Here is a 288,358-nt window from a genome sequence, read left to right on the forward strand (position 1 = left end):
GCCTGGAAGCAGTTGCGGATTATTCAGCATAATATTAGGGCATCAGTTAAATCCCTGAGACAGGAGGTGCCAACACGTTGGAGCTCAACCTTATACATGTTGCAACTGTTATATTCCATATAGGTACCATAGTATAGGCCAAGTAACTTCATTACTCTTCACCTATATATATTCTTCCCTACATTTCACTTGTAACGCTTTACAGTGACTGAGCTTTTACCTAGATATGACACTGCATTCAGAACACAGGTTTTCCCTAGTTCGAGATTCATACATTATGCCTGAGGATTCTTGGAAGCACAGCAGGATGATCATCACCTGTATAATATCTATTTATAAACTTCATGCCCGACGTCATCCTTAGGCCGCCACAGTAATACAGCGAGGTAGGACCCTGGGGAGACCTATGGGTATATATACATCACATCTTGCTAAGATAGAGCAGGGGAGACCTAGACTTCCCGGCCGACAGACTGACCAGAGATGATGAGGTTCCTGTATACAGCCAGTGGTCTAACGTCCCTCGCGGGGTGTCCAACTCGAGAACACGACAGGGTCCCACAGTCTCCTACTTCAGGTAATGGGGTTGACTAAATCCTAGAGGGATTATTGGCTTAACACCTATACACATGCTAGGTACATTTAGGTACAACTAGTTAGGGAAGCATCGTAGGAATACACATCTTGTTTTATATACTCATATATATTCTTGATAATTGTAAGATGGTAGAGCTATATCATCCATTTACCTTCATAGTACTGCTAATCATTTATATCTTATACTGTCTAACGGTTGTTACAGCTCATTTATTCTACCCCAGAATAACAACTGTTCTTTAAATACTTATTGAAAAAGTCCAGCCTGTTTATTCTGTGCATCTCTCTGAGACAGACTAAGTATGCACGAGTGACTGCGCAAAAAGTAGTATATTGTTTCCATGGTCCTGAGGGATCAGGGTTTTCATGTTCGATGGTTGCCAAGAACTATTCTCTCCTTGGTAAGAGGAGATTCTAGTGGCACTGTGAGCTAGTTGGTACAAAAGGTGAACATACCCAGTGGGATGTTCAGAGTCAGTCTACCACCAATCCTACAGTGTATGATGTCCAAACGCGCAGATCCTGTATAATTATTATAGGAGCTACACGACACAACATCTGTTTGAGCAGTACAAACAGACCAATGACTATGTCATTCAAACAGCAGGGGATGCAATTGGGCAAGCTATGACCATGGATGCGAACAAACACGGCCTAGTCAGATGCCTGACACAGATGCTACTCCCTTTTGATGTTTTCACATGGAAGTTAGCAAGGAGGACAGTACGATGGGCCAAGCTAGCCTGGTGTTGCTTCTCCTACAGGACCAGTTAAGGAAGGTGTGCGAAAGGCTCACCCGCGCAGGTGTGAATGAAAATACAGAATCACGTGCCTTGGTTGAGACCCTAATCCTTTGCTTGACTTGTAATACAAGGCTGCTACATAGCCTCATTGCGTCCTATGAGTACATCTGTGCCATCATACTTGATCCACGTTACAAAACATAAGGCCCACTTTCATTCCTATTTCTGAAGGGGTAGTTTAAAAGTCAAAGAGGTGGAGTGTAGAGCAAGCTGGAGACTTGAAAAAAGAATGGCTTCAACTTTGAGTCCTCCCCCATAGTTCTGGGATGCCACCTTCAATTTCCAGAGAGGCCAGTCTTGTCTCACAGCAGCCAACAACACCATCATCCAGAACACCGGCAACAACAGCAACATAGGGACCAGACCCAACCTCTGCATTGTATTGGATTCAGTTGCAGGGCTTAAATCTGGTGCAGATGCAATGGCAAAACAGGATGAGCAAGTGGCAGTGTTGCAAAATATATATGTATATCCATGTAAATTCATGTGTATGCACTTCAAATAATATCATGCTTGGATATGTCACAGTAACATGAGTCCAAAGGGCTTCCTATCTTACCTTGCCTGGACAAGCTTCAACAGCTATTCTGAAACACCTTAGAAGTCACTTTGCTTGTCCTGACACAATAGTTTCCTTATCCCGGTGCGCAAATTTGCTTACACAGGGCCAAGCCAGCCTTTCTGGTCTGCCCATACCTAGCTGTCTATAATTGACATGGTGCAGATCTTGCACATCCCTGTTAGCCATATTTGGCTTGGTGCCTTATTCTAGTTCCGCTGACATGGCATTACTAAACATATATAGTGCCCAGAAACTAGCCACTGTGGGAAGAAGCAGTCTGAGAGCCCCTAAGGCAGGAGACCCGACTTCTTCCTTGCTAATTAGCAATGATGCATGCATTTGGTACCAATAAAATACATTTCGCTCTGTTTCTGAGCAAACCTGCTATATCTGGTGAGTTTCATTCATTTGTTCCTGGGAGGGTGTCCGTATTTCCCCATCAGGCCGCACTAATGACCATCCACAGGATGTTCCAGGAGTATCTGTATGATCTAATAGAGGTCTATGTGGATCAAAATCCAGTGCTCTATTGGTATGGGAAGGTGCGCCAATGGCTAGAGCTAAGCAGGCTGGCAATAAAGTATCTGACTTGTGCTGTTGCCAGTGTATTTGCTGAAGGTGTGTTCAGTGCAGCTGGTGCAGTTGTTTCAGTGAAAAGGACCAGTCTCTTGCCTCAAAACATGGAGAGATTGACTATGATCAAAATGAACCAACATTTTATACCACACAATTACACCGTTCCTGAAACAGCAGCACCTAGGGAGGAGGAGGGTGATTGGTACAAAATTGAATCAAATGTGTTAGCTGATCAACTTCTGGGTTACCCACCTGAGTTTGAGGACAAACTCTACTTCCCAGACTAAGTATGCCATTGCCCCTATAGAACTTTTTCATTATTCCTCATTGAACTTAGTTCTATCTTTGCCCCCCAAAAATAGCTAGTGGAACATTTTTATTTTTGTGTCAGATTTATGCTGCCCCACCTTTTTTTGTCACATATATTGCTGGATTGCAGTTGGGCCAATGTGCATTGAAGAAGCCTTCACAATTCCGTAATGACATTGGGGACAGTGCTGTCCCCCTCGCAAGCCTATAGAAAGTCGGACCCAGAATATATCATTTATTATCTACAAGACTGCCTGCCAATTCCAAATTCAAATGTGTTGCTTGCATTGGAAGAAGTAACAACAGCTATTGCAATGGTGAGTGACTGATTGTGTGAGTGAGGGAGTGTGTTGAACTGTAATGTGGGCACTTGCCTGAGATGATTGATTTACAATGTTTGGGGCCTAAGTGATGGGCGATCATTTTTTCCCTGGAGGTGATTGCCCTTCACAAACTTACTTATCTGAAATTAATTAACCTGTATGGTCCACTCCTATGATCTTTCTGTTTTTTCATCATCTATGATGGCTGCCCCAGACAATCGTTTGATTTACAAGACTACCAAATCCCAATCTATTGCTTGCATTAAGGGGAGACAGTGTACTTACCACTGTGCTTGGATTGGAACAGGGAATATGTCTCTTTACTCTGCACGCGTTTACAACGCATGCCATTACCCCGCATTTTTTACTCTGCAAAATCTTTTACAATGCAGGGCTTTACAATGCATTATCTATTACAACACAATTTACTATTCTAACTCCACCGGGGCATTGTAATGGTGAATGCGTTGTAATGGTTTGCGATGTAAAGCCCTGCTTTGTAAAAGTTTTTGCAGAGTAAAAAATGTGGGGTAATGGACTACGTTGTAATGCAGTCGTTGTAAAGGATGTTTACCAGAGCAGGTAACCATTGCACCAATAAGTGATTAGATTATTGAGTGACTGTAAGTATTGATTGATGTGGAGGAAGAATGTGTTGAATTGAAATACGGGGAATTTCTTGAGATTATTATTGATTTGTAATGTTTGGGGCCTGAGTGATGGGCAATCATTTTTTTCCCTGGAGGTGATTGGCCCTTCCACACTTAGCCAGATTTAATTGCAGGGTTGTCTCCTATTTCTGGTTCTTCAGAGACCAAAATAGTCACTTTAGTTAACAAATAAAACCTATGCAAAATACTGCAGTTCTGTTTCTCTACTTATTCTTTAACAGCTGTGCACTACATGTCTATGTTGCTTGGATTATGATGATGAGTGGTCTGGGACGGAGTTACTCGGAGTCAGGACTCAGGAGGAGGATGGAACTACTCAGGGCGGGAGCTACGGGACTACCTCACCAACAGCTATAAGCAAGACGTTGTAGACTTTATGTCAAAGGTAAACCAAGAGTCTGAGCCCTAGTACTCATCTATGTGGAGGTGCATTGGTGAAATGCTGCTGCTGTGAGTTTGTGTGTGTTTCTGTCTGTGTGTGTAAGATATTGCAGGAATGAGCAATGTGGTAGCGATCGAATGTTGAACAAGAAGTATTTTTGCAAGTGGATAGGATTTGGGGGGTCAGTTTTAGTGGACCTATTTGGCAACAGGCTGAATGCTCAGACGAATAGGTTTTTCAGTTGATGACCGGCTTCGTAAACAGCCGGGATAGCCGCTCTTCGGTAGATTTGGATAGGCCTGAGTCCTTATACGTTTGCACCTTTTTCAATGATTGCACAGGTGACTATGATGGTTCGCAGGTGGAAGGAGACCACGGTAGTGATAACTCCACTATGGAGGGCACAGGCGTGGTACCCAGTTCTGTTGGCAATGTCAGTGAATTTTCCCATACTGTTGCCTTGGTTTCCGGAACTCTTGAGCGGCCCAGCAGAAGAGATGCACAATCTGGTGATATCAGAGGAAATGAGGTTAGTGGCATGGATAATTTCAGGAGAGTCTGGAAGGTACCAGGCCTTTCACAAGAGGCTTTGGAACTTATTAAAGAATCCCAGGCTCCAGGAACGAGGAACATGTATAGATTGGCATGGCAGAAATGGATTTGCTGGTGTGTGGAGAGGGAGTTTGATCCTGTTTCTGTGTCCACAGTGGAGGTGATGAATTTTCTGTCTGAAAGGTTTGAAGATCGTTTATTCTACGGCACAGTACATGTGTATAGATAGGCGATTTCAGAAGGTCACGAGCTGGTAAACAGATTATCGATAGGACAGGTTGTGGTGGTGCGTAGACTTATGCATAGCATTAGAAGTGGGAAACCCCATCTGTCTAGGTATAATTCAGTTTGAGATGTTTCTAAGGTGTTTGAGTTCTTGCTATACTGGCAGAGACATTTATTATTGAAGCTGACGGTTACGTTTGTTGTCATTTAGGAGAGTGTCGGATGTGAAAGTTTTTGACATAACCAGCAGGAGTGCGTGTTTCTGCTTAAAAGAGAGAACAAAAATAAATTCTATTTTATCTATATTTTGAAGAAAAAGAGAAATTGTATGTAGTAGAAATGTGTGAAGGAGTATGAGAAGAACTGTAGACGTGAGACCATTTGGGGTGAATATTTCTTTTAAGCAGCCTTTTAAGGCAATGTCATCTCCTACACTTGCAAGATGGGTGAGAGAAGTGATGTGCAGAGCAGGTTTGGAGTATGTTTGGAGCGCACTCAGTGAGGGGAGCAGCTGCTTCTAAGGCATTCTTGATGGGGGAATATTTGCAAGACCTATTGCGTTGTGCGGATTGTTCGGATGATGTGACTTTTAGAAGATGTTATTTTAAACCAGTTGGGAGTATGGCAAGTTATTTGTTGGAAATGCTTCAAACTTGCATAATGTTGGAAGGCGTGGCCTAGCAATCCAGCATGGTAGACGCCCGTTAGGTGTGCTCTGCTCAGCCCATATCCAAAATCATTTAAATATCCTGTTTGGTTGGAGGAATACTTCGTCAAAGTTCCCCGTGGTGCCTGGGAACCCAGTGGCGGTGACCCGACCCGCAGACAAGCCGAAAGCGCGGCGTCTGCGGCTGCAGTTTCGCAGTGAGGCCGGGAGGCCTTCTGGGCTGACCTGTAGAGGCGTTCTTGCGGCGGCAGCAAAGGCCTCGGAGCGGAGGCGGGAGACGCCGTGTGCAGCGGTGCTGGATTGCCTGGAAGCCAGTGTGGACGGACTGTGGACACGACCGATTGCTGGTGGCTGGACCGGAGGGTGGATGGTAGTGGCGGCGGGGGCTGTGCGGTAGACAGACCTGCAATAGAAAATCCGGTGAGTGCCCTGATTCGCTTGCGCCCCTCCCCTCTCCAACCTCCAATACAGTACTTGGCGGCCGGTTCGGGCCGTGAGGGGTGGCATCCATCACGCGGGCTCCCTGTGGATCACACTCCCCCACGAGGACGGTTGGGGCCCGAGCGGTGTGCCGCGCGGCCGTGACAGAGGCGTTGAGATCAGGGAATCGGCGCATGAGGCCTTTGCTCCTGGGCAGCGGCCAGCTGGACCTCCCGAACCAGTGCAGGACTGCCGCTGACCGCGGACCCCGCAGGGGGCCACTCGGCGGTCGGCGCCTTAGTGGCCCCGGGGCCCCGGTCACCCCTCCCCACTCTCTCCTTTGGGGGGGGGGGCAGGGGCTCAGATTGGTGCCCCCCCCCCTTCCGTGTCAGGGCCGGAAGTGACGCGGAATACGCGTGACTTCCGGGCCCAGGTGTGAGGGGGAGGCTATTTAGCCTTCCCCCACCCTCACTGGCGACCTCACGTCCCAAAGGGGTTTGGGCTTTCTTCGCCATGAGATGATTCGGGGGAATGTAAAGGGGTACTTCGACTTAGATTGAGTACACCTCTCCCAAATAGGCATGGACCTGTTTTTGTTGGATTTAAGCGAAGCATTGGTGAACAGAGGGTGCAGGTAAGAGCTAAGTTGGTGGGGGGCCCTGGCTGCGACGGTTAGCCGCCTCCAGGGCTGTGGCGGAGTTACAGGGCGATCTGGAAGCAGGCCGGTACAAAGGGTACCTCTGCGCGGCACCACGTGGTGCCTGAGCCAAAACGAGGAGCCTCCAGAGAGGCCTGCGGGCGGTTGTGGGCCTGAACAACCGGGGGCTTGCTATGCGACGCTCCGCCCCGAGAGGGGGGGTGTGAGTAGAATTTACAACGGCACGTGATCGAAAAAGAATCACTTGGGGGGCAGCACTTGGGGGTCGTCCCCTTGCTCCCCGGCTCATCAGGCGGGCAGGTGAAGTAGATGGCCGCCTGCCCTTGGATCGCCCGTAAGATAACCCACCTATTACATATCCTGGAATTATGTAATAAACCTGCAGCATTTGTTACCCACTTACAACTGTTTCTTGTGTCTTCATTGGGTAACCTAATTTGGGGGAGGGGGGTAAGCGGGGTGCCCCTGGGGGTACTATGCCGCGGGTGGGCCACAGGAGCCCTGTGAAGCTTTCCCAGCGGTGGAGAGGCAGTGATGCCATGAAACTCATCCACATTACGGCCTGAGTCTCCGGATACGTTGCGCCAGAAAGTGAAAGTGCTGAGCCGAGATAGAGACGGAGCGGCAGCGTGTGTGTGGGCCCTCAGTGGATGTGTGCCTCGTGGGCGGTACGCAGCCCTGTGCAGCAGTAGGAGGCCCTGCTTGGCTACTTGCAGTGCTTTGGTGGCTGAAACTAGTAGAACCGTGATTAGGGGACTGGCCTGCGATTACTGGACTTTGCCAGGACACCCTTTGATGTGAGTAGCTGGGCACGGACATTACATTTACAGTGGTCGCCTGGAGGTGGCACGTGAAGGGGCAGAGGGACACCCATTGGGGGTGGATACAACTGTTCGCGGAAGCGGCCGGGTTAGCGCCCGGTGCGGCTTGGGGGCAGGAGGTTTCCACCCGTGTCCTGCACTACAAGAGGCCTGAAGCTGTAACGGGCATTATTAATTGGGACAGTGTGAGTGAAGATCAGCGGGTGTTATACTGAGCCACGGTGCTTTGACCTGAGGGCCTGGCTAGAGGGCTGTTGAACTGCCACCTCAGACGACAGGCGTCTGAACGCCATCATGACAAGGGAGAAGCCAGTGGAAGGATCTGCCAAGCAGAGCACGAAGGATCGCTTCACTGGATCAGAGGCCTCTGCTGCAGACCAAGGAGGGGCACAAGGGGGCATTCCAGACAATGCCGCGCTCATGGCAGCCATCACACAGTCTAGGGCTGCACTGGAGGCAAAGATTGGAGAGGTGGGCTCCGACGTTACACTCCTGAGGCAAGATCTTCGCAATGCAGTCAAGCACATTACTGAGGCTGAAACCAGAGTCTCGGGAGTGGAAGATTCAGTAGCCACACTGCAGAAGCAGGTCACGTTGCTGGAGTCGATCACCAGAGGCCTGGCCTCGCGGGTAGAGGAGTGCAGGGCCAGGAGAAACAACCTCTGCTTTGTTGGCTTCCCTGAAGGATGCAAAGGGGGGTACATGGAACAGCTTCTTACTAGGTGGCTGGTGTACGGGCTCCCTCCCGAGTCGCTGTCCAGTTGCTTTTTCATCGAGAGGGCGCATAGGGCCCTAATGCAGAAGCCAACTCCTGGTGCCAGACTGAGGCCTGTCATTGCCAAGATCCTGAACTACCATGACAGAGATGTAATCTTAAAACAGGCTAGACACAAGGAACCTCTGTTGTATGAAAACACTCACATTCTCATTTTCCCGGACTATACAAGACTAGTCCAGCAGAAAAGACAATCTTTCAAGGCAGCTAAGGCCCGCCTCCATGAGCCGCAACTCCCCTACGCATTGCTGTATCCAGCCAAGCTGCGGGTGGTGTATCAGTCCCGTACTCTCTTCTTTGAATCACCAGAGGATGTATTCAATTGGATGGACGAAACTGTGAAGATTTGTCGCTGCACGCCGCCCAGGCTGGGGTCTGATTCCTCGTCCAGTGAGGTCGTCCATAGGCCACCCAAGATCAAGGGTTCCAGGAGATCGAGACGCCCTTCCAAATCCTGTAGTGACTCTAATCGATCTACATCGGTGCCCTGGCAGGGGTCTTCGGCATTATAGCAGCGCCAGGGCGATCTTGAATGGGGACTGTTTGTGCCTCATGTCTAGACCGACGAAACGTGGGCAGGAGCTCTTACCTCTGTTCAAATTTCAATAGCTAAAGGGAACATCCGTTGACTATGGGCAGGTTATTGGGGATACATTGGAGAAGGAGGGCCCCGTTGAAGTCGGCAAGCCACCTCCGCCGCGACAGATACTTCAGCTGTTTTGAGGTATGGGGGGGTTTGGGGATGTTGGGGAATATTGGTTTTCTGTTTGCACTGTGTTTTTGCCACACGTGGTTTTCATTTGCATACTGGCTCAAGGCTGTCCCACACCTCGAGGTCCAGAGACCCTTTGATGGCAAGTCTTACAGACAGGGCGCAACTCCATGCGAGTGACCTATGAATAGTGAGTTGGAATGTCGGAGGGGCTCTGGATAAGATCAAGAGAGGGGCCATTCTCCAACAGGCCAAACAGTACCGAGCGTACGATCGGATGCTTCAGGAGACGCACTTAATGGGTACTAAAGCTCTGTGTCTCCTCCAATATGGTTATATTCAAGTGTTTCATTCTGGCGTTACCAGGGGGTCACGTGGAGTTGCGATTTTGCTGCATCGTAGGGTCCCATATAAACATATCTGGGGAGAGGAGTTGGCCTAACGCCTAGGGCTGTACCCTCGAATCTGGGGAACTGGGTTTGAGTCTAGGCAATGACAGCTGAACATCCTGTGATTCTGGGCAAATCACTTAATCTCCCCGTGCCTAGCAAAAATGAATGTGTCCTCATGTAATGCAACTAGTGCTATGTAAAGTGCTCTGATACCCGATTTGTGTAAAGTTCATGCTATATAAAACTGTAAAAAAGAAAAAAAAAATGTCAAGACATGGACAGATCCACAGGGGAGATAAATATTTATTGAGGGTACCATATACGAGGAGCAGATGGTGTTGGGTGGTGTCTATGCCCCCCCGCCAATGGGCTCTAGTTGGGCGTCTTACAACACTGTGGACGGATATGCCGCAGGGGCTGGCAATCATAGTGGGAGATTGGAATGACGTAATAGACTTGGCAGTGGACAGATGGAGGTCAGGGGGACAATCCACTGTTAACCATAGTACTAAATTGAACTCCATAGCGGCGGGACTGGACTGGATAGATGCTTGGCGGCGGCTGCATGAAACAGAACTAGGCTATACATACTTTTTGACCTCTCATGACTCGTACTCCGGTCTGGAGTTGCTCCAAGGGGCCTATCCGACCATTCTCCTGTGGTTCTGACGGTGCAGTTTGGTCCTGAGAAACTGCCCTTTTGTTGGCATCGTTCCCCATGGCATCTCCAAGACGAGAAGTATCGGGAGCACATGGGGCAGGTACTTGAACACTATCTGGATACGAATGTGTGGACGGTGGCTGAGGCCGCGACATTGTGGGAGGCCATGAAACCCACATTGCGTGGGATGGACATTTCCTTCTGCGCGGTGGCACATGGACCCCACGGGAAGCTCTTTTGTTTTCGGAAGCCCAGTTGCTGGAGCTAGAGCAGAGTAGTAGGGGGAGGGAGGGAAATTGACAGTTGGTGCTGTCGGGACAAACCTATGCAGATACCCTGATGGATGAGGCCCGCCGTGCGTGGCTAGCGTCCCGCAGCAGAATTTATCAATGGGGCGACAAGTCCAGTAAATTACTGCATAGACTATGTCAAGGGGCTCTGCAGCCCCAGGTTCTCCCAAGTATACCAGGCCCTGATGGACGGGTTCTGAGTGACCCCTCCCTCATAGCTGAGAGTTTTGCATAGTATTTTGCAGAACTCTACACTCCAAGAGAACTCCTGCAGGAGGGTGTGATCCATCATTTTATAGACGACCTACCGCCTCGTGCCCTTTCTGATGACGCGCAGGCAGACTTGGAACTTCGTTCACTGAGGAGCAGATCTGCGCTGTGTTGGGTGAATTGAACTCAGGAAAGGCTCTGGGTCCGAATGGGTACCCCTGCGAATTCTTTAAGAAATACTTCTCCAAGTTAGGATCGCACTATCTCCAAGTCATTGAAGAAGCTAGAGACCGGGGCTGTCTGTCGCGGGACTGGCGACATGCAGAAGTGGTTGTATTTAATAAGCCAGGCCAGCCTCCAGATCATCACGCCTCATATCGCCCCATTTCACTACTAAATGCCGAGGCCAAAATGCCGGCCAAATTGTTGGCCAATCGCCTCCAATCTCACATAACTGCCTTGATTCATCCAGATCAGGCAGCTTTATGCATCAGCGGGCCACGCGCCATAATATCCGGCAGGCGCATAATGCAATAGCAGCCATCCAGGGAAGGTGAGTTCTGGATGCCGTTTTGCTGGCAGACATGGATAGGGTGTTTGATTCCCTCAGTTGGGTATATTTATTCGCGCTTCTTGACCCTCTTAATATAGGCCCGTGATTCTTGGCGTACCTAAAACTGCTGTATACGGATCTCACGGCGTCGGTGCGGGTGGCCAGATCCACATCCTCTACATTCTCCATAGGCAGAGGCATGCGTCAGGGGTGTCCTCTGTTGCCATATCTCTTTGCTCTGGCAGTGGAGCTGTGGGCGGCGTGGGTGCGAATGAATGTGCAGTAAGTTGGATTTGAGTGGGATCATGGTCTCTCCGACCGCATTGCCCTGTATGCGGATGATGTCCTTTTTAGGTCTCGCCTAGCGTTGCAGCGCGAATGCGCTGCCATCGCTTTGCGAGGCATGCAGTATATACTGTAGTGTGGAAGCTCCGCCCACTCTCTGCCCATTGGTTTTTGACATAAATGCCGCCTTCCGATTGGTTTGAGGCTTGTTAGTCCCTCCTCATTCATCATTTGTATCCTTCCACGGCTATTGGCCCCTTTACTCCTGATACTATTTTCTTTTAGGTCTCGCCTAGCGTTGCAGCGCGAATGCGCTGCCATCGCTTTGCGATACATGCAGTATATACTGTAGTGTGGAAGCTTCCTGGAAGCTCCGTCCACTCTGCCCATTGGCTTTTGTCATAAATGCTGCCTTCCGATTGGTTTGAGGCTTGTTAGTCCCTCCTCATTCGTCATTTGTATCCTTCCACAGCTATTTGCCCCTTTTACTCCTAACACTATTTTCTTCCCTGTCTCACCACCCCATCGCCCCCTCCCTCAGTCTGTGACTTCTCACCCTCCCCCGCCCCCCCACTCCCGTTCGTGTTTTCTTGCCTGCCGGCACTTCCGTTTTCATCTTTATTATTGCCACCTTGAAATATGCGAGTTCAAGATGCGTGCTGTTTAACTTCCTCTCAATTCAGTGCTATAATCTTGTGTACTGAGGTGACGCGCTAAAGAAATGCACTTTTTTTAATTCTGAAGAGACATTATCACACATTTACATCATGTTTATTGTATGATTAACATGCCGATCATTTTCACGGCTCGCCCACTGGCTCGTCTCCGGCTGGCTCTACCTGTTAATTAATATATTGGCTCCCGCACCTCTAACAAAGAGAGATGAATGGATACATGACAGTGAGCCCGGTAGATGGTAGAGAAATAGACTGGTACAGACATAGTCAGTCTCCATTGCCTCACGTCAGAATCATCACTTTCAATAACCTGGAAATCTGCCAGCAACTCCCGCATGCCCCAACCTCATCCCCCTCACCTATTCTTAGCAGAAGAGGCAGATTCTGAGCTGTGCCCTGCTGGTGCAGAGGAGCTCGGCAGAGTAGAAGCGCTGGGATCCCTAGCCTCTCTGGGCGGGCATCTAAGCCTTCCGGGTACACTCAGGATAAATGAATACATTTTGTTCTGTGCTTTAGTCGCCCCTCTGTGAGCACTGTCTGGTAGATGAAGCTCTGTGTTAATAAACACATTCAGAGAGGTGGTTGTGTACAAACAAACAACAGCCACAATACCGTAAGTTTGTTAAATACCTGCTCATCGAGTACCTCATTGGCTGATCATTTCATGGCATTATCAAAATGACATTGGGACACATTTGCTCAACTGTAAAACACTCCCTTCTATGGGTCATTTAACAACTCGGGGCTTTGGGGTTAGGTAACCTATTTTGGATGCTGTGTAAAAGAGTAAATACAAAAATTAATGCAATGAAACTAAGCAACCAGTACTGTCTGAAACACTGTGAAAACTGACACGCATTCTGGCATTTTGTTTAGGTAATGTCGATTTTCTCATAGATGTGAGCAAAGTACTCTTAATGAAATCTGCACACTTTTAACTAATAGCAACGGGCGACCTTTGACTACTAGGCAATAAATACATTTTCATGTACCCCCGAAGCCCCCCTGCCCCCGCCCCCTTGGCAAACTTCATTGCCTCCCAGTGTTTGGAGGATAACCAAGACGCAGGAGAGTGAGTCAAATAGTCTAGAAAATGAAAGAGAAGCAGTGATTTGGATTCACATTCTCCGATCCCAGTCGCGTTGGTTAGTCTGTAAGCACTACTTTTATTAATGAGTTTCTCATTAGTAAAGCACCACGGTGTGTGGAGACACTTCACCCATGAGGTACGTGCCAAGTAATTGTAGACACAATCCACACTTTGCGTCTTTTTCAATACATTAATTACGAAGTGCATACATTCACTCCACAAATGAAGCATGTAGGTAAAAATCATTGCCATTTACAATGTCAATAGCTCTAACTCACAAATGCGAGAGCTGTTTGCATTGCAAATGCTTGTTTTCTTAACTGATATAAATAGGACGGGGTCTAGGCTTCTTTGTATCATGGAAATCTTTGGTGAATCGTCGGGACTATAAATGAACCACAGTAAATCCACGTTGTGGATGCTGGGGGGAACTGCAGAACTGGGGTCCTGGGCCACGGCAGTACGGACGTCGTCAGAGGGGGTGAAATATCTGGGAGTTTTCCTCTCTGCTCTGCAGAGAGTAGCGTGGAACAGAAATATAGTACCAATTTGGGAATAGATAAGGGACGAAATGAAAACTTTGTCGCACCTGCCCCTCTCTCTGTATGGCCGTTCGACAATTTTTAAAATGGTGTTGTTGCTGCGCCTGCTCTTTACAACGCCAGAACCATCCATACCCATTGCCCCCTTAGTGGTTTCGCCAGGTAAATGTGGCGCTGGGACACTTCCTGTGGGCTGGGGGGCTTCCAGTGTGGCACTGTGGACTTGCTTTCAGTCAACGTATTATGGGGGGCTAGCCACGTCAGATATCCAATCGTACTACATGGCCTCGCATCTCCTGGTGCTCAATGAATGGCGGTATGGTGACCGAGAAGACCCCGCATATGCAGTGGAGCGGAGGTGTATCGGGGAGTCCACCCTACATACCATTTTGTACTCTGCACTGTTGCGTAAGTCTTTACCATCGGCCACTCAGGTTTTGTTTCAGATGTGGAAACAGTCCCTCAGTAAGATGGGATGGTGGAACAAGCTCAATAGGGAGAACCCGCTGTGGCATAATGGCTGTTTGCCGCAGCTGGCGGCACTAGCTGGATTTCAAGGGTGGTCCAATATAGGGATTTCCACATTAGGGGCTGTAATGCGAGGTTCGGTGCTCAAATCTTTTCACCATCTTCAGCAAGAGTACCATATGCCAAGAACTCAGTTCTATAAATACCTCCAATTTCGGCATGTCATTAATCTGAGTATTTCGGGACTTGAGGCTCTCCCTGAATGTAGTCCGATTGAGGCTAAGGTCTTCATGGGAGATCTGCAAGATCATAGGTTATCAAAGATTTACCAATCTTTGGTGACCCATGGTTCCACTACGCTGGGTTGGGGATGTAGGCCAATTGGATGGAGATGACTGGATGGATGCACTGGCCTCACCTAGAGGAACAGCGATATTTAAATACCTCCACCCGGTTTATTACACTAGGCTCTGGCTGTGGAGGGCAGGTCTGGTAGCATCCTTGCTGTGCCTGCATTGTGGGCGAGAAGAGGAGTACCTAATTCATACCGTTTGACACTGCCTAACACTCACAAAATTCTGGAGAGGGGTGTTGGCTTGTATGACGGAGGTGTTGGGGTGGGAGCTCTCATCCTCATTGACAATTCTGCATATTATGGAGGGTATAGGAGGTAATATATACAAGAGGCATCTACTTCTGCTGGGGCTGACCTTGGCCAAAAGAGATATAGCAAGGTTGTGGAAGGCGACTGCTCCTCCCTCTCTCTTTCGGCTTGGAAAAATGGCCTGGATTTTAGCATGGGGTTAGAAATCCCGATATTTAAGGCTAGGGGATGCCTGCAAAGCACCCCAAAATCTGAAATCCGTGGGCAGATTATCGAGGCTTGGAATTGGACCCGATGCCCCCGGTGGGCGCATCGATATCTACTTTGATATGTGGGCCCCTAGGGTAAGGGACTGGATATGTGGTGAAGGACTTGATTAGTTGGGATGGGAGGTGTGGTGGCAGCCGAAACGCATCTGTGTGTTAATGGGGGGGTTCGAGGTGTTTGTTCTATTGTATTTCGAATTTTGACGATAATAATATATAAACTAACTGTCAAAGACAATGATTTGCAATGTCTGATGTGGCAGATGTTTCCTGGGTCAAGGAGTTCTGCACTGTCTATGACCTCTGACATAATAAAATGTGTTAAAAAAACAAAAAACTTGAATAATGTTAGCCTCTGGGTCTTGCCAAAAAATGTAGATTTTCCGCAGCCTGGTGGGCAAACAATTCTGGATGTTATTAAAGACTTGTAGGCTAATATTATCCCTTCCATGTACCTAACCCTGGTTAATTGTGTTTTTTTGTTTAACTCATACCTCGACGGCAAGCGTAACAGCTCTCATGGTCTGTGGTCGCAGGGACCTAAAAAATTGATCTTTGTGGAAGGGTACATTAACATATGTTTGGGAAAGGTGAACGTTTGAAATCAAGGACTGTGTAAAAGACTATTTTAAAGTTCTATGCAGTCAGTTGCAGTCGCTATAAAGAAGGCTGAGTGTTGGGGGGTTCTGTGGTTTTATTATGTGTGAATTTTAAGTTCTATGTTCTTTAAAGGAGCTGCTGGCGTAGGGGCAATAAAGGATGTTGTACAATATTATCCTCCGCGTCTTTAATAAAATCCAGATTTTCGGCCCACCAGCGTGTGGAAAATCTACGTTTTTATCTACAATGTGCAAGTTTGCCGTTCCTATTGAGATTCTGTTCTATGTGGATGAATGGGATTTGACCGTCCTTGCCCATCGCTGGCAGCGATAGTGTAAACTTCATTGCTCTCTCAGGGGATCTTCATTAATAATCATAAGCACTGAATAGTCCGGCCCATATGCGGGTACCCCGGAGTAGTTCTTTCAAAGTCACATCGACTTCGCTTTACTTTGAAAAGGCCAGGACACGTGACAGACATGTTACATTTTTGCAGCCTTAAAAACAGACTATATTGCCAATCTTTATTGAATTATCTTAAAATTTACAAGGAAAACAGGGTCATACCCTTAAAAATCACTTTAAAAAAATAAATGATAATTGATCTTTTAAATAACATCCTTCACAAACGCTTTTTACTTCTTTTTAAAGTAAGATAAGGAGTAATACATAGCAATATAGCCTGTATTGGCTGCAGCACTAAAACTATGTCAATAGGAAAGTGTACCTTTAAGAGCCTTCTGGCCTCCAGCGTCCCATCTTTCCCTGTACGTGGCAATTTACTGATTTCTTTTTGATGAAGCAGTAGTATAGTGGTGTAGAAAAGTGTCCCTTTTTTCATGGTTACCCCATAAGATTTTGCCAGATACCTGATGCCAACTTGACAGAGTGTGTCCTGGGTCCCTGCCAATCAGGCTCCCAGGGCCTGTGTTATTTCCCAAAACTGTACCTTTGTTTCCACAATTGGCACACCTGTGGGCCGCATGCAAGTCCCTTGTAAAAGGTGCCTCAAGGTACCTATGACCTTGTGACCAGAGAGCCCCTCTGAGGGTTGCAGCATATATTATGCCACCGTTAGAGACCCCTCACCTTAACCACACCCTGCCATTGCAGGCTGCGAGTTTTGGCGCAGACTAAAATAATGAGTTGTCATGGCACCCATCCCTGCGTGCCATGCCCACCAACACGGTCTGTGGCATGGGTAAGACACCCCTCTAGCAGGCCTTACAGCCTGAATGGCAGGGTGCACCATACCACAGGTGAGAGCATAGCTACACAAGCCCTTACAGTGTCTGTGCCATTCACAGGTATTGTAAGTGCAGTGGAGCCATTTCGAGTTCAGAGGCTAGGAGTTTGTCATTATGAACTCCACAGCCCCCTTATGGTTTTACTGAAAACTGGAAAGTTTTTGGTACCAAACTTAGCACATTAATCCCACACGGATGCCAGTGTTGGATTTAATGTAAATTGTACTCAGAGGGCGTCTTAGAGATGCCCCCTGAAAACCGACCAGCGCTGGTGGGGTTTCTGACTAGCTACCAGCGATCTGCTACCACCAGTCTGATTTCTGGACCCCTGAGTAGAAAGCCCTCCGCTCTCTGGGTCCTGAGACAAAGCACATCCTGGGCAGAGGCATCATACCTCATCTCCCAAGATGGGTAGGGTCCACGAAGGGGGAAGCTTCAAAGGCTTGCCGCCTTTGTTGGCTACCCCCAGCCTCTGCTGCCATCAGCAGCTGGCTCCCACCAGTTCTGACCACCACTTTGAGTTGGAGAATCGGCAGGAAAACCTAGAAAGGATGGGAGGTGTGCCCACATTTGCCAACTCCACCCCTCAAGTGGGAGAGGCGAAGTGAAGCACATAGCTCAGTCCCCCCCATCTTGAAGATGAGAGGACTCCCCCCCCCATCAGGACGAGGCATATGCCCGCCTCCCACTGGAGGGTGGCATAAGGAAGGGTGTAGACACCCCAAGGAAGGCACCTATTGGTCCCGACCTGCACACCCATGTAACACCCCTAAATCTCGTATTTAGGGGCACCCCTGAACCTTGCTCTGTGGATTCGACAACCTAATAAGAAGGACCGAAGAGCTGTGCAGCGGTGGAGAAGACAGTGACGACTGAGTTGGCCCCAGCTCTACCCACCTGTCTCCTCCTCCAGCAACCCTGTTTTAAGAAACCGGCATGGCACGCAGCTATCCACCTTCCCTGCCCAATCGTTGGTCGCCTTCGTCCAGCCTCTGTGTCCAAGCCTGCAGCCCCTTTCCGTACCTACCTGGTGTTGAACCCTGCCCTGTGTTGTCCTAAACCCCAAAGCCTGGGGAACTAAGTTAAGTACTTAGCTGCAAACTGTTTAACATTGCTTTCCTACATAGGATTGCATTGTAGGTCCAAACCTGATCACTGCAAAAACCTACCACTGTATTTGATTGACATTTACAGAAAGCATTCTTAACACTGTAAAGTATGCAATTGCATTTACCAAACATTACTGTGTTCTTGGAAAGTGTTGCCGGTTTTACAAATTGTATAACTTACCTGCACCAAGTGATTCTTAGTTCTAGTAATAAAATAACAAAGTAACAACTTTTTATACAAAAAATGAGTCTGGATTCAGTCTTGGAGTGTGACATTATTGCTTGCCTCTGTGTGTACAATACATGCTTAACACTACCCTCTGATAAGCCTAACTGCTCATCCCAGCTACCACTAACTTGAGAGTAAGGTATTATCTACTTTAACCTCTGCCATACCTATGGGGACTTCCTGGACTCTGTGCACTCTATACCTCTATTTGGTATAGTATATACAGAGCCAGCTGCCTACAAGTGCTCTACATATATGCTCTCTTCGGTCGGGAAGGAGGGATGATTGCTTATGATTTCAATAGAGATTCCCCTAAGAGAGAACTAGGATTACAGGTAAGAAATCATTCCTTCTCTCTCAGGGAATCTCTATTGATAATCCTAAGCACAGAATAGACTAGCAAGTTTATCCCATAAGATCTAGCAAAGGAAGAAATAATATAAGAGAAAAATAAAATGAGGTAAATTCCCACTTCGGCATCAGCCTGTAGTGAGGAAATGGGGTTAACTGCAGACATTGCTAAGTTAGCATAAGTAGTATGTGCCTGGCTGCCATTCTGCCGCTTTTCAGCACAACACTACATGGCTCTGTTCTCGTGAAATACTTTGCTGGCGCTGCTTCACATGAGAACTGTCTGCCTTTCACATATCCAGCGGGGCGCCGCGCTCTCTGTCTGCACAGCCTGTTCAAGGCCGAATAACAACGTATGCTGTTGATTCACTTTGGTCAGTCCCACGCACATAGACATAACATGAAGCGCAGCGGCCCAACCGAAACTCGGGTGCTTTTAATCTGGCATTACATGCATGAGAAGGCACTTGGAGAAAACCTTTCCTACATAGAAGAGCTGTGCTGATCCTGAGATGTAATTCACTGCATCTGATCTCGTAGGTATGGGGTCTTGCTGACAAAGCCCAGAGGTCTTCTATAATTATTCTAAACTAGCTTATGAGCACGGGGAGGGTGGTAAAAGGAGTTATAGTTCTGTTTTCACTGTCATTATAATATGATTTCCTCTTTTGTGCTTTATGGAATTGTAACAATGCTAATTATATTGTTTTTATGCTTTATTCTGCTCGTATTGGCTAGAACACCGCATCTTAGAGCACGTTAGCTAAAAATAAACATTTTAAACTATACAGTATCTCTGATTACTCACGTTGTGGACAAGTATGAGTGAGCGAGCGAAAGAGTGTTCTTCTTTCCCACTATTCCTGAGAGTTTACTAAGTCGCATGTTCTAGGTTGTCTAATCATTGGTAGCTTCGCTGTAGTACGGACAACGAATGAGACACTGATGCTAGTCGGATTGGGGTTTTGGGCACTGAGGTGGGTTTTTTGGTGCACAACAATACACCGAGGTCCGGGTTTCCTGCGCATAGTTCTGTGCATGAGCAGAATCCCTGCAACAAGCCTTAGTGTCCGAATCAAGACAATAGCGTCTCATAAAGGTGTGAGCTGATCTCTAGGTTGCAGCCTCGCAAATCTCAGCCATTTGAATGTTCAGAAGCAGAGCATCCGTAGCTGATTTACTGGCAAGGGTTTTGTTTGCATTTTGATAGAAAAAGAGGGCCTGATTCACAGAACTAACTTAAGACAAAATCCTAAACTTACTACCATTTTCGTATTCACAGAAGGCACTTACTCATTTTGGTATTCACAGAAGACACTTACTCATTTCGGTATTCACAGAAGACACTTACTCATTTCGGTATTCACAGAAGTTAGGAGTCCTAACTTTAGGACTCCTAAATGCCTTCTGTGAATACTGAAAGTCTAAAAATTAGGATTTTTCTTAGTTTAGGAGTCCTAAAGTTAGGACTCCTAACTTGACTACTACTAAACTGTGGAAAATCCTAATTTTAAGGCTTTCGGTATTCACAGAAGGCATTTAGGAGTCCTAAAGTTAGGAGTCCTAACTTTACCACTACTAAATTGAGAAAAATCCTAATTTTAAGACTTTCGGTATTCACAGAAGGCATTTAGGAGTCCTAAAGTTAGGAGTCCTAACTTGACTACTACTAAACTGAGAAAAATCCTATTTTTAAGACTTTCGGTATTCACAGAAGGCATTTAAGAGTCCTAAAGTTAGGACTCCTAACTTCTGTGAATACAGAAATGAATAAGTGCCTTCTGTGAATACCAAAATGAGTAAGTGCCTTCTGTGAATACCAAAATGGTAGTAAGTTTAGGATTTTGTCTTAAGTTAGTTCTGTGAATCGGGCCCAGAGTATGCAGGAGACAATCCATCTAGATCAGTATTTTTTGGACGTTGACCATCCTGGTGGTCCAAGGTGTACAAAGACAGATGAGCAGTACCAACATTGTCAATTAAAAATGAATGTATTTATTTTATTTATGTATTTATTTATAAAGGAATGTATCCAATAAAAGAGGCTTTCTAAGTAGCTTTAACCACAAAATCTAGGTCTATCCATGTGTTCCATATATGCTAGTCATAGATGATAATCCAAATGAACAGTACCGTAGATTCCAGTGGCAACCCAGGTGTTCTATCACCTTTGCCTTCTACTTTGCTTGTGTCTCTTTCAGTCATCCCATACCTCTGCTTATGGTACATATCTCTTCCTCTCCCTGCTACCACTTACAAAGAGTTTCTCCCTTTCATCTTTTCTCCATGTTTTCCCAGGTTACTCCCCCTCCGCGCCTCTCCAGGCATTTTCTTCCTCCCCATATCTCCCCCCCTGGCATCTCTCTGCCACTCTAACATCTTGCATGTTCTCGTTACCTTCTACCTTTATTGTCGACCCTGTGCCTGACTCCCTTGCCCATGTCCTAATCTGTCCTTATGCCTCCTTATACCCATCACTCCTTGTGTACACCTTCACATGGCTCTCGGATCACCTCCCTATGGTTTCACTGCTGCTCCATCTGGTTTTGCCCCCTTTATATATATCTGCTTGGAGAGTCTGCTCTGTTTTAGATCCCCTCACTGTCTCTTCTGCTTTATAACCTTGCTCTTATAGCTGACCCTATTTTCGGGCTGCTTATAAAACATGATATTCACAAGGTCAATAATGTTGACCCTTGTATCGATCTCGCACACGCAGAACCACTTAACATATGCACACATAGCAAGGAAAAATGGCTCTGGAGGATTATATATGAAAAGGCATGCCAAACCTATTGACTTTGCAAATGCTTGGCTTAGTGATATCCGGTGATGGCATAAGTTGACCATAGTGAGGAAATTGCATGTGTTTTTAGATGGCTATTTGGTGCTTCAATGCATTATGTATTGCTAAGTCGGTGTCATATTAGGTACATATTTAAATTGCTAATTTTTAAGTTCATTGACAAATCTTGTGCAAATTCTATTCTAATACTTTCTCTGTATTGTGGTAAATTCTGTAATATTTATGGGTAGGGCTAGGGCTGATCTTTTAAGTTCATTATGGGTACAGAATCCAATTGAGACCAGCACATGGTTCCTTCTACTGTATTTGTCTGAAGACCTGGTTTCCATATCTCGTAGAACTATATATTGAGCCATATTTTACAATTCCCCATGATTCCTAAGCGGTTATGTACAATGGTTTCTCTTTTGCATTTGTTATTTATAGTAACAGGCCATGTTTCTTCATACTAGGGACAAAGATCATCTTTTTCAACAGCCAGGACCTGCTCGAGCTAAACAGAAAATCAATCAGCAAGTGGGAAAGAAAACAAGCATTGGCATTGCCAATAGGTCTCGCCTTTGGGACCTTATAAGTGTTTAGCCATGCAACAGTTGCATAACTAAATACTTATAAGGTCCCAAAAGCGAGACCTATTGGCTATGCAAAGCGGCCGCGAAAGTGAAAGTGATCGCGATCAAACATCAAAGCGGCCGCAAAATCGAAAGTAATGGCGGTAAAGCGCGCGCGCCCGCGCACATGCACTGTGGCTCTAGGCTGGCCTGGTAGCACTTTTTGGAGCCCTCTCAATAAGTCTCGCCAGACCAGCGCATGCGCTGGGTCAGGCGAAACCTAAAAAAGGAATCTCCAAACCACCAGATGAGCAATTTTAGAGGTAAAAGAACATTTTGGAAATTGTGTACCACAACTGAAATAAACAAAATATGTTGGGTTAAAGATTCATTGATTGGGTTTATACACTTGCAGATTGTAATTCTTTTCAGAAAGGTAAAAATACCAAAATTACCTTTAAGCTTTATTTACACAAAACGACAAATTAAATATTCTTTAAAAAGTGCGAAATGGCAAATATGGGGGCATATCTACAAGGCGGCGATATAAAATTATCGCCGCTTTTGCAGCCGTTTTCGGCCGAAAAGCGGCGATAATTTTATCGCTATAAAAGCAAGGTCACGCTATTGCGTGAAACCTTGCCTTAGCGCCTGTATTCCTAACGCCCATCTTGGCATCTCTAATGAGCTGCAAAGTGGGCGTTCCTCCCCAGGATAACGGGAGAAATGTCGCTAAGCAACATTTCTCCTATTTTCAAGCCTCACGCAAAGCAGCATAGCGACAAGAAAAGTAGCGATAACCTCTGTTATCGCTACTTTCCTTACGCCTGCTTTAAAACGGACTTAGCCATGATATCCTATGGAAGGTGGATATCATGGCTAAGTATGTGAGGCCCTATCAGCAAGCTATCGCCAAACTTTGTGGGTTTATCGCTGGGTTTCCAGCGATAATCTCACGTTTGGCAGTTAGCGCTAGGATTTTTATCGCTTTTGAGATAAGTGTTGCTAATAGCACGCTATCTCAGCGATAAAAAATCCACGCTAGCCGGCGATAACTATCCTAGCGCTAAGTGCACTTAGCGATAATTATCGCCGGTTGTTGCTGATATGCCCCGCGGTTGTTTATGTCTGAGTGAGAGGCACTTCCAGAAACACAAATACATGGTCATTAATTGTTGGGAAAATTAGTACTTTATTTTATTTTCCTGTTTATGCAGTGGACTTTATACCTGCATGCATGCATGTGTGAGTTTGAAAATGTATCTCCTCTTGTTAATGCTGTATATGTATGTGCATGCTTGCTTATGTTCTTGTGAGCGTGTTTCTGTCCTTCTATTGTGCTTGTGCCTGTATGTGTGTGTTTGTGTAAGTGTGTGTGTATGCTTGTGTGGCTGCATCTATCTGTGTGTGCGGCTGCAGCTGGTTATTTTCAAATGTGTGCATTTCTATGCATGCGTTTGTGTATACGTGTTTCTTTCTATCCGTGCATGAGGCACAGGGTCAGACTGATTTGCATATGGCCATGTCTGAACTGGGGTGGCGTTGTGAGCTAAAGAATGATGATGGATTAAACCCAGATCAGTTGACTGGGGGTGAGTGTTTTATTTGCTCAAGCGCTTCTTCCATCATCCCCTTTGGTATCGCTTTGTTCACCCTAAATTGGCAGGGTATGCCCAGACGTGGGTCCCTTGCTCACTTTGCCACTGGATTCAAGATAGCCTGGCTGATGAGGGTTATGAACCCGCAACTGGTCCCAGGATGCTTGTTTCCGGTCCAGGGAAGACATGGCTTGGCATTTCGGGCTGGACTGTTCCCATGAGGCACAGGGCGAGACTGATTTGCATATGGCCGTGTCTGAACTGGGGTGGTGGAGTGAGCTAAAGAATGATGATGGATTAAACCCAGATCAGTTGACTGGGGGTGAGTGTTTAATTTGCTCAAGCGCTCCGTCCATCATCTCCTTTGGTATCGCTTTACTAAAAATAATATCTGTAACAATAACTACTGGATGGGAATAGATTAACCACATTAGTACCAGTTTAGCACTTAAATTCAACAATCAGCAACTCTACGGTGCCAAATTAAACTTTAGAGAGAACATGCCAGTGCCCATCACCACGTGTCATGCTTTTTTTTTTTGTTTGAGATACAATGTGTTGTAATCTAAGATTATGCAGAAGGTCGAGGATTATGTGTCATGTTTGTGAAATACATAGTCCAGTTTAAAATCTTGAGGCTTCAAGAGCATATCATTCCACAGTTACTTTTTTTTCCACAGCCAGCGTATTACTCTTGTCCCCCCCCCCCCCCCCCCCCCCCCCCACCATAACCTATTTCCCATGTTCTGGTTCTCCAGCGCCGCAAGGTCATATGAATAGAAATAGCACTATGCAAATATCATCACTCCACTATATACAGAAAACAAAATTAAAAACCATTGTCATTTCCAACACCAAGAGCTCTAATTTTCAAAATTTGCGAGACCTATTGCATTGCAAATGCTTGTTATTTTTTAGCTCTGGACTGGGGCTCTTCTTTGTGGGGCGACGCTCCTCCACTCAAATGGAGAAGCCGCCCCTCCGTCATACCCACAGTCGACCAACAACCCCAATTTCTTACAATGTTCAAAAACAATTAAAACAGTTAAAAAAGGACTGCCCCCTTTACTAATAGAGGTTTGTATGTTTCAGTCTATTTTTGGTGGTCTCTGTAAGAATGTCTATGGGTACATATGACTGGGTGGGTAACCTGGTGCTCTTTAAGGTCATCATCTACTATTTACTGTGCTTTGAAAGTTGGTATCATTAAATATGTAATGAAAAATGTGCTGTAAAATGCACCATTTTGGTCTGTCTTTTTCCTAATAGTGGTCGGGCTCGCTCACTGCGCTCGCTCGCGACACGCCGGACAAGGGCTGGTCAGGGGAAATTTGCCAGGGCTACTTTCAGTTCCCAGTCCGGCCCTGGCAGTGGTAACATCTTAACAATTGGCATAACATTGTACTTGCCTCTTAAAGGAGCTGCATGGCACAGTACATTCCAGTCAACCAGAATCATAAATGGGCATCCAACATGAACGAGCTGCTTTCAATGGAGCATCCCCATGAACTATGCATGGCATTGGGCATTCTGCTATGACCAGCTGTATGAACATGGCATTCGTCAGAAATCAGCTTTCTTAATATTGTTTTCCCCACCCCCATCAGGAAGCTGGATGTTTATGAGTATTCCCAATGTGTCTGCTTCATTTTTCATTCCACTCCATCATCGACATACATAAGTTGTCCAATGTGCTACCTTGCTATTGTCTCCAATATTTGCAGCCATCATGCCACCCTGTGGGTGAACAAATTATGCCACAGACGTGTGTGCATGTAATCTTCTTCCAGCCTTCTCACTCTGCAAGGGAGAGCGTATTATACTCCAGAATGTTTAAAGAGACATTAAAGGATTGGGAAGACACCAGGCTGGGTCCAAAGCTGACAGCATGTCTCTAATCGCCATGTGCCTCCATGTCAGATATGCACATGTCTTGTAGGACCTGTCTCAGATAGTTGTGCCCTATGTTCCAGATGACCTCCAGGGTAATTTTTCAGAGTTGTTGGGGGGGCAGTCAAGATGACCCCCGACACATTATCAAATTGGGGCTGGACACTGATGACTCTGTGGTTTGCGCCAACAGTTGCCACACGGAATCATGATTGACTTCACATGTACGGCTTTTCTTTGACCAAGCTTGCCACCCTTATGGGACTTCCCTCTTGATGGTGCCTGCCTCTTTGAGGATAAAGCTGACTCAGCCTGGTACAGGTTCAAGGTCATCAGAGTGACTGTTCTATCCCTGGGACTGCAACATCAGTCCCAAAGTGACTACTGGCACTTTTACCACTTTCAAGGCTTTCTGAGCAGGCTCCCCTTTTCACCAGCGAGAGTGGTGCAATGCCAGCAGTAGCAGCCCCAAACCTCCCCCATCGGGCAACCCAGGGCCAGTGGTAAAGCTAGAATACGTGGGTCCCAGCACTCTGGTATCTCCTCCTCCTCTTGGCTCTTGTATGCTCCTCTCAGAGTACCAGGAGCCTTTCTGTGGGCCTGGAAGGCCATTAAATCAGAACAGTCCTTCAATTCGTGCAGAGGGGTTATATACTACCACTCCTTCGTTCTTCTTTCCCAGTCCCACCCGACCTTGTTGCCTGCTCGTAGACCACCTCACCATCTTACAACAGAATGTAGCAACCCCGCTCTTGAATAGAGCTGTGGAGCAAGTACCAGAACTGGAAATTGGGCAGGTTTCTTGTGTCACTGGTCCTCGAATCCTCGGAGTTGTACGATGCTCAAATGGGTTCCACCCCTTGATATCCCCAGGGTCTGAGTGAAACTGACAGACTCGTTGGAGGGATCAAGTGAGGGAAGGAAAGGATGGGGACAGCGGGGAGGGAGACCTGAAACGAGAGCAAAGCACCATGAAATTTACTCTGTACTTACAGCACTAGGAATAGGTCTACCATGAAACACATACTACGCCTGGCGCTGTACCTGTAAAAGAAAGTAAGCGGTGTAGTCATTTACTCATGAATTTCAGTGTGAAGTGTAGCTCACTGCCACTTGTGCATTAGTCGGGTAGCCACTAGAGGTAGGAGGAGCGAAGCGACTCTTCGTACTTGCTGCGCCCTTATTCCTACTTATAAGTACCTGTCTGCATAAATGGTAAATAAAACAAAACTGCAAGAAAAGACATCACAGATACTGTAATTTTCCTGCTTTCTGATATGCAATGTCTAAGGGTGCTTCTGGAGCACCAATTACACGGAATACACACCCAGGTTATTCTCCACTTCTCAGTATGGTAATGCAGTAAATAAGCACCACCCGGGATTTCCAAGCAAAGATATGGTGCCAAGAATCACAATGTTTCACACATATATATTGCCACAACAATAGTAAGCGTTAGCCTCATGCACGCTAAATGGTGCCAATAATCACAATGTACACACATATATATTGCCACAACAATAGTCAGCGTTAGCCTTGCGCACGTTATCTCATTTACATCCCCAATGAGGTCAAGATCCCCCCCTTTCCCTTCCGCTTAGTTTGTTAGGGATAATACGGGGTTTAATTCCCAGCAGACGCTGAGTTTTCTTGAGCCAAAGACTTGGGGTCTGTCACTGCCAAGGAATATGAAATACGGCGTTCAGGCAATGTAATTCACAGAAAATACGCCGATGAACAAAGGCACGCCCCGCAAGAGCCGCTCTGCTCAATAAACAGGGTGCCAATGGAATTTCGTACAAAGTCACGGAGCATCAACGGGAGGCTGTTTCAAAGGAAATCGCAAGGAACAAGGGTCGGTGCTCAGGGTACCCCTACCAGCCTTCCGAAGGTCTGCCTGGAGTTCGCACACGGGACATCCGGGAATCAACGGCATCGTCCGATGCCCAGGAAGGAGTCTTTAACGGCTTCCGGCGGCGTGATGCCGTTGCTCACGCAGGAGACCAGCGGTGCTTGGGAAGTGTAGGTCTTCCCGGCGCCGGTATCCTGGCAACGCCTAGGAACCTGCAGTGTTCCTTCGGCCGCCGCGGTGAGCCGTGACATCTTGCACACAATAATTCCTTGTTCCGAAGATGCATAACGGTCAGTGCCCAATCCTAGACTTAAGGACCCTGAACCTTTTGCTTTAGAAGGGCATTTTCACAATGTTTTTTAACAACTATTTTTTATTGGCACTTTTAAATATAAATGTACAAAATGGGCAAAAAAACAAGGTGCAGACCATATTGATAGTCGAAAAGAGCCCAGGGCGTCACTCTCAGAAATTGGCAGGTTCTTCTGCAGTGCCTGGAGTTCCGCCTGTGTCTCTACTCCACCAGCCTGGCCTTGACTCCTCCACATGTAGTTAGGTCATATCTATGAGTCTCTGTCCACTTTGTTATGAATGAGGGCTTGTGAACTGGTAAGTCCCAGTCCATAATACATCCTCCACCTGCCCAAGGTCCTATCAAACTTCCCAGGCCAACCCCTAATGAATATGACTTTCGGCCCCCATACAGGTGTCCATCCCTGCAATCCACTGGGTCTTTGTTGATAGGATGGGCAATTGTTTCCCCCCACACCCCTCCCACCCAAATCTCTAAGCAATGTCTTTCTTCCCACAGTCATTCCCAGTTAACAGAACATCAACTTTTTCCTATGGAGGTCAACATCTGCAGGCACTCTCAATAGGACACATTTTATTTTGTCATTGAGCAGGTCACTAAGCTCCTCACAGAAGCCTATCCCAGTATCTCTGAATCACCAGACCTTCCAAAAGGGTGTGGTATAACAACCCTATGGCTTCCTGGCATCTCAGAAAGTTAAGTGTAGGGATTTCCCCTTTTTGTATGATGTTTGGCCCTGTCCAAGTGAGCCTATTCATCACCTTAAGTTGGATCAGACTAAAACTGCTACCTTGTGGGGGCGCATCAGCGCAAGCTCACAGCCCACATCCTGCAACGCTCCCACATCCTGTTCCCAGCGCGGTCTTAAATTTCCTAGACTGTCAGGGATGTCGTTTATTATGACTTTTGGAGTGATGATTCTACTCCTTTTCCCAGTGGGCCTCCCAGAATGTGACTCCAAGGTACTGCCTGGGTAATTGAAGGTGTGAAAGACAAGTGTGTAGGTGGTTAGAGGACTGTATGCGTAGTGGACAAGGGTTTGTAGCAGTGCATGGTGTAAGGCCTGGTTCACTGCATGAGTACTTGGGTACTGACTGATTGATTAGAGTACTGCATGGACAGTGCCTGGGTGAATTTATAAGTGGTTGGGTTTTGGAACAGTGAATAGATTAGTACATGGTGCTCGATGGGTCACTGGAGGAGTGCAAGGGGAGTGACAGGGTGATTGCTGGAACTGTATGTATACTGACTGGGGAATTGAAGGTGTGAAAGACAAGTGTGTATGTGGTTAGAGGACTGCATGCATAGTGGACAGGGGTTTGTAGCAGTGCATGTGTTAAGGCCTGGGTCATTTCATGAGTACTTGGGTACTGACTGAATGATTAGAGTACTGCAAGGAGAGTGCCTGGGTGAATTTATAAGTGGTTGGGTTTTGGCACAGTGAATGGATTAGTACATGGTGCTGAATGGGTCACTGGAGGAGTGCAAGGGGAGTGACGGGGTGATTGCTGGACTGCATGGGTACTACCAGGGGAATTGAAGGAGCGAATGAGAAGTGTGTAGGTGGTTAGAGGACTGCATGGGTAGTACACAGGGATTGTAGCAGTGCATGTGTTAGTGCCTGGATCATTGCATGACTACATAGGTAGTGACTGGATGATTAGAGTACTGCGAGGGGAGTGCATGGTGAATTTATAAGTGCTTGGGTTTAGGCGCAGTAATTGGATAAGGACATAGGACTGACTGGGTGTTTGGAGGACTGCATAGGTAGTACCAGGGAGATTACTGGACTGCATAGGTAGTCCTCAAGGGATTGCAGCAGTGCATGTGTTAGTGACTGGGTCATTGCATGAGTACATGGGCAGTGACTGGATGGTTAGAGTGCTGCAAGGACAGTGCATGGTGATTTTATAACTGCTTGGGTTTTGGTGGAGTGATTGGATAAGTACATAGTGCTGGCTGTGTGATTGGAGGAGTGCATGGGTAGTGACAGAGGGATTTCTGGAGTGCCTGGGTACTATCTGGGTAATTGGAGGAGTGAATCAGTAGTGTGTAGGTGGTTAGATATCTGCATGGGAAGGGCTCAGGGGATTGTAGCAGTGCATGTGTTAGTGCCTGGGCCATTGCATCAGTACCTGGGTAGTGACTGGATGATTACAGTACTGTAAGGAGAGTACGTGGTGAATTTATAAGTGCTTGGGTTTTGACGGACTGATTGGATAAGTACATTGTGCTGGCTGGGTGATTGGGGGAGTGCATAGGTAGTGACAGGCAGATTACTGGACTGGATTGTAGCACTACATCTGTTAGTGCTGGGTCATTGCATAAACACATGGTTAGGGAGAGCAGAGGCCACTGTATTGATGCTATTATACATATGTGTACCTATCCTTATAGATGCCTGAGTAACACGTCCAGGGAGTATTGCTGAAACACCCCCTTTGTTGAGGGTGCAGGGATGTCAACCTGTTGCTGAGTTGGGGATATATAGTAATTGACTACAACTTGAATAATGCAAATCCACCAACAATGAAATGGAGAACCACACTCTTGCAGTAATGCTGCTGCTGCAGCTGTTGCAAATCTCAACAGAGATCTGGATTTTACATGTTTCGAGAAGAGCCTGGGCTTAAAATTTTAAAGATGAAGGAATGTACGTTGAACTTGATACAGACAATTTTAGGGGCGAATGGAAGTGTGGGAAGTGGTCCTATTGAATATCTTTAGCCATTTTATCAGACAGTTCTAAAATCTAAAAAATCCTTCACATGGCACAATTGGTAGAGTGAATGCTGTGTGCGTGTTCTTTACAGTGGGTTTTTGAAAAAGGCTCTGGTGTTTCAGTGACAAATCCTGAGGAAAAGTCATTGATGCTCACTTTTAGGGGCCAGCTTTTCACGTGCTCTTGCTTGTCTTGACTGGTAATAAGTACAAGCTTTGTATTCAAATGGCTGAAAATATGATATGCCAATTACTATTGTGGTCTAGATTGTGGCAACAAAGTCGTTTTGGAGATTGATATATTTCTGTTTAAGAACTTCAAGAAGAGTTTTATATCATCCACAAACAAATGAATCCTGATCCTGGTCTCTGCCAAGAGGAGTCGAAGACCTTGTTAACTCACTAGTTAGGTATTTTTAACTAACACAAACACCACTCCCCCAACACTGCACAACACATAGTTTCACAGTGTGACCTGTAAGCACTTACAGGTCACACTGACGGAGGGATGCCGAGAACAGGTCCTACAGGCCCCTCCACCCAGACAGACCATGGGGCATATTAGTGCTACCATATAAATACTACGTGTTCATCAATAACCGTATGTATATAACCAAGTGCGCTCAATAGGCACACGTTATTAGTCTAATTTTTCACCTTAATTTAGGTTTCTGCACGGAGTGGTACACGTGGGGCTGGATCCCATGCTGTCCTGAAGAAGAGGATATCTCAAAACATGTTCACAAAATAATAGGCAATATAACCACATAAGTTATATTTTTCCTGATATTGACCCCATTTTATCTTACCAGCTAGGAGTAGGAATAACTTGTTAACTCACTAGTTAGGTATTTTTAATTAACACAAACACCACTCCCCCAACACTGCACAACACATAGTTTCACACAAAAAAGTGCTCCTACGTAAATCTCGCAAGTCGCAGCATGCCCCAAGCAGTAGATGCTTGGGATGGCCCCAATGATGAAGCACGTCACCTAGGGGCAACACTGGGTGAGTGAGGGGACTCCAGAAAAGCATTTTTCTTTTCTAAATTGTTGAGGCTCACCAATGTGGTGAACCCACTGTCTGTTGACTTAGGCTAGTTTCTCATGATCCATTATCTATGGATCAATTGAGTGTATTTTGTCAAACATCACCTTGAAACAGCTTATCACAGAGGAGGGTCTGGAATGCAGTTTACACAGTGCTTGAAAATTGATAATTTTCTGTTAGAGCCATTCATTATGGTAGTGGCATATTAGGCTGCCCTGTCATCTCTGATATCTTTCTTGCAGGACATTCAGAGACTCTCCAGAAATGTCAGGTCTTGGAGCTTCATTCTGTGAAGGTTCTTCAACTTTCTTCTAATAGTGCGCCTCTTGTCTGTGAGATTGTGATTTTTGAACTAAGTTGGTGAACTTACCTCCATAGCTTGAGTCGCACATTGGAGTCTCATATCTTCTATCGTGTGTGGATGAGATCAAGGAACGGGATACTGCCCTTTACTTCAGGGTCTGATAAAACGGTTAGATTTTCACATTTTCATGATCTGCCTCAATGAGAAATAATCCAGCATGTTATATGGATAGTTTATGCCACAATCAGTGGGCAGGCCTTAAGTGAAGCAAGTCAATGGCAACCGTCTGTCCAGTTCTGGTGCCATGTGGTGTGGCAGGGAAGATTGGTGGCGTAGAGTAAGTATAAGATTGTGTCCTTGATCTCAGGTCGTATCCTAATGAGCTGCTTGATGGCAGCAGTGGCTATCAGCTTTTGAAAGCCTCATTCGGGGTTATGATAGATACATTACGCGAGAGCCTACATTTCCAAGGAAGAGGCCGTTTGCAAAGCTGTAGAAGGCGGTCGTGGTGGGGTCAGGTGCTATGTCGCTCAAAAGATGTTGGCTTCTACTGCTGGCACGAGAAAATGGAAGGAGAGGAGTTTGAAACAGGTGTGGATTGGCTGTTCCTGAACTGTGCAAGTGCAGGAGGATTGGTGGATAGCCACAACCTTTGCTGAGCAGGTAAGGTCACAGTGGCAGATGGAATTGAGGCCAGGTCGCATGGGACAAGAGGGTCACAGGGAACATGAGAGAAAAGAAATCAAAGAGTGACACCTGATGGTAGGGGAAATCGATGATCCAATGCGCAGCAGATACAGATGCTTGTGGGGATAAGGAGAAAGAGGGGGGACAGCATCTTGTACACTCTGATGCATACCGAGCCAAACAAATGTGATTGCCAGAAAACAAGGGTCATGGGGCATTTCGGGGTCAGTGGTCAAACTGTGCACAGGTTTTGCTCGCCGGCATCGCAAGCGTCAAGTGAACTCTATTGCACTTCTTGGGTTACTCCTTCTCATTCAATATCGTCTTAAATTCTTCCACAATGCATTGCGTTGGCATCCAGGACATTCGCTAACTGGTGAGTGGCTTCGACGTGGACGGCTTCTTCTCAGCACTGTTGCTGTAACGAGGCAGTCTACTACGCTCAGCATCTTCTCAAAACCATAGCTAACAAATGTTTGGATCACTTTCTCCGTGAAGTTTTCTTCCTCTTGGGGCTTGTTGTTTCTTCCTGTTGAGATCCCGTGGCAACATGTTGTAATTTATTCAAGTCAAGTCAAGTCAAGTCAAGTCAAATTCCACTTTATTCGATTAATTAAAATCATAAAAGCATTCTACAGCAAATATCAAAAGTTCATCTATAAAACAGTTGATAAATTTAATACAGTATTAAACAATTGATAAATTTAAAAAGCAGATTAAAAGGGCGATAATTGCATAAAATACATTAAAAAACACTCGAATGAGCAATATAGCTGGATCCAAATTCCTATTGTTCTTCCAATCTTAGCCTTATTCTCTTGCATCTCACAGATGCAGCTAGAAAACTAGCAGTGCAGTACATAATTAGAGGAGAGAGCAACATCTGTAAATAAAACAGTGCAGGCTTATACTGGATAAAGCCCAGGTCCTTCAGAATAGATTTTAAGTATCTTATACGCGGTTCGTGATAGAAGGAACAAAAGAACAAAAAATGGGCATTATCCTGAATAGAGAAACCATCACATTTGCATGGGGCCGATTCCTCCAGCTTGCACCAGTCTTTCACATCCCACAGCACTGTATAAATTTGGTTAAACCGAAATTTGGATAAAAGCCATCTATGGAAAGGGTTGATTACCGTAATTAAATAAGGGGCCAGCGCACAGGATGGAGATATCAGAACATGAGCCCTCACAGAGGGTTTACATAAATCGTGGGCTTCGCGCTCAGCCATGCGAATTCTCAGAAAATTTATTTTCACCCACTGCAGGTCAGCTCTACACAAGGCTTCAGGACTACTAAAGATTTCAGGGCGTCCCAAAAGAGCTGTCATAGTTTCAATATAAGACAGCCACTGAATGTCCCTTCTGTGATCAAGTTGGAGACAATCTTTGATGATCCGATGATTAAGGCTAAGGTTTGGGTTAAGCCAAAGCTTTATCCACATCAAAAGTGGGGCTAGATTTAATATGTCTAGAATGTAACCCATTCCCAGCTCTAAGTGTACTGAGAAGGTAGCAGTTGACTGGGGTAAACCCAACAATGAGCGAAAAAATTTGTTTTCCTCAGTCTGGATATCTTTGACATTAACGTAACCCCAGACTGCTGCACCATATCTAGCAATTGCAATTGTCTTGGCTTTATAGATGGCCATAATAGCCTCCATGGGTTTCCCCCCCAATCTCTTAGCAAAACCCAGAATTGCAGCATATGAGCTTCTTACCGCATTCATTTTAGATGTTACCTGCGGTGTCCAGGATCCCCTCTGATCAAAAATCACTCCCAGGTAGGTAAAGACCTTGACACTAGTAATCACCTCTCCGTCACTGTAAAAGGATTTTTCTTTACGCATACCACATCCAACAGACATGGTATGTGATTTACTTTTGTTGATCACCAGGTCGAGACTACTCATAAAATTACAAAAGGCATCCAGTAACTTTTGTAGGGCAACTGGGGTCCTGGCTATGAGTACCGCGTCATCGGCATAGAGGAGCACCGGGATTGGTGCACCCCCCATGCTCGGGAAATCTTTTGTGGCAGACGTTAGGTAACCCTCCAAAGAGTTCACATAGAGCGTGAACAACATTGGTGCCAGGATGCATCCCTGGCGGACCCCTCTAGTGGATCTAAAGCTCTCAGTGCACTTTCCGTCGGTGGTCATTCTAATACGGGCCCTCAGATCTTTGTGGAGCTCCGCCAGAAAGTACACCAAGGAACTGTCGAGGCCCATCTCCAGCAACATTGCCCACAGCTTAGATCTATTAACAAGATCAAAAGCTGTGGACAGGTCCATAAAACCCAGGAATAAGCTGCCCCCTTTTGCTTTGGTATATTTGGACAGTATGAGGTGGAGGTTGAGGCATTGGTCCTCAGTACTCCTCCCTGACCTAAAGCCAAATTGTGCCTCGGATAGGATGTTATTTCCCTTGGCCCACGCGGAGATCCTCGCCAGGACAACCTTACCTAAAATTTTTACCGAGGAGTCCAGGAGCGATATAGGTCGGTAGCATTTTGGATCTCCTCTCTGCCCTTTTTTAAATATTGGGACGATTGTAGCAAGAGACCAGGACTCAGGGAAACCCACTATTGCGGCAGCGTTAAAAACTCTAGTTAAAATGTTTGCCCAAAACAGTGGATTTGCCCTGTAAATGTCTGCTGGCACTCCATCGGGGCCAGGTGCCTTGCGCCCTGCTGTCTCCTCTATGGCTCTAAGTACCTCACAGGTTTCAAAACTCACAGGCTCCATGGGGCTACCAATTGCAGGGGTTATAAAAGGGTCCGGCTCCCTGTAGCTGTCATACATTTTTTCAAAATGGGATAGCCACTCGACCTCTGAGATGTTTAATTCCTGAGCTGAGTTTTGAGCGCCTGTAAGAAATGGAGAATTTATTATTGTCCAAAACTCAGCACTATTTTTTAGGGTAGCTTTATCCCTTAAGTCCTCCCAAGCTTTACTTTTTAATTCATTTTTACGCAGAATGATGGCCGTGTTATAATCCTTTCTCAATCGCGCCACAAGCTCCTTGTCCCTTGGGCGGATGTTGAGGGCTTTTTTAAGGCGGTTATGGGCTTTACTACAGTTTTTATCAAACCAGCCTTTCGCCGGGTATTGTTTAGCCCCCTGCCCTTTGGCTAAAAGACTGCTAGACACAAACCGGCAAATATCTTCAAATGAAGATATAATGTCATTGTGCCCAGCTAAAGGAGTGGCACACACCCTTAACTCATCTGCGACTGAATTAGATAAAGTTGCAAAAAAAATTTCCGGTACAACCGACTCCCATTTAAGTCTTCTCCCCTGATCCTTTACTTTTATAGGCAATATAGTCTGCTGGAGAACAACAGATTTTGACAATAAGGCACTATTTGTTAGCACCAGTCCGACAGGATTATGATCACTCATGGGCATAGCAATTGCATTATAAGTAATCACGTAATTAAGAAAGTATCTCGAGATAAAAATGAAGTCAATAATCGAATCGCTAGCCCTTCCCGTGTAGGTGGCAACCCGTGTAGTAATGTCACAAAATTCAGGTTCAAATAACTCATTTTCCAGCAGTACATGTTCAAGTGCTCGACCATTCTGTGTGTGTTCTAAATGAGGGGGTGACACACTGCCTGGCCCCTCCAATTCCACCATAACACATTTAGAACACAAATGAACATTAAAATCACCCATTAAAATAAATCGAAACAAAGTGGTTTGCTTGTCTCCGTAGAGAATTAAAAAATCTGATAACCAATTAAAATGCGAGGATTCTGGGTTACTATTGGGGGCATTGTAACAGTTAACCAACAATAATTTACCACCATCCTCTAAGGTTAACTCCAGAAAGATAAAATTTTTGGAAGCACAATCCAACATTATCAATTTGCCTTTTAAATTCACCGAAACCAGCATCATGAGGCCGCCTTTGTTCCGTCCAGCTGGGGAAGGCAAGGCAGGGACAAAGAAAGATGTAAAGCCATCTATCCAGTAGTCACACTCCAAGTCCCAAGTCTCTTGCAAGGCAATAACATCATAACTCTTTACAAAGTTTTCCCAACTGGGGTCTCCCTTCTTAGCCCGCAACCCAGCAATGTTCCAAGATAACAGCCTAACCGTGCCCCCATTGTCACTAGCAATGATCTCAGGTAAATTGTTCTTGACCACCTCAGAAGAAGGTACGTGGACCATTGATGTTGGGGCCGCAACAGCGGCGTCCTCTGTACCCTCTCCCTCTTCCCGTCAATCACAGAGGTCGAGGCCTGAGAGCGCATCAAACCTATTATACGTTGTAATGGGGGGACCCCATGAACTAGCATTATCACGGTCCTGCAAAGAACATTGCTGCGCCCGACTGGGCCCTACCGGGGTAAATGGATAAGGTCTTGGTCTCGACACGGAGGGAAAATTGGCCTTGTTGTAAAAATACCCCAGTGGACGAACACGGATACTATTACTGTCCTCCAACAGGGATGCTGCCCGCAGGAGGACAGTGGCCACGTGTTGTGGGTATTTAAAGTTCACAACCACGCAATCCCCTCTACAAGATTTCCTTGATGGGCCAATCCAATTCACTCTCCTTGTCGTAATAATATCTCCAGCAAGTTTGGAAGGGAAACCGCATTTAGCGCCTAACCAGGCCACCACTTTGTTTTTAAGGGAGTCATGCGCTTCCACTTGCGGCTCAGTGTTACCTGAGCAAAACAGCGGAACATTTGCAAGTACGATGACGTAAGGAGCGCATTCCGGGGGCAAATTAATAGTATTGGCACATCTACTTTGTACAACGTTATTGTTATTGCCAGGTCTCTGCAAACCCCATGCCTGATCGGTATCCAAATCTGCTGGTGGAGGATGGACTGCTAGGGGAACAGTAAGATTGTGGACCGGGCTAATAACAGGAGGGATCAAGGATAGAGAGTTGGGAGCTTTTGTAGCACTACCTCCCGTCACTTTAGGGATTGCTAAACTATTATGAGGGGGTAAGGGATTCACCTGAGAGAATTTAACCAGCTGTTGATCCAGTAGAGCTCCAAGTCTTTTAATCTCCGCATTTGCGGAATCCAATTTGACAGTAAGACAGTCAATGGAAGCTTTAAATTTTAGGTCTACCGCAGCCTCAATACGTTCGATTAGCAAATCAAACTGCTCTGGGCTCAATGTAATATTAGGTTCCTTCATGGGCTCTGCAATTTGTTTGGATTTGGGGGAATTGTAACTATCCGGCCGGTGATTTTCCACCCTTCTCCTGTGGATGGTCTTACCCCCCCTCTTGCTTTGTTGCCTTCTGCATGATCTAACGGGTCTCTTGCCCCTAGTTTCTTCCAATGTTTCTGTCTCTTCCTCAGAGTCAGGGCGTAACGTATCATTCATTGTGGAGACCATTACTGCATTATCATGCTCCTGGAGAATAGGAGCTACTGTATTACAGGTTAGTTCGGTAGCGTTATGGTCTTGTGGCGTACAGTCCAAGATTCTATCGCCATCTAGGAAATCCTCCAATGTAGCAGCTGTAGCTGGGGAGGGGGCGTAATCCAGAGCGTCTACTTTGCCCAAGGAAGCTCTTCTATCCTCGTTGATTTTGGTCACCCTCTTAACTAGAAAATTATTCATGGAGCCAGCCCCCGTGACCACCTTATTTTTCTTGGGGCCTGACATCATAGAATATGGCCGAAGTTAACTGTCCCCTACGACTAGACCCAGATTACAGCCGAAGTACACTAAAGCTGAACACCACCACAGCAACGCTCATAGGGCGAAAAAGTAAATGTAACGACAGCAGCAGTACCTGAAGTGGGGCAGATATTCTGGGGTCCGATGTCAGGGGGATGGCCCGCCCTGCCTCCTCCTGCCCCGGACGGCCACAGACGGCCCGCCCTTTGCCCGGGCTTAGCCCGGCGCCGCCCGCGCTCGTCCCGCGACGCGGAGGGAGCCGTTCGAATTTAGCGCCTCCGGGCGCGGAAGTGCCTGCGGGTGGGGGCGGGGTCTTCAGGGATCCTGGGAGCCGTAGTCCTGTGCTCCCCAACGTGTAGCGGCAAACAAACAAACAGTGGCAGCGGCGGCCGGAAACACAAGCTGCAGCCGTCCCTGCACAGGAATCAGAGCGTCTGGCCCCTCTAACTCCTCTGCGATGTCCAGGTGAGTGGCCTGCACCCTCGCGCTGCAGTTTGCAAAGTAATTTATTCATATTACAGCGAGTTACATATAGTTATTTATTCATTATGATCTGCTTGCTCCCATTTTCCCAACACAGGGCTTTATAATTTTCCTCCTGCATTCCAATCTCCCTCACTCTCCATCTTTATTTTTGCTTTGGAATGTTCCTTACTGTCAGCTGCCACCATGGGGCGTTATAGTGACACGGCGGACTAGAATTGGTGATGGCAATAAACATGTCTCCGTCTTTGTTCTTGTTCACATCACAACACTCAGCAGTAGGAGAGCCCCATGGATAGAACACACCTACTATTTATGTGACTGCGTGGTGTATGCAATGTGTGAGGGGTTTGAATCAATTGTAGGCTATTGACTAGGGCTGCTTTAAATTTTTGTTAAATAACATAATTTCCAGCATTTTATGTTGGTTTTGTTAAGTGAATTTCCTTAATTTGCGGCAAATCATCATGCCCATAATTTTAAACTCATTCGGATAAAAATACTGGCTGTTTCCATTGATGCTAAAGTAGTGCAAAGGATTAAGATGCCTGCTGCAACGAACACTTCCTTCTGTGTACATAGATTTTCAGGCGACAATAAAAATGTAAAGTTAACCTTGGCAAATAATGTGTCTGCGGGAGAGAGATCGGAGTTCTTTCTAGTGGCTATTTCCACTCATGCTAAAGTTGTGCAGAGGATTAAGATGCCTGCTGCAAAGAACATGTCCTTGTGTGTTCATACGTTTTCAGGTGACAGTAAAAATGTAAAGGGAACTTTGGCGATTAATGTTCCTGCTGGAGAGAGATGGCAGTTTAATTTAGTGGCTGTTTACAGTGATGCTAAAGTAGCGCAGAGGATTGAGATGCATGTCTGCTGCAAAGAACATGTCCTTGTGTGTTCAGAGGTTTTCAGGCAACAATAAAAATGTAAAGGTAAGTTTGGCGATTAAAGTTCCTGTTGGAGAGAGATGGGAGTTTCATCTAGAACCTATTTCCACTCATGCTGAAGTAGCGCAGAGGATTAAGATGCCTGCTGCAAAGAGCATGTCCTTGTGTGTTCAGAGGTTTTCAGGCAACAGTAAAAATGTAAAGGTAACTTTGGCGATTAAAGTTCGTGCGGGAAAGAGATGGAAGTTTTATCTAGTGGCTGTTTCCACTCATGCGGAAGTAGCACAGAGGATTAAGATACCTGCTGCAAAGAACATGCTCTTGTGTGTTCAGAGCTTTTCAGCCAACAATAAAAATGTAAAGGTAACTTTGGCGATTAAAGTTCGTGTGGGAAAGAGATGGAAGTTTTATCTAGTGGATGTTTCCACTGATGCTAAAGGATCACAGAGGATTCAGATGCCTACTGCAAAGAACATGTTCTTGGGTATCGTAATGTTTTCAGGTGACAATAAAAATGTAAAGATAACCTCGACAATTAATGTTTCTGTGGGAGAGAGATCGGAAGTTTTATCTAGTGGCTGTTTCCACTCATGCTAAAGTAGCGCATAGGATTAAGATGCCTGCTGCAAAGAACATGTCCTTGTGTGTCTGTAAGTCTTAAGGCAACAATAAAAATGCAAAGGTAAATTTGGTGATTAATGTTCATGCAGGAGACAGATCGGAGTTTTATCCAGTGGCTGTTTCCACTCAAGCTAAAGTTTCGCAGAGGATTAAGATGCCTGCTGCAAAGAACATGTCCTTGTGTGTTCAGAGGTTTTCAGGCGACAATAAAAATGTAAAGTTAACCTTGGCAAATAATGTGTCTGCGGGAGAGAGATCGGCATTTTATCTAGTGTCTGTTTCCACTCATGCTAAAGTAGTGCAGAGAATTAAGATGCCTGCTGCAGAGAACATGTCCTTGTGTGTTCATACTTTTTCAGGCGACAATAAAAATGTAAAGTGAAGTTTGGCGATTAATGTTCCTGCTGGAGAGAGATGGCAGTTTAATTTAGTGGCTGTTTCCAGTGATGCTAAAGTAGCGCAGAGGATTAAGATGCATGCCTGCTGCAAAGAACATGTGCTTGTGTTCAGAAGTTTTCAGGCAACAATAAAAATGTAAAGGTCACTTTGGCGATTAAAGTTCCTGCGCGAAAGAGATGGAAGTTTTATCTAGTGGCTGTTTCCACTGATGCTAAAGGATCACAGAGGATTCAGATGCCTACTGCAAAGAGCATGTCCTTGTGTATCGAGAGGTTTCTAGGCGACAATAAAAATGTAAAGGTAACTTCGGCAATTAATGTTTCTGTAGGAGAGAGAGCGGAAGTTTTATCTAGTGGCTGTTTTCACTCATGCTAAAGAAGAGCAGAGGATTAAGATGCCTGCTGCAAAGAACATGTCCTTGTGTGTTCAGAGGTTTTCAGGCAACAATAAAAATGTAAAGGTAAATTTGGCGATTAATGTTCCTGCTGGAGAGAGATGGGAGTTTTATCTAGAGCCTGTTTCCACTCATGCTGAAGTAGCTCAGAGGATTAAGATGCCTGCTGCAAAGAACATGTCCTTGTGTATTCATACATTTTCAGGCGACAATAAAAATGTAATGGTAACTTTGGCGATTAAGGTTCCTGCAGGACGCAAATGGAAGTTTTATCTAGTGGCTGTTTCCACTGATGCTAAAGGATCACAGAGGATTCAGATGCCTACTGCAAAGAGCATGTCCTTGTGTATCGAGAGGTTTCTAGGCGACAATAAAAATGTAAAGGTAACCTCGGCAATTAATGTTTCTGTGGGAGAGAGATCGGAAGTTTTATCTAGTGGCTGTTTCCACTCATGCTAAAGTAGTAGTAGTAGTGACCACTGTGCCCTCGGCCTGGTCGCTCACACACCTCCCGCCTGCTCCTTACCTGCTGGACCTCCTGCTGCCGCCTGCCGCCTGAGCCACCACAGGGCCGCCGAGCGCCGCCCCAGCCGCCACAGGGCCGCCAAGCGCCGCCACCGAGCCCCCTGGTTCCCGCCGCTGCCCACGAGACCCCGCCCCCCCGCCCGCCGATTGGTTCCCGCGCTCCCCGCCTCCCCGCAAACCCTCCCTCCCGGCTCCCCTCTTATGACGCCCCCAGAGCGACCGCGCAGCGGACGCGCGCAGCGGGAGCACCGAATGAGCGCCGAAGGTGCGCCAAAGGTAAGCCCGTCTGCGCCCGTCCGCGCCTGGACCGCGCCCAGTGCCAGGACCCCCGGCCCCCGCAGACCCCAGCCCACCCGCCTGACTTACGATGCCGCCACCCTCAACGCACTCAACACCGGCCGAACCCCCGGGTGCTACCGAGCCACCCCGAGACGCACCCACGGACCCTTCAGCTGCCTCACCTGCAAGTTCACCTGCATCCGGACCTGCCCCGCACCAGCACCCGCCAAGCCGAACACCAGCAGCAACCACCTCAAGTGCATCCTGCTCAACACCCGCTCCGTCCACAGACACGCCGTTCAACTCTGGAACCTCCTCGACACCACAGCTCCTGACGTTGCCTTCCTCACGGAAACCTGGATGAACGACTCCTCAGCGCCCGACATCGCCATCGCCGTCCCAGAGGGCTACAAGATCATCCGGAGAGACCGCGACAACCAGACTGGAGGAGGCATCGCCATCATCCACAGAGACACCATCCATATCTCGACCAACGCCGACAACACCCTGACATCCGCCGAACACCTGCACTTCCAGATCCACACCGACCCCAAGACCACCCTCAGAGGCACCCTGATCTACCGACCCCCGGGACCACGCACTCAATTCAGCGAAGACATCGCCGACTTCATCAGCCCGCACGCCCTCCCCTCGGCCGACTACATCCTCCTCGGGGACATCAACTTCCACCTGGAGAACAACAACGACCGCAACACCACCACCCTGCTTGACAACCTCGCCACCCTCGGACTCAAGCAGCTGGTGACCACCCCCACCCACCTCGCCGGACACACACTCGACGCCATCTTCTCGTCCAGCAAAGACATCTCCTTCAGCCACGCCACTGGACTCCACTGGACGGACCACAGCTGCATCCACTTCACCTTCAAAAGAACCACGGTCCACCACCACCAGCAACAGGCCGCACGAAGAAGCTGGAACAAGATCACAGCCGAACAACTCACCACATCCCTGAGCCAGCACCCTCCCGCCAGCTCACCGAACCCCAGCCAAGCCGCCGACAACCTCACGAAATGGATCTCCACCTGCGCGGACGAGCTCGCCCCTCTGAGGACCCCACCCAGCAGACCCGGAAGCAAGAAGGCCCCTTGGTTCACCGACGAACTCAAGAGCTCCAAGAAGAACTGCCGAGCCCTCGAGAAAGCATGGAGAAGAGACCCAACGCCGGACAACATGACTACCCTCAAGCTCGCCACCCGAAGGCACCATCAACTGATCCACGCCACCAAGAAAACAGCATTCAAGGACCGGTTGGACAACAACGCACACAACAGCAAGGAACTCTTCAACATCGTCAGAGAGCTCTCCAACCCCAACGCCGGAACCAACGACATCACCCCATCGCAAGACCTCTGCAACTCCCTCGCCTCCTACTTCCACAACAAGATCGCTGACATACACAACAGCTTCAGAACACAACCAACGCTCCCCACGACCAAACCAACGCCCCCCACCACCACCCTCAACGCCTGGACACCGATCAACCTCGAAGACACCATCAGCACGATGAACTCCATCCACTCCGGTTCCCCAACCGACCCCTGCCCTCACCACATCTTCAACAAGGCCGACGCTGTCATCGCACCCCACCTGCGGGACATCATCAACACCTCCCTCAACACCGCCACCTTCCCTGAGAGCTGGAAGCACGCCGAACTCAGCGCTCTACTAAAGAAACCAACGGCGGACCCCACCGAACTCAAGAACTACCGCCCCATCTCGCTCCTCCCGTTTCCAGCCAAAGTCATCGAGAAGACCATCAACAAGCAACTGGCAGCCTTCCTCGAGACGACTGGTTCCCTCGACCCTTCCCAGTCAGGCTTCCGGGCCAACCACAGCACCGAGACCGCCCTCATCGCTGCCACAGACGACATCCGAACCCTGTTGGACAACGGAGAAACAGCGGCCCTCATCCTCCTGGACCTCTCCGCGGCATTCGACACTGTCTGCCACCGCACCCTAGTGCAGCGCCTCAGCAACGTCGGGATCAAGGAGAAGGCACTGGAATGGATCATCTCCTTCCTCACCGGAAGGACACAGAGAGTCCGCCTGCCCCCGTTCAGATCAGAAGCCACGGAAGTCACCTGCGGCGTCCCTCAGGGCTCCTCGCTCAGCCCCACCCTCTTCAATGTCTACATGAGCCCCCTTGCGGCCATCGCACGCCAACACAACCTGAACATCATCTCCTACGCCGATGACACCCAGCTGATCCTCTCCCTGACCAACGACCCCGCCACCGCCAGAGCCAACCTACACGAAGGGATGAAAAACGTGGCCGAGTGGATGACGACCAGCCGCCTGAAACTGAACACAGACAAGACGGAAGTCCTCATCCTGGGCTCCTCACCCTCCGCCTGGGACGACTCCTGGTGGCCCCCTGCCCTGGGCAACGCACCCAAACCGACAGACCACGCACGCAACCTGGGCTTCATCCTGGACTCCTCCCTCTCCATGACCAGACAAGTCAACGCCGTCTCCTCGTCCTGTTTCAACATCCTGCGCATGCTACGTAAGATCTTCCGGTGGATCCCCACCGAGACCAGGAAAACAGTCACCCAGGCCCTCGTCACCAGTCGACTGGACTACGGCAACGCCCTCTACGCCGGTACCACCGCCAAGCTCCAGAAGAGACTCCAGTGGATCCAGAACGCCTCGGCGAGACTCATCCTCGACGTCCCCAGACGAACTCACATCTCCAGACACCTGAGAGACCTGCACTGGCTCCCGATCAACAAAAGAATCACCTTCCGGCTCCTCACCCACGCACACAAAGCCCTACACAACCAAGGCCCGACCTACCTCAACAGCCGCCTCAACTTCTACGCTCCCAAACGCCACCTCCGCTCGACCAGTCTCGCCCTCGCAGCCGTCCCCCGCATCCACAGAGCGACAACAGGAGGTAGATCCTTCTCCCACCTGGCCGCCAAGACTTGGAACGCCCTCCCCACCGAACTACGCCTGACCCAAGACCACCTCTCCTTCAGGAAGAAGCTCAAGACCTGGTTGTTCGAGCAGTAGCGGACCCCCCCCCCAGCGCCTTGAGACCCTCCGGGTGAGTAGTGCGCTTTATAAATGCCTTTGATTGATTGATTGATTGACTGCAAAGAGCATGTCCTTGTGTGTTCAGAGGTTTTCAGGCAACAATAAAAATGTAAAGGTAACTTTGGCGATTAAGGTTCCTGCAGGACGGAAATGGAAGTTTTATCTAGTGGCTGTTTCCACTGATGCTAAAGGATCACAGGGGATTCAGATGCCTACTGCAAAGAACATGTCCTTGTGTGTTCAGAGGTTTTCAGGCAACAATAAAAATGTAAATCAATCAATCACATAATTTGTAAAGCGCACTACATACCCGGGAAGGATTCAAGGCGCTGGGGGGGAGGGGGGGGGGGGTGTTGCTGTTACTGGTCGAAAAGCCAGGTCTTGAGTTGTCTCTTGAAGGTCAGCAGGTCTTCGGTTTGTCACAGGTAGAGGGGGAGGGTGTTCCAGGTCTTGGCGGCGCGATGGGAGAAGGATCTGCCTCCGGAAGTAGTTCTCCGAATGCGTGGGACCGTTGCCAGGGCGTGGTCAGCGGAGTGTCCTGTTGGGTACGTAGAAGGAGAGCCGGCTATTGAGGTAGGCTGGGCCGATTTTGTGGAGTGCCTTGTGTGCGTGGATCAGGAGCTTGAAGGAGAATTCTCCTGTCGACGGGGAGCCAGTGCAGGGCGACGGGGAGCCAGTGCAGGTTCCTCAGGTGGGGGGTGATGTGGTCGCGGCGCGGGACGTCGAGGATCAGGCGTGCAGAGGCATTCTGGATTCTCTGTAGTCTGCTGATGAGCTTGGACGAGGCTCCGGCGTAGAGGGCGTTTCCTTAGTCGAGTCTGCTGTTGACTAGGGCCTGGGTGACTGTTTTCCTCGTGTTTGTCGGGATCCATCTGTAGATCTTGCGGAGGGTGTTGAAACAGGTGGAGGAGACTGCGTTGACTTGTTTGGTCATGGAAAGTTTCGAGTCGAGGATGACTCCCAGGTTGCGTGCCTGCGTGGTCGGTGGGGGCCGAGGGGGACCCCAGTGACGTGGGCCACCAAGAGTCGTCCCATGCGGAGGGGTTGGACCTGAGGATGATTTCGGTCTTGTCTGTGTTCAGTTTGAGGCGGCTGTCCTCCATCCAGTCTGTGACGGCCTTCATTCCCTGGTGGAGGTTGGATTTGGCGGTGAGGGCGTCCTTGGTGAGGGAGAGGATCAGCTGATGTCGTCGGCGTAGGAGATTATGTTGAGGTCGTGCTGTCGGGCGATGCGTGCTAGTGGTGCCATGTAGACGTTGAACAGCGTCGGGCTGAGGGAGGATCCTTGAGGGACGCCACAGATGATCTTGGAGGCCTCGGATCGGAACGGGGGGAGGCAGACTCTCTGAGTTCTGCCGGAGAGGAAGGAGGTGGTCCAGTCCAGGGCTTTGTTTCGGATCCCTGCGTCGTGGAGGCGCGTGCGTATTGTGCGGTGGCAGACGGTGTCGAAGGCGGCGGAGAGGTCCAGTAGGATGAGGGCCGCCGTCTCGCCGTTGTCTAGCAGGATACTGATGTCGTCTGTGGCGGCGATGAGGGCGGTCTCGGTGCTGTGGTTGCTGCGGAATCCTGATTGGGACGGGTCTAGGATGTTGTTGTCTACGAGGTGCCGGGTGAGCTGGGTGTTTACTATCTTCTCGATGACCTTTGCTGGGAACGGAAGCAAGGAGATGGACCGGAAGTTCTTGAGGTCGCTCGGGTCCGCCTTGGGTTTCTTCAGTAGTGCGTTGATCTCTGTGTGCTTCCAGTTCTCAGGGAAGGTGGCGGTCTCGAAGCAGAGGTTGATGATTTTGTGCAGGAGGGGTGCGATGGACTTGCTGGCTTTGTTGAAGATGTGGTGTGGGAGAGGGTCGGACGGGGATCCGGAGTGGATTGTGGCCATGGTTTTGATTGTGTCCTCGATGCTCACGTTGGCCCAGGTTGTCAGGGTGTCATGGGCGGTGGGGTGCGGTGGGTTCGGTGCGGTGTGGTCAGCAGGGGTCGTCCGGGGTCTGAAGCTGTCATGGATGTCGGTGATTTTCCGGTGAAAGAAGGTGGCGAGGGAGTCGCACAGGGCTTGCGATGGTGGGATTTCGTTGGCGTTGGAGCTGGGGTTGGAGAGTTCCTTCACGATGGTGAAGAGCTCCTTGCTGTTGTGCGCGTTGTTGTCAAGGCGGTCTGTGAAGGAGGTTCTCTGAGCTGGTTGGCTTCCATTGTGGTGGGTGTCTTGGCGCTTTCGTAGCAGGAGAAGTTGCAGTTCCGGCAGGTGAAGGGGCCGTGGGTGCGCTTCGGGGTGGCCTTGCAGCAGGTGTGGGTCCTTCCTGGGTTGAGAGCGAAGAGGGTTTTGGCGTCGTAGCGGTGGCGGTCTTCGTGGCACGGATGGCCGCAGACAGGCTTGCCTTAGACGCGCAAGCGGCGCGTCCGCTGCGCGCGGCCGCACAGCGGCCGCCATATATGGGGAGGTGGGGAGGGAAGAGCAGCTGGGAGGCGGGAGGCGAGGGACGGGTGTGACGAATGGGCGCGGAGTGGGCGGGCCGCAGGGGAGGCAGCGGCGGGGACGGGGGACAGGAGACCGGCACTGGGCACAGAAGAGAAAAGGGGTACAAAATCAGGGTCACAGGCACAAAGTAAACACAGGGGTACAGTTGACAGCGAGGGGTACAGAAATAAAAAGGGGGCACAGAAGCAGAGCAGCGAGTGGGGGGCAGGGGGCACAGACAGTCGCAGGCACAGAATCAAGGGGCACGGAGGCACAAAGGCAGCAAGTGAGACGTACCTAAGGCCACCACTGGCCACCAGGGATGAGGCGCAAGTGGAAGCCTGCGGGTGGTGGAGGGCTTCGAATTCCACTGGCGGCAGCAGACAGCGGGGGTGCAGGTGGCGCTGCAGCGAGGGGGGGGAGCGACCTACCAGAAGGTCAAGGGTCGTAAAGGTAACTTTGGCGATTAAAGTTCCTGCAGGAGACAGATGGAAGTTTTATCTAGTGGCTGTTTCCACTCATGCTAAAGTAGCGCAGAGGATTAAGATGCCTGCTGCAAAGAGCATGTCCTTGTGTGTTCAGAGGTTTTCAGGCAACAATAAAAATGTAAAGGTAACTTTGGCGATTAAGGTTCCTGCAGGACGGAAATGGAAGTTTTATCTAGTGGCTGTTTCCACTGATGCTAAAGGATCACAGAGGATTCAGAGGCCTGCTGCAAAGAGCATGTCCTTGTGTATCGAGAGGTTTCCAGACGACAATAAAAAAGTAAATGTATTTTTGGAGATTAATGTTCCAGCAGGACAGAAATGGAAGTTCTATCTAGTGGCTGTTTCCACTGATGCTAAAGTAGCGCAGAGGATTAAGGTGCCTGCTGCAAAGAACATGCCCTTGTGTGTCTGTAAGTTTTTAGGCAACAATAAAAATGTAAAGGTAACTTTGGCGATTAATGTTCCTGCTGGAGAGTGATGGGAGTTTTATCTAGTGTCTGTTTCAACTCTTGTTAAAGTAGCACAGAGGATTAAGGTGCCTGCTGCAAAGAACATGTCCTTTTCTGACGGTAAATTTTTAGGCAACAATAAAAATGTAAAGGTAACTTTGGCGATCAATGTTCCTGCTGGAGAGAGATGGAAGTTATTTCTAGTGGCTGTTTGCACTCATGCTAAAGTAGCGCAGAGGATTAAGGTGCCTGCTGCAAAGAACATGTCCTTGTGTGTTAAGAGGTTTTCAGGCAACAATAAAAATGTAAAGGTAACTTTGGCAATTAAGGTTCCTGCAGGAAAGAAATGGAAGTTTTATCTAGTGGCTGTTTCCACTGATGCTAAAGGATCACAGAGGATTCAGATGCCTGCTGCAAAGAGCATGTCCTTTTGTATCGAGAGGTTTCCAGACGACAATAAAAAAAGTAAAGGTATTTTTGGAGATTAATGTTCCAGCAGGACAGAAATGGAAGTTCTATCTAGTGGCTGTTTCCACTGATGCTAAAGGAGCGCAGAGGATTAAGTTGCCTGCTGCAAAGAACATGCCCTTGTGTGTCTGTAAGTTTTTAGGCAACAATAAAAATGTAAAGTTAACTTTGGCAAATAATGTGTCTGAGGGAGAGAGATCGGAGTTTTTTCTAGTGACTGTTTCCACTCATGCGAAAGTAGTGCAGAGGATAAAGATGTCTGCTGCAAAGAACATGTCCTTGTGTGTTCTTACGTTTTCAGGCGACAATAAAAATGTAAAGGGAACTTTGGCGATTAATGTTCCTGCTGGAGGGAGATGGGAGTTTAATTTAGTGGTGGTTTCCAGTGATTCTAAAGTACCGCAGAGGATTAAGATGCATGTCTGACGCAAAGAACATGTCCTTGTGTGTTCAGAGGTTTTCAGGCAACAACAAAAATGTAAATGTAACTTTGGCGATTAAAGTTCCTCAGGGAAAGAGCTGGAAGTTGTATCTAGTGGCTGTTTCCACTCATGCTGAACTACCACAGAGGATTAAGATACATACTGCAAAGAACATGTCCTTCTGTATCGTGAGGTTTTCAGGCGACAATAAAAACATAACGGTAATCTCGGCAATTAATGTTTCTGTGGCAGAGAGATCGGAAGTTTTATCTAGTGGCTGCTTCTACTCATGCTAAAGAAGTGCAGAGAATTAAGATGCCTGCTGCAAATAACATGTCTTTGCGTGTTCATACGTTTTCAGGCGACAATAAAAATGTAAAGGGAACTTTCGCGATTAATGTTCCTGCTAGAGAGAGATAGGAGTTTAATTTAGTGGCTGTTTCCAGTGATGCTGAAGTAGCACAGAGCGTTAAGATGCATGCCTGCTGCAAAGAACATGTCCTTGTGTGTTTAGAGGTTTTCAGGCAACAGTAAAATTGTAAAGGTAACTTTGGCGATTAATGTTCCTGCTGGAGAGAGATGGGAGATTTATCTAGTGGCTGTTTCAACTCATGTTAAAGTAGAGCAGAGGATTAGGGTGCCTGCTGCAAAGAACATGTCCTTGTCAGACTGTAAGTTTTTAGGCAACAATAAAAATGTAAAGGTAACTCTGGCGATTAATGTTCCTGCTGGAGAGAGATGGAAGTTTTTTCTAGTGGCTGTTTGTTTGCACTCATGCTAAAGTAGCGCAGAAGATTAAGATGCCTGCTGCAAAGAACATGTCCTTGTGTGTTCAGAGGTTTTCAGGCAACAATAAAAATGTAAAGGTAACGTTGGCGATTAAGGTTCCTGCTGGAGAGAGATGGAAGTTTTATCTAGTGCCTGTTTCCACTCATGTTACAGTAGCACAGAGGATTAAGGTGGCTGCTGCAAAGAACATGTCCTTCTGTGTCTGTACGTTTTTAGGCAATAATAAAAATGTAAATGTAACTTTGTCGATTAATGTTCCTGCTGGACAGAGATGGAAGATTTATCTAGTGGCTGTTTCCACTCATGCTAAAGTAGCGCAGAGGATTAAGATGCCTGCTGCAGAGAATACTTCCTTGTGTGTTCAGAGGTTTGGAGGCAACAATAAAAATGTAAAGGTAACTTTGGCGATTAATGTTCCTGCTGGAGAGAGATGGTAGTTTTATCCAATGGCTGTTTCCACTCATGTTAAAGTAGCACAGAGGATTAAGGTGCCTGCTGCAAAGAACATGTCCTTGTGTGCCTGTACGTTTTTAGGCAATAATAAAAATGTAAAGGTAACTTTGACGATTAAAGTTCCTGCAGGAGAGAGATGGAAGTTTTTTCTAGTGGCTGTTTGTTTGCACTCATGCTAAAGTAGCGCAGATGATTAAGATGCCTGCTGCAAAGAACATGTCCTTGTGTGTTCAGAGGTTGTCAGGCAACAATAAAAATGTAAAATTAACTCTGGCGATTAATGTTCCTGCTGGAGAGAGATGGGAGTTTTATCTAGTGGCTGTTTCCACTCATGTTAAAGTAGCGTAGAGGATTAAGGTGCCTTCTGCAAAGAACATGTCCTTCTGTGTTTAGAGGTTTTCAGGCAACAATAAAAATGTAAAAGTAACTTTGGCGATTAAGGTTCCTGCAGGACGGAAATGGAAGTTTTATTTAGTGGCAGTTTCCACTGATGCTAAAGGATTACAGAGGATTCAGATGCCTAGTGGAAAGAGCATGTCCTTGTGTATCGACGGGTTTCCAGGCGACAATAAAAATGTAAAGGTAACCTCGACGATTAAAGTTCCTGCAGGAGAGAGATGGAAGTTTTATCTAGTGGCAGTTTCCACTCATGCTAAAGTAGCGCAGAGAATTAAGATGCTTGCTGCAAAGAGCTTGTCCTTGTGTGTTCAGAGGTTTTCAGGCAACAATAAAAATGTAAAGGTAACTTTGGCAATTAAGGTTCCTGCAGGACGGAAATAGAAGTTTTATCTAGTGGCAGTTTCCAGTGATGCTAAAGGATCACAGAGGATTCAGATGCCTACTGCAAAGAACATGGCCTTGTGTATCAAGAGGTTTTCAGGCGACAATAAAAATGTAAAGGTAACCTCGGCAATTAATGTTTCTGTGAGAGAGAGATGGAAGTTTTATCTAGTGGCTTTTTCCACTCATGCTAAAGTAGCGCAGAGGATTAAGATGCCTGCTGCAAAGAACATGTCCTTGTGTGTTCAGAGGTTTTCAGGCAACACTAAAAATGTAAAGGTAAATTTGGCGATTAATATTCCTGCTGGAGAGTGATGGGAGTTTTATCTAGTGGCTGTTTCAACTCATGTTAAAGTAGCACAGAGGATTAAGGTGCCTGCTGCAAAGAACATGTCCTTGTCTGACTGTAAGTTTTTAGGCAACAATAAAAATGTAAAGGTAACTATGGTGATTAATGTTCCTGCTGGAGACAGATGGAAGTTTTTTCTAGTGGCTGTTTGTTTGCACTCATGCTAAAGTAGCGCAGAGGATTAAGATGCCTGCTGCAAAGAACATGTCCTTGTGTGTTCAGAGGTTTTCAGGCAACAATAAAAATGTAAAGGTAACTTTAACGATTAAAGTTCCTGCAGGAGACAGATGGAAGTTTTATCTAATGGCTGTTTCCACTCATGCTAAAGTAGCGCAGAGGATTAAGATGCCTGCTGCAAAGAGCATGCCCTTGTGTGTTCAGAGGTTTTCAGGTAACAATAAAAATGTAAAGGTAACTTTGGCGATTAAGGTTCCTCCAGGATGGAAATGGAAGTTTTATCTAGTGGCAGTTTCCACTGATGCTAAAGGATCACAGAGAATTCAGATGCCTAGTGCAAAGAGCATGTCCTTGTGTATCGAGAGGTTTCCAGACGACAATAAAAATGTAAAGGTAACATTGTCGATTAAGTTTCCTCCAGGATGGAAATGGAAGTTATATCTCGTGGCTGTTTCCACTCATGCTAAAGGATCACAGGGGATTAAGATGCCTGCTGCAAAGAGCATGTCCTTGTGTGTTCAGAGGTTTTCAGGCAACAATAAAAATGTAAAGGTAACTTTGGCGATTAATGTTCCAGCAGGACGGAAATGGAAGTTTTATCTAGTAGCTGTTTCCACTGATGCTAAACGATCACAGAGGATTAAGATGCCTGCTGCAAAGAACATGTCCTTGTGTGTCCAGAGGTTTTCAGGCAACAATAAAAATGTAAAGTTAACTTTGGCGATTAATGTTTATGCTGGAGAGAGATGGGAGTTTTATGCAACAATAAAAATGTAAAGGCTTTGGCTATCAATGTTCCAGCTGGAGAGAGATGAGAGTTTTATCCAGGGCAGTTTTCGATGCTAAAGTAGCGTAGAGGATTAAGGTGCCTGCTGCAAAGAACATGTCCTTGTGTGTTCAGATGTTTTCAGGCTACAATAAAAATGTAAAGGTAACTTTGGCGATTAATGTTCCAGCAGGACGGAAATGGAAGTTTTATCTAGTAGCTGTTTCCACTGATGCTAAACGATCACAGAGGATTTAGATGCCTGCTGCAAACAACATGTCCTTGTGTGTCCATAGGTTTTCAGGCTACAATAAAAATATAAAGGTAACTTTGGAGATTAATGATCCTGCTGGAGAGAGATGGGAGTTTTATCTAGCGGCTGTTTCCACTCACATTAAAGTAACGCAGAGGATTAAGATGCCTGCTGCAGAGAACATGTCCGTGTGTCTGTAGGTTTTTCAGGCAACAATAAAACTGTAAAGGTAACTTTGGCGAATAATGTTCCTGCTGGAGAGAGATGGAAGTTTTATCTTGTGGCTGTTTCCACTCATGCTAAAGTAGCGCAGAGGATTAAGGTGCCTGCTGCAAAGAAGATGCCCTTGTGTGTCCCGAGGTTTTCAGGCAACAATAAAAATGTAAAGTTAACTTTGGAAATAAATTTTCCTGCAGGAAACAGATTGGAGTTTGATCCAGTGGCTGTTTCCACTCCTGAAAAGTAGCGTAGAGGATTAGGATACCTGCTGCAAAGAACATGTCCTTATGTGTTCAGAGGTTTTCAGGCAACAATAAAAATCTAAAGCTAGTTTTGGCGATTAATTGTCCTGCTCTAGAGAGATGTCAGTTTTATCTAGTGGCTGTTTCCACTCATGTTAAAGTAGCACAGAGGATTAAGGTACCTGCTGCAAAGAACATGTTCTTGTGTGTCTGTAAGTTTTTAGGCAACAATAAAAATGTAAAGGTAACTTTGGCGATTAATGTTCCTGCTTGAGAGAGATGGCAGTTTTATCTATTGGCTGTTTCCACTCATGTTAAAGTAGCACAGAGGATTAAGGTACCTGCTGCAAAGAACATGTTCTTGTGTGTCTGTAAGTTTTTAGGCAACAATAAAAATGTAAAGGTAACTTTGGCGATTAATGTTCCTGCTGGAGAGTGATGGGAGTTTTATCTAGTGTCTGTTTCAACTCTTGTTAAAGTAGCACAGAGGATTAAGGTGCCTGCTGCAAAGAACATGTCCTTTTCTGACGGTAAATGTTTAGGCAACAATAAAAATGTAAAGGTAACTTTGGCGATCAATGTTCCTGCTGGAGAGAGATGGAAGTTATTTCTAGTGGCTGTTTGCACTCATGCTAAAGTAGCGCAGAGGATTAAGATGCCTGCTGCAAAGAACATGTCCTTGTGTGTTCAGAGGTTGTCAGGCAACAATAAAAATGTAAAATTATCTTTGGCGATTAATGTTCCTGCTGGAGAGAGATGGGAGTTTTATCTAGTGGCTGTTTCCACTCATGTTAAAGTAGCGTAGAGGATTAAGGTGCCTTCTGCAAAGAACATGTCCTTCTGTGTTCAGAGGTTTTCAGGCAACAATAAAAATGTAAAAGTAACTTTGGCGATTAAGGTTCCTGCAGGACGGAAATGGAAGTTTTATTTAGTGGCAGTTTCCACTGATGCTAAAGGATTACAGAGGATTCAGATGCCTAGTGGAAAGAGCATGTCCTTGTGTATCGACGGGTTTCCAGGCGACAATAAAAATGTAAAGGTAACCTCGACGATTAAAGTTCCTGCAGGAGAGAGATGGAAGTTTTATCTAGTGGCAGTTTCCACTCATGCTAAAGTAGCGCAGAGAATTAAGATGCCTGCTGCAAAGAGCTTGTCCTTGTGTGTTCAGAGGTTTTCAGGCAACAATAAAAATGTAAAGGTAACTTTGGCAATGAAGGTTCCTGCAGGACGGAAATAGAAGTTTTATCTAGTGGCAGTTTCCAGTGATGATAAAGGATCACAGAGGATTCAGATGCCTACTGCAAAGAACATGGCCTTGTGTATCGAGAGGTTTTCAGGCGACAATAAAAATGTAAAGGTAACCTCGGCAATTAATGTTTCTGTGAGAGAGAGATGGAAGTTTTATCTAGTGGCTTTTTCCACTCATGCTAAAGTAGCGCAGAGGATTAAGATGCCTGCTGCAAAGAACATGTCCTTGTGTGTTCAGAGGTTTTCAGGCAACACTAAAAATGTAAAGGTAACTTTGGCGATTAATATTCCTGCTGGAGAGTGATGGGAGTTTTATCTAGTGGCTGTTTCAACTCATGTTAAAGTAGCACAGAGGATTAAGGTGCCTGCTGCAAAGAACATGTCCTTGTCTGACTGTAAGTTTTTAGGCAACAATAAAAATGTAAAGGTAACTATGGTGATTAATGTTCCTGCTGGAGAGAGATGGAAGTTTTTTCTAGTGGCTGTTTGTTTGCACTCATGCTAAAGTAGCGCAGAGGATTAAGATGCCTGCTGCAAAGAACATGTCCTTGTGTGTTCAGAGGTTTTCAGGCAACAATAAAAATGTAAAGGTAACTTTGACGATTAAAGTTCCTGCAGGAGACAGATGGAAGTTTTATCTAATGGCTGTTTCCACTCATGCTAAAGTAGCGCAGAGGATTAAGATGCCTGCTGCAAAGAGCATGTCCTTGTGTGTTCAGAGGTTTTCAGGCAACAATAAAAATGTAAAGGTAACTTTGGCGATTAAGGTTCCTCCAGGATGGAAATGGAAGTTTTATCTAGTGGCAGTTTCCACTGATGCTAAAGGATCACAGAGAATTCAGATGCCTAGTGCAAAGAGCATGTCCTTGTGTATCGAGAGGTTTCCAGACGACAATAAAAATGTAAAGGTAACATTGTCGATTAAGTTTCCTCCAGGATGGAAATGGAAGTTATATCTCGTGGCTGTTTCCACTGATGCTAAAGGATCACAGAGGATTCAGATGCCTACTGCAAAGAACATGGCCTGTGTATCGAGAGGTTTTCAGGCGACAATAAAAATGTAAAGGTAACCTCGGCAATTAATGTTTCTGTGAGAGAGAGATGGAAGTTTTATCTAGTGGCTTTTTCCACTCATGCTAAAGAAGCGCAGAGGATTAAGATGCCTGCTGCATAGAACATGTCCTTGTGTGTTCAGAGGTTTTCAGGCAACACTAAAAATGTAAAGGTAACTTTGGCGATTAATATTCCTGCTGGAGAGTCATGGGAGTTTTATCTAGTGGCTGTTTGAACTCATGTTAAAGTAGCACAGAGGATTAAGGTGCCTGCTGCAAAGAACATGTCCATGTCTGACTGTAAGTTTTTAGGCAACAATAAAAATGTAAAGGTAACTTTGGCGATTAATGTTCCTGCTGGAGAGAGATGGAAGTTTTCAGGGCTGTTTGTTTGCACTCATGCTAAAGTAGCGCAGAGGATTAAGATGCCTGCTGCAAAGAACATGTCCTTGTGTGTTCAGAGGTTTTCAGGCAACAATAAAAATGTAAAGGTAACTTTGGCGATTAATGTTCCTGCTGGAGAGAGATGGGAGTTTTATCTAGTGGCTGTTTCTACTGATGCTAAAGGATTACAGAGGATTCAGATGTCTACGGCAAAGAGCATGTCCTAGTGTATCAAGAGGTTTTCAGGCGACAATAAAAATGTAAAGGTAACCTCGACAATTAATGTTTCTGTGGGAGAGAAATCGGAAGTTTTATCTAGTGGCTGTTTCCACTCATGCTAAAGTAGCGTAGAGGATTCAGATGCCTGCTGCAAAGAGCATTTCCTTGTGTGTTCAGAGGTTTTCAGGCAACAATAAAAATGTAAAGGTAACTTTGGCGATTAAGGTTCCTGCAGGACGGAAATTGAAGTTTTATATCGTGGCTGTTTCCACTGATGCTAAAGAATCACAGAGGATTCAGATGCCTACTGCAAAGAACATGTCCTTGTGTATCAAGAGGTTTTCAGGCGACAATAAAAATGTAAAGGTAACCTCGACATTTAATGTTTCTGTGGGAGAGAGATCGGAAGTTTTATCTCATGGTTGTTTCCACTGATGCTAAAGGATCACAGAGGATTCAGATGCCTACTGCAAAAAACATGTCCTTGTGTTTCAAGAGGTTTTCAGGCGACAATAAATATGTAAAGGTAACCTCTACAATTAATGTTTCTGTGGGAGAGAGATCGGAAGTTTTATCTAGTGACTGTTTCCACTTATGCTAAAGTATTGCAGAGAGTTAAGATGCCTGCTGCAAAGAACATGTCATTGTGTGTTCATACGTTTTCAGGCAACAATAAAAATGTAAAGGGAAATTTGGCGATTAATGTTCCAGCTAGAGAGAGATTAGAGTTTAATTTAGTGGCTGTTTCCAGTGATGCTAAACTAGCGCAGAGGATTAAGATGCACGTCTGCTGCAAAGAACATGTCCTTGTGTGTTCAGAGGTTATCAGGCAACAATAAAAATGTAAAGGTAACTTTGGCGACTAAAGTTCCTGTTGGAGAGAGATGGAAGTTTTATCTAGTGGCTGTTTCCACTCATGCTGAAGTAGCGCAGAGGATTAAGATACCTGCTGCAAAGAACATGCTCTTGTGTGTTCAGAGATTATCAGGCAACGATAAAAATGTAAAGGTAACTTTGGCGATTAAGGTTCCTGCAAGACGTAAATGGAAGTTTTATCTAGTGGCTGTTTCCACTCATGCTAAAGGATCACAGGGGATTAAGATGCCTGCTGCAAAGAGCATGTCCTTGTGTGTTCAGAGGTTTTCAGGCAACAATAAAAATGTAAAGGTAACTTTGGCGATTAATGTTCCAGCAGGACGGAAATGGAAGTTTTATCTAGTAGCTGTTTCCACTGATGCTAAACGATCACAGAGGATTAAGATGCCTGCTGCAAAGAACATGTCCTTGTGTGTCCAGAGGTTTTCAGGCAACAATAAAAATGTAAAGTTAACTTTGGCGATTAACGTTTATGCTGGAGAGAGATGGGAGTTTTATGCAACAATAAAAATGTAAAGGCTTTGGCTATCAATGTTCCAGCTGGAGAGAGATGAGAGTTTTATCCAGGGCAGTTTTCGATGCTAAAGTAGCATAGAGGATTAAGGTGCCTGCTGCAAAGAACATGTCCTTGTGTGTTCAGATGTTTTCAGGCTACAATAAAAATGTAAAGGTAACTTTGGCGATTAATGTTCCAGCAGGATGGAAATGGAAGTTTTATCTAGTAGCTGTTTCCACTGATGCTAAACGATCACAGAGGATTTAGATGCCTGCTGCAAACATGTCCTTGTGTGTCCATAGGTTTTCAGGCTACAATAAAAATATAAAGGTAACTTTGGAGATTAATGATCCTGCTGGAGAGAGATGGGAGTTTTATCTAGCGGCTGTTTCCACTCACATTAAAGTAACGCAGAGGATTAAGATGCCTGCTGCAGAGAACATGTCCGTGTGTCTGTAGGTTTTTCAGGCAACAATAAAACTGTAAAGGTAACTTTGGCGAATAATGTTCCTGCTGGAGAGAGATGGAAGTTTTATCTTGTGGCTGTTTCCACTCATGCTAAAGTAGCGCAGAGGATTAAGATGCCTGCTGCAAAGAAGATGCCCTTGTGTGTCCCGAGGTTTTCAGGCAACAATAAAAATGTAAAGTTAACTTTGGAAATTCTCCTGGAACGCCTACCGTGGGGGAATCTGTGCCCCGCCGTTATTGCCCGATCCATCGCCTGCCCCGTCCCCTTAGCCGGTTTAGCTCTCCGGTACCGGGCACTGAGTCCACCCAGTCCCTGTTCTGACCTTCTCCCCCCCCTTGATACTCCTATGGATTGGTAGGGTCCCCCTTCTAGGGGAGCACATGCTGCTGTTTTCGATTGTGGGTTGCCTTGTGGTTTGATTTTGTTTGTTGTTATTTATGTTTAAAAGAAACCGTCATGTGGGGTCCAGATGGTGTGGCCATCAGCGCGGCTAACTCCTGTACGTTTCCCTTTGCCGCAGCCTGCGTTCTACTGTGTGTATCTTATGCTCCCCTTGTTTGCTAGCGGCCGGCCTGAAGGTTGTAGGCCCATCTTTGTATATTCTTTGAACGTTGTAATAAACGGTTTAAAAAAAAAAACAAAAAAAAACGTTGGAAATTAATTTTCCTGCAGGAAACAGATTGGAGTTTGATCCAGTGGCTGTTTCCACTCCTGAAAAGTAGCGTAGAGGATTAGGATACCTGCTGCAAAGAACATGTCCTTATGTGTTCAGAGGTTTTCAGGCAACAATAAAAATCTAAAGGTAGTTTTGGCGATTAATTGTCCTGCTCTAGAGAGATGTCAGTTTTATCTAGTGGCTGTTTCCACTCATGTTAAAGTAGCACAGAGGATTAAGGTACCTGCTGCAAAGAACATGTTCTTGTGTGTCTGTAAGTTTTTAGGCAACAATAAAAATGTAAAGGTAACTTTGGCGATTAATGTTCCTGCTTGAGAGAGATGGCAGTTTTATCTATTGGCTGTTTCCACTCATGTTAAAGTAGCACAGAGGATTAAGGTACCTGCTGCAAAGAACATGTTCTTGTGTGTCTGTAAGTTTTTAGGCAACAATAAAAATGTAAAGGTAACTTTGGCGATTAATGTTCCTGCTGGAGAGTGATGGGAGTTTTATCTAGTGTCTGTTTCAACTCTTGTTAAAGTAGCACAGAGGATTAAGGTGCCTGCTGCAAAGAACATGTCCTTTTCTGACGGTAAATGTTTAGGCAACAATAAAAATGTAAAGGTAACTTTGGCGATCAATGTTCCTGCTGGAGAGAGATGGAAGTTATTTCTAGTGGCTGTTTGCACTCATGCTAAAGTAGCGCAGAGGATTAAGGTGCCTGCTGCAAAGAACATGTCCTTGTGTGTTAAGAGGTTTTCAGGCAACAATAAAAATGAAAAGGTAACTTTGGCAATTAAGGTTCCTGCAGGACAGAAATGGAAGTTTTATCTAGTGGCTGTTTCCACTGATGCTAAAGGATCACAGAGGATTCAGATGCCTGCTGCAAAGAGCATGTCCTTTTGTATCGAGAGGTTTCCAGACGACAATAAAAAAAGTAAAGGTATTTTTGGAGATTAATGTTCCAGCAGGACAGAAATGGAAGTTCTATCTAGTGGCTGTTTCCACTGATGCTAAAGGAGCGCAGAGGATTAAGTTGCCTGCTGCAAAGAACATGCCCTTGTGTGTCTGTAAGTTTTTAGGCAACAATAAAAATGTAAAGTTAACTTTGGCAAATAATGTGTCTGAGGGAGAGAGATCGGAGTTTTTTCTAGTGGCTGTTTCCACTCATGCGAAAGTAGTGCAGAGGATAAAGATGTCTGCTGCAAAGAACATGTCCTTGTGTGTTCATACGTTTTCAGGCGACAGTAAAAATGTAAAGGGAACTTTGGCGATCAATGTTCCTGCTGGAGAGAGATGGGAGTTTAATTTAGTGGCTGCTTCCAGTGATGCTAAAGTAGCGCAGAGGATTAAGATGCGTGCCTGCTGCAAAGAACATGTTTTTGTGTGTTCAGAGGTTTTCAGGCAACAATAAAAATGTAATGGTAACTTTGGCAATTAAGGTTCCTGCTGGAGAAAGCCATTAGAGTTTTATCTAGTGGCTGTTCTGACTCATGTTAAAGTGAGCAGAGGATTAAGAGGCCTGCTGCAAAGAACATGTCCTTGTGTGTCCAGAGGTTTTCAGGCAACAATAAAAATGTAAAAGTAACCTTGGCTATTAATGTTTCTGTGGGAGAGAGATAGGAAGTTTTATCTTGTGGCTGTTTCCACTCATGGTAAAGTAGCACAGAGGATTAAGATGCCTGCTGCAAAGAACATGTCCTTGTGTGGTCTGAGGTTTTCAGGCAACAATAAAAATGTAAACGTTAACTTTGGAAATTAATGTTCCTGTAGGAGACAGATCGGAGTTTTATCCAATGGCTGTTTCCAGTTATGCTAAAGTTTCGCAGAGGATTAAGGTGCCTGCTGCAAAGAACATTTTCTTGTGTGTTCAGAGGTTTTCAGGCGACAATAAAAATGTAAAGGGAACTTTGGCGATTAATGTTCCTGCGGGAGTGAGAAGAAAGTTGTAGCTAGTGGCCTTATCCTTCAAGGAGTATGTGGGGAGGTGCGAGGTCTACAGTGGAACTAGATTTGACTTTACAAAAAAGTGTTGGAAGAGTTTATCTTGTAATGGGGAGGAGGCGTTTGTGAGGCAAACGTTGTGTGAGCCCAGAGCCTTTTTTTGGGGGGTAGAATTTGGTGTATTTATTGTACTTTATGGGGAACAGTAAATTTAGTAGATTTAAAAAAAAAGTTGCTAGATCATTGCAATGAGTGACTGTGTGTTCTGGGAATTTGCCGCCAATCGATGTGGTTAGGGATTTAACAATTTGGAAACACAAACAGTAAAGTAAGAGTTAACGACAGGCCGGTAGTTTCGTTGTTTTCAATCGATATTTTACTATTATAAACATGTTAGATTGGTCCATGGAGCCATACATATTACATTTACCCTTATTGCCCTTTTAGTAGTTTGCAGACAAGCATTATTAATCTAATTATAATTGGTGATTTTTGTTGTAAAGATGCATATGCCACCCACATGCACCCCAGCACACTACCCACATGCATCCCACCAACTCACACCTTATAACAACACACCACACCATGCCACTGCCCCATGTCACTGCACTAGACACCAAGTTTGCAGTACGGAGCACAGCAGCCACACTGCTCTACAACATACCTAAACACTTACAAGCTCCTAAAGGCGAGACCTGTTGGGTATGCCAATGCTTGTTTAATTCTGCTGAGACTTTATCATATGTTACATGCGGTTTGGTGCGTGATTGACATGGCAAACATTGTCTGCCCTTGTAAAAATGTACAAGGAAAAGAGATACATAGTTTCACATGAGGCTTCTGGTTGTGGCAACAGGTGAGCCCTCTTGTGAAGAAGGTCCTTTGGAATGTTGGAGTTTAAGCCATGGATGACAGTTGGGGGGGTGGAGGGGGGGCTCACACCAGCCTCAGCCCCTCTCCTCCACAGAGACAGAAGATGGGGAAGAGCCTCTGTGTGAAGGGGGCCCGCGGGAAGGAGTAGAGAAGCTCCATGGAGTCAGCATTGTACAGGGACAGCCGCCCCCCCTCGTAGTCCAGATACACCCCCAGCTTCAGGGCCTCCTCACGAGGGGACAGAGGGGTCCGAGGGGAGGTGAGAGCCTCGTACTGACCCTTCGACCCCTCCACAGCCCAGACTCCCCCCTTAGGTGACCATGTGAAGCGTCCCTTCCTGTTCACAGACTCCGCTGCGACCCCCACATCCCACTCTCCCCCCTCCCGCAGCAGCTGCACCTCCCAGTAATGTCTGCCGGAGGTGAACCCCTCGCTCCCCAGCACACAGGGCCAGAGGGTGAATCTGTTGGGGGTGTCCGACCGGGTCTGTGCTGTGTCCGTCCATCTCACACGTCTCCTCCCCTCAGACAGGAGGAGCCGAGGATGAGCCGTGTCAGGATCCAGAGTCACCATCACTGCAGAGAAGAGATTCACAATTAGAGATTTAATGACACAAAGAAAGGCTGTAATTACTGCTTCTGTTTTACATGTGATTAATTTACACCACATATGGAAGGAGCAAACGGCGCTAGATAGCGCGGCACTTGATTGCTCACTACACTAAAGCGCACGGCACTAGACCGCTCACTACACTAACGTGTGTCGCACTAGACTGCTCACTACACTAAAGCAAGCGGCACTAGACTGCTCACTACACTAAAGCGCACAGCAGCACTAGACTGCTCACTACACTAAAGCGCGCGGCACTAGACCGCTCACTGCACTAAAGCGTGCTGCACTAGAGTGCTCACTACACTAAAGTGCGCGGCACTACACTGCTCACTACACTAAAGCGTGCAACACTAGACTGCTCACTACACTAAAGCGTGCGGCACTAGACTGCTCACTACACTAAAGCGTGCAGCACTAGAGTGCTCACTACCCTAAAGCGCGCTGCACTAGACTGCTCACTACACTAAAGTGCTCGGCACTAGACCGCTCACTGCACTAAAGCGTGCTGCACTAGAGTGCTCACTACACTAAAGCGCACGGCACTAGACTGCTCACTACACTAAAGCGTGCGGCACTAGACTGATCACTACACTAAAGCATGCGGCACTAGACTGCTCACTACACTAAAGCGTGCAGCACTAGACTGATCACTACACTAAAGCGTGCGGCACTAGACTGCTCACTACACTAAAGCGCGCGGCAGTAGACCGCTCATTACACTAAAGCGTGCTGCACTAGAGTGCTCACTACACTAAAGCGCGTATTCATCCAGAGCACACACTACACCGAACAGCACACTGCACTACACAGGACATTCTACTACACACTACACTGCACCAGGTGGCATACTACATTGCACGACCACACATGACACACACTACAATAGCAGAGTAACAGCAACTTGATTAGATGGTACAGAGTGACAGAGCTACTCCAAGGTTTACTGTACTAATCAGTACTCTCTAATAGATAGTACAGAGTAACAGAGCTGCTACAAGGAAATCAGTACTAGTCAGTACCCTGGATTATATTGTACAGAGTGAGAGAGCTCCTAGAAGCCATGCAGTACTAGTCAGTACACTGCATGAGACGGCACAGAGTAACAGAACTACTCCAAGGTATACAGTACTATTCAGTACACTGCATTGGATGGTACAGAGTTACTTGAAAATATACTGTACGAATCAGTACATTGTATTAGATGGTACAGAGTGGCAGATCTACTCCAAGGTATACAGTACTAGTGAGTACACTGTATTAGATGATAGAGAGTGACAGAGCTACTGGAAGGTAAACCGTACTAGTAAGTACTCTACATTAGATGGTACAGAGTGGCAGAACTACTCCAAGGTATAAAGCACAAGTCAGTACACTGCAATGGGTAGTGCAGAGTAACAGAACTACTAGAAGGTATACTATACTAGTCAGTACACTGCATTAGATGGCACAGAGTGACAGAGTTTCTACAAGATATATTGTACTAGTCAGTACTCTATATTAGAAGGTACAGAGCAAGAGAGCTACTAGAAGGTATACAGTAGTAGTCAGCAAACCGCGTTAGATGTCACAGAGTGACAACGCTACTCCAAGGTATACAGTACTACTCAGTACATTGCATTAGATGGTAGAGTGACAGAGATACCAGAAGGCATACTGTATTTGTCAGTGGACTGTATTGTATGTTACAGAGTGACAGAGCAACTTCAAGGCATACTGTCCTAGTCCGTACACAGCATTGAATAGTACAGAATAACAGAGCAAGAGAGCTACTAGAAGGTAAACAGTACTAGTCAGTACACTGCATTAGATGGTAGAGGGCGATAGAACTCCTAGAAGGTGTACTGTACTAGTCAGTACACTGCATTAGATAGTACAGAGTAACAGAGCTACAGAAAGATAAACTGTACTAGTCAGTACACGGCATTAGATTGCACAGAGTGACAGAACTACACCAAGGTATATTTACTAGTCAGTACACTTCATTAGATAGGACAGAGTAACAGAGCTACTAGAAGGAATAATGTACTAGTCAGTAGACTGCATTAGATGGTACATTGTAAGATGGGTACTCCAAGGTATACTGTATTAGCCATTACCTCCTCGTAAGTCACCCTGGAAGTGTTGGCATTGCTTCGGGGTCGTTTCGCCCGGCTCTTCTTTCCTTCTAGCCATTGGTGTGTTTCTGCCTATGGCCTTACTTCCCTGTACGCTCCTTTTCTTGGTGGCTCTCAGTTGTTCAGCTGGGTCGGGCCTGGTCAGTGGCTGGCTTGGTGGCCTCCTGGGTCCTCGCTTCGGCGGCTCGTTCACTACATGTGAACCATTACAGGGACAGGTTGCTTGGCCCCTGCGCTGGGATGTCACGCTCGTCACCCAGCGTTCCCCATGCTGCTGGTTCTGTATGCTTCCTTGTGCATAGTGGCACTGTGATGGGCCTTCGCTTTCCTTTCTGGTGGCTTAGCCATGGACCTGGTCCCTTCTGATTTTCGGGCTCCTTGGCCTTGCGGGCTTTCCGCTGTTGGCTGCTTTGGTGGCCGGGTTGCTTCTGGGTTGTTTCCTGTGGCTACCGGCTGTTTTGCCCTGTGACTTTGCTGGTGTTGCATTCCCTTCCGGGGGGTCCTTTGAGCCAATAGGGTCCATGGCCTGCCTGTTTTTCACCGTGTTGATGGTGTTTTGTTGGCATTCAGTTTTGAGGGTCGGAGGGGGTGCTGGGTTCCTTTCTGCGCTCTCCTCTGTTCTTGCGGCTCCTGCCGGTCTGCTGGGCTGCGTCTGGTTCCTCGGCTTCTGCCTTCGGTTCCCTCAGTTGACTGCCGGGCCTGATGGGTTTTGTTTCCTTCTTTCCCTCCGGTCACTGGACTTGGGGTGGTTTCTGTTCTCTCGGTGTGGTGGTCCAACGTGCTGTTTTGCTGTGTTTGCGTCGGACTGTGTCTTTTGGCTGCTGTGGCATCTTGTTGTCTCTGTGGTGGTGTTGCCCTCTTTCCTTCGAATCCAGAGCCTGGGGCTTTAGCTTCTCTCTCTTTTGACTGTCCGTCGGGCAGTCTTGCTCGTTTGGGCCAGCCGTCCTCTTGCTGTTGTGGTGCCGGTTTGTTTTTTTGCTTTTGGCTCCGTACGGTCTGGTTCCGTTCCTTCTCTGTCCTCCTTCAGTCGTTGGTTCGGGTGGATTTTCTGGCAGCCCTTCGGGTCTTAGGGGTTCTGGGTTTTCGGCCCTCCCCTTCTGGTGTCTCTCTGTCCCGGGCTGGTTCTCCCTGCTCATGGTTACCTGTCTCTTGGGTGGTTTCTTCCACTCGTCTGTGTTTTGGGGTTTGCCCTGCTTTTTTGGCATCCCCTTCTGGTCCATTGGTTTCTTGTGAGTTTCCATGAAGCCACTTGGCTTTAGTATGTGCTCACTTCGTTAATCAAGTGGCGAGGAAGACTTACGAGGAGATAATGCCCCAGTTACTTACCAGTAATCTTCATTACTCCATGTATAGTCTTCCTAGCCACATGAGTTCCCATCCTTCCCTCCCTGTGTTGCTATCGGCTTCATGTTTCTGCTTGGTAGTTCTCAGGCTGAGGGTTGGGCCGGCCCTCCTCTTATAGAGGCCAGGGGTGATAGGGGTCGGCCATGTTGGGAAGGGATAGGAGGCATGGGAGGCTAACTTTTGCTTTGGAGGGTTCTGATGTGGAGCTGAAGCTCACTTCGTTAATCATGTGGCGAGGAAGACTATACTCGGAGCAATGAAGATTACCGGTAAGTACTCTATATTAGATAGAACAGAGTAAGAGAGCTACTAGAAGGTATAATGTAGTAGTCAGCATACTGCATTAGATGGCACAGAGTGACAGAGCTACTCCAAGGTATTCAGTACCAGTCAGTACACTGCATTGGACGGTGTAGAGTAGGAGAGCTACTAGAAGGTATACATTACTATCAGTACACTGCATTAGATGGTACAGAGTGGAGGAGCTACTAGAAGGTATACTGTAGTAGTCTGTACGCTACATTAGATGGTGCATAGTAAGAGAGCTACTAGGAGGTACACTGTAGTAGTCCCCACACTGTATTAGATGGTACAGTGCGACAGAGCTACCAGAAGGTATACTGTACTGGTCAGTACACTGAATTGTGTGTTACAAAGAAACAGAGCAACTCCAAGGCATACTACACTAGTTAGTACACTGCAGTAGATGGAACAAAGCAACAGAGCGACTCCAAAGTATACTGTACTACTCAGTACACTGCAATAAATAGTTCAAAGTAACAAAGTCAGTCTAAGGTATAGTGTACAGGTCAGTACCCTACATTAGATGGTACACAGTACCAGAGCTACTTTAAGTTATACAGTACTAGTTAGTACACTGCATTAGATGAAACAGAATGACAGAACTACTCCAAGGTATATTGCACTTGTCAGTACACTGCATTGGCTGGTGCAGAGTAGGAGAGCTACTAGAAGGTATAGAGTACTAGTCAATACACTACATTAGTTTGTACAGAGTGACAGAGCTACTGGAATGTATGCTGTACTAGTCAGTACACTGTATTAGATGGCACAGAGTAACAGAGCTACTCCAAGGTAGCCAGTACTAGTCAGTACACTTCATCAGATGGTACAGAGTAACAGAGCTACTAGAAGGTATACTATACTAGTCAATACACTGCATTAGATGTCACAGAGTGACAATGCTACTCCATGGTAGCCAGTACTACTCAGTACACTGCATTAGATGTAACAGAGGCATTCTCTACTAGTCAATACTCTATATTAGATGGTACACAGTATGAGAGCCACTAGAAGGTATACAGTACTAGTCAGTACACAGCATTAGATTGCACAGAGTGACAGAGCTACTCCAAGGTATACAGTACTACTCAGAACACTGCATTAGATGGTACAGAGGCACAGAGCTACTACAAGGTAAACAGTACTAGGCAGTACACTGCACTGGATGGTACAGAGTAAGAGAGCTACTAGAAGGAATACTGTACTAGTCAGTACACTGCATTAGATGGTAGAGTGGAAGAGCTACCAGAAGGTGTACTGCACTAGCCAGTGGAGGGTCCGCAGGTGTTAGCTGATGTGTTCATGTCGAGGGATGCTGAAGACGCGTCTGGCTGCGTGTTCTGTATGGTATGGAGCTTGCTGAGCAGAGACTTGTTGATCCTGGCGTAGAGGGTCTCTTTCCGTAGTCCAGTCTGCTGGTTATGAGTGCGTGGGTGATGGCCTTTCTTGATTCAGGGGAGGATCCATTTGAAGGTTTTTCAGAGGATGCAAAGAGTGTTGAAGCCGCTGGGGGCGACAGCGTCGACCTGACGGTTCATGGAGAGGGAGGAGTCAAGTACGATGGCAAAGTTTTGGGCGTAGTCCGTAGGGGTGAGAGGGCTGCCGAGGGAGGTGGGCCACCAGGTTTTGTCCCATGCATAAGGGGAGGGTCCGAGGACGAGGAACTCTGTCTTCTCTGAGTTGAGCTTCAGGCAGCTGCTGCTCATCCAGGATGCGACGTCCTTCATTCCTTCCTGGAAGTTGAGTCTGGTGGTGAATGGGTCCTTGGTGAGGGAGAGGATGAGCTGGGTGTCGTTGGGGTAGGATACTATGCTGAGTCCATGCTGTCGGACGATGGCGGCGAGGGGGCCATGTAGATGTTGAAGAGCGTGGGGCTGAGCGATGATCCTTGGGGTACTTCGCAGTTGATTTCCGTGGGTTCGGAGAGTAAGGGTGGTAGTCTGATTCTTTGGGTTCTGCTGGTGAGGAACGAACGGATCCAGTCGAGGGCGGTTCCTTGTATACCGGCGTCGTGGAGTCTGGTGGTGAGTGTGCGGTGGGAGATGGTGTGGAATGCTGCCGAGAGGTCGAGTAGGATCAGGGCTGCGGTGTGTCCTTGGTCGAGGAGGGTGCGGATGTCATCTGTGGTGGCAAGTCAAGCTGTCTCGGTGCTGTGGTTGCTGCGGAATCCGGATTGGGAGGGGTCGAGGATGGAGTCTTCTCTGAGCTGCGGTCTGACTTCTGCGCATTTCCAGTCATCGGGGAAGATACCGGTCTTGAAGGTGGCGTTGATGGTGTGTCGTAGTCCTGGAGCGATGGTGGCTCTGTGGTAGATGTGTGGTGGGCAGGGGTCCGGGGGGCCCCTGAGTGGATGCCTTTCATGGTCGAAGTGGTGTCTTCAGTGGTGACTGGGGTCCAGGAGGAGATGGTGGGCTGGCTGGCGTTGCTGGTCAGTACTCTATATTAGATACTACAGAGGAGGGTGTGGATGTCGTCTGTGGCGGTGAGTAGAGCGGTCTCGGGTCTGTGGTTGCTGCGGAATCTGGATTGGGAGGGGTCAAAGATGGAGTATTCTCCGATGAATCTCATTAGTTGTGCATTGACGGTCTTCTTGGTTTATACTAGAAGGTATAAAGTAAGGGCTGCTTCCTGCGAAGATGACGCAACGCGGCATCGGACCGCCGACGTTTTTTGGAACGAAGGAGGCAAGATGACGTCTGAGTGAGGCCACCACTCACCTCTCTCCTCTCTCGCTTGATATTTCTCTGTGCCGTGAAACCGGTGTATGTGCTGGGGCGATAGTCTGACGGGAGATTTCTATGGGCCCACACCGGCAGAACAACGAGGCGGGCGCTGGACACACTCGTGCTGGGGAAGACCGGGCTCCTGCTTCGGCCGCTGGGAGGCTCTAACGTGGATGCTGCTGACAGGCTGGATACAGCAATGCTCCACAGGCTGGAACGCAGACCGCAGAGTCAGTGGTGATGGCTGCTCGCGGAAAAGGGAAACCACGGACAGCGGCCCCTGCTACCACCTCCATACAATCACCCCGTAAAGGGACTGATGCCAAATTGGGGGGCAGGAAGGGAGACCCTTGTACTGGTAAAGGGGACGAACAGGAAAAGCAGGAAAAGGAAAAAATAGAGCCTCACATAAAGACAATTCCCCGGTGCTTACAGGCATCCGGAGAGGTTGCAACCTTCCATCTCGAGCATGTTTCCACCCCTAGACATGAGCGAAAAGGAAAAGGCTGGGCAGGAAAGACAGCAAAATCAAGGAAATGGTGATGGTAATGGGGATGTGTGTAACTTTGTGAACAGCCCTACACATACTGCAATACCCGGTATACAAGAGGCGGAAAATGAGAATCCTTGGCTGGCAAACTGTGATAATACTATTCTGGAAGCATCTTCACATACCTGCCCGGCGGATGAGACTGGAAGTAATGATAACTGCCCCCGATATACCTACCAATAAACCAAATGAAGAGAAGGGTGTTAGTACACCAGATATGACAAAAGTACGCATGGCGCATCTAGAGGGTGCAAATCCCAAAGAAAAACTATGGAGACTGGTTGTTTATCCTCAGATTCTTTGGAAAAGGTTTTTACTCTACTGAGGAATCAGAGGGATCTGACATCAGCCTATTTGCTATTAGCGATGGCGGAGGCTCTTCCTCAAGTAATAGTAGCCGACAAGAGAACGGCGCCATCTCTAAGAAACCCAAACAGACATCTGGGAAGAAAGTTCAAGAAAAACTCAGGTGATAATGAGGTTGAGGAGGAATTGTGTTGGGATTATTCAGCTGCAAAACTGTTCTCCCCTGAAGATGTAAATGGAAAAGAGAAACTATCAATTTGGAATCCAGGGGGTGAAATGGAGCAATCAAACGATACAAAGGTGGAGGAACCCTCCGTAGCTTTAATCTTACCATCCCTGCGACTATTCCAGGATGATGTCAAGTCTGATAATCGTCTGGCTGGCCTCTAAAAAACTCCAAGTATCCATACGCAAGACTGGGAAAATCTGTACTGATATCTCAGAGAAATTAAATATGGTAGAGACACGTACTGAGGCATTAGAAAATACAGTTGACACGCTGCAGGTTCAGGATACATCGCAGGAGAGCACCCTGAAAGATGTTATGTGGAAACTTGAGGATAATGAGAATCGCCAACGCCACAATAATCTAAGGATGCTAGGAATCCCCGAAAAGTGCGACGGCTATGACATAAGGAAATTTATAATTAATATGAGAGAGAAAAAAGTCTTTATTTATTTTCCGTCAGTATGACCATAAAAGCACAGATAAAAATACAATACATTTCATTCGATTGAATTTTCCTTTCATGAAGGTAAAAAACTCTCATTGCTCTAAATAAGGGGGAGAGTTACTCATAAATTGCATGTGCATTACATTGTTATTTAATAAAATACCAATAAAAATGGGTGTGCAATACAAGAGCAATATTAGGCCTTAACGCATTTTCCAAAAAACCAAAGTTTGTGTTGCAAACATCACAGCCGTGACATGATCACAAATTCAAAAGAATATACAGATAAAAAAGGTACAAGATGCACATTTTGCACATTTTAAGCTTAAAAAAATGATATTAAATATATCAAACCCAGTTGATAAGATATGATAAAATAATCAGGCAGAACCTATGGGCTCATCTTTAGGATAGCTCGACGTGCACACCACATGGAGAATAAAAAACGAGATATTGAATGCACAATGGGCATGTGCGTGTCATATTTCAAAATCCTAAAAACCTCAGCACAGTGCTTAGTTCCCAGATTTCTGTATAGCTGTAATAGCCATAGATGTCTCGCCTTCTTATACCTTTGACAGAAAAATATTACATGATATTCCGTCTCCGCTGCATTGCTACATGCCGAACCTCCCAAATTGGATGAACCTGCCCATTTATTTGTGAAAGCACGTAACGGGAGCACCCCATGCCTAAACTGCAGGTATAACTTCTTGGCAAGAGCCAGCTGGATATCGTCCAGGCAGGATCTAATCTGTACTGTTTTTTAATCTCTCAAAACACTGCAATTAATGAGCAGAACTTCCCTGTATCCGGGTAAGTTTGTGCTCCCTGTAGCTCTCTAACAGGTCCTTTCTAGATATTATCAGGCAGACAGGCAGATTTCTGCATTGTTCCACAAATTACCCCTTCCTATGGCCGCAAAAGTATTCTTGATGAAGGCCAGCCATGGTAGTTCGCTTGCATCCTGTAAGCTCAACACTTCGCTCAGCTCTTCCCTGTGTACAGCCAGTTCTGGGTACTCCACACACATCGCCAGAATAAAAGTGGTCTATGAGTGGCATAGTCTGCAACTGAACTAATCCCAAGGTCCATACGAAGTGGTGTAAGCGGGGAGCTTGGGGGAAGACCCAACAATTACATGGCAAAGGAATTCTCAATTTTCTCTATAGAGCCAGATGGACGGTGACCCCATATATCAGGCCCATACAGGGCAGGATCCCTAGCTTGTGCTTTGTAGATTTCCACCACCAGCCCAACAGATTTATGGATACAACTTCTGTATACCTTTTTCAGTCCCCCCGTTGTCTGGGCCAGCTTTAAGCTTGCTTTCTTGATTTGGGCACCCCAGTCCATTTTTTCACTGAGTGTGATTCACGGGGTTTCCCATCTAGGCAAGGATTAGACCGAACAGTATTACCTACATTAAATACCATGTATTTGGTTTTCTGCAAATTGATCTCCAACCCCCTATTTTTGCAAAAAACATAAAGCTGTCTGAGGCCCTCTGACTTCCATAGGTGACTTTGAGAGCAGAAGTGGTTCTTCACGGTTCGCCAGCTTAGGGGCATCAATATCCTTCCCAGCAATCAAAGCCTCAACTAGGCCATTAATAAAAAGGCAAAAAAGGGTCGGCCAAGGCGCAGCCTTGGCGTACACCTCTGTCTACATGTATGGGAGCAGTAAGTTCACCATTTTTGCCGTACCTAATTTGGGCAAAATTGCCTTCATGCAGTCGATTTAGATAGAGGCAAAGTTAAGGTGGAGCCACAAGTCCAATAAAATAGCCCACTGTTTGTCCCTCGACACCAAGTCAGATGCGGATTTTAGGTCCACAAAAATGAGTTAGGAGGCTGCCACCCTCTATACACACTGACTTCCAATGTAATAGTTGTAACCTATAAATGTGATCTATTGTGGACATCTTCGCTCTGAACCCGGCTGAAAGGTTCCCTACCCGAACTTTCTCACTGGGATTGGGACAAGGAAGTACAATGTGTCCATCGATTTCCCTTATCACCTGCAAGGCACTCGTCCAGTGAGCGGGCGCTGCCCCGTGCTATATTGGTCTATTTTGGAAAGGTTTTGTTACGCCAGGCTGTGTATGACCTAGCCAGACCTAATGCTGAAAGAAGTTTTGAGGGTTTCTCCTTTTTGCCAAACCAGATTTCTCACACGCTACTGATGGCGGCTTAGACAGTTTACAACCCCTCTCCAGACAGCAGGGGCTGCAGTATTTTTGCAAAATCCAGCTAGGCTGAAAGTTGCCTTTCAGGGTCAGAATTTTAGCTTCACTTCTGAAATCCAAGCCCAGAAGCTACTGGATGATATCTTAGCAGTGGCCATCAGTGGTAAAAAATAAGTGTAACATGCTAGGCAAAGCGCTGGATAGAGGCTGGAGATTCCGCTTTATGGGAGAGCTGTATTTTTTTTTTTAATGTATATTTGATCACTGGTGGGGGGGAGAGGTGGAGGGAGAAGAGGAGTGGTCCAGACGTCCTCACGCAGGCTCATGGTTGAGCCTGATTGCCTAGGTTGTGGGGAGGGGGGGCGGGGAAAGGGTGGGGGAATGGGATCTTCAGACAGAGGCTGGTTCAATAGTGTTTTTTGTCACATTTATCACATTTGTCACATTAGATGAAAAGAGTGAGCGATCGGTGTGGTGGGATTGCTGTAGAGTGATGTGGTACCAGAATCTGGTTAATGTTATAAGCCGACATGGGCAGACTTAGAATCGCAACTATCAACATCTGTGGTCTCAATGACATCAAGAAAAGGCAGAAGGTAAAAGTTGGGTTACAAGCGTTTGTGGCAAACAATATTTGCCTCCAAGAGACACATATAGAAGCATCACAATTGCATGTATTAAAAACACTGGGGTATAGGGTGGTTAGTGCAACAACGCAGGGGGCCAGGCTTCGGAGCGTTGCTATATTGGCTAAAGGAGGTGGGATCCAATGCACACGGTCATGCTCTGATAAGTTTGGCCGGGGGGCGATTACTGAATGTCAATATAGTGTGGGTAAGAAACTGACACTGTGTCCAGTATATGGATGTAATAGCGACGATCCAGGTGTACATGATACTATCTCCAGTGAACTCGCTCATTGGCCTCTTCCACTTATTCTGTGTGGGGTTCCTTAAATCCTAACAAATGTGCCAAGCAAACAATGAAGGCTCTTCAGGATAATTTAGGGGCGGCAGAGGAAGGTTTGGTAAGGGCTGAGGGACGGAATCTGGAGGTAGAACAACGGCAGGTGGCGATCGCTAAAGCTGCCATCACTGATATTCTGGCGGATAAAGCAATGAGTAAAGCAACAGCCCAAAAAGAAACAGTATATGAGTTTAGCGAGCAGATTGGTCACCATTTCGCAGTTCGTACCAGGCAGCAACTAACATCTAACACAATCCGAGACATTAATGACCCTGTGCTAGGGCGGATTACCAACCCAGATTTAATTCTATACTACTTCCCGTCACCTAAAAGGAATTGTAAATACATTATTTGTACATATTTTCAATGGTTGACGGCCTCCGGGATCATGGTCTTAGGCTAAAATAGAGGTTTTCTGAAAAAAGATTAAATCTCCCTTACAATTGGGCTCCTACCATCCTATTACCTTGATTAACGACGACTCTAAAATCTATTCAAAGCTATTGACCATCCGACTTGCGCCAATAATTCATAAGGTTATCTCGGGGCGCCAACATGGGTTTGTTCCCGGGAGATCTACAATTGACCATGTGCAGAGAGTTATCACACTATTTGATATCACCAATGTTGCAGGAGACCCTATGGCTCTTATCCAATTGGATGCAGAAAAAGCTTTTGATAGGGTCTCCTCCCAATGTCTATGGACGGCCATGTCTAGAATTGGTATTAGGGATGGTTTTATTCAAGCAGTCAAAACATTATACGGCGAACCATCAGCGGTAGAAATAGTGAACGAACACTCTCTAAAAATTGTTTAATTTCCCAGGGGAACAGGCAGGGTTGCCCGTGCTCCCCTCTTTTCTTTGCAATGTGTATTGATCCTTTTATCCACAGGTTAGAAAATAACGTGCTAATACTGGCAATATGGTCAGAGAACTGGGCAACTAAGACCTTGGCCTACGCAGACGATATTGTCCTTGTTACATCAGATACATAATTCTGCCATAAAGGTCATCGAAGATGCGGCTGAGCGCTTCGGGCATATCTCTGGATATGATCTGAATCAAGATAAGACGCAGCTTGTGCTTAATGATAAAGTCAAGATGATGGACAACCGGGTAGTCGAAAAGGCCACGTATTAGTATAACCTCCAGGTTGGATAAAGTGGTCAAGGACAATATGGAGCCTTAACGGAGAATACTAAAAAAGATCTCGCAAGGTTAAATAACCTACATTTATCCGTAGGGGGTAGGTGTAATGTGATAAAAATGCTCTTTTTCCCGAAATGTTTATATCTTTTTAGGGCCATATTTAGAATTCACTCCTCAATGGTTTAAAGCAATAGAAAATATATTCTCCCAGTTTATATGGGCATATTCGCGACCTCACCGAGCCCTTAGGACAGGGGGGGTTTGGCTCCACCGAACCTGAAACTATACTATTGTGCCTCCACACTGATATATAGTCACAAGCTGCTTAGGACGAATGCCAGTTCCTTCTCCGTTTGAACTTATTATGAGGGGAGAGACGGGAGTATGTTTTTGGCGACAACAATACAACAGTTATTACAAAAAAGTTTGCTTTAAAACTCTTTTTAGTGCCTTTAAGGTATGGAGTGCTATACGTAGAACCCTGGGAATTGGTAGATTATCTTTTTATACACCTATATCTAATAACTGCAATCTTTCCGAGCTCTTTGGAGATTTGTTTATGGATAAATGGATTAGGGCTGGAATAGATCAGTTTGGCTGTTTTTACTCCCCCTCATGGCTTCGGTCCTTTGATGAGATGAAACAAGAAAATACTCTTTATTTGTGGGATTTTAGTTTCTCCAGATTTCGGATTTTCTCTTAAAAAAAGGAAGTGGATGGGCCAAGTTTGAGAGAGTGGAAACAATTAAAAGTATAGTTAAAGATAAAGTTAAGTTCTATCAGGGAGATCTATGGCCTTATAAATGCTGCTCGGCCCGATGATTTGGACAAGTGTTCTCAAAGATGGCAGCTGAAATTGGGGGTTTCAGCTGCGACTTTTCTGTATGCGTATGAGATGTCACGATAAATTTTAATGTCCACTAGGCTACAAGCACAATTTTATAAGACCCGTTTTTCTTTATACTATGCGCCCGACAAGATAGCAAAATGGGGGGCTGGAAAGGAAACATTCTGTCCACGTTGTGCACTTTATAATGCTGATATCATTCACATCTTTGCGTCTTGTAACGTATCGCAAAAAATAATCAAGGATATATAAGATTTTTTATCGGAGGTGTTAAAAACTGAAATATTATTGTCAAAGGATGTAATATTGTTAGGGATTTCTGAAGCAAATCGAATGGGGAAGGGTCATGAATTAATTTTTATATCTATGGTGGTCTTAAGGATGTGTATTGCTTCTGCCTGGCTGGACTCTAGGTCACCTGCTTTTCAATAATGGCTAGCCAGATTATTAGCAACGTATAGTTTGGAAATAGCAATATATAGACGGAAAGGGAGCCGCTTACGCTGAAAAGGCATGAAAATCTGGGACCTCCTGATTACTTGGATTCAAGGTCAAAGCGTGTCATGATAGAGTATATGTATTTATTTTCCCCTGTGTTTTTTTCTGGATGAATAATGGCGTTTATATTGTACGAGGAAATCTGCACATGTCACGTTAGGAATTTTTTATGGGCGTCACACAAATTGCTCTTTAACAGGATTGTATCGGATTGACAGATCCTTGGGAGTTTATATGTATTTTAAATATGAAATGATGTCATGTATTGCACTACACTTGATTAATTATGTTTGATGCAATGATGTTTTACCTGTCTGAGGTGGGGGTTGGGGGGTCACGAGAGGGGGTGGATTGACAGGTATTTAAAATAAAATGAATAAAGATTTTTTTTTTTAAAAGAAGGTATAAAGTAAGAGTCAGCACACTGCAATAGATGATACAGAGTGACAGAGCTATTCCAAGGTATACAGTGCTACTCAGTACATTGTATTAGATGGTACAGAGTGACAGACCTACCCAAAGGTGTAATGTACTAGTCAGTACACTGAATTGGATGGCACAGAGTGACAGAGCTATTAGAAGGTATACTGTACTAATCAGTGCACTGCATTATAAGGTGCAGAGTAAGAGAGGTACTAGAAGGTATACAGTACTAGTCAGTACCATGCATTAGATAGTTCCTAGGCATACTGTATTAGTCAGTACTCTGTATTAGATGGTACAGAGTACCAGAGCGGCTCCAAGGCATAGTGTACTAGTCAGTACTCTATATTAGATGATACAGAGCAAGAGAGGTACTAGAAGGTATAAAGTACTAGTCAGTACACTGCATTATATGATAAAGAGTGACAGAGCTACAAGAAAGTATACTGTACTAGTCAGTAAACCGCATTCGATGGCACAGAGTAGGAGGGCTACCAGAAGGGATAAAGGACTAGTCAGTACACTGCATTCGATGGCACAGAGTGACAGAGCTACACTAGGTATACTGTACTAGTCAGTACACTGTAATAGATAGAACAGAGTACCACAGCTACTAGAAGGAATACTGTACTAGTCAATGGACTGCATTCAATGGTACATAGTAAGATGGCTACCCCAAGGTATTCTGTACTAGTCAGTACTCTAAATTAGATAGTACAGAGTAGGAGAGCTACTAGAAGGTATACTGTACTAGTCATTACACTGCATTAGATGGCACAGAGTAACAGAGCTACTCCAAGGTAAACAGTAGTAGTCAGTACAATGTATTAGATTGAACAGAGCGATCGGGCTTCTAGATAGCATACTGTGCTAGCCGGTACACTGCATTAGATGGTACAGAGTGACAAAGCTACTCGAAGGTGCAATGTACCAGTTAGCACACTGTACTGGATGGCACAGAGTGACAGAGCCACTCCATGGCATACTGTACTTGTCAGTACTCTATATTAGATGACAAAGAGTAACAGAGCTACTAGAAGGTATACAGTATTAGTCAGTGCACTGCATTAGATGGTACAGAGTGACAGCACTACTAGAAGGTGTACTGAACTAGTTAGTACACTGCATTAGATGGTACAGAGTTACTTGAAAATATACTGTACGAGTCAGTACATTGTATTAGATGGGATCACTGACAAAATATCGAAGGTCAAAAAATCGACCTACAAAAATATCGGAGCAAAAATATCGATGTCAAGAATATCGACAGCCTATCTACAAAATGGTAAGTACAAAAATATCGAAACTAAAATATAGAGGTGCCGATTCGGATCCTGGAGAAACCGGGTACGAACCGTCGGACGGAGCATTTTCTCCGTCCGACGCGTACCCGGTCAAAAAACATTACAACATTGCAAGTACGATTTGTATGGAAATAGTATTTCCGTACGAATCGTACAAAACACCCACCGACGAAAATATCCATACAAATGTGATCCGGGAAAGCGCCGACGTGACGTCTGGACGCATTCAGGCAGCGTTCCACGAACCAGGAAGTACGATTCGAACCAACGTCACCCCGCACGGACAATATTTTCCGACTGCCAAAAAGTGCCGGGAAATCAGGACGACGCGCACAAGGAGCACCTGTACGCGACGGACAGCCATGGACCCGAACCTACGTGTCATCCCAGCCCTCATAGCAGTCCACCTGCTCTACAGGAAACGAGGCAGACGCCGCAGAAGGTCAGAACAACACCCAGGGGCAAAGGGGGGGGGGCAGGGGCAAGACACACGACACCCACCCAAGTCACAAATCACACATGCCCTGGACATACCTGACCTTCAGGGCCTGGTCACTCCGAGGGGGTGGGGGCGTGTCCAGCAACGCATGCGTCCGCCACAACGGAAGTGGGTGATGAAGCGAACCAGCAACACAACAAGTCCGGTACGTACCGTACCCACGCCTTAAGAGCGTGGGTACGGGTCGTACCACGCCCACCCCTACGTCACCCCAACAATGGCGGAACAGCCCGTACCCACGTACTAAAGGCCTGGGTACGGGCCGTACCAGCATTGTTGGGGTGACGTAGGGGTACGCGTGGTACGACCCGTACCCAAGCTCTGAAGGCCTGGGTACGGTGCGGACCCCCACCCGTGTACGTACGGCGCGTACCAACACCCCACCCGTGTATGCACGGCGCGTACCCCCACCCCGTATGTACGGCGCGTACCCCCACCCGCGTATGTACGGCGCGTACCAACACCCCACCCGTGTATGCATGGAGAATACCCACACCCCACCAGTGTATGTACGGCGTGTACCCCCACCCCCGTAAGTACGGCGCGTACCCCCACCCGCGTATGTACGGCGCGTACCAACACCCCACCCGTGTAGGCATGGAGCGTACCCACACCCCACCAGTGTATGTACGGCGCGTACCCCCACCCCCGTATGTACGGCGCGTACCCCCACCCGCGTATGTACGGCACGTACCAACACCCCACCCGTGTATGCATGGAGCGTACCCACACCCCACCAGTGTATGTACAGCGCGTACCCCCACCCCCATATGTACGGCACGTACCCCCACCCGCGTATGTACGGCACGTACCAACACCCCACCCGTGTATGCATGAAGCGTACCCACACCCCACCAGTGTATGTACGGCGCGTACCACCACCCCCGTATGTACGGCGCGTACCCCCATCCGCGTATGTATGGCGCGTACCAACACCCCACCCATGTATGCATGGAGCGTACCCACACCCCACCAGTGTATGTACGGCTAGTACCCCCACCCCCGTATGTACGGCGCGTACCCTCACCCGCGTATGTACGGCGCGTACCAACACCCCACCCGTGTATGCATGGAGCGTACCCACACCCCACCAGTGTATGTACGGCGCGTACCACCACCCCCGTATGTACGGCGCGTACCCCCACCCGCGTATGTCCCCAGCGTACATGGCCAGACACAGGAGGGGTGGGTGCCTATCACTCCCAGCAGTGCCCAGACGCAGGAGGGGTGGGTGCAGAGTCCTCCCAGCAGTGCCCAGACACAGGAGGGGTTGGTTGCCCATCACTCCCAGAAGTGCCCAGACGCAGGAGGGGTGGGTGCAGAGTCCACCCAGCAGTGCCCAGACACAGGAGGGGTGGGTGCCTATCACTCCCAGCAGTGCCCAGACATAGGAGGGGTGGGTGCCTATCACTCCCAGCAGTGCCCAGACACAGGAGGGATGGGTGCCTATCACTCCCAGCAGTGCCCAGACGCAGGAGGGGTGGGTGCAGAGTCCTCCCAGCAGTACCCAGACACAGGAGGGGTGGGTGCCTATCACTCCCAGCAGTGCCCAGACATAGGAGGGGTGGGTGCCTATCACTCCCAGCAGTGCCCAGACGCAGGAGGGGTGGGTGCAGAGTCCTCCCAGCAGTGCCCAGACACAGGAGGGGTGGGTGCAGAGTCCTCCCAGCAGTATTAGACACAGGAGGGGTGGGTGCAGAGTCCTCCCAGCAGTGCCCAGATACAGGAGGGTTGGGTGCCTATTACTCCCAGCAGTGCCCAGACGCAGGAGGGGTGGGTGCAGAGTCCTCCCAGCAGTGGCCAGACACAGGAGGGGTGGGTGCCTATCACTCCCAGCAGTGCCCAGACATAGGAGGGGTGGGTGCCTATCACTCCCAGCAGTGCCCAGACGCAGGAGGGGTGGGTGCAGAGGCCCCCAGCAGTGCACATGGAAAGAAAAAGGGTGGAGTACCCACAGATCCAATGGCCACAAGACCCTGCAGTACATGTAACACATGTGTGCGAGGCTGGGAGTACACACATGCATACTGCCTAAAAGGAAACATGTCCACATGAAGTCATGTCAACAGACTACATACACAAGTACAGTGATCACCAAGGATGCCACGAATGATGCAGGTGGAGACATCGCTCTGCATGCATGGCCAAAGTTGAAGGGGTCCGTCACACACCCAGCTAATGTAGACACAGCTCAGCACAACATATTGGAAACACCCTGCAGGGAAGATGTCAGGGTACACAGAGGAAGGAACACACCGTGGGACAATTTCACCATGCAGTAACAGCCTACATGAACAAAGAAACTTAGCTAACACCTTGTGATGGCACACAGATACCAGGGTCCCCCCTATGACCAGCACACTACTACATTTCCCACACACCCAACACATGAACACCACCCAAAATCATGTAGCAGCCCCACCAACAGCAATACCAGAAAAGCAGTAGTGGTCCAAGGAAAATAAAATTGCTTTATTCAGCATGATCCAAAAATGTTTGTTTGGATAAAGTTCAATATTTACAAAGCCCATAGGGCAGTCCATAAGTCACAGCTGGATGGGGGACACAGTGGGACGCGTGTCCCCTAGCTTGCCTGCACAGTTCAGACCACCCTGTCTTCCACGGGGGGGAGGCATCATGTGGGGGGGAAGGACCAGGCACCGCAGGGACAGGAGGGGCAAGGGTAGGCGTTGTGGGTGCAGGGACGGAGGACTCCACCACAGGGGGTGGTGCAGTGCCATAGGAGGCGGTGAGGATGGCGCTGCACACGTCAGCAAGGTCCCCCAGCGTCTCCCCTGCACCCGAAGGAACCACAGGCCCCAAGGAGGGGGGGGGGGGGCGGAGGGATGGGTCGCAGCGCTACTGGGGGAGGGTGCGGACAGGGGGGGGGCACTCAACTACCCTGACCGGGGACTCCTTTGCCCGCTTGCGGGGTGGTGTCACTGTTGGGCTCAGGGACAGAGCGGCCATGAAGGAATCTTTGCTGGATTCGTGGCCAGGAGAGCTGAGGGGAGCGGATTTGGAGGGAGTGGATTTTGCGGAATGCTGACTCCCACTCTGGCTGCGTGACTTACGTTTGCCCCCCGACCCAGTGGGTGTGCCTACCTCACCCTTTGTGTGCGTGCCAGGAGGTGTGCGCTTGCCCTGCCCTGCTGGTGTGGTGCCTATGTCTGGCGGGGTGCGTGCATGCTGACGTCTGGGTGTACATGGGACAGGCATGGGAGTGGGAAGTGTGGATGGGTCAGGGGTAGGGAGTGGGACGTAGCGCTGCAGGAGACCCAGTGCTGCAGTCAGTGTCGAGTCTATGGACCTCAGCAAGTTGCGTTGGTCAGACTGCGCGGCTGAAATGCCCTCCAAGTATGCCTCCATCTGGTTGAGCACTCGGCTGTGGCCATGGAGGACATTAAGCGTTGCAGTCTGACCAACCTGCAACTGCCGCAGGATGTCCACAGACTCGGCATTGGTGGCAGCAGTGGAGACAGGGGCAGGGGGTGCGGTGCCTGGCAAGAAGGAGACACGTGGTGACCGAGCACGGCGGGAAGGGACACGAGCACGTGGGAGGCCGGTGATCGGAATGGAGGGGGCGGGTAGTGATGGAGTGCTGGTGTCAGCTGTGGGACCAGCCTCCGCCCCCTCGGAGTGCTCAGCCTCGGACCCGTCTGCGTCATAGTCGGTGGTGGTTTGACTGGACAGGTCCTCCGCAGTACTCCCGTCGGCCTCCGTGCCACTCGATGTGCCAGACGACTCTGCCCTGCGGGCACTGGTGCTCGCTCCCTCCTCACGGTCCGTGCCAGTGTCTCCCTCGGTGTCCCCCGACGATGCTGTGGGCAAGGTGAAGAGACAGGAAATAATCAGACACCTGTATACATATGTCACATGAGTCAAATACACATAGGTCACAGTGCATAGCCTGAAAAGCAACATGAGTAACATCTACAATACAAGGTACATATGTAGGCCCTGCAACACACAGTTGGTTGACCCACCATGCCACTGACCAACTATGGAGAGCATGACATATAAGCAAATAACATGATATGGATTTGGACAGAGGAGCCAGGCACTGAGGACAATCCAGCACAGCATCTGCAGCACACAGCATTGGCGTAAAAAGGGATGAGCAGGAACCATGTCTATTAACTGTAGGCACATGCTGCAAAGGTAATACTTAATAACATGCCCAACATTAATGGGTCACTGCACCTTGAGTGTATGTCCAGACAAACATCACACACTGGCCAGACCTAGCAAGGAGACTTCAGGTTTAGACATGTAGGCCTTGCCCGCACCAACCACCCCCTACATGAGACAATTTTTGGAGACACTGGAAGCACTTACATCTCTTAGTCTGGAATAAAAACACATGGCCTGCAAGAAATCCTGATTGGATACAAAATACCCCTGGTGCGCCGGTACAAATACATCATCTACAAATGGCCATCATCAGATCATTTTACCAAGACACACAGGCACTGGCCCCCGTGAGTATGAACAAGGGACATTTGGTCAGCCTGTACAGTGGACACATGTAGCAGAGTTTACGTAAATACAAATGGTGCCAGGGTACAATGGCACAGAGCACAACCTATGCTGTAGACACAGAGATTGTCGACATTTTTGGATTACACACATGATACCTAGGAATAGATGCCCCAGGGGACAGTAGTGGCCACACTACTCCATGGTCCTGGTCCTGAATGGTAATGACTGCAACACAAGCCACCATCCCTGCACTCTGCATACCTCACACTCATGCACATCATGTCACAGGCCACAAAATAGGACATGCATGCTGTAAAGCAATACACTTTTGAGACACACTCCTATGTCTGGACTCAGCATCAGTGACAACTGACATGGACCCCACAAGTACTGAACTGGACAGGGCACAGGCAAGGTCCCAAAACCTGTTACACACCACCCCCACACATGAAGCTGCAAGCATTGGGCACATCGATAAACTGGAAGCCTAAATAACCTTGTGCAAGTGTGACTACACACAGACCAGGGTACACATGGCAAGGAGGGGAAGGGAGGAAGGACAGCACCGCTACACTTTGGGGACCAGGAACTGCACTGCACATGTAAACCCTGGCAGTGTATCCATGCAACTGTGCACTTACAAATGCTGGTGACACACAACAAACACACATGTACCTACCCCCTTCCTGCTGCTGCTTTTCCCGCAAGCACCTGTCCATGTCAGGGAAGACGACCACCAGCACACGCTTGTGGATGTGGGTCAGACGGCGGCGCCCATGGTTCTTTTGGCTCACAGGTGACTCCCCCAGCAGGACCCGTGCGATCCTCCGCGTCCAGCACCGGATATCCTGCCAGCGTTTCCTCACCTGGGCTAGGCGCCGCTTCCGACCCTCCGTCTTCCTCACGGCACTGACGGCGTCCTTCCAGATCTGCTCCTTGGCACAGGCGCCTACCTGTGAGGATGAAAAAGTGAGACAACATCAATACACCTGCGACATGTCACAGAGACACACATTAGGACAATTTGGCTGGTTTTAACAGGGCATAGAATGCATCAAACTCATTACACCTGTGTCATAGGGACATTTTTCTCTGTGGAAGGCAAAATGCACTAGGTGGCATTGTAGAGTACACAGGTGGCATGAGGGGTACGACACAATCAATCATCCAGGCTCACACTGTGCATCACAAGCGACACCAGGATTATGTGCAGCACCTCAAAGCAGTCACATGCCACAGGCCAGTGAGGCGCCCTCAGCAGAGTACACAGACACACACAGCCACAGGACAATCACCTGCCATTGCCGACTGCAGCTACACACCTCACTCTGCACATGTGCCACTAGACTGGGGGGTGTCACAGGTGTGGGGCTGGCCCATCACCGCAGACACACAGCACTGCTCCCTGCTCACATCAGATGGGCAGGGTATATCCATCCCTCATGCAGCTGGGGTGCTACAGTCCACATATGCACTCACCCACATGACAGGGGACTTACACACACACACCAATGTCCAGGGGACAAACACATCATTTGTACACTCTCAGCACAGGTACACTAAACAAACACACATCTGTGGGTACTGCCACCTGTCACACTGGGGGGACCACAGATTCACATAAGGACTGTAGTAACAACATTCCCAGGAGGATTAGACAGGCAGAATGTGTAATGCCACATGCAGTGATTGTCACAGTACACACAATGCAAGTGAGGAGAGCAGACATGCACCACAGCATGCTCTGGCTGGGAGACATTAGGCATTCCCCCACCCGGGACCCACCCTACAGTACATTGCATGTGTGTTACACCTGGACACAATGGCAGAAGTCACAGTCACAGTCACAAAAAAGGGGCACAGTCTTTGCTAGTGGACTCAGCACTCACCTGAACCCCTGGTCGACCATACAGCATGGTGTACTGTGGGAGGATCACATCCAGCAGGGCTTGGTTCTCCTCGTGGGTGAAAGGCTGGGCCCTCTCCACAGACCTTGACATGGTGCCAGAGGATTCACGAGCAGCAGCAGTGTTGTGGAATCAAAGGATGTGCAGGCAAGTGCTCTCTCATGGGACCTGGCTGCCTTATATCTGCCTTGCTGCCCTGTTTCATTCACAGGAGTACAGAGTGATTGGTCACTCACATTTGCATCCTATGTTTCCTCCAATCCCTTCAAACCTACCACAGTCAGTGGCTTAGCTCTTTTTTTTATTGAGCATGATGTCAACTCAACAACCACTTTGCAACAAAGTAGATTCTTTCAAACCGACTTTAGCTGGCCACCTGATGAAAAAAATTCAAACTTTAAACTCGGTTTCCATGACAACCAGCATGCATGTAGGGCTTTATACTTGTCCCTCATGTGTCTCCTATGTAATTTGGACATTCACACACAGGTACGGTGAGTTCCAGGGCCCTAGGACACCCCAAATGCATAGAAACGGCCCGTACACGCGTGTGTACGGGGCGTATCACTATGGGTACGCATACGTGAGCAAACCCATAGTGAAACGGCTCGTACACGCGCGTGTACGGGGCGTATCACTATGGGTAAGCATACGCGAGCAAACCCATAGTGAAACGGCTCGTACACGCATGTGTACGAGCCGTTTCACTATGGGTTTGCTCACGTATGCGTACCCATAGTGATACGTCCCGTACACACGCGTGTACGGGCCGTTTCTATGCATTTGGGGTGCCCTAGGGCCCGGGAACTCATGTGTGATCCGACGTTAGGTGTGTATGTATGCATCGACACGGAGTTCCAAAACAAGGACATATCTGCATACTCTCAATGTATGTGTGATCAGTCTTGACATGTAATCCTTCATGGCAATGTGTGTGGTCTGTCCTTATTCTATGACATTTGACCTGTGCCTCTAGTGTTCCGCAACCTGTCTGTGCAATAAACATCCTTCTTCTGCACATATGTGGATGTCTGTCACTCCTGTAATGCGTCTGCCTGCTCACTTACACTGGCCCACAGCTAGTTTCATGGCATGGCATATTGAGGTTGAGAATCAACTTTTGTAGCTGGCTCTTGGTAGGAGTGTCACATGCCTGGCATACGTGTCCAGGGCATACTGCACAGACCTGACTCTGTATGTGGCATATGTGTATTGCCAGTTGAGCATGTGCTCTGTACATTGACATTGGTGGTGTACTGTACTCACTCTTCGTTGTCCCTTCTAATTCACTGCAGGGCTCCGCCTCTCCTTCGACCAATTCCGGACTTGGCTGACATGCGGGAAAATGACTGTATACGCCGCTACCGCTTCCCCCAACGCTTGATTGAGGACCTGACGACACGGCTGGCACCACACCTGCAACCGCTACACAGGTATCCTGGTGCACTGACAACCAAGATGAAGGTGATGGCAGCCCTACATTTCTTGGCCACGGGTACCTTTCAACATACCATTGCCCATGTGGGTGGCATGTCCCAAACCATGTTCAGCCGTGTGCTGCATGATTTTTTAGAGGCCATGTTGGTTCACCTGGATGAGTTCATTAAATTCCCAACTCCTGAGCAGTTGACAGGTGTCAAGCGTGAGTTCTATGCCCTGGGAGGGATGCCCCATGTCATTGGGTCCATAGATGAAACACATGTGGCTTTGGTACCACCACAGGCACAGGAGGTAGCCTTCCGTAACCGCAAGCATTACCACTCCATTAATGCCATTGCGGTGTGTCTTGCCAACATGCTGATTTCACATGTCTGTGCTCGTTTTCCAGGATCAGCACATGATGCGTACATCATGAGGCGTAGCAGGGTGCCTGAAATGATGCTGCAGCTGCGCCACGAACGAGCATGTATTGTTGGTGGGTATACTCTGGCAGTCCTGTATTTAACGTCATCTTCCTGTCTTACTGCTCCTCCTGACCCACTCTTGTCCATGATGTTTCCATGTAGGGAACGCTGGCTATCCCAACATGCCATGGCTGATCACGCCTCTTCGCAACCCCAGCATGGCTGCCCATCACCGCTACAACAACGCCCATGGGCGGACCAGGCGAGTGATCGAGAGGACGTTTGGCCTCCTGAAGAGCCGATTCCGTTGCCTCCACAAGACCGGTGGCGCACTCCCATATGCACCGGTGAAGGTATGCAAGATATTCCTCGTGTGCTACATGCTGCACAACATGGCAGTGGAGAAAGCTGTGCCACTCATCCTGGATCCAGATGAGCAGGACCATCCACCCGTGGAGGATGAAGGGCTTGGCCATGAGGCAAGTGATGTGGAGGAGGAGGAGGCGGTGGAGGACATGCGGAGTCGGCTCATACGCGACTTCTTTGCTTAGTGGTGAGTTCCAGTGTCTGAGTGTGCACGAATTGGGCTGTGTGTGGCAAGTGTTGCAATGTGTGTGTCCATCTGCATGTCTTCCAAGTGAGTCAGAGGTGTGTTTGGATGTGTCACTCGAGTGATGGTGCAATAGAAGAATGTTTTTCCAGAGTCATCATTGTCACCTAGCATGTTGACAACCTAATACGTGTCGAGTACATGCACATGCATGCGGATGTGCTTCTTTTGGCTGACTTCTGGTGTCTCTCCCATCCACAGGTACTTGCGCATGCTGTCTGCTGGTGGCATTGTTGTGCTCCTGCTATTCCTCATGAACACAGCAATATGTGGTGAATCAGCGTAACATGCACGGACAAGTTCGCAAATCTCCTTTGGGTAAGGGATGCAGCACGGCTTTTTGGGAGTGGTATTTGTTTTGAATGTGTGTGAACTGCTCCTGTTCATGTTTGGATAATTTACATACATGTAGATTCACCATGGGGCACATGACCTGGAGCAGAATTCACCTGAATTGATGGTCAGACTTGGTGACAGTCATCTGTAATGGGATTGTGATGGAGCCATCAATGTGTGTGACACTGGCCTCGGAAACATACGGGTTGCACCGGGTTGACATGGTGTGTGAATTCCCCATTAGGGGCTCAATGGTGTATGGCAGGCTCTCCGTGAGCAGCAGGGGCTGTTTAGCTGTAACCCGTCACTTGTGTGCCAGTGCCATGGATTTCCAGCATCTGTGGTGGTAAGGGGGGTTCCAGTGTTGGTCCCACGTGTTCATCCACAAGACCAGTGTATGTGTTGACCAAGTTGCATTGGCATTCCGACACACATGACTAATAAAGGTGTCCCTCTGCCTCCAAGGTGCCTCATCTCTGTCAATGGTGTTCTGTTGCCACTGTGCATGCGGCATGTCTGGCATTGTTGTCAGGGATGGTGCATATGAGTCTATGTGTAGAGTAGCAAGATGCAAGCTGTTTGTCAGGGATTAGATTCTGTATTGTGCATGATGTCCATGGCTGTGTAGGTATTGTGGCATGTCAGTCTCTACGACGGCCACTGTGCTGCATGTGAATCCATTGTGTGTGTGTGTGCCATGTTGAACCAGACATTCCTTCCTTGACATACATCTTTTGCATAGTTCCTTCCTGGGATCCTTGTCTTTGTGTGCTACTTGTGGCATTGTTTCCTTGACATGGCGCATGCTGCTGCAGGCCCTGCAGCAAGGGCACCCAGTGTCCACGCAAACGAGCTGGTGTTCATCATGGATTGCCTGCTGACATGTGCTATGCTGATCAGCAGCATCTGTGCCTCATGCGGCAGCACACTCTGCATTATACAATAGATCCCCAGTTCCATTCACCTCAAGGCAAGAGGGAGACCATCCCCCAGGTCAACTACGACATCCGTGTCTAATCCTACCCTGCACTCTACGGACATGTGCGTTAGAAATCCCATGATACTTGTCCACATCCAGGGTGCATCTGCACAGCTCTGCTACTACATCCGGCGACCAGGCCACATCAACGTCAAACAGAGATGGGGGGAGTGGATCACTGCCAGCTGCAGGATGACCTTCTCAATCCACGCACACACTCATGATGCAGCCCACTAGCACAACACAACCTCGTGGCACTGTGATCCAACACACAATTGTGCCATCTCCATGCATCCAACCTTGGCTGGCCCTCCATTCTCCACATCCACCTGACTCAAGCATGCAGGACATGGTTCTGCCACGTGTCTACACATACCTGGGACTCCTACCCCAGGACACTCCACATGATCCCTGGCCTCTGCGCATGACTGTTGCTTTTCTGAATAGGTCTGTAGGCACAGTTGTGCGGGCACCCCCTCAGCTGGTTGGGCCCATCACGGGTGAGTATGGTGCTCCATGTCTGTCTTGGATGGTACATTGTGACCCATGTGTGTCCTGTGCCAGACTCAGACCCCAGGGTATGGATGTTTGGAGTTACTTCAGAAATCAGGCATGGTTTGACTTTACAACACACACATGTAGTGGAATAATGCAAAATGACGGCATCATCTTGTGATTGTGATGAATTTAATTATTGCTGGGGTACGTGTTTGGGGGGGTGACAAGAGGTGCTTGGCAGGAGTGTAGAATCCAAAGTTCACAGGGGGAGTTGGTGTCCTTGCCATTGAAAGTCATCAGAGTCTGTGCCACAGTCTATGTCAACATTGGTCAGACAGTGACCAGCAAGGCCATGTGGCAGAGAATGTCCTTTGGTGCTGTGCTGCTGTTGGGCCAGAGGTCCGGGTGCCAGGCCAGGTGACCTGGGAGATGGTGATGTTCCGCTGACTCTCACGGTCTTTTTCGTGGACGACCCACCTTCCTGCGGGGACCCTCAGAGGCAGGCCTTGACGATGCAAGGGACGCTCCGTCAGATGACTCCTCCTCCTCCTCCCTCCCTGTTTCTGGTGCTGCTCTACGCCTGGTGGCACAGGGAGGGTTTGCCAGGCTTTGGGCGATCTGACGGAGGGATTGGCTCACGTCCCTGTGCACCGCCAGGAGTTCTTCCAGTCTTGCCTCCATCCTGGCCTGATGCTCCACCTGCAGGGTCTTCATCTCATTGAGGGTCCCCACTACCTGGGCGATGCCTCTGGAGTCACGCCGGTATGCGTCCAGGATGTTTCTGACGTGTCCCATAGCCGGGTCCTGAGCCAACTGGGCAGGTTCGCGCCTCCGCCGTCCTCCACTCCCACCACCCCTGCCCACTTGCACCTGGCCTGCTGTTGTGGGCACATCGGGTCTCCAGGACCCCTGAGGGATGGCATTTGTGGTGTCGCCTGCCTCCTCCTGGGTGTCCCTCCTGGACAGACTGGCTGTGTTGTTGTGTGCGGGCAGGGCTCCTGGGTGTCTCCTGGGATGTGGCAGGAATGGGGGTGGTGGTTGGCACAGTTGTACCTGCCGCAGGTGCTGCAGGTGGTTGGACACCAGAGGGGCCAGGTTGGTCTGGGTCGTCCATGGAGTGGTGAGAGTCGTCGCTGCCGGTGGGGTCCTCTTCACGAAGAGCCTGGTCCTGTGAGTCTTCCCCCCCCAGTGTTGGGGGGAGATAGATGACGTTGACCTGTGTGTGAGAGAGACAGTGTTAATTGTGTTACATGCGACATCCATGTTTCATTCTTTTTTGATTTGGCACAGTTCCTCTGGGTGGTTTGATTTGGCTAGCATTCCTCACACAGTGCACTTGTGCATGGGTATGTCCCTTGGCCACAGCTTTCGACACTTTACCTATGTGTGACACAATCTTAGTTGATGCATATTTTGGGTACGCAGTCAGCAGTGTAGTGAGCGGGCGTAGCAAGCCATGCAGAGCCGCATTACGTGTTGCACTGTACGTGGGCAAATGGTGTTTTTTCCATGCTATTGGAGAATGCAGGTAGGTAACTTAAGCATTTGTGACAGGGTTCTAACAAACACAGTGGGTAGGTTTACTGGGTGTATGGTTAGGTGTGTGCCTGCAGCACGGATGTACTCGTGCACAGATTGACACATGGCCCAGTGTTTATCAATGGAAGGAGGGGGGTTCAGGCACTGCCAAACCTTGTCTACATGCACACAGTCCACCTGCTGACGAGCGGACATGGCCACACCACCCAAGGGTCATTTGGTCTCCCTCTGTCTCCCTTTCTCCCTCCCTCTGTCAGCCTCCTCCCTCTGTCCGTCTCCCTGTGTCTCCCTTTCTCCCTCCCTCTGTAAGCCTCCTCCCTCTGTCCGTCTCCCTCTGTCTCCCTTTCTCCCTCCCTCTGTCAGCCTCCCCCCTCTGTCCGTCTCCCTCTGTCTCCCTTTCTCCCTCCCTCTGTCACCCTCCTCCCTCTGTCCGTCTCCCTGTGTCTCCCTTTCTCCCTCCCTCTGTCAGCCTCCTCCCTCCCTCTGTGTGTCACCCTCTGTCACCTCAGCCCAGCTTCCTGGGCACACACAGTTTGCAGGTCTTTCAAAGGCCATTGGCTTGTTCATGTGGGTTTGTTTCTTATCTCCGGGCACCCATTGGGCAGAGTGTCTGAGTCTGCGCTGCTGCTGTGGCGGTGTGTGCTGACACTCTTCCAGAGTGATGCGTCTTGATTAGCTGCTGTTATGTGCAAATTGTGCCTTCATACCCATGTCATCCTGCAACGCGGCCACCATTTGCAGGCAACACAGTACTGTGTGGGGACAGACTGTTTGTATGGCTGTGCCCTAGGCCATATGGGCTGAGGGCATTGTTGTGTGCTTCAGAGTTGCTATGTGTTAGTTTTGGGGCCCACCCTCCCGGCATCGGGGACATCCTGTCTTGTGTTGGTGTTTTGTGTGGCCTGTGACTTGGCATGGCCTTGCCTGGTGCATGGGGCATGGAGGCGCTAGTGGCATGTGTGTGTTTTTGGAGTGTGGTTGTGTCCGGTGCTGGCTTTGGGGGGGTTGCGTGCATGATTGGGATTTTGTTTGTGTATGGCATTCCCCCCATGTGAGGTGAGTTGTTTGTGTACTCACCAGGCTCTCGGACTCCTTCTACTCCGTCTACTCCCACCGGCGGCAGCGTGGCCATCACCTTCTCCTCCCAGGGATGGTACTGTACCAGTCTGCGGGGCGGCCCTCCTCCAGTGATGTTGGCCTGGTTGTGGTCGTCTGTCATTTTGCGGCGGACCGTCCTCCGTAGATCGTACCACCTGGCTTGGCACTCATGCCTGGTCCTTCTGGTGGCCCCAACAGCATTCACGGAATTGACTATCCTCTCCCACATGGCAGTTTTTTCTGATATGCTGGTCCGTCTGACCAATGTTCCAAAGAGCTGTGGCTCGACTCTGATGATTTCGGCGACAAGGACCTCCAGCTCGTCCTTTGTGAACTTTGGATTCTTGTTGGTGGGCATGGTGTGGGGTGTGGGTGTGGATGGGTGTGGGGGTGGGGGTGGGGGTGTGGATGGGTGTGGGTGTGGATGGTTGTGGGTGTGCAGGTGTGTGTGTGTGAATGTGATGAGGGTGTGTTTGTGATGGTGGTTGTGTGAAGGAGTGCAAGTGTAAGGTGTATTGATGGTTGTAGTATGGTGCAGTGCGTTGTCTCTGGGGTCTGGCAGCAGTGGATCTGTTGCAAAGGATCATGGTTGGTGTGTGTTGGGCCTTTTTATTGGTCCATTTGTGGGTGTGGCTGTGTTTGAACTTTGGGTGGGTGTGTTATAAGGAGTGGTAGTGGTTTGGGCCTCTGTTTATCTGTTTGTCAGTTGCAGGTCAGTGTATAGGATGTATTTGGCCTTGTTGGATTTGTCTTGTGGTCTTGTGTGCCTCGAATTGACTCTCCTTGTGTTTTTTTGGTTTGTCCTGGTTCAATGGGAGTGTTTTTGGCGTCTGTACGGTGCGTACATGGGCCACGTTGTTGTACAGTGCTGTCCTTTGCTATGGCTTAGTACGACTCGTACATGGCCGATGTTGGGTGAGGGTGCTGGTGTGTGGGCCTGGGGTAGGGTGCGTACGAACACGGGCAGGGTGTTGGTCCGCACCGTCCATGGGTGGTGGTGTTTTGCACCGTACATACAGGGGGGGCTGTGTGTAGGGTCCGTACATACACGGGTGGGGTGGGGGTACGGTCCGTACATACACTGGTGGGGTGGGGGTACGGTCCGTACATACACTGGTGGGGTGGGGGTACGGTCCGTACATACACTGGTGGGGTGGGGGTACGGTCCGTACATACACTGGTGGGGTGGGGGTACGGTCCGTACATACACGGGTGGGGTGGGGTGGGGGTACGGTCCGTACATACACTGGTGGGGTGGGGTGGGGGTACGGTCCGTACATACACTGGTGGGGTGGGGGTACGGTCCGTACATACACGGGTGGGGTGGGGTGGGGGTACGGTCCGTACATACACGGGTGGGGTGGGGTGGGGGTACGATCCGTTCATACACTGGTGGGGTGGGGGTACGGTCCGTACATACACGGGTGGGGTGGGGGTACGGTCCGTACATACACTGGAGGGGTGGGGGTACGGTCCGTACATACACTGGTGGGGTGGGGGTACGGTCCGTACATACACTGGTGGGGTGGGGGTACGGTCCGTACATACACTGGTGGGGTGGGGGTACGGTCCGTACATACACTGGTGGGGTGGGGGTACGGTCCGTACATACACGGGTGGGGTGGGGGTACAGTCCGTACATACACTGGTGGGGTGGGGGTACGGTCCGTACATACACGGGTGGGGTGGGGGTACGGTCCGTACATACACGGGTGGGGGTACGGTCCGTACATACACTGGTAGGGTGGGGGTACGGTCCGTACATACACTGGTGGGGTGGGGGTACGGTCCGTACATACACTGGTGGGGTGGGGGTACGGTCCGTACATACACTGGTGGGGTGGGGTGGGGGTACGGTCCGTACATACACGGGTGGGGTGGGGGTACGGTCCGTACATACACGGGTGGGGTGGGATGGGGGTACGGTCCGTACATACACGGGTGGGGGTTCGGCGCGTACATCCGCGGCCGGGGGGCGTTCAGCGCGTACATGCGGGGTCTGTGGTGGGGTGTTCGGCGCGTGTGCGGGCACGTGTCCCCATGCTTGCTATGGGAGTTCGGTCCGTACGGTGTTATTTCCATACAGTTGTGAAATCGAAAGGACGGGAGTGATCGTACTTGCGCGGTCGGACTTCATTTTTCCGATTCGTAGGGTAAATCGTCCGAGGATGTGTCGGACACTTTTTCCGACCCGAGGACGTGTGGGGAAATTTTCCCAATGCAATTCATAGGGACTTTTTCCCATACGAATCGTACTTGGCAGTTTGTACGCTACTTGTGCGATTCGTACGGTAAAAATACCGGATACGAATCGTACGGGGAAAAATTCTCCAGGATCCGAATCGGCACCAGAATGTCAAAAATATTGTTTTTAAAAATATAGGGTATTTTTAAGTTTAAAAAAAAATATGTTAAATAAACCAAATAATACTTATAAATAAAATAAACATAATCAAATATATTTTATAATGTTTAAAATTAATAATAAATATATATAATTTAATAAAACATTAAACATATACATATAATATATAATATATATACTTACTTAATCAGTTTTAATAATTGTTTTAATAACTTATAAATTATTAAACATTATTATAAATTACAAATACATCATACACATAAAACAATAACCTGAATAAAAATTAAATAAGTATATATAACACATTTAAAAAATTACATTTAATTTGAATATTGTTAAAATTAATTGTATATTACATTAGCTAAAATAATACAAATGAAATGAAATGAATGAAATGAAAAGAAAGGTTTATATAGCGCAACTGTCACTCCTGACGGAGTCTCCTGGCGCTGCAGATAACCAGACTAACTGTAACTGTCCAGACTAAATCAAGGCCAGAGAATATTAAATAGCACAGACAATAAAACTACTACTCCAGCTCCAAAAAAAACAACAGTAAGGAAAATGTTGGATAGCGTAGGGGGAAAAATTACTATTCCAACTCCAGAGAGTGCAACAGTAGAGAAAGTGTTGGATAGCGTAGGGGTAAAAATTACTATTCCCACTCCAGAGAGTGCAACATTAGGGAAAGAGTTGGATAGCGTAGGGGTAAAAATTACTATTCCAACTCCAGAGAGTGCAACAGTAGGGAAAGTGTTGGATAGCGTAGGGGTAAAAATTACTATTCCCACTCGAGAGAGTGCAACAGTAGGGAAAGTGTTAGATAGCGTAGGGGTAAAAATTACAATTCCCACTCCAGACAGTGCAACAATAGGGAAAGTGTTGGATAGCGTAGGGGTAAAAATTTCTATTCCAACTCCAGAGAGTGCAACAGTAGAGAAAGTGTTGGATAGCGTAGGGGTAAAAATTACTATTCCCACTCCAGAGAGTGCAACATTAGGGAAATTGTTGGATAGCGTAGGGGTCAAAATTACTATTCCAACTCCAGAGAGTTCAACAGTAGGGAAGTGTTGGATAGCGTAGGGGTAAAAATTACTATTCCCACTCCAGAGAGTGCAACAATAGGGAAAGTGTTGGATAGCGTAGGGGTAAAAATTACTATTCCAACTCCACAGAGTGCAACAGTAGGGAAAGTGTTGGATAGCGAAGGGGTAAAAATTACTATTCCCACTCCAGAGAGTGCAACAGTAGGAAAAGTGTTGGATAGCGTAGGGGTAAAAATTACTATTCCAACTCCACAGAGTGCAACAGTAGGGAAAGTGTTGGATAGCGTAGAAGTTAAAAATAACATACTTATAAATAAGATAATTATTTAAAATAATTAGTGATTTAATTATTAAATAACTCAAAATTATTTACAAATACCAATAAATTATGATTACAAAAAAACTACCAATTAATAATTAACAATAAATTAATAATACCAATAAAAAATAATTAATAAATATTAATTACCAAATAATAAATATTAAACAATAAAATATTTTTCATCACCAAAAACATATTAATTATTAAAAAGTAATTACCAATTAAAAGATATTGAACAATTAACAAAAATGATACCACAAAATAATAATGAAACATTCATTACCAATTAATAATTACTTATTAATATATTAATTAGAAATATCAATACATAATATTTAATTCACAATTAATGATTGATCAACAACAAATTATGTTTCATAACCAAATTTTTATAATTTAAAATAGTTACCAATTAATAATTAATGTCCAATTAATTAATTATCAACACCCAACAACAAATTTAATAATTACTTAATAAGATTTCAAATACTTCCAAGACTATTCCCCTATAAACGCACAACACACTCCAATAATAAAATAATACACTTAACATAATTATCAATTAATCAATTAATAAAAACTAATTACCAATTAATAAAAATTAATTACCAATTAATAATTAATTAACAATAATATAATTATCAATACCAATAAATGAAAATAAATTATTACCTAATTACAATTAAATTACTTCCCACCCTATTCCCCTAAAAACCCACAACCCGCTACAGAACTTAAACGCAAAAATTAATTAAAATTAATTTATAATTCCTAAAAATGTATAATTAATTTCATATAATTAAATAACTTCCCACCCTATTCCCCTATAAACCCACAACCCGCTACAGTACTAAAACACAAAATTGACTTAATAAACCATTATTAACATATAAAAATTGTATACATATATTTTCAAACCAGTAAAACACTTAACAAAAAACATATAACACATGCATATTAAATACATAATAAAATACATAATAATATAAATATCGATATTAGTAACATCAATATTAGTAACATCGATATATTTGATATCGATATTACTAACTTCGATATTACTAACATCGATATAAAAATACTTACCTTAGGGTCGATATTCTGTCCATAGATATTATTGACATCGATATTCTGTCCCTTCGATATTTAAAACTCGATATTAGAGTAGGTCGAAATTTTATTTTCGATATTTTGACTGCTTACCTATTAGATGACACAGAGTGGCAGATCTACTCCAAGGTATACGGTACTAGTCGGTACACCGCAATGGATGGTACAGTGTGACAGAGCAACAAGATGGTATACTGTATAAGTAAGTACACTGCATTAACTGGTACAGAGTGGCAGAGCTACTCCAAGGTATACTGTAGTAGTCAGTACACTATTTTCGATGGAATAGAGTTCCAGAGCTACTAGAAGGTATAATGTACTAGTCAGTACACTGTATTAGATGTAATCGAGCAACAGAGCTACTAGAACATATACTGTACTAGTCAGTACACTGTATTAGATGGTACAGAGTGACACAGCTACTGAAAGGCATACTGTAGTAGTCAGTAGACTGAATTAGATGGCACAGAATTACAGAGGTACTAGAAGGTATTCTGTACTTGTCAGTACACTGTATTAGATGGCACAGGGTAACAGAGCTTCTAGAAAGTATACTGTACTAGTCAATACACTATATTTACAAGTATCAATTTATATTCGATGGTACGGAGTGGCAGAGCGAGTCCAAGGTATACTGTACAAGTCAGTACACTGCATTAGATGGAACAGAGTGACAGAGCTGCTTGGAGGTATACTGTCCTAATCAGTACACGACATTAGATGGTACGGAGTGTCAGAGCTACTCGAAGGTCTACAGAGTGGTAGAGCTACCCCAAGGTATACTGTTCTAGTCAGTACAGTGCATTAGATGGTACAAAGTAAATTAGCTACTACAATGTATACTGTACTAGTGAGCACACAGTAGCAGATGGTACAGAATGACAGAGCTACTAGAAGGTATACTGTACTAGTTTAGTGACCCAGGTAGACACCACCCTTTAGGGATGCTTCGATTGGTTGGCATTAGTAGAATTAATGAGTGTAGATACAGTTGTTATTCCAGGTGTAAGGTCACAGCAGATAAATTCATGCACAGATACCACTCTGCACATCTTGCTGGTGGTCCCCGTGTCTTTTAGACTCCCACAGACTTTGCAGACACTGCCTTTGGCTTTAGCTGTCCACAGACGCCGCCTCCCTATTCCTACTAGACCTCAGCCAGGATATGGGGGTCACAGTTAAGTTTCTGATCAGAAGTGCTGTGGACGAAAGATATTTGGTTGTGACGTAAAGGCCGGAAAGCCAAGGTCCATCTCTTGGGATGTCCAATCTCAGGTCCATGTTCGCAAGGCCCCTGTCTAACCGTAGGAATGTCTGAGAGGGAATAAACATTTCTACCTCAGGTCAGTGCAGCTGGAGAGAGGATCATTTTAATCTGATTAACTTCCAGCAGGGGGCGGTCCCCGGCCTGAGCTAAGCTCTAGTGAAGTCAAGACTACAGTGTTGTGTGGGAGGGTTTTCACGTTTTCCCAATAAATTTATTTAAAACTCCAAGTATTCCGGGAAATAAACCACCGCACATCATTTGTGTGTTAGACAGTTACAGTGGGAACAAAGCAAGTTTACAATTTGGGTGTCTGATTATTTACAGACATATTTGAGACTAAGGCATCTTGTAGAAACACTACAGGGGCTGAGCCAAAATATCTCACTGAACTCCAACACCCTGTCAGAAGCCACAGTCCAAAGATTCCTATTTCCAGTTTTGTGTCAACACTAATTTGACAAAAAAGGAATATGCTACTTACCAGTATGCATCTGTTCTTGGCATGTAGAGCTGAAGATCCACACACTAGGATAGTAGATTGCCATCTGGTGTTGGGCTTGGATGCTTGCAGGTTGTTGTTGTCTTGGAAGAAGTCTTTGTAATCACGAGATAGGCGACTCCTCCCTTGGACGATAGTGCGCATGGGCATCAACTCCATCGTTAGATTGTTTTTCGCCATGATGGGAAATGATGGAGTTTGTAGAAGAGAGAGATGTCCATGTGTGAGGTCTAAGTGAGACGATGCTGGAACAGATACAGGTCCCGGGGAGGTGGGTGGGCGTGTGTGGATCTGCAGCTCTACATGTCAAGAACAGATGCATACTGGTAAGTAGCATTTCCCGTTCGAGGCATATGAGCTGCAGATCACACACTAGCATAGACTATACAGCAGTATCTCCCCTAGCGGTGGTCACCTGTATCGGCTGCAGCAGTTTGAAATAAAGTTTTAAGGACAGCTTGGCCCACAGAAGCTTGTTGCTTTGCTTGTACGTCAACACAATAGTGTTTAGTGAAGGTGTGTGTTGTAGACCATGTGGCTGCCTTACAAATGTCCTCTAAGGGAATGTTCCCTAAGAATGCCATGGAAGCCCTAGTTTGCGTGTGGAATGCGCTCTAGGGGTAACTGTTAGTGTGCGTTTAGCTTTCTGGTAGCATATTTGGATTCATTTAACTATCCACCTAGCAATCCCAGTTTTGGAGATGGGGTTGCCCTTATGTGGTGGAGAGAAAGCTACAAACAATTGTTTTGTTTTGCAGAAAGATTTAGTTCTGTCAATGTAGTAAAGCAGGGCGCTTTTCACACCTAAGGTGTGAAGAGCTCTTTCCGCTACAGAGTCTGGGTTTGGAAAGAACACTGGTAACTCTACTGATTGGTTAAGATGAAAAGGAGATATGACTTTTGGAAGGAATTTTGGATTTGTCCTAAGAACCACTTTGTTACGGTGTAATTGTAAGAATGGTTCTTGTATGGTTAAAGCCTGGATTTCACTTACCCTTCTGAGGGATGTGATTGCAATAAGGAAAGCTATTTTCCATGTGAGGAACTGTAATTCACATTTATGCAGAGGTTCAAATAGGGGTCCCATGAGCCTTGTAAGAACAATGTTTAGATTCCACACTGGAGAGGGTGGTAATCTGGGAGGAATAATTCTTTTAAGTCTTTCCATGAAGGCTTTGATCCCAGGGACAATAAAGAGTGACAAGTGGTGTCGATTTTGTAAGTAGGCCGCTAATGCTGCGAGGTGGAGACGTATGGACGAGTATGCCAAATTACATCTTTGCAAGTGTAGTAAGTAGCAAATGATGTTCTGGATGGATGTTTATTATTGTTAGTGCAGTAAATGGCAAATCTTTTCCATTTTGCAGCGTAGCAGGCTCTACTGGTAGGTCGTCTGGCCTCCCTTATAATATTCATGCAGTCTGGTGGAAGGTTAAGGTAACCGAACTCTAGGACTTCCAGAGCCAGATCGACAGATTCAGTTGACCTGGATCTGGATGTCTGATCTCTCCATGGTTCTGGGTTATTAAGGACGGGGAGAGATGCAGTTTTTGGTGTGGAACTAGAGAGAGTTCCAGTAGTGTTGTGAACCACGGTTGGCATGCCTATGTGGGAGCTACTAGGATCAGTTTGAGAGATTGCTGCCTGAGCTTGCATACCACTAGTGGAATGAGTGGGAGAGGTGGAAAAGCATACGCAAACCTGCCTGACCAGTTCATTATTATCGCCTTTTGACTCCGGGTGGGGAAACCTGGCGGCAAAGGTTGGGCATTTTGCGTTTTCAAGTGTGGCGAACAGATCTATGTCTGGTTGGCCCCATTTTTGGAAAAAGGGCAGTAGAACTCGGGGATTTTGTTCCCATTCCTGGATCTGTTGTGACTGTCGACTTAACAGGTCGGCAATCTGATTGTGAACCCCTGGAAGGTGTCCTGCAAGTAGGTATATGTTCTGAGGAACGGCCCCTCTCCAAATGTTCTGTGCGAGCTGGGACAGCTGCAGAGAATGTGTGCCTCCTTGTTTTTGTATGTAATACATGGCTGTCATGTTGTCCGTCCGGATGGGGACAGCCTTGTTCTGTACATGTAGTTGGAAGGATTTTAGTGCTAGGAACACTGCTAGCAGTTCTAGGTAATTGATATGGAGCAGTTTCTGTTGAGTGTTCCATTTGCCCTGAGTGGTGTGTCCGAGGAGATGGGCTCCCCATCCTGTGAGTGATGCGTCTTTTGTCAGCACTATCTGTGGAAGAGGCTCTAGGAACGGCCGCCCTTTGGACAAGTTTGTTATGTTCCACCATTTGAGAGAACGATGTGAGCGGCTGTCCACCAACACCAGATCTGTGAGTTGTCCGTGAGCCTGGTTCCACTGACGTGCTAGACATTCCTGTAAGGGACGCATTTGAAGTCTTGCATAAGGCACAATGAAGATGCAAGATGCCATCATGGCAATAAGCTGCATGTACACTCTTGCTGGAAGAGAGTGTTGGATTTGAAATCTTCCTCTGGTGCGTCGGAGTGCATCATAACACCATGAAAAAGCGCAGGTCTATTTAATAATTGGCCAAACCCCAGGTGATCATCTGGGGGAGATGGTTTTGAGGGATATGGCTGTGGATCTGGTAGGTTTGTTGGGATAGGGAATGCCCAATCATCAAGTGGAAAGGTATCTGGATCCGTGAACGGGTCATTAGGATCACCCCCACCCCCTAGGTCATCATCATCCGGAGGTGGTGTATGTGGTGGAGAAGTTACAGGCAAGGGTGGTGTAGGCAGAGGAGGTGGGTTAGAAGGCAGTGTAGGAGAAGAAGGGGGCATAGGCGATGTTGCAGAGTCCTTCTTGTGTACAGGAAGTGGAGCAGATGGTGTGTCCAGTTTTCGTTTTTTACATGGCACAGCCGTGACATGTCCAGTTTTTAGGTTGATATAAATCTTTTTCTGCCTTGGATCGATGGGATCTGGGTGAAAAAGTTCTAGTTCCTCGGTAACAGTTTTCGGTGCTGATTTTTTTCGGTTCCGAGCGAGGTTGTGGTTGATCCTTATAGGTTTTGGCTTTAGGAGGTGTATCAGAGTCCTTAGCCGTTTGTTTCAGTGCCGAGGATGTTATTTTTGGAGCCGAAGCTGGATCTTTAGGTTTGGGAACCTTCGAAGCTGGCTTTTCTATGGGATTTGGCGTTTTCGGGGCCGATTTGGAGGTGGAAGGCGTCGGAGCCGATTTCGGCGCCGAGTGTTCTTTTGGCTTCGGTGCCGAAGGTGCCGGCAGGACAATGACATGCGGTTTGCTCGGTGCTGAGCTACTGGAAGGCTTGTCTTATTTTTTCGGAGTCGAGCCCGGAGGCAGGGCTTCTGAAGGATGTTTTCGGTCTCGACTGGGGCCAACAGGCAAAGTCTTGACCACTGCCTTTGGTTTTGGATGCAAAAACAACAAGTGATGGACAGAATGCAGAACAATGTCATACATTCACCCCAGTACAGAGATCTGGGCCTAAATCCATCGTTTTTTTGCTCACCATGCCATTCCAGTTTGAACCCAGCCATATGCAAATCAGTCTTGACCCTGTGCATCATGGGAACAGTCCAGCCCGAACTGCCAAGCCAGGTCCTCCCTGGACTGGAAACAAGCATCCTAGGACCGGTTTCGGGGTTTCACCCCTCTTCAGTCAGGATAGCTTGATTCCAGTGGCATGGAGAGCACGGGACTCACGTCTGAGCATACCCGTCCCACTCGGGGTGACAAATGCAAAAACAACAATTGATGGACAGAATGCAGAACAATGTCATACATTCACCCCAGTACAGAGATCTGGGCCTAAATCCATCGTTTTTTTGCTCACCATGCCATTCCAGTTTGAACCCAGCCATATGCTAATCAGTCTTGACCCTGTGCCTCATGGGAACAGTCCAGCCCGAACTGCCAAGCCAGGTCTTCCCTGGACTGGAAACAAGCATCCTAGGACCGGTTTCGGGGTTTCACCCCTCTTCAGCCAGGATAGCTTGATTCCAGTGGCATGGAGAGCACGGGACTCACGTCTGAGCATACCCGTCCCACTCGGGGTGACAAATGCAAAAACAACAATTTATGGACAGAATGCAGAACAATGTCATACATTCACCCCAGTACAGAGATCTGGGCCTAAATCCATCGTTTTTTTGCTCACCATGCCATTCCAGTTTGAACCCAGCCATATGCAAATCAGTCTTGACCCTGTGCCTCATGGAAACAGTCCAGCCCGAACTACCAAGCCAGGTCTTGGAGGCGTTGGGGCAGGGGCAGTAGTACTCACACATTGCCCAGGAGTGATGAGGTCGTTTGAGTCTTCTGCCTCGGAGATGATTTCGAGATCCTTGGAATCTTCTTCTGGGACATCGGGGCCTTCATCAAAGATGTCCACTGGTTCCGGAGCTGGTCTCTATGCCATGATGTGTCTTCTAGCCCTTCAATCTCAGATGGTCTTTTTGGATCGAAAGGATGCACAGGCTGGACAGCTGGACTCGTCGTGTTCAGGTGATAGGTACAGGTAGCAGACCTTGTGATGGTCACTGTGCGGACATTTTGCTCCACACTGAGGGCATTTTTTGAAAGGCGTCCTTTCCATGAGCTGTAGGCCTTACGGCGTGGATAGGCCCAGCGGCCCGCGTCGACGTCCGGAATCGAGCCGATGAAATCAATGTCGAAGATGAAGGTGATTCGATGGTTTTTCTGTAAATTTTGCGCTTCGAGAAGCTTGGAATTGAGATTTCCAACCGGAGCGGAAAAGTTGCATCCAAACCCAATGGCGGAAAAAAACAATCTAACGATGGAGTTGATGCCCATGAGCACTATCGTCCAAGGGAGGAGTCACCTATCTCGTGACTACAAAGACTTCTTCCAAGATGACAACAACGTGCAAGCATCCAAGCCCAACACCAGATGGCGATCTACTATGCTAGTGCGTGATCTGCAGCTCATATGCCTCGAACCAGTCCTTACGGTGCAGCAATCCCTAAGGTTGCACTCTATACCTAGCACACAGTCTCTCCATCCCTGAAATGCACTTCACTGCGGCAGTAGGCTACCATGCATGACTGGGAAAGGATGCACATGCAGAAGTACAGAGAGAAAAGACAGTGATGAAGATGGAGGCGATGACAGGTGAGATATGCAGGTGGAGGATTTCAGAAAGATAGGGGAGAAAAAGGGTGTTAAGAGAGAGAAGCTGAAGAGGAAAGCGGTATGAGGAATAGAAAGGAGTGATTGAGACACCCAGAGGATAACTCTCCCTTCCACTGACCTTAGTAATGATTAATTTGCAGTCTCACACTTTCAGAACATTTTCAATTCTGATGATTCCCAACAAAATGATTGATGTTACTCATGTAAGTGCTACAGCTAACTAGGATTGGCTAAGTCAATAGGTCTGGCTTGTTTTATTCATTTTGTATAGGTCTGCGTGCAATAACAGAAAGCTCACGGAAAGGCATTCGAATATTGGTCAGGTGGTACGCTGTGTGAAACACAGGATTTTAGCTTACATGTTTTAAGCAAAACCCTTCAGTACATATGTCTCTCCTCAGGGAAAACAAATTCTAGTTGAATGTCAATGGCAGTGCTCCCTTTTAGAAACTCCCACGTGTTTCATCCCACTTGGTCCCACTAGATGTATTTGTCCAATGAATTGTTTTTAGCTGTCAGATGAGGTTTATTCACCCGTACTGATCCGTTGTCTCATATAGCACCAATTACCTGCTACGGGACAAAATACTTTGTAATCGTAGTATATAAAACAATGTAAATAAAATATATGTAAACAATAGGGGACTCTTTGTCAAAGTTTCCACGAAATGTTATACTTAGGAACATAGTTGCCAAGGTTTCAAATTGCTATGCGTGACATTTTTATAATTTCAGTGAAATTATGAGTGACATTTCAACCACTATGAGTGACATTTCTCGCCAAGCAAAATCAAGCAATAATGACGAGGGAAATTTATAAACATTACAAATGACACACAAGAAACTCTAAGAAAATCTTATAACTGCTCCAAATCACAGAAATGAAAGGGCACTAATCAAGTGCCATTGTAAACTGATCGTAGTGTTTTTGGGGAATATGCAGTGCGTCATTGGTACAGTCAAGTGCTTTCAACAGGGACATTTAACCTCTCCTCTGTGCGAAATCACTGTGGTAGCGTTCATTTTATAATAAATTCTTCTGTCTCTAGTAAAGTCACAACACTACACTGGTGCACCTAGGTGGGGAAAAATAAATAATGCAGCTGCCGATGCCCTTGAGAAGTGTCTATGTCTGTTACACTCACTGACTCAGCCAGTAGCGAAGTTAATCTGCCCGCAGTCACGACGCTTGTGAGGAGCTCTGAATGCAAATCTAGTCACGGTGGCACAGCTCTGCCAATGTGAGAAGCGCCTGCCCTAAAATGTAAAATGTGTTTGTACTTATATAGCGCACAGCTACCCCATTTCGGGGTTTCCCGGTGCTGTACTCATAACGCTAGGGAACCCTTCCTGGCTTTTCCCTGTGAAATGTCCACTCCTGGGCATCCCCAAGGTAAAGCCAGGCATCCCAGCGCTGTTGGGGCCGTTGTGGAGATTAAGCAAGCTATTGCCCAGAGTTGCAGCGTGGGACCCATGATTAGAATAGGCACCGAGGCAAGAAATCAGGTCCGAGGAATTATGAGCCCAAGACCCGCCAAGGCGGGAATTGAACCCTGGTCCCAGGCCAGACCTCTGCATCAGGGTCTGGCGCTCTAACCATTGAGCCACACTTCTCCACAAACACCAGCCACCACCTGCTCAGACTCTCCCGGACTCAGTGCAGAGTTCTAGAATTGCCAGGCATATCAACAGCAACCATTAGTGAGGGCACAGGCTGATGGAGGAAATAAGAATCGGAAATACAGTACCTACTAGTACTACACTAACCTAGTCACATAGCTCAAAACTGTAACAGCAATCTATACACGGCAGCTGCGGAGAAGTGTTTAAAAAGATGTAATTGATCATTACAGTTTAGTTAAAACATTACCTGCTCTCTCAGGCACTTAGTAATTATTCATGATCGTCACTGGGCAGCTGAGCCCGGCTGCGGCCCGGTAGGCTTGGTTCCATGCATGATATATTACCGCCACCGATGTGCCATCAGTCATGCTGCAACCAGTGAGCACAGCAGCTTGCTGCACCCACTCTCACTGCGGGTGACCCTGACTCTTGAGCCACCCTCTCTGGCCCTGTCTTTGGCTGACTGGTGCAGGTGGGATCCGATACCACATTGAAACCATGAGCCATGTTCGCCGCAGACGGTCGCGGTGCGTGTCAGCAGCTTTCAGCCTGGCTTGCCCTGCATTGACAACGATGAAAATCAGCCGCAGCAGAGAATAGCTTTAAAAAAATAAGTTACGGAATAAAAATATGTAGAAACACAGAGGAGCAGTGCAGGGGTGTGTATACAAGCTTTCTAAGCTTTGCTCCAGTACCAACCGACTTCCACTGAGCAGCGCATATGTATTTAAAGCCCCAGCAAATGCCACAAGTTACTCGAACCCAAGGCCCTTTGCAGCTGAGCTCAGGCATTAGTGATCTCTAGTAGAACCTGAAAAAACACATCGACTACAAAAGAGCACGTTCGTGCGTGCACTTGCTGGGGGTATTGCTAGAAATATCTTCTGCGGTGCTACGTGGCTGGCAGCAGCTGTCGAGAATTTTGTCAGAAAACAATGCACACCTTTGATAGCTCCCAGGCAGCACTTGCGAAGTGGTTGCCTGCAGCGCTCCAGTGACGTAGGTCACAGACACAGCATGCGCGCGCAGGTCACAGGCACAGCTGTGGCGAGCCAAGGAAACAAAAGTGGAGCTTGAGGTTTCTATGAATCGAGCGGTGGATATGGCCTTACGGGAACCTCGGGTGCATCGTGGTAGAACAGTTCCCGGGAACCAAACAAGCATTGGCAATGCAATGGGACTCTCATTTACGCGAGACCTATTGCATCGAAAACTGGAGTGTGGCGGCCACGAGCACGACTGGGAGTGCGCGGGAGGGGTGGGGGGGCTCTAAGAAGTCATGGACTGCTGGAGGCGGGGTCGTGAGGGGCGGGAAGAAAGTACTCTATGCAGTGAAGGGGCCAGTAGCCGTGGAAGGATACAAATGACTGACATGGCTGTCATGGGGAAGTGACTAACAAACTCAACACCAATCGGAAGGCAGCATTTATAACCTAAGCCAATGAAGAAGTTGGGCCGGAGAGTGGGTGGAGCTTCCACGGAGCTTCCACACTATAGTGTATACTGCATGTCTCGCAAGGCGATGACGGGGCTTTCGCGCTGCAACACTAGGCGAGATCTAAAAAGGATCATTTTTGAATTTCCGCAAATGGGAGGAGGAAAAAAACACAGGCTCTCACTGAAGGGTCTGCTTAACACCCACGGCACTCACGGAGGAGGAGAAAAGTACATGGTTGCACTATTCCAACGTGATGTTGAGCCCTTCAATAGCGACATCACCCGGAACTAAAAACTGTGAACTGTCACAAACTGGTCAGAAGGAACCCAGCCACCGGAGAAGCGCAGACGACTCCCAGGGGACCCATACCTAGAACTGCAGTGTCTGAACAAAAGTTATGGATATCTCTATTGTTCTGTACGATCTGCCTACTATGGATAATCCCACACTTGGGTACTACTGAGGAACTACAGAGTCAAAAACAAGTTACTAAAAGGGAACCACAGCACCTGCGTAGGGATCTCTTATATGTTACTTTCAATTACACTATACAGAACACCAGCATCCCACATGCACTGCACAGCGCCCTTTTATATTACACAAAATATCAGCACATGACCATAGTCAGCTCCCAAGCATCAAACAGGTCGTGGTACGTCTGTTTGTTAATCCTACATGCAGTAGGTGCAGACAGGCTTTATTTGTCCCAAGAATTATCCCCGAAAAAACAAAATGCTTCATACCCTCACTATGTAGAATAAAGGCCAAGATCCAATCCAACAAGGTAGAACCACACAGGGTAGCTGTGAACATAACCCGATACAACACAGCTTCATACATCCTAACTGAAACAACTCATCTCCAAACCGAGCTGGACAGGAGCCATAGGAAGGGCCACATAGGGGAAGAAATCACATGTCCTCGATATTATTGGAGGTGGCAAAAACCCCAACTCAATGTAGAAACACATCTGCTCCAGTGCCCATAGTGTAATCAGGGCAGTCTTCTTAAACAACAAATGGTCTACCGACATGGAATTCCTATAAAGGGCCATCCAGCTTGGGGATACTAAGGGGAATGAGTCGTAAGGGCTAGGGCAGTCGACCTCGAATCTGGGGAACTGGGTTCGAGTCTCTGCAATGACGCTGAACATCCTGTGATTCTGGGGAAATCACTTAATCTCCCCGTGCCTAACAAAAAATGAGTGTGTGTTCATGTAACGCAACTGGTGCTCGTGTAAAGCGATCTGATACCCAATACCTTCGGGTCAAGTTCGTGCTATAAAAAACGTCATAAAAAAAAAAAGTCTGACCACCCCATGATAGGAAATATGGGACACCGCGGTGGGTGGATGCACTTGGTTAGAAGAGAAAGGGCAACCCCTGATTGTATGGAAACTAACACCGTATTCCTTATGTTTCAGAGGAAAAGGAACGCTTTCAATGGGCACGAATGCTAACTGCAGATTGATATTATATATTACGGATATGCAAAGGGGCACCTCCATGTTAATGGATTTTGTTTGGCAAAGTGGTCACCATGCCTACACTAGTTAGCTAGTTCCCGGATGGAGGGGACTGCGTTACCTGGTCACCCTGCACACCCTGACCCTGGTCATTCCTGGAGAAGAGCTATCGGACTTGTACCAGTACCCATTAAGGAAAAGGGCAACCTTGCTGCACCAGGTTCGTGAAAGGAGAGCTGTGGACTATTCTGTCTGGGCTCAATTCAAAGACATTCCAGAAGAATTTAGGCTGTTCACGTAAGCACAGCTGGGGGCGAGGGGGGCCAATACCCTTCTTCACTCTGCAGAAAAAAGCTAATACTCGCTGCCTAGAAATAACCCGGTGGGAGATGTTCAAAATGGTGAACAGTGCTGAGCTCTGCCTCAATTCGATCAAAGACGAAATGTGAGCAATCTGATTCATGGTAACTATTGAAATGCATGAGTTAGATCGTGTAGTTGCAGAATCAACCAGAGGGGGGGAATGTTAATATGTAAATTGATGCATTATTAATACAAAATAAATGATGCCCTTAATAACAGAATCGCCCGCGGTGAACTCTACATCAACCCTGACTCGCAAATATGTAGTCAAGCAGGCAATGAGATCTAGGCCCGGGATTACTGATTGATAGGTCACAGGTGGAGGGTGCATGGCTAGCAGGCAAACACTCAGCCAGGACACTCCTGATCAACCCCACAGACATGCACAGCAACATTTCAAAGGGTCAAGGGAGATTGCCCCAATAAAGCGCACATGGATGAGGGGCTACGCACCTTCCTAAAAACACCATAAAACTCAGATGTCACATGAAGTTAGGAACACATAACCAAGCACACGTGCCCACCATGCCGGACATCTGGACACGTTATCCACTGGCCACACTGTGTCCCCACCAGGTTGAGTCCCACCTGTAGTAACCATTAGACAATGAATTTATGACTTCAAAGGCAGCAACCAACATTCCTCACCATATATAGTAGGCCGGAAACTTTTACAACTTATCATGTTTTGTATACAAGAAGGACATACACCGATTGTAAACTGACACAGTCCTCAGACCTTGTGCCTGTAACTGTTCTCCTGGCCATAATGTTTAATTAAACAAACTGTTCCTGTCTTGCCAAAAGCCTCTTGTCTTCTGTTTTTTAAAAGTATTTGAACTCAACAAGTACACTGCATCTCAGGGTACAGAGTAACAGAGGAACTTGAGGGCATACTGTGCTAGTCAGTTCAATCAGTTAGATGGCACAGAGTAAGAGAGCTACTAGAAGGTATACTATACTACTAGTTAGTACACTGCATTAGATGGTACAGAGTAACAGAGCAACTAGAGGACATACTGTGTTAGTCAGTGCACTGTGTAAGATGGTGCAGAAATGAAAGAGCTATTTCAATGTACAATCTACTAGGTAGTACACTTAATTGGATGGTACAGAGTGATAGAGCTACAAGAAGCATACTGTACTAGTCTGTACACTGCATTGAATGGTGCAGAGCAACAGAGCTTTTAGAAGGTATACTTCACTAGTTGGTACATTGCGTTAGATAGTACAGAGTAAGAGCTACTAGAAGGTATAATGTGCTAGTTAGTATACTGTATAGATGGTACAGAGTAACAGAGCAACTAGAAGGTATACAGTACTAGTCAGTACCCGCATTAGATGGTACAGAGTGACAGAGCAGCTAGAATGTATAGTGTACTAGTCATTACACTGCATTAGGTGGTACGGAGTGATACAGCTAATAGAAGGTATACTGTACTAGTCATTACACTGCATTACATAGTACAGAGTAACAGAGCTACTGAAAGGCATGCTTGGATTGGCACTGTAGGACATGCACTGGCACTGCATTGGTACTGCAGGCCATGCACTGACACTGCATTAGAACTGCAGGCCATGCACTGGCACTGCACTGGTACTGCACGGCATGGACTGGGACTGCATTGGTTCTGCAGGGCATGCACTAGCACTGTATTGGTACTGCAGGCCATACGCTGGCACTGCATTGGCACTGCAGGGCATGCACTGGCACTGCACTGGTACTGAAGGCCATGCACTAACATTGTACTGGTACTGCACAGCATGCACTGGCACTGCATTTGTACTGCAGGACATACACTGCATTGGTATGGCAGGCCATACACTGGCACTGCATTGGTAGTAGAGGGCATACACTGTCACTGCATTGGTACTGCGGGACATGCACTGCATTGGGTCTGCAGGGCATGCACCAGCACTACATTGGTCCTAAAGGGCATTCACTGGCACAAGGAAGCTTCATACTGGTCGAGCTATTTAACACCAGTTTTTAACCATGCTCTCCAATCAAGAATAGTTCCGGATTCATGGAAGGGATCTATTATTTCACCTATATACAAAAGTGGGAACTGGTCCCTCCCATCCAATTATAGACTGCCCACCGAAGTCTCCCTGTGCTTGGGCTCAGTGGCCAGTACTGTGTGCAAGCAGCTGGATCTTGCCACTGCGACACCGCAGATGTCCGGGAGAGGACTACTGCCCTAGCAACAGACAGGCTTACAATTTCTGCCCAAAATGTATAGCGTGACCAGATGTAGGACTACTATAAGGATTCAGAAGGGGACAAGGAAGAGCATTCAAAATGGGAGAGTGAGGCAGGACTGAGGAGCAAAGGAGAGCTGACACCAGCATCAGCGAGAGAAGAGCAAGGCAGGAGAGCAGGGGCGAGGGAAAGGGGAACTTGCGGCAAGGATGTGTGCAAGGATAACAATGGGAAAGAGTAGCCCAGACCGTCGGATAAAGGCACCATTGGGGATCAAGGACCACTTTTCAGAGGCAGGCTCAGCGAAGAGGCTAGCAGGCAATAGAAAGAGGCCACGGAAAACACTGACAGGACGGGGAAAGGTCGATCACACAAGAGTGAGTATAAGGATCAATGATAGGAGCCATGGGAAGGAGTCTCTCAAAGGCAGGAAGGCGGTGGGGAAGGAGGGGGGAGTGGGGAGGTCAAAGGGTGGGTCTGCATTCAAAAGCCTTGTTTGACTCCAGGGGAAAAGACCTGTGGGAGAAGAAGGAAGGGTGTGATGAATGGAAGGGTGAGCAGGGAAATGTGGGGCATGAGAAGGAGATCAGGAATAGCGCGGGGGTCGAAGGGAGAGTGGGAGACAAGGACAGGGACGGTTGGAAGGGTCGGTAGGGAAAGGTGGGGCATGAGAAGGAGATGGGGAATCGCGGGGCAGGGTCGAAGTGAGAGGCAAGGTCAGGGACTGTAGGAAGGGAAATGTGGGGCATGAGAAGGAGAGGGGGAATAGCGGGGTAGGGTCGAAGTGAGAGTGGGGGACAAAGACAGTGACTGTTGGAAGTGTAGGTAGGGAAAGGTGGGGCATGAGAAGGAGAGGGGGAATCGCGGGGCAGGGTCGAAGTGAGAGGCAAGGTCAGGGACTGTAGGAAGGGAAATGTGGGGCATGAGAAGGAGATGGGGAATAGTGGGGTAGGGTCGAAGTGAGAGTGGGGGACAAAGACAGTGACTGTTGGAAGGGTGAGCAGGGAAATGTGGGGCATGAGAAGGAGATCAGGAATAGCGCGGGGGTCGAAGGGAGAGTGGGAGACAAGGGCAGTGACTGTTTGAAGGGTAGGTAGGGAAAGGTGGGGCATGAGAAGGAGAGGGGGAATCGCGGGGTAGGGTCGAAGTGAGAGACAAAGGCAGGGACTGTTACTAAAGAGGTTCGGGGCAGGAAAAGAGGAAAAGTGGACACTGGGAAGGAGGCTGTCCGTTATGCAGGAAAGCAACTTCTACACATGGGAGAAAGGGATGCCCTACATCATGATCTGTTGACAAGCATGAAAGAAAAGACATTTGAGAATGAATGTATGAACATCTTCAAGCTTTTGACACAGGCCTCTAAGCACACGCAATAATGTCTAAAGACAACAAGCATTTGCAGTGCAATAGGTCTTGCATTAGTGAAAGTTTGAGCTACTGGAGTTGCTAATATTAATGCAACGCCAATAGCTCAAACTTTCAGTAATGCCAGAGCTTCAAAAGTAAAACAAAAGATAAAAACATGTTTTTTCGATGTCTTTACTTTTGAAGCAATTGCGCACCCATGCTTTAGTTTAAGATGTTTAAAGCTAAACTGTGGGTGCCGCGATTGTAGCAAAAGTAAACACACAGAAAAAAAATGCGTGTAGACATTTAAGAAAATAGTGCTCCAAGGATGTAATTAGAACGTATCAAGTGACAACACATGTAACAGAGGGTGTCCTCATTGGAGGTTACAAGAAGAGAACAAGCATTTACAATGCAATGGTCTCGGCATTGTTAAAGTTAGAGCTATTGGCATTGCTCATGACATTATTTTGGTTTATGTTTTTGTTTTTAAAAAATTTAAAGAAACTGCATTGTTATTTACAATGTCAATAGCTTAATCACTCTCAAATGCGAGACCTATTGCATTTGCACCCACACACAGAGCCACCCACACAGAGCAACCCACACACACAGAGCCACCCACAGAGCCACCTACACACACAGTTACCCACACACAGACAGAGCCACCACGCATAGAGCCACCTACAAAAAAAGCCACCCATACAGAGCCACCCACACAGAGCCAAACACACAGAGCCACTCACACACACATAGAGCCTCCCACACACACAGTGCCTCCCACACACACACAGAGCCTCCCACACACACACACAGAGCCACCCATACACACACAGAGCCACCCACACACACTTCAATGAAAGACGGCTACGATTTCTAATACTGCATTATTTAATTAATTATTATTGGCTCCATTACGGAGCTCTCAACACAAACTAAATTGTTGCTGCTAAAGATCAGGAATTTAGTTGCTGAATCACCTGGGCATCCTCCAAAATAAATTGACGCCGGGACCCCGAGGGTCTCACTTACCCGGACAGGAGCGTAGGGTGGGGGGGAGAGCCCAGGAGAAGGGAGGGGCCGAGACTATGCAGCAGTTCTGAGGCGAGAGAGGGCGAGGGGACAAATCACCCAAGCGGCAGGCCGCAGATTCTCCCTCAAGATGTCAGGGTAACTCTTACATAGTGCAGCTCATATATGAGCAGTAAGAGCGGCTATGCGGCGCGAGACACGTGTGGAGTAGCTTTACTTCACATGAGCGATTATATGGTAAACTCAGTTTGTATTGGCGCATTGTAAGGAGCGTGGCATGGTCCTGCTGCGGCAGTCTGCTTTCTACTTCTGGAATTTTGACTGACGCGTGTGCAGTATTTTTACGATTGTACATCATTGTTTTGTATTATGATCAAGTACGTTACAAACCGATCTGAACAAAGAGAGAGCAGTTCCCACTGTTACTGATGATGTGGATGAAATAAATTGGCCTTTGATGAGTATGTGCGGCGCTCACAGGTCCACATCTCCAGTATTGTGATAAGCTCCAATGTGCATTGGTTTGTGCCGCAGTGAGTGATAATAGAGCAATGCAATGACGAAGTTCCAGCCACAATGAGAATGCATGTTAGCGAGTGCTGGGTGATCTATGTGCTCAGGTTTCCGAATGCACTTGTTCACACGCTGCGTGCACACCCGAGCAGTAGAAGAGGCGTGCTACTGTGTGTTCAGTGGTTCCTGCGGAAACACACCGGACAATAGTGGCTAATGGATACATCGGCCTGTCACTCCACATATGCATGTTACGAGCAGTCACTCCACACTGATCTGTGTCGCATTCTGCGAGGGGGAGCAGTGGACACTGGCGTGGTTGATTCAGTAAGTGCGAAATGGTAGGATTCTGTTTGAAAGTGCGTAGTTTGGTACATGCCTGCGTTCTGTCGAATCAGCTTTAAAGTGTCACGTTGTGCGGGGGGGGGATAGACAGGGGGAGGAGACCAGAGCAGCAGCCGGACACGGGAGCGCCGAGGGAGCCGAGAGCAGGGGGAGAGAACGAGCACACCACCGCCTTTCTCCGAGGTCAAGCAGAAATGCCTCGGAGAAACGCAGTGGCGTTTTCGGATTCGGGGGCGTGTTTTGCTTTCTCTCCTTTTTCCATTGGCTGGAATGTTTACATTCCAGAGGAGAGAAAGAATCGAAAAAACACGCCCCCGAATCCGAAAAAGACGGGGCTTGTTTGAAGAGACAATGCTCTTCTCCAATGGCTGACCAGTATTTCAGAGGCCAGCCAATGGAGAAGAGGTAAAAACAAAGGGGCGGGTTAAAGCCCCACTTCTAAACATTAAATCTCGGAGCGAGACTGCGCAAGCGCAGCCTTCGAGCCGAGACCTAAAAAGGAGTTGGGTGCAGGGCCGGCTTTAGTGCTGGTGGCGCCCTGTGCGACAATGTTTGTTGGCGCCCCCCCCAATGACCACCTCCACCACGGATTCTCTCACTAGCACCCTTTAACAGTGACCAAGTCACCATAACCACACTCTCTCAGATGCATTGAATCAGTTATATAGCGCCACTCATACCAGTGTAGGGTGTCCGAGCACTTTGCATCACACACACATTACACAGAGACAATCAATCATACGTGTGTAAATCCGTGTATAGGAAATGATACATAAGCCAAAGGACTGAAAGTGTAGGAGTCACATGTCATCCATACTGGTAGGCAGTATAGTTTGAGTGCTTGGTGTGGAGAAGCACAAACGCAGAGTCGAAAATAAACAGCATAGTTGGGAGTTTTCTTTAATAATAAGAATCGATTTCTAGCCAAATGAACCCTTGTTGCAACATGAATCAATGTTCTAATAATGTATATTTTGCGGTGTGTATGCAGTTCTGGGATGAAAGTTAATAGCTCACTATTCTATATTAGGACTTTAAGTTATAAATTGCAAGTAACAAAAGGATGTCTCTTTTGAAAGCAGTAATCTGCTGATCTGTTTACATCATATACACTCTGTAATCTACTTGGTACACGTTCTTTGCAGCAGGCATATTAACCCTCTGCACTAACTTCACCTAAGTCAAAACCTCAACTTTACAAAACACTGATCTCTTTCCAGGAAGATAATTAATCACACAAGTTTTCTTGACATTTATGTGAGGCCTGGTAATTGCAGGCTGAAAGAAACGCTGCAGCAGATGCTTCAAAAGCTTTATAAACTTTCACAGCGCCCCCAGGAAGCCAGCACCCGGTGCGGTGGCACCGGTCGCACCGCCCTAAAGCCGGCCCTGGTTGGGTGATTGGAGATGGCTGTAAGAAAGACAGTGGACACTGGCGTGGTTGATTCAGTAAGTGCAAAATGGTAGGATTCTGTTTGAAAGTGCGTAGTTTGGTACATGCCTGCGTTCTGTCGAATCAGCTTTAAAGTGTCACGTTGTGGGGGGAGGATAGACAGGGGGAGGAGACCAGAGCAGCAGCCGGACGCGGGAGCACCGAGGGAGCCGAGAGCAGGGGGAGAGGACGAGCACACCACCGCATTTCTCCGAGGTCAAGCAGAAATGCCTCGGAGAAATGCAGGGGCATTTTCGGATTCGGGGGCGTGTTTTTCTTTCTCTCCTCTTGCCATTGGCTGGAATGTTTACATTCCAGAGGAGAGAAAGAATCGAAAAAACACACCCCCGAATCCGAAAAAGACGGGGCTTGTTTGGAGAGACAATGCTCTTCTCCAATGGCTGACCAGTATTTCAGAGGCCAGCCAATGGAGAAGAGGTTAAAAAAAAGGGGCGGGTTAAAGCCCCACTCCTAAACATTAAATCTCGCAAGCGCAGCCTTCGAGCCGAGACCTAATAAATCTCAGAGCGAGACTGCGCAAACGCAGCCTTCGAGCCGAGACCTAAAAAGCAGTACTAAGGAGGGGCTACTAAGTCTATTGACTAATGAAAAGCCGCCATTTATAAAGGGCAGTGACTGGAGTGAATTAAAAAGGTGTGCGTAAAGAGGGTGGAGCTTTATGCCTATATCCAGCATATGTAGAAGAAACAGTGCAAGCGCTGCCTAGGCGAGACGTAAAAAGAGCATACTGGAGCTGCCAGAATGAGAAAATGAACAGCAAGCTGTAACAGAAAAAAGCACCAGGGCTTTTTAACCACAGAGGGGGCGATTGTGCTTTGAGGGCTAGATCATGGCCGTCATCCCTAAAATCAGATCCCTAGTTTGAAGCTCAGAAGAAAATGCCTGAATGCCCAGACAAGCCGTTAAGGGTGGAAACCTATCGGCACTGATGGAAAAATGCGAGACATGTCAAAATCCCATACATTACTGTAAATACATACTGTAAATAAATGTCTGTTATGCAAATGTAATATAGTTTTATTTACTTTATAAAAAGGAAATGTGTTTAGGCAATATTTTGCGCTTCTTTGAAAATGTGTGACAGAAAATATCCTGTGTTTGCGATAGTGTGACACTGCAGTATTCTGTCGATTTTTTTTGCACAACTCGCATCTGAATATCCAGTGTATGCAGTACCACAAGTCTATAGCACAAGTTTTGGAAAGTCTATATCCATGCTCTGCACAGCATAGCAATATCCCTGGAAATGTATGATAAAATTGTGTGGAATGGAATTAGTGTGGTAATCCTTTTGACATACACACTTCCTTTATATACAAGAGACAACCGCACACAAGATACTATTGTTATGAACACACAGTGCACGTTGGCATGGAAACAGCCTTAGCATTAATGAAAATGACAGACATGAGAGTACTTTCAGTTATAATAAGGACAGGGACTGTTGGAAGGGTGAGCAGGGAAATGTGGGACATGAGAAGGAGATAGGGAATAGCGGGGTAGGGTCGAAGTGAGAGCAGGAGACAAGGACAGGGACTGTTGGAAGGGTGAGCAGGGAAATGTGGGGCATGAGAAGGAGATAGGGAATAGCGGGGTAGAGTCGAAGTGAGAGCGGGAGACAAGGACAGGGACTGTTGGAAGGGTGAGCAGGGAAATGTGGGGCATGAGAAGGAGATAGGGAATAGCGGGGTAGGGTCGAAGTGAGAGCGGGAGACAAGGACCGGGACTGTTGGAAGGGTGAGCAGGGAAATGTGGGGCATGAGAAGGAGATAGGGAATAGCGGGGTAGGGTCGAAATGAGAGCGGGAGACAAGGACCGGGACTGTTGGAAGGGTGAGCAGGGAAATGTGGGGCATGAGAAGGAGATAGGGAATAGCGGGGTAGGGTCGAAGTGGGAGCGGGAGACAAGGACCGGGACTGTTGGAAGGGTGAGCAGGGAAATGTGGGGCATGAGAAGGAGATAGGGAATAGCGGGGTAGGGTCGAAGTGAGAGCAGGAGACAAGGACAGGGACTGTTGGAAGGGTGAGCAGGGGAATGTGGGGCATGAGAAGGAGATAGGGAATAGAGGGGTCGGGTCGAAGTGAGAGCGGGAGACAAGGACAGGGACTGTTGGAAGGGTGAGCAGGGAAATGTGGGGCATGAGAAGGAGATAGGGAATAGCGGGGTAGAGTCGAAGTGAGAGCGGGAGACAAGGACAGGGACTGTTGGAAGGGTGAGCAGGGAAATGTGGGGCATGAGAAGGAGATAGGGAATAGCGGGGTAGGGTCAAAGTGAGAGCGGGAGACAAGGACAGGGACTGTTGGAAGGGTGAGCAGGGAAATGTGGGGCATGAGAAGGAGATAGGGAATAGCGGGGTAGGGTCGAAGTGAGAGCGGGTGACAAGGACAGGGACTGTTAGAAGGGTGTGCAGGGAAATGTGGGGCATGAGAAGGAGATAGGGAATAGCGGGGTAGGGTCAAATTGAGAGCGGGACACAAGGACAGGGACTGTTGGAAGGGTGAGCAGGGAAATGTGGGGCATGAAAAGGAGATAGGGAATAGCGGGGTGGGGTCGAAGTGAGAGCGGGAGACAAGGGCAGGGACTGTTGGAAGGGTGAGCAGGGAAATGTGGGGCATGAGAAGGAGATAGGGAATAGCGGGGTAGAGTCGATGTGAGAGCGGGAGACAAGCACAGGGACTGTTGGAAGGGTGAGCAGGGAAATGTGGGGCATGAGAAGGAGATAGGGAATAGCGGGGTAGGGTCGAAGTGAGAGCGGGAGACAATGACAGGGACTGTTGGAAGGGTGAGCAGGGAAATGTGGGGCATGAGAAGGAGATAGGGAATAGCGGGGTAGAGTTGAAGTGAGAGCGGGAGACAAGGACAGGGACTGTTGGAAGGGTGAGCAGGGAAATGTGGGGCGTGAGAAGGAGATAGGGAATAGCGGGGTAGGGTCGAAGTGAGAGCAGGAGACAAGGACAGGGACTGTTGGAAGGGTGAGCAGGGAAATGTGGGGCATGAGAAGGAGAAAGGGAATAGCGGGGTAGGGTCGAAGGGAGAGCGGGAGACAAGGACAGGGACTGTTGGAAGGGTGAGCAGGGAAATGAGGGGTATGAGAAGGAGATAGGGAATAGCGGGGTAGAGTCGAAGTGAGAGCGGGAGACAAGGACAGGGACTGTTGGAAGGGTGAGCAGGGAAATGTGGGGATTGAGAAGGAGATAGGGAATAGCGGGGTAGAGTCGAAGTGAGAGCGGGAGACAAGGACAGGGACTGTTGGAAGGGTGAGCAGGGAAATGTGGGGCATGAGAAGGAGATAGGGAATAGCGGGGTAGGGTCGAAGTGAGAGCGGGAGACAAGGACAGGGACTGTTGGAAGGGTGAGCAGGGAAATGTGGGGCGTGAGAAGGAGATAGGGAATAGCTGGGTAGGGTCGAAGTGAGAGCGGGAGACAAGGACAGGGACTGTTGGAAGGTTGAGCAGGGAAATGTGGGGCGTGAGAAGGAGATAGGGAATAGCGGTGTAGGGTCGAAGTGAGAGCGGGAGACAAGGACAGGGACTGTTGGAAGGGTGACCAGGGAAATGTGGGGCATGAGAAGGAGATAGGGAATAGCGGGGTAGGGTCGAAGTGAGAGCGGGAGACAAGGACAGGGACTGTTGGAAGGGTGAGCAGGGAAATGTGGGGCGTGAGAAGGAGATAGGGAATAGCGGGGTAGGGTCGAAGTGAGAGCGGGAGACAAGGACAGGGACTGTTAGAAGGGTGAGCAGGGAAATGTGGGGCATGAGAAGGAGATAGGGAATAGCGGGGTAGGGTCGAAGTGAGAGCGGGAGACAAGGACAGGGACTGTTGGAAGGGTGAGCAGGGAAATGTGGGGCATGAGAAGGAGATAGGGAATAGCGGGTTAGAGTCGAAGTGAGAGCGGGAGACAAGGACAGGGACTGTTGGAAGGGTGAGCAGGGAAATGTGGGGCATGAGAAGGAGATAGAGAATAGCAGGGTAGGGTCGAAGTGAGAGCGGGAGACAAGGACAGGGACTGTTGGAAGGGTGAGCAGGGAAATGTGGGGCGTGAGAAGGAGATAGGGAATAGCGGGGTAGGGTTGAAGTGAGAGCGGGAGACAAGGACAGGGACTGTTGGAAGGGTGAGCAGGGAAATGTGGGGCATGAGAAGGAGATAGGGAATAGCGGGGTAGGGTCGAAGTGAGAGCGGGAGACAAGGACAGGGACTGTTGGAAGGGTGAGCAGGAAAATGTGGGGCATGAGATGGAGATAGGGAATAGCGGGGTAGGGTCGAAGTGAGAGCGGGAGACAAGGACAGGGACTGTTGGAAGGGTGAGCAGGGAAATGTGGGCGTGAGAAGGAGATAGGGAATAGCGGGGTAGGGTCGAAGTGAGAGCGGGAGACAAGGACAGGGACTGTTGGAAGGGTGAGCAGGGAAATGTGGGGCATGAGAAGGAGATAGGGAATAGCGAGGTAGGGTCGAAGTGAGAGGGGGAGACAAGGACAGGGACTGTTGGAAGGGTGAGCAGGAAAATGTGGGGCATGAGAAGGAGATAGGGAATAGCGGGGTAGGGTCGAAGTAAGAGCGGGAGACAAGGACAGGGACTGTTGGAAGGGTGAGCAGGGAAATGTGGGGCGTGAGAAGGAGATAGGGAATAGCGGGGTAGGGTCGAAGTGAGAGCGGGAGACAAGGACAGGGACTGTTGGAAGGGTGAGCAGGGAAATGTGGGGCATGAGAAGGAGATAGGGAATAGCAGGGTAGGGTCGAAGTGAGAGTGGGAGACAAGGACAGGGACTGTTGGAAGGGTGAGCAGGGAAATGTGGGGCGTGAGAAGGAGATAGGGAATAGCGGGGTAGGGTCGAAGTGAGAGCGGGAGACAAGGACAGGGACTGTTGGAAGGGTGAGCAGGGAAATGTGGGGCATGAGAAGGAGATAGGGAATAGCGGGGTAGGGTCGAAGTGAGAGCGGGAGACAAGGACAGGGACTGTTTAAAGGGTGAGCAGGGAAATGTGGGGCGTGAGAAGGAGATGGGGAATAGTGGGGTAGGGTCGAAGTGAGAGCGGGAGACGGGGACAGGCACTGTTGGAAGGGTGAGCAGGGAAATGTGGGGCATGAGAAGGAGATAGGGAATAGCGGGGTAGGGTCGAAGTGAGAGCGGGAGACAAGGACAGGGACTGTTGGAAGGGTGAGCAGGAAAATGTGGGGAATGAGAAGGAGATAGGGAATAGCGGGTTAGGGTCGAAGTGAGAGCGGGAGACAAGGACAGGGACTGTTGGAAGGGTGAGCAGGGAAATGTGGGGCATGAGAAGGAGATGGGGGAATAGCGGGGTAGGGTTGAAGGGAGAGTGGGAGACAAGGTTAGGGACTGTTGGGTAGGTAGGGAAAGGTGGGGCAAGAGAAGGAGATGGGAAATAGCAGGGTAGGGTCAAACTCAATTCTGTTTATCCCTGAAGACAAATCTAGAGGTTGTGGGGATATCCTGAACAGATAGAACATTCTACATCTAATTCAAGCGATTAGAAATTTGGCGGATATAAGTACACACGATCTGGAAAGAATAGCATTTAAAAACATCAAATAAATTCTGACAGAGAAATAACAAAGACAACCTGGTCTTCGGAAGAAATAGCAAAGAGGATTCTGGACGAAGAACCCCGACTAAAAGTATGGGGAATAAAAATACTACACTATCAAAGGCCTGGCTACCCGGATCCACTGATTCAGAACAACAGAGAGCAAGGAAAGGTAGCCAACCCATTAGCGGGGCTGCAGCCACAATCAGTACTCAAAGGCGCGCGCAGTACTGACGCACGACCATCAGAAAGGAATGATTTACACCGAGTAATCAGGTCGGAAGATTGGTCCTGGCTAGCGAGTACGATAAACCAACAAGAGGAGAGCACTTGACTAAGGACTAAATAACCACCTCCAAGCAATCACCACCTACGAATCTGCTCCTGGCATATTAACGGTCTGGGCAACAAAACATCAGATGAAGACCTTCTGGATTATTTTCAAGGCTTCGATCTCATCCTGCTACAAGAAACATGGTTAGAAGAACTCTTCCATTTATTTGGTTTCAAAACCCACCATACTCCAGCAGTGAGAGGCTCCAAATTTGAACATCTAAAGGGTGGTCTAACAATTTATACATCAATAAAATCAATATCAGCGACTGAAGATGTTGACACCTTCACATCTTCCACCAACGCAATTAAAGCACTCAGAGTGAGTACACAGGATGGAAATACTACACAACAAATACTACTTTTAAACACCTATATATATCCTCGTGAGAAAATTAAAGGAGTCAAAATGGTCGAGGCAGAAATTTTTAGGCTCCTCAAGGAAGAACCAACCTCAAATATACTGCTGGCAGGTGACTTCAATATGTCCCTAATGGAGCCACAGACGTGGGACGAGCTACTCGAGGAACAACATACTGCCTGGAATATTCCCTGTCAGGAGCTGAGTACCAAGAAGCAATAATCAGTTCTTGCTAGGAATTTCGTCAAAAATCTGGAGCACCTAAGCTTTGTGGCACTAAACGGGCATTTCCCAAGAGATCAGCCACCCGCGGCAAGATTTCACAACGCAATCTCAAGCACGCTGATAGACTACACCTTTGTATCTTTATCATTTTTCAGTAGGATTATAGGCTTCCAGGTAGGGACCCAAGATTAAAGGAACCATCTGCCACCGGAAATCTCCACAAGAATAACTGGATCACCACTAGACCAGCCTGTTGCGGACCCCGAGTCCATACATACGGACAATTTCAGGAGGATTAAATTCAAAACCAACCAATCAGATGAACTACTGGCTTCAGCGAAGTCAATATGGGAACAAAGGGATGAGACTGACATAAATGAGATAACGCACTAGGAACAATTCATCAAAACATTGGAAGTAACGCATATGGCAAACGCTCTCCCAGCCTCAAAGACAAACAGGCCTTTGGATCGTCAAGACAAACACTTTCATACTACTAAAACTCCTAAATCTCTGTGATCTCAAGAAAACAATAAACAAAACACTGCACAGGCTTCGGCGTACAGGGCAGGATCCAAGTTTACAAAGGGAGCTAGCGCAACTCAAAGCGGAAAAGAAAAAATAATCTGGCAGGCAAAAAGGGACTCGGATGAAAATCTGTGGGCTAGACTGCTACATGACTCAAAATCAAACAACAGCGCAAGATTCTGGCGCACAATAAACAGCCTAGCTAACCCGAATGTTCAAAGAATCAATTCACACCTGACAGAGGAAGCTTGGGCCTCTCATCTGCTTCACCATTTCAATTCTGGCCAGGAGTAGATCACACGCTATATCCCCGAGTCATTTCCAATCAAAATGCGAAACCAGGAAACGAACATCTCTCATTCACAACTCAGCAGATCAAGAACGGGATAGCTAAAGGCAAGTGGGAAGGCGCCCCAGGTCCTAACAGGATTCCACCAAGCTTATTAAAAAAAAGACATGGAATACTGGGCTTCTAAACTGCTAATGCTGTTTGCGCAAATCGCAGGAGGAAACAAAAATCCTGGACTCTTGGAAGGGGTCAATCATAGCCCCAGGGGACAAGAACGTAGCAAACAGCTACAGGTTTGTGGCTTTAATTGATATCGAAGCGAAATACTACGCCGGCCTACTTTTAGAGGACCTCATCGCTTGGACAGACGAAAGATCAATCATTACCTATCAATGAAACAGGCTTTTGCAAGGGCATGGTAACAACTACAAACATACTTGCCCTGTCCCTATTGGTAGATGGGGCAAAATCATCAAAACACCCTCTATTTTTGTGCTTCATTGACTACTCGTCAGCGTTTGATAAAATCGACAGGAGCAAACTCTGGCACAAGCTGAAGGATAAAAAAAATACCACCAGCCCTCCTAAGCCAGTTAATCCTTCTCCACACAAATACATGGGTTCAAGTCAAACTAGGAGATGGAAAGTTACTGTCGCGGAAAATCCCAACAACCATGGGGCTCAAACAGGGGTGCGATTTGGCACAAACATTTGTCAACTTGTACATGTCCGATCTATCATCTGAATTGAACACTTGCAACCCGTATGCGCCAAACATAGGATGGCCGAAACTCTCCAACCTCCTGTATGCAGATGACCTTGTGCTGGTTAGTCGAACCCCCATTGGCCTACAACATCTATTAGACACAACCAGTAGATATTCAGCAAATAATGGTTTAAGCATTAATGTTGACAAAACGAAGGTCATGAGGATTCATCCAAGAAAAGAAACCTCTAAATTCCGCTGGTACCTGGCTAACTCAACAATAGAAGTAGTCGATCAATACAAATATTCAGGAGTGATAATAGACAATAGAGGCACATTTAGCCCACAAAAGGATGTCATCAAAAGAAGAGGCAAATATATTGCGGCAGCAATAAAATCTAGCAAACTACCGGTCCAAATCTTACTCCACTTTTACACGTCTGGCAAGCAAAGCTCATTCTGGCCATCACTTACGGGAGTGAGTGCCTGAGGGGAAGAGATGCAGCTATATTAGAGCGGCCAGAATGATTTTTAATTTACCTAAGTATGTGCTGCCCGCTCAAATAAGGTTAGAATTTGGCCTACAAGGCCAAGAAATAGCCCGAAAGGGAGCATACGTCAAAAGCTGGTACAGGATCAAAAGGGCCGAAGCAGGGACGATGAATTCCTATCTATGGAACGAAATACATCGAAAGAGGGACTGCGCAGCCATGAGCTATCTGTCAGCATCAAAAGAGCGGCTGGGCCTGGAAGAACTCTGGGCGGCCTCAGGGTCCTACCATTGTTTTAAACAAATCGTAAATAAGACAGTGAAAAAACTATCCCTAGTAGAAGACAAGGCGGCACTCACAGAAAGAGCCCATGGATAGTTTGTTCTGCAAGTTATATCAAGTCCTCTCCGCAATCTTACCTAGGCGTAGGTTTCAACAGGAGGAAGAAAGAAAAATATCTTCGAATGGGCATCCTACCATCATTGCCGCACCTTCCACCTTGGAAACGATCGCCGGGTCAGACAACATGTCATTTATGCAAGGAAGCTAATGAAAGTGTATTACACCTTTTGTGCATTTGCGGAGAACTACAATATGAACAACGTCCATTACTGAAGCCTTTCTTTGTACGCATGGGGATAAGATCCTGCAGACAAGCTGTGATGGCATGCCTCGGAGGAGGAAACGGTCAGCTAGTGTGCCGCTTCAAGCAATTTATGGACGCGGCAGGGTAGAAACTCGCCCGTCAAACGACCGGTATGTTTCATCAGTGCACCAAAGCGACTTTTTAAGAGACACTTCAGTGCAAACAACACATATTTAGGTTGCCTCTCAGCCGGACGTCAAATGTTCCAGCAAAACCAGTCAACAGCAATTATCAACTACTGCCTCTGTTCATAAAGAAACTGTTTATTGGACATTTACCCCTTCACTGAGAACCCAGTATTTGTTTTATCAACATTTTAAATTTTCTAGATCTTTTCTTCCCTCCTAAAAATCATTAGGATCTGAAAAAGGGCAGTGCTAGCAAATCACGTGGCAATCCGTCAACACAGTGAAAGGGGAAACCCCCATCAATGTATTATATTACACAACATTATCGATAACTGCATCCTTGATGTTAGCACAATGTACGGATGTGTTACTGGCATGTTAGTTTTTTATTTTTTTATTTATTAGTTTTAAACCATGAACTTTGCTGCTGTAACTTTTTGTCCTGTATGAGAAATTGTAAAGGTTTTAACTGACCGGACAATAAACTTATCTTACACAGCATCTTACATAGCACACTGCTCTACTGAGCGGGCTAAAAAGATTGTCCAGTTCCATGTGGCACTGATCAAAAATGTTGCTTTGCATTTGGCACTTTATATTGCGCAATCTCCTTTTACAATGTGTCATCGATCAAAAATGTTTCTTTCCACTCGGTATTTTATATTATTTTATAATGGGCTGGTCCGGGAGCTGGATAAGCCTGTTTTGCACTTCGCTCGTTTGAGTGTACTGCGTGTTTTAAAATCGGTTGTTTCTGAATTCAAATGGCCAATGGTATATTCCCGGGGCATTCCATTACCGCACTTTGCACGTCGCTTTCCTGAGTGAGATAAAGACTGCCCTGATTTATGTGGCACTCATCAAAAACGATGCTTTGCACTCGGTACTTTTTTTTGTTCTGTCTTTCCTAACAATGGGTTGTCTTAATTTCCGTGCGCTGAGTATTGCTCTGCTTGTCCGTATAATTAGCTGTTTTCATTTTAAATTTTTGTATGCTGAAAATGTGTAACTGTCACGGCTGTTTGTTAAGGTTTTAATTAACCGTACAATAAAGTTGACTATGACTAAAAAGAAGTCAGAGTGGAAGGCAAGGACAGGGACTGTAGGAAGGGTGAGCAGGGAAAGGTGGGGCATGAGAAGGAGGTGGGAAACAGCGGGGTAGGGTCGAAGTGAGAGGCAAGGTCAGGGACTGTAGGAAGGGAAATGTGGGGCATGAGGAGGAGGTGGGGAATAGCGGGGTAGGGTCGAAGTGAGAGGCAAGGTCAGGGACTGTAGGAAGGGTGAGCAGGGAAAGGTGGGGCATGAGAAGGAGGTGGGAAACAGCGGGGTAGGGTCGAAGTGAGAGGCTAGGGCAGGGACTGTAGGAAGGGAAATGTGGGGCATGAGGAGGAGGTGGGGAATAGCGGGGTAGGGTCGAAGTGAGAGGCTAGGGCAGGGACTGAAGGAAGGGTCGGTAGGGAAAGGCGGGGCATGAGAAGGAGGTGGGGAATAGCGGGGTAGGGTCGAAGTGAGAGGCTAGGGCAGGGACTGTAGGAAGGGAAATGTGGGGCATGAGGAGGAGGTGGGAAACAGCGGGGTAGGGTCGAAGTGAGAGGCTAGGGCAGGGACTGAAGGAAGGGAAATGTGGGGCATGAGAAGGAGAGGGGGAATAGCGGGGTAGGGTCGAAGTGAGAGGCTAGGGCAGGGACTGTAGGAAGGGAAATGTGGGGCATGAGGAGGAGGTGGGGAATAGCGGGGTAGGGTCGAAGTGAGAGGCTAGGGCAGGGACTGAAGGAAGGGTCGGTAGGGAAAGGCGGGGCATGAGGAGGAGGTGGGGAACAGCGGGGTAGGGTCGAAGTGAGAGGCTAGGGCAGGGACTGAAGGAAGGGTCGGTAGGGAAAGGCGGGGCATGAGAAGGAGAGGGGGAATAGCTGAAGTAACACTAAGCCTGATATTCGATCTTTATTTGGAAATGGTGGACACCCATGCTTGCTGGATCAGAGCAGAGAGTATGAAGGGAGTGGCATTGTATAGCTGTCTGACAGGGGTGGGTCAACATATCAAATATAAGCCGCACCTGTTGCGAGCCTGGGAATATATTTCTGTGTTGTGAGTTTTGTTGTTTTGCCCTCCCACGCGTAAAAGTCTATACATGCCATGACGACCTCTGAGAGCTCAAAGCTCCGTTTGAAAGTGCCTGGTTGTGAAGGTTTTGTCCGTTGTATGATAAACAACTACCTCTTGAATCCCGAGTGCCTAAACCACGAAGGCTAAACAACTACCAGATCTTAACCACGAAGTATTGAACCACGACTTACTTGACCGCGGAAAAAATTCTATTGACATAAAAACTGAATCTAAATGTGAGAAATCTTTTTTTTGTTTAGTATGCCATTTGTGAACGTTCGCTTTCATTAAACCATACTTTTTAACTTTTGGAAATACAAACCGGACATCTTTTTAAATGCCTCTCCAATGTTTTTTTTTTTTTTTTAACAATACTGGTATTTACACGTAGAGGCTTACCTCAGATTTTATTGACAATTTCTACAATGCTACTATCCGTTAATCTCCAGACTTAAATTAAAGAAAAATGTTTTCTTGTTTTTACGTTTGATTACGGAAATATTTTCCTAGAGCTGCAGAAGTAATTGCAGAAAAGAGAGAAGAATTGAGTTAAATAAATTAAGGAATCCCGCTACAAGGGTGATCCTAGTGATGAAAAACAACCTGCTATAATTAGTTTAAGAAAGAGTAAGTGCCGGGTGGTCGGTTTCTAAAATGATATTATATATTCCAATGGCTACGTGATGCAGCATGCCACATCAATTTACTCTATTTCTGATTACTGAGTTATATAATCTGAATAAACAATTGCAAAATGCCAGAGATCATACAGAATGTCACTGTGAAGCTGGGATGTGAAAGTGTTCCTCACTAGTATACTTACTTATTTGGCAGCACATCAAACGTAAGATTAAATCCAAATGCTCCATTTAAAGGGATTTTAAAAAAAACACGTCAGCATTAAAACATCAGATGAAAACAATCCTACAGTGCCATCTATTGGCCGCACTAGGTAAATTAAAACTGTCTCTCTGTCCAAGATAGTTTATTAAAAATAATTTTCAAAGTGATCTTTAAATTAATTGCATTTTTCTTAGTGTTTATAGGTCAAAGTCGTAGTTAAGGTCACTCCTTGTTTAATAAAGTAGTTGTTGAGTAGGTCGTGGTTCAGTTCCAGGTCGTTGTTTATGAGTTGTCGTTAAGGACACTCGTTGTTAAAAAATCGTTATTCAGGCCGTTTCCCGCCCCGCATTGTATCACGCGCCATGGGGGCACCTTGGCGGTTTAAGGGAGCAGGGTGTGGACTCTTACCAGTGAGAAGGCACGGGAACTGGCGCAATCATCAGGGTTGACACATGAGTAATAGTTACCGGTGTGTCTGACAATTTTATAACAAGAAAGGTGAAATAAAATTAAAAAAACGTTAGGATCATCAATATTGGAAATTCCCCCCTTTGAAATATAACATACAAAATGGAAACCAGCGAAAAGCATGTATACCTATATAAATTATTAATAATTGGCCGTTTTGGTAGAGGTTGGATTTCCAGGTTAAAAAGGAATACTGAAGAATCGCACAAGCTATTTTTTATGTATTGTTTCCAGGTTCTACAAGAAACGCTGGTATGTTTATTTTTCTAAGTTAACGACCGCCCCATAGTCGGTCTCTCACCCGGTGCTGTGATATGTGAGATTGTGCCGGGGCGTCTCCTGCTACAGCTTTCCCCGGCCTTTCTGGACACGACACAGGCAGGACTCCCTCAATATACCGCTGGCTGCAGGGACGGCAGAGTGCACGTTTAGAAGCCCCTCGTGCGCGCGCCATCTCAATAAAAGTGCATGTTTCAAAAACATGTATCTATGTCCTACTGACGACGAGAGGGGCCGTCGCGGGGACACTACGAACACCAGGCTCTTAACTGAGTGACACCTCTGCCTTTCAGCACGGCACGTGCTGAAAGTTGGACGGCACCAGTGTGGACATTGACGAAACGCTGTAATAAAGCACGGGGCAGATTTATGTTCCCTGACGCATCCCTGCAAATCAGCAAGGATGCGCCAGGGAAGATGCGTCACGCAAGTTTGCACTTGCGCCACCGCAGATGCGCCGCATTTACAATGCGGCGCATCGTGGCGCAAGGACAAGCAGATGCGCGACGCATCTGCCGGCATAAGGTTGGCGCAGTGCTGAAGTTGTGTCGCAAGCGCGACGCAACTCCAGCACTGTTCCAACTTGCCCTAGCTGTAACGTGGTGCGTCAAGCCTTACACCTGCTTCAAGCAGGCGCAGGGTTTTGACGCATCAGCGTTGGAAAAGTGACTCTTCACTGAGTCACTTTTCAGGGGCGTTCCTGCAACGGAACGCCCCCCCCCCGCGTAGAAACGCCCGCATGAAACCTGACGCAGGTTTCATGTGGCGCAGGGCTTTACACCGTGACGCATCTCCATAGATGCGTCACGATGTAAATAGGGCGCAACGTGGCGCAGGGTTTACGCCGCCGCTGCGTCACAAAAGTGACGTAACGGCGGCATAAAAGTGTCGCAAGTCCAACATAAATCTGCCCCCATGTTTTTACTTGAACCAGCGCACTCACTTTAAAGCTTTTACGCAACGACTGCTTTCATGGAACACCGGCCGGGCATGCTTTTTTTCTGCGCATAACATTTTTGCTTCTCTCTCTTTTCACATTATGTAGCGCGAGCACGATTATTTACAGCACAGCATAAGTGAGGCTCGCATGTTGTTGACTATAACATTATGCAGTACGACCGCGTTTATATATTTATGCCCACATTTGCGAGGCTCGCATGCACCTGTGGCACGCGATTCCCCAGCCTATGTGATGAGCTGAGGTGGGGAGACAAGCAAACCACGGGCCTACAGGCCGATCGGGCTTCCTCTCAGAAGCCTTCCCGATCAGGGTCGGATTGGGATTGAAAATCGGCCTGGCACGCTAAACAAAAGTGGCCCACATTTGTATATTGCCTTTCCGCAAACCACTGCCTCTGTGAAATGTTATTAAACAAGCATTGGTATAGCCAATAGGTCTCGCCTTTGGGGCCTTATAAGTGTTTAGGCAGAGCTATTGACTTTGCCAATGTCTTTAAGCTGTGCTGTAGAGAAGTGTGGCTGCTGTGCAGCTTGCTGAAAAGTTTTAAGAAAAAAGTGTCAGAAGCATTTTTGTTACCTTATATATGACCAAGAAGGCATTATATCCAACAGAACTACCATATTAAAAAATGTCCTCAGTTTTCTTTTGTTCTTGCAATGCTGGTAACTTGTTTATGCCTATTCCAATGGTTGTTTTTTAAAGCTTTTTTTTGAGGGGGATAAACAATCTGAGGGTGAAGGTTGTGAACTAGTACCTGTATTATAACACAAGCAGCGGTCAGACGCTAGGGGAGAACCAACAGATGGCAGATTCCGAGAGCAGGCTGAGGTGGTGCTAAGTGATGCTGAGGTGGTAGTGGTGGTGGTGGTAGTGGTGGTGGTGGTGGTGGTGGTGACTGGTGCTGAGACGATGCTGAGGTGATGCTGAATGATGCTCAGGTCTTGCTGAGTGATGATGATGTGGTGGTGTACTAGTGCGAAGGCGATGCTGAGTGATACTGATGTGGTGCTGAGTGATGCTGTGGTGGCGCTGGGTGATGCTGTGGCAGTGCTGAGGGATTGCTGTGGTGGCGCTAAGTGATATTGTTGAGGCCCTGAGTGATGCTGTTGTGGCCCTGACCCTGAGTGATGCTGTGGTTTCCCTGAGTGATGCTGTGTTGGCCATGAGTGATACTGATGTGGCAATGAGTGAAGCTGTTGTGGCCCTGAGTGATGCTGTTGTGGCCCTGACCCTGAGTGATGCTGTGGTGGCCCTGAGTGATGCTGTGGTGGTGCTGAGTGATGCTGTGTTGGCCATGAGTGATGCTGTGGTGGCCATGAGTGATGCTGTTGTGGCCCTGACCCTGAGTGATGCTGTGGTGGCCCTGAGTGATGCTGTGGTGGCCCTGAGTGATGCTGTGTTGGCCATGAGTGATGCTGATGTGGCCCTGAGTGATGCTGTTGTGGCCCGACCTGAGTGATGCTGTGGTGGCCCTGAGTGATGCTGTGGTGACCCTGAGTGATGCTGTGGTAGCCCTGAGTGATGCTGTGGTGGTACTGAGTGATGCTGTAGTGCTCTGAGTGATGCTGTGGTGGTGCTGAGTGATGCTGTGGTGGTGCTGAGTGATACTGTTGTGGTGCTGAGTGATGCTGTGGTGGTACTGAGTGATGCGGTAGTGCTCTGAGTGATGCTGTAGTGGTGCTGAGTGATGCTGTGGTGGCACTGAGTGATGCTGTAGTGTTGCTGAGTGATGCTGCTGTGACACAGTGCCTTTGCTAGTTAATTTTGGGAGCATCATTCACTAAATTCATTACATAGGGTATACTTTTAATGTCAACACTGCATTTTATTTCACAGTAAGTTTACTGGGGACAGCGAGGATATCCAGCTAAGAATTTCTTGTCAAATTGTGCATCTCAAAGCCAGTCTAATGTGCAGGTCGGACATGATCATGCTCACCGTGGTATTAACAATGATCAAATCAAATAGTGTTTGCAGACACTGGTATTTGCCCGTTAGGAGCTCAAATGCAGAAAAACAAAAACAGAAAATTCGCAAAAAGTGCTTGGTTTGAAAATGCACAGGACCAGTAACAATGATTTAATATCGTTTTGCTGAATGTTTTCGGGTTCACCAAAGACGTCTTAGTGAACAAGCTCAGTATATCGAACACTAATGTCATGGCTAAAATGTTTATCACAAAGCTTTGCCAATGCTTATGTTTTTTGCTGCTCAGCATCGTCAAAAAGCACAAACTATCCCAATTGTTCTCGATGGCGCGACCTATCGGCTTTGTCAATGCTCATTACTTTTGAAACCGTTATTTTAAGGCCTCGATTAAGCTCGCAGTTTGTACAGCAATCCACAACGTTGGCCACATTTAATGCAGAAGACAAAGAACAGATGCACAGTGTGATGCTGGGAGGAAGCGTCCCAGGGAGGGACAGCACTGGACTGGCCATGAAAGCCAAACATGAATAGCTCATTTACACCGCAGACAAATAAACGTAAGTGTTGGATGGAGCCGCCCCGGCTTTTGATTCGTTTTTAGGAGGAGGACCAGGAACATGCTGGGGGGCGGTATAGGAGTGATTAACTCAGTAATAACTACAGAGTAGCTGTTTACATTTGCACACCAAGAGTCACTAAGAGGACCCTGACTATTATCACCAGGGTTCAAAGAGATGGGGGTCGACCAGCGAGGAGACAGATTGGATAGTTGCCCCTATGTTGCAAATCTCTTTGTAGATCATCCCAATGGCTCAGTAGTCCCAGCACGCCCGTTAGAGATAGTGTAATGCTTCCCTTTGCTCATTTTAAAGAACAACAGGAAATAAGAATGGTTGCAAAACCAAGTTCAAAGATCTACTTCAAGCTAAAATCAAAGCAGATATAATTACTCACAGGTTAAGTTGGACAGATAGTGCGGTGTACGTGCGTGCGCACGTGCACATGACGAGATAGGAAAGCTGGATGACGCCCGGTGACTGACGAGGAGAGAGGTGGAGAAGGGAGGGGGTAGTGAGAGCAGAGAGCAAGAGGTGGAGGAGCATGAACATGAAAGTGATTTGAGGGTTGTAAGGCTTAATGGGCCGTGACGTAAAGCCAGATGGCAACTGTGCGTGTAAGCGCGTGCGTAACTGCAAGCTTGACGCCACAAGCAAACGTGTGTGGTCGGACTTTTTAAAGCCCAGTTACTAAATGTCTCGCCAGAGCAGCGCATGCACTGGCTCCGGTGAGACCTAAAAAGTGGGGAGTTTTTTTTTTTTAAACGCACGGATTAGTTTACACACCTGAAAACAAGTGAGGCCACTTCTGCTCAGGCCCCCTGCCCTGCTCACTATGCATGCATTAATGGGCCGGCCCAGCGAGAGAAAGGGAGTGACACATCTACCATTGACAAGAGGGAGGTAATGGGCACCCAAAATCAGCATACAGGCATATTCTCACCTTGTATGTAACGGAGACCCTTGTCAGGCCCAGTATTCTTACAACTCCTGCTGCCGCATGTACGTCAGCTTCCGCGTTCTCTTCAAGCTTTTACAAAGGTAGACGAGATGCAAGGAAGGGTCAGAGGTGCAAGAGAGGGAATTAGCAAAGGGGCCGAGGGTTTCGATAAATATAGATATCTGGGCAGAGGTGTTCACCAACTATGCAAGAAGACACCAGAAACAAGTTTGTGGTTTGCAAAATGTGTGATAAGGTTGGCTAGTATAGGTTTAGGGAGTGTAGCCTGGCTGAGATACAATGCATCATCTATGAAATCCACCCCACTTTGTGATGAGATCTTCTGGCTGGCCCTCAATCTGTATTTCTCAGGTGTCAGTCCAAACATGTTGACTAAGATGGCCTTCATTGCAGTGGTGTGTCTGGTCCCCCACCACCTCTAGTGTCCCTCCCCACTGTGGGCATGTACCTCCACAAACTACCCCACCTGGACTCCTCTGGCATCTTGTGCACTCTTAGAGCCACTTCATAGGCTGCAAACCATTTGTCTGTCATCCCCCACCACATGCGTGGGCACCAAGTCTTTGGGTATGTGGCTTCTGCATTCTCTGGATTCGTTAGTGAACACTGCAGGTACGCTGCCACCATTACTGCTGGACTCCACCTGTAGTGCTCTTATGTCCAGCTCTCGGAGGCTCAGCTCATGGGACATCTTCCTCTCTACAGAGTAAAAGGCAACTTTTGCTCAACCTCTAGTAGCTTGGCACAGAGCAGTCAGGCTTATGTAAAGAGGCAATGTGTAAAGTATTTGTGCAACACAACACACAGTAACATAATGAAAACACCACAAAAAGACTCCACACAGGTATAGAAAAATAGATTGTGATTTTATAAATAAAACAAAATCATAACAACCAAAATCCAATAAGTAGTCCAGATATGAATTTTAGAAGATTAAATGCAGATGCAGTTCTTGCGCTTAGAATCAAATAGCGCTTCAAGAGGTTACCTGGTTGAGCTGGACTGGGACAAAGTCAAGAGTTCAGGCTGTCCACGTGGGCCCGCTGAGCAAAAGCACCTTAGTCCTTGCCACAAGCACGAGATGCGCAGATCGATGTGTCAATATCACTCCCGCAGTTGAAGAGATGTGTTGTTTTTCTCCAAGCGTTGATTGCGGTGCGCTGGTTTCCGAAGACGAGCTTCAGTTCCACAATGTGTTCTTTACATAGCTGATGGGCTGGGTTTTTCCAAGCTTGTCAAAGGGATGTGTCGATCATCCCTCAGTGGTGGCAGCGATTCTGTTCCCAAGTGGATACGTCAATTCTGTTAGTTGCAGCAGAAGTTGCGTCAATTGTGCTAGAGCAAGCACCTGGAGTCTCTTCCAATGAACCAGGCACAGGAGCAGGGTTAAACACTTTGATGTCCTTGATTCTTTCAAGAACAGGAGGCTAGTCAGCTAGCCCTTGGAGATGCACTGGGACAGTCATAGAGAGCAAGCAGGCAGCAGAAAGTACAGCAAGGTAGCAGTTTCCAGAGCTGGAATCCGGCAAGCAAAAATCCTCAGCACAGCATTCCTTCTTCTTGTCCAGTAGCTTCAGTTCCAGGACTGTACTACTTTGTGGGGTCAGAGACCTAGTACCCAGTTGTGCCTTTGAATAGGAGGTGACTTCAAAGAAGGGTCTTTGAAGTGCACAAAAGTCCTTTTTTTCTCAGCCCTGGCTCCAGACTATCTGTAGGGGGTGATCAGCCCTTTGTATGGTGACAGGACACTGCTTCTTCAGGTGTAAGTGTCAGCTCCTCCCTCCCTCCCTCCCATCCTGCCCAGGATGAGCCATTAGGATACAGATGGGCACTGAGGGAGACACACCTACCCTCCCTTTGTGTGTGGCTGTCTAGAAGGAATGCACAAAGTGAAGCTGTCACCCACCCACGTGAACAGGAGACAGGCTGCAGGCATACATAGCTGTAAGGGGAGAGAAATGTCCACTTTCTAAAAGTGGTATTTATAAAACAGTAATGATAAATCTGACTTTACAAGTAAAGAGAATTTATCATTACCATTCCAAATAAATAAAACATGATATGACTACTCCTTCTCAACAAGGAATTACAGCTTAAAAGTGTAATAAGAAATCCCCAATTTTAACCTATGAGAGGAGTAGGCCTCACAGTAATGAAAAATGAATTTGGGTATTTGTCACTACCAGGGCATGCTAAATTCAAACATACATCTCCTACCTTTGACTTACACAACACTCTGGCCCATGGACTACCTATGGTCTACCTTAGGGGTGACTTATATGTAATAAAAGGGGAGTTTAAGGCTTGGCGAAGGGTTTTAAATGGCAATTCAAAGTGACAGTAAACTGCACACACAGACCCCGCAGTGGCAGGACTGAGACAGGTTTGGAAGCCTACTTGTGTGAGTGGCACAATCAGTGCTGCAGGCCATTAGTAGCATTTAATTTACAGGCCCTGGGTACATAGTCTACCACTTTACAAGAGACTTACAATTAAATTAAATATATCAATTGTGTATACACCAATTTTACCATGTTTAGGGGAAGAGCACATGTGATTCAGCACTGGTCAGCAGTGGTTGGGTGCTTAGAGTCCTAAGTCCAACAAAAAGATGGTCAGAGAAAGAGGAGGAAGGCAAATCATTTTGGGGTGACCCTTCAGAGAGGGCCGTTTTCCAACAGTGGGATTAAATGAGGAGGAATTCGGAACACACTGCTTTAGGCTAGAGGCAGCCAAAGAGGGTTTAAGAGGGGCTTACTAGAACATAAGATCAGAAACTTGAGATGGTGGACGATTGACTGTATGTGGGGATAGGCAAGACCACAAAGGGCAGATTACTGAAACAGTTCTTTTATTGGCGGGGGTGATGGGAACAGGTGAAAATGGGAAAAATGAAGTCTGGATGTGGGTGGGGATGACGGAGTGGTTCACCGGTATGGATTAGGCGGCATGCGGGTGGGTCAATTGATGCAGTCTCCATGGGAACTGCATTGATGCTGCACTTACCAGAACATGATTTGGAGCAGTCCACAAGGCTGAAATTGATTAAAATAGCAAAATAGATTTTGAAACAGTGAAATAGTCATACAAAAGACATTGGTAATGTGAATGTAGTTGTTGCCCAAGAGAGTTAGGCGGGGGCAATAAAAACGGCAGCTATCAATATGGTGTGGCAGGAGGTGAACAGAGAGGTGTCAGGACTTTGTAAGGCGCAGGGGGTAGCAGTAGTGAGGCATGTAGCCATCGTTTATGAGTACCCACACTTATTTAGACATGATAATGTCCATTCACCTTTGCTGGAAAATGCACTTTATTTAGAGAAGGTGACAGAGGTGCTGAGAAGGTGATGCATGGGCAGGTCAGACAACCAATAGATTGTGTGTGGGGGGGAGTTACATTTCAGGGCTCCTTCTGGTGGCGGACTGAAGGGCGCTAAGGATGAGGCTGCCCTGCCTTTTAGCTATGTTTGCGATATAGAAATGCCATATACATACATATATACATATTTGTACGTGCGGAATAAAACCAAGCTGTGCCTAGCTTGCTCCTGAATATAGTGGCTTTCTGACAACAATCAGGCGTCTGTGATAATTCCCTCAGAAACATAGATTTCTCCTTCTTGGGGAACATCTCAGAATACTGCAGTAATTGTGTAGCCTGAAATTACCATTCTCCGCAGTATGAGTATTTGCAAGAGCAAAATTACCGCAGTAGAATTTCTTATGATCCAAGGAGGGAAGCAAGAATCAAACGGGAACCAGGTCAGTAGATCTATCAACTGTGGAGATATTCAATGTTGAAAAAAACACTATATTTCAAAGGCATGCAATCCCAAAAAGTCTTTAAAACTTCTGGAAAAGTTCAAAGGTGGAGATACAAACTAAGAAATTGGACTCTGATTTGAGAACTAGTACATACTGGGCCAGATGTACGACACTTCCAATTTGCAAGTTGCAAAATTGCGTTATTTTGCGACCTGCAAATTTGCGACACTCTTTGGTGACCCCTTCCTTTTTGCGAGTGGCTTACCCCCTTTTTGAATGGGTGGTAAATTGCAAGTGTTTTGCGCCCTCAACTGCAACCGCAAAACAATCTTACCTTGAAGTGCGACTCGCTATTATGAAGGGATGCCCTTGGCACGCCCCTTCTTAATAGCGAGTCGCAAACCCTATTTTGCGAGTCGGTAATAGGTCACCGACTCGTAAAATAGGGTTTGTAAATAGGGTAGACCTGTTTTGTGGTCGCAAACGGGCCGATTTCCCGTTTGCAACCATAAAAAAACGGTCTAACATCTGGCCCCATGTCATTACAAAAATACTTTCGAAGTTATTTGCTTCTGCTGTCTTGGATTGAACAGATTCATGTTTTTTCTTGAGCTGTGAGTATAGTTAGATAGTTTGCTGTTTGGCAGATGTGCACACTTTATCAAGCATATAATACTATATCATTTTCATAAACAGTATCAAACATGCATAATAAACCCAATTGTATTTACCTTTATAAATCTTCAACATCTCTGGGCACTGCTGGATCACATTATTACACCTGAAACAGCAGATACTTCATGTTGGTGTTACAGAGCAAACACAGTTTACAGGATAACATAAGGAACATTACATACATCCTGTTATTAGAAATATTAATACCGCAACCACAGGCGCTCCTGTGGACCAGTGCACAGCATGTCCTACTACTGACACACAACAATCAAAACTCCAATGACACATGGCAACCCAGGTACAACCTGCTGGGCAGTGGCTGGGTGAGGCTAACAGGTGAAAACCCCACTCAAAGCACAGAATACCGAACACACCAGGGCCACGCGGCGTGCAGTGATGAAGGGACATAGATTGGTAGCCAATAAAGCCTGTCAATGGGTAAAAAGACTATTCGGCAACGCTTGATTCAAACTGGTCCAAGTCCATTATTGTCACATGAACTGTCTGACGCCCCTTACACGGCCCTGTGCAAGGGCATATATAGGGAGTTCTCTACAAATCCCAAGATGGCATGAAAACAGAGCTGACTTTCTCAGTATGAGGTGGCAATGTCCTTCAGTACAAACATACTAGTCGGAGTGAGAGAAGCCTGCCTCAGTGCACTAGAAGGCTTCCTGAGACTATGTCCAGTGCTTACGGCAGATGAAAGAAAAGGAAAGATGAAAAGACAGGTCACTCCGCTGGGGAATATACAAGCAGTACTTTAAAATGGCTTTAATTGCGTGTCTTGTAATTAATTTCTAGTTTCCAACACTGGGGAATCTCTGCGAAATCCTGGACTTTGGAGTCTTTCAAGCCATGCACCTTGAAATCTCTGAGGTCCTGCACCTTGGAGTCTTTCAAGCCATGCACCTTGAAATCTCTGAGGTCCTGCACCTTGGAGTCTTTCAAGCCATGCACCTTGAAATCTCTGAGGTCCTGCACCTTGGAGTCTTACAAGTCCTGTGCCTGGGAATCTCTGTGGTCCTGCACCTTGAAATCTCTGAGGTCCTGCACTTTGGAGTCTTTCAAGCCATGCACCTTGAAATCTCTGAGGTCCTGCACCTTGGAGTCTTACAAGTCCTGTGCCTGGGAATCTCTGTGGTCCTGCACCTTGAAATCTCTGAGGTCCTGCACCTTGGAGTCTTTCAAGCCATGCACCTTGAAATCTCTGAGGTCCTGCACCTTGGAGTCTTACAAGTCCTGGACCTGGGAATCTCTGTGGTCCTGCACCTTGGAGTCTTTCAAGCCATGCACCTTGAAATCTCTGAGGTCCTCCACCTTTGAGTCTTACAAGTCCTGGACCTGGGAATCTCTGAGATCCTGCACCTTGGAGTCTTACAAGTCCTGGACCTGGGAATCTCTGCGATCCTGCACTTTGGAGTCTTACAAGTCCTGGGCCTGGGAATCTCTGAGGTCCTGCACCTTGGAGTCTTACAAGTCCTGGACCTGGGAATCTCTGCGATCCTGCACTTTGGAGTCTTACAAGTCCTGGGCCTGGGAATCTCTGTGGTCCTGCACCTTGGAGTCTTACAAGTCCTGGACCTGGGAATCTCTGTGGTCCTGCACCTTTAAATCTCTGAGGTCCTGCACCTTGGAGTCTTACAAGTCCAGGACCTGGGAATCTCTGTGGTCCTGCACCTCGGAATCTTTCAAGCCATGCACCTTGAAATCTCTGAGGTCCTGCACTTTGGAGTCTTTCAAGCCATGCACCTTGAAATCTCTGAGGTCCTGCACCTTGGAGTCTTACAAGTCCTGTGCCTGGGAATCTCTGTGGTCCTGCACCTTGAAATCTCTGAGGTCCTGCACCTTGGAGTCTTTCAAGCCATGCACCTTGAAATCTCTGAGGTCCTGCACCTTGGAGTCTTACAAGTCCTGGACCTGGGAATCTCTGTGGCCCTGCACCTTGGAGTCTTTCAAGCCATGCACCTTGAAATCTCTGAGGTCCTGCACCTTGGAGTCTTACAAGTCCTGGACCTGGGAATCTCTGTGATCCTGCACCTTGGAGTCTTTCAAGCCATGTACTTTGAAATCTCTGAGGTCCTGCAGCTTGGAGTCTTACAAGTCCTGGACCTGGGAATCTCTGTGGTCCTGCACCTTGCAATCTCTGTGGTCTGTCACCTGGGAACCATTGAATCCTGTGATTTCTGCTCCTTTTGAGTGTGTAGGGACATGCACCATGGAGTCTCTGGAGGCCGCCCCTTGTAACATCTCTAATCTCACAATCTCTAAATCCCGGACTACTTGAACCAACAAATTCCAGCAACATGGAATCTCTGAACTCTCCACCTCGGAATCTTTCAGACTCTTCTACTTAGAATTGTCCCAGGCCTGCACTTTAGAATATTAGAGGCTCAGGCACTTTAGTATACCTGAAGATGGCCATCTCAAACCTGGGAGGTTCTGAACCTATTCCTTGAACTCTCCTAAATCCTGCACTGGTCAATATCTGATGCCCTGTATCTTGGAGTCTGTGCAGTCCAGCCTGCTCTTTAAAACCCACGAAGTCATGCACTTCGGAGTATTTGACATTCTGCCTCCTTAAACATCTGAAGATAGCCACCAATCAATCTCCAAGGTCCTACACATTGGAATTTCAGCAACGCTGCATGTCTCTGTAGTCCTGCACTATGAATCTCCACAGCCCTGCACTTTGGAATCTCTGAAACCTGCACCTTGGAAGCTCTGAAGTCCGGTGTCTTGGAATCTATGAAGCCTCACAATTTGCAATCTCTGAGGCATGGAATGGTCGAGGTCCTGTGCCTTCTACTGTCTCAGGTCCTGCACTTTTGAATCTCAGAGGTCCTGTGCCTTCTACTGTCTCAGTTCCTGCACTTTTGAGTCTCTGAGGTCCTGTGCCTTCTACTGTCTCAGCTCCTGCCCTTTTGAATGTCTGAGGCCCTGTCCCTAAAACTGTCTCAATTCCTGCACTTTTGAATCTCTGAGGTCCTGTGCCTTATAGTGTCTCAGTTCCTGCACCTTTGATTCTCTGAGGTCCTGTGCCTTCTACTGTCTCAGTTCCTGCACCTTTGATTCTCTGAGGTCCTGTGCCTTCTACTGTCTCAGTTCCTACACTTTTTATTCTCTGAGGTCCTGTGCCTTCTACTGTCTCAGTCCCTGTACTTCTGAAACTCTGAGGTCTTGTGCCTTATACTTTCTCAGTTACTGCACTTTTGAATCTCAGAGGTCCTGTGCCTTCTACTTTCTGAGTTCCTGCACTTTTGAATCACAGAGGTCCTGTGCCTTCTACTTTCTGAGTTCCTGCACTTTTGAATCTCAGAGGTCCTGTGCCTTCTACTTTCTGAGTTCCTGCACTTTTGAATCTCAGAGGCCCTGTGCCTTCTACTTTCCCAGTTCCTGCACTTTTGAATCTCAGAGGTCCTGTGCCTTCTACTTTCTGAGTTCCTGCACCTTTGATTCTCTGAGGTCCTGTGCCTTATAGTGTCTCAGTTCCTGCACCTTTGATTCTCTGAGGTTCTGTGCCTTCTACTGTCTCAGTTCCTGCACTTTTGAAACTCTGAGGTCCTGTGCCTTCTACTTTCCCAGTTCCTGCACTTTTGAATCTCACAGTTCCTATGCCTTCTACTTTCCCAGTTCCTGCACTTTTGAATCACAGAGGCCCTGTGCCTTCTACTGTCTCAGTTCCTGTACTTCTGAAACTCCGAGGTCCTGTGCCTTATACTTTCTCAGTTCCTGCCCTTTTGAAACTCTGAGGTCCTGTGCCTTCTACTTTCTGAGTTCCTGCACTTTTGAATCACAGAGGTCCTGTGCCTTCTACTGTCTCAGCTCCTGTACTTCTGAAACTCTGAGGTCCTGTGCCTTATACTTTCTCAGTTCCTGCACTTTTGAAACTCTGAGGTCCTGTGCCTTCTACCTTCTCAGTTCCTGCACTTTTGAATCACAGAGGTCCTGTGCCTTATAGTGTCTCAGTTCCTGCACTTTTGAATCTCAGAGGTCCTGTGCCTTCTACTTTCCCAGTTCCTGCACTTTTGAATCTCAGAGGTCCTGTGCCTTCTACTTTCCCAGTTCCTGCACTTTTGAATCTCAGAGGTCCTGTGCCTTCTACTTTCTGAGTTCTGTGGTAAATATTTAATTACCTGTACTATTTTTCATGCGGTAAAGTCTAGTAAGAATAACTCAGTAAAAATAAGAGGCAGAATCCGTGGTATTAGAGGTTCTGAAAGGCTTTATTCCTCTATAAAGGAATTATGGTTCGAACCATAGGCATCAAATTCCATCACCACGAGGGTTCAGGAAGGGAAGGCAATACATTATTGACAAGTAAAGATATTTATATGAAAAGCATTACATTAAGACAGATGCAGGAGGCGTAACAGTTGATAATATAGATAATACTACACATACGTAATAAAAAAAGGCGTAAACATAGGCGTAAACTAAAAACGTCATTAAACATGATGTCACAGGTGGGTGGATCCATAAAAGAATCCTGCAATGTCAGCAGAAATACTTGGCAGAGATGCGTGCGCAGCCGCATGACGTGTGATTGACGTGCAACTAGAGGGTGAAGGGGACTTGACATTTAGCTCTACATGTGGAGACAGAAGTCTGGGGGGTCATGTCAACCTAATCCCAAATCATATCTAATATCTTATGTTTAAAGAACTGTACTATCCAAAAGGAAAGGTCTCTCGGACGGAATCTATTCTATACTGACTGTTAGTGCGTGTACAAGCGTCTAAGTGTCTACATGAGATGCGAGGGGGCAGGAATCTTCCATAGTAACAGGGGCTATGAATTACTTGCGTGAGGACAGTGAGGCCTGGCCCTTTGCTCGGTAGCTGGAAGAATGTTTACCTAAACTACTAGACAGGAATGCATCGGATGAGGAGCGGAGCAGATAATCTTGAAGGTGAAATACAGTTTTTGGCAGGCAACAGGCCGGATCAGGCATTGTTAGCCGCGCAGGGAGTAGGACAAAGTTCATGGATACAGATGCGGGCTCGGACTGGAGCTTTCAGAGGTAGAAGGCAGGAAAAGGCTTGATGGCAGAATTCAGGGCCTACTCGCCTGAACTGTAAAACATGGAAAGTGAACCACATAAAGTCGGTGGCCTTTCATACTTAGGAACGGAATATCCGACTCATTCATGGCGGATCTGAAAGAGGACATGTTGACGGTGGACGCACATGTATTTGCGTCTTCATAACTGGAACTGGAGGGAACATACATGTACTTGTAGCATGTACATGGAGCCGTTGGGGTCTAAGATAGGGGACATAACTGATCATAAAATTCATATTTCCTCATTCCCTCCTTGTCCCCTACGGACCCTCAGGAGATATCGATCTTCATCAATCCATCAATCTGTTCATATAGCATCATTTGTTCTTCTTTCTTCTTCCGGGATCTTGAACGAAAACTTGAAGGCGGGATACACGATGTGGCACACAGACCACAAATCGCTGGCCCACATTGTAGACATAAGCAGCAACTGAATAATATGAGAAAGCCAATACCTAGGAAGGATAGAATCCTCCATCCCCAGGCTGACAACACGCTCCAGAACCAACCAGACCAAGTGCCTGGACTCTGGTGTATCTGGCTTATAATCTTATGAAGGCGAGTTATGGCTTTATATACTGACGGCGAGTTTTCTGGTATGAAAACACAGCAACTTGATCCGATGACCCTACAAGCTCCGCCCCTATCGGCCAGAATGACGTCAAGGACAAGACGATTTTGAAGCACAACAATCCGCATCGCAGACTGCTCCTCTGTTAAGTTGCCTAGGGCGGAAGTAGTCTCATTCACTACTGCTTCAAGGGTTCTAGTTAATCTACGTATCAGTTTACTATTAGTGACTGTACCTATATAGGGAAAGAAACCTTTATTGAAATCTGTGTATTGCTCCCATGCCGTTTCAGTGTAATCGACAATCGGGAGATCTCTCTGCTGTCTATTGTGTACTAAATGGGTATTTCTGTGATAGTCAGGAGGGGCTAGGAAAACAGGTGGCAGAAGGAATGCTATGTAACAGGTACCATCCCAATCTAGAGGTAAACGTATATATGCAGTCTGGCCACATATGAAGTAGGAATGACGAGAAGCTCTGAATGTAGACTTGCCTTGATCACTGAATTTTATCACAGTGGTACATTTACTATGGCCCAGGTGTATGGAACCATTCTTTCTTACACACAATTCACCTTTAACTGGAAATACTGACATAGCGGGCAAGATTGGTGTAGCTTCGGATTCAACATTCAGAATCATGAGGTTAAGTGTAAAGTTACCTAATCCATATACTTCATTTTCTAGATCAGTTCCTGTTCTTTTGGGAAGTCCCTCCTTGTTAGGGTAGCAGACTTTAAGCAAAACTAGGTTCAGGTTTCCCCATACCCAGTTGTCTTGATAAACTACTGAATTTGAATCTAGGGAATTAATCAAACTAAACCATGCTCCACAAGAGCCATTGTGTGTGAACGGATACGGAAAGAGAGGCAAAACTCCTTTATAGTTCTGATAGGGAGGGAGTCGGCCACATATCCAACAATTGGTAGCATTGCTGGTCTGATGGGAATGATGTAACATACTAATAAAAGTGTTGTTGCGCAGCGCAAATCTATAAGATAACTCATGCGGAGGTAGTTCGCTAAAAGAATGTTCAGCAGTAGCATTGTAAGCACGTTTAGAAATAGGGTAATACATTTGTAGCAATACACTAGAAATGATGATCAGAAGACTTAGAAAAAACAAAATTAATAATGTCATTATGCAGTGACTACGAAGCGATTTACAGTACGCATGTTTTTTAAGCTGTATCTGTCTATTTTTCTCTCTATTTCGGTCCAGAGGATACATGTCAGAGACAAATTCAACCGATTCACCTTGGAGAGGACTTAAACAATCAAATTGTCTGACTTACTAGACCTTAGTTTCAGTTTATAGAGTTCGTTCTCCGACCTTTCAACCAAGGGGAGCTTTGAGTCTGTCTGTGAGGGAATGCAGGGCTGAGTGTTCACATCGGACGGTAGTCCATAAAATTTCTTGATATGGCTCGAGTGCAACCACCCTTTACGTCCCTCAATCTTCACGGCTGTCCTTGTAGTCAGCAAGACGAGCTTGGGCGACTGCCACCTGGGCTCCAGCTGGGTGTTCCGGTCGAAATTCCTCACAAGAACCAGGTCACCTGGAACCACGTCGTGGGGCTTCACCTCAGTGTTATCGGGAAAAGCTGCAGCTACCTGTGAACGACAAGATTGTAGTGCAGACATCAAGGAAGCCAGGTAATCTGTCAGCATATTACAGTCAACATCAGTGATTTTACGAGGTATAGGCGTCCCCCACATATTTGGTGGTCTACCGAAGATCACCTCATACGGGGATAGCCCTGTTCGAGAATGTGCTACCATTCTCATGTAAAAGAGCGCAACTGGTAAGGCTACTATCCAATCGACACCTTTTTCTCTACATACTTTGGACAATCTAATTTTCAGAGTTTGATTATGACGTTCCACGAGACCTGCTGCCTCGGGATGTCGGACACAGTGGAATTTCCATTGGTAACCTAACAGAAGTGAAACGTGTTTCATTAGTTCGGATGAGAATGGCTGGCCGTTATCTGAGTATACAACACGTGGTAAACCGTATCGTGGGAAGAATTCTCGAACTAACTGTTTGGCAGTAGTCGGGGCAGTGTAATCTGAAACCGGGTAGGCTTCTGTCCAACGAGAAAGAGCACAGACAACTACGAGAACATATTTGAATCCTCGACATCGTTCCATCTGGATATAATCCATCTGGAGGACTTCAAAAGCGTGATCGGGAGGTTGAAATCCACCCTGCTCTACGGGAATGCTTTTACCTGGATTAAACTGACAACATATCATACAGGTACGTACTTTCTGTTTGGCTGCTGCTCGCAAGTGTTTGTTGAACCAAATGTGTTGAATGCTGTCTAGCATAGCTTTTTCTCCTAGGTGCGCTGGACTATATATTGTGTTAATGATGACTTGAACCATGGAGTCGGGAAGAAACCATATAGATTTTCCCTTCGTCATCCATCCTTGATCCGTTTGGATCCCTCCTAATTCAGTCCATTTCTTTATTTCTTCTGGTGTAGCATGTGTCTGTATGTCAATTACATCAAGGGCGGGATCCTTAACTGTCATGCAATGTGTTGGTGTCGGAACTATTGTCTTTGTCATGTCAGTTGTATGAGTCTGGTTCTGAGCAGTCTGTTTAGCTGTTCTGTCAGCTAGGTCGTTACCCTGAGAAATGATGTCGGTAACTTTTGTATGGGCTTTGCATTTCATAATCGATATTGCAGTAGGTAGATGAATTGCGTCTAATAGGGCTTGAATGAGGGGTCCGTGTTGGATGTGGGCACCGTGAGAAGTTAAATAACCTCTCTCTCGCCACAGTACGCCGAAGTCATGGACGACTCCGAATGCATAACGTGAATCTGTGTATATGTTGACTTTCTTATTTTTTGCTTGAATACAGGCTTGTGTCAGAGCGATGAGCTCTGCTGCTTGAGCTGACAAAGTGTTAATATAATTGGTTTCAACGACTTCAGTGTCTGTTGTGACTGCGTAAGCGGCCACTAACTCTCCTGTACTTGTTCTCATACATGAACCATCTACATACAATGTCAGGTCCGGATCTGATAAGGGGATGTCTGTCAAATCTTGTCTGGGTTTCGTCGTGATGGTAATGACTTCAATACAATCATGTGCTAATGGATCTGTTCCATTTACTGGCAAAAGTGTGGCAGGATTTAATGTATTACAACGTCTGATTTCTATGTGTGGCTGAAACAATGTTAATTCATAACCGGTGAGTCTTGCTATAGTCAAGTGTTGTGTTTGTGTGCGGTTCAAGAGAACCTCTACTGCGTGTGGTACTTGTACTGTCAATTGATGTCCTAACACTATGGCATCGCTTTGTCTGATTGCTAAAGCTGTTGCTGCCACTGATTTCAGGCACGCAGGAAGAGCCTGAGCTACGGGATCTAATGTACTAGAAAAATAAGCACATGGTTTGTGTGATCCTGCTTGTTCCTGAGTGAGTACTGACAAGGCAGTACCTTCGCGTTCTGTAACAAAGAGTGTAAAAGGCTTACTGTAACATGGTGTTGCTAAAACAGGTGCTTGACATAAAGCTTTCTTTAAGCTTTCAAAGGTTTGCGTATGTTCTTGAGTCCAAGGGAGGACAGTCGATGTGGCTGCCTCCTGTGTTGTCAACTGAATGAGTGGTTTTGCTAGAAATGCATATTGAGGGATCCACTGCCTACAGTATGAAGTGAGACCTATAAAAGCCCGCACCTCCTTTTGTGTCTTAGGTGGTGGCATGTTAGCAATTAACTGGATGCGGTCGGGTGTAAGCTGTCTTCCCTCCTTGGACAGCAAGTGCCCAAGGTAAACAACTTGCTGGACACAGAATTGCAGCTTAGAAGGGGACACCTTGTGCCCCTTGTCGGCCAGAAATTGTAAAACCGTCAGTGACGCTTTTTCACATTCAGGTTCGCTTTGGGCGGTGATCAGCAGATCATCGACATATTGAAGCAGGGCAGTGTTAACTGGCATGTGGATACTGTCAAGTTCTCGTTTCAGTGCTTGGCTATAGATGCTGGGGCTTTCTGTGAATCCTTGAGGTGCGCGTGTGAATTTAAAACTTCGCCCATTTAAACTGAATCCGAACAAATATTGACTTTCCGGATCTATTGGGACGCTAAAGAAGGCATTCTTGAGATCAATTACAGTAAAGAACGTTGCTTCTGAATCAATAGCTGTTAATAATGAAGAGATATCTGGGACCACAGGGTATTGTGGTACAATACATTTATTTAATTCGCGCAGATCAATAACTAATCGATATACTGGTGGTGCTTTTGGATCCGTTCTTTTAAGAATCGGAATTATCGGTGAATTACATACATTGGAGTCGGTTTCCACAACCACTCCTTGTGCAATGAGCTCGTCAATGATTTGCAGTAAAGCCACAACAGCATCGGGTGGTAACTTGTATTGTCGCATTCGTGGTAGTACCACTCCTGTTTTTAGTGTGACTCGATATGGTGTAATGTTCATGCAACCAACATCAGTGGGGCCTTGTGCCCATAAATGTGTAGGTAAATTCTGCAGCCGGTGATCCATGTCTCTGGACACGTAGTGACCTTAGAAGTCACGTAAAAATAATCGTACTCCATCCGGAGAACAACATATTATAGCTCCTAGAGCTTTCAATGTTTTTATACCTAACAAGTTTTCTGGACATGATTTAGTAAGCAATAAATCTGTAGTTCGTGTCAATGGACCAACCGTAAGTGGTAGGGGTTGCGATACTTCATTAATGATAGGTTTTCCTGAGAATCCAAGGGAAATATTCTGTGAGCCTGAGAGGGGTGCCCCTGGAACTTCACTGCGTCGTATAGTTGTTCTGCTTGCCCCTGTATCAAGTAAAAACTTTCTGTCTTCCCCTAATAGTTCACTATGTACATAAGGTCCCTCTTGATCTACAGGAACCTCGATAAGGGGTAAGCCAACTTCCCTCTCTAGGCTATTTCATGTGTATCGTTGATAATCGGGATAATCAGTTTGTGCATACTGGTACATCTGTTGTGTTGTTGCTTGTGTTGCAGCAATAGGCTGCTGCTGTGATGTTGCTACGGTCTGTTGTGGAGCTGCCTGTTGCGGAACTGGCCTAGATTGTGCATGCTGAGGGATTTGTGGTTGGTTCTGATCCTGTCTAGGTGGACGTGGTCTTTCCTGAGTTTTACCCGTGGCGATATTATGTTTCAGAACTGCACAATCGTGTATATAATGACCTTGTTGTTTACAATAGTTGCATGTCCCTTTCGCCGGACCTGCGGAATCACCCTTTTTATGACCATCAGCTGGAACTGACTGAGCCACAAGCATTTTCATTTTCGTGTCTTTCATACGTCTTTGTTCATGTTCTTGTTCTTCTCTAATTCTATTGTGGTGATATTGTAACATCTGTAACATCTGGGACGGGGTGTTACCTTGCCAGGTACTCTCAAATTTCAATACTCTATTCTTAACTTGCGGTAGGGAATTTTCAACTAATTTTGTCACAAACAGATGTGGGTATGACTCGCTACTTGCTTTTATGCCACTATTTATACCAAAACATTTTTCAAATCGGGAATAGAAATCACTAGTATCCTCATCTTGCTTTTGTTTACAGGCTGAGATTGCACCCCAGTCCTCCTTTTTCGTAGTTAATAAACGTGGCAGTACCTGCACTAGTAATCCTGGTAGTGCTGTAGTCTTTTCCCCAAGCCCTGATCCTGCAGCTCGGGCCTTTTCTTCGTTTTCTAATGCTGTCCAATCTATTTTTTGGTCTCCTACCTCCCATTCCTTTTCCTTGAGTTTCTCGTAAATACCGGCAGGCATTAATACTTTTAATATTTTCATAATGTCGGGGTAGGTATACTCTCCCATGAGTAACATGTCTTTTATCTCACGGTGGAATCCTGCTGGATCCTTGTCATGGCTGGGTACTACTTTCTTCATTTCTAATAATTCAATTTTAGTTATAGGCGTGTACACAAACACGCGTTTAAAGGTATTATCTTCACCTCTGATTGGGTGTACTTCGCGTAAGGGATTCTGTCTATCTATATGATACATTTTTCTTCCCATAGTGGGAACTGGAACATGTTCTGGGCATACGAAAACTATATACTGGTTTCGAAATTCTAGAATTTCTTTAATTAAATCAGTACCTGAACCTCTCCATTTATTCGTGAGTAATTCTGTCAATAGGTCAGGTAGGGGTCCAGGATCGGAGTGTTGGCTTTTATATAATATGAGGAGGTGTTGAATCATGTATATACCAGCTAAACGCTGTTCGTATGGGGTAAGGTTCAGAAACGTGTGTGCTAGTGCATCTTCACTGTATTTGCCGGGACTGTCAGCCCATTGTACTGCTGACCTGGCCAATTCTTGTTCATCCATGGAATCGAGCATATGGTACCCCCTTCGGTCTCGGAGTAATTTATCAGCAGCTTGGAATAGGTGTTCAGGAGACCTTATATTTAACATAGGGGCTTGAAAATTTCTGTTACATTCTGGACGTATCGGACGTATTGGATCATTAAAACATCTGGTATTATTAAAAGATCTTCCTTTACCTACATAAGCCATTGTCTCTAAGTGTCCTGTGGGCATTTCTGATTCTTCGTCCTCCTCTCCCTCTGATTCATGTTGGTCTGTCTCTAATCTGTCTTTATGTATTCGTTCTACTTCTTTGCGGATCTTTCGGCACATAACTACTATACATGTCTGTTTATCGTGTTTCCCTTCTGATATATTCTGACCCCATTTGGTAAGTACTTGTATTTCCTTCTGCTCTATCTCAGGCCTGTCTTGGTTTCTGATCACACAGTTTATGAAGAAGCGTAACAGTTGTCTCTGTACATCCACTTTCTGGTATTCCATGGCTTCGTCAATACTTTCAGGGCCTCGCCCTGATTGGACAAAGTGATATATATTGTCTAAATGTGCCACCATTCCTGGTAGCGTCGCTAAATACCTTGAAGCTCGTCGTATACGTAGTGATGACAGCAGCATACCGTCCCGTCTACCGGGCACAGGATCATATCTACAATCCACTAGATGCTCTTTAAACAAGTCGGAAGTTGCTAGTTGGGGTGTACGTTCGTATGCTAAATCTCTAAGGGATAATTTATTTCCTCGGGGTGGCGTGGCAAAAATTTCTGTCGTACCTCCTGTCCCACCGTCTGAGGTGCTAGGCACGAAAGGATTTGTTGGATGTAAGATAGAAACTGTAGATGTAGGAAAAGCGGTAGCAACAGAGGAACCTATGGGAATGTGCGTAGGAGTTTGTTGTTGCGGGGATACAGACGGATGATCTTGGCGTTGAGCACCATCGGTTGGCGGCGTGTGTGGCGGAGCATTAGCATATTCAGGAGCTACATCATCTAAATAGGAAGAAAGGAAAACGTCTTTTGCTGTTTTGGGATGTGCTTTTTTCGGGAGTAATGGAGGCGTCAAGTCTTTCGGTATTTCCGGGTTGGCCTGGGGTAACCCTTCGGCCAGAAGAGGATACATACCATTCATAAGAGTGTTTCGTTGTCTATCTACTTGTTCTGCTTTTACTCGGGTACCTTCCTCAACTAATATATTTTCTCGGGCTTTATTTGAATTCTCCCTACTTTTCTCTTCCTGTCTGAGCGTCTTTTCTGTACGTTTATATGACTCTTTACGCCATAATTCAATGGCATCTTTCTGTGACTGTCTGGCTTTATTTTTCCATAATACTTCTTCTACTCTCATGATGCAATCTGCATCCCAGGTCCCAGCTGCGGGCCATCTCTGACTTTCTGGTAAATCTTTGGTGTAGTCCACCCATAAATCAAGAAATAATACGGCATCTAGGCCATGTTTATGATACATAAAGTACCCTGGAGTGTCCCTAGGCGGAATGGGAACAGCTTCTTCGAGTACCCCTTTTCTGGTTTTGATCTGTCTTGATTTTGAAAAGAGCGGCATTTTTAGACCCTATTTACTTAATCTTGAACACACTTAATACAATAAACACAATAATGAACAATCATTCACACCACAATATGTAGAACGTATTAAAACTTTTAACATTTAACAGTTAATGAATAATGATAACTAATAGGAAACTAGTTACTGGCATAATACTAACACTAGATAATACTGAATTATATGCAAGCCATACTAGATATACTGCTAAACAGTACAGATACACTGCTGAAACAGTGCAGACCGGATTTGTGTACCCAAACCCGTCAGGACCGGCACAAATTAATGTGCACGTCTAACTGCCTCCCCAGCAACGGTACTCACCGGGTAGCACGGAACGGAAGGCCTCGGAACTGAACTGAACTGGACCGGACTGGACTCGACTCGACTCGGAACTTCGGAACCTGGTGGGCCTCTGTATACCTCGGATCTTGCTCTCTCAGCTAGGCTCTGGTCGGGATACTTCGCACTTCTCACCGCCTCGTCTGGGTGTTGATCGCAGCCTCAGTCACCCCCGCTTGGCCGGAGGGAGATACAGGAAATCCTGCGGGTACGCGTTTTTGTCCGTCCAGCTGTGGCAGGAGACCGGGCCTGCAACGCACCTCCGGCGCGTGAGATGAGAAAGTGTCCCTGTTCGGGCGCCAACTTATGTGGTAAATATTTAATTACCTGTACTATTTTTCATGCGGTAAAGTCTAGTAAGAATAACTCAGTAAAAATAAGAGGCAGAATCCGTGGTATTAGAGGTTCTGAAAGGCTTTATTCCTCTATAAAGGAATTATGGTTCGAACCATAGGCATCAAATTCCATCACCACGAGGGTTCAGGAAGGGAAGGCAATACATTATTGACAAGTAAAGATATTTATATGAAAAGCATTACATTAAGACAGATGCAGGAGGCGTAACAGTTGATAATATAGATAATACTACACATACGTAATAATAAAAGGCGTAAACATAGGCGTAAACTAAAAACGTCATTAAACATGATGTCACAGGTGGGTGGATCCATAAAAGAATCCTGCAATGTCAGCAGAAATACTTGGCAGAGATGCGTGCGCAGCCGCATGACGTGTGATTGACGTGCAACTAGAGGGTGAAGGGGACTTGACATTTAGCTCTACATGTGGAGACAGAAGTCTGGGGGGTCATGTCAACCTAATCCCAAATCATATCTAATATCTTATGTTTAAAGAACTGTACTATCCAAAAGGAAAGGTCTCTCGGACGGAATCTATTCTATACTGACTGTTAGTGCGTGTACAAGCGTCTAAGTGTCTACATGAGATGCGAGGGGGCAGGAATCTTCCATAGTAACAGGGGCTATGAATTACTTGTGTGAGGACAGTGAGGCCTGGCCCTTTGCTCGGTAGCTGGAAGAATGTTTACCTAAACTACTAGACAGGAATGCATCGGATGAGGAGCGGAGCAGATAATCTTGAAGGTGAAATACAGTTTTTGGCAGGCAACAGGCCGGATCAGGCATTGTTAGCCGCGCAGGGAGTAGGACAAAGTTCATGGATACAGATGCGGGCTCGGACTGGAGCTTTCAGAGGTAGAAGGCCGGAAAAGGCTTGATGGCAGAATTCAGGGCCTACTCGCCTGAACTGTAAAACATGGAAAGTGAACCACATAAAGTCGGTGGCCTTTCATACTTAGGAACGGAATATCCGACTCATTCATGGCGGATCTGAAAGAGGACATGTTGACGGTGGACGCACATGTATTTGCGTCTTCATAACTGGAACTGGAGGGAACATACATGTACTTGTAGCATGTACATGGAGCCGTTGGGGTCTAAGATAGGGGACATAACTGATCATAAAATTCATATTTCCTCAGTTCCTGCACTTTTGAATCACAGAGGTCCTGTGCCTTCTACTGTCTCAGTACCTCATATCTCATAACATCCTTCTGGCCAGCTTGTGGCATTTCCAACGTGGCTCTGGCCTGGATCACATCCTTCCTGTCCAATCGGAGGCAGGCAGTCTCCCTTGGCACCTTTCTTTCCTCGGAACGTACTATCACCACAGGAGTCTCACAGGGTGCTTCACTTAGTCCACTCTTGTTCAATATATACATAGCTCGCTTATTTCCCTCATCTCGGCCTACGGGATTGAAACAACATCCTACGCTGACGACACTCAGCTGATCCTGTCCCTTGAGAAAAACTCCACAGAGGCTAAAGAAAATTTTAAATCCTGTCTCACAGCAGTTATCACATGGATGAAAAACAACCATCTCCGTTGCAATACGGACAAGACAGAAATCCTGTTGATCGTAAAAGATAATCCCTTTCAACTGAAGGATTGAAGGCAGGAAGAGGCAGCAGCTCCCCCAGCCACTGTGGAGGTGGCCAAAAATCTGGGGTGTGGTTTGACTCCTCTCTTTCTTTCAAACACCATATCCTTAAGGTGGTGGGCACTTGCTTTGGCCTAATAAAAACCATGAAAAAATGATTTGACTTGATCCCACTTGTCGCAAGGAAGACACTGGCTGTGGCGATAATACTCTCACGCCTAGACTCCTGTAATAGCCTTCTAGCAGGGGTTAATACAGCAACTTTGAAGAGATTACAGGTAGTACAACACGCAGCTGCTAGACTGACTTTGAAACGTCCATGCAGGTCATCAGCATCAGAGGCTCTGAAAACGCGAGAGAAGTCTATTCAAACTCTTGGTCATTACCTTCAGAGCGACCTGCCAAACTGGACCAGAATATCTCTCTACGAGATTCACACCATACACCACAATGAGGATACTTAGAGCTACATCTGCCAACCTCCTTAAACTGCCTGCTTTTAAACTTAAAACCAGGGGAGGGAAGACTGTTACAGTATAAGGTGCAAAAGCTTGGAATCTTATGCCTTACAAATTGAGAACGATGGTATCAGAAATACAGTTCAGGAAACCTTTAAATTTTTTTTTTTTTTTAAACGTGTTTTTATTGCAGAATTAAAAATGAGAACTCCATAATAGCGACCCGAGCTCACAAGGTATCTCAGAGCCCCCCCCTCTCCGTAGTGCTGTACACAGCCATTCAGCCCACATCCCGGAGGCCGGGCGGCACATCGTTACAATTCTCTGCGTATCCTCGCTATCCTGTCACAGAAGAGCTGGTCAACCTCCCAGGTTAATATCTGCATTTTACCCAACCGCCTCAATCCCCAGTCAGCCGTCCCTATACTGCTATAACACCCCAATAACTCCCCCCCACCCTACCCACCCCCCCCTTACTGCTGGCGTGGGCCCTGATCGAGGGGTCTAGCATACTGTTTCTACTGCTATCGGTTGTACGCCTGTAGCTTCAAGGCCTCATGGAACCCCGCCCTCCCGGTCTTCCTGCTCTGTGCTCTCCAGCCGGTAGTCCTTCAGAGCCTGCACTATCAGCTCCCATGCCCTCACCCAGTCCAATCCCTTCTCATCCCCCGCCCTGGCCTCCTGCCGCCGCCTAAGCACACTCTCACAGCTAGCCCACTTCAACAACTCAGCCATCCATCTCCCATACGACGGACCCTCCCGGGATTTCCAATGCCAGGTGATTTCTCTCTGGGCCAGCATAAGGCCCAAGTCAATGAATTTACTCGTCACTTTCGTCTTCACTGTGTGAGGGAACCAGAGCAATAAACAGGCCGCCATGTCGAACTCCACTTCACGGTCCGTGACAGCGTTCAAGAGCTCCCCCACCTCAGCCCAATACGTCCCCAGCCTGGGACACCCCCATAAAAGGTGGTCGAGCTCCGCTCCAAGCTCCTGACATCTCGGGCACGCCGCATCCTGCACCTGAAAATACCGTTTAATCCTTCCCGGGGTCAGATAAGCCCTATGCAGTACGAAGAAGTGTACCTGCTGGAAGCGGGCATTCCTACTCCCCTTCCATGTTCTCCGCATAATATGACTCCACACAGTGTCCGGGATGGGTTTGCCTATACTCCCCTCCCACTTCTCCTTTAGTGCTGTAAGCGGCTCCAAACCCTCCCGCAGCAGTCGGGAGTGGATGCAGGTGACCGCCTTAACTCTCCCCGCCGCCATCACCACATACTGGCATGTCTGAACCACGGCGGGCTCCACTAGTCCCTCCCTCCAGTGCCTTTGTACCGCCGCGTGTAGCAAGTAACTTCCTTCCGGGAGGCCGAACTGTTCCTGCAGCACCCCAAAGGGCGCAAGCGCCCCCTCCACATACAGGTCTCCCACCATCTGCAGCCCCAGCTCCTCCCACTCCGCCAATGGTGACCAGTCACCGCCATGTGGCAATGCTGTCAGCATCCCCAGCGGGATCTCCGGCGCATACGGGCGTGCCTCCTTCGCTCTCCTCATGCTCCTGTGCCAGCACTGCCAGAGGGTTCTCTCCTCTATAGAGAGGTCTCTCAAGTCCAGCTTCTGTTGCAAGACTATGTAGGATAAAACGTGTCTCTGGATACCGGACTCCCTCTCATGCTCCGGGCCTCTAAACACTTTAGCAACATTTTGCGTTAAAACCTGTAGCTGTGCCGCCAGGTAGTACAATTCAAAATCAGGGACCGCCATTCCTCCCTCGAATTTGGGTCGCACCAAAGTAGCCAGGGCCACCCTCCTCCGTCCTCCCCCCCACAGGAAGCCTACCACCAGAGTCCTCAGCTCTGCAAAAACCCGCTGGGGGACCCAGACCGGCAGGGTGCGGAAATAATAAAGCAGTTCAGGAAACCTTTAAAGACCTGGATTTATGGAATAAGTGACGAAACCTGTCTTGCCTTCATCTAGGCCATAAGTCCTCACTAGTAGGTCCGTTATCTGTATAGCGCCAGAAGGCTCCTTTGGAAGCGACAGCTCGCGCTTTATAAATGCCACATTTCATTTCATTTCATTTCTCAGTTCCTGCACCTTTGATTCTCTGAGGTCCTGTGCCTTCTACTGTCTCAGCTCCTGCACTTTTGAATGTCTGAGGTCCTGTGCCTTCTCCTGTCACAATTTCTGCACTTTTGAATGTCTGAGGTCCTGTGCCTTCTACTGTCTCAGCTCCTGTACTTTTGATTCTCTGAGGTCCTGTGCCTTCTACTGTCTCAGCTCCTGCACTTTTGAATGTCTGAGGTCCTGTGCCTTCTACTGTCTCAGCTCCTGCACTTTTGAATGTCTGAGGTCCTGTGCCTTCTACTGTCTCAGATCCTGCACTTTTCAATGTCTGAGGTCCTGTGCCTTCTACTGTCTCAGCTCCTGCACTTTTCAATGTCTGAGGTCCTGTGCCTTCTACTGTCTCAGCTCCTGCACTTTTAAATCTCAGAGGTCCTGTGCCTTCTACTGTCTCAGCTCCTGCACTTTTGAATGTCTGAGGTCCTGTGCCTTATAGTGTCTCAGTTCCTGCACCTTTGATTCTCTGAGGTCCTGTGCCTTCTGCTGTCTCAGTTACTGCACTTTTGAATGTCTGAGGTCCTGTGCCTTATAGTGTCTCAGTTCCAGCACTTTTGAATCTCTGAGTGCCTGTGCCTTCTAGGGTCTCAGTTCCTGCACTTTTGAATCTCTGAGGTCCTGTGCCTTTCAATTTCTAATGTTCTATAACTTAGAATTTCTGGGGTTCTAGAGAATGGAAACTCTGGGGTCCTGCACCCTGGACGTTCTGAACCTTGGAATCTGTGTTTTCCTGCACCTTGGAATCTCTGAAGTCCTGTAACACAGATTATCTAAAGTCCTGCACCTGCAATCCATGAGGTCGCGCTCACTGAAATATCTGCATTTCTACGTCCTTATTTCTCTGCTGTGTAATCCTGAGTTAGGTGACACCTCTGCTGTGAGCCACAACTGCTTACAGATTTACTATCAAGCAACACGCAGATATCCACTCAAGGATAGCACCACACACGAGGGAATATATCTCATTTGCTCCGTCTCTGTACCTCTCGCTAAATCTTACTCTTGATATCGCTCTACATCTACCATTGTCTCGCTTGCTGTATCTTCCTCACTCTCCTTCTCCTGGGTCAATCTCCTTCTCTTTCTCTGTCACTGTGTCCCTCTTTCCTTCTCTCTCTCTATTCTCCTATCCTGTCTCTTTATCTCTGTCCCTCTCTCACCCTCCCTATTTCCTTCTCCCTTTGCTTCTGCCTCACCCTTTCCATCTCTCTCTTTCTCCCTTCACTCTGTCTCCCAAATGTCTCCTTCTTCTCTTTTTGGCCATGTCTTTTAGGTATCCCTCTCAGCACTTCTCTCCATCTCTCTTTCTTTCCTGTTCTCTCTGTTTGTTTCTCCTCCTCACTATCCCCTCTCTTATTCTTCCACTCTGTTGTCCCTTCCTCTCGTTCTCTATGTCTCTCTCTGTCCCATTATGCCTATTTCTGTCTCTCTCCATCCTTGCTTTCTGTATTCCTCTCCATCACAGTCGCTCTGTATTTTGGTGCTTCTATCACTCTGTCTCTCACTCCCCTTCTGCGTCTGTCTATCTCTGTCTCTCTCTCTCCCTCCTTTCATTGTATCAGACTTGTTCATGATGACTGTGGTAGTTCATCTTTTTTTCCCCTTGTTTTACCATCATGTGGCTAGGAACCGACCACCAATCTCAATACTTTATATTCTTTTTAATAATCGGAGTAAAGAGAGTTCTCGAATCCATGACCAAAACAAGTGCAATCGCGTTGTGTCGTCTGTCGCCATCTTGGATTATTTTGTTACGTGATCCAGAGGTCGCGTATCTGTTAAGGCTTTGAGGAGATGGCATTGTTATCTTCACAACAGAATACATCCTTGAGAAGTACCATGTCTCATTAAGCTCTATTAATAATAATTCATCCAGACTAGTCAGTAAACCAGCAGGCAATGTCATCACGTCATCTCTTGAAGAGGGTTTGAGGATTGAAACAAGGCTTCTAGAGACCCAAGAGGATGGACAGGAGGGATGTCAAGTAAGACTGGAGAGAGATCTACAGGTCTAGGAGCAGATCTAAGGATTTCAAAGAGGTCTATGAGAACTGGATGAGACGTCTTCGGATTACAAGGAGCCAACTGGACAAAGTACTTATCTTTAACCAAATTATAATGATATTTGGAAGCACAAAACAGATGTTTTGAGGATTGTCATCATGATTAGGAAATTCTGACCCAGTTGTTGGAACATCTTGAATTGTGTCAAATAAAAGGACTCAATCTCAGCCAAGTCAGAATTTGAAATCTGCAGCCACACGAGTGGGAAGAATATTACCAGCACGGCGCGGGGCTGTAAAACTAGAGCCGCAGCGGGTCACTGGAACCGCTGGACAACGGGCCGGTGGAGCCTGAGGCACAGATTGGGGATGGAGCTCAGGAGACACAGGTCAGAGAAGAGGCAGAGCTAGAAAGGTTCTGGGGCTAACTCAGGCTGAGTCAGCTGGAAACAACTCTCAGAAACAACTAGCTGAGCAGCTTTGGAGTGTTCTGAGGTTCTTGCTTGCCAGACTAGCTTGTGCCTGGCTGTGCTCTCATTTGTTAAAATTTTTACTTCTATTCCTTCGTTCTAGTTTATTTGGCTTTTGTACCTGTTGTTCACATTTTATCTTTTCTAAACAGCAAAGGGCCTGATGGTTGTATCCCTGTCACCCTTGGGCTCAAGATCACCTACAGGGTGGATAAGGAGGTAAGGCCTAAACCTGGGTCATTTCTGCATTGAAGTGGGAAGGGTGCTGATCTGGACTCAATCATATGGTCGGGTATGTTTGACAGTACTCGGTCTGCAGTGTGATCACTTTCCGATCTATGAGTCTGTGCCTTAACTATTCATCAGAACTCAGTGCTTGTGACACTCACCCTCTGAGACCCACTGAGTCCCGTGCGGATCTTCATCCCTCCACCCTATCCCCTCTTTCCCCTTTTGAGATTATCCTTGGAAACTGTTTTTCATAGGCCTTATTGAGCCGTATGTGATGAGAAGTTTGGGACTGTCATCGAAGATCAGCTGTGCACAACCCCTAAACCTGACAGAAAACTTGAGGGTTTTTTCTAGGGAATGCAGTGAAGTTTGCTGCGGCTCATTGCACTTTTTCTAGGTCTTGAGGTGGGTTAACAACATTTTAAGAAGTTTTATGAAGATAGACGTTCATTTGTGGAGGACTAATTCAATTATTTCATCCCTCAAACGAGTTTCCAGAGGATGCTAGTGAGTATTCTCAGGACTTGAGGGTGTTTCCAGGGGACTCAGCAGAGATTTCTGAGATCTCAATTCAGTGTTATGAGGATCTGAAGATTTCTTAAAATAAAATGAAGGGTTTGAAGGAACTTGGGGATATATTGTGGCTCCCGAGACCATGGAGAATAGTGGGGTACAGTTTAGATCATTCAAAGTACTGGACCATAGGTGTTTTTTTTTTTTTTTTAAATGAGGTTCTTTGAGATATTTCTTTTGTAGGATGGGTATTTGTGAACTCAGCAGTGGCCTTTACACACTGTAGCAGCAAGACATGCTCCTTACACACTGAGAGGAGGATAATAAACCAGCCTTACCTGCTTAGGGTGCTTCTGACATCCTGCAAAACAGAAAAAAAATACAATGGAATCAATTTCCACAGAAGATGTTAAAATTTAGTATTACTTTAGGAATGAAATGTGTTTGGAAATCTAAGCTTCATGGAACTCTTCGATTTCTAGTTTAAAGACATTGGGAGCTGCCCCCACATCCCCGTACAAAGTCTGATATTCTATTGGCACAGACGGTGAGATCCTGAATGGAAATCCCATGACACAGCGCAATCTGTCATATTCTGAATGGGGTCACATGGCGCAGCAGAGAGGGTGAGATCCTGAATGGAAATCCCATGACACAGCGCAATCTGTCATATTCTGAATGGGGTCACATGGCGCAGCAGAGAGGGTGAGATCCTGAATGGAAATCCCATGACACAGCGCAATCTGTCATATTCTGAATGGGGTCACATGACGCAGCAGAGACTGATATTCTGAGTAATTAAAAAGGGTCTCTACCCCTGAAAACCCCAAGAGTTCACTTTTTAACCACTGGTCCTTATCACCTCCTGTGATGTAAGCCTTCCTAAAGACGTCTCACCCACTGTAATTGCTGCTAAAATGGAATTATGAGCAGCAACCTGTAGAGCCTGCCTTTTAATATATGGCCGGCTACGCTTGAACCGTGAGGGTGAGGGGCTCAGGGCAGGTTACACAAGACCTGCATAGAGACTATGTGTGCACTATGAGCGTTGCATCTTATTAATATTACAATTATTATTATTATACTCAATTGTAGTGTGCAGCGAATCATCTCGGCGCCGGAGTAGCAGTTACCCATTAGGGGACAAAACCTAGAACCGCCAGGTCTTGGGCATTTCTTGAATTGCGACCAATTGGCACATGCCCGGATCTCATCAAGGAGACGGTTCCAATGGACGGGGGCTAGATGAGAAAAGGCCCGCCCGCCCATTTTGGCTTCCCTGATTCCACGTGTGCAGAGCAAGCTGCGATTGCTGTGATGAATACAGGCCCCAGCTAGGCCCGCAAAGCACAAGGGTTCGCTCTCCTGTAACGGAATCTATAAGGAAGTTGGCACGGAAACTGCAAAGTACAAACACAGCATTTATTAACCCTTAAGGGTGGTCCTACAATCCACACAACACCCTTCAGTATTGCATGGAGTAGCACACAGAACATTCGTACACAGTCCCCTTTTATACACAACAGAGGGGCTCATAAGTGGGTGGATACAACATGAGGCCGAAGAACATTACCATTTATGGTCATTCCCGATACTGAATCAATACATGGGCGGAGCCAACACACTCCTTGAGCCCGCGAAAACACATGGTCAAGCAAGGCTAATTATAACAGATGTGGTCAAGTCTGGGCATGCGCCAGATGGACAAGAGAGAGCTATTTATAAACTGTTACTAGGCAGATTACAAGAGCAACTAACACAGAGGTCGGACTCTCCTCGTGGTGAACACGTGGCAGCATGTCAATACAAAAATGGAGTCCAAACTTCGGTCAACATAACGGAGAAAACATGATCTAAAGGGAAAGCATTAATGTCTTCAGTAAATGCTTAATCACATTGCTGTTTCAATTTACAACAGACGACCCTTTCAGCATTTACTGAAGACATCCGGTTTCCAAAAATCATCATATATGTCAATTATCATCATTCCTTTAACCTCTTTGGCTAGACGCTTCTGATGAGCAACATCGGCAATAGCTTTCTTATCCGGGATGCAGAATGAAATGCATACGGAGCAGAACAATGGTCCACATTGAACACACATACAGAAAAAGAACAGAATTGCTATAATAATACAGAGACCAGTTAAGACCTTCCATCCCCAGGCAGTAACCAATGCCCAAAACCATCCAGAAAAGGACCAAGTGCCGTTTTCTGTGTGGATTTCAGCTGCTATTTTATGCAGCTTGTTAATGGCGTTATAAACGGATGGCGTATGATCAGGGATGAACACACAGCAGCTACTTCCAATAATTTTACAAGCTCCACCTCGATCAGCTAACATTACATCTATAACCATACGATTCTGCAATGCAACAATCCTAGTTATTTGTAACTCTTCCGTAAGATTCCCAAGAGCAGCAGCAGTCTGATTTGTCACAGCTTCTACCACTCTTGTTAATCTTCGGATCTTCCTACTATTCAAAGCGGCTCCAACAAAGAAAAACAGTCCTAAGTTAAAATCAATATACTGTTGCAAGCTGGTATCGGTCTGATCCACATCATCAATTGATAGAGTACGTTTATACCTATTTACAGTCACATTATTCAACAATTTCAAGTCTTTATGGTACGATGCAGGTGCTAGGAATACAGGAGGTAATAGGAATGATACATAGCATACCCCAGACCACCCAGCCGGCAAACGGTAATAACCTTTATTTCCGCACACAAAATAGGTATTATGGGACGCTAGGAAGGTACTGTTGTTCAACCCGTCAATATTCAGTACGGTTATGCAATCACTGACACCAACAGGGATAAAACCCACACTCTGGACACACAAGTCCGCTTGAGCTTGTGCTACTTGGATTACGAATTTGTCCTTCCCCACAGTGTCTCTGGTGTTCGTGAAGATATAGGGAATGGATTCATTGTCCGGTCGGTACTCTTCCCATTCCCAAATTGTCCCATTCGCTTGTGGATACCCATTCTTGTCCTGATGGCATTCTTTATTAAGTCTGAAAAGCAATCGTCCCACTGTCGGTTTCCGAGTGGCAAAAAGCAAAGTGTACCATGCTCTACAAGAGCCATTATGAGAGAAAGGAAGTGGTATAAATGGCGTTCCTCCTTTCTTCTGATGGGCTGGCATCATCCCACATATCCAACAGTTCGTAGCATTCGTAGCAACGTGGGTATGATGCAGCATCTGGATGAAGGTGTTGTTCAAATAAGATTGTCGATGCTTCAACTCTTGATACGGTAATGTATAAAAGTAGTGCTCCTCAGGCACCGGAGTTGTCAACACAAGTGTTTTCCGAGCAGGAGTTACCTCCTCCACAAACCATGTGGTTATCCCAACAATAGCTACTGTTAGCATGAACCCCAACGCACAAAGGATTTTCTTCTTCTCCATGTCAAAAGAAACAATACCCTGATATCTTCCTGAAACTAAAAAGTCTGTCAGAACTCTTCCCCTTGGGCAGCGGTTGATTTCTTCACCAGCGGGCCAAGACGGGTGTCGCTACACTAATGCAGGGCTGATCCCCCCCCCTTGCCTCATCGGCTCTCCGTTTCACTAACCCAAGGGCCGTTCTGACAGTATGTCCCGGTACTGGAAACCTCACTTCCTGGGTCGAAGATGATATCGCCTTCCTCCAGAAGTCGCGTGGTCCGGAAAGAGCTCCTCAGTGTCTCGTGGCTCAGCAGCACGGCCTGTCTCTGCTGCCAGGATTTCTCGTTGATCGGTCAGCACGGCAGACTCCACCAATCCGGGCGGTACCTTTCGACAGTGCAAGGAATGGATCCAATTCTTCCTGTTCGAAACTCGCACAGCCGTCCTCGTTGCAAGGAGGACTTGCTCAGGGCCCACCCATCTGGGCTCCAAACTGTTCGTTCTGTCGAAGACTTTCACCATAACATGATCTCCGGGCCGGAGACCATGTCCTTCGCCGGTAGACCGATCAGGGAGCGCCTCTCGGACCTGTTGATGAATAGAAACCAAGTTATCCGTTAACTGTGCCAGATAATCACTCATCATTACACAAGGTACATCATACACAGCCTTAGGCCTTGGTGGACCCCAAATATTCATTGGGCGTCCAAAAACAATCTCGTACGGCGTAAGGCCGGTTCGAGAGTGTGGCACTGATCTAATTGATAATAACGCCAGTGGCAGGGCGTCTGGCCAAGTCAAAGACGTTGAAGCTTGGATTTTGGCGATCTTAAGCTTCAGTGTACCATTATACTTCTCGACTAGTCCGGCAGACTGGGGGTGAAACACGGCATGAAACTTCTGAGTGATGCCTAGGCCCTTCAAGACATACTTTATAACATCCGCTACAAAGTGAGGGCCATTATCACTCCACAGAAGTCTACAGACGCCGTATCGAGGGAAAAACTCTTTTAGCAGTAGCTTCGCCGTGGTCATTGCAGTATTGTCTTTCGTAGGGTACGCCTCAACCCATTTGCTGAAAGCGCAAACCACTACTAGAACATACTTCAAATTGTTACAGCGCTCAAGCTGGATGTAATCCATCTGCAGAACCTCAAAGGGTGCAGTAGGTGTCGCAAATCCTCCTGCTGGAGTTCGAGTGCCTTTCCCTGGGTTATACTTCAGACAAATCATACAGGTCTGCACCACCCTCTTTGCCGTGCTAGCAATCTCTGGATGCTCCCAGACTTGGGTAAGCAATTTCACAATTGCGGAAGCTCCAACATGTGCTAGCCCATGTGCCATCTGAACCATAGGTTGTACGAAAGCCGTGGGTAACTTCCATCTATCCATCTGTTTATTTCTCCAACAACCCTCATCATCCAACTCTCCCTCGCTAGCCCATTTCTCCCGCTCTTTATCAGAAGCGGTCCTTTGCATTTCTCGCACTTCCTCCTTCGCATCACGCCATCTCTCCACCTGTGACTTCACTACATACATGGCAGTAGTACCGGGCTGCATCGCAGTCTCCCGTGCTACTCGATCCGCTAACGCATTCCCTTCTCCAACTTTATCAACTACTTTCCTATGGGCGCTACACTTAACGATAGCAATTTTCTTTGGGTATGTCAATGCAGTTAAAAGATTATGAACTAACTCTCCATGCATTATCTGTACTCCATGTGACGTTAAAAACCCTCTCTCCTTCCAGAGTAGGCCGAAGTCATGCGCTACTCCGAAGGCATAGCGGCTATCTGTGTAAACATTCACACACAATCCTGTACTAAGCTCACATGCTCGTGTTAATGCTATCAGTTCCGCTGCTTGAGCTGATTTCTGTGGTATGCGTGCTGTCTCCACTATCGTGTGTAATGTGGTAATTGCATACGCTGCTGAAGTCGTACCATCTGGTAGCTTCAGGCATGATCCGTCTACCCACAACTCTCCATCTACATCTGAAAAGGGCGTATCCTGGAGATCAATACGACCCTTTGTTTGTTCCTCAGTCACAAGAATACAATCATGCGCTTTCTGCGCCTCAGGCTGGGTCTCGGGGTATGGCAACAATGTGGCCGGGTTTAACGTTACGCACCTTTTCAACGTAATATGAGGAGCCAAAAGCGTCAACTCATATCCCGTTAAGCGGGCACTGGTCAAATGCTGCGTCTTTGTTTGATTGAGCAGGGCATCCACAGCATGGGGAACTAACACAAACAATTTATGGGACAACACAATTCCTTCACTTTGGCGTATTGACACAGCTGTCGCCGCTACCGAGCGAAAACACCCTGGTAATGCTCGGGCGACAGGATCAAGCACAGCCGAAAAGTATGCACAAGGGCGCTGCTTGTCGCCGTGCATCTGCACTAAAACTGACAATGCACATCCATCTTTCTCATGCACATACAACGAAAAGGGTTTTGCATAATCAGGGGTCCCTAACACTGGTGCTGAACAAAGGGCCTGTCGCAGTTGCTGAAAAGCAGCATCACACTCATCTGACCAAGGGATTGGGATAGGCGTGTCTTTTGTCAAAAGAGCTAGTAATGGCTTAGCTATGTGTGAAAACCCCAATATCCACTGTCTACAAAAAGAAACAAGGCCCAAAAATGCACGCACATCCTTCTGCGTGGATGTTCTCGGTGTGTCCAAAATTACTTGGATACGATCTGGTGTGAGTGCACGTCCCTCCTTAGACAAAAGGTGACCCAAATAAGTCACCTTTGGTCTACAGAATTGCAATTTCTTCCTAGATACCTTATGATTGTGGGATGCTAAAAAGGAAAGTAAGGATAACGTGCTTTTCTCACACAACTCCAGGGTGTCAGCCGCCAACAAGATGTCATCGACATATTGAATGAGGGCGACCCCCTCGAGTAAAACAAAGGAATCCAACTGTCGCTTCAAAGCCTGACTATAAATACTAGGGCTTTCTGTATAGCCTTGGGGAATTCTACAAAAACGATAAGATCTATTGTTTAATGTGAACCCAAAAAGAAATCGGCTATCAGGGTGAAAGGGAATAGAAAAGAAGGCATTTTTCAAATCAATCACTGAGAACATGGTCGCCGTAGGCGGGACCAAGGTAAGCAACGTCGTGATATCGGAAACCACCGGGTACTGAGGTATCACGATCTTGTTTACCTCCCTCAAATCAATTATGAACCGATAGACCTTTGCATCCGTGTCCTTTTTCAGAATAGGGAGAATCGGACTGTTACAGATATTATAGGGAACTTCTTCCACTACTCCTACTGCGATCAAGTCTCGCACAATCTGTATGAGAGCCTCCTCGCCCTCCTGGGAAATACGATACTGCGGGAGGCGTGGTAACACCGCCCCCTCCTGGACACTAATGTGGACCGGAGGAATCACCATTTGTCCCACATCTGTGTCCGAAGTCGCCCATAAAGCTCGGGGGAGGGTAGCCAACAACGCATCCTCTGATATCGTACACATCCGCCCAGACCGGGGGTAGTTGTCATTTAAGATCACCCTCACACCCTCAGGGGAGCAGCGGATTGTAGCCCTAAAGTACTTTAACATATCAAGGCCCATAATGTTATCCGGTGTGTACGGAGCAAGCAGAAACGGACAGGGCGCAGAAAAAGAACCAACCTTAAATGTAAGGGGCTGTGAAAGAGGGCTTCGGGAAAGTGTACCGTCAAACCCTACCGATGTAACCACTGAGCCGGATGGGGGAGCCCCCGGAACCAAGTACCTAGACAATGCACTACGTGTCGCTCCTGTATCTACTAGGAACTGATCAGTAGAACCTAAAACCTCAGCCGATACATAAGGACCCGTCTGATCGACCGGCACCTCAACTGATTCAGACCCCCATCCAACGCATTCCTATGCATGTTGAGAATCGTGATATCCCGATCGATCGATGTCCGATACATGATACTGGTGCTGGCGATCGAAAACATTTGAGCTATCTCGGTGCTGCCCAGCAGTATCGAAACGAACATGATCGTTAGAATTCCCTCTAAAGTTCGAGGAACCCCCTCTACCTCTCGGGCCACCCGGAGTATACCCCTGACGCGAAGCACGCAACACTGGGCAATCCCGGGCCCAATGGCCCAATTGCTTACAATACGCACACTGGTTCCTATTCAAATCAGATCGGCCCGAAGGGGTACCATAAGATCCTCCCCTTCCTCTATTATTACCCCGTCGGGGCGGGCCATATACTTGTGCCAACATCACCTTAGTCTTGAGGTCTTTCGATTTCTTCTCTTCCTGGCCCTTCGCCTCGTGCTCCTGACGCTCATAATACTGAGCGATAGTCAGAAGGGCCGTCGGCGTCGCGGAGGACCAGGAACTCTCGCTCGCTTTTAACCGGGCCGCAACTGCCGGTAGCAGATTAGCCACATATTTGTCCGCGAAAAGGTGGCGGCCCGTGTCGTCAGTAAGCGACTGGCCACTAAAATCATGAAACGTCTCCTCAAAGCGCGTAAAGAAGTCCGCAACTGACTCGTCAACTTTCTGTTTACATGCAGCTAACATATTCCAGTCAATCTTTTTAGGGGGGATAATCGTCTTCAACTTAGCCACAATAGCCGCAGGGAGATCTAAAATATTCTGGGGTGGTTTCTGTGCGGGCTTCCGTTCCCTATCCTCATCCTCAAGGTCAGACCACCGGGCCTTGAAGGCAACCGCATCATCTACCTTTCGGACAGAGCGCCACGTATCCGGCGGTAGGATAAGGCCAAAGAACAGGTCTATATCCGCTAAGGTCATAATGCAAGAATTCAAGGCCCCCTCGACTTCTTCATAGAAGGCCGCTGGATTCTTGCGGGGGTCAGGCAGCGCATTCTTTAATGCCATAACATCGGCCCTATGCCATGGAGTGTAAACCCAATTATATACAAAATATCCCCTTGCATCGGCGGAGTTAATATCCGAGCTAGTCCCTGCTCCCTTAGGAGGAACATACAAAGGCGCCGCCTCTCGCATTGGTTTAGCATGCACTACGTCATCCTTATCTGACTGGGAGGTGGATGGGTGGCCCCCTGCTGCAGACGAATCCGACTGCTTCTCCTCCTCCGTTTGTTGGCGTGCTTTCTCTCTAAGGGCCAGCACCTCGTCCCGCAAAGCGAACAGCCGCCGAGCCGCCTCAGGAGCCTTAGGGGGAGAAAAAACACCATTACGTAATGCTCCGGCATCCGAAGACACTTCGTCAGGCTCAAGGATACTAGAATATTTTCGGAAAGCAGCAATTACTTCATCCGCGAAATGAGACAGAAAATACACCCTCTCTCTATCTTGCCACGACCCCCAAGTATGGAACAACTCCTCCTTAGACATCTTGCCCTTAAGTGCACGGAGGGAAAGTTTCCGAAGCTCAGCCATATGCTCGGCCGATAACATGGACCGTGTGTCTACCTTACCCGAAGCCGGGCCAGAATCTTGCGGCCGCGGAGCGGATGCGCCAACATAAGGGGGCGGAGAGCGATCTAGTAAATAAAAATCATCATCAGGATTATTAAGGACAGGATAAAGTGGCTGACGAACAACATAATGACCCGAGACCTGTAGCCTACGCTCTTTCTCTTGTCTGTCCGTTTGCTCTTTGTCCTCCCGACGCTTCGCTTCCTGCGCTCGCACATGATCATTCTTTCGTTGCTCTTTATCAAACAGCGCTTTCTCACGCTTCTCTCGCTCACGCACTTCCTTCACCCATAATCGCACACACTCAAACATATCCTGACGAGCACGCCGCTTACACATACACTGTTCCACATACTCAATCTTACGTATATCAAACGATCCATACAAAGGCCATCGCAACTCAGGATCCTTCCTCGTGTATTTCCTCCATAGTGTGCTGTACATTATGGAAGAAAGACCATGCTTCACATACATATCCCTATTAGGAGTCCCCTCTGGGGGAGCCGGAGCAGATTCCTCGAGGTTCAACCGGTTACCAAAACAACAGCACCACTTACGGAGTGCGCTGAAAGCAGGCATGCTCAGAAATAATGCAAAATATGCAATATTATAAGAAAAATGGCACTTAATCGTTGCGCCGTTCAAAGTTTACACAGCTCTGGAGAAATCTCTCCACATTACCTGCCTATATGTGTTGCAACGCATATATTTTCACAAAGACAAATTCAAAATATGACTAGTCATCATCAATCAAACTCAAATAGCCAACCCAGGCTTCAAAAACTCGGAGCAAGTACCGTACAACGGTTCTTACCAATCAAGAGTCCAGGTTCCAACTGCCAAGCTCCACAATCGCCCAAACGGCTCTCACGGCAGGACCGACAGAAGAGGTCTCAGTCGATGACCGGCGCCACCCAGACGGTCAGCTCGGAAGGGAAGGAAGAAAAACCTCGGGATGCCAGGGCTAAGACGCCGCTGGCAGTGATCACGTCCCCGGCCAAACTCCTCACCTTCGTCGCGACCAGTCCTTCGAGCATCCGAGTCGCCGATGAGCCCCACGTGACGGGCGCCAATTGATGAATACAGGCCCCAGCTAGGCCCGCAAAGCACAAGGGTTCGCTCTCCTGTAACGGAATCTATAAGGAAGTTGGCACGGAAACTGCAAAGTACAAACACAGCATTTATTAACCCTTAAGGGTGGTCCTACAATCCACACAACACCCTTCAGTATTGCATGGAGTAGCACACAGAACATTCGTACACAGTCCCCTTTTATACACAACAGAGGGGCTCATAAGTGGGTGGATACAACATGAGGCCGAAGAACATTACCATTTATGGTCATTCCCGATACTGAATCAATACATGGGCGGAGCCAACACACTCCTTGAGCCCGCGAAAACACATGGTCAAGCAAGGCTAATTATAACAGATGTGGTCAAGTCTGGGCATGCGCCAGATGGACAAGAGAGAGCTATTTATAAACTGTTACTAGGCAGATTACAAGAGCAACTAACACAGAGGTCGGACTCTCCTCGTGGTGAACACGTGGCAGCATGTCAATACAAAAATGGAGTCCAAACTTCGGTCAACATAACGGAGAAAACATGATCTAAAGGGAAAGCATTAATGTCTTCAGTAAATGCTTAATCACATTGCTGTTTCAATTTACAACAGCTGGATCACAGTTGATGGGCAGGTTGGCGCAGCTTAAGTTTCTTCTTGAGATAGGTGGGGCCGGTCCCCCAAAGAGACTTAAAGACAGTACATAGGAGCTTAAAGACTGCTCGCTTTCTAATAGGAAGCCAGTGCAGCTGACGTAGGAGGTGTAGTAATGGCGTGCGTACCGGTTTATTGAGGGCAAGGCGAGCTGCAGTGTTCTGCACCACCTGCAATTTTGACAGTAGATCTTCCCTAATTCCGACTAGCAGAAAGTTGCCGTAGTCTAGTCTACTGACCAGCAGCAACTGAATACGAGATTTCCTTGCCATAAGAGGGATCCAAGGGAAGATTTTTCTTGACATCCGCATTAATCCGAAGCAAGTGCCTGACAACATCTTCACATGTTCCTCCATAGAGAGATTATTATCAATTCTGATGCCTTAATTTCTTTGCTCCTTTTTTTTATGTACGGGGGCCTCCCCTAGGTCTGATGGCCACCATTCTGGAGTCCACAATTCCTCAGCTTTACCGAACAGCAGTATCTCTGTTTTGATGGAATTGAGCTGAAGAAAGTTCTTCATCCATATGGCTATATTTGACATGCAGTTTTTAAACTTTGCTTTGGTCACTGCAGGGTCTGACTCTATGGGGACAATTACCTGCGTGTCATCAGTGTAAGAGATAGTCTCGAACCCGCAGCTTCCAATGATTGCAGCCAGCGGGGCCACATATATATTAAACAAGGTGGGGCTAAAGATGGATCCCTGCGGGACCCCCTTATCCACCCGCATGGGCTGGGACACAAAAGAATCCAGCTGGACACATTGTGTTCTGTCAGTCAGAAAGCTTTGTAGCCATTTGAGTGCTAGGCCTCTGACACCAATCTCTCATAGCTTATCTCGAAGGATGCGATGAGAGATGGTGTCAAAGGCTGCCGACAGATCATGGAGAACTAGCATCAAAGGGGTCCAGCTGTCCAGTGACAACCTAATGTAGTCGGTGACTTCCAACAATGCGGACTCCGTGCTATAACCCGCCCGGAATCCCGATTGGGAAGGGTCCAATAGGCTGTTCAGTTCCAAATAACCGGAGAGATGACATTGATTAATGTCTCCAGGATCTTTGAACTACAAGGGAGGAGAGAGATCGGCCTATAGTTTTGTAGATCAGTAGGGTCTGCTAGCGCCTTTTTCAGCAATGTCTTGATGCGTGCGTGGTTCCACTTATGAGGACACATAGCTGTTTCTAGCGAAATATTACAGACCTCAGCGAGCACTTTGGCTAGGACCGGGGTCAGTTCTGACAGAATGAAGGGCGGAACCGGGTCTAGTGGGGATCCAGATTTTGATTGGGCTAGTAGGGATCCCACTTGCTCACCAGTGATAATAGGAAAAGATTCTAGGCTAGGAAGAGGAGGGTTATCGGGGGGGGGGGGGAGGTTCCCTCCTTGTTCGCCTCTTCAGGACAGAAGGAGCTGTAAATCTTATCAATCTTTTGGATAGAATAGCTAGCTAGGTTCTCACATAGCTCGTGTGGGGGGAGGTAAAGGGTTATTGGCCTTCGGGTTAGTGAACTCCATAAGAATCTTAAAGAGATTCTTGGAAGAACTCTTGGCTTCCGTGATTCGTGCCCCTAGGGGTGCTCTTCTAGCTGAGTTGCAACTCTTTAAGTAGGCTCTGTGTGCCACTCGATAAAGCCCTTTATCTATCTCTAGTTTTGATTTCCTCCATTTTCTTTCCTTAATTCTACATGTAGCCTTGTCTCTCTTGAGAGTTTCTGAATATCATGGAGCAGGGGCTGCCCTATTCTTGATTTTTACCCTCTTAGGCGGTGCAATGGAGTCTAGGGCTTCATACACTGAAGCCTCAAACCTTTCTAAGGGAGTGTCACTGCTTTCACAGTTGGTAAACGAAGGGGGGGGGGGGGAGTAGGCCTGACTAAAGGCAGAAGATGTCACCTTTTTCCAAGATCTACGGAGTTCCCTACGCGCTTCAGGGTGGTCAGACAGTTTCGTGAGTGCCCAAGAGAAGCTTAGTGCTGAATGGTCCGACCAATCTAATGTCAGGGGGGGCTCTACTACTAATTCCGGGATGTTAGTGAAAATGGTGTCCAGCAGAAGCCCGGCAATATGTGTGGGACTGCGCACTCTGGAGGAAAGGTACAACAACTCCATAGCATCAACTAAGCTGGCGGACGCTGCGTTGGAGAGGACATCCAGATGGAGGTTAAAGTCCCCTACTAATAGGAACTTTTCAGTTTGTAGTGTGTAAGGGGCCAACCTTTCTAATAGTGAAGTGTAAAACTCTTTCTTGCTTCCCCCCCGGAGGGTGATAATGCTGGAGCAGAGTTTTCATTTAGAAAATTCAGGGGTTTTTTGAAGCTCTGGTATGTCTATGCGTTTTATTAAATATTAATAAATAACAAATTAATTATTTGTCTTGTGCAAGTGTGTATTTATTAATCAATTCGTTTGTCTTAACATAAGAGAAAGTTACACAAGGGTTAGCATGTGTGTGCTGTTTTTGTTTTCTAAGAAATAACGTGCAAGTTTTCATGTTTAAACGTTGCTGTGTGCTGTTTATTTTGAGCACAAAACGCTGTCTGAATTAATGCTTTCCTATGTTGCAAAAGCTAGATAAATGCATACACATAAGGGTATTAGTGGGGTTAACACTGTTTAATCATTATGCTGTAGTAACGTTGTTTTTATTTCTTTTAATTGAGATGGTCTATTGTGGCCTATGGAGGCCTAATCCATGATGGCTAATTTTGAGAGCCTGGCCTCGAGTGAATATGTGAAAGACGTGACGAGGGAGACCCCTGCTGGAAATGGTCTTGAGGGTGACTGACCATGGTCCTTCTATGAAACTTTCCATGAGGACAGCAGCAGCTTTGGGTGTTCTCCAAGAAAAGTGAAAGTGTCCTTGGCAATCTCGAAAGACAAAGGAGCCGTAGAGGAAAACTCTGAACTGTGGCTCGATGGCCGAGGAGAAACCGGATTAAATGTGATACATGTTTTATTCTCTTGGTTCCTGTTCCGTAGTCTTCGCTATGTGTATTTTTCCTGAGCGGAGGTTCACAAATGTTGCAATGTTGCATCCTTTCCTTCTCGCTCTGCTCAGTGATTCAGCGTATTCTTGCAAACTTGATGAGTCTTTCCATTGTAAATTTCATTATAAAAACTGTTAGCTTAGGGAGGGATCTTGCCACCCTTTACCACTTGCCATTTTACCTTTGCTGCGTGAAGCTGCGTTGCTGAGGATCGTGCTGAGGACTTCGTCTTGAGAGACTTTACCGAGAGACTTGTCCTGACCCGTTCTGACACTTAGTTAGAATAGGTAACTATGAGAAATGATTTATTCTGATTGATTTTAACTTTGACTAATTTTAGATAAAGCAATATAATTTTAAACATGGTGTTGAATTTTCTTTCTTGTCAATTATTGGGTTTATATTTTTGATCATTATTGTATATGTTGTGTAGATTATGTTATTGATTAGGACAGTCACTAAACCAGATCCGATCGACCTGATATTGATGCAGGGTGTTTAGGTGTTTTCTTTCCACAGGTTTATTGCTGGTAGAGTATTTGAGCGTATGTTAGTGAAATGGGCCCTAGCGTATGATGGATGTATGTGCGTGTAACTGTATGATTACTCTATCCGTGGTAGTGGGCATATTTTAGATACCCTGATCTCTATCAATTTCCTGGTAGCAGAGATTGATGGTTTAGATGGTTGTCTTGATCTGATAAGATTGCTTGTACATTGGCTTATTGATTATTGATTTTATTTTGTTGATATTGGTATATGTACTAATACTATATGTTGAAGTCGTCATGTTGAGTTATATGTAGTGCTTCTGGAACTTGGAAGCTGGTAGCAGTTCCGTAGTAGGGCAGAGGAAGGTATATGCTGCTCTCGGGAAAGACGGGATTGTAAGGAATAACGTGTGTCAATTGAAGTTGCGCGTTCACATTGTCTGGGTTCGGAATCAGTGACATTGCATGTTACTATTAGAATATATTTCTGGTATATAAGGAGTGTGTATCGTAGTGAAGGTTATCTTTGAAACTCTGGTCTTAAGTCCCAGGGATCCGTAAAGGATTTCCGTTAAAGCTTATCGCGGGAGGAGTAATAGGTATTCTCTGAGCTTGTTTGAGGAACTGGGCAAAGAAAGCTTGCTTAGTTAATGTGTGTTATAATTCTGTAGTGGAGCAGATTGTCTGTTCTCGGGAAACAGGATTCTGTGTGCATGTACTATATTTTTCTTGCATGAATGTGCGTGAATGTTTGTACATTTAGTTGATTGTAAGACTCTTTGGACAAGTCCTAGAGGAAACAGTTAATGAATGTATGTTAGTAGGGCAGAGTAGAAGAAGTGCTACTGTGTCAATGAAAGGTTTCTTATGAAAATAGACTCTCTTTTACTATTCTGTGGTTAGCGAAGCAGACAATGGAGATGTTTTAATGTTGTAACTAATAGATTTTGTAGAAATCTTGACACGAAGTCTACTGAGAGATTTTGTAAAGGAGGGGTAGACGAGTGACAGAAGACAGAGACAAACTGCAGCGACTGTTGACGTCAGAAAGTCCGCGCTCTGATTGGATAGTGGGCCAGAATAGGGTTCGCGCTAGGATTGGTGCGTTAGTGTGAGTCGCGCTGCTATTGGTTGAGAAGCTCGTATTGTATATTTATAATACGGAGAGAGTAGAGAGTTTTGGTAAGTGCTAAAATGTATTATCAAGAAGAAAAAAAGAAAAAAACATTCTTTGGGAAAGTTAAAAAGTGGTTTAGCAAGGATAAAGAGGTTAAAACGAGAGAGGGTGAGTTGCTACCTCCAGCGAAAACACCTGCATCCTTCATGGTTGCGAAATATGGATTACATACCTGTATATGGTTGCAGAATTGGGTTAGGTATACTAAAGAAGATGGTGTTTTAGCATTTCCAGAACATGGTTCATTTAATTTGGCCGTGTTGAGAAATTTACGGGAAAAGATGGTACGTTTGGACCCGAAGCCGAGACCTACGCAGTTCGAGGCTTTAGTGGAATGGGAAGAGGAAGTTCATGAGCGAGAAAAGCAAAGGTCTGGAGGGTATTACAGGAACATGTTTGGGAGGAGACATGATCGTGAAACACATCATGATCGGATGAAAAGATGGCGAGATGTTAATATGTCAGAGGGATTATATCCTATGAGAACAATTGAAGAAGGAGCAGTTGGAGTTAATGAATATGATGATGAGGTCTTAAATGACATGATTTACAAGAGACCACCTCCATATAGACCAGAACCAGATGAGAGTACACCAGTTGTTTCTCCGATAAGAGATACAGTCTGTATTATTGAGAAAGAAAAAGTGACACCTGAATCAAGAAGTAGTAGTTCTTTCAGGGAGAGAGAAAATCGAAGTAGTGAGGAAAATGCCAGAAAATTAGCAAAAACGACAACAGAACTGACTGAGAAAATTAGGGAGTTAACGAAGAATCTGGAAGCTGTTACGGTGCCTGTAACAATAGGTCCAGTTATGCCTGTGTTTGACAAACAGAGAGCAGGTGAGAATGGACTAGTGATTCCATATGTTGGGAATAACCTGACAAATTCAGTTGGTCCTTCAGGAGATTCAGATAAAAGAGCAGAAAGAAGTGACCTGAGACAAACAAGACATGACACATGTAGTGAACTATTGGATACTAGTGAACCTAGTTGTTCAGGGATGCCAATTTTAGAACCGCAGAAGAGAGTGGTTCCAGTGAGAAAAACTGCTGAAATAACAGTTGATGATTTGAATGATTGGATGAAGGTTCTTCAGAAAAAGGATAAAGATTCACAAGTTATTGATGTGGCTAAGTTACGTGTAGAACTAGAAGAGCTTGTGACAGGAACAGTTCCAACAGAAATCCTGAAGAGTCATCATGATGGTGAGCTGATGTTTATGTGCAAAAGTGTTACCTGGAGAGCAAGGAATACACATGACAGGCTAAGAGCAATAGCAAATGAACAAGGAGTTGACATTGATAAAGTGAAAGCTTTACAGAGAACTTACAGGATGGATTTTACAGAAAAGGACATTGAGAATTTGAATGCTTCTGGTAGAACAGGACAGATTAAAGAAATGGTGGCATTACTGCGAAGATGGGGTGATGTTGAAAAGTGGAAGGATAGGTGGTATAAGAAAAGAGAGGAATCTGAAGATAGAACAACTTATTCGGCATTTCCAGTGAGAGAAAAAGAGAAACCAGTGGATAATTATCCTATGAGAGAAATACCTGGAGGAGGATATGTACATGTTCCATGGACCAGACAGGATATTTTATCATTTACGAATGATTTCCCTCGATTGAGAGAAAAGCCCGTCGAGTGGTATAGGCAGGTAGATAGGTTTGTGAAATTGTCAAAAGTGCTGTGGGTTGACCTGAATAGTCTGTTTGATATAATTGTTCCAGCAGACTTGTGGACTGAGTGTAAAATAGTTGTGAGTTGGCCTACTGAGGAATATCCAAGAGATCCAAGAACAGGGGCACCAGATCCAGAAGTAATGAGGAAGTATGATCAGGTGATGGTATACTTGAAGAGTAAAGTTCCTCCAAAAGAGACAGACTGGGTTAAGATAGATCGAACACAACAGGAAGCAAAAGAATCAGTTCATGCTTTTTACGAGAGGCTGATACTGGCTTTTAAACAATTCAGTGGAGATGAACACCTGGGTGACAAAGATTTGAGTCACTTTGTATACAGATTTGTATATGGTCTAAGACCTGAAATTGGTGAGAGAATTCGTGAGCACACAGTGGATTGGCAAAGTAAAAAAGTAGATGAGATCCTGAGACATGCAAAATACTTTAGTGATGAAATTGAAGCAAAACAAAGAAAGCTGAAAGAGAAAGCAATGTGGGCACAAGTGAAAGTTGCAGAAAGACAGGAAGCACAGTTAGTGGAACAGGCAAATAAACCAGGAAATAATGCAGGAAATAGACCCAGATATGCAGGAAAAGGGAAAGGAAGTCTTGAGGAAGCAAAGAAAAAGTTCCCTTGTCACAACTGTGGCCAGCTGGGACATTGGAGATCTGAATGTCCTAATCCACCATTAGTGAGTAATGAGAATAAACCTTTAAATCAACAGGTGCAGAACCAGAATGAAGGGAATAATCAACAGCAACAACAGAAAGTTGTGAGACAGCAGAGTCAAGAGCCAAAACCGCCCTTGCCGCAGAATAGAGGGGTACAAAAATATAATCAGGACTCAGGATTCTACAATGATGAGCAGGTAAACAAACCAAGACGTTCTAACAAAGTACAGCAGTACTTGTTAAAGAGTGAAGGGAGTGAGTCTGAGGGTGATTATTGACGGTGCCGAAGAGAGGAGGAAGAGTGCATACTTGGTGCAACTCTAGAAATAGACCAGGCAGGACCATTTGTGGATGGGAAAATAAATGAGGAGAGTGTTACTTTTAAGGCTTCCGACCATTTGGTCGCCCGAGCACGCTCCACCCTGAAAACCAACAACTCCATATTGGGAGAAGAGACCAAATCCAAAATCTTGATGTAATAAAGGTGGACGCGTGGCAATAGCTAGACCTCCGCCCCTCTTGCCCGATCTGTCCAAAAGTACAACAGAGTATTCGGGGGGAATGCTATTGCCAGAGCCCGTGTTGCCTCATTGTCCAACCAGGTCTCGGTGAAGAGACACATATCTGGTTTTAGATCGTCCAGCAGATCCCATATTTCTGCCACATGCTTTGGGATGGATCTAGCATTCAGATACAGCCCCTGAAGTGGGGCTGCTAGCCCTCCCTTAGTCTGCTTCTCTAACCTACCGGGCTGCTCCTTACCTGGCCAATTAGTCATGGGGGAATGGTGAATAGGGCTAGGTGGTTGATGTTGTTCGGCCCCCGACCAACCACATTGTAGGCATTTTGCCAGAAGGATAGCGTCTCCTACTTGAGGATTATCTTTGCAACCCGCACTCGGTGCCAGAGCTCCCAACTCTAACAACAGCTCCCAGGGGCAGCCTAACATGGGTGAAGGGAATACCTGTGGTAAAACGGGCAGCATCTCCGGCAGCTGGCAGCGTCCTGGTGCGGATGGGCGCAGAAGGGCTTGCCTTAGGCGCGCCTTCGATGCGCCAGCGGCATGCCCGCAGCGCGTTTGCGAACGCGGTGGTTTTATGCCCCAGACTGCCCAACAACTAGAGCGCTAACCGCTATTGATGGCACCCAAAAGTTTGAAGGAACTTGAAAGGCAGCCTCTCTCCACTCAATCAGTCGTCAAACGATTGCGGTGGACCGAAGAGTTGCCTTATGCTGAGCGAGTGACTAAGGTAAAATTACACAGTCGTGAGTCTCCCCAGATATTTACCGTTTATACAATTGAGACAGATTATAGACATTAAGACAGAATATAAAAACGCTTGACATTAAAACCAATACTGGAAGTGTCTGCAAATAGTGTGCCTGCTTCTCAGCTGCGCGTTCGCAAATACGGTGGCTTTATGCCCTAGACTGCCCAACAACTAGAGCGCTAGCTGCTAATGATGGCGCCCAAAAGTCTGAAGGATGTGGATTAGGGTCAGAGTGGAACATGTCTGTTGTGCGTTAACCTAAGAGGACAGAATTTAGTATCTACTGTGTGTCAAGAGTGCCAAACAAGGAAGTAAATTATGGACACATTAAAGTCCTTTGAAGCTGACCAGACTGCTCTGATGAGAAGGAGGGAGACAGGTGTCACGTAAAAGTTCCGTGACAGGCCAGGACCACTTCCTGCTTCATTCTTCTCTAGAATGGTTGCTGAGGACAGGGCAGTTGAGTTAGAAGGACTGTCCCTCTTTTGTGTCGTCATTTCAGATTCCATCGAGGCACACCCACCTCTACTCCCAGTTGCCGCCACGTTTGAGAGAACAAAACCTATGGCCGGACCATTTTGGGCAAATAAATACATTATCAGGACCTGCTTGAAACCAGCTCCTGAGATGGGCATCTGGAGTTTGCATCTATGTCTGCAAAATTTGGATAAATATTGGTTGGAAACCCAGATCAGTACCAGGATTCTCTTTGACAATTGTCAGGATCATAAAGAAATGCAGGTGCGCAATGCTGCAGCTTCAGAGCCAGGAAGCCTGATTGCTGACTTCCTGGGGGGAGCCCTACAAGGAGAGCTGTAGACTGTCCAGAGAAAGCAGGAACTACCTGCTGGACATAGGGGGTCAATGGACCGCATTCCCACAGAAACCTGCAATGTGAAGTCATCTAACAGCAGAAATGTCTGGTGACTAAGGAGCTGTGCAAGGCGCGTGGGGCCTAACCCCGATGGAGCTGCTGCAGCTACCTTGAGGGAAGAGTCTAACTCACTAAGCAGATGGGTTACAAGAAGAGCACCCTGCATGAGGAGGTACAAGCATATGGGGTACAAGAAGAGCACCCTGCATGAGGAGGTACAAGCAGATGGGGTACGAGAAGAGCACCCTGCATGAGGCGGTACAAGCAGATGGGGTACGAGAAGAGCACCCTGCATGAGGAGGTACAAGCAGATGGGGTACGAGAAGAGCACCCTGCATGAGGCGGTACAAGCAGATGGGGTACGAGAAGAGCACCCTGCATGAGGCGGTACAAGCAGATGGGGTACGAGAAGAGCACCCTGCATGAGGAGGTACAAGCAGATGGGGTACGAGAAGAGCACCCTGCATGAGGAGGTACAAGTAGATGAGGTACGAGAAGAGCACCCTGCATGAGGCGGTACAAGCAGATGGGGTATGAGAAGAGCACCCTGCAGGAGGAGGTACAAGCAGATGGGGTACGAGAAGAGCACCCTGCATGAGGAGGTACAAGCAGATGGGGTACGAGAAGAGCACCCTGCATGAGGAGGTACAAGCAGATGGGGTACGAGAAGAGCACCCTGCATGAGGAGGTACAAGCAGATGGGGTACGAGAACAGCACCCTGCATGAGGAGGTACAAGCAGATGGGGTACAAGAAGAGCACCCTGCAAGAGGCGGTACAAGCAGATGGGGTACGAGAAGAGCACCCTGCATGAGGAGGTACAAGCAGATGGGGTACGAGAAGAGCACCCTGCATGAGGAGGCACAAGCAGATGGGGTACGAGAAGAGCACCCTGCATGAGGAGGCGCAAGCAGATGGGTTACGAGAAGAGCACCCTGCATGAGGAGGTGCAAGCAGATGGGGTACGAGAAGAGCACCCTGCATGAGGCGGTACAAGCAGATGGGGTACGAGAAGAGCACCCTGCAGGAGGAGGTACAAGCAGATGGGGTACGAGAAGAGCACCCTGCATGAGGAGGTACAAGCAGATGGGGTACAAGAAGAGCACCCTGCATGAGGAGGTACAAGCAGATGGGGTACGAGAAGAGCACCCTGCATGAGGCGGTACAAGCAGATGGGGTACGAGAAGAGCACCCTGCATGAGGAGGTACAAGCAGATGGGGTACGAGAAGAGCACCCTGCATGAGGCGGTACAAGCAGATGGGGTACGAGAAGAGCACCCTGCATGAGGCGGTACAAGCAGATGGGGTACGAGAAGAGCACCCTGCATGAGGAGGTACAAGCAGATGGGGTACGAGAAGAGCACCCTGCATGAGGAGGTACAAGTAGATGAGGTACGAGAAGAGCACCCTGCATGAGGCGGTACAAGCAGATGGGGTACGAGAAGAGCACCCTGCAGGAGGAGGTACAAGCAGATGGGGTACGAGAAGAGCACCCTGCATGAGCATGAGGAGGTACAAGCAGATGGGGTACGAGAAGAGCACCCTGCATGAGGAGGTACAAGCAGATGGGGTACGAGAAGAGCACCCTGCATGAGGAGGTACAAGCAGATGGGGTACGAGAACAGCACCCTGCATGAGGAGGTACAAGCAGATGGGGTACAAGAAGAGCACCCTGCAAGAGGCGGTACAAGCAGATGGGGTACGAGAAGAGCACCCTGCATGAGGAGGTACAAGCAGATGGGGTACGAGAAGAGCACCCTGCATGAGGAGGCACAAGCAGATGGGGTACGAGAAGAGCACCCTGCATGAGGAGGTGCAAGCAGATGGGTTACGAGAAGAGCACCCTGCATGAGGAGGTGCAAGCAGATGGGGTACGAGAAGAGCACCCTGCATGAGGCGGTACAAGCAGATGGGGTACGAGAAGAGCACCCTGCAGGAGGAGGTACAAGCAGATGGGGTACGAGAAGAGCACCCTGCATGAGGAGGTACAAGCAGATGGGGTACGAGAAGAGCACCCTGCATGAGGAGGTACAAGCAGATGGGGTACGAGAAGAGCACCCTGCATGAGGAGGTACAAGCAGATGGGGTACGAGAACAGCACCCTGCATGGGGAGGTACAAGCAGATGGGGTACAAGAAGAGCACCCTGCAAGAGGCGGTACAAGCAGATGGGGTACGAGAAGAGCACCCTGCATGAGGAGGTACAAGCAGATGGGGTACGAGAAGAGCACCCTGCATGAGGAGGTACAAGCAGATGGGGTACGAGAAGAGCACCCTGCATGAGGAGGTGCAAGCAGATGGGTTACGAGAAGAGCACCCTGCATGAGGAGGTGCAAGCAGATGGGGTACGAGAAGAGCACCCTGCATGAGGAGGTACAAGCAGATGGGGTACGAGAAGAGCACCCTGCATGAGGAGGTACAAGCAGATGGGGTACGAGAAGAGCACCCTGCATGAGGAGGTGCAAGCAGATGGGGTACGAGAAGAGCACCCTGCATGAGGAGGTACAAGCAGATGGGGTACGAGAAGAGCACCCTGCATGAGGAGGTACAAGCAGATGGGGTACGAGAAGAGCACCCTGCATGAGGATGTACAAGCAGATGGGGTACGAGAACAGCACCCTGCATGAGGAGGTACAAGCAGATGGGGTACAAGAAGAGCACCCTGCAAGAGGCGGTACAAGCAGATGGGGTACGAGAAGAGCACCCTGCATGAGGAGGTACAAGCAGATGGGGTACGAGAAGAGCACCCTGCATGAGGAGGTACAAGCAGATGGGGTACGAGAAGAGCACCCTGCATGAGGAGGTGCAAGCAGATGGGTTACGAGAAGAGCACCCTGCATGAGGAGGTGCAAGCAGATGGGGTACGAGAAGAGCACCCTGCATGAGGAGGTACAAGCAGATGGGGTACGAGAAGAGCACCCTGCATGAGGAGGTACAAGCAGATGGGGTACGAGAAGAGCACCCTGCATGAGGAGGTGCAAGCAGATGGGGTACGAGAAGAGCACCCTGCATGAGGAGGTACAAGCAGGGAGGGGCACTAGAATAGCACCTTGCAGGAGGACGTACAAGCAGAAGGGGTACCTGAAGAGTGCCCTGAAGGAAGAGATACCTGCAGGTAGGGGTATGAGAACTGAAACTTGCAGGAAGAATCTGTCTAGGAAAGGAGACTGCAGCTATCTGGTGAGAACTAAGAACAGTGCCCACCTCTAAGTCAGGTGCTTCTCAGTGCAGCTGGATGTTCCAAACCCACATTAAAATGGGTGCAGCACTGGTGGAGTTATGGACTTTTGAAGGCTCTGATTGAGTGTCTTGCTAATATCCTGCCAGAGACCACAGCACCTGCACCAATCACCCGGGGCAGGACCAGCCGAATGTTCGAAACCTGCCCTTGTCAGGGAGAAGTTCCCTCAAATACGTATCCCAGAAGGGAAAAGGCAGATGCACAGAAGAAGCAGGCACCTGTTTAAAGACCATCCTTGTGGGTCTAATGTTTGTTAAGGCACTGAGGGAAGGTGACACATGTGTGGAGGGTCAAACAGGGTTTCCAGGCAACCTTGTAAACAAAGAGAGAGTTGCTCAGGGAACAAGACTGCAATAACAAAGCCTCTTGCATCTGGCTACAGTTTTGTTGCTTCGTATGATGATGGACATGACTCACATAACAAGGCCTCTTGCATCAGGCTACAGTTTTGTTGCTCGTAAGATGATGGACATGACTCACATAACAAGGCCTCTTGCATCAGGCTACAGTTTTGTTGCTTCGTATGATGATGGACATGACTCACGTAACAAGGCCTCTTGCATCTAGCAACAGTTTTGTTGCTTCATAAGATGATGGAACAGGAATATCCATGTTGTAAGGTGTATGGGCATGTACCCCTGCCTTGGGGGTCTGAATGCACGTGAAACCGATGCGTCTCTTTCAAATTCACATAACAAGGCCTCTTGCTTCCGGCTACAGTTTTGTTGCTTCGTAAGATGATGGACATGACTCACATAACAAGGCCTCTTGCTTCCGGCTACAGTTTTGTTGCTTCGTAAGATGATGGACATGACTCACATAACAAGGCCTCTTGCTTCCGGCTACAGTTTTGTTGCTTCGTCTGATGATGGACATGACGCACAAGTTACTACTTGTGTAACGATATATCTGTAAGAGACATTAGTTGGGGATAGATTCCTTACCTTAGAATATCCCCAGGCGTCAGACTGGATCCGGAAAGTTTTTCGTCAGCAGTACCCCTGCGCATCGGTAGATGGCGTCGTGCGGCTCCGCGTCCGTCGCTGGCGTCGTAAGCACCGAGATGACGTCATGGAGACTACTCAGGCGCCACCCATGCGCGCTGACATCAGTTCTGTACACGACTTTCCGCGACAGGAACGCAGAGCCACGCAAGAAACTGACCACTGGTGCCATGAAACTAGGGCCTTGAAAGGAATGACCTTAACTCTAGAAATCAGTTCGCAGAACGGGGAGGATGGGTGGGGCGGTAAGGAATTTATCACTAACTAATGTCTCTTACAGATATATTGTTACACAAGTAGTAACTTGTGCATCTGAAAGAGACACGTTAGTGATAGATTCCTTACCTTAGAATAGATACCCCAGCAATACCAACCCAGGTGGTGGGTCTGCGAACAAGATTACACTAGAAACTCATGGAGAACAGAACGGCCAAAGAAGCCATCTCTCCGGACTTGACTGTCAAGGCAGTAATGCTTGGTGAACGTGTGCAGCGAGGCCCACGTAGCTGCCTGACCAATGTCCTGCAAGGGAACGCCGCATCCCAAGGCAGTAGTGGCTGCTGTTGCCCTAGTAGAATGGGCACGCAGCCCCACAGGAGGCTCCTTCTTGGCCAACAAGTAACATGCTTTGATGCACAGAACGACCCACCGAGAGATGGTTCATTTGTGCATGGCCCGACCTTTTTTGGTGCACACGTAGCCAACAAAGAGCTGGTCATCCACCCGGAACTGTTGTGTGCGCTTCAGATAGAACGAGAGCGCACGTTTTGGGTCCAGACGGTGGAGCCTCTCTTCCTCTTTTGAAGGATGCGGAGGCGGAAAGAAGGTGGGCAAAGAGATGGTCTGCCCGATGTGGAAGGGAGTGATAACCTTCGGCAAGAAAGAAGGACGGGTCCTTAAAACCACCTTGTACGGATGAACAGAAAGAAAGGGGGGTTTAGAAGAAAGAGCCTGGAGCTCACTCACTCTTCTGGCAGAGGTGATAGCTACCAGGAAAGCCTTCTTTAGAGTGAGAAGATGTAAAGGACAGTTATGAAGGGGCTCAAAGGGAGCGCACATCAGATAAGTCGAGACAAGATTCAAGTCCCATTGAGGCATTATGAAAGGCACGGGAGGAAACGTGTGCGTAATGCCTTTCAGGAAACGGTTAACAACCGGGGACTTAAAAAGACAAGGCTGATCTGGAAGCCGTAGAAAGGCGGAGATGACCAAAAGATAACCTTTGATAGTGCCCAGAGCAGAGCCCTGCTGGGCCAACGATAGAAGAAACAGAAGGCCCTCAGAAAGAGGGGCAGAAATGGGATCCAGAGCCTTTGCTGTGTACCATGCCACAAATTTGTTCCACCTCCAGGCGTATGCCATCTTAGTGGAGGGCCGCCTGGCCGCCAGAATAACACCACAGACTTCGGGAGTAAGATCGAAAGCTGTCAACTGTCGCCGCTCAATCTCCACGCATGGAGGTGGAGGCTGGATAGGTTCGGGGGAAGGACCGTCCCCTGCTGCTGCGACATAAGATCCTCCCGAAGAGGCAGTCGGATCGGGGGATCGATCGCCATGCTGAGTAGCTCGGGATACCAGTATCTTCGTGCCCAATCCGGAGCCACAAGGATGACTTGGGCCCGGTTGCGCCTGATCTTCTTCAGCACTCTGGGCAGAAGTGGTATAGGCAGAAAGGCCTACAACAGACCGTAACTCCACTCATGACGAAAAGCGTCGCAGAGCGAGTACCGCCTTGGAAATTCCAACACCCAGAACTGATGACATTGCGCATTCTCTTTGGTGGGGAATAGTTCTAACCAGAAAGAGACCTTGCGCCATGTCCGAGTTCAGACGCCATTCGTGATCCATCAAGCACCGGCGGCTGAGTTCCTCCACCCTGGCGTTCAGGGAACCTGCAAGGTGTTGAACCACCAAGGTAATGCGTTGGTGTTCCAGCCATGTACAGAGGCGCAGAGCCTCCTGACATAGGGTCCACGACCCCACCGCGCCCTGTTTGTTGCAATACCACATGGCGGTGGTGTTGTCCGTAAACACCTGCACTACACTTCCCCAGACAGAGGGAAGGAATGCCTTCAGTGCAAGTCAGATCGCCAGAAGCTCCAAAAGGTTGATATGGAGCCGGGACACCGCGGGAGATCAGAGGCTCTGATCTCTGCCTCTCCCAAGTGGCCACCCCATCCCAGGAGGGACGCATCCGTCACCACTGTGTGCTCCGGTTGGGGAAGGGAGAAGGATCTGCCATTGACCCAATCGCGATTCGTGAGCCACCACTGCAAATGTCCTGCAGTGCCCTCCGAGATCTGGACATGATCGGACAGGTTGCCCTGATGCTGTGCCCACTGGAACTTCAGGTCCCACTGCAGAGCCCGCATATGCCATCTGGCATGTTGCACTAGCAGGATGCAGGGGGCCATTAGGCCCAGGAGCCGGATGGTAATCCTGACTGAAACCCGGGATAGAGGTTGAAAGATCGGAATCATAGCCTGAATATCCCAGACTAGCTGCTCAGGAGGATAGACCCGAAACCGCATCAAATCCAGAACCGCTCCGATGAAGGGGAGCTTCTGAGAGCGACTCAGGTGCGACTTCGGCACGTTGATGGAGAACCCCAGCAAATGCAGGAGGTCGGCCGTGGTCTGGAGGAGGGAGACGACTGCCTGGGGCGAGCCCACCTTCAACAACCAGTTGTCAAGGTAGGGGAAGACTTACACCCCTGACCTGCGCAGATGAGCTGCAAACACCGCCATCACTTTCGTGAACACCTGAGGGTAAGGCCGATGGGGAGCACGGCAAACTGAAAATGCTCCTGGCCTACTGTGAACCGCAGGTAACACCGGTGGGCCGGCAGGACGGGGATGTGAAAATATGTGTCCTGCAAGTCCAGCGCTACCATCCAGTCTCGAGGGTCGAGGGCAGCCAAGACCTGAGCCAGAGTCAACATCCTGAATGTCTCATTCCGGAGGAAGTGATTGACGTTCCTGAGGTCCAAGATGGGGCGCAGGCCCCCTATCTCCTTCTTGGGGACCAGAAAGTAGTGGAAATAACAACCATGTCCTACTTCTGGCCCAGGAACGCGCCTGATGGCCCCCTTGGCCAAGAGGGCCGTGACTTCCTGTTGGAGAAGCGCAAAGTGATCCCCCGACATGCAGTGGAACTGAGGTGGCATGGCTGGAGGGGCAGACTAGAAGGGGAGGGAGTAGCCCCTTCGGACGATTTGCAGCACCCACGTGTCTGAAGTGACAGAACGCCAGTGGGGGAGGTGATGGCGAATCCTGCCGTCCACTGGTGTGGGGTGCACCCAAAGCTCGAAACGCTCCAGCGAACTGTCTGCCTTATCGCCAAACAGGCGAGTACCATCAAAAGGCATGTCCATGAGGGAACTCTGGACATCCCCCGAAAACCCCATGGACTGCAGCCAGGCATGGCGACATAGGGCCACCGTCGTGGAGATCGCCCTGCCCAAAGTGTTCGCGGTGTCCAGCCCACACCGGCTGGCAAACTTTGTGGCGTCCATACCCTCTGCAACAGCTTGGGAAAGTACAGCCCGTACCTCCTCCGGGAACTGGGGCAGTGTCTGCGCCACCGTGTCCCACACAGCGTGAGAGAAGCGGCCCAAGAGGCATGCGGTGTTGACTGACCGCAGCCCCAAGCTGACAGAGGAAAATAATTTCTAGCCAAACTGCTCCAGCTTCTTTGATTCCTTATCCGGCGGCGCAGTAGGGAATGCACTTTGGGAAGTGGAGGCCTGGATGACCAGGCTCTCCGGAGTCAGATGATTCATTAAAAAGGCAGGGTCACCCGGTGCCGGGCGATGAAGCATGTAGCAAACAACAGGGTAATACCCAATTGACCCTTTCTGTACCTGGGTATGGAACAATTATTAAGCAAACAAACGTGGTAGGAAGGAATAGATAGGCGAATTACTTTTGCATAGAGTACTCTTAGTTACTCTATTTCTAGTTTATTAATCTAGAATGATTTTTTCAAATTATTTAAACATTTCTGCATCAACAATGACATCAGATCAAGAAGAGAGTGACAACTCAACATACATACAAATGTACACATAAATTATACATAAACAAATTATTGACATACAATAAACCACAGACACCTTCTACAAACAAGTTAACCCCTAGAAAAGAACAAAAGATTTCTGCTCGTGTCCTCCAAATAATTTTAGGACGGACCACTATGAGGTAGTCCTGGAAATGCGCTGCGACTAAATCAGTTATTGACGAGCCTTCCCAGCGCACTTGGCAAAGAGTTTCCAAATAGTATTTAGTTTCTGGGACTCCTCCTCAAACAAGGTCTACGCAACTGCGTTTCGGCCATACACTTTCCTCGGCCTCCTCAGGACAGGGTTAAAACAAGGACTCAACCCACAATGGGGCAGTGGAAGACCGGAAGCTCGTAAGTAGGGGTCATCCGGATCCCCAGAGACCCGTAAGGTAACGGGCCTTCCTCGCCCGCGGTATCCCTCCTCGACAAGCAATGGGTCGAAGCCTTCCGTGGGGAATTATGATCTGGTCCGTGACTTTGAAAAAAATCTGACTGGATAGTCCGGATCACGCACCAATGCTCCAAAGTTGCAAAAGGCGCCGGTCAACATGCGCAGGGGTACTGCTGATGAAAAACTTTCCGGATCCAGTCTGACGCCTGGGGATATTCTAAGGTAAGGATTCTATCAACGTGTCTCTTTCAAATTCACATAACAAGGCCTCTTGCTTCCGACTAGTTTTGTTGCTTCGTAAGATGATGGACATGACTCACATAACAAGGCCTCTTGCATCCGGCTACAGTATTGTTGCTTCGTAAGATGATGGACATGACTCACGTAACAAGGCCTCTTGCATCCGGCTACAGTATTGTTGCTTCGTAAGATGATGGACATGACTCACATAACAAGGACTCTTGCTTCCGGCTACAGTTTTGTTGCTTCGTAAGATGATGGAACAGGAAAATCTATGTTGTAAGGTGTATGGGCATGTACCCCTGCCTTGGGGGTCTGAATGCATGTGAAACTGATTTCTTGACATTTTGTGAGGCCTTGTAACACACTAATATAGCGTGTGCACACAAGGCTTGGCCTTTCCATGAAAATGTGAGGTTAGTCATAGAAAGAGGTGATGGCACCGTTCCAAGATTTTTTATACATTAGGTTTCAAAAGACATTTTGTCTATGTCTGAGTAGAGTACAGCACATCTGTGCCCGTTCGTGCCCAACCGTCACAAGGAGCCATAACCCCTGCCTCCCTTACATCAGAACCGAGGTACACCACAAGAATCACTTACTCTTCTGAAGCCTTACCTAAAATGGACAATTTGCACAGAACCTGTGCTCCTTCAGACTCCTCTTGCAACAAGCCATTCCCAACCCAATTAGAAGGCCCTGTAGCCTGTCTACCCTGTTGATTTCACTGTCTTCACGAGGCTTTAAAAGACCCGAGCATGTCATCACGGCTGGTTAACAACAATAAATACATGGCAGTCGACACCCCCATAGACTCACAAAGAACTGCCCTCCAACTGTTTACTCCTTTCTCAGGAGGCTTCTCGGCTGTGAACTAAATCAACCTATTTGAACAGAGCATCAGTTTTAAAGGGACAGCGTATGCCCATCATAAGAAGTGGGTATGTACCTCTATTCCTATCCTAAGCCATATCTGGTTACAGTTCACGGTATCCACAAAATCCAGTTGTAAATCAAAGTTACTTGCTGCCGGGCAGCAATTTGCAGACAGTCATACAGTACATTGACAGTCAGAAATTTGGTCTTTAGTCGAGGTATGCGCACTATCCAAGTAGGGACCACAATCCTACTCAGGGAAAGTCATTCACACACCATAAATTATCCTGTGCTCATCCTCTGGTAGTTTGGCACTGATAAGGCAGGCCTAAATTAGGAGGAAAAGTGTAAAGTATTTGTGCAACACAAAACACAGTAACACAATGAAAGCACCAAAAAACAGACTCCACATCAGGTTCGAACAATAGATATTATTTTTAGAAATAAATCAAGACAAAAACAACAAAAATTCAATAAGTAGAAGTTGAGTTATGAATTTTTAAAGAATAAAAGTGCCTGTAGTGATTAGAAGCAATAAGCGCCAATGGGAGTTATCTGGTCGCACTGGACAGGGGCAAAGTCAGGAGTTTGGGCCGACCGCAATGGAGCGGGCCGGAACAGGAGCCACACAGGCCCGCTGAACACAATACCTTGATCCTGGTCACAACAGCAAAATGCGGAGTGCAGAGGAGCAATGCATCAATGTCGTTCCCTCAGTTGAGGTGATGCATCGATTTCCTCATGCAGTGGTGACGATGCAGTGGTTCCGAAGACAATATGCTGAGCGAGAGGCATTGGTTCCGCATCCGGGTTTCTCCATGCAGTCAAGGGAATGTGTCGATCTTTCCACACTGCAACGGTGGCGATGCAGCAGTTCTTTGAGGCGATGCGCTGGTTCAGAGCGTGATGCACCAGTTCTGCTACAGAACGACTGGAGATGTGTCTAGTACACCAGAGCAAACACTTGGGACCACTTCCAATGGACCAGACACAAAAGCAGGAGTAGAGACTTTGATATACCCGAGTCTCAAGCAACAGGAGGCAGGCCCACACGCCCTTGGGTTCAAGCCAGAGTCCAGCTCTCCCTCAGCAGGGTCAGAGAGCAGCAGGCAGCAGGGCAGCACAGCAGAAAAGCAGTTCTTCCAGATCCCCCGTCCGGCAGTGTGACAGTCCTTTAAGCAGCACAGCAGTTCTTCTGACAGAGATTCTTTACAGGTCCAGAAGTAGCTGATTTGGTGGGGTCAGAGACCCAGTACTTATGCCCAGTTGTGCCTTTAAAGTAGGGGTTACTTCAAAGAAGGAGCTTTGAAGTGCACAGAGGTCCTTTCTTTCCAGCCCTGGCCTCAGGCTCACTACAGGGGGGCAACCAACCCGTTGTGTGAGGACAGGACACTGCTCATTTAGGTGTACATGTCAGCTCCTCCCTCCCAACTTGCACAGGAAGAGCCATCACCTAAACTTCCTGTGTTTGAGGCTGTCTGGAGGGAATGTACAAAGTCAAGCTGTCACCCACTCCAGGCGTGTATTTGAGACAGACTGTGGGCACACAGAGCTTTAAGAGCAGAAAAATGTCCACTTCCTACAAGTGGAATTTCGAAATAGTAATGTTAAATCCAACTTTACCACTTAAAAGTGTAATTAAGAATTCCCAATGTTGACCTATGAGAGGAGTAGTCCTCACAATAGTGAAAAACAAATTCAGGTGTTTGTGCTGCAGGACATGCAAACCTTAAAAGTATATGTACTCCCTTTTATGTACACAGCACCCTGCCCTACGGGCTACCTAGGGCCCACCTTAGCGGTAACTTATGAGCAATAAAAGAGGAGTTTAAGGCTTGGCAAAGGGTTTTAAATGCCAAGTCTAAGTGGCAGTAAACTGCACACACAGGCTTTGGAGTGGCAGGCCGGAGACATGTTTAAAGGGCTACTTATGTGGGAAGCACAATCTGTACTGCAGCCCTACTAGTAGCATTTAATTTACAGGCCCTGGGCACCGGTAGTGCACTTTACTAGGGACCTACAGGTAAATTGAATATCCTAATTGTGGATATACCAAATGTAACCAGGTTTAGGGGAAAGGTACATGCACTTTAGCACTGGTCAGCAGAGTCCTTCGGTCAACAAAAATAATCAGCAAAAAGGCCAGAAAGCATGCAAAACATTTGGGGGAGGCCACCCTAAGGCTGACAGATCTAACACTCTGTAATATAACTGAGGGTCACCCATAATAAAATTCTATTACTGTCCTTCAAATTTAGGTCATTCATAGGCTACAGGACCTTCCTGTATCATTAATGTTGTGGGCCCACATTGTACAAACTACATCTTTATTCAAATGTATGTAACTTTGGTTTTCATGCAGCAATCTCTACTTAATCTGGTGCCACAAAAGCCCCGGTGAACTTATCATTGCCTATTCTACTCCCCGGGACACAAGGACTCCACGCGACTAGACACTTTAAACAATGGACGACTGCAGCGCAGTTATATGATGTCTGGTGGACGAATTACCCGGTAGATATGGAATACTCGTATTATGTTATTGGTAGAAAGGGTGGGAAGAACCTCAAAGGTAAGAAACATGAGAGGGATTCGAGTTCCAGGGAGGGGAATGTACTCCAATAGAAGCACGGGCCCTCACACACCCGGATGGGTATTATGCTTCATCATTGGTCTGGCTCCTCGTCGGACCAGTGCTGCAATGCCCGATGGGCACCCACTAGGAGACTCTTTGTCACAGACATCTATATCTCAACCATCTGGTGAAGTGGGGGTATGTGGGCTCAAGTGTCATTTGTAGAGTCACTGTTGCATGACTGATTATTATAACACAAATTGAATTCAGTCAGGATGTAGTGTAGGTTTTTTCTGAGGTCCTGAAGAATCCCCACATGATCACTTACAACATATACCAGGCGAGAAACATGTTGACCATGTTTTAGATCAATTTATTCACCAAGCTAACTAGGACCATTATATCATTAATCAGCGCTGCACTTTTAATTAGGTGAGTGAGCTCAATCGTTAAATAGCCTGACCTTGATCACGAGCATACCTATTTTAACCTACTCCTTATTACCACTCTACAACACCCATCCGGGTGTGTGACGGCCCGTGATCCTATTGGAGCACATTCCTCTCCCTGGAACTCTAATCTTTCTCACCTTTCTTACCTTAAGGAACTGCACACCCATTCTACCAATAAGATTATTGTTGCATGGAGCATGTGTGCTGGACTTGAATAGCTCCTGGTTCCCCTTTTTGTAGAAAACTCTTATAATGCTCTGGGGCACCAGGTACATACCAGATTGGACTACATTCTCTGGAATGAAGAGTTCTGGCCCAGAGTGCTCAATTCTGAGTACTTGGGCCAGACAACGTCAGATCACAACAGCCCTCTCAAGTTTACCCTCTGATTGGGGGCGGGGTGAAGGGTTAGGACGCCGATACCAACTGGGGACTGTGAACAGAGGCCCTTCTTGACATGGTCCGCAGAGACAGCATTAGCACTCACTTGCTTCATTATCTTGAGGGGAACAAGGGATACATAGGGTCCAAGGGAATGAATGGCATGCAATGAAGGTGGTAATGAGGGGACATTGTATTAGAAACTCATGGGGGCGAGGTCCTCCTTCCTCTGCAGCATGTTAGAGTTCGAACCTCGCCTGCTGGTGGCCCAGCTGGAGGCAGTAAAAGTGGTCGAGGCACAGGCGCCTTTGACTGATCTTTATGCTCAATATAGAGAAGAGTTGCGCCATCTTAATAATATTGATTATAAGGCCTCTCGGGCTCGCACAATGCAGATGTTAGCAAGGCTGCTGCGATCGGCAGTCCCTAGAACTCTTATAGGGGCAATTCGTACTCATGCTGGCCACATTGTAAACATACATGCGGACATAAATGAGGTCTTTGTCCAGTATTATGAGGTACTGTATTCCCCTCCCATGGGCTCTCTCCCAGACCGCATTCTGGACTATATCCATGGGGTTACCCTCCCATGCATGATACCTCTGCAGTTCCAAGAGTCGGAACAACCTCTACAAACAGAGGAGATCGAGACGGCAATATGTCATATGGCCCGGAACAAGGTTCTTGGAATGGACGGGTTTCCTGTGGAATTCTATGCTACATTCAGAGTAACTCTTGCTCCCATGTTACATGCAGTTTACCAGGAGGCACATCAACAGGGAATGTTGCCTGACTCCCTACAAGAGGGCATCATAGCAGTGTTACCCACGATTGACAGGGATCCCTTAGAGGTAGGCTCTTATCGCCCGTAATCAATGCCCAACATTTATTATAAAAGTTAAAGCAAGGTGCTTGCAAATAAGCTGCTTCCACTGCTTTGGTCACTGGTCCACCCTGACCATGTGGGTTTATCTCCCAAAGGGCAAACTACTATAATACATGTTGGTTGTGTCACAATATGGGAAAGGTGGAGGAAAGCGTGGAACTTCCAATGGTGGTCTCCTTGGATTTTGAGAAGGCATTCAACACCTTACGGGTGTTGTATTTGTTATTGGCGTTGGAGGCCTTGGCGATGGGACCTGAGTTCCTCGGTTGGGTCAGATTGATCCACACGGCGCCGCGAGCCAGGGTTAGAATGGGACACCAGATATCGCACCAGTTTGAGAACAGGTATCCACCAGGGCTGCTCCCTATTGTTGGAACGGGTGAATACGATGTCAATGAATACCATGATATGTGCCGGCCCAACAACTGCAATACCAAAAAATGCAATATCAGCGTATGCCATAACCTGTGCCCGCATGACCATGCAAATACCTGTCAATGCAATATCAATGTATGTCATAACCTGTACCCACACAATAGCGTCGACACCAGCAATGACGATATAAATGTATGTACTAATCTACACACAAATGTCAACAATGTCGGTGTACGTTATGACCTAAGCATACATAACCGTGCCAATACCAGTGAGAACAATGTCAATGTATGCTATGACAACTGTTTGCACAATGTTAAGCATTTCAACACAAATGATAAGAGTGACTGCCGGGTCCCTAGTTACGGCAAGGTGGGTGACTGTCTCGGGTGGCAATGCCCCTAGCACAATCACAGGATACAAACACACCATAAGTCCAAACCATTTGCCCAAAATGACGTATCCCTATAACTCACTCCCAGTCTCACTTCCTGCCTCCACAGCCGGTCTACAGTACAGCCAAGCTATGTCAACCAAGAATCCACACTAGAGTTCGTCATCCAGGCCCCACTGGTGCATAAAAACAGGCACCCAGGACGACTCACTCACGTCCAGCTTTGGGCATGCTATGCAAGTCTCAACCACTTCAGGGTTTACTGCCAAATGGAGGCCCACCTATAGTTTCAAAACGAGGCAGCTGTTCCAGTAACGGAAGCCAGGCTTCCGTCAGTTTGAGGAAAGAGGTTTTGGGAAGGCCAGAGAACTCCATCAGCCATGCACAAATCTGGCACCAAGTCAGTGGGAAAAATTCACCCAGGAGAGTAGCCGGTTTGGTTCAGTTACTCACAACACGACAAGCCCCAGCTGCCACCTGATTCCCATCGTGGGCAGAACATTCAGCCTTTTCCTCCTCTCCCCTAAAAGCTTCCAAGAAACATCCAATGTCTGCCCAGTGGATAGGCCGGGTAGGAGCCTCTGTTTACCGCAAAGTGCAGTAAAACCTAAACATCCTGGGTCCGAGGGAGAGGGGAGAGACGGGAGGAAAAGGGATTCCACAAATGACTTTTGCAGCCCGCCCCTGGAGTGCAGGGATCGGCTCACCGGCTTTGCCCAGAAGGTCAAAAGGACATTAACAGGACCTCATGATCATCCGACCCCAGCCATGGCCACATCCAAGTCACAGAGACCATAGCCCAACAATGGCCACGACGGTCACAGGGATAGGGAAAATCCATTGAATTCAGTAGCACCACCTCCATCAGACAGAACACATAAAAGTTCCAATGAGATCCCTGTTTCTTGCCGAGAATACACCACAAACCAACATAGTCCCAGCCTATTTTCCTATGGGGTCCAAACACAACCTCCATTAACCCTTGTTGAAGTTAGCAACACCCAAAAACACACGTAACCGCCCTCTGGGACCTGCACAAAACAGCCTGACAACAGACCAAAGATTCTCGACCCTTCCAGAAGAAGAGGGCAACTCAGTAACTCAGCTCAATTAGAAAGAAACCTTGTCCCACACCCCGTGCAGAGACCGTAGGGGTGGGCATGTGTCAACAGAAACATAAGCCTAAAACATCAGTTTCTCCTCACAATTACACACTGTACATGATGTCCAAAAATACACCGCTGTGCTGGTTAAAACATCACACATTTAAGCAGAGCAGCCACCAGGGAAGAGTACTGTCTCCTCTGTGGCAAGGAGAGAGGGGTAACCCACAATTTGAATAGCCTTAAAATGTTTATAAGTCACCATTTTTCTCATAATTCTAGCACCTACTAAAATTATGTTAAAACCCCACCATTCCACTACAATTAGATTCGCTCCATCCAGTCCAAACAAAATGTTGCCTTCAGTAAAACCATAGAGTGTACCACTTACAAATAAATGCAGGAAGGTCCCAAAACTGGCTTATAATGTGTTTCTTCCAAGCAAACCTACAACCCGCAGCTCTTATACTGCAGGTCTGTGATCGAACCACAAGCTCCCCAACACTTCTGATGTCCGCCATTTCCTCGATCAAGACTTTCAAATACTTTTTTACAAGGCCAATCGCTCAAGTAATGCAAATTCCGAACTTACGTTTCTAGCCTAGTCTTAAAATATTTTTTTCTGCACCGCACCAGGACAAGACACCTCTGGGTTCCCAGATGCCGGTCAACAAACAACAAGAAACAGATGACAGGCATCTCCCTTGAAGACAACTCTAAAGCTTACGAAATGCTTCCTAATGCTATGTGTTTTTATATTTGTGTACATGCTCTCTCTAGCTGGGGTGCTCTTGAGCTCCCCCAAAGTCAAAAGAATGCCTAATACCATGACTTCCGCTTCTACATTCTTGCAATGCAAGCGCAGAGACCTTTCTCACGCATGCACTACACAGCGCACTTCTACACAACGCCTGGTATTAACACATGACTGACGTGGGCACACAAAGTACAAACAGGCCATGTTATATTTGTTCACTGATACCTCACACTGTAGGTGCAGACAGGCTTTACTTCTCACAGGAGATAGCCTTTGAAAAAGCAAAGTGCCTCATCCATCTGTACCTAAGAAGAATCAGGGCAAAAATCCAACCCAATACAGTAGAACCCCGTAGGACACTAGTAAACATCACCAGGTATGAGAGCACCAATGGGGAGGGCACTGTTAGGCCCCGGGACTTCGTAGAAAAGAAGTTCTTGGAGGTAGCAAGACCACCACACAAGAGCACAAACACGTCCGCTCTCGCCTTCAGTCTGTGGCCCTTAACATCTTGGGGCCACCTTCTTGAACGGCAAATGGGCCTGGAACCTGGAATTCCAGTGCAGAGCTGCTCATCTCAATCACGCGGGGGAAATGAGTTCCATGGGAGGGGGTCACCCCGTGCAAGGAAATCTTGGATAGCAAGATCGATAGGTACACATGGTCGGAGGGAAAGTGGCAATTGTACGGAAACTTACATTGTATTCTTTATGTTTCAGAAGCAATGGAACCATACCATTGGACAACAGTGAGAAATGCGACATGGTAATGCACATACCGGGACTGCAATGGGGCACCTCCATGGTGATAGATTACTATTGGCAGTGTGGGGAACTTGCCTACTTCCAGCTCGTCCCCGGATGGCGAGGTCTCTGCACTCTCGTAATCATACACACCCCAATCCTGGATATCCCTGGCAAAGATCTGTCTGGTTTATCCCAACATATGTTACACAAGAAAAACACTCTGTTGCATCAGGTTTGAAGAAGAACTTCTCATTATTTTGGCTGGGTTCAGTGCAAGGACATTCTAGAAGAATTCAGACTGGTCACAGAGACTCAAGTTAACACAGGAGGGTCAAACCCCGTTTTCACTATGCAAACAAAAGCGAGCACCCACTGCCTACAAATAATAATATGGGAGATGATGAAAATGATAAACAATACTGAGCTCGGCCTAAAAACGCTATCAAGGAGGAACTGCGAGCCATCCACCTCATGGTGATGCACCATCGGTACGTGTGAGACTTGATGAGTGCAATGGAGGGTGGGTGTGTGTCAAGATAGGTGCTTCCTGTTGACTTTTATTCCTCGAAATTAAATGGACAATTGAACATTAGCCCATGCCATCCAAGAACTGTATCATCTGCAAGCTTACATGAAGAAGGAAGGAGCTGCCCCAAAGCAGGACAAATCTATTCACGTCACTAATGCTGAATCTCATTGTTGTACTTCTGTTAAGTGGTTTCCGACAAGTGGGGGTTTCCTGCTGTAAAAAACGCTGCCCTAAAATTAGGTAATATGCACCTAGCTAGGGTAAAGGTATCAGACACTACGCAAACACACACACACCCTTTCTAATAATATAACTGTCATGACATGTGAGGAGGATAGAGAAGTTGAAGAATCAACTAGAGGGGGGAATGCTGGAATGTATGAATACGGTGTCAATGAAAACCATGATATTTGCAGGCCCAATAACGGCAATACCAATAAATGCAATATCAACATATGTAATAACCTGTGCCCACATGACCATGACAATACATGTCAATGTAATATCAATGTATGTCATAACCTGTACCCATACAATAGTGCCAACACCGGCAATGATGATATCAATGTATGTCATAATCAACGCACAAATGACAATACAGTTACTAGTAAGAACAATGTCGATGTACGTTATGACCTAAGCAAACATAACTGTGTCAATAGCAGTAAGAACAATGTCAATTTATGCTATGACAACTGTATGCACAATGTTAAGGATAAAAATGAGGCCAGTGACTGCCATTTTATTTCCAGGAGTTCTAATGAACTCACATCATTGCTGTTGAATTCACCCAAGGTGACCTCCCCATCAACCCCGAGTCAGAGATACGTAGTTAGACAAGTTCTACGACCCACTTGCACGCCTATCGAATACAAGGCCGCAGGTAGGGTCTCTCTTAACCTAAAGACAAACGCACACCCAGGGAAAACCCTAGTCGATCCCAAAGATAGATAGTTGCACCACAAACAGGTCAGAGGATATTTGCCCCAATAAAACTCGTTTGGCCAACGGCTCACGTGCCCCAAAAATACAACAAAGCTGGATACCACATGTAGATAAAAAACACTCAACCAAACAGGACACGACTTGCACACCACACGTAGTGATCACACGCTCCTCATGCTGGACATCTAGACAAATACACACTGTCCCAACCTAGCGCTCCTCGAGGTCAAGAGCCAGCTGTGTCCCGCACTTGTTGATTTATGACTGAGGTGCTTTTTTGGAATGTAGAAAAAAACTTTATTGTACCTCATGAACTGTATATAACAACGGCCAAAACGTTGTACATTGAGAGACTTTGAACAGTCGCACTCTGTTGGGGCTCTCCCAGCAGCTGCGTTTAATTAAACTAACTTGTTCCTGTTTTGCCAAACGCCTCTTGTCTTTTCATTTAAGGTAAATTTATATTCAAGCAACATTATCACCCATAATTTTTGCGCTGGCTATGGAGCCACTTGATAAGTTGCTGACAACCAAGGGCCCAGACAGTCTCCTTATATGCGGACAACATGCTGGTTTACCTACAGGATTACAAACGAGAACTGCCAGCATTGTATGATCTGCTATAACATTTTGGCGATGTGACAGTTCTCTGAGTAAATTGGGGAGAAGTTCTGTATTTTTCCCTTACATACAATGGAGCATGCAGATGTGGGGGGGATGGAGCCCGGACGCTTGCCCTGGTGCCTTGAGACCTTCCGATACCTTGGTGTCAATGTTTACCACACGACAAAGATTTCTTAGACGGTAATCATGCTAGGCCTTGGACGTCGCTGTGCCAATCCCTGGGGTCTTGGACACGCCTATCCCGGTTGCCTATGGGACGCGCTTCCACAGCCAAGATGACAGTTCTCCCACGGCTCCTATATTTTTTTTCGGTAATACAGATGATACCAACCTCTTTGGAGATTTACGTGGTGTGATTTCTGACCAGATATGGGGCGGCGCTCGGAAAGTGGTGTCCATTTAGACATTTCAGCGGCCACTGTTGGGAGGTCTGGGGGCACCTGACCTCAAGGTATAATTTGCGGCCGCACAGATATAGTGGCCCATGCCTTAAATGCCACATATTGGAGGAGAGCAGAGCAATTCGGGAGGTGCTGGGTGATGTAGGAGTGTTGTACTGGCTGCTGACACCTGGGGGCCCCGCCAGGGAACTGGGCAGGCTGGGGCGTGTCGCTAAACTCTGCTGGTATTGATATATCCAGCCCGACACAGGCGGATGCCCTACGCCCCGCAGTTACTGCGGTGAAGCACTCCAGGGATTTGAGCCCTGCTGGTGGCACATGATTTGACACCGTGGCCAGAAGTGGGAGTGTCCCACATAGGTGACTAACATAACGATGCACCTGTGCTCCTTTCAAGATCTGCAAGACACATACAGACTGGGGGCTGATCCCTCTCTGGCTTATAATGCGCTTATTTTGTAAGTCAGGAACACCTGGGCAGTGGGACAAGAGGAACCGCCATCAAACTATAGGATACAGGGTATCCTAACACATGGATTGGGCAGAAGGGCAGTCACGGTGCTCTACACATCTCTGCAGGCTGCTGACGCGGACCATGCAGCACACAGTAAGCCTCGATGGGAGGAGTGTTTTGGGGGGCATTGTCAGTTAAACAGTGGGGGATGACACTGGAACACTTGAAGAGCGTTTCATGTAAAGCCCGCCTGAGGTTTACGCAGTCTCATTATTTACATCAAACCTACTTTACACCGCAGCGGCTCCACAAGATGTTCCCAGGTGTGGCCCCGCTGTGCCCGCGATGTTGACACCCGGAAGCGACTTTTTCACACAAACACCGACGATCAAGGGGCAGTTCATGCGAAGCCCACTGGGTTATTGGAAAGCATCAGCCCAGTTGACGTCGCAACTTCAAAACAGAAGGAGCAACTGAACGTGGTCAGAAATCCACTGGAGGAAAATGTCTCTCTGATCCCAGCCATAAGTTACTCGTCCACTTCAATTGAAGGAGTTAGAAGAGTAATTAAGAAAGGCAGAAACAACGGCGCACCTGGCCCCAACGGAATCCCCCAAGCAATTTTTAAATATGATATTCCGTTTTGGGGCAAACACCTTCTCAACTTATACCAAGAAATAGAGAAACTAAACATCATACCGGTAAACTGGCAAGGTTCGATTTTGACACCTTTATTTAAAGGAGGAGACAGAGCAAACCCAGCGCACTACAGATTGATAGCCCTGCTGGATGTAGAGGCCAAATATTATGCCTCCCTGGTACTTGAAGAGCTTAAGGCATGGTCTGATGACCATAACCTAATTCCGGGAAACCAGACGGGCTTCAGACAAGGCCTTGGTACGATGACAAACATTTTAGGTCTCTCGCTAATTACAAACAAGTGTAAGCAGAAGAAACTGCATCTTTACCTCTGCTTCATAGACCTAAAAGCTGCCTTCAACAGCGTTGATCGCCATCTTCTGTGGAAAAAGCTGCGAGCCTGGGGTATCCCCGAGAGGCTTCTAAAAGGCATCTTGTTATTTTATTCAAACACCTGGCTAAGAATTAAGATAGGTGATGGGTCCAGACTCTCAAGGAAGCTGACAACCACCAGAGGCTTGAAACAAGGGTGTGTTCTGGCCCCTCACCTTTTTAATTTATTTTTATCTGACCTCTCTCCAAGGCTAGATTGTACTAATTCCCACCCACCAAAGCTTGGCGAACTGAGACTTTCGCATCTTTCCTACGCGGATGATGTGGTACTAATGAGCCAAACTAAGATCGGCCTGCAAAGATGCCTGAATGAAATGTCAATCTACATTTCAGAAAACAAACTTGAAATAAATACAACTAAGACAAAAACTATGGTGATTGGGAAAAAACAGTTAAGAAAACAGACAATCTGGCTCAACGGAGTCCAACTCGAGGAGGTAAAAAAATACAAATACTTAGGCTTTTATATCGACAACTCAAGAAATCTTATGGAGCACAAAAAATATATGTCTCAGAGAACAAGCGCACTAATATTTGCGTTCAGCCTATTAGCCAAAAAGCTGAAGGGCCCTTCTTATAAACCCTTGCTCACCGTAATGAAGGCAAAAATCCTGCCAACTCTAACATATGCCAGTGCGGCGTTCCATGGCGAGGATGGAGAGCTCCTAAACCAACTAATAGCTTCCATTTACAAAAAAGTATTCCAGATTCCAAGGTCAGCTTCCCCAGCTCAGGTCCGGCTGGAATTCGGTCCCATAAATGAAGTCGTTGGCAGAAGGTATGAGACGGTGAAAACCTGGTACCGCTTTAAGCTAAATGCTGTAAAATCAAAAATCAACAAGGCCATCTGGACTGAACTTAATCAAGATACATCTTCTCCTTTTAATCAATACCTTTGTAAATCCCTTTCGGTCACATGTACGACGGAAATATGGAACAAAAACTTACCATACCAATCGTTCAAACAAGTCGTAAATAAAGCTTCAAAAACTCATTCATTGCTATTGGACAAAAATATTCTAAGATCAAGGTCGCATGCTTGGATGGTGATAAACCACTATAAGTCCCTCGCACCGGCAACTTGAAACTTACTCAATTAACATAAAAAAACAACTTATGGCACTGTGTTTCGGAACATTACCATCTCAGGCTGAGCAGCCAGCTTGGCGGCACACAGGCCCTATATCGTGCCGGCTGTGCAATCATTATAAAGAAGACTTTATTCATATAATCTGCACATGTAAAAAATTGCGGGTTGAACGTGTAATCTTTCTAAAGACACGTTTCAATGAAAGAAGAATTAGATCCTGTAGAGCCGCAATAATGGCATGCCTAAGCCCCTCAGACCCTCCATTGCATAGTAGACTGATCAAATTTCTTAAAGCCTTCAAAAAGCATTGCTAAAAAGGGTCAGAAGTTGGACAAATGATGTTTAATTTTCTGCTTGAATTTTTAAAAAACAAAACGATTTTATACTAAATTGCTGTTTTTAACTCTTCACTGTAATTTTGTGCTTTTGCTACCTGTTTTAGATTATTATGGTTTTAATTAACTAAATAATAAACATTACTTACTTACTTACTTACTTTTTCACACATGGTGAGGGATTGTCCGACACTAGCACAGGTATCGGTGCAGGTGATGGGACATATTTTGGCAGTCATTGATGCGCACTTACCTCCCGAGCCTCTGCTCACAAGAGTTTGCTAAATGGACGGAACACACCAAACACTGAATGAAACTGGTAGACCTGGCCACGGCTCTACTTAAGTGCCTGATAGCAAAGTCCTGGAAGGCAGCGCAGCCCCCTCGGTGGAATGTTGGCTCAAGTGGTACATAAATCGGCAGTAGCCAAGGCTGATGCCATATCTCCGCCAAGCTCTGGGATACTCAAGTGCTTAAACTCCTTGACAAATTAGACACCCCTGCGTGATGGTTGAGATGGCTCGGCGTCGATGCTCGCCTCGACTGTGAACTTCGTTGGGGGACCCAGGAGACCCGGTCTGTCTCCACGGCCCGTTGGGTGCTTTCTTGGGCCAGATGTTCTGCGTGCACTGCGCTTACGCACAGATGCTCCTGCTATGCACCCTGCTCTTACAGTGATCATGTTATTGTGCTTCAGTTTCCGCCTCAAAGACCTAATCTGTTTTTTCCAGTTTTTGTTATTATAACGATAACTTTCTATTTTTGGCATCAGCCTGATGGAGCTTTAACAACTTTGTTACTTCCATTTGCTATAATATTGGAACAACACGTTTCCATGTACACTAATTTCACTTCTATATTGCTTGCTGATATAGGGTCATACTACTGTTTCCAATGGGAACTGAAGTGCTGATATACGTATTGATATATATCTGTGATCTGCTGTTCTGATATACAAAATGCCAAAAAAGAAATATTTAAAAATAAATCAGTACCATTTCTAAATGCCTCATTATATAGCTCACTGTTAACCCTAACATGAGGTTGGCGCAGGTAAAAATATGTGGTGTCCTTCATTAGGACTAAAGTAGGTGCTTAAGAACAGAAAGAAGTGTTTTCACACTTCTGAGAAAGTTGGTTTATTTCCAATTCTCACAGATTTTACTTCTCATCCTGCTGCACATTTTCATCCTGCTTTTTTTACATTTTGCTCATCTGTCTCCATTTCTTAATTACTGTCACTGGGATTCGTTGGTGTGCTGCACCCCCCCAATAGAAACAAGCATTTGCAATGCAATAGGTCTCGCATTTGCTAGAGTTTGAGCTATTGGCATTATAAATGACAATGCCTTTTATTAATGTGTTTTGAAAACCTGCAAGCGTAGCGTAAGCACACACTTTGTACTTCTAGTCATTGTTTATGAGAAGCAAGGCTGGCAGCAACTGCGCCTCTTTTACTGCCAGCCTTGTTTCTCGTAAGCAAGGACTATAAGCCCAAAGTGCGCGTTAACACACCGCTTGCAGGTTTTCAAAACAAATAAAAGGCATTGTCATTTACAATGCTAATAGCTCAAACTCTTGTAAATGCGAGACCTATTGCATTGCAAATGCTTGTTTAACTTTGTAGCCCAGCAATGCTCACCCCTTGTGGCCTGGCTTACGATGACATTGCGGCTGTGCAACCAGCAGCATAGAGCTATCCAAAACAAATTGCACTGTTCAAAAGAATGCTGCAGTGCCCAAGGGCACGTGTTGGTCCCAGGAGCTTTGATATGCGTCACTAATGCATTTTAGTGTGGTGATGCGGCCACCAACACTAAAATCCATTTGTCTAACCCGTGATGCCTGATACTTGGCAGGGCTGGCTAATGTTACTCTTCCCTCCTCGCCTCGCCTCGCCCGACGTTCCACGCTGATACAAGCCCAGAGTATTAACTGTCTATCTCGATATGAAGCCTCCCTCCTAACACTGCAGACTTTAGGTCTATCATTCAATATAGCTGACTATGCAAAGTATGTGAAAAATGCAAAGCTGTACTTGCCACATAAAGCCCTCGAACAAGTGGAAATGCCCGCAATGATCATCTTGATCATCTGTTCCCTGTGACATTTGGGTCTACCTTGAAACTATTTGGCAACCTCCTCGGCTTGCACTTTCGTTCAGCTACGCATCAGTTAATCTTTTTTTTTTTTTTATGCGTTTTTATATAGCGCGGACTTTACTCGAAGGTGTCAGAGCGCTTCACAATAGGAACAGTACTGATACATGAGGAGAAAATTACAAGTGAGCATGTTACAAAAGCAAACGTTACGTTACATGAGGCAATAGTGGCATTTGTGCAAGTATCAGGAGCAAACAAAATACAAGAGGTAGCAAACGATACGTTACAAAAGGAAAAAGTGACACGAGTGCATGTTACAAAAGCGTACAAAGTACAAGTAGAGGTATAATACTGCAATAAATGTGCCTTATGTAATGCTAGAATACTACTGTAATGCGCTCTAACACCTCTGGGTACAGTCCGCGATATATAAAGCTGCATAAGATAAAAAATGAAAGTGTTTGTTTACGTAGGCAAACAAGCCAGTGCTGTATTGTACTATACGATTGCCGGCAAAGGTCAACTACTGTGTGATAGTAAGGAAAAAAAACACAACTACTACACCCACGCACCCGGAAGTGGCTTAGTCACACTAACATTTCCGGTTCAGATTTTTTACTTTGGATAAAGTAGCCAAGTAAAGTCCTGAATGAACTTGCCCACGGCATCAACTTAAGTCTCTGCACTTCCGCGGCCAATCAGTTACGGGCACAACCTGCCATGGAAGTTTAAAATAGCAAATATCACGTCCAATGAGGAACCGAGATAGCCGTTGTAGTAGATGGGCCAATCAGGAGAGCGCAAAAGGAAACTGTCAGCCGTCACTTCTCAGCCAAACGGACCAAGGGAATAGGCGGAATGGCGTAAAATGGACCAATGGTGGAGAATGTTGGGCAGGGCCTGTAAAAAAAGCACAACAAACATTGCGTCGCCAGCGTCTAATGGCTGATGTACTGCTGCCATTGGACGCTGGCTTACACTGTTTGTTGTGGGACACAGAGGGTCGAGTGACAGGATCTTCGGCCTATGATGTTGCTGACACGAGGCACACTCAGCCAATGAACGTCAGAAGTGGAAGCCGTGGGCTGGTCGGGTTCTGCGAGAGGGGCCGGTGGGGATCGGAGCTTAAGGGGTATGTGACTGGACACAGAAAAGGGTGAATATCTGGGAGAACGAGAGGATCGTAAAAAGGTAGTTTAGTAGGGAAAGGGAAATATCTGTGACGGGTTCTAGTAAAATCGGGTCCTTAATCAGCGGGTAGACGTGACAGCGATGTCTGAGACAACATGGATTAAGGTTTAAGTAAGACAATAGGGGCGAGTAGAGGTGAGGTATTTGGAAGACTTAGATGACGTTTTGAGGGGCAGCAAGCGAAGGAGTACTGATGGGTAAATTGAGCGCGAGGCTGGTATGTGGTGGGAAAACTCCATTATCTGTGTAGTAGTTACGGGGTGTATAGTACAGCTTTCGGTTGGGATCCGCAAGCAGTGTGGTTAAATGACAAATTATTGTTGCGGGGAAGTCCGGCTAAGGATTAGTTACGGGGCTTTGACAAAGCTCAATAATTTGAGCGAGGAGTGATGGCAGCGATTGAGATTATACCCCCTTCGGAACTCGCTATTCGTTGTGCTTTTACTCATGTGACGTGAACCACACTCAAGTCCCTAGAGCACTGTTACAGTGGGAATAACAAGCGAGACCCAGGCGGCCCGCGCTCACAATGCGCGATGTTTATAACAGATTCATCGATGTGCACGCGGTGACTTTACTGGCGGTGAAGAACAACAAGCCCGGTGGAGCGTGGCACGCGCTTGGCGGGGGTGGGGGAGCGCATTCCAGGCGGGGGAGCGGACCCTTTGACGTGCGATGCCAAACAGATTGCATGGCCGCACGATGCGTGTGATTGTGCGCGTGCGAGCCATGCAATCCGCTTTTTGGGAGCACTTTTAAAACCCCCTTACAATAGTCTCGCTTTGGGATCGCTTACGCGATAGTAAGGCGAGACCTAAAAAGGCATGAATATAAAACAACTCGTCCTCATATTGAGATGGGTTACTGGCATGTATGTGACACTGTAAGACGTTAATGTAAAGTCAACTGTGTGTATGTTTGTATTGGGCTCCCAGCATAAAAGGGACCGTATAGAAATGTCTGTATGAATGCTGTGTGCCTGTCGGAGTGCATGGCGTCACTGGGCATTGACCCTGACAGGAGATCATGTGTGTTCCGCCGACACATGTAACACTGCACACAAAATATAGATAATTCACTTCCTTCTTTTGTTGTATTTACCAAACAGTATCTCACCTTCAGGAGTTCCCACGCCGGCGCCTCACACTTCCTTTCTATCTCCGTTATCAGGGCATTGAGAGAGGTGATTTGATTGGACAGTTTAGTAATATTTGAATTTTCTACCATGGTGATTTTCTTCTCCATCTCCTCCAGTTTTTCATGCAGTGTTTGTTTATTTTCTTTCAGGAGCTGCTGCAGTTTTTCAAACTCAGATTCAATTTTCTGCTTCTCAATTCTTAACCTGTCCTGTGAGGAGCAAAGAAAAGATGGTTAGATATAAAAACACTTTCTACAAGCCGTCCTTAGAGTGGGAGTCCAGAGGGAGGTGGGGAGGTTGATAGTTTCTTCAGAACAATAGCGTGCTTTACTAATTTCTGAACTGCAGCCTCTTACTACCTTCCCTTCTACCGTCTTACGTCCTTCTCACACTCCTGCCCTCCCCTTCCCTCTGACACCTCACAAACTGTAGAGAGGTCAGAATTTGTGAAGCTGCAGTGACGCTCGATCCATGGAGCGAGGGCAAGGAAGAGAACCCACTGCAGGCACAGATGCTCGATCCATGGAGCAAGTGCAAGGAAGAGAACCCACCGCAGGCAGAGACGCTTCATCCATGGAGCGAGTGCAAGGATGCGAACCCACAGCAGGCAGAGACGCTCCAACTATGGAGCCAGTGCGAGGAAGAAAACCCACTACAGGCAGAGACGCTTGATTCATGGAGCGAGTGCAAGGAAGAGAACCCACCGCAGGTAGAGGCGCTCGATCCATGGAGCGAGGGCAAGGAGGAGAACCCACTGCAGGCAGAGACGCTTGATTCATGGAGCGAGTGCAAGGAGGAGAACCCACTGCATGCAGAGACAGTCAAAGACCCATAGACAGGCTGAGTGGAAAGACTGGCTGAAGTCAAGCGTGAGTCAATGTGACTCACACGAGAGGATGTAACAAAAGGGGGGCAGGAAGTTCCAGCACTTGGGATGGAAGACACGACAATTAGGGAGTGCGGGCTACCCCTGTGCTGAAAGGACATTGGCTGTGTTCGCCCAGGAGATGCTGAGGGGGTATCCTACTATCACCCCCATGGAGAGTGATGTGGAGTGACTAATGTAGTAATTTCACACTCACAATTATACCAGGATTATGGGTTTTGCGATATGAAAACAAGAAATCAAGAATTACCAGATAAATCAATGTTACAGCACTAGTTTCTTCAAGTAATTCCCAACAAATTCCTATAGAGGATGGGTGCGGAGGTTGGTTTGACATCTTGTCCTATGCTAGGATAGGAGGCTTTGAGTTATCAGATAAGGTATGTCACACCATAGCTTCGAATAACAGGGTGTGAGCCATCAGGTGAAGTATATCACACCCCAGCCTGGAATAGGAGGGTTTCAGCTGATGAGAGCTGTGAGTCTCTCAAGCGTCGCCATGAAGAGCTGGACTGGGGAATACTGTGGAGTCAGGTATGTCTCCACTCCTGGTGGGGGCCTGTGCTCCTGTATGTGTCACTAGTATACAGGTAGAGGGCGGTGCTCCTGTGCAGTGTCACTAGTATACAGGTAGAGGGTTGTGCTCTTGTGCTGTGTCACTAGTATACATGTAGGAGTTGTGCTCCTGTATGTGTTGCTAGTATACAGGTAGAGGGCGGTGCTCCTGTTAAGTGTCTTTAGTGTACAAGTAGAGGGTTGTGCTCCTATGATGTGCCACTCGTATACAGGCAGAGGGCAGAGCTCCTGTGCAGTGTTGCTAGTGTACAGGTGGAGGGGAGTGTTGTTTTCCACTGCTGTGTCACTAGTATATGATGGAGGGTTGTCCTCTTGTAATGTGTCACTAATATACAGGTAAAGAGTTGTGCTCTTGTGCTGAGTCACTAGTATTCAGGTAGAGGGTTGTGCTCCTGTATGTGTTACTAGTATACAGGTAGAGGGTTGTGCTCCTGTATGTGTCACTAGTATATGGTGAAGGGCTGTGCTCTTGTGCTTTGTCACTAGTATACAAGTAGAGGGTTGTGCTCCTGTATGTGTCACAAGTATACAGGTGGAGTGTTGTGCTCTTGTGCTTTGAACCTAGTGTACAGCTGGAGCATTGTACTCTTGTGATGCATCACTAGTAAACAAGTAGAGGGTTGTGCTACTGTATGTGTCACTAGTATATGGGTGGAGTGTTGTGCTCTTGTGCTGTGTCCCTAGTATATAGGTAGCGGGGTGTACTCCTCTGCTGTGTCACTAGTACACAGGTAGAGGGACGTGCTCCTGTGCTGTGCCACTAATATAAAGATAGAGGGTTGTGCTCCTGTGATGAGTAACTAGTAAACAAGTAGATGGTTGTGCTCCTTTGAAGTACCACTAGTATACATTTAGAGGGTTGTGCTGCTGTGATGTTGTTGCAGGGATTCTGCCCAAAAACAGATCTATGTGTAGGATTATGGGACCTTAGTAGGTAGGGACTGAGTCATCCTACCACCTGAGTACCTATAAGCCCAGGACTGACTAGCTATAGTGTCTCACGTGCTCACCTACTCACTTACAGTGAAACAAGTGATTAGACACCCCAGAACACAGCACTCCCAGATCTCTCAGGAATCGCGGTTACAAGACGCCCCTTCCACTCTCACTCTTGTACTTGTCCACAGTAAGATCTGACAGAGACACGAAACAGTGTACCATACTTATTTTAACTAGCGTGCCCTAACATGCAGTATACATGCCACAACAAGCAGGAAAATGCGTAATACAAATACAGTCAGCATAGCAGCTAGTCCATAAATCATGATGGGATATGTCGTCATACAAAGACAACGGAGAAAAGACTATAGAGCCGAACCTCCCTCCCCTTGCAAAGAAGAAGTATTATTATATATTAGAAGATCTCTAGGCTTTATCAGCAGACCCCATACCTTAGCCTATAGATGGGAAATCTACATGACAGGTGCTGTCTCGCTCTTCTCTCTGGAAAGGCCCCACTTCAAGTGGGTGCCACCTATTTGTGTAGTTCCCTAAGACCAAAGTACGTTGTCCCCAATAACAGCTGCATCGGTTTGTTGTGTCTAGGAGCTAGGTCCTAACCAGCACAGACTAACAAGGGGCATTGTTTATCGACTAAACTCCAGGAACAGGCAGAGAACGAACCCAGCAGACAGTTCTCATGTGAAAGGCACGAAGAAAGTCCTTTGCAAAAAATAAAGCCATGTAGTAACGTGCGTAAAGCCGCATAATGGAGGCAGGGCAAAGGCTAACTTAGTGTTGTCGACAATGTCCCCAACAGCCACGTGACAATGTGACACTATTATACAGGCAGAGGGTTGTGCTCCTCGGCTCTGTCAGTAGTATACAGCTATAGGGCTGTGCTCCTGTATGTGCCACTAGTGTACAGGTAGAGAGGGGGTTGCGCTCCCCTGATGTGTCACTAGTAGATGATAGAGGGTTGGGCTCATGTGATGTGTCACTAGTAGATGATGGAGGGTTGGGCTCATGTGATGTGTCACTAGTATACAGGTCGAGGGTTGTGCGCTTGTGCTGTGTCACTAGTAGATGATGGAGGGTTGTGCTCTTGTGCTGTGTCACTAGTATACAGGTAGAGGGTCGTGCTCTTGTGCTGTGTCACTCATATAGAGGTCGAGGGATGTGCTCCTGTGCTGTGTCACTAGTATACAAGTAGAGGGTTGTGCTCTTGTGCTGTGTCACTCATATACAGGTCGAGGGTTGTGCTCCTGTGCTGTGTCACTAGTATACAAGTAGAGGGTTGTGCTCTTGTGCTGTGTCACTAGTATACAAGTAGAGGGTTGTGCTCTTGTGCTGTGTCACTCATATACAGGTCGAGGGTTGTGCTCTTGTGCTGTGTCACTAGTATACAAGTAGAGGGTTGTGCTCTTGTGCTGTGTCACTCACATACAGGTAGAGGGTTGTGCTCCTGTGCTGTGTCACTAGTATACAAGTAGAGGGTTGTGCTCTTGTGCTGTGTCACTCATATACAGGTCGAGGGTTGTGCTCTTGTGCTGTGTCACTAGTATACAAGTAGAGGGTTGTGCTCTTGTGCTGTGTCACTCATATACAGGTAGAGGGTTGTGCGCTTGTGCTCTGTCACTAGTATACAGGTTATGTTATACTGTTTTTTAGAGCGCACAGCTGCTCCAGCGAAGGGGCGTCCCAGCTCTAAAAGCAGCAGATCAGGAGACAACTGAAGAGAGACAACCGGGCCTAAAGCAGAAGGAAGAGGTGTGTCTTGATAGCCTTAGAAATACCAGGTAGTTATTCATGCTACGAATATGTAATGGTAAAGCATTCCAAAGTTTGGATGCCAATGTGCAAAAGGAGCGCCCACCAGCACGCACCCTCCTCACCCTATGAACAACCTCAAGATGCTGATCCATCGATCGGAGTTGGCAAGTGGTGTGTAAGGTGAGAGCAGATTAGTCAGAATGCCAGGGGAGGAGGACTTCAGAATTTTAAAAGCAATATATAGGGACTTGAACTCTACACGTCTGGCCGCCGGCAACCAATGCAGTCTGCGAATAGCACTGAAAGTAGGACACGTTCTAGCAAGGCCAAGAAGAGTTCGAGCCACCGCATTCGGGACCCTCTGCAGTCTCAGAATCTCTGCCTTATTGGTCCCCGAATAGAGTGAACTAGCATAATCCAATCTGGATAGAATGGACACCTACATGATGACCTGCCTGATAGAGGGATCAAAAAACCCTAACAGAGGGCTGTGCTCTTGTGATGTGTCACTAGTATACAGGTGGAGGGTTGCACTCCTGTAATGTATCACTAGTATACAGAGAAGGGATTTTGCTCTTGTGCTGTGTAACTTGTATACAGGTAGAGGGCTGTGCTCCTGTGGTGAGTAACTATAATACAGTTAGGGGGCTGCGCTCCTGTGGTGAGTAACTATAATACAGTTAGGGGGCTGTGCTCCTGTGATGTGTCACTACTATACCGGTAGAGAGTGGTGCTCCTGTAATGTATCACTAGTATACAGAGAGGGGATTTTGCTCTTGTGCTGTGTCACTCGTATACAGGTAGAGGGCTGTGCTCCTGTGGTGAGTAACTATAATACAGTTAGGGGGCTGCGCTCCTGTGGTGAGTAACTATAATACAGTTAGGGGGCTGCGCTCCTGTTATATGTCATTAGTATACAGGTAGAGAGTGGTGCTCCTGTAATGTATCACTAGTATACAGAGAGGGGATTTTGCTCTTGTGCTGTGTCATTCGTATACAGGTAGAGGGCTGTTCTCCTGTGGTGAGTAACTATAATACAGTTAGGTGGCTGCGCTCCTGTGGTGAGTAACTATAATACAGTTAGGGGGCTGCGCTCCTGTGGTGAGTAACTATAATACAGTTAGGGGGCTGCGCTCCTGTGATGTGTCACTAGTATACAGGTAGAGAGTGGTGCTCCTGTAATGTATCACTAGTATACAGAGAGGGGATTTTGCTCTTGTGCTGTGTCACTCGTATACAGGTAGAGGGATGTGCTCCTGTGGTGAGTAACTATAATACAGTCAGGGGGCTGCGCTCCTGTGATGTGTCACTAGTATACCGGTAGAAGGTTGTGATGTGTCATTAGTATGCAGGTAGAGTCGGTCTTTTTTGCTGTGTCACTAGTACACAGGTCGAGGGTGGTGCCACTAGTATACAGGTAGAGGGTGGTGCTCCTGTGATGTGTCACTAGAGTGCAGGTAGAGGGCTGTGCTCTTGTGATTTGTCACTAGTATATAGGTAGAGTGCTGTGCTCCTGTGATTTGTCACTAGTATACATCTAGAGGGTTGTGCTCTTATTCTGTGTCAGTAGTATACATGTGGAGGGTTGCGCCCTGTAATGTATCACTAGTATACAGGGAGAGGATTTTGCTTTTGTGCTGTGTCACTCGTTTACAGGTAGAGGGCTGTGTTCCTGTGATGAGTAACTAGAATACAGTTAGGGGGCTGAGCTCCTGTGATATGCCATTAGTATGCAGGTAGAGGGTCAGTCTCTTGTGCTGTGTCACTAGTATACAGGTCAAGGGCTGTGCTGCTGTGATGAGTAATTAGAATACAGTTACCGGGCTGCGCTCCTGTGATGTGTCACTAGTATACAGGTAGGGAGCTGTGCTCCTGTGATGTGTCACCAGTAAGGAGGTAGAGGGTTGTGCGTCTCTGATGTGTCACTAGTGTAGAGGGGGATGGTTGTGCTCTTGTGTCGGATCACTAGCATGAAGTTAGGGGGTAGCATTCCTGTGTGATCATGGATGGTGTCTGCATAACAGTCTCCCAGAGGTGAAGGGACATCACCTGAAGTCTGCCCTACTTGCTGGAAGAACTGAAGGTCTTGCGAGCACCTAGCAGTATGCCTGGTGAGAAACGGAAGGAGAGTTCCAGGCACTGCAGAAGCAGAGTCTGTCTGGGAGAGAAGTCAGCATAATCCCAGGATGAGAAACACCCAGAGAAAGCTGACAGCCAGTAGGAGAGTAGCCAGATATGATCAGAGTTGCGTGGGGTCTCCTGGCTCTCAGACCAGTTCTCAATCTGATCTGTGCCAAACTTTTCAAATGAGAATATAGCCTCATATCCCACCATGGCAGGATTTACCGGCCATTAAAGGCCCATTCCAGCATTAAATTCCAAAGACCAGGGCCTTTAACAGGGGAGTGGGCCTTTAAAGGCCTGTATAGCCTGCACCGGACAGCTATAAAGCTATTATACCATTCAGCCCCTAGGAGGCACAATGTTCTAATTAGTCAAACTCAGGCCTCACGGAGCCCGAGGGGATTAGGAAAGCCCCCTGGGCTCCGTGAGGCCTTTATTCACAGCAACAGCTGTGAAATGAAAATAAAATTGGAATGTTGATGCTGCGGACTTCTACCAGCCATTAGTAGCCCGAAGAAACTCCATTGTCTTCAATGAAGCGCTTAACATTCCAATGCTCTAATCAACATTCTGTTGTCTGGTGCCCTGATATGTGCCTGCGCTGTCAGAACTGCCCCAATTAAAATAATTATCAACGTTGATACAAAAGCACTGGCCTGGTCTAGAAATCCACAAATGTCAATAGCAGTCATTCACTGAAGTCCTGGTTGCAACTGCTGAGGGAGGTCGCATCCGTCAAAGACAAACGTCACTGCGAAGGCCTGTGTAGTGTCCTTTAGTAAATAATTAGAATGCGAAATATGCGTGGTATAAAGAAGTTTATTCCAACCCCAGCCCAGGTCTCATCTCGGTAACATTCTTAACCTTATTACCATGACAGTTCTAGAGCATAGAACAGAAGTACAGCATGATTCTCTATTTAACCCTCAGCTCGACTTAGCCGATCTAAAACAGGACCGCGCTGCATTACTGTGGGGTTCCCTGCCACTGGAATGGTTAAGCCAAGAACAGGGCCTTTGTGGCCCCGGGGGACATGCTGCCTTTGTTGCAGCAAACCCCTAGACTCTAGTGACTGAACTTATTCACAGAGTCTGAGGTAAGTACGGTTTACTAGTTTTCATTCCCTGGAAGTGCCATCAGTAAATGGGGAATGTTAGAACTCGGGGTCTCTAGTTGGCAATGGCATACACCTTTGTCCAAATAGGGACCCGTGCGTCTAAGTCAGGGAAAGGGGATTACACTACTGGATAACCCCTTCTCACCCCCTTGGTAGCTTGGCACGAGCAGGCAGGCTTATCTCAGAGGCAGTGTGTTAAGCATTTGTGAACGCATACAGTAGTACAGTGAAAACACTACAGACGGACACCACACCGGGTTGTATGAAAATAAGTATTCTTTATATAGACTTATCACAAGACCACAAATGGCAAAAATCCACAATACTGTAATCACAATTAATAATTCACGACGGTAGAAGCAATTCAAAAATAGGTTCTTCACTTAAACCAGTCATTAGCAACAGATAACTCCAATGGGAGTTATTGTGACGTCGAGGTCAAAGTGTTCCCGAAGTACGGCGCCGACCACAAGGTGCGCAGCGTCGGGCCCAGAGTCAAAACAGAACCCCACAGAACAGTACCTTGGAAAGCGAAAACAGACAGCTCACCGTGTGGGCGAGATGCGATGTCGTTGGCGCATTTGCAGCGTCGGGTCCTTGCTTCGGGGGAGATGATGCCTCGGTGTCCTGGATGCTTGCGCAGGCAGGGAAGGCGTTGGTTCCTGACCGGAGAGGAGGTGATGTTACGATGGTGCCGACACTACGGTTCCTTACGATATCACAATGTTGATGAGTTCTTGGCCACCTTGGTCGAGGATCGGCTCCGAGATGCTGTTGGTTTCGTAGTCGATAAGGGTACAAGTCGGAGCAGCGCTCACGGCTTCGATGCAGATCGCGGCGACGTTCACTGGCGTTCGTGTTGCAAATTCCTTCTGTAGCAACTGAAAGAGCAAGTTCCAGAAGCAAGCAAACAGGAGGGGCGAAGTATTTTGTATCCCTGAGACTTCGGACAGGAGGCAAGCTTGATTCATGCCCTTGGCGAAATATTCTGCAAGATGATGAAAGTTCTATAAAAGTTCCTTCTCCTTTCCTCGGCAATGAAGACACCACTGCAGGCCAACCTAACAACAGCACACGGGCAGAGGGACAGTACAACTTCTGCAGCTTCCTTCGGTTCTTCTCCTCGGCAAAGATTTGTCTTGTGTTCCCAGAAGTGATCTAACTTCTTGGGGTCTGGGTCCCCATATTTATACTAGCAAATCCTTTGTCCTCAGAAGGCAGAGGGTCCTGTACCTACTCCAAACCAGTTCTGGGTGCATTCTGCCAGTGCACAACTTCTTCCTTTGTCAGAGTAGGCCAGGGTCATCAGACGCACCACAGGAGGTGGAGCCAGCATTGTGTAAGGCAGGCAAAGTCCTATTCAGGTCCAGGTGCTACTCCTCCTACCACTCCTCAGGTAGATCGGCCTATTCAGCCGTGCCATTCTGAGTTCAGGCATACTAAACTTGAACTCTACCTCGTCCCCTGGGTCAGTTAGGATTATAAGATTTTATAATCAAACCGCCCGTTCTGGCCTTTGGGGACAGGTAGCCTTGCAATAGTGAAAAACAAAATAGGTTGTAATTCACTATCAGGACATGCCACACATACCAGGGCATGTCCTACCTTTTACATACAAAGCACCCTGCCCGTAGGCCTACTTTAGGGGTGACTGATATGTAGAAAAGGGAAGGTTGAAGGACTGGCGAGTGGGTGCACTCGCCGAGTAGACACAGCAGTCCCAGACTGCGTACGGGCTCTGCAATGCAAGGCCTGAGTTACACTTTACGGGCTGCTTCAGTGGGTGGCAAAATCGGTGCAGCAAGACCACTGTAGGAGAGTAGGATCTGCTTCACATGGGTACCCCCACTTTTTGCTGGTGTTTCACTGTTTTTCGACCTTAGTCTGGCTGTGACCCTGCTAATCAGGACCCCAGACTAGCTGCTTCCTCTCTAAAATGGTTTGCATGTATATTAGGTATAATTGGATTCTGGAGTGCCTTATACGCCCCTAGTATATGGTATACTATGTACCTAGGGCATAGGTACCTCAGAGGCCTACCAGGGGCTGAAGCATGTATTATGCCACCCCTGGGAAGCACTCCAAAATGGCACCACAGGTCTGCTAAAGCAGCCTGGGTAAGGGTGTGCTTGCACCCCTTACAGTGGTATAGGCTACCTATATCAGTACCACTGCACACACATATAAAACATATAAGTTACTCCTATGGCAGGCCTTGACAATCCTGAAGGCAGAGTGCTTGGTTTTTATGTGAGAGGGTGCCCCTGCATGAGCAGAGCCCCTCTGCAGCGTTCGGAGTACCTCCTCTGATGCTGTTTGTGGTGCAGCCTGACCATATACTCTTAAGTGCATTATAACCTCACGGTAAATGCTAACTTTGGGATGGCAGCACGGAAACATGTCGTGTTTGTGTCAAATGCTTTGGAATACTACCCCCCCCGCCATTTCTGGCAGCGGGGGTAGCATTCCACCCTTTTAGAGGGAGAGACATGTTCACAATGGTCTAACCCGGTAGGACTTTCTACAGCCCTCGCATCACAAAATGGATGCCTCTGCCACAGACACGGGTCTGGCCTCCTGCTGCTGACCGAAACTCTGGCAGGGGAGGCCTGGACAATAGGTTTCCTGTCCCAGGGAGGTGTAACCACCTCCCCAGACAGGCAGATGTGTATTGTGGCTGGGCGGGAGCACTCTCTGGTGCTTTGAAGTCCTGCACTGGGGGCACACTTGGTGTCCCTGTGCATAGTCCAGTTCAAACCGGTTGCAGGGGCTACCTGCCCCTGCTCTGGCGCGAAACTGAACAAAGGAAATGGGTGTAACCACCACTCATTCCAAACCCTCCCATAGGTGGGTCCCTAGAGTATGTCCAACCCCCAATCTTTGTGTAAGTATGGGAACCCAGTCCTTGCGACTTTAGATTACCCTGGATGAAACTCTGCAACATATATCCTGGACCTTCGACGTTCTATCCTGACTAGAAGACTGAAGAAATCTCCCTTGGGGTCAAGGAGTGACTCCCCTGCTTGGCAGGCACCAAAGAAGCAACTGTCTGGTCTGCAATTCTAAAGCTCCCATTGGACGCCGAAGTCTCTGCATCACCAGAGGTGGATTTCCTGACTTCCCAAGGCTACCCTGAGTCCACAGCAAAGCTGAGGCCCGTGGCTATCGTGGGTGACGAGGAACCGTGACCCCTGGGCACCGCGTACTAATGCTGGTACATCGACTTCCTGTTTATCCTTGAAGTTCTACTTTGGGCTCCGAGTAGCCCCAGCCTTGAGCACTGACTGCACCGAAGATCTCCGGCCTCCACTCCACGAGTGACCTGTGGGCTGGGTTCCAGTGCGACCGCTCGAGGCTCCTTCGCGATCGCTAGCCCGCTGGCTAGTGGGTCCCCACGAAGGCAACTCCTCTTCTGCTTGGGCTTTACTGGTTGCTCCAGATGTGCCCCGACTTACCCTCGCTGGGTGAGTCCCTCAGACCTTGCTGGTCTGCACCGACGTCCTTCTTCTCTTTCCACAAGACTTGCTGTTGCCAAGGCTTGTTGGGTCCATTCTGGTCGCCGACACCGCAGCACTCGACAGACTTCGTGGGACAGCTCGAATCCAGCTCCTGGTCATCATCAGCACCTCCTGGACCTCATGGATGAAGAGTCAAGACACCCTTCAACTCACCTGAAGCACCCGACATCTGTGGCCATTGGTCCATCCTGCCCTCGGCCACTGGCAAGTGACTCAGACTCTGTCCCCTCTGCTTTCAGGTCCCTTCCATCCTAGATCCAGGCTTGGATCTCTTCGGACACTTCTCCTCTTCACGGCAGCAGCACTTCTTCGCCAGTTGCCATTGAAATCGACGACGCGACCCGACACCAAAAGACACCTATGCACCCGACTTCCCTGGGTGAGGTAACACGAGTACTTTGGTGCTCCCGTGGGTGCTAGCCCTAGAACTTCTTAGGTCCAAAAGGGTTTGGTCCTAACTCGATGCTAAGTGTCCCTAATCTTTAAATTTCCAACCACGACATTGCCCATAGATGCTAACGGGAACCCGCGGTTGTGTTTACACACTGCACACGGCCCCCGTGGGTCCCCTGCGTCACTACCTTGGGTGGTTCCTTGGGGTCCCAGCGAATCTACAGGCTCTAGGCCTTGTGTCTAGTTCAGTCATGGTTCTTATACCACTTTATTGGTATATGGTTTGGTACGCCCCTAAGGCCCAAACGTGTATTTGTGCAATTACTGTTGATTGCTAACTTGTAAATTAAGAACTTCGAACTCCAGCCTCATAAAGAGACTAGAGGGGTGTGTTTTATCTTAAATACATATATTTTAAATATATACCTGGTGTGGTTGTCTTTTCATTTGATCATTCAAGAGATTATAGACTGGTAAAACAAGCTGCTTTACATTCCTTCAAGACTTAGCCTGAAGGCTGCTCTCCATAGCTACCACTAGGATAGCCTTCAAAAAAGGTTGTCTTTAACCTATTCACCATAAGGGGTTGTTTGGACTGATACAAGGTGCCCACTAGAACTAGTGGACAGCATATATCAGGCCAACTTCTCACACCCCCCAGCAGCATTTGATTTACAAGCCGTGGGCACACGCGGTGCACGATACGAGGGTCTGCCAGTAAACCAAATAAGTCAATCATGGAGTCACTAATCAATACATCAATTTAACATAGCAAGAACTCACACTGTGGCACTGAATAGCAGTGGCACAGTGCCAAAAGCATCTAAACCAGCAAAATATATCAAAAACAGAGTAGGCAATCGGTACAAAATGGAAGGGAGAAGTGGCACCAGGTCTAACAGGGAATAACACTGAGCCCGTTGCACTAGAGGCGAGAAGACAGGGAGTGGCTTGACAACTACTAGAGCCCCACCTCAAGGGTTTTGTGATGTTGCTTTTGAATCTTGTTTACCTTTGTTTCAGTAGAGTTAGAATTAAAAACCTTCTTTTTATATAAAAACAAGTATTTGACAGGACATTGATTTATTGTTCGCACTGCTCACACAATGAATTATGAGTCATGTTCACTGATCTGCATCTGAGCTTCCCCCATAGGAGCCTTGACTGCTTAAGCTACACTATGGGCCCCGGGACATCAGGAGTAAAAGGCCTCAGACACCTTGGTTGGGCCCAGTAACTGTGTGGCTCTCAGAACGGTGTTCTAACACATGCATACTCAAACGTACAGAGGCACGCACTCATACATATGCACAAATGCACGATCACACTTGCACACAGATGCATAGATGCATGCACATACTCACAGATGGATACCTCCGCTGTGTGCATACATAACCTCACAGAGGCACACACTCATACAGAAGCACACATTAGTGTGCACTCTCAGAGGCACACACTCATACAGAAGCACACATTAGTGTGCACTCTCACAGATTCATAGATGCATGCACATACTCACAGATGGATATCTCCGCTCCGTGCATACATAACCTGACAGAGGCACACATTCACACAGATGCGCACATTAGTGTGCGCACTCACAGACGCATAGATGCATGCTCATACTCACGGTTAGATATGTCCGCTCCGTGCATACATAACCTCACAGAGGCACACACTCATACAGAAGCACACATTAGTGTGCACTCTCACAGATTCATAGATGCATGCACATACTCACAGATGGATATCTCCGCTCCGTGCATACATAACCTGACAGAGGCACACATTCACACAGATGCGCACATTAGTGTGCGCACTCACAGAGGCATAGATGCATGCTCATACTCACAGATGGATACCTCCGCTGTGTGCATACATAACCTCACAGAGGCACACACTCATACAGAAGCACACATTAGTGTGCACTCTCACAGATTCATAGATGCATGCTCATACTCACAGGTAGATATCTCCGCTCCGTGCATACATAACCTCACAGAGGCACACATTCATACAGATGCACACATTAGTGTGCGCTCTCACAGATGCATAGATGCATGTACATACTCACAGATGGATATCTCCGCTCCGTGCATACATAACCTCACAGAGGCACACAGATGTGCACATTAGTGTGCGCACTCACAGACGCATAGATGCATGCTCATACTCACGGTTAGATATCTCCGCTCCGTGCATACATAACCTCACAGAGGCACACAGATGTGCACATTAGTGTGCGCACTCACAGACGCATAGATGCATGCTCATATTCACGGTTAGATATCTCCGCTCCGTGCATACATAACCTCACAGAGGCACACAATCACACAGATGCGCACATTAGTGTGCGCACTCACAGAGGCATAGATGCATGCTCATACTCACAGATAGATATCTCCGCTCCGTGCATACATAACCTCACAGAGGCACACATTCACACAGATGCGCACATTAGTGTGCGCACTCACAGACGCATAGATGCATGCTCATACTCACGGTTAGATATGTCCGCTCCGTGCATACATAACCTCACAGAGGCACACATTCATACAGATGCACACATTAGTGTGCACTCTCACAGAGGCATAGATGCATGCTCATACTCACGGTTAGATATCTCCGCTCCATGCATATATAACCTCAAAGAGGCACACATTCACACAGATGCGCACATTAGTGTGCGCACTCACAGAGGCATAGATGCATGCTCATACACATAGATAGATATCTGCGCTCCGTGCATACATAACCTGACAGAGGCACACATTCACACAGATGCGCATATTAGTGTGCGCACTCACAGACGCATAGATGCATGCTCATACTCACGGTTAGATATCTCCGCTCCGTGCATACATAACCTCACAGAGGCACACATTCATACAGATGCACACATTAGTGTGCACTCTCACAGAGGCATAGATGCATGCTCATACTCACGGTTAGATATCTCCGCTCCGTGCATACATAACCTCACAGAGGCACACATTCATACAGATGCACACATTAGTGTGCACTCTCACAGAGGCATAGATGCATGCTCATACTCACAGATGGATACCTCCGCTCCGTGCATACATAACCTCACAGAGGCACACATTCATACAGATGCACACATTAGTGTGCGTACTCACAGAGGCATAGATGCATGCTCATACTCACAGATATATATCTCCGCTCCGTGCATACATAACCTCACAGAGGCAGACATTCATACAGATGCACACATTAGTGTGCACTCTCACAGAGGCATAGATGCTTGCTCATACTCACGGTTAGATATCTCTGCTCCGTGCATACATAACCTCACAGAGGCACACATTCATACAGATGCACACATTAGTGTGCGCACCCACAGAGGCATAGATGCATGCTCATACTCACAGATAGATATCTCCGCTCCGTGCATACATAACCTCACAGAAGCACACATTCACACAGATCCGCACATTAGTGTGCGCTCTCACAGATGCATAGATGCTTTTACAAACTCAGAGATTAATATTTCTAAACAGTGCATACACAACTAACAAATGCCCACTATCACATAGACACACCCATGCATACACGTACTCACAGAGCACACACTCATAGAGGCACACATACATACTTACAAACACTACCAGACCTTGCAATATGCAAACCTATAGACAGGCATTCTTATATGCAAGTACAAAGTCACAGAAAATAAATCCAGACCAAAGCATACACCAACCCCCTAACACACATACACATAAATGCGCACATGCATGGCTCAACATCCATGCATGCATACACACACACACACACAAACACTTATTTATGTCCTTAAAAACAGCGATGAGCAGACAGGAATGCGCTCCCAGAGAGGATTCATGGGCCATCCATATATGAATACATCCTAAGACATGCACACATAAGCGAGAACATGCTCAGACAAACTAGTACATACTCACAGCTGAAAATGCCACAACTGTATATACACACACTAATACACACCATTTAAATAATATCCTACGGTCAGCAGAGTAAATAGTGTTTTTGTCTATTTTACAGATTATAAGTTACACGGCGGCTAGGTTCAATGTAGGCGCACACTTACTGTTATGTTGAAACGTAGTACATTGACATTTCTGTCCGATCTTCAGTCGGCCGCCAAACAGCATTTAGGAACAGGGAAAAGTTCTGTTGTAAAAAAAGCATTTGAGCACACTACAGTTTGCTTATTCTAGGACAAATCCTTGGCAAATTTGAGCCCCAATATCCATGGCAGTGACTCCGGTCAGTGATTTTACCTGGTGGGGATGATAACCCATTCTTTTGGGTGACTCGTCGGTTTCTGTATGTTTGTAACCTTAACAGGTCCACGCATAGACAAATGCACAGACATGAACAGGCGCACAGCACTCACTGCTGGCACTCACCCTCATGGTTTTATATTGTTCCCCTTCCTTGACTTTAGACTCCAGAATATATTCCTCCTCTTTCTTCAGAAGACGCCGCCACTCTTGAAGTTTTACCTGCAGGGATGAGAGTGCAAGAAATATGTAAAGTTAGATAGGGTGTGGTCTCACTTACAGAAAAGAATCACTAAAGGGACAACTGCACAAGCCCTGGGCCCGATTAACAAAGATAAACTTAGACCAAACGTTGATGTTTAGACCAAAAGTCTAACTTTACTAATAGTCTAAGTTAGACTTTTGGTCTAAGTTAGACTTTTGGTCAAAACTTAGACCAAAAGTCTAACTTTATTACCAGTAAAGTTAAACTTTAGGTCCAAACTTTAGACTTCAGGTCTAAATTTAAACTTTTGGTCTAAGTTTACCTTTGTAAATTAGGCCCCCAGACTTGTAAGTACCAATCAAGCCTAGCCCGCCACTTGCCTGTGGACTCCAGTTCCTGCTTGTTCCAGCCTGATCCAGTTGCTGCCGTTTGACCAAGTGACACCGCCGCTGCCCAGGTTTTCACTCCCGGTTTTTCTCAACCAGGTATTCCCGCCCGGGTTTTTCCCATTCACTGATCTTCCCACCGACAGAATCCGTGCCCACCCGAGGCCTTACTTGACACTCTACAAGGTCTACAGGATGCCTCTCGCGGGTAGCGTCACAGACCATGGCATCAGCATAGTATTCTTACAGACTCAACCAGGACCACCAAAGCGAACTTCGCAAACTGCAGACACAACGTTGCTGCTTGGATGAAAAGCAACTGCCTCCAGCTCAACATAGACAAAATATTGGACCTTATCATCGTGAACAACCACTCTCCTGGGATGCCTCTTGGTGGCCCTCCGAATTTGGCCATCACCAACCCTTACGTACCATTGCAAGAACCTCGGGGTCATACTGCACACCAACCTCTCCATGAGCAGACAGATCTACGCCATCGCCTCATGATGTTTCTTCATCCTTTGAACGCTGCGCAAGATTTTCAAGTGGACACCACTTAACACCAGAGGAACAGTCACCCAGCTACTTATCACAAGCAGACTTGACTACGGAAATGCACTCTACATCAGAATCCCAGCCCATGTCCTACGCCGACTCCAAACCACGCAGAAAGCATCTGCCAGACTCATTCTGAACATCTCTCTGCACCTCAACAATCTCCACTGGCTCCCAGTCCACGAAAGATGGAAGTACAAGCTACTCACCCAAGCCCATAAAGCGCACAACAGCATCGGTCCAGCTTACCTCAAGCACCGCCTCAACTTCTACCAACCCACCAGACACCTTCGATCTCTGTCCCTGACAAGAGCTCACCTCCCTCACATCAAGAAGGCCAGAAGTGGAGGACGCTCCCTCTCATACCTCGCAGCCATGATATGGAACGACCTCCAGCAACACCTCAGAACCTCCCCCTCCCTCATGGACTTCAGAAGGAACCTCAAGATGTGTAATGACCTCCTACAACACCTCACAACCTCCCCATCACTCATGGACTTCAGAAGGAACCTCAAGACGTGGAACGACCTCCTGCAACACCTCACAACCTCCCCCTCACTCATGGACTTCAGAAGGAACCTCAAGACGTGGAATGACCTCCTGCAACACCTCAGAACCTCCCCTTCCCTCATGGACTTCAGAAGGAACCTCAAGACGTGGAACTACCTCCTGCAACACCTCACAACCTCCCCCTCACGCATGGACTTCAGAAGGAACCTCAAGACGTGGAATGACCTCCTGCAACACCTCACAACCTCCCCCTCACTCATGGACTTCAGAAGGAACCTCAAGACGTGGAATGACCTCCTGCAACACCTCAGAACCTCCCCTTCCCTCATGGACTTCAGAAAGAACCTCAAGACGTGGAACTACCTCCTGCAACACCTCACAACCTCCCCTTCACGCATGGACTTCAGAAGGAACCTCAAGACGTGGAATGACCTCCTGCAACACCTCACACCCTCCCCCTCCCTCATGGACTTCAGAAGGAACCTCAAGACATGGAATGACCTCCTGCAACCCCTCACAACCTCCCCCTCACACATTGACTTCAGAAGGAACCTCAAGATGTAGAATGACCTCCTGCAACACCTCAGAACCTCCCCGTCCCTCATGGACTTCAGAAGGAACCTCAAGACATGGCTCTTCCAGACGAAACAGATAGGATCTCCTCGTCCCCCCTCAGGCCTGCCCCACTCAATGCCTGGATTCCCTCACGGGTGATGAGCCGCGCTCTACAAATCTACATAACACAACAATACAATATTGTATGTATGGGCGCATATTATACTGATTGTAAGTACCAGTCATACATATCAGGAATGTAAGTACCGGCCACACATATCCAGATTGTAGGTACCAGTCCCAAGTATCATAGGCAAGGACACAGACAGTGCTGTCACTTCTTTAGGCCTGTTTGGGCCTAGGTCCAGAATCCCAGGTAAAGTAGCTTCATCATTGGCACTTATTGCTAAATGGTAAAGACTGCGCAGCACTTTGCGCCTAAATGCATGGCAACATTTAGACGTGGCACTACTTTAAAGAAGTCTACTAGATGAGAGAGAGGGGCCCCACACACCAAGGGGACAGAGCACCGTATTAACAGTAAAATAAATACTCCCCTTGAGGAAGCAAATAGGAAAAACCCCTGTTGATCTTCATACAATCACTCCACAGTCTTCACTCACACCACAAAGATCTACATGCATAAATCAATGTCAAGTTTGCACAGAGTTTGAATTTCTAACAGAGGACCAGAGAACAGCCTCATTAAGGGTCTGCACCAGAGAGCAGACGACCAGAGACCAGGCTCATACAGGGTCTGCAACAGAGAACAGACACCCAGAGACCAGCCTCATACAGCGTCTGCAACAGAGAACAGACGACCAGAGACCAGCCTCATACAGGGTTTACAACACAGAACAGACAACCAGAGACCAGCCTCATACAGGGTCAGAAACAGAGAACAGACGACCAGAGACCAGGCTCATACAGGGTCTGCAACAGAGAACAGACGACCAGAGAACAGCCTCATTCAGGGTCTGCACCAGAGAGCAGACAGAGACCAGCCTCATACAGGGTTTACAACACAGAACAGACAACCAGAGACCAGCCTCATACAGGGTCAGAAACAGAGAACAGACAACCAGAGACCAGCCTCGACAGGGTCTGCAACAGAGAACAGATGACCGGAGACCAGCCTCATACAGGGTCTGTAACAGAGAACAGACAACCAGACACCAGCCTCATACAGGGTCTACAACACAGAACAGACAACTAGAGACCATCCTCAGACAGGGTCTGCATCCGAGAAGAGAAACAGAAACCAGGCTCATATAGGGTCTGTACCTGTGAACTAAACCAGAGACCAGCCTCATGTAGGGTCTGCAACAGAGAACAGACAACCAGAGACCAGCCTCATACAGGGTCTGCAACAGAGAACAGAACCAGAAACCAGGCTCATACAGGGTCGGCAACAGAGAACAGACAACCAGAGACCCGCCTCATACAGGGTCTGTAACAGAGAACAGACAACCAGAGACCAGCCTCATACAGGGTCTACAACACAGAACAGACAACCAGAGACCAGCCTCATACAAGGTCTGCAACAGAGAACAGACGACCAGAGACCAGCCTCATACAGGGTCTGCAACAGAGAACAGATGACCAGAGACCAGCCTCATACAGGGTCTGTAACAGAGAACAGATAACCAGACACCAGCCTCGTACAGGGTCTACAACACAGAACAGACAACCAGAGACCAGCCTCATACAGGGTCTGCAACAGAGAACAGACAACCAGAGACCAGCTTCATACAGGGTCTGCAACAGAGAACAGATGTCCGGAGACCAGCCTCATACAGGGCCTGCAACAGAGAACAGACAACCCCCAGAGACCAGCCTAATACAGGGTCTGCAACAGAGAACAGACAACCAGACACCAGCCTCAAACAGAGTCTGCAACAGAAAATAGACGATCCCCAGAGACCAGCCTCATACAGGGTGTGAAACAGAATACAGACAACCAGAGACCAGCCTCATACAGGGTCTGCAACAGAGAACAGACGACCAGAGAACAGCCTCATTCAGGGTCTGCACCAGAGAGCAGACAGAGACCAGCCTCATACAGGGTTTACAACACAGAACAGACAACCAGAGACCAGCCTCATACAGGGTCAGAAACAGAGAACAGACAACCAGAGACCAGCCTCGACAGGGTCTGCAACAGAGAACAGATGACCGGAGACCAGCCTCATACAGGGTCTGTAACAGAGAACAGACAACCAGACACCAGCCTCATACAGGGTCTACAACACAGAACAGACAACTAGAGACCATCCTCAGACAGGGTCTGCATCCGAGAAGAGAAACAGAAACCAGGCTCATATAGGGTCTGTACCTGTGAACTAAACCAGAGACCAGCCTCATACAGGGTCTGCAACAGAGAACAGAACCAGAAACCAGGCTCATACAGGGTCGGCAACAGAGAACAGACAACCAGAGACCCGCCTCATACAGGGTCTGTAACAGAGAACAGACAACCAGAGACCAGCCTCATACAGGGTCTACAACACAGAACAGACAACCAGAGACCAGCCTCATACAAGGTCTGCAACAGAGAACAGACGACCAGAGACCAGCCTCATACAGGGTCTGCAACAGAGAACAGATGACCAGAGACCAGCCTCATACAGGGTCTGTAACAGAGAACAGATAACCAGACACCAGCCTCGTACAGGGTCTACAACACAGAACAGACAACCAGAGACCAGCCTCATACAGGGTCTGCAACAGAGAACAGACAACCAGAGACCAGCTTCATACAGGGTCTGCAACAGAGAACAGATGTCCGGAGACCAGCCTCATACAGGGCCTGCAACAGAGAACAGACAACCCCCAGAGACCAGCCTAATACAGGGTCTGCAACAGAGAACAGACAACCAGACACCAGCCTCAAACAGAGTCTGCAACAGATAATAGACGATCCCCAGAGACCAGCCTCATACAGGGTGTGAAACAGAATACAGACAACCAGAGACCAGCCTCATACAGGGTCTGCAACAGAGAACAGACACCCAGAGACCAGCCTCATACAGCGTCTGCAACAGAAAACAGACGACCAGAGGCCAGGCTCATACAGGGTCTGCAACGGAGTACAGACAACCAGAGACCAGCCTCATACAGGGACTGCAACAGAGAACAGACAAACAGAGACCAGCCTCATATAGGGTCTGCGACAGAGAACAGACAACCAGAGACCAGCCTCATACAGGGACTGCAACAGAGAACAGACAAACAGAGACCAGCCTCATATAGGGTCTGCGACAGAGAACAGACAACCAGAGACCAGCCTAATACAGGGTTCCACAGAGTAAGAAGCCGGGGATATTTGTGGATTCTCAGGATTCACAGTTATTCATTTAATGAATAACTGTGAATCCTGAGAATCCACCCCTTTAAGAGGATGGGGTGTTAATGGATCAAAGTTCACCCTGTGGGTCCTAAAGAGAAGGGTGCCCAAGAGCACACAGTACGTATACAACCTGTGATCCCTGAAAGATTACATATATTCCTTGTAGTGCTCTTTTGGACTCACAGTGTGTCTGCACTTGCAAATCCTGGCTACCCGCATACACACTATGTACTCTTAGGCACCCTTCTCTATGGGATCCGTAGTGTGAATTTTGATCCCTTAACACCCCAAAATATACTTTGTATCCTCATAAAGACTTAAGTAGTGAATTCACTAGTAAATCCTGAACACCCACAGACATACCTTGTGCTCCTCTGCAACTTCATCCTGTGTGGAAGTTACAATGTCTTTACCTATGAACCCTGAACATCCACACACAGACCTTGCTGAGTCTTCACTTTGGGGCCCACATGGTGCAAGACGTGGAATGACCTCCTGCAACACCTCAGAACCTCCCCGTCCCTCATGGACTTCAGAAGGAACCTCAAGACATGGCTCTTCCAGACGAAACAGATAGGATCTCCTCGTCCCCCCTCAGGCCTGCCCCACTCAATGCTTGGATACCCTCACGGGTGATGAGCCGCGCTCTACAAATCCACATAACACAACAATACAATATTGTATGTATGGGCGCATATTATACTGATTGTAAGTACCAGTCATACATATCAGGAATGTAAGTACCGGCCACACATATCCAGATATGCACTCGAGACCGGGAAACCAGGGACGGGCGTCACGACGGATTCACTTTCAGTCGAATAAGTACTGAAAAGTAACAGGATCTCGCAAAGGATTACAATATCACAGTAACAAGTGACGCCATTACCGCAGAAACCATAGGTGGTTTGGAATTATCACCACCTACTAAATATATATATCAAGCCAAGAATAGCCTTGAAAAAGTCGCGGGACTACATTCCCATGTAGCGACGAAACACGTGTTGGCTGGCTGTTATGAACTACGGAGAAGATTACCAATGAATAAAAGAACCATCTAGAAGAAAAAGACTAAATCATTTCTTTTGTACACTGGATTGAAGTGCATTGTGAAAACACGTTACATTTTTACTTTATATAATTAGTACGTGTGCTAAGGATTGCTTTCAGAACTGTACTGAGCAAAGGCTCATAATTCTGGGAAGTCAGGTGGTACTTCCCACCTTGTAGCACCGTCAATCTATAAGTTCAGGACATATAAACACATGTAAATTTTCCCTGTGGCGCCTTTACCTAAACCCAAAACCCCGTTTACAGCATCTCATATCAGGAATGTAAGTACCGGCCACACATATCCAGATTGTAGGTACCAGTCCCAAGTATCATAGGCAAGGACACAGACAGTGCTGTCACTTCTTTAGGCCTGTTTGGGCCTAGGTCCAGAATCCCAGGTAAAGTAGCTTCATCATTGGCACTTATTGCTAAATGGCAAAGACTGCGCAGCACTTTGCGCCTAAATGCATGGCAACATTTAGACGTGGTACTACTTTAAAGAAGTCTACTAGATGAGAGAGAGGGGCCCCACACACCAAGGGGACAGAGCACCGTATTAACAGTAAAATAAATACTCCCCTTGAGGAAGCAAATAGGAAAAACCCCTGTTGATCTTCATACAATCACTCCACAGTCTTCACTCACACCACAAAGATCTACATGCATAAATCAATGTCAAGTTTGCACAGAGTTTGAATTTCTAACAGAGGACCAGAGACCAGCCTCATATAGGGACTGCAACAGAGAACAGACAAACAGAGACCAGCCTCATATAGGGTCTGCGACAGAGAACAGACAACTAGAGACCAGCCTCATACAGGGTTCCACAGAGTAAGAAGCCGGGGATATTTGTGGATTCTCAGGATTCACAAGTTATTCATTAAACCTTTAAGAGGATACAAAGTATGTTTGGGGTGTTAATGGATCAAAGTTCACCCTGTGGGTCCTAAAGAGAAGGGTGCCCAAGAGCACACAGTACGTATACAACCTGTGATCCCTGAAAGATTACATATATTCCTTGTAGTGCTCTTTTGGACTCACAGTGTGTCTTCACTTGCAAATCCTGGCTACCCGCATACACACTATGTACTCTTAGGCACCCTTCTCTATGGGATCCGTAGTGTGAATTTTGATCCCTTAACACCCCAAAATATACTTTGTATCCTCATAAAGACTTAAGGAGTGAATTCACTAGTAAATCCTGAACACCCACAGACATACATTGTGCTGCAACTTCATCCTGTGTGGAAGTTACAATGTCTTTACCTATGAACCCTGAACATCCACACACAGACGTTGCGGAGTCTTCACTTTGGGGCCCACATGGTGCAATATGATGCGTAAACAGAGTCACACGTGCCTAATACCTTTCAGCAGCCTCCTATATCGAGCCATGGGGTGCCTGGCGATCCCTCGAAATCCACAAACTTTTCTTCTTGTTTTCTGCAGCCTCCTCAATGGGACACACAGGGTGACTTGTGACCTCTGAAAATGTGTACACACAGCTGTGGTTCTCAGGCTGCCCCTTGATGTGGCTCATGAAGTGACTTTCTGATCTCTGAATTTCCACAGACACACCTTGTGCTCTTCTGTTGTCCGTCCAGAACACAAACACACACACACAACTTGTACACTTTTGCAGGCCCCTCAATTGGGTTCATAGTGTGAGTTTGTGGTCCCTGAATGCCCACAGACGTACCTTGTGCTCCTCTGCAGCCTCCTCTACAGGACTTGCTGAGTGAGTTTTATGTTCCTTGGATTCTCGGCACACCAAACATATCATCCTCTGATCCTCTGCACAGAACAGCCTCAGTTTCTCTTCATGTTTCTCACACAGGTTGTCCTCTGGGGGCTTCACTGGGGGCAGATGAAACAGTTTTAACATTTCCACCACGTTCTTTAGTTGTCTGTTTGGTTGGAGGTTTTTCCCAGTAGATATTTCCCTGCACTGTGGACAGGGGAAGTTTTCATCTCTTCCCTCCCAGCTCTGAGTGATGCAGGAGCGGCAGAAGTTGTGTCCACACTCAATAATTATCACCGGATCAGTAAAATATTCCAAACAGATGGAACAAGTGGCCTCTTCCTTTAGGTTCCCGAGCTGAGCTGCTGTCGCCATGATTCAGAAATGCAGGAAGTAAACTTGAGTTTCAGTTTCTCTCTCTTTGTGAAGTGGGTGTGTCTGTGCGTCTGCCCCTCTCTGGCTGCGCTGGGACTTCCGGGTTCATGTTACAGGCGCAGGACAGGACTGACTCCTCTGTTGTTACTGTCTCCTGTGCTTTACCCCTTTCTCAGCTAAACGCACCGGTAATTTGTTATGTTCTAAGATTCTCTTCACATCTGCCACAGCTCCACCGAGGACCCTCACTCCTGACTGAGTACCCCCTGCTGTCCCTACCACAGGCCCGCCCACAGCTCTACCGAGGACCCTCACTCCTGACTGAGTACCCCATGCTGTCCTCCTCAGGGCCCCACCCCCGGCTCTACCAAGGACCTTCAATCCTGACTGAGCGCTCTGTGCTGTTCCTGTACCAGGCTTCACCCACAGCTCTACCGAGGACACTCCCTCTTGATCTGAGCACCCGTGCTGTTCCTGTACGAGGCCCCGACCACAGCTCTACAGAGGACCCTCACTCCTGACTGAGCACCCGTGCTGGCCTGTACGAGGCCCCGACCACAGCTCTACAGAGGGCGCTCACTCCTGACTGAGCACCTCATGCTGTTCCTGTACCAGGTCCCCCCACCGCTCTACCACAGACCCTCACTCCTGAGCATCCCCTGCTGTTCCTGTGCCAAGCCCCTCCCACAGCTCTACCAAGGACCCTCAATCCTGACTGAGCACCCCGTGCTGTTCCTGTACCAGGCCCCGCCCACAGCTCTACAGAGGACCCTCAGTCCTGGCCTGGGCACCCCCTGCTGTTCCTGCCCCAGGCTCCACACCCAGCTCTACCGAGGACACTCACTCCTGAGCATCCCCTGCTGTTCCTGTACCAGGCCCCGCCCACCGCTCTACCACAGACCCTCATTCCTGACCTGAGCACCCCCTGCTGTTCCTGCCCCAGGCCCCACACCCAGCTCTACCGAGGACACTTACTCCTGAGCATCCCCTGCTGTTCCTGTACCAGGCCCCGCCCACAGCTCTACCACAGACCCTCACTCCTGAGCATCCCATGCTGTTCCTGTACAAGGCCCCGCCCACAGCTCTACAGAGGACCCTCACTCCTGAGCATCCCCTGCTGTTCCTGTACCAGGCCCTGCCCACAGCTCTACAGAGGACCCTCACTCCTGAGCATCCCCTGCTGTTCCTGTACCAGGCCCTGCCCACAGCTCTACACATGACCCTCATTCCTGACCTGAGCACCCCCTGCTGTTCCTGCCCCATGCCCCACACCCAGCTCTACCGAGGACACTCACTCCTGGCCTGAGCACCCCCTGCTGTTCCTGCCCCAGGCCCCGCCCACAGCTCTACCGCGGACCCTCGCCCCTGACCTGAGCACCCCGTGCTGTTCCTGTACCAGGCCCCGCCCACAGCTCTACCAAGTACCCTCACTCCTGACCTGAGCACCCCCTGCTGCTCCTGTACCAGGCCCCGCCCACAGCTCTACCGAGGACCCTCACTCCTTACCTGAGCACCCCCTGCTGCTCCTGTACAAGGCCCGCCCACAGCTCTAACGTGGACCCTCACTCCTTACCTGAGCACCCCCTGCTGCTCCCGTACCAGGCCCCGCCCACAGCTCTAACGAGGACCCTCACTATTGACCGAGCACCCCCTGCTCCTCCTGTACCAGGCCCCACCCACAGCTCTAACGAGGACCCTCACTCCTTACCAGAGCACCCCCTGCTCCTCCTGTACCAGGCCCCACTTACCGCTCTACTAAGGGCCGCCTCCCCCGAGCTGTACACCCCATGCTGTTTCTGTACCAGGCCCCACCCACAGCTCTACCGAGGACCCTTACCCCTGACCTGAGCACCCCCTGCTGCTCTTGTACCAGGCCCCGCCCACAGCTCTACCGCGGACCCTCACCCCTGACCTGAGCACCCCCTGCTGCTCCTGTACCAGACTCCACTTATAGCTCTACCGCGGACCCTCACTCCTGAGCATCCCCTGCTGTTCCTGCCCCAGGCCCCACACCCAGCTCTACCGAGGACACTCACTCCTGGCCTGAGCACCTCCTGCTCTTCCTGCCCCAGGCCCCGCCCACAGCTCTACCGCGGAACCTCACTCCTGACCTGAGCACCCCTGCTGCTCCTGTACCAGGCCCCGCCCACAGCTCTACCGCAGACTCTCACCCCTGACCTGAGCACCCCCTGCTGCTCCTGTACCAGACTCCACTTATAGCTCTACCACAGACCCTCACTCCTGAGCACCCCCTGCTCCTCCTGTACCAGGCCCCTCCCACAGCTCTACCGAGGACCCTCACTCCTTACCAGAGCACCCCCTGCTCCTCCTCTACCAGGCCCCGCCCACAGCTCTACACATGACCCTCACTCCTGACCTGAGCAGCCCCTGCTGCTCCTATACCAGACTCCACTTACAGCTCTACTAAGGAAGCCTAACTTTTGAGACCCTAAAAGAGGCAATGTGCTCAGCACCAATTCTCAAGACTCCAGATTACTCCAAGCAGTTCATTGTGCAGACTGACTCCTCTGCTCTATGGATAGGAGCGGTCCTATCCCAGACCACTGATGTTGGACAAGACCAACCTGTTGCTTTCATAAGCAGAAGGCTACAACCCAGGGAGCCGCGCTGGAGTGCCATTAAGAGGGAGGCCTTTGTTGGGGTTTGGTCTCTGAAGAAGCTGAGACCATACCTGTTTGGTACTCACTTTCTGGTTCAAACTGACCACAGACCTCTCAGTTGGCTGATGCAGAAGAAAGGAGTAAACCCAAAACGTTTGAGGTGGCCCAGATCCCCACGGGGAATGGACTTTACAGTGGAACATGGACCTTGGACTGCCCATGCCGATGGCCTTTCCAGATTTTTCCACTTAGACAATGAAGACTCTCTTGGGAAAGGTTAGTCTCATCCTCTTTAGTTTGTGGGATAGGGGTTGTGTAGGAAAGTGCCCCTTTTTGCATGGTTACCTCCAACAACTGGCCTTGTTCATCTTCAAGACTTTAGCTTCTCATTTTATGCATCTGCGTTGTTTTATGACAATGGTATATTCTTAAGCTCGTAAGTTTGTGTAAAGAAGGATATGAAATGTATTTGTATTTATATGGTCCAAATTAGACCAAAATAAAAAAGAAATTGGAAACTAAACCCGCTTACAACAGCTGGGCTAAGGTTAACTGTTTTAGGGGAACAAACGGTGGTGGTTGTGCTGCATTGCTGTGGAGCTGGGTGGGGAGAGCAGTTTAGAATTACAAAGAAGGGAGCAGTCCAGTGATCCTGGTGATGGCGGTTTAGAAGACCAGAGACGGCGGAAGCACCTCAGCGGAGCGCGCAACCAGATTCCCGGTCCCTTCCACCCGGTCCCGACCGCAATGCCTCCAGCTCTACACGTCTTCCCGGTGTTGTACCTGATACACTACCAGCAAGTTATGGACCATCGCGGACGACGCCTCAGGTACGCAAACACACAGTTCCTCACACAAACACAACACACAACTCCAGTGTGAGAAGTTGGCCTGGTATATGCTGTCCACTAGTTATAGTGGGCACCCTGTACCAGTCCAAACAACCCCTTATTGGTTATAGGTTAAAGACAACCTTTATTGAAAGCTATCCTAGTGGTAGCTGTGTAGAGCAGCCTTCAGGCTAAGTCTTGAAGGAATGTAAAGCAGCTTGTTTTACCAGTCTATAATCTCTTGAGTGCCTAAATGAAAGACATCCACACCAGGTATATATATAAGATATACGTATTTATATCCAAACACACCTTCCTAGTCTCTTTATGAGACTAGAGGTCACAACACATAAGTTACACTTCAAATATTACAGTTAAATAGCACAAATACACGTCAGGCCCTAGGGGCGAGCCAAACCATATGCTAAAATAGTGGTATAAGAACCACAACTTAACTAGACACAAGGCCTAGAGCCTGTAGAATCGCTGGGACCCGACCCAAGGCAGTGACACAGGGGACCCACGGGGCCGTGTGCAGTGTGTGAACACAGCCGTGAGCTCCGGTTAGCTTCTATGGGGAAAGTTACGGTTAGATTTTTAAAGATTAGGGACACTTAGAAGTGAGTCAGGACCAAACCCTTTCGGACTTAGGAAGTTCTAGGGCCAACACCCACAGGAGCACCGTAGTACTCGTGTTACCTCACCCAGGGAAGCCGGGTGCATAGGTGTCAAATGGTGTCGAGTTGCGTCGTCGATTTCAATGGGAGCTGGCAAAGAAGTGCCGCTGCCGGGAAGATGCGAATTGCAGGTGACAATGCTAAGTACCTTATTGTACTAGTAGTTACTGGTTGTGTTTTACATTTACTTACCTGTCCTGATGGTTCTGACCATGGCCCGATTGGCCTGGTTCTGTATATAATCCTCTGTGAATATTGCCAGTGCCAGTGGGCACAGTGTAAATGTGTGAATATGTTTCTAATGTGTTTATGATAATACAAAGGCTATTTTCGATATAACCTTGTGTTAAACACATTATGTCTGCATCACGTTAGGCCTAAATCACATTACGCATAACTCACATTACGCCTATACCACACTACGCATTAGGCATAGAACACATTAGGCCCAAACCTCATTAGCATAAACATATTATGCATTAGGCCCCACCAGCATAAACACATTATGCAATAATCTCACAGTAGGCCCACCTTAAAAACTGACCCTAGGCCAACTGGACTTTTCTAGGGCTCCAATGCCCTATGTCCAGAAAGTCAAGGGTTACTCCAGGCCTATCCAATTAGTTCTACTACTGTGCCTGGTGAGCCCCACTGAGCTCTTTAAGAAATAGGTCCACGTTGCAGCTGCCCACTGTCAAGCGGGCAGCTGGACAAAAATGAAACCTGTCACGCAGTGCCCTGACAGCCCTACTCCGGGACTCTTACTTGCCAAATTGCTCCCAAATGTTGCAGCTGCCCACTCTCAGGCGGGGCAGCTGGGAAATCAGCACGGGCACTCACGGTGCCCTAAGCACTACCACAGGGGGCAGGCACCGGCAATGTGTCCCGACACCCCCAACTAGTGTCCAACTGAGCCCCGCTCACCGGGCTCTCTGTGGGTGACTCCGCAGGCTCTGGGCACCGGAAATGTGCCCCGACAGCTCCCGTTGCTGGAACCTCTTCTCCAACCTTACTGGAGCCTTCTCTTCTTCACCAGCGCGGCGGGGGCAGGCACCGACAATGTGCCTCGGCCCCTTCCGCCGCAGGACCCCTCCTTCTTTCAGGCACGTCGCGGGGCTTTTCCCTACTCCCGGGGGCCCGTCTCAGCAGGCAGGACATGCAGGACTCACACCTCGGCTGCGGGAGCCCTGCCTCCAGGATCCCTCAGCGCTTCATTTTTCTCCTGCACACGTCCCAGCACGGGGTGGGCTCCCGCCTGGGTCTCCGGCCCCGCTTCCCCTCGGCCCTGCCTACAACCAGGCAGGCAGCCTGGTTTCCTGTTTTGCCTGTCCCGGGTTGCGGCGGTGATTCTCTTCCTCTTCTGAAGTGCGGGGTGGACTCCCGCTGTGCCGCACACCAAAACGCAGGATGGGCACCCGCCGAACTTCCTCCCAATGCGGGGTGGGCACCTGCGGTAATTACACACCAAAGTGCGGGATGGGCACCCGCCATTTAGCATAATGAAAAAGTGGGGTAGGCACCCGCTTCTCAGGGATACAATTGCAGGGTGGGCACCCGCCAGACTTGCATCCAAAACTCGGGGTAGGCTCCCGCTTAAAGAAGCATGAAACAGTGGGGTGGTCTCCCGCTCGATCCCTGCGTTGTGCAGGGGAATCCCCAAGCCGGGATTTCCTCGGGATGCCTCTGTGGCCCAGCGTTGCGGAGGCCTGGTGCTTCTCTTCTCTGGGAAATCAAAACTCAGCGCTTCCCGGGTGCTAGATGTCCCAAGATTCAAAAGCAAAGTTCAGGGACACATCTGGGCCCAGGGAGGCCAGCACACAGGGGCCTCCAGCAGGGAGGGCAGCCCCCATGGTGGTTCCTCCTTGGCCCCAGCAGCAGCAAGCCCCCAAAGGTCCAGGAACAGCTCACTCACATGGGGTCACAGCCCCTACATTTATACCACTATTCACTTTGTTCTGCAGAGCACAGGGCTAGGGGGAAGCAGCAAAAACTGGTTCAGGGGGGAATTGGAGCACTTTGTTTTCCAAGCTCCTCTTTCCCTTTGTCAGGTGGGGGCTCGTCATCAGACACACCACAGGGGGGCGGAGCCAGTATTCACTAGGGTAGGCATAATCCTATTCAGGGACTTCTCCTACCACCACTCCAAATGTAGATGTCCCATTCAGCCTAGCGGTGACTCACCCTGCCCCTCCTGGAGTCACACACACCTCCCAGCCCCTGTTACTCAAAAGCCAGACATGCAATTCACATCAGGCAGGCAGACACATAGCACACAGAAATGCTAACTTCTAAAAGTGGCATTTCTAAAATAGTTAGAATAAATCTGCGCACACCATTGCGTAGCATTTATTATCCCTATTCCAAACATACCAAACTTGACCACGCTGCGCCTCTCATATCAGGAATTACCACTGAAACACTTATCAGGGAATCCCCAATGCATTCCTATGGAAGGGCAGCCACACAGTAGTGAGAAACCAAAAGGGCTGTTTGTCACCACCAGGTCATGCCACACACTTAAGGTACATGTCCTATCTTTTACCTACAATGCACCCTGCCCATAGGGCTATCTAGGACCTACCTTAGAGGTGATTGATATGTAGTAAAAGGGGGGTACGGACATGGCACACACTTCAGGTGCCACGTCACAGCGGCAGTAACACTGCGCGGACAGGCCCTGCGATGGCAGAGGGCTGAGATAGGTTTGCAAGGCTACTTTGGTAAGTGGCGCAATCAGTGCTGCAAGCCCACCAGTAGCATTTAATTAACCAGCCCTTGGTATCTGAGATACCACTTTACAAGGGACTGACAGGTCGATTAAATAGGACAAAACAGGTGTAGACCAATCTTACCATATTTATCAAAGAGAGCACAAACACTTTACACTGGACAGCAGTGCTAAAGTGCCCAGAGTCCTGAAACCACCAACACCATGTCAGAAAAAAAGGCTAGGAGAAAGGCAAAAAGTTTAGGGATGGCCCTGCAAAAAGGGCCAAGTCCAACAGCTGCTTCAGCATGAGTGGAAACAGCCACTAGATAGAACTCCAACCTCTCTCCCGCAGGAACATTAATCACCAAACTTACCTTCACATTTTTATTGTTGCCTGAAAACCTCTGAACACACAAGGACATGTTATTTGCAGCAACAATCTTAATCCTCCGGGCTACTCTACCTTAGTATGAGTGCAACCATCCACTAGATAAAAATCTGATCTCTCTCCAGCAGGAACATTAATTGCCAAAGTTACCTTTACATTTTTATTGTCGCCTGAAAACCTCTGCACACACAAACAGCAGGCATCCTAATCCTCTGCGCTACTTTAGCATGAGGGGAAACAGCCACTAGATAAAACTCCCATCGCTTCCCCACAGGGACAGTGATCGCCAAAGTCATCTTTACATTTTTATTGTTGCCTGAAAACCTCTGGACATTCAAGGATATGTTCTTTCCAGCAGGCATCTTAATCCTCTGTGCTACTTTAGCATGAGTGGAAACAGCCACTAGATAAAACTTCCGATCTCTCTCCCACAGAAACATTAATTGCCAAAGTTACCTTTACATTTTTATTGTTGACTGAAAACCTCTGAACAAACAAGGACATGTTCTTAGCACAAGGCATCTGAATCCTCTATGGTACTTTAGCATCAGTGGAAACAGCCTCTAGATAAAAATCCGATCTCTCTCCAGCAGGAAAATTAATCGCCAAAGTTACCATTACATTTTTATTGTTGCCTGGAAACCTCTGAACACACAAGCATATGTTCTTTGCAGCAGGCATCTTAATCCTCTGCACTACTTTAATATGAGTAGAAACATCCACTGGATAAAATTCCCATGTCTCTGCAGCAGGAACACTAATCGCCAAATTTATCTTTACATTTTTATTGTTGCCTGAAAACCTCTGAATACACAAGGACATGTTCTTTTCAGCTGGCATCTTAATCCCCTGTGCTACTTTAGCATGATTGGATACTGCCACTAGATAAAACTCCCATCTCTCTGACGCAGGAACATTAAACGCCAAAGTTACCTTTACATTTTTATTGTTGCCTGAAAACCTCTGAACATACAAGGATATGTTCTATGCAGGAGGGCTCTAAATCCTCTGCATCACTTTAACATGAGTAAAAAAAAACACTAGATAAAACTCTAATCTCTCGCTCCAGCAAGACTCTAATCGCCAAAGTTACCTTTACATTTTTATTGTTGCCTGGGAAATCTATGAACACACAAGGACATGTTCTTTGCAACAGGCATCTTAATCCTCTGCACTACTTCAGCATGGGTGTAAACAACCACTAGATAAATCTTCCGATCTCTCTCCAGCAGGAGCATTAATCGCCAAAGTTACCTTTACATTTTTGCCTGAAAACCTCTGAACACTCAAAGACATGTTCTTTGCTGCAGGCATCTTAATCCTCTGCACTACTTTAGCATGAATGGAAACAGCCACTAGATAAAACTTCCTTCTCTTTCCCCAGGAACATTAATCGCCAAAGTTACCTTTACATTTTTATTGTTGCCTGAATACCTCAGGGGACACAAGGACATGTTCTTTGCAGCAGGCAATGAAATCCTCTGTGCTTCGTTAACAGGAATGGAAACAGACACTGGATAAAACTCCGATCTCTCTCCTGCAGGAACATTAATCGCCAAAGTTACCTTTACATTTTTATTGTTACCTGAAACCCTCTGGACACTCAAGGACACCTATTTGCAGCAGGCGTCTTAATCCTGTGAGCAACTTTAGCATCAGTGGAAACAGCCACTAGATAAAACTTCCGATCTCTCTCCAGCAGGAGCATTAAACGCCAAAGTCACCTTTACATTTTTATTGTCGCCTGAAAACCTCTGGACACACTCGTCACGGCACCCACCCACTCCGCCAGACACACGCTCGACCCCATCTTTTCCGCCAGCGACCACGTCACCTTCAGCCACACCACCGAACTCCACTGGACTGACCACCACTGCATCCACTTCTCCTTCGAGAAACACACCGCACACAACCAACCACTACTCATCCCACACCGCAACTGGAAAAAAGTAATCGAAGACCAGCTCATCCCCACACTCGCCCGAGACCCTCCACCCGAGCCCTCCGAGACAGACGCAGCAGCCCACCACTTCAGACAATGGATCGACGATTGCGCCAACACCCTCGCCCCGATCAAGAAACCCCCCAACAGGCGCACTGACACAAGAGCCATCTGGTTCAACGCCAACCTCCAGAACTCCAAGCACACCTGCAGAAGACTCGAGAAGCAATGGCGAAATGACCAGACATCCGACAACCACACAGCCCTCATGAACGCCAGACGCAAACACCACCAGCTCATCCGATCAGCCAAAAGAACCTCTTTCAAGGAACGCATCGACAACAAAGCACACAACAGCAAAGAGCTCTTCAGCATCGTGAAAGAGCTCGCCACCCCCAGCTCTAGCTCCAATGATGTACCGCCGTCGCAAGAACTCTGCAACTCCCTAGCTACCTTCTTCCACCGCAAGATCGCAGACATTCACAACAGCTTCGACACCCAGATGCCGATGACTGACGCCGACACCCCCGACTCAACACACACCAACCTTCTGCTCTCCTGGAACAACGTAAACAACGAAGACACCATCTAAATCATGAACACCATCCACTCCGGCTCACCTTCCGAGTCCTGCCCCCACCACATCTTCAACAAGGCAAGTGCCATCATCGCACCCCAACTCCGAAAGATCATCAACAGCTCCTTCAAGACCACCACCTTCCCAGAGAGCTGGAAACACGCCGAGATCAACGCCCTCCTCAAGAAACCCAAGGCAGACCCAAAGGACCTCAAGAACTTCTGACCCATCTCCCTGCTCCCGTTCCCGGCAAAAGTCATTGAGAAGACCGCCAACAGACAACTGACCCACTTCCTGGAGGAGAACAATGTCCTGGATTCCTCCCAATCCGGCTTCCGCAGCAACCGCAGCAACCACAGCACTGAGACCGCCCTCATCACCGCCACCAACGACATCAGGACCATACTAGACAAGGGCGAAACCATGGCCCTCATCCTCCTGGGCCTCTTGGCCGCCTTTGACACCGTCTGCCACCACACCCTGCACACACACCTCCACGACGCAGGGATCCGAGGCAAAACCCTGGACTGGATCTCCTCCTTCCTCACCGGCAGAACGCAGAGAGTCCGCCTCCCCCTTTCCGATCCGAAGCCACCACGATCACCTGCGGCGTATCCCAAGGATCATCCCTCAGCCCGACCCTTTTTAACATCTACATGGGACCGCTCACCAACATCGTCTGAGCCCACCACCTCAACATCGTCTCGTACGCCGACGACACCCAGCTGATCCTCTCCCTCACCAAGGACCCAGCCACCGCCAAATCCAACCTCCAAGAAGGAATGAAGGCCGTTGCAGATTGGATGAAGACCAGCCGACTGAAACTGAACTCAGACAAGACAGAGGTCCTCATCCTCTGCTCCACCCCCTCTGCATGGGATGACTCCTGGTGGCCGACCAAACTGGGAGCTGCCCCGACACCCACAAATCGCACATGCAATCTGGGGTTCTTCCTGGACTCAACGCTCTCTATGACCCAGCAAGTCAACACTGTTTCCTCCTCCTGTTTCAACACCCTCCGTATGATCTACAAATGGATCCTCACCGAAACATGAAAACAGTCACCCAAGCACTCGTCACCAGCAGGCTGGACTATGGCAATGCCCTCTACGCAGGAACCACAGTGACACTCCAGAAGAGACTCCAACGTATACAAAACGCCTCCGCACGCCTCATCCTTGGACTCCCTCGCCACAGCCACATCACCACCCACCTTAGAGACCTGCACTGGCTCCCGGTCAACAAGAGGATCACCTTCAAACTCCTCACCCACGTCCACAAAGCACTCAACAATGCCAGACCAACATACCTCAACGAACGACTGTCCTACACCCCGAACTGCCAGCTTCTCCCACCTCGCCGCAAAGACATGGAACACCCTCCCCGCCTACCTGTGCCGGACCAAGGACCTGCCGATCTTCAGGAGACTCCTCAAAACTTGGCTGTTCGACCAGTAGCTGCCCCCCCCCCTCTCCCCACAGCACCTTAAGACCCTCACGGGTGAGTAGTGGGCTCTACAAATGTTTGATTGTTTGACAAGCACACGTTCTTTGCAGCAGGTATCTTAATCCTCTGCGCTACTTTAGCAGGAGTGGAAACAGCCACTAAAAAAACTCTGGTCTCTCTTCAGAAGGAGCATTAATCGCCAAAGTTACCTTTACATTTTCATTGTTGCCTGAAAACCTCTGAACACAAAAGAACATGTTCTTCCCAGTAGGCATCTTAATCCTCTGGTCTACTTTAACATGAGTGGAAACAGCCACTAGATAAAATTCCCATATCCCTCTCCCGCAGGAACCTTAATCGCCAAAGTTACCTTTACATTTTTATTGTCGCCTGAAAACGTCTGAACGCACAAGGACATGTTCTTTGCAGCAGGCATCTTAATCCTCTGCATTACGTTAGCATGAGTTGAAACGGCCATGAGATAAAACTTCCATTTCTCTCCTGCAGGAACATTAATCGCCAAGGTTACCTTTAAATTTTTATTGATTTCTGAATACCTCTGGGGGCACAAGGACATGTTATTTGCAGCAGGTAATGAAATCCTCTGTGCTACGTTAACAGGAGTGGAAACGGCCACTAGATAAAACTCCCATCTCGCTCCTTCAGGAGCCTCAATCTCCAAGTTACCTTTACCTTTTTATTGTAGCCTGAAAACCTCTGAACTCACGAGGACATGTTCTTAGCAGCAGGCATCTTAATCCTCTGTGCTACTTTAGCATGAGTGGAAACAGTCACTAGATAAAACTTCCATTTCTCTCCAGCAGGAACATTAATCGCCAAAGCTACCTTTACAATTTTAGCCCTGAGGTGCATCCTCCTCAACGGATGGCGCGCTTGAACATTGCAAGCACTCCCCCCCAGTCAACTGATCTGGGTTTAAGCCATCATCATTCTTTAGCTCACTCCACCACCCCAGTTCAGACATGGCCATATGGAAATCAGTCTGACCCTGTGCCTCATGGGAACAGTCCAGCCCGAACTGCCAAGCCATGTCTTCCCTGGACCGGAAACAAGCATCCTGGGACTGGTTTCGGGGTCATAACCCTCATCAGCCAGGCTATCTTGAATCGAATGGAAAAGTGAGCAAGGGACCCACGTCTGGGCATACCCTGCCAACTTAGGGCGAACAAAGCAAAACCAAAGGGGATGATGGACGGAGCGCTTGAACATTGCAACCACTCACCCCCAGTCAACTGATCTGGGTTTAATCCATCATCATTCTTTAGCTCACTCCGCCACCCCAGTTCAGACATGACCCTGTGCCTCGGGGGAACAGTCGAGCCCGAACTGCCAAGCCATGTCTTCCCTGGACCGGAAACAAGCATCCTGGGACCGGTTTCGGGTTCATAACTCTCATCAGCCAGGCGATCTTGAATCCAGTGGCAAAGTGAGCAAGGGACCCACGTCTGGGCATACCCTGCCAATTTAGGGCGAACAAAACAAAACCAAAGGGGATGATGGACGGAGCGCTTGAACATTGCAAACACTCACCACCAGTCAACTGATCTGGGTTTAATCCATCATCATTCTTTAGCTCACTCTGCCACCCTATTTCAGACATGGCCATATGCAAATCAGTCTGACCCTGTACATCATGGGAACAGTCCAGCCCGAACTGCTAAGCCATGTCTTCCCTGGACCGGAAACAAGCATCCTGGGACCGATTTCGGGTTCATAACCCACATCAGCCAGGCTATCTTGATTCCAGGGGCAAAGTGAGCAAGGGACCCACGCCTGGGCATACCCTGCCAACTTAGGGCGAACAAAGCAAACCCAAAGGCGATAATGGGCTTGATAATATGCTCTATGGAATTCCAATTGAAAATTCTATCGCCTGGCGTGATAATATGCCCATTTGTGAAGTGGGCATTGCAGCTCATTTCGGCGCTGTGCAGGGATGCACTGGGGCCGTTCGGTGCAGCGGCCTCGGGACGTTCACAGCCAGTGCTGGCTTGGTCCTAGTGTGCTATGATTAGCAGTCTCAGCAGGGTGTGTGTATCGGAGCGCCACTCACCACTTGCATGCTGCTACTTGCCTGGCTCACCTCACGCCAGACGGGTCAGCAGGCTCTACCTTTCTGAGGTCACGGCCAAAGCGGTGGACTGGTTCTCCCCTGCTCCTCCACTGCCGAGCCCCCCCTACCAGCCTGGTCAGTACTGCGGCAGCGGGACATCCGCTTGCATGTGCCGTCGTTCTCACTGGTTTGATGGCAGGTGCTGAAAAGGGTGCCTTCTGCACAGGCTACACTTCTCCCTCAACCAAACACGAGAAAGCCGCCAGCACACACGTGGGGCTCGAACCCCTCGTCGCCATTGTTGTGTTGTGGACCCTAGGCCCACATGCTGATGAATCAGTGACACAGACACCGTTAGTGGGGTAATACAACTGGCCACGAACACGTGCACCCGGGCCCTTTTATTGACAGGCTCATGTCACTCGTGATGCCTGTGAGGGATGCGTGTGGGGGTGCAAGTGTGCCCACTCCCATAGGGGAGTGGCTACTAACTCTGTGTCTGTCGAGACACTAGATGAACCACTGTTGCCACTAGATGCACCCCTGTTTGCCCCTATATGCACCACTGTTATCCCCTAGATGCACCTCTGTTTGCCCCTAGATGCACCACTGTTTGCCCCTAGATGCACAACTGTTTGCCCCAAGATGCACCAATGTTTGCCCCTGGATGCACCACTGTTTGCCACTAGAAGCACCACTATTGCCACTAGATGCACCACTGTTATCCCCTAGACGCACCACTGTTATCCCCTAGACGCACCACTGTTATCCCCTAGATGCTCCACTGTTTGCCACTAGATGCACCACTGTTATCCCCTAGATGCACCACTGTTACCACTATATGCACCACTGTTGTCACTAGATGCACCACTGTTATCCCCTAGATGCACCCCTGTTTGCCACTAGATACACCACTGTTTGCCACTAGATGCACCACTGTTGTCACTAGATGCACCACTGTTTGCCCCTAGATGCACCACTGTTTGCCACTAGATGCGCCACTGCTTCTTGAATTTAAAAAAATCCATCCCGCCCTCTGTGTTTTTGTTCATTAGTTTAATCTCATTTGCGCCCACTTCGGGCAGGTATTAATCCCTGGCGCTCTCAGCTGTCACACCAAGCATCTTTCTAACGCCTTCATTGAAGCATCTTAAACACCTTCTCTGTTTACCCTTGCCTCTAATCCATTACCATTCGCTTCCTCCTCTTCTGGGACCCTTGAGATTCTTTGGTCTTTTCAAACTGGTCATGTTTTCTACATTTTACTCCATTTGTATAAATGACAGCCCCGTTCAACATTGCCGCGTTTGTTGGCCTCTTTCTGATGAATACATTGCGCTATTCCCACCCAATTATATAACTCATTTACCAATCTCAGTTTTGAACATCTGATAACTGCACTGGCGCACACATAAGTAAAAAAACATTTCCATTACAGGGCCAATAGCTCTAACTCTAAAACAGAGGTCTTCAAACTTTTGGGTGCCGAGACCCCCCTGTCAACATTTTCAGTCGTAAGGACCCCCTCCTGATAAACATTTCTAAACCTGTAGGCAGGGCTTCTGGAATTACGAGGCAGGTGAGGACCAAATTACACGACAGGCTTGACTAAATTGTGTGGGAAGAAAATTTAAATAATGTTATGTGATGCAGCGTTATTTTGGGATAGAATTGCTTCATTATTTTGAATTTTTTTGCACACAGTAACACTGAGGAAAGATTTCACCCCATCAGTGCCAGTTTATAACCAAAATACAGCAATTAACATCGAAAGATGGGCCTTCCACTCCGCAGGAATACGTGCTGCCACATTAGAAGCTCACCTGGCCCTGGCCGGGAGCAGCAGGGGTCCCTTAAAACCCTGGTGGTCTTGTGCAGAGTTAAGCAATTTACCCATGCCATTTTCCTCTCACCCCTCCCTTCCATCCCTCTCTCCTCTCCTCTCCCAATCCTGGATCCCTCTCTCACTTTGCAGGCCATTTTCTTTCACCCCTTCTTACAACTTCTAAACTCTCCCCATTCAACTTCTCACTTCACCCTTAATCACCTCTTGCCATTCTGCCTTTTCACTGCCCTCATCTCTAACAGTTTCTCGCATTTATCTCATGGCCTCTCTGGCCCTGTCACCTCCCGTGCCCATCTGCACTTCTCATTCATCTCAAGTCTCTCCGTTCAAATTGTTGCCTATTTGTATCTTACACCTCTCCAGTCCCCCATTCATCTTTCACATCTATCCTTTGTTTTTTCACACCTTCTTGAACAAATGTCCCTCTCCCCTGTTACCTCAGCACCAGTGCTTAATTTGAGCAGGTGGTTTCCGTTGCTCCGCACTGGCACCTAATTGTGCACACTGGCAATATGACCGTCTACCACATGCCACTTGATGGCTCTGTCTGTGTAATTTAGAGATGAGCAGAACAGCTGTTTATTAATTCAATATACATTAAAAACGATAAACTCCTGACATCCATGCCATTCTTATAGCTTTGGGGGCTTGAAATAGTCACACTTGTACAGTGTTATGGTTGGTAGTTGCATAGGTATTGACATTGGCCGCACATGCAAGGCGGTGGGTGGTTAAAGTTGCAGTGGCCTAATGGTGAGGTTCCTGGTACATGTTTAATTACAAATTAATCACTGCTCAGCACCCACCCCAGTACTCCCTCTCTTCCCCTATCGCTGCTGTCCCTCACCAATGTCGCATCAAATTACTTTTTAGGTCACAGATCATCTCTCAGCTATCTTCTCTCACAGTTTGACAGTAGCCCTCCTCTGTGCCCTCAACTTTCCCTCACACTCACTTCTTGCGTGTCCGCACTTCCCTTCGGCACTTCACATTTCTCCTCATCCCTGACCTCTTCAATCAAATTCCCTCACTCCCTTGCTGTCCTTTCTCATCCTCTCATCTCTCCTCACCGAGCACACGGGATGGACCCGTATGCTCCTCTTGGCCTGTGCCACTCTGCTTATTGTTCCCTAATTCAGGAAGGCACAAATTGTTTGTCTTGCTGTTTTGGTGCAGGCCACACAGTTATGGAACATCCACCCTCGTTTGCTTCGCTCCACCAAGACTATTATCCTTTAGGAAGATATAAAAACCTGGCTCTATGCTCTGTAGGTCACCCCATTTGGCGGGTTCTCCTTCCCCTTCTGTATGTTTCTCATTTGCCTTCAGGCAGCAGATGGCTATTAGCCCCAGAACACCTTTTGGTAATAGCAGCACACTACAAAAGGAAATAATAATAGTAGTAGGCAGAAGCATGGGAGCGACTAGACCCAAACTTCGCGAGGGAGCCTACACTCCCAGGCAGGGCTGGCCATAGCACTGGCCACACACGGCGCAACAGTCTTTTTTTTGGTGCCCCATCCCCGTTTCCTCCTTCTCCATAAATTCCATCACTACCACTCACCAACAAAGCACCTCATCTCTCTGTAGCACCTTTCTGACAAACATTTTTTTTTTATAGTGCTACTCAGTTTACTCACAGTTCTGTGATCTGCATAGTACATGTTCTTTGTAGCAGGCACATTAACCCTCTGCACTCTGTGGATGAGAAGTGTGCCCATGTGAGTGCACGGTGAGTGATGCGACAGTGTGAGAGTAGTGAAAGAGGAGTGACTGCAGGGTGAGTGAGGTGACCATGAATTTGGGTGCGGATGTAAGTGCAGAGTGGGACGAAAGAATCCATGGTTAATGATGGGTTTGTTTGAGCAAGTTGCAAATTGAGCAGTGAGGGGACAGGTGAATGAGGTGTCACATGAGTGCATATGAGTGGTGTGACTGCAGGCTGAGGTACAGGGTGAACAACGCAAGTGCATTGTGATTGCAGAGTGATCACTATGAGTGCAGTGGGAGAGGGTGAATGATGTGAGTGCATGGTGATCAGTGTGAGTGCATTGCGATCGCTGTGAGTGCAGGGTGAGCGTGAAAGTGAAATGCGAGAATGAGAAGTGAGTTCTCTGATTGCAGGGTGCATTCCCAAACACTTGAAGTAACTCAGCATATTATTGACGGCAGCGTAGGGGTTTAAGATATAAGTTAAACTATTGCTATTATGACATTAATCAGGGATCGAGGGTGGAGGAAATAAATAATATGCTGATCCTGCAACACACTTCCAGACCTATGGTTAGGGTTGCCTGCTCATTAATTTGATGTCCCAGACGGTACAAAAATAAGAAGTCACCTAAAGCTGTATATTTCAGCACTCATCTGTACGTACTTGGAACAGCAAATATAAATAGAAAGCACTTTTAATTGTGTTCTAGGGCTGCCTCAATGATCCATGACTGATAATTAAAGGGAACAAAGACAGAAAAGTCACATTACGAATGAATGCATACGATTTTATTTACAATCCCATTTAGTGTCAAGAGGAGGCCTTTGCAGGCTCTTTAAACATCAAATGGCTGGTATTTTTCTTCTTGCAACCCTACTTTATATTTATTTTCATGAAATGCATTCTCACACTACTGCAGTAACTGTAAAATACAAATGTAAGAAAAAGGCAGAGTTGGGGCACAGGGGGTACTGGAACTAGACAAAAAAACTAAGCCTCAGTAACCACTTTACAAAAGGTATGTAAATCTGCAAATGGTCCTTAATGACATGTGAAAAACTCAGGAGATAAGACTGCAGACAGCCCAGCGGAGCCCACAGCAGCTCGAGCTGAGACACACTACGGGGGAGGAGGGGGGCTGAATCCCTTGTTGTGCCTGGGCAGAAGTGTGACTGGGAATGCGCGACCCCCTTTCCATCACTTCACGGCCCCCCTGGGGGTCGCGCCCCACACTTTGAAGACCCCTGCTCTAAAACAAAATGCGAGACCTGTTACATTGCAAATGCTTGTTTTAAATGAGTAATCCGAGTGGCAGGATTCACGAGTCACTGGTGGCTCATGAGTCGCAGAAACCTAAAATGGCGTCTGGCAACCATTGTGCCAGTTTTGGTACCGCAGTTCCTGAATGCCATTTTTGGTGTCAGTGGCAAGCTTCAGGGTGAGACGCTACACAGGATTCTCAAAAGGTCTGTCAATTCGGTAAAAATAATTGAATAAGGAAAGGCCTGACAAAAGGCGAAGCTCTAGGGGCCAAAGTTTTTTGCACCCAACACCTGCTGTGCATAGCGCAGGCCCTGTGCTCAACACCCGCTATGCACAGCTGCAGGATGTGTGCAGCTGGTGCTGTGCATCCAACACCTGCTATGCATAATACAGACCCTGTGCTCAACTCCTGCTATGCACAGCTGAAGGATGTGTGTAGCTGGTGCTGTGCGCCCCACACCTGCTATGTATAATACAGACCCTGTGCTCAACCCCTGCTACGCATAGCTGAAGGATGTGTGCAGCTGGTGTTGTGCATCCAACACCTGCTATGCATAATACAGACCCTGTGCTCAACCCCTGCTACCAGCACCAGCTGAAGGATGTGTGCAGCTGGTGCTGTGCGCCCCACACCTGCTATGCATAGTAAAGACCCTGTGCTCAACCCCTGCTACACATTGCTGAAGGATGTGTGCAGCTGGTGCTGTGTTACCCACACCTGCTATGCATAGTACAGTCCCTGTGCTCAACCCCCGCTATGCACAGCTGAAGGATGTGGGCAGCCGGGGCTGTGCGCCCAACACCTGCTATGCATGGCCTTCAGCGCTGGACAGTGGGGGCTGCCGCAAGCATTAGGTTGGGTGCAGGCCATGCACAGTGCGCATTATGCACCCACGGCAAGCTTGGACGCTGGGCCTGGACGTAGGCCAGGCTCTATGCCCAACCTGTGTTGCGCAAGGCCGAAGGCTGTGCGCACTCGGTGTTGGAAATAGAGGGCCTGACTTAGAGTTTGGTGGATGAGTTTCAAGTGCCAAAATCCGTCTGTTCACCGGGCCGCCACCAAGGAGATACATCCGTCTGATTTAGAGCACAGCGGGTTGACGCACTAAAGGCTGCTCCACCGCATGTTCCTACCTCCGTCTGCGGAATCCAACACTAAACACGATGGATGGAGCAACGGAGAGCCAACACTCTGTCTGCCGTATTTAGAGTAACCTCCCCCGTCACTGGGAACCTGGTGGTCCATCCTCCACGCCTGAGTATAAAGAGCCACACCCTGCCCACAACAACCAGAAAACCAACTCAAACAACATGGGATGGCTACTCCCAGACCTGGGGCTCTGTCTGCTAGTGCTGGATGAACAACAACACAACCCCCCTCATAACAGAAGAGACGCAAAACTTTAAAAAACTTTATTCAATACACAGTGTTAAGTAGCAGTGCAACTGAATGTAACGTTATGAACTCCCAACCATTTCTATCTGCAAGTCAGTCAGTGTTCCTGTCTGGTCACATGTCTCATTTAACACACCCATGTATAGCACTCACCTAATACAATTTTACTACCCCCACACCTCAGCTCAGTATGTGAATGCACATATTTTACAAATGTACATTTTCGCACTTAAATATAATTTCAACATACTAAGCTTTTTTTTATATTAAAATGCTCACACCATTGTCTTTAAAATCTTTATCAGAAAATACAAAACTATTCAGATTGTAACCTTCACTTTCTCACTTTACTCACTGAACACACACTCCACAGTCATTATTCAACTATGCACCCTAAGGGCAGACTGCCACTACTCAGTCACTGATATATTACATAAATCAGGCACATTATATAAAGGGCTGGAGATACAATCACTTGCCAGACATTGCACTCATATGATTAACCTAGGTGTAGGCATGCATAATCTATGTTATAGACTGCATGTAAATCATCCACCGATTACTACATTTATTTTCTAAAATACTGCTTTCGAATATAGTCACACACACTACCACTCTGAATGTCACTTACAATAGGGGGGTGGAGACAGTACAAATGTCATATAAGAACGTAAAGTAACTGCTAGCAGCGAACTTACAACCATATTTGGCAGTCTGCAATATCGGTGGAGACCTCCATAATCTCTCTGTGGTAGAGTATACTCCAATAATGAAAAGTTAATTTAGGTTTGGAAAAAAACCTAAAATATTAGCCAGTTAAATGTTAATTTTATATATGAATTTTAAATGTAGAATAATTACAAAAACTGCTGCAGCACTATTAACTACTTTACATTAAAAAAATTATTTATTTGATTATATTAAATGTAAATGTTTTTTAAAGAATTCTTTAGCAAAATAACACCCACCTAAAGTAGTATTCATATGTATTTATTATATATTAAAAATTGCTAAACTTTAAGTATAGAATACATTAATTAATTATGTTTTCTAAAAGTTAGATGTATTCTTTAAATCAAACATTTTATTAAATATTTTAATGAAATAATATTTATGTATAATTTAATATTTAAGGTGTAAGAATTGTAATAAATGTACATATATTTTTTAAAAGTTAACATTATTTCGTAAGGAGTCCCTACTTTTTTATTTTTTTTATGTGACAGTGTTGTGAGTGGCCAGCGGTGGTGCTGTACTTACTCCAGCTCTAAGCTGGAGTAATTTTATTACTGTTCTGGGTCCTTTTTAGGTCTCGCCTAGCTATTGCAATAGCAATTGCTAGGCGAGACTTTAGTAAAGGGGCATTTCAAAGTGCTCCCAAAAGTGGATTGCATGGCGAGCACGCGCACAATCACGTGCATCGTGCCGCCATGCAATTCCACTTTTGGCGAAGCGCTTCAGCCTACTGGCGCCCTCGGCATCAAACTTCAAAGGGTCCGCTCCCCCGCCTGGAATGCGCTCCCCCGCCCCGGCCAAGCGCGCGCACCACGCTCCGCCGGGCTTGTTTAAATAGCTTCAGTAATTCTCTCACATTAGCCGGATTGCCACTTGCTACGTAAAAAGACTTGCTTCCTAACTCTGAAATTAACAGTATTCAGAAGAAGTCACAGGTGATGTGTTTATTGTATCATGTAAACAGGCTACTGGATGAGCAGAATGTAAATGTGTCTATCTTTCTCTGCCAAATTAACGAAGCTTTAACTCTTAAATTGCATATTTGACAAGTCTTGAATTAACGCCACAGGGAGAACTTCTACCTTTTTTTTTTTTTTTTTTGAGTCTGTGATGTTTTCGAATCGGAGTCTTCAGTCAAGGTTTTATGCAATGTCTGGGGGGACACTTGTAAGTCATTCTGTTTCACACTTGGCCTCTCCTTAGTTGGAGAATTTTGTGGCTTTATTGTACTGGTCTTTTCAAATATTTAATATACTCTTTGTCCCTTTGGCAGCTGTAAGGTGCGGCTTTTAACATTCTTTTTTATTTCATTTTTTCCAACGTTACTTTTTGCTAGGTGAAAGCATGAAAAATACAGTACAAGTTGGTACTTAATTCCAATTAGCATTGATTGCACGTTTTCATACAACTATTTTAGTTTGCCCGTATCTAGCTTTTCACATTTTTTTCGGTTTATCAAAAATTATTACGTTTGTTTAGGGTAATTATTAACTAGGTGTAGTAAATTGGAAGGGTAAACATTTTGGTTTTGTAAAAAGTTCGACCAAGAAGAGAAGATTATGCGGTTTAAAAATTGGGCATGCATTTAAAATGGAGGTTTGGAACAGCTAAGCAGCTATCGTTTTGGGTGTTTCTTGTATTTGGGCCGTTGTCGCAGCCCAGCTTCCTCTACCACAGTCTTCTCTGCCTCAGAATCCAGTTGCATTACTTTTCTAAGTAAGCAAATGCTGCCAGGAGTGTTCGCTTTAGTTTAGTTTTTGAAGTCCGAGTGGCATAGGTGTGCCAGACCACGAGACTTCAGTAAGGATCTTTTCCAGGTAGCTGCATGACTTTACCGTCCACTAAAAACTTGGTCATGAACAAGCGCCCAATTAAAATTCTTGATTGTAAACCTTCCTTGTTCTGTTGTAGTGTTACATAATGAGAACAAAGCCTGCTTTTGTGGTCGTCTGCATATCATGATGTGGAAATGTACAGTGAGACGTTGGTGCCCGTTAACGAATGCAAATGGTTAGAATAACCGTACTGTTTTAATGTTTATCATTTGTTTCACCTTTACATTTTTCACTATCTTAGGCGTTTTACTTTTATTCACATCTCATTCCCTCTTGGCACAAAAACTTCATGGCTTTCTCCAAAATATGTGAGCTCCATTTCCGTACATATGCCTAGCTTGTACATATTGGGCCGAGGCTTTGTCATGTTTACTTTGCTATATTTTCCATGATTTTTCTATTTTTTATGGCTATTTTAATATTTTTCTTATTTATTTCACCTGTTTGTGATGCAGGTTACAATGTCTTGCTCAAGGCTATTATCACTTATACTCCTAATTTTCTACTTTTTGAGGGCTTTCCTCCTTCTCTTTTATTTGTCCTACTTCTGGAGCATTTCTTATTTAATGTATTATCGCTGTGTCCTCTACTGCTTGCATTCAGAAACTCCTTTTTAGGTCTAGCCTGGGCAAGCAAGTGCTGCTCTGCTAGGCATGCTGTATTCAGGTAGGTACTTGAAGCTCTGACCCCTTTCCGCCATATATTACATTGGCTTGTGTCATTGTCCACTGTAAACTGTGGCTGTTCATTGGTCAAAAAGCTTAGTAGTTTCTCCTTAGTACCGCCTTGTCTCATTTTGTAACCTACCATGGTGACACTCCCTGTTACATGTTTTGTTACTTGGTTGGCTTTAATTACAGCCTCCAAGCACTAATTTCTCAAATAGCTTTGTCCTGCTTTCTGTGAAATGCTCTCTAACGTTTGAAAAAGATTTCATAGCGCGCATTTATAGCACGCATTTGCACTGCAGTAGGTCTCACGTTAGGGAGAGTTTAAGCTATTGGCATTGTAAATGACAATGACTTGTATTTGTTTTAAAACCCGCCAATAAATAAAAGGCATTGTCATTAACAAAGGCAATAGCTCAAACTCTTGTAAATGCGAGACCTATTGCATTGCAAATGCTTGTTTGCATTTAGTAACCTTAGAAGAATAGTTTGAGAATAGGAAGGGGCTTACTCTTTTGTGGATGGGCGTATGTTCTTATCTAAAACCCTCCCCAACCCCCCATTACCCAGTTCTTACTCCTCCCAAAACTCCTTCACTTTAGTAGTAAGTATTAGGGGTGGGTGGAACTTGCAGAGTTTCACTCTGTGGAATTTCGCGGAGTTACCTAAAACTCAGCGAGATTCCGCCGTGATGCATGAGTGGCGGAATGTCGGTACGTCGCAATGCGCCTGCTGATTTTTAGCACTGTGCTCTTGTTTTACTTTGTAAAATTGTGTGGGAATGGCACCACATGGTGTGCTGGAGGGCACTTCTTCTTCCTGCCACTCGCGTTGAGAGATTGCACCAAGACTCGTCTTAGCACTCGATTTTCTCACTCGGGCTCGCCAACTTGATGTTCAGCCGTGTGTGGAAAAAACTCTGCCACACAGCAACTAGTGGGCATAACTCCGTGAACTCCCCTGGCGTAGTGGAGCTTAGCACCCACCCTAGTAAGTATTCCCCATTTTCCATCCATTGCCCCATCCCTCCCACAGTTACTAATAAATCGTATACCTATGTGTGGGTAGAGCTCTACAGTCAGGGCGATCCCTGCTCATAAAAGATAGGAGAAGCAAAGGCGTAGATAGAACCACATGGGTTTGGGATTTGCATTTTGCAGTACGTTAATAGATCAATTTTGATACTTCTAAAAGTACTAGAAAATGCAGTTTGTGACTAGGCCCGAAGTCTTTAGATTGTATATGCACATATTCACAACAATTATTACCCTAGCTCTAGTCTTGAACTCCTCAACGTAATCATGATAACCGCTTGATTTTGCTCATTACTTCACGGCTTGTATTCATTATATAGCGAGATGCTCTGATATAGGTTGATAGCGCACAAATATCTTACACTCAATATCATGGTTTATTACGTGTAAGGGTGGGCGGAATGAATTGTTAGAATTTTGGACACTCTTAACGCGGCATTCTGGCCAAATTACGCCAATCGCCACGCGGCAGAATTTTTCTTCCATGAGGCTCCAAAATATGCGAGCTGGCAAGCAGGAGCGAGATTTGGCGTCCCCTAATGGGATTTCCTAACGCGGGCGGTCTCCGGCGTTTGTGAGCGGTCGTGGCCAGAAGACTGCCGTTCGAGTAGATTTTCTGCCGCTCAAGTAGATTTTCTACTCGAGGGCATAAAATCACTCCACTTATCATGCGCTCTTGCGCAGCACATAGCTGATTTTCAATACTTTTAGCAGTATGGTTGCTATGGTGAGATTGAAGATATTTGCACAAATTATTAGTACTAGGCGATGAGGAAGTCTATGTTATGATGTGGTAGAAAAAACAGGTTGTCTAGAGGATTTGAAGAATCAAGGAAAATACAGGATCAGATGTTGAATAAAATGTGTCAGTACAGAAAGAAACAGCAAATCGCCTGTAAAGATTGTTTATGTGCAGGAAGGTGTGCCAGCCGCTAGGCAGCTTCTTTAGCGCCAGAGCTAGGAGAAACACAGGGGTAAATACAGCGCATTCCTGCATTTTGAAACGACAGAGCGCGGCGTTATCAATTTTGGTGTAACACAGCGCTCCGCCAGTTTCTAGTAAATATGCCCCGTGATGTTTTCGGCTCAGTACTGATTTCTAATCAATACTCTTTGAGGTCACATAAGAGATGGTTGTCTCGTGTCAGAACAAGGTGCAAGATTGGATTCGACTCTTGTGCTTATGCTTGAACCTTTGTTTTCAAAAAGCAGAACAACAGCTGCCGGGCTTGGCACTGCTGGAACATATTAATCAAATCAGGAGGCACTGGTCCATCAGAGGGGTGCGAGTAGTCACCCACTCATTGAAAAGAGAAATGTATAGAGGGTCCTAGGCTAGATGTGACCCATGTGTCGAAGGGAAAAGCAATTTCTGAGAATCCGCCACAATTGCAGCAACATCGATGAATATGACATCCAAGCTAACACCTTGACAAGAAACCTTCAGGACAGGGACTATCCAGATATGGTGGTGAAGAGAGCTCGTAAATGAGCCAGAAACAATAATCGACAGGCACTCCTGGAGGACAGGGCGAAAGAACCTGATAACATCATTACATGCGTGACGACCTTCACACCCTTGTCAAACAAAATCAAGAATATTGTGAACCGCAACTGGAAGATCCTGAACACTGGCACCTTGACGATAGAATGACCACATTTTGCGTTCAAAAGAACCACAAACTTATGTGACCAACTGATCAACACCAGACCACTCCCCAAAAACAACCCCCAGGAGTCAACCCTATGGGACCTCCCTGCTGTGAAGGGCCATTACCCATGCGGGACTTGCAGTGTTTGTCCTCTCACACGACACACCAAAACCCTCAACCTGAATGATTTCACGTGGGAACAGTGTAGACACACGAATTGCAACACCAGAAACTGTGTTTACCTGATCACCTGCCCATGTACACTCCAATACATAGGGATGACTACACGGCCGGTCAAAATGAGGATCAGTGAGCACAGGAGTACGATCAGACGGGGCAGAATGGCCACAAGATTAACTAATCACTACATTGAGGACATTCATGTGATGACATAAAATGGACAATACTGGAGAGTAACCAGTTGTGGAACAACACATCCTTACTACTCTGTGAACAACGATGGGTACACCGTCTACGTACACAGGAACAAGGTCTTAATGATGAGATAACATGGACTGAACTTTAAACTCTCATACCCATGATCTAGTCCAGCCCCTCCATGACATAGTCACTCCAGTACGATGGCATTTATTCATATGAGCCACACTTTCTCTCTAGTAACACATATGGCACACTACGCAGCACACACCTCTTGGGGTGTAACTTTGCTTACTAGCAACTACTGGATCCATGACCAAGGGCTAGGACCTACTAGTAAGAACTAGAGTGTACAATTTGATTGGGCGGCGACTGCTACCCACTTTACTATGATAATGATCTCAAATAAGACACATAACCACCTGACATTTGGAATACGATCTCCTTATGCACCTACTAGCAACATTATAAACAACAACACAATGATCATTAGAGGTTGGCACACGGTCCACACTATGTCCCTTATTTGACTCTGAACTCATATATGTCACCCATCTTCATCGCTTTACCGATTAGTTATCCCTTCGTGTACTAACATAAATGACGAGATAACTTCACTCGGCAATCAGTATAGGTAACACACGCATGCGCAGGAACAGAATGTCTGGCCATCACGCATGCGCGTTACCACTAACACTTCCTTGAACACAGCTGAATCGCAGTCGGGCCGATCGGACCGGAAACAGGTACTGCCACAATGAGCCCAGCGGGACTACATACAGAGCCGGTACCGATGCTCTTCTCTTTTACAGGCAGGAGGACGGCTGGGGTAGGTGCACAAGAGCCAGCACCCGAGCAAAACTGTGAGTAATATCGCGCCGAATAAAGAATGTGGTATGATGCCTGAGTTACTAACACTTAGACCGCACGATCAACAGTCCGGCGCCTGATGATACTTACAAGTGTGTCTGCTTTTATTTTCTATATTACCTCTCATTTAGCCCGAGAAGGTGCGGGCGCTCGTCTCCTAGTCTATGGAGCAACTTTCTCCTTATCTTTAGGTGAGCGTTGTGATGATGAGGTCGGTATCTACAATGATGTGATACTGCGGCGACAACAAGGGTGGACGTTCCATCACTCGTCTCAGTCACCCTTGATGAGACGCCGTATAAACACACCAATGATACGAATGAGGCATAACTGGGTGACAATTATTGATGGTTTCTTAACAAGAGCGCATTGGGATTAGCAGGTGACTCCTAGAGTGTCAGTGGTGCCGTACGTGCCAGGGCGCCAACACCCCCTTGACATGCGCGCCTCACTCTCGTCACTCATAGTTGAGACCCCGCATCCCACCTACTCTTTGGAAGGCCCATTATTTTCCATCTCTGGTTCGTACCCAGCTTTTTAAATTAATTTTAGGACAAACTCTGGGGCAAGGCTACCTTCTCCCCTGCCCCCTCGAAGCTCTGACACATTGTCTTCTCTCTTTTTGTCATTTTCTACCTAGGCAGTATCCAGGAGCGACCTAGATCTAACAAGTTAGACGGCAGGGTCTATTAAGGCCTTATACGCCCGGATGCACACTAAGGGTAGTATCCCTCAGTTCACTTTCACTTACACCTCACAATTTACTTGGTCCTGAGGAAGCACCACGAATCCGTTTGGACCACAGGGGCGCGAAACATGTCGACCTCATTGTAGTTACCTTTGGAACATTTAGTCCATCAAGGTAACACCTAACCTATGGGTTTTTTAACCTGTCAAGGGTGCCACCCCCTTCATTAAAAGTACCCTTTTGGGCAACCCTTAGACAGTTTTAGACTCACTCTGCACACACCACTGCACCACCTTTTTTAGGACCCACACCTGCATGCACCATACGGCGTTGTGTCTCAAAAGATCTCCACTAAAGTGACCCTTCAGGGGACCCGTAGGGCATTGCACCGCCGGCCCGATGAGGAGCAAAACGCCCAATGATGAAGCATGACACCTCTCGGGGTGTGTGAGGGCATCAAGAGACAAGCTCTGCTTTTCCCTTCGACACATGGGTCACATCTAGCCTAGGACCCTCTATACATTCCTCTTTTCAATGAGTGGGTGACTACTCGCACCCCTCTCATGGAACAGTGCCTCCTGATTTGATTGATACAGTCGACATAAGGAGCACAGGCACTGGACCACAACTAGCTCCTGGTCCCCCCCCCCCCTTTTTTCTGATAGACTGCTGGAACATACACAGCAGTCACCATAGCGACAGCAATTGTGCACTGCAGGAACACCTACAGCTATCACCACAGCTGCAAGACTTGTGCACTGCAGGAACACGCACAGCTGTCACCACAGCTGCAGCACTTCTGCACTGCAGGAACACGCACAGCTATCACCACAGCTGCAGGACTTGTGCACTGCAGGAACACGCACAGCTGTCACCACAGCTGCAGGACTTGTGCACTGCAGGAACACGCACAGCTATCACCAAAGCTGCAGGAATTGTGCACTGCAGGAACACGCACAGCTGTCACCACAGCTGCAGGACTTGTGCACTGCAGGAACACACACAGCTGTCACCACAGCTGCAGGACTTGTGCACTGCAGGAACACGCACAGCTGTTACCACAGCTGCAGCACTTCTGCACTGCAGGAACACGCACAGCTATCACCACAGCTGCAGGACCTAGGCACTGCAGGAACACGCACAGCTATCACCACAGCTGCAGGACCTAGGCACTGCAGGAATGCACCCAGTTATCTCTATATAAATTCTTTTCATTTTTCGATGAATTAAAATCATTACAATATACAAAAAACAAGAAATATAAAAAACAATAAACAATAAAAATCTGTTAGGCTCGTAAGTGGCATGCACGCTCCAGCTGGCAGCGGTGATCCGAATGGGAACAAACGTGCTTGTGCAACAAGGGGCCACCAGCGTCTAGTGTCCCATATTCTCGCCCTTTGACCGAGGGGGCTAGGGATGATTTGCTGTGCTGAGTGTCTAAACCTTTCCGTATACGGTCCCAGCACTGATTTCAAATAAATACCCTTTGAGGCCACATAAGAGATGGTTGTCTCGTGTCAGAGCAAGGTGCAGGATTGGACTCGACTCTTGTGCTTATGCTTGAACCTTTGTTTTCAAAAAGCAGCACAAGAGCATAGGCAGGAAGAGGCCTTTAAATGTGTGTCTGATGTGCACACCGCAGCAGGAGAGCACAGGCAGGAAGAGGCCTTTAAATGTGTGTCTGGTGTGTACACCGCAGCAGGAGAGCACAGGCAGGAAGAGGCCTTTAAATGTGTGTCTGGTGTGTGCACCGCAGCAGGAGACACAGGCAGGAAGAGACCTTTAAATGTGTGTCTGGTGTGTACACCGCAGCAGGAGAGCACAGGCAGGAAGAGGCCTTTAAATGTGTGTCTGGGGTGTACACCGCAGCAGGAGAGCACAGGCAGGAAGAGGCCTTTAAATGTGTGTCTGGTGTGTGCACCGCAGCAGGAGACACAGGCAGGAAGAGACCTTTAAATGTGTGTCTGGTGTGTACACCGCAGCAGGAGAGCACAGGCAGGAAGAGGCCTTTAAATGTGTGTCTGGTGTGCACACCGCAGCAGGAGAGCACAGGCAGGAAGAGGCCTTTAAATGTGTGTCTGGAGTGTACACCGCAGCAGGAGAGCACAGGCAGGAAGAGGCCTTTAAATGTGTGTCTGGTGTGTACACCGCAGCAGGAGACACAGGCAGGAAGAGACCTTTAAATGTGTGTCTGGTGTGCACACCGCAGCAGGAGAGCACAGGCAGGAAGAGGCCTTTAAATGTGTGTCTGGTGTGCACACCGCAGCAGGAGAGCACAGGCAGGAAGAGGCCTTTAAATGTGTGTCTGGTGTGCACACCGCAGCAGGAGAGCACAGGCAGGAAGAGGCCTTTAAATGTGTGTCTGGTGTGCACACCGCAGCAGGAGAGCACAGGCAGGAAGAGGCCTTTAAATGTGTGTCTGGTGTGCACACGGCAGCAGGAGAGCACAGGCAGGAAGAGGCCTTTAAATGTGTGTCTGGTGTGCACACCGCAGCAGGAGAGCACAGGCAGGAAGAGGCCTTTAAATGTGTGTCTGGTGTGCACACCGCAGCAGGAGAGCACAGGCAGGAAGAGGCCTTTAAATGTGTGTCTGGTGTGCACACCGCAGCAGGAGAGCACAGGCAGGAAGAGGCCTTTAAATGTGTGTCTGGTGTGTAAACCGCAGCAGGAGAGCACAGGCAGAAAGAGGCCTTTAAATGTGAGTCTGGTGTGTACACCGCAGCAGGAGAGCACAGGCAGGAAGAGGCCTTTAAATGTGTGTCTGGTGTGCACACCGCAGCAGGAGAGCACAGGCAGGAAGAGGCCTTTAAATGTGAGTCTGGTGTGCACACCGCAGCAGGAGAGCATAGGCGGGAAGAGGCCTTTAAATGTGTGTCTGGTGTGCACACCGCAGCAGGAGAGCACAGGCGGGAAGAGGCCTTTAAATGTGTGTCTGGTGTGCACACCGCAGCAGGAGAGCACAGGCGGGAAGAGGCCTTTAAATGTGTGTCTGGTGTGCACACCGCAGGAGGAGAGCACAGGCGGGAAGAGGCCTTTAAATGTGTGACTGGTGTGCACACCGCAGCAGGAGAGCACAGGCAGGAAGAGACCTTTAAATGTGTGTCTGGTGTGCACACCCCAGCAGGAGAGCACAGGCAGGAAGAGGCCTTTAAATGTGTGTCTGGTGTGCACACCGCAGCAGGAGAGAACAGGCAGGAAGAGGCCTTTAAATGTGTGTCTGGTGTGCACACCGCAGCAGGAGAGCACAGGCAGGAAGAGGCCTTTAAATGTGTGTCTGGTGTGCACACCGCAGCAGGAGAGCACAGGCAGGAAGAGGCCTTTAAATGTGTGTCTGGTGTGCACACCGCAGCAGGAGAGCACAGGCAGGAAGAGGCCTTTAAATGTGTGTCTGGTGTGCACACCGCAGCAGGAGAGCACAGGCAGGAAGAGGCCTTTAAATGTGTGTCTGGTGTGCACACCGCAGCAGGAGAGCACAGGCAGGAAGAGGCCTTTAAATGTGTGTCTGGTGTGCACACCGCAGCAGGAGAGCACAGGCAGGAAGAGGCCTTTAAATGTGTGTCTGGTGTGCACACCGCAGCAGGAGAGCACAGGCAGGAAGAGGCCTTTAAATGTGTGTCTGGTGTGCACACCGCAGCAGGAGAGCACAGGCAGGAAGAGGCCTTTAAATGTGTGTCTGGTGTGTAAACCGCAGCAGGAGAGCACAGGCAGGAAGAGGCCTTTAAATGTGTGTCTGGTGTGTACACCGCAGCAGGAGAGCACAGGCAGGAAGAGGCCTTTAAATGTGTGTCTGGTGTGCACACCGCAGCAGGAGAGCACAGGCGGGAAGAGGCCTTTAAATGTGAGTCTGGTGTGCACACCGCAGCAGGAGAGCATAGGCGGGAAGAGGCCTTTAAATGTGTGTCTGGTGTGCACACCGCAGCAGGAGAGCACAGGCGGGAAGAGGCCTTTAAATGTGTGTCTGGTGTGCACACCGCAGCAGGAGAGCACAGGCGGGAAGAGGCCTTTAAATGTGTGTCTGGTGTGCACACCGCAGGAGGAGAGCACAGGCGGGAAGAGGCCTTTAAATGTGTGACTGGTGTGCACACCGCAGCAGGAGAGCACAGGCAGGAAGAGACCTTTAAATGTGTGTCTGGTGTGCACACCCCAGCAGGAGAGCACAGGCAGGAAGAGGCCTTTAAATGTGTGTCTGGTGTGCACACCGCAGCAGGAGAGAACAGGCAGGAAGAGGCCTTTAAATGTGTGTCTGGTGTGCACACCGCAGCAGGAGAGCACAGGCAGGAAGAGGCCTTTAAATGTGTGTCTGGTGTGCACACCGCAGCAGGAGAGCACAGGCAGGAAGAGGCCTTTAAAAGTGTGTCTGGTGTGTACACCGCAGCAGGAGAGCACAGGCAGGAAGAGGCCTTTAAATGTGTGTCTGGTGTGTACACCGCAGCAGGAGAGCACAGGCAGGAAGAGGCCTTTAAATGTGTGTCTGGTGTGTACACCGCAGCAGGAGAGCACAGGCGGGAAGAGGCCTTTAAATGTGTGTCTGGTGTGCACACCGCAGCAGGAGAGCACAGGCGGGAAGAGGCCTTTAAATGTGTGTCTGGTGTGTAAACCGCAGCAGGAGAGCACAGGCAGGAAGAGGCCTTTAAATGTGTGTCTGGTGTGTACACCGCAGCAGGAGAGCACAGGCAGGAAGAGGCCTTTAAATGTGTGTCTGGTGTGCACACCGCAGCAGGAGAGCACAGGCAGGAAGAGGCCTTTAAATGTGAGTCTGGTGTGCACACCGCAGCAGGAGAGCATAGGCAGGAAGAGGCCTTTAAATGTGTGTCTGGTGTGCACACCGCAGCAGGAGAGCACAGGCGGGAAGAGGCCTTTAAATGTGTGTCTGGTGTGCACACCGCAGCAGGAGAGCACAGGCGGGAAGAGGCCTTTAAATGTGTGTCTGGTGTGCACACCGCAGGAGGAGAGCACAGGCGGGAAGAGGCCTTTAAATGTGTGACTGGTGTGCACACCGCAGCAGGAGAGCACAGGCAGGAAGAGACCTTTAAATGTGTGTCTGGTGTGCACACCGCAGCAGGAGAGCACAGGCAGGAAGAGGCCTTTAAATGTGTGTCTGGTGTGCACACCGCAGCAGGAGAGAACAGGCAGGAAGAGGCCTTTAAATGTGTGTCTGGTGTGCACACCGCAGCAGGAGAGCACAGGCAGGAAGAGGCCTTTAAATGTGTGTCTGGTGTGCACACCGCAACAGGAGAGCACAGTCAGGAAGAGGCCTTTAAAAGTGTGTCTGGTGTGTACACCGCAGCAGGAGAGCACAGGCAGGAAGAGGCCTTTAAATGTGTGTCTGGTGTGTACACCGCAGCAGGAGAGCACAGGCAGGAAGAGGCCTTTAAATGTGTGTCTGGTGTGTACACCGCAGCAGGAGAGCACAGCCAGGAAGAGGCCTTTATATGTGTGTCTGGTGTGTACACCGCAGCAGGAGAGCACAGGCAGGAAGAGGCCTTTAAATTTGTGTCTGGTGTGTACACCGCAGCAGGAGAGCACAGGCAGGAAGAGGCCTTTAAATGTGTGTCTGGTGTGCACACCGCAGCAGGAGAGCACAGGCAGGAAGAGGCCTTTAAATGTGTGTCTGGTGTGTACACCGCAGCAGGAGAGCACAGGCAGGAAGAGGCCTTTAAATGTGTGTCAGGTGTGTACACCGCAGCAGGAGAGCACAGGCAGGAAGAAGCCTTTAAATGTGTGTCTGGTGTGCACAGCGCAGCAGGAGAGCACAGGCAGGAAGAGGCCTTTAAATGTGTGTCTGGTGTGTACACCGCAGCAGTAGAGCACAGGCAGCAAGAGGCCTTTAAATGTGTGTCTGGTGTGCACACCGCAGCAGGAGAGCACAGGCAGGAAGAGGCCTTTAAATGTGAGTCTGGTGTGCACACCGCAGCAGGAGAGCACAGGCAGGAAGAGGCCTTTAAATGTGTGTCTGGCGTGTACACCGCAGCAGGAGAGCACAGGCAGGAAGAGGCCTTTAAATGTGTGTCTGGTGTGTACACCGCAGCAGGAGAGCATAGCCAGGAAGAGGCCTTTATATGTGTGTCTGGTGTGTACACCGCAGCAGGAGAGCACAGGCAGGAAGAGGCCTTTAAATGTGTGTCTGGTGTGCACACGGCAGCAGGAGAGCACAGGCAGGAAGAGGCGTTTAAATGTGTGTCTGGTGTGCACACCGCAGCAGGAGAGCACAGGCAGGAAGAGGCCTTTAAATGTGTGTCTGGTGTGTACACCGCAGCAGGAGAGCACAGGCAGGAAGAGGCCTTTAAATGTGTGTCTGGTGTGTACACCGCAGCAGGAGAGCATAGCCAGGAAGAGGCCTTTATATGTGTGTCTGGTGTGTACACCGCAGCAGGAGAGCACAGGCAGGAAGAGGCCTTTAAATGTGTGTCTGGTGTGCACACGGCAGCAGGAGAGCACAGGCAGGAAGAGGCCTTTAAATGTGTGTCTGGTGTGCACACCGCAGCAGGAGAGCACAGGCAGGAAGAGGCCTTTAAATGTGTGTCTGGTGTGTACACCGCAGCAGGAGAGCACAGGCAGGAAGAGGCCTTTAAATTTGTGTCTGGTGTGTACACCGCAGCAGGAGAGCACAGGCAGGAAGAGGCCTTTAAATGTGTGTCTGGCGTGCACACCGCAGCAGGAGAGCACAGGCAGGAAGAGGCCTTTATATGTGTGTCTGGCGTGCACACCGCAGCAGGAGAGCACAGGCAGGAAGAGGCCTTTAAATGTGTGTCTGGTGTGCACACCGCAGCAGGAGAGCACAGGCAGGAAGAGGCCTTTAAATGTGTGTCTGGTGTGTACACCGCAGCAGGAGAGCACAGGCAGGAAGAGGCCTTTTAATGTGTGTCTGGTGTGTACACCGCAGCAGGAGAGCACAGGCAGGAAGAGGCCTTTAAATGTGTGTCTGGTGTGCACAGCGCAGCAGGAGAGCACAGGCAGGAAGAGGCCTTTAAATGTGTGTCTGGTGTGCACACCGCAGCAGGAGAGCACAGGCAGGAAGAGGCCTTTAAATGTGTGTCTGGTGTGTACACCGCAGCAGGAGAGCACAGGCAGGAAGAGGCCTTTAAATGTGTGTCTGGTGTGTACACCGCAGCAGGAGAGCACAGGCAGGAAGAGGCCTTTAAATGTGTGTCTGGTGTGCACAGCGCAGCAGGAGAGCACAGGCAGGAAGAGGCCTTTAAATGTGTGTCTGGTGTGTACACCGCAGCAGTAGAGCACAGGCAGGAAGAGGCCTTTAAATGTGTGTCTGGTGTGCACACCGCAGCAGGAGAGCACAGGCAGGAAGAGGCCTTTAAATGTGTGTCTGGTGTGTACACCGCAGCAGGAGAGCACAGGCAGGAAGATGCCTTTAAATGTGTGTCTGGTGTGTACACCGCAGCAGGAGAGCATAGCCAGGAAGAGGCCTTTATATGTGTGTCTGGTGTGTACACCGCAGCAGGAGAGCACAGGCAGGAAGAGGCCTTTAAATGTGTGTCTGGTGTGCACACCGCAGCAGGAGAGCACAGGCAGGAAGAGGCCTTTAAATGTGTGTCTGGTGTGTACACCGCAGCAGGAGAGCACAGGCAGGAAGAGGCCTTTAAATGTGTGTCTGGTGTGTACACCGCAGCAGTAGAGCACAGGCAGGAAGAGTCCTTTAAATGTGTGTCTGGTGTGCACACCGCAGCAGGAGAGCACAGGCAGGAAGAGGCCTTTAAATGTGTGTCTGGTGTGTACACCGCAGCAGGAGAGCACAGGCAGGAAGAGGCCTTTAAATTTGTGTCTGGTGTGTACACCGCAGCAGGAGAGCACAGGCAGGAAGAGGCCTTTAAATGTGTGTCTGGCGTGCACACCGCAGCAGGAGAGCACAGGCAGGAAGAGGCCTTTATATGTGTGTCTGGCGTGCACACCGCAGCAGGAGAGCACAGGCAGGAAGAGGCCTTTAAATGTGTGTCTGGTGTGTACACCACAGCAGTAGAGCACAGGCAGGAAGAGGCCTTTAAATGTGTGTCTGGTGTGCACACCGCAGCAGGAGAGCACAGGCAGGAAGAGGCCTTTAAATGTGAGTCTGGTGTGCACACCGCAGCAGGAGAGCACAGGCAGGAAGAGGCCTTTAAATGTGTGTCTGGTGTGTACACCGCAGCAGGAGAGCATAGCCAGGAAGAGGCCTTTAAATTTGTGTCTGGTGTGTACACCGCAGCAGGAGAGCACAGGCAGGAAGAGGCCTTTAAATGTGTGTCTGGTGTGTGCACCGCAGCAGGAGAGCACAGGCAGGAAGAGGCCTTTAAATGTGTGTCTGGTGTGTGCACCGCAGCAGGAGAGCACAGGCAGGAAGAGGCCTTTAAATGTGTGTCTGGTGTGTGCACCGCAGCAGGAGAGCACAGGCAGGAAGAGGCCTTTAAATGTGTGTCTGGTGTGTACACCGCAGGAGGAGAGCACAGGCGGGAAGAGGCCTTTAAATGTGTGACTGGTGTGCACACCGCAGCAGGAGAGCACAGGCAGGAAGAGACCTTTAAATGTGTGTCTGGTGTGTACACCGCAGCAGGAGAGCACAGGCAGGAAGAGGCCTTTAAATGTGTGTCTGGTGTGCACACCGCAGCAGGAGAGCACAGGCAGGAAGAGGCCTTTAAATGTGTGTCTGGTGTGCACACCGCAGCAGGAGAGCACAGGCAGGAAGAGGCCTTTAAATGTGTGTCTGGTGTGCACACCGCAGCAGGAGAGCACAGGCAGGAAGAGGCCTTTAAATGTGTGTCTGGTGTGCACACCGCAGCAGGAGAGCACAGGCAGGAAGAGGCCTTTAAATGTGTGTCTGGTGTGTACACCACAGCAGGAGAGCACAGGCAGGAAGAGGCCTTTAAATGTGTGTCTGGTGTGTACACCGCAGCAGGAGAGCACAGGCAGGAAGAGGCCTTTAAATGTGTGTCTGGTGTGTACACCGCAGCAGGAGAGCACAGGCAGGAAGAGGCCTTTAAATGTGTGTCTGGTGTGTACACCGCAGCAGGAGAGCACAGGCAGGAAGAGGCCTTTAAATTTGTCACTGGCATGCTCACCGCAGCAGGAGAGCACAGGCGGGAAGAGGCCTTTAAATTTGTCACTGGCATGCACAGAGCAGCAGGGACCTGTGCTCTGATCCGGGACGAAAGTGCTTGTACATAAAGGTGACACCAGTGTCTAGTGTCATGATCTTCTCACCATTTAGGCCTGTCCTTTGGCCAGGTAGGTGGGTAGTGACTTACCGTGAAAAGTGGATGAAACCTCTCCAGATACAGTCCCGGCACTGGGTTCAAATACAAACACTTTAACCCTTTCTGTGCCCATGACGAGCTGGACTCGTCATGGAGCACAGTCGCGCTGTGCCCATGGCGAGCCCAGCTCGTCATGGCACCCACCCACGGGGGAAGCGCTGGCGCACCCCCCGTGAGTGGTCGATCTTTTTTTTTTTACTGGGAAGGCAGGGGAAGACCTTCCCCTGCCTCCCCCCGCCCCCCTCCCCCGCGCTCGCGCGCTGACGTCATTGGAGGTTTCCCCTTTGCTCTCCGAGGCGCAGGAAGCCATTTGCTTCCTGCGCGTCGGAGAGTAAAGGTGAGTTTTGGGGCTGGGGAGGGGGGATTATTGCGATCGGTGGGTTAGGTAGGGTGGGGGCACAATGTTGGGGGGGGGTAGAAATGTTTTATTTTAGGCTCCGCTTTGTTCGTGCGCATGGATTCTTCAATTGCAGTTACTTTGAAGGTGAAATGGATCCAAAAAATAAACGCACGCTCTCGAGAGATGCCCTTTACCTCTCGTTTTCTCTGTGAGGGGTGCTTCTAGCGTGGGATGGGGCGTGGGGGGCGAAACAAAGTAAGCCATAGGGGTTGCAAAGTGGCCAGATTGATTTTATTTGCATCCAAATACACCAGCATCACATAGTTTGCCAGTGAAGTGCTACTTTCGTTTTATCGTCTTACTTTGAACAGCATTGTTGTTCCCGGGGGGCAAAATAAAGTTAGACAGAGGGGTTGCAAAGTGGCCAGATTGATTTCATTTACATCCAAATGCACCAGCATCACAGAGTTTGCCAGTGAAGCGCTACTTTCGTTTTCTCTTCTTTCTTTGAACAGCATTGTTGTTCCCAGGGGGGGTTGAAATAAAGTAAGACAGAGGGGTTGCAAAGTGGCCAGATTGGGGTTTTTTACATCCAAATACACCAGCATCAAAGAGTTTGCCAGTGAAGGGCTACTTTCGTTTTCTCGTCTTCCTTTGAACAGCATTGTTGTTCCCAGGGGGCAAAATAAAGTTAGACAGAGGGGTTGCAAAGTGGCCAGATTGATTTCATTTACACCCAAATACACCAGCATCACAGAGTTTGCCAGTGAAGCGCTACTTTCGTTTTCTCTTCTTTCTTTGGACAGCATTGTTGTTCCCAGGGGGGTTGAAATAAAGTAAGACAGAGGGGTTGCAAAGTGGCCAGATTGGGGTTTTTTACATCCAAATACACCAGCATCACAGACTTTGCCAGTGAAGTGCTACTTTCGTTTTCTCGTCTTCCTTTGAACAGCATTGTTGTTCCCATGGGGGGCGAAATAAAGTAAGACAGAGGGGTTGCAAAGTGACCAGATTGATTTTATTTACATCCAAATACACCAGCATCACAGAGTTTGCCAGTGAAGCGCTACTTTCGTTTTCTCTTCTTTCTTTGAACAGCATTGTTGTTCCCGGGGGGCGAAATAAAGTAAGACAGAGGGGTTGCAAAGTGGCCAGATTGTTGTTTCCAGGGTGGGAGAGTGTACCATTCCTGGAGGTACCGCAATACCTGGTTGATGGGTGAATTGGAAAACACAATGTGCACCATGGCTCTGTGTTTATGGATGTGGTCTACCATACTGCTTATGTTTTGTAAGGATGTAAGCAATGGGCAGTGAAACGGTTCCCTCATGTCCATAACTTTTCAGGTGAAACCACTCGCTGATTTCTGAATAGTTAGTGAGAGATCGTTTAGGTAACCATGTTGTTTCTGCTTACATTTCACATGCTTTGCATTCCCTATGAGTGGTTGCTTTTTTTTTTTTTTTTAGGCAGCGTATTACTCTTATCAAGTGCATAATTTGAATTGAGCCACATCCAAGTGTTTATAGCGGGCACAATTAGGTTATAGCTGAAGGCAGTGCGAGTTTCTCTCAGTGGGCAAGTATGGCGTTCAGTGGGGATGTGGCAGTATGGCCTGAGCTGTCAAATTTGGAACTGGGAAACCGGGTTCAGCATTCATGACCAGTCCACCACACCACTGTACTGAGGGAGCACATTCCCATGCTAGACCGTAGAAGGCCCCACTAGACCTTAGAAGGCTTGATGTCTTAGCACAAGCAGGTGTACTGTAGTGGTGTCAATTGTGGGTTATCCTTGAAGGCCTGTCCACCACAATCCATACTGAAGTTCATCTCCAGTGTTGCTGACAGGCCTACGAAGCAGCACACCCTAGAGCAACAGTGATCCAGTCGCTGTGACTGTCACTGAGGTCACATGAACCTTGAGCAGGTTAGGGCGATGCGAACGGTGTGACCTCACTGGGTACCTATTTCGGGTGGGTGTTTGCATTGTGCTGAGGGGATTACCAGGTAATTATTCACGCAGCTCTCTGATGGATGTCACATGAGGTAAAATACTGCAATAAATGGCAGACACTCTGAAAACAAGAGCAAACGTTATGTTACATGAGGCAATGGTGGTAATTGTGCATGTATCAAAAGCAAACAAAATACAAGAGGTAGCAAACAATACGTTACAAGAGGAAAAGTGACATGTGTGCAACTTACAAAAGAGTACAAAGTACAAGTAGAGGTATAAAAGTGCAATAAATGGCAGACACGCAAAACACAGGAACACACTGGGAAGGCACTTCTACGGGCATGGAGAACAGAATTTCCTATAATGTAAAGACTTCCTTCAGACAATAGAGAGGGTGTGAATTAAGTTTGGAAGTGTCTTTGCAGGAGGAGAACTTTGAGGTCAGTTTTGAAGGACTGGGAAGAGGGAGGGGGTGGTCCGGAGCTGAGGCTCAGTTCCAGATTCTCGCCGCGTTGCTTGTAAAGGATTGGGCCATCGATCTTTCCTTCTTGAAAGTGGGAGGTTCTAGTAATACATTTTGCGCAGTACGTGATGGTCTAGAGCATTATATGCATATGTGACAATAAAGTTTTTTTCTCCTTTTTATTCTAGTCTAAAGCTTTTCGACAGTGGTTGTTCTGCAGTTCTGTGTAGTTGCATTGTTTTGGTAAGATTTTTTTTTTGTTGTATTTACTCCAAATGAGTAATATTATAATGTCTGAATGATTTTTTTTGTAAGTGATGTCATAATGGCGGCATATTTAGTAGTGGCTTGAGCATGAAATTCTTTGCGATGTGTTTTGCATAGTCTTATGTGTAATTGCTTTTCTCTTTCTTTTTCAGTAAGATATTGTTGATCCATACTATGTCTGTACAGAGTAGGTGGTGGTGAGTAGTTTAGCTGCCTCTGGCAAGTAAGTGGTATTGTTTTGGAGTATATATGAGTTTTTGATAAAGGTGCTTTTTGTTTATTACTTATTTTATAAAGTGTTTGTTGTTGTTGACTTGTTTGACAAGTTTCCTTTATTAGTAAGCAATATGGCTAGCCGTAGAATGACTGCTCAACAGGTGGTCGGTATGCTTCTTGAATCTTCCTCTGAGCATGATTATGAGACTGACAGTGCGTCTGAGGGAGAGGAGGGAGGGGAAGATTCTGGCAGTGAGTTTTCACTCAACATGGAATCATCGGATGATGAAGGTACTCTCAGTGCAGATGAAGGTACTCTTGGTGTGGATGAAGCAACTCTCAGTGCGGATGAAGTGCCTGTCTTAGAGGAGGAAACTGCTGTGCCGATGGTGCAAGAGGCATCTGGATTGCAGTCTGAGGCTGCTAGGCTTCCTACTGGAAGTGCTGGACTTTGGGTTGATCCAAACATGGTGCAGCCGGTGTTGCCTCCCTTTAGCGGTGATGCAGGGTGTACAGTGCTTTGTGAAAACTTTTTGCCTATACAGTTTTTTCAGTTGTTTATGGATGATGTATTTTTGGGTGAGATTGTTGAGCAGACGAATTTGTATGCTGAACAGTTTTTGAGGGACAACAGCGACAAACTTAGGCCCCAGTCTAGAGCTACCCGGTGGACTCCCACATATCTGGAAGAGATTAAGAAGTTTTTGGGTTTGACTTTATTGATGAGTGTGGTAAGGAAGCCAACCTTGGCTTCATATTGGTCTACTAGCCCCTTGTTGGCAACTGCCATATTTCCTGCAGTTATGACTCGTAATCGGTATTTACTTTTGCTACGTATGCTGCATTTTGTTAATAATTCTATGGCGTTGCCACGAGATCACCCTGACTGTGACCGTCTTTTTAAGATTCGGCCCGTTCTTGATCACTTTGTAGATCGATTTTCTGAGATCTATACTCCAGGGAAAGAAATATCTATTGATGAGTCTTTGGTCTTGTTCAAGGGCCATTTGGTTTTTAGGCAGTACATCCCTAGCACGAGGGCACGCTATGAAATTAAGCTGTATATGTTGTCTGAGAGTAGGACAGGATATGTTTTTAATTTTCATGTGTACACTGGTAGAGATTCTACTATTGACCCCCCAGGTTGTCCGTCCACTTTTGGAGTTTCAGAGAAAATTGTGTGGGATCTTGCTAGAAGACTGTTTATCAGAGGCCACCATTTGTACCTTGATAACTTCTATACTGCTGTGCAATTATTTAAGGAATTGCATAAAGTGGACACTTTTGCATGTGGCACAATCCGCTCTAACCGTAAAGGTTATCCGAAAGAGCTTGTTTGCAAAAAACTTCAGAGGGGGCAGTGCAGTTCCTTGCGTAGTGATGAACTACTAGCTGTAAAATTTGTGGACAGGAGGGATGTGTACATGCTGACTACCATCCATGATGAGAGTACCTCACCTGTGGCTGTTTGGGGTCAGGTTGCTGAAGTGCGCAAACCTGTGTGCATTCTAGACTATAATAAGCACATGGGTGGTGTTGACAGAGTAGATCAGAGGTTGGAACCTTACTCTGCTATTCGGAAGGCTTATGTTTGGTATAAGAAGTTGGCCATCCATTTCTTCGAATTAGCAATGTTCAATGCTTTTATTGTGTTCAAGGAGTGTTCTCCTGCGTCAAAGTTGACATTTCTTCAGTTTCAGCACTCTGTGATAGCTAGCCTTGTTGTTGTGGAACAGGCAAGTGTTCCTAGATTTGGAGTGGTGGAGGATTTGGTTCGATTGAAAGATCGCCACTTTCCTGATGTCATCCCTCCCACACCGGCAAAAGATTTTCCCACTAGGAGATGCAGAGTCTGTTGGCGAAGAGGTACGCGGAAGGAGATTCGTATGTAATACCTCGACGGTCCATCTAAACCTGGGCTGTGTGTCCCTGCTTGTTTTAGAGCATACCACACGCAGAAGAATTTTTGGGAGCATTCATGAGTGGTAAAGTGAACTGCCTGGCCTGTAGTCTTTAAAAAATTTGATTCTGTTTCAAGGTTGGCGTTAGTGCAATGTGTTTAGTTTCTGATTTTGTGTTTGTAGATTTGCATCTATTTGCGATTTGTTTGTGTTTTTATTTTTGTCTAAAAAAAATCCTAAATGTGTTGGCGGTGTGTGTGGACTGGCACTTGGTTGGCGGTGTGCGTGGACTGGTACTTGGCTGGCGGTGTGCCTGGACAGGGGCTTTGCTAGTGGTGTGCGTGGACTGGTGTTTAGCTAGCGGTGTGCGTGGACTGGCGCTAGGCTAGCGGTGTGCGTGGACTGGCGCTTGGCTGGCTGTGTGTGAGTAGTGACTTGCTGCTGGTCACTACACACACTGCTAGCTGAGTGCCACTCCACGCAATCCATCAGCTTGTGTAGTTGCTGTGTCAGGAATGTGGGCGTGTGAAAGTGATGGGCCCTTGAATGGCGCTGTGTGCTGGTGTGAGTTTTGTTATGTGATGGGCCCACGGCTGGCGGTAGGAATGGTTTTGTATGTCTCACATGTATGAAAGGTGTATGAATGGCCTGTAAAGAGGTTGGTGCCTTGTCGTGGCTTTACAGCTCACGAGCTGTGAGTCAATGGTTCAGTTTCTCGCCCTTTCAATTATTATCAGTGCATTTCATTTTTGTGAAATCACTTGCTAATACAATTGTATATACTGAACCATCACTCACCCTCGTGCCAAATCCAACCAGTATGTGTGTGTGCTTGAGGATTAGATGACTGTGCAGTAATATTTGCCTTTCTGAAGCAGGGTGTACCTTGTCCCTTTTGTGAATTTTGTAATGTGTTGTTTTTGTGCCTGGTGGTGTGAATGGTCTTGTGTGTATCACGTATGAAAGGTGTGTGAATGGCCTGTAAAGCGGTTGGTGCCTTGCCGTGCCTTTACAGCTCACGAGCTGCGAGTCATTGGTTCAGTTTTTTCTCCATTTAATTATTGACAGTGCATTTCATTTTTGTGAAATCTCTTGTTAATAAAATTTAATATACTGAACCATCACTCGCCCTCGTGCCAAATCCAACCAGTATGTGTGTGCGTTTGAGGAATAGATGGCTGTGCAGGAATCTTTGTCTTTTTAGTTTCTCTGCCAAGGTGTATGTTCCATGTAAGAATAACCCACCAACTGTAGATATTGTTGTAAACCCACGGGAGTTCATGGTGATGTCTCTCTTGTGAATTCCAAAAAGTTATTTTATCCACAATGTCCTGCAAACCTCAAAATGTCTGTCACATTTTCCATGCAATATTGTTCCGAAATTCTCACGCTGTAGAAACAAACAATGTCAAAACGATCTGGTTTTGCAAGGGGGTCACCTGGGTTTTTGGCCCGGTGCTCGGCGGCCATCTTTGGAAACCTACCAAACCCATACATTTCTGAAAACTAGACACCCGGGGGCTTCCAGGGAGGTATGGCTTGCATGGATCCCCCAACGTTTCCTTACCCAGAATCCCCTGCAAACCTCAATTTTAGCTGAAAAAATCACTTTTTTCACACTTTTTTGTGTGGGAAAGTTGTGGCATCACCGGGCTCACTCAAATTTCCCACCTCCCAGCATTCCCCTGGGTCTCCCGGTAAAAATGGTGCCTCACTTGTGTGGGAGGCCCAAGTACCCGCGACAGGCAAGGGCCCAAAACGTAGTGTGGTGACATCAAAATTGCCTATCTCAAAACCACCTGGTTTTGCAAGGGGGGTTACCTGGGTTTTTGGCCCGGTGCTCGGCGGCCATCTAGGGAAACCTACCAAACCCATACATTTCTGAAAACTAGACACCCGGGGGCTTCCAGGGAGGTATGGCTTGCATGGATCCCCCAACGTTTCCTTACCCAGAATCCCCTGCAAACCTCAATTTTAGCTGAAAAAATCACTTTTTTCACACTTTTTTGTGTGGGAAAGTTGTGGCATCACCGGGCTCACTCAAATTTCCCACCTCCCAGCGTTCCCCTGGGTCTCCCAGTGAAAATGGTGCCTCACTTGTGTGGGAGGCCAAAGTACCCGCGACAGGCAAGGGCCCAAAACGTAGTGTGGTGACATCAAAATTGCCTATCTCAAAACCACCTGGTTTTGCAAGGGGGGTCACCTGGGTTTTTGGCCCGGTGCTCGGCGGCCATCTAGGGAAACCTACCAAACCCATACATTTCTGAAAACTAGACACCCGGGGGCTTCCAGGGAGGTATGGCTTGCGTGGATCCCCCAACGTTTCCTTACCCAGAATCCCCTGCAAACCTGAATTTTAGCTGAAAAAATCACTTTTTTCACACTTTTTTGTGTGGGAAAGTTGTGGCATCACCGGGCTCACTCAAATTTCCCACCTCCCAGCGTTCCCCTGGGTCTCCCGGTAAAAATGGTACCTCACTTGTGTGGGAGGCCCAAGTACCCACGACAGGCAAGGGCCCAAAACCTAGTGTGGTGACATCAAAATTGCCTATCTCAAAACCACCTGGTTTTGCAAGGGGGTTCACCTGGGTTTTTGGCCCGGTGCTCGGCGGCCATCTAGGGAAACCTACCAAACCCATACATTTCTGAAAACTAGACACCCAGGGGCTTCCAGGGAGGTATGGCTTGCGTGGATCCCCCAACGTTTCCTTACCCAGAATCCCCTGCAAACCTCAATTTTAGGTGAAAAAACAATTTTTTCACACTTTTTTGTGTGGGAAAGTTGTGGCATCACCGGGCTCACTCAAATTTCCCACCTCCCAGCGTTCCCCTGGGTCTCCAGGTAAAAATGGTGCCTCACTTGTGTGGGAGGCCCAAGTACCCGCGACAGGCAAGGGCCCAAGACGTAGTGATGCGACATTTGGGATAGGCAATGTTGATGTCGCATCACTACGTTTTCGCGGGTACTTGGGCCTCCCACACAAGTGAGGCACCATTTTGTGAAAAAAGGGATTTTTTCAGCTAAAATTGAGGTTTGCAGGGGATTCTGGGTAAGGAAACGTTGGGGGATCCATGCAAGCCATACCTCCCTGGAAGCCCCCGGGTGTCTAGTTTTCAGAAATGTATGGGTTTGGTAGGTTTCCCTAGATGGCCGCCGAGCACCGGGCCAAAAACCCAGGTGACCCCCCTTGCAAAACCAGGTGGTTTTGACATAGGCAATTTTGATGTCACCACACTACGTTTTGGGCCCTTGCCTGTCGCGGGTACTTGGGCCTTCCACACAAGTGAGGCACCATTTTTACCGGGAGACCCAGGGAAACGCTGGGAGGTGGGAAATTTGAGTGAGCCCGGTGATGCCACAACTTTCCCACACAAAAAAGTGTGAAAAAAGTGATTTTTTCAGCTAAAATTGAGGTTTGCAGGGGATTCTGGGCAAGGAAATGTTGGGGGATCCACGCAAGCCATACCTCCCTGGAAGCCGCCCGGTGTCTAGTTTTCAGAAATGTATGGAGTTGGTAGGTTTCCCTAGATGGCAGCCATGCACCGGGCCAAAAACCCAAGTGACCCGCCTTGCAAAACCAGGTGGTTTTGAGATAGGCAATTTTGATGTTACCTCACTACGTTTTGCGCCTTTCCTCTCGCGGGCACTAGGCCAACACACACAAGTGAGGTACTGTTTTTCTCGTAAGACTTTGTGGAACGCGGGGTGGGTGGAAATTTGTGGATCCACGCAGATTCCGGAACTTTCCACGACAGAAATGTGGGGAAAATGTGTTTTTTTGGACAATGTTTTAGGTTTGCAAGGGATTCTGGGTAACAGACCCTGGTGGGAGGCAGTCAAGTCACCCCATCCTGGATTTCCCTGGGTGTCTAGTTTTCAAAAATGTATAGGTTTGCTAGGTTTCCCAAGGTGCCCGCAGAGCTAGGGTTCAAAAACTACAGCTAGTCATTTTGCCAAAAAAGGGTCATTTTTCACTGCAAAATTGAGGTGTGACCATGTTGCGTTTTGCGCGTTTCCTGTCGCGGGCACTAGGCCGACCCACACAAGTGAGGTACCGTTTTTCTCGTAAGACTTTGGGGAACGCGGGGTGGGTGGAAATTTGTGGATCCACGCAGATTCCGGAACTTTCTACGACAGAAATGTGGGGAAAATGTGTTTTTTTTGACAATGTTTTAGGTTTGCAAGGGATTCTGGGTAACAGACCCTGGTGGGAGGCAGTCAAGTCATCCCTTCCGGGATTTCCCTGGGTGTCTAGTTTTCAAAAATGTATAGGTTTGCTAGGTTTCCCAAGGTGCCCGCAGAGCTAGGGTTCAAAAACTACAGCTAGTCATTTTGCCAAAAAAAGGTCATTTTTCACTGCGAAATTGAGGTGTGATCACGTTGCGTTTTGCGCCGTTTCCTGTCGCGGGCACTAGGCCGACCCACACAAGTGAGGTACCGTTTTTCTCGTAAGACTTTGGGGAACTCGGGGTGGGTGGAAATTTGTGGATCCACGCAGATTCCGGAACTTTCCTCGAGAGAAATGTGGGGAAAATGTGTTTTTTTTGGACAATTTTTTAGGTTTGCAAGGGATTCTGGGTAACAGACCCTGGTGGGAGGCAGTCAAGTCACCCCATCCTGGATTCCCCTGGGTGTCTAGTTTTCAAAAATGTATAGGTTTGCTAGGTTTCTCAAGGTGCCCGCAGAGCTAGGGTTAAAAAACTACAGCTAGTCATTTTGCCAAAAAAGGGTCATTTTTCACTGCGAAATTGAGGTGTGACCACGTTGTGTTTTGCGTCGTTTCCTGTCGCGGGCACTTGGCTGACCCACACAAGTGAGGTACCGTTTTTCTCTTAAGACTTTGGGGAAAGTGGGGTGGGTGGAAATTTGTGGATCCACGCAGATTCCGGAACTTTCCACGACAGAAATGTGGGGAAAATTTGGTTTTTTTGACAATGTTTAGGTTTGCAAGGGATTCTGGGTAACAGACCCTGGTGGGAGGCAGTCAAGTCACCCCATCTTGGATTCCCCTGGGTGTCTAGTTTTCAAAAATGTATAGGTTTGCTAGGTTTCCCAAGGTGCCCGCAGAGCTAGGGCTCAAAAACTACAGCTAGTCATTTTGCCAAAAAAGGCTCATTTTTCACTGCGAAATTGAGGTGTGATCACGTTGCGTTTTGTGCCGTTTCCTGTCGCGGGCACTAGGCCGACCCACACAAGTGAGGTACCGTTTTTCTCGTAAGACTTTGGGGAACGCGGGGTGGGTGGAAATTTGTGGATCCACGCAGATTCCGGAACTTTCCACGACAGAAATGTGGGGAAAATGTGTTTTTTTTGACAATTTTTTAGGTTTGCAAGGGATTCTGGGTAACAGACCCTGGTGGGAGGCAGTCAAGTCATCCCATCCTGGATTCCCCTGGGTGTCTAGTTTTCAAAAATGTATAGGTTTGCTAGGTTTCCCTAGGTGCCCGCAGAGCTAGGGTTCAAAAACTACAGCTAGTCATTTTGCCAAAAAAGGGTCATTTTTCACTGCGAAATTGAGGTGTGACCACGTTGCGTTTTGTGCCGTTTCCTGTCGCGGGCACTAGGCCGACCCACACAAGTGAGGTACCGTTTTTCTCGTAAGACTTTGGGGAACGCAGGGTGGGTGGAAATTTGTGGATCCACGCAGATTCCGGAACTTTCCACGACAGAAATGTGGGGAAAATGTGTTTTTTTTGGACAATTTTTTAGGTTTGCAAGGGATTCTGGGTAACAGACCCTGGTGGGAGGCAGTCAAGTCACCCCATCCTGGATTCCCCTGGGTGTCTAGTTTTCAAAAATGTATAGGTTTGCTAGGTTTCCTGTAAGACCTGGGTTCTCCAGGCCCTAAGGGGGTAACGAGACACGAGCGGTTGGGCACCCAAAGGCTTGTGTGTAAAGCGACCATACAACACACGCATCCTCTGAAGCAAGGAACGCACACAATAAGGGACGCCACACTGTAGAGATTTATGCAAATAACTCAAGTTTATCCAAGCAGTTCGAGATAAATGCAGTTCATGAGATAACAATGCAATTCATAAGATATAAATGCACTTCATGAGATATAAATGCGGTTAATGAGATAAAAATGCAATTCATAAGATATAAATGCACTTCATGAGATATAAATGCAGTTAATGAGATGACAATGGCAAGCTTCACTTATATTAGCATTGGGTTCGCCAGCACCATATTCACCAGCATGATATTCACCAGTAGAATATTCACCAGTATGTTTCCTGAAGGCTCTAGGCCACCCTCGTGTTTCTCACTCCCCGTGGTAGGGTTTGGGGAGCGCAGCGCCACTCCTGGGGGCGTGCAGGGATCCAGGGCAGACCTCGCGGGCCTACCGCTACCTTGGTTACCTGTAGCGCCTCAGTGGCGATCACCGCGCTCTACGCACTAAGCGGGCCTTGTACACCTCGGGACAAATCTGACGAACACAGTACTACTCGTAATAACTGAGCATTTGACTTCTGAGGAGAGCCCACGATCAATAGCAATGAATACCTCAGAACGGAGCATTCAGAACAGAGCGCTACTCGTAATCAATAGCAATGAATACTTCAGAACGGAGCATTTAGAACAGAGCGCTACTCGTAATCAATAGCAATGAATACTTCAGAACGGAGCATTTAGAACAGAGCGCTACTCGTAATCAGTAGCAGTGAATACTTCAGAACGGAGCATTTAGAACAGAGCGCTACTCGTAATCAATAGCAATGAATACTTCAGAACGGAACATTTAGAACAGAGCGCTACTCGTTAGCAATAGCAATGAATACTTCAGAACGGAGCATTTAGAACAGAGCGCTACTCGTAATCAATAGCAGTGAATACTTCAGAACGGAGCAGTTCACGGAGCACAACGAGTCGTACGGAGCGAGCCTCTCGTACTCCGGTGCAGTTCGTGAGACACAAAGTTTCTGAATAGTCAGTGGGGAACAAGGGGCGAATCCCTCTGAGGGGTCTCTCTGTCGTGGTGACCAGGGGACTCCCACGGAGAGGGAACCCGGGCTCAGGGTGCGGTGTGGCTCCCAGCCTGTAGGGGGCGCACCGGGGTCAGTCCCAAGCCTCCGGGCTTACCTTGCTCGACGTCGGGAGGCGTCCACACCGGCTCCGAAGTCCGCAGGCGATCCTGTTGCGACGGGGTCCGGCCACGGCCTCACGCACCTTCACCACAGCTGCGACGGCAGCGACGAGGCCCCGAGCTTCTCCTCGGGCCTCGCGATGATGAGGGGCACTCTTCTGGCCTCCGGGCCGCAGCGGTGAGCGCGCTTCAGCCTCCACGCCACAGGGGGGGCTCAAATTAAGCTGGGGAGCTCCGCGCTCAACGGAGCACGCTGCCGGGGATCCCAGGCCTGGTCAGGGAGCGCAGGGGTCACAGCGCTAAGACCTGGTCGATCCTCAGCGATACCACAATCGGTTAGGCATGTAGTTTCAAGGTTCAGTCTGGACACGCAGTCTCAGCATTCAGTTCCTGCAATCAGTTGCTCTAGAAAGTCTTGATGGCGCAGATGTATCTGGCGCCCTTAAGGGGTTCTGTTACAGGGGGTTAGGGAGTAAGTTGGCGACTAGGTCCTTCCTAGTCAGGCTGGGCAGAGGTTCCCTGGGTCCTCCTACTGCTGGGCAAGATCAGTGGGCTTTACAGGATCCCTCACTCACTTAAGAGGCAGCACCTAAATCCTGTCACTCTCAGAGGCATAAGTCCCTGGCTAGGCCCTACCGCCTACACTCCTGCGTGGATTCTCCAGCTCTGCTTTACCCCACTGGCCAACTAACTAGAAAAAGTTCCCTCCCTCACTTAAGTAGCCCTAGGTCAGGTGACCTCTAGCCAAGGCGGCAAAAGTAAAACCACACCTCCCTCTAGAAGGTTCCAGCACATTCCAGGTGCTTGCCCATTCTACCTATGGGATAAAAAAAGGCGGGGGCTGGTGTCGCAACATTGTTGTGGGGTTCCAGCCAGCTCCTGGCAGCTAGGGTGCTACTAATAAAGACCACTCTGCCATAGCAGGGGTCTGTGGCAGCCATCTTGGGAGAAGGGAGCACCTGCACCTTAACACTGATTAGCAATGAAAAGGCGCCCGGAGACCCAAGTCCAACATCAAAATGAGGGTGGAAAAAAATGAGGCACGATCAAAAATAGATGGGGAGACCACCCTAGGGCTGACAGATCCAACACGCGTCCCCCCCAGCCGAAAGAGGGGAGAGCTACCCAACCTCTAGGGAGTTCTCATCGCTAAGGCGGAAAAACCTGGAGAGACCGTCAGCATTGGGGTGGTCAACTCCGGGCCGATGTTCCACCCGAAAGTCCATCCCCTGTAGGGAAATGGACCACCTCAACAACTTGGGGTTTTCGCCTCTCATCTGCATGAGCCAGCGAAGGGGGCGGTGGTCGGTCTGAATGAGGAAGTGAGTTCCAAAGGGATATGGCCTCAACTTCTTCAGAGCCCAGACCACCGCAAAGGCTTCTCTCTCAATGGTGCTCCATCGCCGTTCCCGAGGGAGGAGTCTTCTGGATATGAAGGCCACTGGTTGATCTTGGCCCTCGGTGTTGAGTTGCGAGAGCACCGCACCTATGCCGTGCTCTGAGGCGTCGGTCTGCACAATAAATTCCTTGCTGAAATCTGGTGTTGCTAGTACTGGAGCGGTACACATCGCATGTTTCAGCGTGTCAAAGGCTTCTTGGCATGCAGCTGTCCATATGACCTTGCGAGGTTGCTTCTTAGAGGTCAATTCTGTCAAGGGGGTTTCGATGGTACCATATCCCTTGACGAACCGGCGGTAGTACCCAGTGAGGCCGAGGAAAGCTCGGACCTCTGTTTGGGTCTTGGGGGGCTCCCAAGCCAAGATGGTCTCTATTTTGGCCTGGAGGGGTTGCACCTTACCTCTGCCCACCAGGTGTCCCAGGTACACGACAGATCCCTGTCCAATCTGGCACTTGCTGGCTTTAATTGTTAGGCCAGCACGTTGCAGCGCCTGCAATACCTCCTGGAGGTGTTGCAGATGGTCCTCCCAGGTGCCACTGAAGACAGCTATGTCATCCAGGTAGGCCGCTGAGAAGGACTCCAGGCCAGATAGTACCTGATTCACTAACCGCTGGAATGTGGCCGAAGCATTTTTGAGCCCAAAGGGCATCACTCGGAACTGGTAGTGGCCCTCGGGGGTGGAGAATGCTGTTTTCTCCCTTGCTCCATCGGCCATGGGAATCTGCCAATATCCGGATGTCAGATCAATGGTGCTGAGGTACCTGGCTGCTCCCAGCCAGTCCACCAGCTCGTCTGCACGTGGGATGGGGTGAGCATCTGTCTTCGTGACAGAGTTCAACCCCCGGTAGTCCACACAGAACCGAAGCTCCGGTGTCGTACCCGGTGGGGCCGCTTTCGGCATCAACACCACTGGACTAGCCCACGGGCTGCTGGAAGGTTCTATCACCCCCAGCTCCAACATTTTGGCTACCTCACGATGGATGCTATCCCTCACTCGGTCAAAGAGCCAGTAAGACTTGTTCTTCACCGGGGGGCTGTCCCCTGTGTCCACATCATGGGTACACAGATGAGTGATTCCAGGCGTGAGGGCGAACAACAAGGCGAACTGTCCCAGGACATGGCGGCAGTCCCTCTGTTGCTCTGGGGTCAAGGATGGGGAGAGGACTACACCTTCCACCGAACCATCCTTCTCTTGTACCGCTAGAAGGTCAGGAAGAGCTTCACTCTCTTCCTCTTCGCTCCCATCCGTCACCATAAGGAGAGCAAGCTCTGATCGCTCATGGTGCGGCTTCAGGCGTTTGACGTGGAACACCCTGAGGGGCTGTCGGGGGGTCTTCAAGTTCACTACGTATGTGGTCTGGCCTCGTCGCTCCACAATGTCATACGGACCAGTCCACCGGTCCTGGAGGGCACAAAGCTCCCCAGGTTCCATGACCCACACCTTCTGTCCAATGTCCAACTTGACCGTCCGAGCGTTGCGGTCATACCACTCCTTCATCACGGTCTGGCTAGCCTCCAGGTTCTCTGAGGCCGCCATCCACAGCTTGGCCATCTGGCTGCGGAACGCCAGCATGTAGCTGACAATGTCACGGGGAAGCTTCTGCGAAGTCTTCTCCCACCCCTCTTTCACTAAACTGAGGGGACCCCTAACGGGATGGCCTTAGAGCAACTCAAACGAGCTGAACCCGACTCCCTTCTGCGGTACCTCCCAGTAGGAGAATAACAAGCAGGGGAGGAGGACGTCCCATTAATGCCTCAAGCCCTCTGGCAGGCTCCGGATCATTCCCTTCAAGGTTTTGTTGAAGCGCTCTACCAGTCCGTTAGTCTGGGGGTGGTAAGGAGTGGAGAACCGGTAGGTCACTCCACACTCCTTCCACATGGCCTGCATGTAGGCCGACATGAAATTCGTGCCCCTGTCCGACACCACGACCTTGGGGAATCCCACTCGGGTAAAAATCCCCAATAGTGCCCGCGTCACCACCGGTGCAGTGATGGTCCTCAGAGGAATAGCCTCTGGGTACCTTGTGGCGTGGTCCACCAAAACCAGAATGAACCGGTGTCCCGCTGCGGTCGGAGGGTCCAATGGCCCAACAATATCAATACCGACCCTCTCAAAAGGGGTCCCGACCACGGGGAGCGGTTCCAAAGGGACCTTCAATTTAGTCCCAGTCTTGCCACTTGCCTGACAAGACTTACAGGTCTTGCAAAAGGTGTCTGAGGCAATCCTCATCCTGGGCCAATAAAAATGTGGGACCAAACGTGCAAAGGTTTTGTCCTGACCCAGATGTCCGGCTAAGGGTATCTCGTGCGCTAACTCCAGCAGGAAGGCCCGGTAACATTGGGGGACCACTATGGCCCTCGAAGATCCATGTACCGGCACCCTGGGCTCACTGTATAGGAGACCATCCTCCCAATACACATGATATCCTCTCATCTCCTGACTGGCCACTTGGGCTTCGGCCTGTCGCCGCATGCCTTCAAGCGTGGGGCACGCCCTTTGTGCCTGACAAAATTCCTCCCGGGTAGGGCCCCCTCCCACATGCCAGTCAGCAAGGGTCGGCAAGTCCTCCCCGGGAACGACATCCTCCTCCGCGGACTCCGGGGGCACCTCTGCGGCCTCCCCATCCATCTCACGGGGCGTGTCCTCTACCACCTTCTTCTTTCCTCTTCTGGTGTTGGGTTGGGCCCTGATTCCAGGCTCCAACCCAGGGTGAGTTCCATGCTGGGCAGCCATGGACCGCGTGACTACGCAAGTCCACCCTGGTAATCCCAGCATCTCGGTGTGAGCTCGAAACTCGACAGCTTTCCACTTGGTGTGCGCCAGGTCGTTCTCTAGCAAGCACCCCACAGGCAAGGCAGGGCTCACCGCAACTCTTAGTAGGCCTTTGACTCCTTCCCACTCAAATGGAACACGAGCCACGGGATAGTGACTCTCTCTGCCGTCAGCCAATACGGCCGGATGAAACTCCTCGGGGACTACTTGGTCTGGGGACACCAGCCGCCTCACTACGGTGGTCATGCTGGCACCTGTGTCCCTCAGAGCCTCCACCTCCTCCCCGTTAACTCTCACCCTCTGCTGATATTTAGCAGTGTTCTGGGGCAGGGACACTACGGGGACCACCTCTCTATCCCCGAGTGAAACCAGGGTCAGGCCTGTCCACTCCCCTTCCCATCTAAGGGCAGCTCCACCCCAAGCGCTATACTACTCACCCCGGGACTTTTCCTGCCCGTTGGGACTGGGGTCACTTGCGACACTTGGGATCTCCCTTGTAGTGTCCAATCTCCCCACATTCGTAGCACCGCACAATCCTTGGCTGCTGACTCCTGTCAGGGTAAGTGGGTCTTGTGGAATTGGACGGGGATGGGGTTCCTACTCCCTTCCCAAACTTATTTTGGGGGCCTTTAGAGAACTCCACTTTTTTATCTCCCCCCTCTTTCTTCTGGGGGAAACCCTGTACGCCTTTCGAGCCATCTCCCCTGGGGCCCTTGTGAGACACCCGGGTGCTCACCCAAATATCTGCCTCCTCCGCAAGCTCACAGGGATCCATCAACTTGCGGTCCACCAGATGTTGGCGCAGCTCCGGAAAGCACTTATCCAAGAGGTGCTCCCGTAAAAAAAGATTGTACACCCCTTGGTAGTCTTGCACCTCGGTGCCACGCACCCAACCATCTAGTGCCTTGCGGGCATAATCAAAAAAATCTACCCACGTCTGTGTGGACAGCTTATGGCTGCCACGGAACTTCTGCCTGTACCTCTCGGGGTTAAGACCACATTTCTTCAGTAAAGCCTCTTTCATGGGGGCATACCTGACCTGATCCGCCTTGGCCAAATATAACAGGGTGTCCCTGACGTTGGGAGGTATATAACGATATAGGCCACCTCCCCAATTACTCTCGGGTACCCCATGGGCAGCCAAGGCTACCTCGTATGCCTCCAACCATTTAGCAATGTCGTCCCCCACTGTGTAGTTGGCAATGACCTCCTTTGGTAGGTAGAATTTTGACTCGTGAGAATCTTTAGGTATGCTGCCACCATTGTTGGACGCATTCAATTGGAGGGCGCGCAGCTCCAACTCTTTCAGCTGAAGCTCGTGCGCCAGCTTCTTTTCCTCCATCGCCCATCTCTTGTGTTCTCTTTCTCTCTCTCATGTTCCAATTTCGCTAGCTCCCACTTTAATTGCCTCTCTTCCCTCTTGTCCTCGTACTCCTCTGGAGACGCGCTCCTCCTAGATCCTGTCCTACTACTGGCCCCAGAACGTCTCCCTAGGGGCACATTTTCAGACATGTCCACATTAAGTATGTCTAGTACTTCTTGGGCGCTCTCCTCCTGAGGTGCATCTGGCGCCTCCTGTCCCTCATCCTCTCTCCCTTCTGGGTGGGACTCTACCCATGCCCTAATGGCGGTACGGAGTTCCGGTCCTATGGCCTTCCGCTCCCCAGGCACCCCCATCCCCTGCCCGAACTCTCTCAGTTGCTTTACAGTGTACCCCTCGAGGTCAGCTAACCAGAATTCAATCGTGACAGGTGGGGACCTAGATACTAAGGAAGAAATTCCTAGGATATGAGTGACAGTTACCAGTAACCAGGATTCTTTTACACTCTCAGCCTGGACAGTGGAATCAATAAATACAGCAAATAATAGTTGCAGAGCTTTGAAACAACAGGCGTTTAATTGTGGCGCCCTCAGCTTCACGGAAGGGTGCTGTATGGTCACAGGTCCTAATATCCCACCGATCGCCAACAATGTAAGACCTGGGGTCTCCAGGCCCTAAGGTGGTAACATGACACGAGCGGCTGGGCACCCAAAGGCTTGTGTGTAAAGCGACCATACAACACACGCATCCTCTGAAGCAAGGAACGCACACAATAAGGGACGCCACACTGTAGAGATTTATGCAAATAACTCAAGTTTATCCAAGCAGTTCGAGATAAATGCAGTTCATGAGATAACAATGCAATTCATAAAATATAAATGCACTTTATGAGATATAAATGCGGTTAATGAGATAAAAATGCAATTCATAAGATATAAATGCACTTCAGGAGATATAAATGCAGTTAATGAGATGACAATGGCAAGCTTCACTTATATTAGCATTGGGTTCGCCAGCACCATATTCACTAGCATGATATTCACCAGTAGGATATTCACCAGTATGTTTCCTGAAGGCTCTAGGCCACCCTCGTGTTTCTCACTCCCCGTGGTAGGGTTTGGGGAGCGCAGCGCCACTCCTCGGGGCGTGCAGGGACCCAGGGCAGACCTCGCGGGTCTACCGCTACCTTGGTTACCTGTAGCGCCTCAGTGGCGATCACCGCGGGACAAATCTGACGAACACAGTACTACTCGTAATAACTGAGCATTTGACTTCTGAGGAGAGCCCACGATCATAACGCTCCTCGTAATCTTTAATCAGTTAATACCTCAGAGCAGAGCCTTTAGAACACAGCGCTACTCGTAATCAATAGCAATGAATACCTCAGAACGGAGCATTTAGAACAGAGCGCTACTCGTAATCAATAGCAATGAATACTTCAGAACGGAGCATTTAGAACAGAGCGCTACTCGTAATCAATAGCAATGAATACTTCAGAACGGAGCATTTAGAACAGAGCGCTACTCGTAATCAGTAGCAGTGAATACTTCAGAACGGAGCATTTAGAACAGAGCGCTACTCGTAATCAATAGCAATGAATACTTCAGAACGGATCATTTAGAACAGAGCGCTACTCGTAAGCAATAGCAATGAATACTTTAGAACGGAGCATTTAGAACAGAGCGCTACTCGTAATCAATAGCAGTGAATACTTCAGAACGGAGCAGTTCACGGAGCACAACGAGTCGTACGGAGCGAGCCTCTCGTACTCCGGTGCAGTTTGTGAGACACAAAGTTTCTGAATAGTCAGTGGGGAACAAGGGGCGAATCCCTCAGAGGGGTCTCTCTGTCGTGGTGACCAGGGGACTCCCACGGAGAGGGAACCCGGGCTCAGGGTGCGGTGTGGCTCCCAGCCTGTAGGGGGCGCACCGGGGTCAGTCCCAAGCCTCCGGGATTACCTTGCTCGACGTCGGGAGGCGTCCACACCGGCTCCGAAGTCCGCAGGCGATCCTGTTGCGACGGGGGCCGGCCACGGCCTCACGCACCTTCACCACAGCTGCGACGGCAGCGACAGGGCCCCGGGCTTCTCCTCGGGCCTCACGACGATGAGGGGCACTCTTCCGGCCTCCGGGCCGCAGCGGTGAGCGCGCTTCAGCCTCCACGCCACAGGGGGGGCTCTAATTAAGCTGGGGAGCTCCGCGCTCAACGGAGCACGCTGCCGGGGATCCCAGGCCAGGTCAGGGAGCGCAGTGGTCACAGCGCTAAGACCTGGTTGATCCTCAGCGATACCACAATCGGTTAGGCATGTAGTTTCAAGGTTCAGTCTGGACACGCAGTCTCAGCATTCAGTTCCTGCAATCAGTTGCTCTAGAAAGTCTTGATGGCGCAGATGTATCTGGCGCCCTTAAGGGGTTCTGTTACAGGGGGTTAGGGAGTGAGTTGGCGACTAGGTCCTTCCTAGTCAGGCTGGGCAGAGGTTCCCTGCGTCCTCCTACTGCTGGGCAAGATCAGTGGGCTTTACAGGATCCCTCACTCACTTAGAGGCAGCACCTAAATCCTGTCACTCTCAGAGGCATAAGTCCCTGGCTAGGCCCTACCGCCTACACTCCTGCGTGGATTCTCCAGCTCTGCTTTACCCCACTGGCCAACTAACTAGAAAAAGTTCCCTCCCTCACTTAAGTAGCCCTAGGTCAGGTGACCTCTAGCCAAGGCGGCAAAAGTAAAACCACACCTCCCTTCTAGAAGGTTCCAGCACATTCCAGGAGCTTCCCCATTCTACCTATGGGACAAAAAAAGGCGGGCTGGTGTCGCAACATTGTTGTGGGGTTCCAGCCAGCTCCTGGCAGCTAGGGTGCTACTAATAAAGACCACTCTGCAGTAGCAGGGGTCTGTGGCAGCCATCTTGGGAGAAGGGAGCACCTGCACCTTAACACTGATTGGCAATGAAAAGGCGCCCGGAGACCTAAGTCCAACATCAAAATGAGGGTGGAAAAAAATGAGGCACGATCAAAAATAGATGGGGAGACCACCCTAGGGCTGACAGGTCCAAAACGCGTCCCCCCCAGCCGAAAGAGGGGAGAGCTACCCAACCTCTAGGGAGTTCTCATCGCTAAGGCGGAAAAACCTGGAGAGACCGTCAGCATTGGCGTGGTCAACTCCGGGCCGATGTTCCACCCGAAAGTCCATCCCCTGTAGGGAAATGGACCACCTCAACAACTTGGGGTTTTCGCCTCTCATCTGCAAGAGCCAGCGAAGGGGGCGGTGGTCGGTCTGAATGAGGAAGTGAGTTCCAAAGAGATATGGCCTCAACTTCTTCAGTGCCCAGACCACCGCGAAGGCTTCTCTCTCAATGGTGCTCCATCGCCGTTCCCGAGGGAGGAGTCTTCTGGATATGAAGGCCACTGGTTGATCTTGGCCCTCGGTGTTGAGTTGCGAGAGCACCGCACCTATGCCGTGCTCTGAGGCGTCGGTCTGCACAATAAATTCCTTGCTGAAATCTGGTGTTGCTAGTACTGGAGCGGTACACATCGCATGTTTCAGCGTGTCAAAGGCTTCTTGGCATGCAGCTGTACATATGACCTTGCGAGGTTGCTTCTTCGATGTCAATTCCGTCAAGGGGGTTACGATGGTACCATATCCCTTGACGAACCGGCGGTAATACCCAGTGAGGCCGAGGAAAGCTCGGACCTCTGTTTGGGTCTTGGGGGGCTCCCAAGCCAAGATGGTCTCTATTTTGGCCTGGAGGGGTTGCACCTTACCTCCACCCACCAGGTGTCCCAGGTACACGACAGATCCCTGTCCAATCTGGCACTTGCTGGCTTTAATTGTTAGGCCAGCACGTTGCAGCGCCTGCAATACCTCCTGGAGGTGTTGCAGATGATCCTCCCAGGTGCCACTGAAGACAGCTATGTCATCCAGGTAGGCCGCTGAGAAGGACTCCAGGCCAGATAGTACCTGATTCACTAACCGCTGGAATGTGGCCGGAGCATTTTTGAGCCCAAAGGGCATCACTCGGAACTGGTAGTGGCCCTCGGGGGTGGAGAATGCTGTTTTCTCCCTTGCTCCATCGGCCATGGCAATCTGCCAATATCCGGATGTCAGATCAATGGTGCTGAGGTACCGGGCTGCTCCCAGCCGGTTCACCAGCTCATCTGCACGTGGGATGGGGTGAGCATCTGTCTTCGTGACAGAGTTCAACCCCCGGTAGTCCACACAGAACCGAAGCTCCGGTGTCGTACCCGGTGGGGCCGCTTTCGGCACCAACACCACTGGACTAGCCCACGGGCTGCTGGAAGGTTCTATCACCCCCAGCTCCAACATTTTGGCTACCTCACGCTGGATGCTATCCCTCACTCGGTCAGAGAGCCGGTAAGACTTGTTCTTCTTCACCGGGGGGCTGTCCCCTGTGTCCACATCATGGGTACACAGATGAGTGATTCCAGGCGTGAGGGAGAACAACGAGGCGAACTGTCCCAGGACATGGCGGCAGTCCCTCTGTTGCTCTGGGGTCAAGGATGGGGAGAGGACTACACCTTCCACCGAACCATCCTTCTCTTGTACCGCTAGAAGGTCAGGAAGAGCTTCACTCTCTTCCTCTTCGCTCCCATCCGTCACCATAAGGAGAGCAAGCTCTGATCGCTCATGGTGCGGCTTCAGGCGG

The 288,358-nt window shown here is 47.8% G+C and overlaps 1 protein-coding gene across 3 annotated transcripts; it reads right to left on the bottom strand.

Moving 5' to 3' along the window:
• Window positions 1–61,066: 61,066 nt before the first annotated feature.
• LOC146869324 (E3 ubiquitin-protein ligase TRIM39-like) lies at window positions 61,067–229,448 on the bottom strand. Of its 3 annotated transcripts, XM_085649386.1 has the most exons (7): window positions 228,966–229,447; window positions 220,780–220,875; window positions 205,023–205,253; window positions 158,350–158,372; window positions 136,423–136,472; window positions 69,013–69,060; window positions 61,067–61,816 (listed from the first exon to the last, which is right to left on the bottom strand). In XM_085649386.1, exons 1-7 carry the CDS (start codon window positions 229,380–229,382, stop codon window positions 61,305–61,307), a joined length of 1,377 nt encoding a protein of 458 aa, XP_085505512.1. In that variant the 5' UTR covers window positions 229,383–229,447; the 3' UTR covers window positions 61,067–61,304. The 3 variants fall into 3 exon arrangements, with proteins under 3 accessions (XP_085505512.1, XP_085505599.1, XP_085505683.1); XM_085649473.1 differs by lacking the exon at window positions 69,013–69,060 and having other exon boundaries at window positions 228,966–229,445; XM_085649557.1 differs by lacking the exons at window positions 61,067–61,816; window positions 69,013–69,060; window positions 136,423–136,472; window positions 158,350–158,372 and adding an exon at window positions 161,504–161,993 and having other exon boundaries at window positions 228,966–229,448.
• Between the last annotated feature and the right edge of the window lie 58,910 nt (window positions 229,449–288,358).

This window comes from Triturus cristatus, chromosome 1_1 (genome assembly GCF_964204655.1).
Source record: "Triturus cristatus chromosome 1_1, aTriCri1.1, whole genome shotgun sequence".
NCBI lineage: Eukaryota > Metazoa > Chordata > Amphibia > Caudata > Salamandridae > Triturus > Triturus cristatus.

Excerpts from the sequence above, each read along its gene's own strand:
- LOC146869324 (XM_085649386.1), bottom strand. The coding sequence starts at position 229,382 with ATGGCGACAGCAGCTCAGCTCGGGAACCTAAAGGAAGAGGCCACTTGT. Across the intron at positions 136,473-158,349 it reads GTCAGAAGCACCCTAAGCAG|GTGTAATAATGTGATCCAGC; the intron begins GTAAGGCTGGTT and ends CTGCTGTTTCAG. Across the intron at positions 61,817-69,012 it reads CAGTCTCATCCGCCGGGCAG|TGATGGTGACTCTGGATCCT; the intron begins GTATGTGAAGAT and ends TCTTCTCTGCAG.